At 36.2% G+C, this 288,358-nt stretch overlaps 6 protein-coding genes, 1 long non-coding RNA gene, 2 other non-coding genes and 5 pseudogenes across 31 annotated transcripts in view; 7 read left to right on the top strand and 7 right to left on the bottom strand.

The window, feature by feature from the left end:
- CSPP1 (centrosome and spindle pole associated protein 1) overlaps nt 1–48,039 on the bottom strand; it is a 104,650-nt gene extending 56,611 nt beyond the window's left edge. Inside the window, 14 exon segments of the mRNA XM_039841810.1 lie at nt 216–345; nt 348–405; nt 2,070–2,127; nt 3,129–3,222; nt 8,386–8,456; nt 9,574–9,672; nt 16,506–16,945; nt 17,642–17,740; nt 18,766–18,846; nt 22,579–22,602; nt 23,331–23,434; nt 38,214–38,313; nt 40,198–40,306; nt 47,898–48,039. Coding sequence (XP_039697744.1) covers nt 216–345; nt 348–405; nt 2,070–2,127; nt 3,129–3,222; nt 8,386–8,456; nt 9,574–9,672; nt 16,506–16,945; nt 17,642–17,740; nt 18,766–18,846; nt 22,579–22,602; nt 23,331–23,434; nt 38,214–38,313; nt 40,198–40,296 — 1,457 coding nt within the window. The 5' untranslated portion in view covers nt 40,297–40,306; nt 47,898–48,039.
- LOC120585627 (uncharacterized) lies at nt 27,833–27,965 on the bottom strand (annotated as a pseudogene).
- On the bottom strand, nt 38,492–38,627 carry LOC120585628 (small nucleolar RNA SNORA42/SNORA80 family). The gene has a single exon (XR_005648463.1). It is a non-coding gene; the product is annotated as a small nucleolar RNA SNORA42/SNORA80 family (small nucleolar RNA).
- LOC120585655 (uncharacterized) lies at nt 44,241–44,359 on the top strand (annotated as a pseudogene).
- Nucleotides 48,040–49,666: 1,627 nt separating the features above from the next.
- Nucleotides 49,667–64,563, top strand: COPS5 (COP9 signalosome subunit 5). 2 transcript variants are annotated; one of them, XM_039841803.1, is made up of 8 exons: nt 49,667–50,130; nt 52,375–52,609; nt 53,541–53,669; nt 54,321–54,386; nt 55,170–55,255; nt 59,677–59,788; nt 62,570–62,718; nt 64,324–64,563. In XM_039841803.1, the coding sequence occupies exons 1-8, from the start codon at nt 49,988–49,990 to the stop codon at nt 64,406–64,408; spliced, it is 1,005 nt and encodes a 334-aa protein (XP_039697737.1). In that variant the 5' UTR covers nt 49,667–49,987; the 3' UTR covers nt 64,409–64,563. The 2 variants fall into 2 exon arrangements, with proteins under 2 accessions (XP_039697737.1, XP_039697738.1); XM_039841804.1 differs by having other exon boundaries at nt 49,987–50,138.
- Nucleotides 64,564–75,718: 11,155 nt separating this feature from the next.
- PPP1R42 (protein phosphatase 1 regulatory subunit 42) lies at nt 75,719–113,222 on the top strand. Of its 3 annotated transcripts, none has more exons than XM_039841801.1 (9): nt 75,719–75,905; nt 79,932–80,149; nt 82,214–82,380; nt 83,206–83,344; nt 84,983–85,099; nt 98,306–98,423; nt 101,722–101,853; nt 106,936–107,095; nt 112,871–113,222. In XM_039841801.1, exons 2-9 carry the CDS (start codon nt 80,021–80,023, stop codon nt 112,986–112,988), a joined length of 1,080 nt encoding a protein of 359 aa, XP_039697735.1. In that variant the 5' UTR covers nt 75,719–75,905; nt 79,932–80,020; the 3' UTR covers nt 112,989–113,222. The 3 variants fall into 3 exon arrangements, 2 of the variants coding, with proteins under 2 accessions (XP_039697735.1, XP_039697736.1); XR_005648334.1 differs by having other exon boundaries at nt 75,734–75,905; nt 107,022–107,095; nt 112,871–113,006; XM_039841802.1 differs by lacking the exon at nt 112,871–113,222 and having other exon boundaries at nt 75,735–75,905; nt 106,983–107,095.
- LOC120585659 (uncharacterized) lies at nt 89,436–89,554 on the bottom strand (annotated as a pseudogene).
- A 972-nt stretch (nt 113,223–114,194) lies between the features above and the next one.
- On the top strand, nt 114,195–120,633 carry TCF24 (transcription factor 24). The gene is made up of 3 exons (XM_039841806.1): nt 114,195–114,523; nt 115,087–115,499; nt 118,256–120,633. The coding sequence occupies exons 2-3, from the start codon at nt 115,110–115,112 to the stop codon at nt 118,367–118,369; spliced, it is 504 nt and encodes a 167-aa protein (XP_039697740.1). The 5' UTR covers nt 114,195–114,523; nt 115,087–115,109; the 3' UTR covers nt 118,370–120,633.
- Nucleotides 120,634–132,232: 11,599 nt separating this feature from the next.
- MCMDC2 (minichromosome maintenance domain containing 2) lies at nt 132,233–173,273 on the bottom strand. 13 transcript variants are annotated; one of them, XM_039841784.1, is made up of 16 exons: nt 171,023–173,273; nt 168,734–168,927; nt 168,511–168,641; nt 168,378–168,437; nt 166,465–166,660; nt 165,500–165,622; nt 165,282–165,386; nt 162,412–162,537; nt 160,571–160,808; nt 156,525–156,730; nt 152,306–152,472; nt 151,644–151,823; nt 148,751–148,893; nt 145,154–145,263; nt 134,161–134,292; nt 132,233–133,827 (listed from the first exon to the last, which is right to left on the bottom strand). In XM_039841784.1, exons 2-15 carry the CDS (start codon nt 168,825–168,827, stop codon nt 134,162–134,164), a joined length of 2,010 nt encoding a protein of 669 aa, XP_039697718.1. In that variant the 5' UTR covers nt 168,828–168,927; nt 171,023–173,273; the 3' UTR covers nt 132,233–133,827; nt 134,161. The 13 variants fall into 13 exon arrangements, 11 of the variants coding, with proteins under 11 accessions (XP_039697718.1, XP_039697719.1, XP_039697714.1 ...); XM_039841785.1 differs by having other exon boundaries at nt 132,233–133,411; XR_005648332.1 differs by lacking the exon at nt 132,233–133,827 and adding an exon at nt 139,892–140,137 and having other exon boundaries at nt 134,168–134,292.
- LOC120585629 (small nucleolar RNA SNORD87) lies at nt 137,423–137,511 on the top strand. The gene has a single exon (XR_005648464.1). It is a non-coding gene; the product is annotated as a small nucleolar RNA SNORD87 (small nucleolar RNA).
- A 588-nt stretch (nt 173,274–173,861) lies between the features above and the next one.
- On the bottom strand, nt 173,862–280,791 carry SGK3 (serum/glucocorticoid regulated kinase family member 3). Of its 8 annotated transcripts, none has more exons than XM_039841792.1 (19): nt 280,663–280,791; nt 274,849–274,947; nt 216,801–217,015; nt 212,113–212,196; nt 209,334–209,406; nt 206,632–206,707; nt 200,339–200,426; nt 196,334–196,386; nt 195,477–195,515; nt 193,821–193,878; nt 191,444–191,527; nt 191,212–191,343; nt 187,892–188,004; nt 187,707–187,743; nt 187,061–187,147; nt 185,183–185,278; nt 183,317–183,472; nt 178,376–178,465; nt 173,862–175,138 (listed from the first exon to the last, which is right to left on the bottom strand). In XM_039841792.1, the coding sequence occupies exons 3-19, from the start codon at nt 216,876–216,878 to the stop codon at nt 174,968–174,970; spliced, it is 1,515 nt and encodes a 504-aa protein (XP_039697726.1). In that variant the 5' UTR covers nt 216,879–217,015; nt 274,849–274,947; nt 280,663–280,791; the 3' UTR covers nt 173,862–174,967. The 8 variants fall into 8 exon arrangements, with proteins under 8 accessions (XP_039697726.1, XP_039697731.1, XP_039697728.1 ...); XM_039841797.1 differs by having other exon boundaries at nt 196,334–196,383; nt 280,663–280,679; XM_039841794.1 differs by lacking the exons at nt 274,849–274,947; nt 280,663–280,791 and adding an exon at nt 269,551–269,702.
- LOC120585604 (uncharacterized) lies at nt 204,074–204,235 on the top strand (annotated as a pseudogene).
- Nucleotides 227,588–227,703, bottom strand: LOC120585601 (uncharacterized; annotated as a pseudogene).
- Nucleotides 276,374–279,234, top strand: LOC120585465 (uncharacterized). Its single transcript, XR_005648335.1, has 3 exons — nt 276,374–276,474; nt 278,108–278,202; nt 278,877–279,234. It is a non-coding gene; the product is annotated as an uncharacterized LOC120585465 (long non-coding RNA).
- Nucleotides 280,792–288,358: the final 7,567 nt, after the last annotated feature.

Below are 288,358 nucleotides of genomic sequence, written 5' to 3'. Positions count from 1 at the left end.
AATAAAAGAATGTTATAAGGATTTCCCTCATTTCTGTAATAACAGAGAAAAGGCCAACGATGAAAACAGATTTCAAGAGAAATTATCTGACAAAAGTCGTTAACTGTACAAAAATCTCTGAAGGTGAACATTATCTGCTTCAGCAAGTCCTTCTAAATGTAAAATATAATGACACCTTACCTAATTCCCAAACATAAAACATTTTAAACAAGCACCTGGGAGCCACCATTTCACCAAGGGTGCTGCTGAGTCCACTGTGCAGATCTTCGTTTTGAGGTGGGACGGGAGGGGCGGATGGGGTGGACAAAGGAGGGAGAGGTGTCTGGAAAGCTACTCTGGGTCTTTCGGTGGTATCGTTTCTTCACAGTGTCGTGGTGCCACACTAAACTGCTTTAGTCTATCAGGCTAAAATAAAGAAAAAATCTGTTTGTTACACAGAATCATAAATTTAAAGGTGGAAGGGACCTCAAAAGACTCTCTATCCCAGACTGCCAGCAGACACTTTAGTCACAGAATAAAAGAATTTTACAGCTATAAAAGATTTTGAAGATCTAAACTCTTATTTTATAAATTGAATAATTGAGGCTCCCTGAAAGTATAGAAATCATCTAACATCCTTCCAATAATTAATAATCAAGCAGTCTGGAGACAGATGTTAATTCTAAATATAAAACTCTTTATTATACTGTAACACTATGCTGCTTCTCTATCCAACTGCCATTTCTGACATTACAGTATTCTCCAGCAGAGTAAGCAAACGTTTTCTGTAAAGAGCCAGATAGTAAATATATCAGGCTTTTGCAGGCCATACTACTTGACTCAGCCATAGTGCTACAGCAGCCCAAAACAATATGTAAACAAATGTGCTGCAATAAAACTTTATTTACAAAAATCGGCAGCAACTGGATTTGGCCAAAGGCTATACTTTGCTAACTCTTTCTCTAGAACACCATTTATGTGCCCTTTTCTAAGATTTGCACATCAAAAGGCACCCTAAAAGTAATGGTTCTATTGTGTCTAATATTTTTATTTATTTATTCTCCTAAAGCAACTTGACACTTTCTAAAGACTGTTTCATTCAAACATAAATAAGGTTTCTCAAACACTAATGTAACTATAAATCCAAGGTTTAAAATGCCACCATATTACATTAAAAAGTTCAAAATTTAAAAAAAGTTTTGATTATGAAAGCTATTTCAAAGGGTTTTTATTGAGAGAAGAAAATATATTTAACTTTGGAATTTACCTTTTCTTTCCAACCACGTTTTTCTTTCCCAGGAATGATTTCTCAGATTAACCTAAAAATTTTACTCTATGAGTAGTCAAAAAGCACACTTGGGAGTGATGCTGGTATAGTATTAAACTTTTCAAAACAGGTAACTCACAGGTCATACACTTAGCATTAGTAAAGGAAATCAAAAGTTGCCTAAAGTTGAATAACTTTAAGTTGCTGTATTCTTTTCAAGAATGAACTTTTTAATGAAATTAAAGTTTCTTAGTCATCATTCAAAGATGAAACTAAAACTTGCCCTTAGCAAATTAAATTCTACGTATCTATAGAAAAAAGTACACTTTGAGCAGAGCAATAAATTACCTTGTCCTTACTTAACTGCAATGATGTAAGTAATTCATTCCACTTAATGATGAGAAGTGCAAAATTAAAGAATAAGGTTATTATCTCTTTAGTTTTACATTAAATAAAAATTACTAAAATGCTTAAAGACTAGAATTAAGGATTTTAGTTTCTTTGGAAACCAATCTAAGTGGTCAAGACATTCTCAAGGACAATAGTCACATCCATTATGAATTAAAAGATAACTTTCCCATGGAATAGTACATGTGAACATAGTAAAAAGGACTAATTTGAAAAGAACAAAACAAAACAAAAAATTACGCACATATGAAAAAGGAAAAATTGGTTCAGGGACACGAACGAGTTTAGTTTATCACCGTTCACACTGGTCCCTCTTACATTCCATTCCCCCAGTGTCTTCTCTCTTCCTCCACCCGCTGCCGCATTTGAGGCATCTGAATGAGACTGAACATTAAAAGACGCCAAGAACCCTTACCGATTTCTCAGGGTCTTGTGCTCCAGAAGCTGCGACCCTGAGTTCCAAATCCTTTTCTCTAAACAAAATCAAAGTTTTATATATTAAAAAGTTACAGTAAACACTACCAAAATCATTATCATTACTGAAACAAACTTATACACAAAGTCCATGCAATAACACCTCCAAATACGAATAATTCCTTTAAGCGACAGAAAAGTCTTAAATAATTCTGAAAACTAAACTTTCTGATTTGGTGCTAAGTAAACTAGGTTTCACATATAAACTGACTTGGAATAAGTACCTCTAAACCAGTCCCTGAGGTACTTCAAAGCCTAAGCAAATTCACACGGTAAAACAAAATCTTTACTTAGTGAAACAAATAAAGTTATTTTAGGGTACATGTATGTTTTCGGTTAGCAAAAAGAAGGGTAAAAAATTAAAAATTAATACCATACTTGCTAATAAGAGTTTTAAGAATACATTAACAAAGGCTAATATCACACAGTAGATATTGGCTTCCTCTGAGAGGAAAAACTAAAAATGATTAGGTCTCAAACTCTCCAGAATCAAGATAGCTATTCCTAATTTTAAACTGTATTAATATTTCATAGGTATTTCTACAAGATTATAAACACTGAGACTTTTAAACAATATAAATATCTGTATATTTATCAATGATTACTTTATACTGTATATATATGTGTGTACCATTTTACACTGTTAAAAGATAAAATACTTTTATTTTGTATTTCTTACTATATGTGGGATAATACAGTGGGCATGTAGATAACATGCCACCCTAAATGAATGACTGAAGAAATCAATGCAGATACGTAAAAGGCCTGTTTTAAATATATAGTCTCGTTTGTTATCTATGACAAAGAAAAGAACACTCTCATAGTATTTATTACCTTTGATTTACAATGTGCAGGTTGAAATCGAAGCGATTTACAAATACAAAACCATATGAGAAAAAACATCCCCTTACTTTACTATGTAATAGTTACCACCATGTCATTTTACACAAATGCATTTTAAATTCAAAACATCTCTTTTTAAATGCAAACCTTTCATTACCGTCTTTTGTTCTTCTGTTGTTCAGCCATTTGTTCCAATAGTTCTAGTCTATATTTCTCTTTCCTTTTCTGAATAGTTTCTCGATCTTCACCTCCTAAAAAGTAAAAAAAAAAAATGCAGTCTTAACTCAAGTACATATGCGACTAAGAAACTCAAATTTTTTAAATCTTCACTCTTAATTACTGTATCAAAGAGTAATTACTGCATAAGCAGGAAATAAAGTAAAATCATGTGCATCATTACCTCTTCAACAATTTTTATAATTTATTAATATCTACTGAGTATCAAATACAAGACAGATTAATCCTTCCCAAACCTCTACATTTAGTCAAAAACCTTCTGAAATAAGAACACTTTCATCCCCATCCTTGTGCTTCCAATGACGGGGATAACACCTCCCACAAGCCCATAAATTTAACAAGTACATCCAAAATGAACGTCTCAAAATCAACTGCCCCTCTTTGTTTTCTGCTAATGGCCCAATAATCGAGCCACGCCACCTCACTGTGACTGACTGCTCATCTTCTCGTACTCCACATGAGGACCCTCCTTCCTAGTCTCACAGCCTTAATCTTGGGTGGGACCACTCCACATTTCACCTGGCCTGCAGCAAGAACCTCCTACTAGTCTCAGGAACTCCCCTTCTCCCTGCTTCAATCCGTCCAGCACACTATGTAAGACCATCTTAAAATATAACACTAATCACACTGGTGTCCTGCCAAAAAACTTCAATGGTTACCTCATTCTATAGGAAAAAAATAAATCTCTCACCCTAGTATCACTCATGTGAAAATCCAGTTGTGCAAACATTTTAGATCCACACATTATTATTGCATATATGTTAATGACACAAAAGAACCTCTTAATCTAGATATGTATAATCTGGAACACTAACAAATCACAAGATATCAAAAGTGCAACTGAACCAACAATTTCTCTGCTACCTTCATTATTAGTCTCCTACCCATCAGTGGACATATAGCATCTGAGTTTGTCCATTAAGCATAGATGTCAGCAACAGCAAAGCTCCCCCAGGGCAAACGTGAATTAAATTAAGGTTAATAATAATGTGTTATAATCAAAGTAGACAGGTCCATTCTGTTTCTGATCATGATGAAGTAACAAGTACAGAACTTAACCTCTCACCATAAAAAAACAATACTAGGCAAAATATATGAAATAACTCTTTCAGACACTGGACAGCAGGCAGCGCGGGACTGTAATACCTGAAGGAAGAAAAAGAAATGAGGCGAGCCCTTTAAGTACCACCCTTTCTGCCTGTTCCTGCAAGTTCCTGCCTTTCCCTGCAAGTTCCAGACTATAAGGTACAGGGAGGGAGAACCCAAACGAAGCTGGGAAACTGAACTAAATTGAGTAGATAAAGATCAAAATTCAAGGAGGCTAGAATGGCTGAAAGTTTAGGGCAAAGACTGAAAAAGAACCATAAAAGAGCTTTAGAAATCCATAGAAGGGTGCCTTCGGATTTTGCACGATTTTGTGCATGCACAGAGTGGAATTGTTAGGCTGGGCAAAAAAAACTATGGAGGATACGTAAACTGAACAATTCTCAGACCTCAAGCAGAGTGGAGAAAAATTTCAAGCTCAAGCTAGTTAGAGTGGAGTTCTCTGTGATCCCCTAGGGCAGAGGTCCCCAGGCCACCCCCCACCATCCCCATCCCCGTCCCCCTTGGCCTGTTAGGAAAATGGCCGCACAGCAGGTGAGCAGCAGGTGAGCCAGCAAAGCTTCATCTGTATTTGCAGACACTCTCTAGCGCTGGCATCACCACCTCAGCTCCACCTCAGATCATCAGGCATTAGATTCTCATCAGAGAATGGGTCCCTGGTGCCAAAAAGGTTGGGGACCACTGTAGAGTCTTTAGGGAAGATCCCAGAAAGGTTACTCTGTAGCAGTAGGGCTGAACCACCACTGGAAGGGAGACTACTCTAGACGTCCCTAGCTAAGCATCAAATAAGGTCTCAAAAATATTGGTCCTTAAGTAACGGAAAAACATGACTGTGGTATACAGAATTCTAAGACACACCCTCTGTTCCCTGTCTTCTGGTGCGGACTGTATAAACCCCTCCCCTCAAATGTGGGCAGGACCTAAGACTTCTTTCTAGGCAATATAATATGGCAAAGGTGAAAGGAATTTGCAGATGTAATTAAGATACAAAATCAATTTTGAATTAATCTAAAAGGAGATTATCTTGGGTTGGGCCTGATCTAATCAGGTAAAAGCCCTCCCTGAGTTTAGCGTCTCCAGGCTGGGACAACAAAGTGAGCAGCCAGATTAAGGAAGCCCACCTGGCAAGAAACAGCAGCTGGCCTGGAGGACTGGGAGGTCTCCCTCCAGCCAACATCTAGTAGGGAGCCAGGGCCGTCAGCAATACAGCCACAAGGAAATGAATTCTGCCACCAACTGGAAGTAGATGCTTCCCATTGAAGCCTCCACCCTGGTGACACCTGGATTATAGCCTTGTGTGACCTTGGGCCAAAGTCTCAACCACATTCCTGACCCACAGAAACTGTGAGATGATGTGGGATGTTTTGAGCCACTAAATTTGTGCTCATCTGCAATGTAGCAATAGAAAACTAATACAGTGACATAATAACCATTAGAAAAGTTAGTCAAAAAAAAAACACATAAATATCAGATGATGGAAGAACAAACAAGGATGTTAAAATTGCTACATAAGTATGCCCAAGTATTTAAGTGAAAATAGGAATATCATGAGGAGAAAATGGAAGCTATTATAAAGAACCAAATGGAGATTTCTGCTTCTTAGAAAGTAGAAAGCCAGAACAATGCTCAGACCCTACAATGGGAAAAAGCTGAATTATCTACAAAATCGTAACTTGTAAAAAGCCCACCAGAGAGCTGAGGTTACAAACACTCAAGTAAACTAAATTACAAAGGGTATTATAAAAAACAATCAAAAGAGAGATGGATGTTTTATTTTATCAGAAATATGGAGAAACAGCAGCTGCATTAAAAGCAGGTAAGGAAACGGCTGAAATGTTAGTGAAATTCTTAAAGGCGTTGTGTGGGCTGGCTGACAACGCAGATCACCAGAAGCCCAGACACTAGAGAAACCTGCAGTGAACTGCCCCCTCCACCAGAAAGCTCTCAAAAAAGACTGCAGTCAGGGCAACACAGGACTCCTGAAAGAGACCCTCCCAAGGCAAGAAAAACCAGCCTCTGCTTTCCAGACTCTTCTCTCATACAAAGCAGCAGCTGTCATCTGCTGGGTGAAGGGCAGAAAACCTCCTTAGAGCCAGCATTCTGCACTACATACAAAGCAAAGATATGATGTTGTTAGGGGAAAGACAGGAAATTTTCACAAAAGACCCCCATAGACATAAAGAAGAGTCTGGCTACTACTCTGGGGGGTGGGGGGAGGGGCAGAAACATGAGAAAGACACATTTCTTCTGAGAGCCAGATGCACAGGGCCCTTCGCACTAAGGAACAAGCAATAGCAATTTACTGCCGAGAAAGGAGAGAGACGTGTGGAGGAGGCAAGCTCCCTGCCAAGAGCACGCAGGCCTTGCTGAAAACCAGGCCTTGCTGAAAACCGAGGAAGGGGCGGGAACGCTGAGAAAATCCCTTCCTCCAGCACTCCGGACCTCGCACTAAGAATAAGGTGGTCAGAGAATTTAATAGTTCTAAGCAATTGGTAGAACAAGTAAAAATCATCAAGGGTGTATAAGACAAACATTACTACCAAGCATCACTACACTCAACCACCACACAATGCACATCCTTTCAAGTCCACACTAAACATGCATCAAGATAGACAATATTCTGAGCCATTAAAAATTATTTAAAAAATTCGAATTTGAAATAACTGAAATTATACAAATTATTTTCTTGGCTCAAAGGGGAATTAAATAAGCAATCGACAACACAAAGAAATTTAAAAACGTACTTCTAAATAACGATGATTCTGTTATAAACCCCACAATGCATTATTTTTGTTCTAAGCAGTCAACTGTCAATTTTTTAAATAAAGCAAAGGGCTCCAAATGAGGTCCTTAGAGCAAAATTACAGGAAGACAAAGTTCAGTTCAACTGAAATGAGACTATTATGACAACCGGAGCCACCTCCAGATGGGACGTGCTGCCTCTGCAAAGTAAGCTTCCTATAGGTAAGTGCAAACACAACCTGGGGGGAACAACCATGATAAATCACTTGAGTAAATGATTCCAATGGTTTGTTTCAAACATTAAGTCTATTATGTCACCAGTCATCTATAATTCCTGAATTGTACAAATGATGAGCTCATGCCACTCATCTTTAAAATTTCCATTTATTGATAAAATTATTTGTCAGTGGACTTTCAACACAGAAAGCCATTTCTACAATTTTTATCATGTTTAACAAAATATATCATCAGAATGAAGCTTTTACTTTGACCTACTAATAGGTTAAAATCGTCAATTCTCACTTAAAGACATTAGACTAGAATAAAATAATAGGTGCTATGTCATTTTGTTCGCAATAGTCTTTTCAAAGAAACAGAGGTCATTTAATTATATATCTCTAAGCCAAGATTTGAATTTCTGACTGCTTTCAGGTTGAATGAACCTAAACTGTTATCCAATTTTCTCATACACTTCACTGAAACCAAATTTCGGATAATTTTTTCTAATTGCTTTTACACAGAGAACAAGACCTCTTTTCTACTTAAAGTTACACAAGGGAACAAGGCTTTCTTCACAGTGCTTCTGAAATTAAACTGTGACAAGACAGCAAATCAACATGCTTATCTTAAGCAATGTCCTTCATTTCTGATAAAGAGAAAATGTGGGATTCTGATCATGACTAGAGCAAAACATCTCAGAAACCACAAGGAAAAAACATGGGAAAAGATACTTATCAAAAATAAAAAAGCTTTAGTTCAGGGGAATTAAACTAAAATGTAAGGCAGTTTGCTATCACATATAAAACAGAACATAAGAAACAGCCACACTATGACAAACTGCTAATGGAATACAAAATTAAAAGCAATTATTACTGCAATTAATAATTCACTTCTCATCTACTGAAAAATTCATCACTAAATAAAAGTTATTTAGCTTTAGACAGAGCTATATAACACATGTTAAACGCTTAGCATACTGCCTAGCATAAAGTAAGTGCTAGTAAACATTCTCTATTAGCATGAGTAGTATTAATTACAACACTGAGTTCTCACCAAAGGCCTTTTTTAAAACACTCTGCAAAAGTCTAAGCAACTGGAAGTTTTGCACATACCAAAGAGCATCCCCGCAAAAGGACTACAGAGGTATTGGTTAGTCGATTTGGATGGATCGTTGTCTTGAGTCCTATAACAAAAACAAAAAGAATTGGAAACCAAATAATTTTCAGAAAACAAAAATTTAGAATAAAATGTAGATGTATGAGTTATTGGCCTTTCAAAGTACTACGGATACTCTAATTGTTACATATTTTTAAAATTAGGGTAAAATCATGACATTTTATCTCTTTATATGGTGGGACCCCAATGTACTATAAATATATTACCTTTTTCTTCGGCCTGCTTTTAGATTACCAATAAAAGCATTTTTATAAATAAGAACAGTTACCCCAGTAAAGAAAATGAATATAAGTACATATAAATCCTAAAAAAAGAAAGGTGATATCTATGCACACACTTGTAAGAAAGTTCACCCCTAAAAGACTCCTTCCAGGAAAGACCATTCCCTCACAGAAAACTTCATTATTTAGACCCAAATAGCAAAATCTCCTATCTCATGCACTTTTATAAATTTCTTTTCTTCAAAGAAAATTGCCACCTGACACATGACAGTGTCTTCTTTATACACTATAGATTCAGAACTGTTTATCCTTGCATGGGACACATGAAAGCCAACAAAACTATAAAAACTTTAAATAGAAAGAGAACATGAATATAAAATACATACAATTTCCGTTCTTTTGAATGACAGAATTATGTATGAGCACTAATTTTACAACGTTAAGCATAGAAGTTATCTACTCAATAAGCTGAAAATCAAAAAGAAAATTTTAAAAGAAAAACTTGCATTGCAGGAATATTTTCAATTAATTTCTAGTCAAGTTACAACACTCCCATAATTCCAAGATATTTTAAACTGATTTTTAGTCCATTACATTATATGTTTATTTCTCCTTTTATTACTTCAAATTTATACACTTTATAATGAGAGGAACTTATTCAGAACACCTTGGCATGCTTTATACTCAAAACTTCTTCTTTGAAAAAATGCTGTAAAGTACTATCAATTTTCATCTAACACAATTCTGCCCCTCCGCTATTTTCCCTTTAAGTCCTCTCTCAGTAATAAGGAAGGCTGCCAACAGACTACACCTTTCTACTTTGTCAGTAAGCCGGTTTGGATTTAGCAGGTGCCGTCTCACAATGTAATGAGTAAAGGGCAGAATGCATATTACATACTCTACCTTTTACCTCCAGCAGATGAAATTCGTATGTCTGACCGTTCTGTGACATCACCACCATGCTCCACAGCAGGCGCATTCCCTTGTATGTTCCCGTACGTCCTTAAAAACACATTAGCTTATAGAGCTTGTTCCATATACAGTGGACCTTCTTATATCTCTTTGGTATTTTTATATTTGATGTTGGAAATATTAAAGGGAACAGAGTGTTACAATGAAGTTTTACTGTAAACACATTCTAAAGTTAATTCAAATGAGATTCAATTGATCTGCTGGTTACTAAGAGAATCTGACAGCTTAGATTTAGTCATCTTTAAAACAAAGAAAGGCTTTTATAAATTATTGCAAGATAACTTAGAAATTTTAAATTTGAAAACTATGCATATACTAAGACTTTTTCATCACTCCCTTATGCAAAGACTATCCACTGCACACCTACTCCGTGCCAAGCACTGTTCTAGACACAGGGCACATGGGCATGGTCCTGCCCTCATGACAATTATTGTCAAATTTCAAAATGAGATCACTTTTTTAATCAAAATTCACTGATTCTGGGAATTATTTCACCACGTATACAAACTTTTTTAACTTAAAAATGTCGCAGCACACTTACCATTTAATTAAATCAAATGTAGCAAAGCCATAACATTTGCTAACAGTGTAAATCACATGAAAGAATAAATATTAGTAACAGGGACATAGAAAACATTATAAACAAATAGGCTGATGCATGGGCAGAAAATGATAATTTACTTACAAGGTTGTAACAACAAAAAAAGGTTAGAATGTTTTTTATTTCCTTCTTAAAAATCCTTTTCAGAAAATAATTTTTAAAAATGTTTTTTCAATTAATCTTTTTTTTTTCCATTTGGCAAACATTGATTTCTTTAGTTTATTTTTCTCATACCAGAGAAATAACATGACTGCTTACACCAATATCTATCAACATTCATGAAAATCAGCATTTCATAAGTCTTACTTGCTACACAATTAAACTATACTGTCTCTCAAGAGGACTATTAGAACAAAATATGGCTGTTAAAAAAATTTTTCAATATTTTAGGTAAATTTCATTATCACATTAAGAAAAAATGGCAATTTTCAGAAGAAAAGAACTTCTCACTCTCCACAGAGCCAGCATATAAAATTTTCTTTGTTTCCATCACACAAGCCACTGTCAATATCATCTGTGAAGAAAAACCTATACAACAACATTGTGACCTTAATAATGTATGACCTGGCATGACATAAATGGCTTCCATTTTTTATCCATACCTAAAACAAAAGAACCCTCCGCAAGCCCTTTCAAAAATTTTTAAATTTATTTCAATTTATCAAAACACAGCTGGTTTTACACCTAAAGACTAGGTGCTCGAATCTCTCCTTTTAACTGACACATCAGTGTCATGAACAGGTAAATATAAACTCAAATTCAAGTTTGTAATTAATAAAGTCAGGCAATCGGACTTAGTTATACTGGATCTATATAAACACACATGTGCAGAAGAGTTAACAGAGCAGGCCAAAGACTGCGTATCCTTAGAAAGGTCTATTCCCAGGCTGGCCCTGCGCTGGCATCTAGGAACAGAGATTTTGGGAGGGGTCCCACCATCCCCAGGCTAGTGAGACCGGCTCACTGCACCTCAACTGCTAGTACAAACAATGCAGTTTATGCTGACGTTCTGCTCTACCTCGGGAGTCTGGAATTTTGGCACCACCAGGAAAAGGGTGCCTATGCAAGCAGCCCCCAGTGAAAACACTGAGCACAAAGTCTCTAATGACCGCATTTCACCCATGCGGTCACAATTCATTGCAGGAGGGATTAAACACGTCCTGCGCAACTCACTGGGAGAAAACTCTTGGAAGCTTATGCTGTTTCCTTCGGACTTTGCCCCACAACCAGGAATATAACTATACATACAAAGTCCTGTGAGTCCTCTTAGCAAATCCCCAAATATGGGAGTGGTCTTGCAAACTCAATACAAAAGACAAAAGTAAATTTGTCGATATGGTACAGTAGTGTCTATACCAATGAAAGTTTTCAAATATAGAAAAATTAGGGGGAAGGGGGGAGGTAGATGAGCTACAAGGGGTCAAATATGTGGTGACATTAAAGAATTAGAAAGACAGACAGAAAGAAAGAAAGAAGAAAGAAAAAGAAAGAAGAGAAAAACCCAAAGTTATTAAATTTTAATAACATAACTTGGGACATGGACAATGGACTAATGGTTACCTGAGGGTGGGGGAAGGGGGAGGCAGATAGGGGAAAAATTTAAATCATTTCTTCAATTAAAAAATAAATTAAGTAAAAAAAATAATCAGAATTAACCGGAATTAAAGGCTACTTACACATACAAGAATTTTAAAATTTATCAAAGAGCTTGTGGTTTCCTACATTATCAGATAAATTGGCTAAAAACATTTGGACTTGGAGTTCTAGCTTATCTTGATATAGCTGGACCTAAAGCATCTACCCTAAAACATGTTTTATAGGTTCTTCAGTATATGTAGATATTCTAATAAAGCAAATGTCATAAGCACATTTTCAAAGTTCATTCTAAATTAAAGAAGTTTAAGAAATGATTTTATTTATGTATAAAGTCAAAATCTCTGCTAAATTTCAGTAAAATCACCAAGATTTCCTAATGAACAGCCCATATGAAAGGGATTAAGGTATATCCTTCACTAAAGAAAAAAAATTTATTAACAAAATTATAAAATCCCCTGTCTCTGATAATTACAATAAAATCAAAACTGGAAAATTTTTAAGAGGCCAAAAAAAGGATGGAGATATGTATTTCACTAAAAAGGACAGAACAGAAACTTAAGGCATCCTACTCAATTTTATGAAATGACTGCTTACTTTATTAAGTCATGAAAAAGTTACTAATTACAAATAGAGTCCATAAGTATTTAAGTTACTAATATGACCTATTAAAAAAAAATAACTAGAACAAACTCTAATAAGCTATGAAGCGAGATTATAGTTTGAAAAGATAGCCACCTTATTTTCTATTAAAATATCCCTATAATTATAATGGAATGTCCTTCATTTATTAAAGTTTCTTCCATATTTCTAATAAATTTAGCATTCAGTCACTCTTAGCTATCTCTGTTAGTTCACTTTAACAGTTTTCATGGTGGTCTTACAATTATTTTAGAAACCTTTACTGTGGCGAATGAAGTCCCCTCTGAAGACAAGAACTGGTGAGAGCCAGCGGTGGTTTGACCATTGCCATCTCTTCAATCCTCTCGACATTAAGGGGCAACTGACAGATGGAAACATCCAGAAGTAATAAACTCACTAAATGTCTACGAACAGCCTATTTATAGTCAAAATGCAAGGGTTCAGTTTAGGTCCAGTTTGTCCCTGAGAAGTCATTTCAATTTAGCTATGCCTTTAGAGTCAGTACCAGATTAAAACTATCCCTTTGCCCCAAAACTATCTAAATATTCTACGGCTTTAAATCCATACATTCACTTACCACACACCTCAATCCACCGGGTTTTGTCAGAAAGGGACAGACCTCATAAAAGAAAAAATTTGCTTACTTTGACATAGCATATCAGATTTGGTTGAGAGATTAATCGTAAAATAGTTTTACCATCCTACTATCAAAAAAAAGTTAAAGGTTCTGTTAAACGGAGAAAGCTTCTTCTATCTCCTTGAAGACAAGGATCAATAACTTTATGGTTATTGTCTTGATGCCCAAAGAAACCAGGTGTAGGCTAGAGGCCAAGTTTACTCTAAAAATTAACACGTGTTTATCTTTTTTTTTTTTTTTTTTTTAAATTACTGTCTTAAAGAAGAAAAGCGAATTGTTTAAAACCACAGGTATTTTCGGCTAACTTAACTGTGAATGAACAACTCTTAAAAGGTAATGAATAACTTCTCTTTTTTCCTTAATAAACCACAGAATCAAACAAGTCATCCAATTCATAATAATGGTTACACCACTTGTTTTCATATAAAGAATTTCTCTAATGTGAGTGAATTCTGCTATTAGGGGTGCTCTAGACTATAAAAGTTAAAAGAAAAATACTAATCTGTTAACTGTGGCTCACCATTTTTCTCACTGTTTTCAGTTCTTTCCCTGTTTTTATATTTAATTCAATAACAGTATTTTTCTAATATCACCCCCATGTTTAAAGTGGGGGGAAATATTAAAATGGTCCTTCCAAAGATAAATGAAATTAACTACAGTAAGAAAAAAAGGTAATACCAAATTAAGTAACTCATTTCTCCTCATTTATGTCTTCATGTTAAACACATACGCTTAGTATGTCTTACACTAAAAACCTCTGTGGCTAATACGCATCTAATTTCAGATGGAGTTTTATCTCAAAATTTTAAATGACTATTAAGATTACAAACTAGCAAATATCAAGAGTTAAACAGAAGTGCTAACTGCATTAATCACATAAAAACTTAAAAAACTACATTTTTAATGCTAAAACTTTCTTTTACTCATTAACATTAGTTATTAAGAAAAACATAATATGGTAATATATTAACCTCAATTGCTGAAGTTAATAAATAATAAAGACTAAGATGACTATATTTTAAGTGCCTACAAATTTCAAGGTATTATGAGACATGCAATTACATTCAACTTCAGAAAGTTCCTAAAACATAAATTTTACTTAAATTGGTAAATACGTACATGTACACACACACACACACACACACACACACACAATGCAACTGTCAAGCAAAGTGCTAACCACCTTGTTAACTATTAAAAACACTGCCAGTGAGTAATTAGTTAAGGAAAGTAAAATCATTTCTAGGCTTTAGCTTTCCCACATTTAATGGAGGAAAAATGTTTCATTAGTAAATATATTATGGTATATAAAAAAGTTTATAGGGTAATTAGAAAAGAACTGAGACCCAAAATATCAAAATCAAAAATTACAAAAAATCAAAACTAGAGTTTATAACACACTGACTTTTAGAAGAAAAAAAGAGAACAAAGGTAACTTAGAAAAATGAAGGAAAATTAGTTTTATACTTCTCACAGTTATAACTATTTTTTGACAAGAACTTCTGGTTAAGATTACAGTATGTTAAGAATAAATGACTAGAGAGACCAAACACAGTTATACATTTCTTTAGTCTCCTTCTCTATCCACCACTCCACCTCCTAAATAAAAACTAGTGAATGTTCAATGTGATATTTTTTTGCTAGAAATAAGGAATCTACAAGTTTGAAATACAGAAATTCAATTTAACCACAATTGCCATAAAGAGACATGTGAAAAACCTTATATTTAGATATATGCATTAACAAAATGAAAGTAACATATAATTTATATTTTGAAGAAATATTTTTAAAAACTTTAAAACATGTAACAGGAATTATTCTCACACATCTTCATATTTAATCTAATCTGAAAATACTACTTGGGTAAAATAATATAGAAAGTTCATTTTCTTTATGGGATACATAAAATAAAATAGTTCTCAAACAGGCTGAAATTCATTTGTTAGTCCATGTATAAAAGCATCACACGGTATAATTGCAAAAATAATAGATTAAAATATATAAAAAGCAAAACAACCATCACAATAAGTTTCTTGAAATTCCAAACTTGAAAGGTTTGCATTACATTGTCCTCTGAAGGTAAACACGATAAAGCAAGAAAAGTTCTCAAGTACAAAAGAGGCAGCACCAAGAGCCCAAAATCACCTGCAGCTCCCCAATCAAGAGTTCTTTTACTTTAGGCAGCCTTTAATTACTTTCTGATATAAACAAACATTTCCAAATATAACACATAGTAGGATTTGGAGCATTTTGTGAAGTACAAACAATTAAATTCAAATCAGAGATAAACTATAACTGGCAGCACAAAATTCTAATCCTTCACTCAAATTACCTAAAGCAGAGTGAATACTTAAAAGCTTGGGTGAGGAGGATGTAATAGCTACAGAAAAAGAGTAGAAGACAAAGAACTATAAAAACTTTGTATTATTATTAATAATTAGAATACGCAATGTGCAGCACTGCGTCTCAGAAATTTCCTAAATTATTAAAAAGTAATCTATTTGGACTAATAAGAGAAACAGATTCCATTTAATGCTCAAAATTTAGATTTAACCCTTTCAAGTTAAGTCGGTGACAAATATGGGACCCTGCCATACTTCTATCTCCAAATCAAAAGTTAGGTGAAAGTATAACAAGTTCTAAGTATTAAGACAAAAATCAAAAGCAGCATTATAAAAACAATCATCCAAACGAAATGAAAAGCATCTGAAAATCTGATGAAAAAAATTAGCCCCATTTCACTTAAATGTTTAATAAGTAACTTAAAAACAAAGAAATATAATGGTAAAAGGACTTAGAGCATAGGAACATTAAAGGAATAAAGTGTTTTTCACCTATTTTAAGGTGTCCTTTTTTTCCCCACATTCGAACTTCTGAAACTGGGAGAGCCACCAAACTGGTGGTAAGTCAAGTTATTGCAGAAGGAAGTTATTTTTCCTCCTGCCAATCAGTCGCCTAGGGGCACTATGGATGTGAGACAACTCTGAATTCCCTCCTCGAGTTTTCCTGGACAAAACTGGCAGCATGAATGCTGACTGCGAACCTGGATCAGAACTGGCTCACCATTCGAATGCTCGGGGAAGCTGTTTTTATTCCCTCCACTCAGGGCTGAGGCTGAGACACAGAAGTTTCTTGCCTGTCCCCTCTGTGGGAGTTCATTTCCCATTTGATTGCACGTACAGGCTGAAGCCTTTTGGTGTCCTAGCTTTATGACAGGGTCCCTCTCTCCCTATCTTGGGGTGTTTTCTTTGTTTCCTCAGTGGCACATAAATTAATGGTGCACCTTAGAATTAATCAAACATGTACATCAAACGAAACTGCTTCTCCCTAATGCAATCATAAAAAGTAACAACAGTACTATTAAGAAAATAAAAATGAAGTTGTAAATACCTGTTATTTGTATATACTCTCAAAGGTCTTCTATCAAAATCACTTTCATATCTAAACCTCTCGTCCATTTCTTCACTTACTTCGGGATCTTGGTCTGGTCTGTAAAACTGTCCATCAAAATCACGATCCTCATTAAACCTGTGAAATCTTCTACCTGGAATGTCGACCCTACTGGCAAACCTTTGATGGTTTTTATTGGAAATGCCCACTTCTTCATTAGTTTTTTTAATAATTCTTCTATTTCTTAATTCAATTTCATCATCTAGTTGTCGATACCTGTCCTCCTCTAGTCGTCTTTGGTTTAGAAGCTGTTCGTATGCCTCTGAAGGCGTTAAGACATCTCTCCTAGGACCTTCTGAATTTTCACGAGATGTTTTTACTTGTGAAGGTAAATCAGGTTTAACCAGATTAATAGGTTTTTTATTTCTTTGACTCTTGTGCTGGTCAATTAAAAAAGAAAAAAAAGAAACAGATCTTAATGAGATGCTACTTCTTAAAAGGTAATTAAATCCTCAGATGAGGCTTAGTGTCTACTTATCTCAATTCTAAGGCTTAATCACCCATAAGAAATACCTTATCTTTAGAAACTTCAGGAAATTTATCCTTCAATAAAACTTAATATCATAAACAGCAAACAGTAATATAGGCAAGTAGCTATAAAAAGAGAAGATAAACTAAGAGTAATTCTTATCCCAGGAGATATTTTAAGCATATTTTGGCAATTAAATATTGCTTTGAAATATTCCAAATTAAATTCTTTCTCAACACAAAGAATAGAGAAAGCAGTAAATTTTTTGGCCCTAGTAACACCAACCATCCTAAAATTTGGAAAAAACATAGCTGAAAATTGTCAGTATAAAACATTAAAAATAAACAAAAATAACTTAAAACCAATCTCTAAAATTAAATCTGGTCCTACAATATTAGTTAAAAGGTAGGGTAAGTTCTTCAATATAAGATAAAACTATTTGCACGACTAAATGTTTAAACATCCTGTGTTTGGTTCAATTTGGCTTAATTTTTTAAAATATTTACATAAAAACCAAGTGAAATATCTAACACATAAAAACAATTTCAAGTAAATACAAAACACTTAATTGCTAGTATTAAAGAGCGACTTTAAAAGTAAAACCTACCTCATTACTCTTTTCTTCCTGTCTGAACTTTTCAGTGGATTCTTCCTTACCCCTGAGAAATTGATTGTATTCTTTGTTGCGTTCGAGTTTCAACCTTTCCTTAAAATAGACACCAAAAGGCAATGTTAACTTCAACTTCAGGATAAAGTACCTTATAGTCAAACCAGACTCACAAATTAGAGACCTTGCCCAGAATCAATTTTTCTAGTGACTTCAAGGACAGGAGTAGTTGCAGGGCAGAAGAGAAGCAGGAAGAGGTTATGATGCAATGCCCCGTTCCTGCCACATTAAAATATATCTAAGTAGAGGTTTAGGTCTGGATTACCAAGCAAGCTGCCTTGGTTGCAAAGCATCTCAACATTTTATACTCCAGTAGTTACCCAGCTTGAGGTCACTGTACAAGGACCCATGCCCCATGATCCACAGATTCTAGGTTTACCAATGGCAATCCTAGACAATCGTAGCACACTCTGACAAAAGCATCATAAATAAATCTCACCCACTAGTAAATATATGAATGAGTTTGTCAGGAAGTCTGTCATTACCATATTACTTTCCTTCTTTCCTTCTCAGGGGTATCTCCTGCCCCAATCCCCCAACCCTCCCAAAAGATCTGCTGCTAACCGTTTCTTTCCCAAGGCTAAAGAAGGATCCTTGTTGTATCTTAAACATAACAAGGTAAAATTATCAAAGATGATAAAATATTATAATGTAATTTTCCACTGAAACCTCTTAAGAGTATGAGCATGTATTTGGAAAGAGATAGAAATACACATTCAAATAGTTCCAGACCCTCACTCTATATAAGATAAAAGCACAGTATGCTCTCTTATCCACTCATCTTAATGTGCTACAGAGCATAAATCAATGCTGAAAAAAGTGAATTCTGAATATTCAACTGATCAACATAGTAAAGAAATATATCACATTACATGGTGACAAATGTAATATTCAAAAAGATTTTTTTAAAAAACACAACTGGAGATTCTGCAGATTTGGAAAAATATATATATTCAAGTACAGGAAATGAAGTAATCTGTTTGCGTTTAAATCAGGAGTATGTTCTTTCATGGTTTTGATCCTCATAAAACTGCTACCCACAAAAACTGCTCCTGTCCACCTACCTTGGCAGATAACCTCTCACCAATAGGAAGAGAAACTCCCAGAGTAGATGGATCTGTTTCACTCGTAGATAGAAAATTTTTCTGTATATATACACATTAAAAAAACATATTACCTAATTGCCTTTATAAAATGTTTCATAAATGTGTCTTTAGGTTCAATATTCTAAGCTATTACATTATGCAGAGCAAAAGAATGAAATGGAGATGAAGACAAACTACAAATCTACAGAGATCCTAATTAGAAAAAAGAGAATTTTCTTCCAATCAACAACTCCCTGAAGAGGAGAATCAGGTCTTAATTTTCATTTGCAATACATATATTATCTGTTGATTCAGGATGATTTATAAAGCATGAGGAAAAAAACCTGTTTCTTAATTCATATTCCTCTTCTAAGCACATATTCTTCATTCTCAATGCCCTATCATTCTTTTGTTAAGGAAAATTTAAACTTCTTCACAAATATCCTTATGCCTACTGCAATAATGTTTTTTTTTCCTATTTTTTCTACAATAATGAGTAGGTATCCATTAAATACCAGAAAACATAAACTAAGGACATTTTTTCTCGACATGTCCCTCTATTCTTGTTCAGAACAACGAGGAGTGGAAAAGCGCGGGCTCGTGGACCAGCCCCAACACTTCTCAGTTAACGCTGAGCCAGGCACTTAGCCTGCTCTGCCTACCCACCAAAGCCGGTGTAAGGATCAAGCAAGATAAAAAACACAAAATCTCTTTGAACACTATAAAGCAAACATTAGGGATCAGTAAAAAATATACACAATATCCAACTTTGTGGTAGTCATATAATCTGGAATAAGTTAGTTAACTTCTCTGCCTCAGTTTCTTTGTAAAACAGGGATGTCATCTACATCACCGGGTTATGAGGATTAAACCAAGCAAGTTATTAACCTGCCTAGCTCCATGCCTTTTATTCATTAAATGAGCAATCACTATCTAATATTTTTTAGTTATTTTTTTAGGTGGTTCTGAGACAAAGATAAGCATATGTTCCCTATATCCAAGAGATTTACAATTCATTTGGAGAAACAAACATGTCAATAACTACAATACAATGTACTCATGGTGTTATAGTCAAGACATTATGGAACAGATTAATAAAACTAAATTATTCATAGTTTCATTAAATCTAAATTTACAAATAAGTTGTGCTACGAAAGCTAACCTGAAAGTTGGTAGAACTCTACGCTTATTTGTCAAAGGAAACAATATGACACGTGACTAGAGCCGTGAGTCACTTAAAACCCCAGTTTATACCAAAGTACACTATAAACATAACCATTTCATAGTAATAGAAGTACAAAAAAACACATTCGGAGTTCCAACCCTGGAAAGATACAGCACTCGTGCTCCTTAACTAAGCAATCTGCCACTCCCAACACAGGTCCAGGATGATGTTTAAAATTTTCAATAAAATAAAAAGGTAAACAATAAGGACAATATCATGAGTTTTTCAAAAAGCTGAATGTTAGCCATTCACTCATTCATTCAATAAATATTCAGTGCCCATTATGTCCCAAACTGTTTGATACATTTAAGACTCATCAGTGAAAAAACTGACAGAATCCTTGCCTTCCTGAGCAGGGGAAACTGACAAGCAATAATAAACATAATGGTATGTTAGAAGGTTACAAGTGCTGTGGCAAAAAAATAAAAAGAACTAGCTACAGGCAGTACTGGAGTGAGAGGAAAGGAACACAAGGGTCCCATCAGATTTCTAAGTGAAATGTCAAACGGGCAGCCAAACAGAAAAGTCTGAGGTTCAGGAGAGGGACCTGGGTTGAAAATATAAATTTACAGATTCAGTTTAACAACTGTTCTGGGAATATGTCCTTCCAGTGTTGTTAGATGGTCAGGTGTTTTTAGTCTAAAAAACAGGCGAAGATGGTAGAGATGGCAGTTGTTTTAATGACTCTCATTGACAAAATTTAAAGATTCGATTTTTTTTAATATGCATGCAATTTACAACCTGCAAGGCACAAGAAATCCAGAGAGAATGGGAACTGTCAAGTGTACATAACCCAGGGGTAGAGGAAGCCATCGCAGCCACTTCCCCATATCCTTTCTACTCCCACTTCCTCACGTCAACCAAAATTGTCTTTCATACTGCTCCTCTACCGGTATGACATTCTTGATAACCTGACACCAAAAACTTCTCTGCGTCTCTTAAAGATTTGTACTCCTTGAGCTCTTTCCCTTTCACAAAGGCGATTTCTTCTTAAGTCTCTTACCACTGGTTTCCCACCCCCTCCCCAAATCATATATCTATGAAGTAATGTAAAATCCACAAATGAAAATGGTTGGTATCAGAGGAAAACGTCCTCCAATAAAGAGGGGTGTGGAGAAGACAATAAAGTAGCAGGCCAGGGAGGCAGGCTGGAGTATAAAGACTTCACATGTCATCCTAGAGAATTTGAATTTTTATCCTGAAGGCAGTAGAGACATTGAAGTATTTAAATCAGTTAAGAGCAGGATCATTCTGGAAAGCAGAATGGAAAATGGACTGAGAATGGAAGGAGATCTGTTAAAAATTTGTAGCAGTAATTTAGGACAATAAGATTGTTCTGCAAGTTCTAACATGCAGAACTAAGTGTAAAACAGTTCTCAAGCTCCTCACAGGCTGTTTAAGGAGGAACGTTTCACCACTGCCTATCACACATACCAAGTTAAAAAACTAAAAATCTACTGCCTTCTAATCAAATCCCATCCTATTCATCTACATCGTTATTTCTTACTACTCCCCAAAAGCATCTACCTCAGTCAGGTTGGTAAGCCTAATATGCCTCATTCATACAAAGCTAGCGTCTACCCTCCAGGTCCTTCTTTATACTATTTTTTATATACTAGTATATAATTTTTTATATGCTAGTATATAATTTATACTATTATTCTGCATCTGAAAAGCTTCCTCTCCTCCCTCCATTCACCCCTAGAATATCCAAACTTTATCTATCCTATTACTGCTTACATGTAGCTGAATTGATACATTAGATTCCCCCATTCCAGCCCCATATTTGACATCTAACAAGTCCATAAGTGTGTCATTTATTATTAAAGTTCTGATCTATTGAAAATAAATAATGTTTTGACCTCGAAAAAAAAACAAAAAAAACACCACCTTGAGGCTTTTCCTCATCATTCTATCCTTCTCGTTAGTTGCTACTTTCTGAATTGTATAAATGTTATCTCTACAAACTAGATTCAACGCCCCCTGAAAACAGGATTCATATTTGACTCATTTCCTTCAGTGTTTAAAAAGTGTTGGTTAAATGATGAATGAACATATGAGATTCTTTTTAAAAAGTTTTGTAAAACTATAAAACTGTTTCTTTGTTTTCCAACATAAACTTAAAAATGCAATCCACAGATTTGGGTACAAAAATATCAAGTAATCCAAATCCTGACAACACACAGTTCAAAAACATCTTAGACTACCTTGAACATTCTATTATTATATTAATTTTGATGTGATTAATAATTTGAAGAACAAAACTGGCATGCTGAAAAAAATGAACTTACAATAGATGCAGAATATTTCTAAAGGATGCATAAAAAAGCAACAAAAACAAATGCAAAGCAGGAATCACAAAGAACGCTTAATTGTATTAATGTAAAATTATACTGTATCAACTGTCATCTTGCCAAAAGCAAAAATACAAAATGGTACCATTCAAAAGTCTCAAAATCATAAAAGAAGCCATTATTCTAATGAGATGGCATCATTATTATGGACGCAAATGATTGATTACAAGCTAGTCGATTAAAAAGGAGAAAACATTTTGCAAGCAACCCTACCTTTCTTTTTGCTTCTGTAATACCCTAAAGTCAAGGGAAACAAACCATTGATAAAATATACTCAAAGTCCTTTCTCTCCATGTGCAAATCAGAATACATAAGAGACCACTTATACATTTATAATTATACATTAAAAAGTAGTAGAAAAACCTAAAGACTATCTTAGGATGACTAGAATCATGCTTGTTTAAAATAATTTTATAACCTAAAAAGTAAATTGCATCTTAAAACTTAAAACAGACCTTTAGTTTAGCTATTATATAATTTAATAAAATATACTTAAAACAAGAGTTCACTAACTATACAGATTAAATTATAAAGCAAAAACTTTGGTGGTTAAATATGTTAAAGTTTTATAAACTTAGCTCATAGGAAAATAATTATCAACTAGAACTCTATGTGTCATTTTAATATGCAGCTAGAGGGAACAGAGGAGTAGGAAGTCGTAAGTGGGCTATTTAAAAACATAACTTTACAGAAAACATAAACAACCGGAACTTACATTCTCATTTAAAAATCAGACCCCACCTCCCTACTCCAAAGACCAGGAGTGTGTACTTTCATTGCACCAGTTCTCAGCACCATTTTTTTCTCTATCAATGTCATACGTGTCACTCAACTTTCACTCTAATACCCCACTGCTAGATTCCACTGAAAATTTAAAAATTAACATATATAAATAAAGCCTTAGGAAAACAAATTTAGGACATGAATTCTGAAGCTTAACACTCAACTTATTAACAGAACTCTACCTGAGTAAGATAGCGCCTGTAATCTTGCCGCAATTCTTCTTTTAGTTTATGTTTCTTCCGTTCATAGTCTTCCCCAAGTGGTAAACTTAATCCATAATCAATTCCTAGAAAGAAAACAACTTCTTAAAGTAATGTAGCTCATTTTCAAACCAATCTCAATTTCAATACAATCTCCTGTAACAAAGCACAGTAGGAAGGAACATATGTTGATTCTGAGACTGGAAGCAGGATAATAAATTTTTCATTCAAAATGTTTCAATAGGTAATACAATCACATAATGGAAAATACCCCTCCTACCCATGAACCCCAGCTACCCAGACTCCTGCCCAGAACAACCAATATTACTGTTTCTTGTGCCTCCTCCCAGAGACTTTTAATGAGTCTATAAACAAATACGTTTATGTTATTATTATCATGCATGTGCATGTGTATTATATTTGCTGCTTCCCCCTTTAGATAATGGCTCTGTATTGTTTGGCATCCTGCTTTTTTAAAGACAGCAAAATTGAAGCTTAGAAAAGCTGATTACTTTTACTTCTTCATTTAATTCTACTGAAGTTTCTTTAAATATAAATATTTACGACAATTTTAATGTGTTTTTCGGCCTGTGATAATTAATAACATGATGTTTTAACCTATTAGAATATTCTTGCTATATATAACATGTTTGAGAAAAATTAGGGCCATCCATGGCTCAGAATAAAATTTCCAAACATTTAAACAACCAATCCTGATTTCACATAAGTGGATATCAATTTTTATTATAGTCAAATATATATAATATAAAATTTACCATTTTTAAGTGTACAATTCAATGGCATTAAGTTCATTCAACATGTTATGCACCATCACCACTATTTCCAGGATTTTTTAATCACCCAAACAGAAACTCTGCAAAAGGATAATTTTTTTTAAGACAAACTTCAATTTCGAGCATAGAGTTCACAGAGTTCAAAATTCAGATTACTTTTAGATGATGACAATAGTGATGACTGTACAACTTATAAACACACTAAAAAACACTGAATTGTAATTATTAAATGGGTAAATTAGAAGGTACATAAATAATATCTCAATAAAGCTGATATTCAAATTACATACTTTTCAGATATTTCAAATAGTAAAATACTATGTCAAGCACAGATATCAGATGAGTATTTGATTTCTGAAGCCCCTCTACCTTTTTTGAATCCTACCAATATTATAGTATTAAAAAAACCTAACATTTCTAAATACAACAAAAATTGTCCTTAAGGTTAGCTACAGCCAATATAGATGAAATAACTGGCTGCAGTTAACAAACTGATAAAGATATCACCATTTTTATGCCTTATTCTTGACAATGCAGCTAAATGATGGGAACTTATTATGAATGTGCCATATTATTGCTTTATTACATCACTGAATATATTGCAAGGGAAAAAAGGACAAAGTATGAATATTAGCGAGTATCTATTGATCTTTCTGTAACACTACATTCCGCCTTCCACCATGAACACTGTGGAATCCCCTTAACGAACACTTCTGGTCTACGGAACGCCTGACGAAAGAGGGTAGAACACAGGATTCCTCAGGACACCTTTCACTCACTCATGCTCCCAATTTTCTTCCAAAAAAAAGTCTAAAGCATTCCACATGCTGGGAATTTTTAATCACCCTAGAAAGTCATTCTTTCTTCAAAAAGGAATCTAAACCTTATTTTTAAAGATACAGAATTTAAGCCTAACAAGAGAAACAGTTTGAATCCTCACATTCAGAATGGAGTATTAATAAGAAGCTAAACTATAAAATCCATTAAGGCCAGGTCTATGCTTTATTCGATTTTATAATGCCTGGCACACAACCTGTACTCCAGAAATGTTCACTGAATAAATGTGTGAATGAACACATGAATAAATGCCTGAGTTAAGAGGAAGGAATGAAAAGAGGAAAAGAACACACGATTCTTAGTATTTCATTTTTGATTTTAGCAGTCTGATTGCAGAGAGACAGGAAGTATAATAACTAGTTACTACAGTTACTCATCTCTAGACATACAGAGTCACAAAGGATGCTCTATGGTGTCAAGGAGAAAAAGAAAGTGCTGCAAGGAATATATGCCTCCCGCCAACATGCTCCACTTGCCTCTCAGGGAACATATGTTTACAGCTTTCTGAAGTCATGTGTTTAAGGTGGCTTTTTTCAAATACTGTTTTCCAATTTTGTTTGGTAGACTTATGTGGAATAAGAAGAAAAATGAAAATGAACCACATTTATAAATTACTGTTCATACTAAGTTCAATTTTATTTACCAAGAGTATTTGCTCTTTACTATTGACTCAAACAGTATTTGTAATAATTGTCTCAGAAGACACGAATAAATTTTATTAAGATTTATTCAACAGGAAATACTTTTTAATTCTTATTTTTTCATCTAATACCAACATCTTATGGCACTGAAGGTAAGTCATAGAAATAGAATTAAAAACTGTATAGAACATAAATATTCTATTCATTTTAAACTATACATTAAAATGGAATCTCAATTGACTAATGAGATAAGAAACATGGTGAGACTTACTTATTCAGAGCAGTGTCTTCTAAGAGTTCTAGTGGTAAGTAAAGCATTAGGGTCACTTCAGCAAATACACCACCACTGACCCTAAGGTAGTTTACATTATGCTTCAGAATGACATCAGTGAGCAGTATTTGGTTTCTATAGTGTTGTGGGTTAGATCAAATATTTAAAACTAAAGTACATGATCTTTTAAAATTAATATGCCTTCTAACATAACACTCTTATGTTATTTGTTTATAATAAACACTTTATAAACAAATGACCATGGAACACAGTTTCTTCTTTTCATTATATTATAACATGAAAAGTCAGTATGTCAGTATGTCAAAACAAAGGACAAATTATAATAAATAATAATAGGCCTTTCCATAAGCAGATGACTTATCAAGAGATGTAACTACTTTAATTGAGGAAAACATTGTACACAAACTTCAGCTACAAAGCTATTTTACAAATCACCCACTTGAACTGTACAAACTGAACAAAACAGGTAGAATGTCTGGGATTAATTTATAAGAGAAACCTAAGTCTACATATGCTAAAAGGAAAGATAGTTAAAAATACAATAAAAACTAGTAAAAAATCAACAATTTCCTATTGTCTACTTCCCAAAGTCTATATTAGCTGCAATGTTTTAGCTTAAACTCTACAGCCTCTCCGCAATGTAAAATTCTGCTGCTTCTTTTGATATTTTTAGTTACATGTAATTTTTTCTTTATAATTCTTTTCCAAATTTCCATTAGCATAATTGTATTTAAAATGAATTTTTCAGAATAATATAATTTCTAGTAACGAGTAAAATCTCTTCAATCTTACTTGAGTAATCTATAACCTTTTTGCTTGTAAATTTCCCCCTCAAAAAATAATGATTTCACAGCATGAAAGATAAAATAAATATAATGCATTTGGAGCCTGAAATGCTGATCAATGATATTTTGATTGAACAGTAAGAAATACCACCCAGAAATGATGGATAAAAACACGTAAGACTACAGACATTGAAGATGAATTCCTGAGTACCCAAAATTTAGAGGTGAAGGAGCTGAAAGGGAACCAGAAAAGACTGAAAAGGAGTGTGTTGGGAGTCCTCAAAGCCACCCTTGGGTTTGGTGATTCACTATAGGACTCACCGAATGCAGAAGTCATTATACACAATCATGGTTTATTACAGTGAAAGGATACAAAGCAAAATTAGCAAAAGAAAAAGGCACATGGGGCAAAGCCCAGAGGAAACCAAGTGCAAACCTCTAAGCAGTCTTCCCCAGTGGAAGCACACAAGACCCACTTGATTCCTCCAGCAACAACCTGCAACAACACGTAAAGTGTCGCCTGCTAGGGAAGCTCTTTAGAGACTCAGTGCCCAAGGCTTTTATTGGGAGTTGGTCACATACTCTGCCTAGCATGTACCCAGATTCCCTGAAAGGGAGTGCCCTGAATAAACCATGTGGTTTATACAGTATATACAGCATAGTTTAGGAACAATGAGTCACTCTTATTATTTAGGGAAAACTGTACATTAGTGTAGAAAACAGTTCACTAGCGAGGTTCCAGACACAAGCCAAGGGCCAGCTTTGCAGGCAGGCTCTTCTAAGGATAGAAAGGCCCAGGCCTGCTCTGTTAGGTGTATACAGAAGTCCTTGCCCAAAGGTACAGTATCTAGACTATAAATGAGCAAGCAAATAATTTCAATGTAACATACTAAGTGCTATGTGACACCTTCTATATAACCTACTACAAGTACCAATCAGTTTGGTACACAATGAACTTTCCTTTCACCCTGGGATAAGCCTGTTTATTAATATTTTTATGCCGGCTCTATGTTGACTTTTTTTAACTAAAATTTTACATTCTTGTTTGAAATAAAACAGGCTCTTAATTGTTTACAGCATTATTTCTGAGTTGCAAAAATTCTCTATGTTTTCCCCTGTGTTACAAATTTTTTCCTCCTGTAGTCCCTAATTCAATCTTGACTGCCATAATCAGAAAGACAGAAAGGGCAAGAATACTTTTTTCTTGCACCTGTAGTGGACATCTTAGCAGCAAACAGTAGTTGCTCCAGGTCTGTCAATAGATACAACATTAGGTTGCTTTTTAGTCTCAAGAGGTCATGGTCATGTCCCTATACTTTAAATCACAAAAGTAGTACCTTCAAATGTAGAATAGGATCTATGCTATCATAAATAGAAAAAGAAGAAAGGGCTAAATACATGTACACAGTCTACTCATGAAATATATAAAAGAAAATGCTTTAACAAGAGAGACAGGGTTGGGAGAATATGACATAATAGAAAATATATATATATATTGGTCTCTGCCCCCAGTTCCTGGCACAGAGCTCCTAAAACCCTTGAAATTTCTCAAGTGATAAGAATACTAGGAGCATCTCTTATTTTAACATTTGCCTTTGACCCTGACACAGGGTTCCTAAAACTCTTGTAAAATTGGCAAGATCACTAGGCCAGTCAAGATGATGGAATAGAAAACACAGTGCCTGCCTCCTCCCACAATGCATCAAAATTACAACTAAGCTACAGAACAACACTGACACCTGAAGACTAGCTGAACATAATTCCTATAACTAAGGATATTAAAAAACAGCCACTTCGAGATTGGTAAGAGGAGCAGAGACATGAAACAGGCTAGTCCTGCACCTGTATGTGGCAGTTAAGAATCGGGAGATAGGGAAAAGGGGGTAAAAAAAAAAATCAGGAAGGATATCTTGGCTGCAGATGTCCTCCCTGAGAAGCAATGGAGCCCAGCCCCATACCAGGATCTCCAGCCTGGAGCACCAGTGCCGGGGAAAAAAGTCCCTATAACATACGGCTGTGAACACCAGTGGGGTTTGCATCTGAGTGAGCCAGAGGGCTCCTGGAATCCTAGGCACTCCTCCTGAAGGGTCCGCGCAAAACTTGCTTGCTCACGAACTCACTCACTCTGAGCTCCAGTGCTGGGGCAACAGCTTGAAAAGCACTGGGGACACACAGAGAGGAGCTGAATATACTAGCTTCGAAGTGAAAGTTGAAAGATCAGGGCAGCTCTCTCCAGAGACAGAAGCACTGGCAGGTACCACTGCTCCTTTGTTGAACCTACCCTCAACCAGCAGGAAGGCACTGGTGGGCACCAAATCTCTGTTCTTCATCAACTTGGTTAACACTGTTCGCCCCCTCTGGTGATTCCTTGAGACTCTGCTCCACTCTGTTCCTGCGCCCAGTCAGAGACGCTTCCAGTGGCTTTTCCATACAAGCTACCTACCTTGGCTCACACTGCAGACTTTCTTAAAATCTCTTAAAAGTTCACAAACCCAAACAAGCAGTAGGTGATCTCAGCATGTCGTATACCATTTGTTAAGCAGCCTAAAGCCTGGCACAAGCAGCAACTGGTTCCAACATGCACTGTAATTCTCATCAGGTGGCTCTAACACTGGCATAAGCTGCAGCCAGTGTTAGCTTGAAACGTAGCTTCAACAAAGCAATCATAAGCTCAGCAAAAGTGGCAGCTGGCCTCAGCTCATATTGTGGTGCCCACCAAAAGAAGCAGCTGGCTTCAGTTCACAGCACAGCCTCTCCCAATCACCTTAAAGTCCAACATAAGCCGCAACATGAGTAGGTCACATTGTAGCTCCCACCAGGCAGCCCAAAGCCAAGCACAAACAGTGGCTGACCTTGGCTTGCACCTGAGCCTCTTCAAAGAGACTTCAGATTTAACAAACCCAGTGGACAGCTTCAGATCACACCAGAGCACCACCCAACATGCTCCACAAACAAGACATCCCAAGGGCAAACTCAGATGGCACCAGAGCCCTGCTAAAGGGACTCCCACTGCATGGACGCGGCCCCCGCACGACAGCTTGTTTGCTGTAGTCATGGCCAGCCTTCAGAGCCAGTCAGCCTGAGGGTCAATCCCATTCACTCACGTGCCAACAGCAATAGAGGCTCAACTACAACACAAGGGCACACACAATCTACATAAGGGACATCCTTGAAACACCTGGCTCAAGTGACCAGGAGGCTTTGCGACTAGGCCTCACAAGACATCTACTACATAAGGCCACACTGTACCAAGACAGATGTAGTAGATCTACCTAATACTTAGAAACAAACACAGGGAGTCAGACCAAAATGAGAAGACAAAGAAATATCCCAAATGAAAGGACTGGACAAAACTTCAGAAAAGATCTAAATAAAATCCAGATAGATACTTAAAAACGCTAGTGATAAGAATGCATAATGAACTTAGGGAAAGGAGAGATGTACTCAGAACTTCAACAAAGATATAGAAACCATAAAAAAGAACCAGTCAGATATTAAAAATACAATAAATGAGATGAAGACTACATTAAAGGAATTCGACAATGGATAAAGCAGAAGACCAAATCATGATATGGAAGACAAGGTAGCGGAAAACACTCAATCATACAGCTAAAAAAAAAAGAATCAAAACAAATGAGGATAGTTTAAGGGGCCTTAGGACAACATCAAAGGTACCAACATTTGCATCGTATCAGAACCAGAAGGAGAAGAGCGAGAGCAAGGGAATGAAAACCTATTTAAAGAAGTAATGGTCAAGAAAACAGACATATAATCCAGGAAGCACAAAGAATCTCAGACAAGATGACTCCAAAGAGGCTCACACCAAGAATCATCATAATTAAAATGCCAAAGGTTAAAAACAAAAAGAGAGCCTTAAATGCAGCAAGAGAAAAGCACTTACCTACCTAAAGGGAGCTCCCATAAGACTGTCAACTAATTTGTCAAGAGAAACTTTGCAGGCTAGGAAGGAATGGCACGAAATATACAAAGTGATGAAAAGCAAGAACCTAAAATCAAGACTGCTCTACCTGGCAAGGCTATCATTTAGCATTAAATAAGAGATTAAAAAAAAAAAAATTCTGTAGACGTATGTCACCACTAAACCAGTATACAATAAATGTTAAAGGGACTTCCTTAAGTAGAAAAGATGAAAAATGTGAATAAGAAAATACAAGAAAGAAAAAAATGCTCACCAACAAATGCAAACACTTAGTAAAACCAGTAGATCAACCAACTATAAAGCTAGAACAAAAGTTAAAAGGCAAAAGTAGGAATAACATGTATAATTACAAGAATATAACAAGGGATACACACAAACACATACAAAACAAGTAAAAAAAAAGAAATCATAAATGTGAAAGGGATGAGTAACAATTGTACTTATTTTAGAATGTGTTCTAACTTAATCATCAATCTAAAATAGACTGCTATAAACATAGCTTGGTATATAGGAAGCACATGGTAACCACAAATCAAAATTCTACAAGAGATATACAAGAAACAAAGAGAAAGAAATTCAAACGCTTTATAAAAAGTCATCAACATGCAAGAGAAAAGAGCAAGAGAATAAGAAACGAAGAACTACAAAAACAATCAGGAAACAATAAAATGACAACTACACACTAATCAACAATTACTATAAATGCTCCAATCGGAAGATACAGGGTGGCTAAATGGATTAAAAAACACAAGACCTATACAAACGCTGCCTACAAGAGACCCATTTCAGATCAAAAGGCACACACAGACTGAAAGTAAAGAGATAGAAAAAGATAAGCCATGCAAATGAAAATAAAAAAAGGCTGGGGGAGCAATACTAATATCAGACAAAACAGACTTTAAAATAAGAGTTGTAATAAGACACAAAGGATATTTCATAATGATAAAAGAATCATTCCAACAAGACATATCTCTTGTAAACATCTATGCACCCAACATAGGGGTACCTAAATATATAAAGCAAATACTGACGGACATAAAGAAGTTATTTACAGTAATATAGTCAGAGTCGGGAACTTTAACACCCCATTGACATCAATGAATAGATTACCCACACAGAAAATCAGTAAGGAAACAGCAGCCTCAGTAACACTTTAGATCAGATGGATTTTATTAATATTTTTAGAACATCTCACCCCCAATGCAGCAGAATGTTTTTCAAGATAGACTATATATTAGGATACAAGACAAGTCTCAATAAATTTAAGAAGACTGAAATCATATCAAGAACCTTTTCCAATCACAATGGTATAAAACTAGAAATCAATTACAAGAAGACAACTGAAAAACACACACACGTGGAGGCTAAACATGTTACTAAACAATGGGTTAACAATGAGATCAAGGAAGGAATCAAAAACTACCGGGAGACAACTGAAAATAAAAACACAATGACCCAAAATCTATGAGACACAGCCAAAGCAATATAGGCCTACTTCAAGAAACACGAAAAATATCAAATAAAAAATCTAACTTTCCACCTAAAAGAACTAGAAAAAGAATAAACAAAGCCCAGCTTGAGTACAAGGAAGAAAATAATAAAGATCAGAACAGAAATAAACAAGAGAGTCTAAAAAAAAGAATAGAAAAAAAATTAATGAAACTAAAAGCTGGTCTAGCCAGACTCATCGAGAAAAACAGAGGGTCCAAATAAAATCAGAAATGAAAGAGAATAACTGACACCAGAGATGTATGAAGTATTATAAGGAAATACTACAATTATATGCCAACAAACTGGTCAACCTGGAAGAAGAGGATACATCCTTAGAAACATACAATCTTCCAAGACTGAATCAGAAATAAACAAAAAATCTGAACAGACTGATAACTACTAACAAAACTGAATCAGTAATCAAAAAACTCTCAACAAACAAAAGCCCTGGACTAGATGGCTTCACGGGTGAATTTTACCAAACACTCAAAGAAGAAATACCTATCTTTCTCAAACTAGTCCAAAAAATTAAAGACGTGGGAAGGCTCCCAAACTCATTTTACGAGGCCAAAATTACCCTGATACCAAAACCAGAGAAAAACATACAAAAAAAGAAAATTAAAGGCCGATATCCTTGATGAATATAGACGAAAAAATCTTCAACAAAATATTAATGAACTGAATTCAGCAATACCTTAAAAATATCATACATCACGATCAAGTGGGATTTTTTCCTAGAATGCAAGGCTGTTTCAATATCTGCAAATCAATTAATGTGACGTGACACATAAAATGAAGGATAAAAATCATATAATTATCTCAATAGATGCAAAAAGCCTTTGACAAAATCCAACATCCATTTGATTTTAAAAAACTCTCATCAAAGTGGGGAGAGAGGTTCTACAACATAAGAAAGGCTCTATACAATAAACCCACAGCTAACATCATACTCAATGGTGAAAAGCTGAAAACCTTTCTCGAAGATCAAGAACAAGACAAAGATGTTCACTTTAATCACTTTTATTCAACATAGTATTAGAAGTCCGAGCCACAGCAATCAAGGAAGAAAAAGAAAGAAAAGGCATCTGAACTGGAAAAGAAGTAAAACTGTCACTATTTGCAGATAACATATTGTATACAGAGAACCCTAAATATTCCACCAGAAAAATTAGAATAAATGAATGTAGTAAAGTATGATACAAATTATACATGAATAATGAACTATCAGGAAGAGAAAGAAAACAATCCCATTTACAACTACATCAAAAAGAATAAAATACCTATGAATAAATTTAACCAAGGGGGCAAAAGACCTGTACTAGGAAAACTACAGGGCACTGAAGAAAATGAAGATACAAATAAATATAAGCATATACCATGCTAATGGATAGACAGAATTAACATCATTGAATCATCCATACTACCCACAGCAATGTACAGATTCAATGCAATCCCTATCAAAATACCAATGGAATTTTTCACAATCTAGAACAAATAATCCTAAAATTTATACGGAACCACAAAAGCCCCAAACAAGGCAATCTTGAGAAAGAAGAATAAAGTTGGAGGTATCACACTACCTGATACCAGACTATACTACAAGGCTATGGTAATCTCTTCAGTATATGGTGCTGGGAAAACTGGACAGATGTAACTACATCCAACTAAAATGTTTTTGCACAGTAAAGGAAACCATCAATAAAACAAAAAGACGACCTACTGAATGGAAGGAGGTATCTGTCAATGATATATCTGATGAGGGGTTAATATCCAAAATATATAGGAATTCATACAACATAACACCAAAAAAAACAATCTGATGAAAAAATAGGCAGAGGTCCTGAATAGACAGTTGTCCAAAGAGGACACACAGATGGCCAACAGACCTATGAAAAGATGCTGAACATCACTAGTCATCAGGGAAATGCAAATCATTTCCACAATGAGATATCACCTCATACCTGTCAGAATGGCTATTATCAATAAAGCAACAAGTGTTGACAAGGATATGGAGAAAGGGAACACTCGTGCACTGTTGACAGGATTGTAAATTGGTACAGCCACTACGGAAAACAACATGGAGCTTCCTCAAAAAATTAAAACTAGAACTACCATATGACCCAACAATCCCACTTTTCGGTATTTATCAAAAAAATCTACAACACTAATTCGAAATGATTTGTGCATCTTAACGTTCACTACAGCATTCTTTACAATAGCCAAGATATGGAAGCAACCTAAGAGTCCATCGACAGAGGAACAGATGAAGAGGTGGTACATATACACAATGAAATATTACTCAGCCATAAAAAAGAATGAAATCTTGCCATTTCCAACAACATGGATGGACTCAGAGAGCATTATGCTAAGTGAAATAAGTCAGGCTGAGAAAGACAAATACTGTATGATTTTACTTATAGGTGGAATCTAAAAATAAAAGAAATGAATAAACAAAACAAACAAACTCATAGATACAGAGAACTGATGGTTGCCAGATGGAAGGAAGGTTGGGGGAGTGGGTGAAAAGGGTGAAGGGATTATGAAATACGAATTGGCAGCTATAAAAACAGTTACAGGTATATCAAGTATAGCATAAGGAACATAGTCAATAATACTGTAAACACCATGTATGGTGTCAGATGGGTACTAGACTTATTAGGGTGATCACTCTGAGGTGTGCCAGACCTAAGTTTTAAAAAAAATTAATAGAAGCATTTCTCTACATTAATGGTCATTAAACATGAAAAGGTGACTTATGGTAAGCCCTTAGATAGTTTATACTAAAGACATGGCACAGATGAAGACTGGTCACACCAGGAAGATTAACCATGTGATTAGACGGGTGGACCTTTGAGCCACCTGACATTAGTCTGACCTCAAAAGAAAGAAGGTCAGGAGTGTGAGCCGCATGGGCAATGATTCAATCAGTCATGCTTACACAATGAAACCCCAGTTAAAACTCTGGACATTGGAGCTCAGGTGGGCATCCTGGTTAGCAACAGTCTGCATACTATCACATATTGACGTGCCAGGAGGGTGACACATCACTGAGGCCAACACACTTCATGTTTGGACACTCCCACACTGTGCCATGTGTCTCTCCTGGTGGCTGCTTCTGATTTGTATCGTTTTGCTATAATGAAACTGTAATAATAAGTATAGCACTCTCCTCAGTTCTGTGAGTCATTTTAGTGAATCACACTTGAGGGGTTATCTGTAGCCAGCTGATTAGAAGTGAGGATGGCCTGTGGACCCCTGAACTGCAGCTGTGTCTGAGGTAAGGGAAGTCTCGTGGAGGACTGTGCCCTTAATCTGGGAAGTCTGGACCAACTCTGGGTAGTTGGTGTCAGAAGTCATTGTAATGCTCCTCAAATCCTTTTATGAGGTATAAATGGTGGAAAATGAGCCACGTGGAAAAGCAGTGCCCATGAATAGCATCAGTATCTAACAAATAAATTTATAAAATCATGACAATGTAGTGTTACATGAGATTTGTACTATCAGCTATTGCTGTCACTAGCTAAAATGAATATTGCCCCTTTATATATTATTGACAGCTACTATGTTTAATTACTCATTCCAAGTACAGTGTCACAGAGCTTTAATTCAATATACAGTTTCCAAACAACCTTTATTAGTTTGTTTTATAAATCCTAGATGAGATCACCTAAGGAAAGCTATTGTCAAATCATTTTACATTTTTCCTAATATCAAAAATTGTATATTTTGCCTAATTTTAAGGCCACAATTATTCAGGCAAAGTCAGTAAATGAATGCTAATGAGGTATAAAATTAGTCAAATCATAAATTATTCTTTAATAAGACTCGATGTGCATCAAAAACAATTCCTGCTTCAGTTGGCAATAAAAGAAACATCCCATGAAAATTAAATTCTACACACCCAAGAAAACTGTTTATTTTTGCAATGGGGACCTTCATTCATGCGTTCAAACTATCTTTTCTAAGCACTAAAGTGCCAGGCCTGTGCTAGGCAGTGAATACACAATGTCAGGCAAGCTGGTGTGCCATTGCAATACAAGAGAGAACCCAACCAGTTAGAAACTGTCCTCCCAGAGAGAACCAATGCCATAGGAGCACAAGGCAAAAATGGCCAACACTATTTTGTAAATGTAATAAAAGGGTGAAACTGTCATGCAAGAAACAAGAAGCCATTGGAAGGTTTGAAGCAGAGACTAACACGATCAGATTTGTTCTTCAGAAGGATATGAATGGGCAGTACAGAAACTTAGTAGAGAGGGGAGACGGCAGAACAAAAAGAACACAAGAAAAAAAATCTAAGTGAGACGATAGAGACCTACATAAAATAACATCTGTAGGATTGGAGAAAAGTAAACTTATTTGAGGTTTAGGCATTAGAATCAACTGATCTCTGTAATTACTTGCTGTGGGCTAGAGGGAAGGCAAGGGTGACCAGGCAGCCAGCTCACAAGAGCACTAAAAGTATGAGAGAAAGAAATTCATTTTTGCACATGTTAATTTTGAGGCCATGACATCCAAATACAGATAGCTGAACAGTAGAAAATTAGATGTACGGATGTGAAGTTCATAAAAGAAGTTGGGAATGGGATAGAGATTTAGGAGTCATGAGCAAATTGATGGTAAATAAAGCCCTGTAAGTGAATGAGGTCACTCAAGGAATGTAAGAAATGAAAAGAGGGCCTAAGACAGAGTCCTAAGGGACCCCTACCAAGGAACAGGCAGAGGTCACTGTAAGTTAGACTTTAAATTCTCCATCATTTGTGACTGTAATAACCAAAGAATAATTCTTAATGTAATTCTCAAAAACTACACACCTACTTTTAAAAAGATGTAAAAGAGGTCAGGAAATTAATATTTACTTTCCACCAATTATGTGCCAGTCATCTTTTCATATGTATTCAATTACTGCCACAATAACTTTTTATGATAGATGCCAATTCTTAAGATGAGGAAACAAAGAGCTTAAATAATTTGTATCAGGTCACAAAGGCATGACAGCCACAACTCAAAGCAACTTGCATCCCCAGAATTTCAAAGTAATTCTGTCTGACCTTAGTGCTTGAGAGAACCTAACACTAAACTTTTAAAATATGTCTTGAAATAGTCAAATTTTGATTCATAAAATTTAGGACTAAAAGATAATCTACCTTCTTTATATTACAGATAAAGAAATTGAGGGCCTTAGAGATTAAGGGACTGAACCAAAATATGTAGAATATTTAAGATCACCAAAGCTGTACGTTAGCCAATAATCTGTAAGAGAAACAGATCTGAAAGTGTTATCTATATATCCAATACTAAAAGTACAGCATTCACTTTCAGCTGTTTTTTTAATAGACACAAAGAATCCACTAACTATTCAGTCTCTAAGCAAATATCCCTTGGTACCAGCAGCATATAAATGCAAGGCAGCTAACAATTTAAGAATACATCAGTGGTCACAAAAAATAGTCCACATGTGAACAATGCTGTAACCAAATGAATTCATCATATTTGACTTCTTTTATGTGAAAAAGTTGCAGTCGCCATCAATAATACAGAGGATACATTTTTTAAATATTCATACGTTTTCTTTTAAAAGGATGTATACCTACCAACAAGCCAAAATGGAGTAAAAAGTTCCAAATATTTTCATGTCAAACCATAATCAAAGAATCAGTATAGCTGCAGTATTAATTTCTTTACAAGTCCAAGATAGTCGTCAATAATTAAAATGGTCTTTCACCAAATAGCATTTTGTATCAATCATCTGTCTTTGATTTTTAAATAAAAGCAAGTCCACCATTTTCATTCAATTAACATCCTTTCTCACACACTCTCCATTCAATTTTTTCAATTAATTTTCAATTATGCATATTTACTGCTATAGTTTCCTTAAATCATAATCAAGGCAACAACATTTAAAATAGGTACAAGGTCTTCGGTATGTATTATATTTCACATATAGTCCATACTGTCACATGTAAGATTCCAGAAAGGAAAGTTACCCGACTCTAAAAATACCTTTTCTCTGACAAGACAAAGCTCTTTCACAACAGTCTGCTAAGAATATCTTAAAATCAATTTAGCACACCTAGTGACATACCTAAGGAACCCCTGGTCTGTTGACTGTTTGGTGGTATGTTTTCTTTAGCCATGGAGATTAATATTTTACTGTTTTCAGAAAGCTTCTCTGATGCCTTTCCCTGAAAGAGACATGATATTTACAAAAGCGAGGAGGGGGGAGGAACCTACAAAATAGACAATTCATCTTAGTACTCTTATTAAACAACTTGACGAAATTATGCAGTACATCAAAGAAGAAATTTAACTGTACTGTTTGAGGAATTAACCAAAGGTATTTTTTTTTCTTTTTTTATTTCACACTGTACAACCCCCTTCAGTGCTCACAGCCCACAGGTAAGGGGCTGGGCAATGGTTTGAGGCTGCAGGTTACTCTGGCATGGGTCCACTATGAGAGGCCCACAGAGAAGGGCCCGCCAAAAATCTGTTACCATGCCTGAACCAAAGGTATTTAAAACTATAATAAATGTTCTAATTTTTAGCTCATTCACTCATCAACAAATATTAGTACTGAATTCCTCCCAGGCACTGTTCCAGGCACTATAAATACATGAGTGAAAAAAACATACAAGAATCTCTGCCATCATGGAGCTTATAAACTACTGTGGAAACAAACAGCAAATATAGTATGTAATTAAACTATGTAACATGTAGAGACCAATAGGGAGGGGCTATGGAAAAACCAGAGCAGGGTAAGGATGCCCAAAAATGATGGAGGAGAGGCTGCAAGGCCTTTCTGAGCAGGTGATATTTGAACTAAGACTTAAAGATTATTACTATGTACCACTTAATATTAGAAATTATAGCAAAGCTGTATTTAAAGTTATGTAATAACTCTTTCCAAACACTGTACTAAGTTCTAAGAACTGGAGAGTAGTTAAGAGAATGGACTTTGGAACTGGACATGTGAGGATTCCAATCCCGAACCCTCCACTGTGTGCACCCAGCCAAATTACGTAATCCCTTTAAGCCTCAATTTCTTGATCTGTAAAACAAAAAGAATTCTACCTCACAGGGATATTGTGATTGATTGAGATAATACATGTAAAGTCCTTGGCACAACTCCTTGTACATGGCAGGAAGACACAGTATGATGGTTATGAGAACAAGCACTGGATTGAGGTTGCCAGGGATCAAAGCCTAGTTCTACAATCACTTTAGTTGCATTACTTACCTTCCCATTGCCACAGTTTACTCATTTGGAAAATGACAACAGTACTTATCTCACAGATTCAGGTGAAATATCAAATATGTATCCTCATAAGACTATGCCTCCTCCATATTTAGCACACAATAAATGTTAGCTATGTAAGTAAGCCCCTTTATAATTAGGGTATCCATGTTATTTATCATCTCATCCATACTTTTGTCCAGGACAAATGCTAAAATAGATGAGACACTAGGACAATAGGTAATCCAGGACTGTCTTGGGCTAACCAATATATAGGGTTACTCTCATTATAATGGACCAATGGCACAGATTAATCTACATCCTTCACCTTATTACATACACTGAACCCAGGAGAGAAGGTGCCACATCTGTCTAGATTAGTGCTGTATTCTCTGAGCCTGGCACAGGACCCAGCACAGTCTGAATAAGTATCTGCTAAACAGATGAATCACTCTTTTATCAAAAATAGGAAAGCTTAAGAAAGCTTTTTCAGACATTGCTTTCAGAAACATTTTAATAAACTTATATTCTGAAAGTATACACAATAAGAGAACTATTCTAATAAATTCATTCAAAATAACTTTTGTTGATATCAAAAAAATTTTAGTAAGAAGATAGGAGAACCTGTAAGATAAAACTCCACAGAAGAAAAACCGCATTCAAAATTACTGACATCTTATCCAGAGTCAGGCTCTGAGTTAGGATGACTTGCACAGCCACAATGAAGTATGAAACTGAAGATTTTCACTCTGAAGAGGATGTTTCACATTTATACAGGGCTAATCATCAGAGACACTTTTAATGAAACATGTTCGAAGAAAATGATTAACTTTACCTTCATTTCCATGTAAGGTGGGTCATTTTCCAATTCTGCCTTATCTTTGGCCAATTTGGCTTTTTGCTCTTCAATAAATTCATCCAAATTATCCGCCATTTTGCAGGTACTTAAAAAAAAACTTTAGTGAGCATGGCTATAGCAATATCAGAGTATTTTTAGACTAATTATTATCTGATCAAGATGTTGCCTGATTTCTGCACTACTATTCCCTTGTAAGAAGCGGTCTCTAAGGAGACATTTTCAGACTACGCAAAATCCTGCTCCTGACCAAAATGTCTGAGATTTAGCAGCAACTGGTGATTCTTAACTGATCCAATCTTTGATTCTAAATGTCTGCAAAATGCTAATTTTCCAATTCCACCACTCCCTGCATATTTACCAGTTGGCACTTAACCATTTTATTCCTTTGTCCAAATTTCTCTGCTTATTATCAGTATGAATTCGTGAATTCTTATTTTTATCAGTAAGCCTTGGAATTGTTTTTAAACTCATAAGCTGTTGTTTCTATTGCAAATAAACTTATATACCATAAAAGGCACCCATTTTAGTGAATAGTTCCATAAGTTTTAGTAAATGCATACAGTCATGCAATCATCACCATAATCACTATTGATAATGCTTCCATCACCCCAGAAAGTTCTCACATGCCATGTTATAGTTGATCCTCACTTCCAACCCCACCACAGGCAACCATCTATCTGCTATCTGTCTCTATAGTTTTCCCTAACCTGGAAATTTCATGTAAATAAATCATATAATATGTAGTCTTTGGTGTCTGGCTTCTTTCACTTAACATATGCTTTTGAGATTAGACCTTATAGTAGCATCTATCAATAAGTAGATTTTTTTTTTATGCTAAGTAGTATTCCATTGTACAGAAATACCACATTTTGTTTATCTATTCACCTACTGCTGGATATTTGGGTTGTTTCCATTTTTTGGATTATGAATAATCCAGAAATATGAATAATTCTATGAACATTCATGTATAGGTTTTTGTGTGGACTTATGTTTTCAATTCTCTTCACTACATACCTAAGAAGGGAACTGCTGAGTCCTGTGTAACTCTGTCTAACATTCTGAGGAACTGCTAAGCTGGTCCCTCTAAGTGTGTAGTGACTGTATCATTTACATTCCAACCAGCAGTGTAAAAATTAACTTCAAACAGATCACAGACTTAGATATGAGAACTATACAACTTCTAAAAGAAAACATAGAAAATATTTGTAATCTTGGGCTAGGCAAAAATGTCTTACATACGACACAAAAAGCGAAACAACTGATTAAAAATCGATAAAAAATAGATAAACCCTCACAAGAGGGTTGCAATTTCTACATTTCCTCACCAATGCTTGGTTATTTTCAGTCTTTTTGATCTTAGTCTTTCTATTGGGTGTACAGTAGCATCTCGTTATGGTTTTAACTTGCATTTCTCTAGTGACTATGATGTTGAGCATCTTTTCATGTGCTTATTTGCTGTCTATACATCCATATACATAACCATTAGCAAAGTATCTTAAATCGACTACCCATTTTTAAAGCTAAATTTTCTTATTATTGAGTTGTAAGATTTATATATAAATATATAGTATATACTTATATATATATACTGGATACAAGTTCTTTTTCAAGAATGATTTGTAGATATTTCTACCAGTCTGTGGTTTAAGTTTTCTTGATAATGTCTTCTTTTTCAAGGTTTTGTAGAGCAGTTCTAAGCTCACAGCAAACTGAGTGGAAGGTACAGACTTACCGTATATACCCTGCCCAACTCACACACAGCCTCCCCGATTATGAACATCCCCCACCAGAGTAGGGTATTTGCTACAACCCATGAATGCACATTGACACGTCGTTATCAACCAAAGTCCACAGTTTACAAAAAAGGTTCACTCTTGATGTTGTATATTTCATGGTTTTGGACACAGTGTATGACATGGATCCACCACTGTAGAATCATACAGAGTAGTTGCACTGCCCCAAGAGCCCTCTGTGCTCCACCTGGCCATCCCTCCCTCCCCTCTAACCCCTGGCAACCACTGATCTTTGTACTGCCTCCATAGTTTTGCCTTTTCCAGAATGTCATATAGTTGTCATCATAGACTATTGGCTTCTTTCACTTATTAGCATGCATTACTAAGGTTTTTCGTTGTCTTTTCACGGCTTGATAGCTCATTTCTTGTTGGTGCTGAATGACATTCCATTATCTATATGCATCAGTTTGCTTATCCATGCCTTCACCTACTGAAGGACATCTTGGTTGTCTCTAGGTTTTGGCAATTATAAATAAGACTGCTATAAACATCTGTGTGATGATTTCTTAAAAGCAAAAGTTTTTAATTTTTATAGTCCAATTTATCCATTTTTCATCAATTTTAATCAATTACTTGTGCATTTTGTGTCATACGTAAGGACATTTTTGCCTAGCCCAAGATCACAAATATTCTCGTTTGTTTTTTTTACAAATTTTATAGTTCCCTAAGTCTATGATTTGTTTCAAGTTAATTTTTGCAAATGGCGTAAGGTAAGGGTCATCAAGGTTCAGGGGTTTTTTGCATGTGTATATAAAATTATTCCAGCCCCATTTTTTGAACAGACTATTCTTTCCTCATATAACTTTTTTAAAATATGTTTTTCAAAAACCCACGAAACTTAGTGACTAATTAGATATGTGGCAAGAAAGGAGCACTGATGCCCAGAAGTTTAAATCCTATAAACTAAATGTGGATGGAAACCTGGACACAAATAAGTTTGAAGAAACTAGCTGGTTTGGAAAGGTGTGGTTTAGATAAGGTGGAGCTAGTAAAACGTGGTAATGGAAATTTCCAGCAGATTAGAAATTCAAGGCTCTACTTCAAGGAAGTGGACCACAGTAGAATGTTTACGAGTTAACTATTTTAAAAATGATAGTTGAAGCTGTGGTAAATGAGCACAGACAGGGGGGGAAAAATGCTGGGCAATGTTCATTTGAGGGAGTGACAGCAGAAGCTAGAAATAATACAAAGGAGGAGTAATTAAAAAAAAAAAGATATATAAAAAACCAAGTCGACATAATTTGCGGAGAAAAAGAGATACAAAAAACAACCAGTCAGCAATATCAAAAGCAAGAGAGTTAAGGGAAAAAAGCATCCACTGAATTTAATGTTTGAGGGATAATGTAATCTGTGAAAATGCAGGAAAGAAGCTTTACCTGAAAAAAATATGCTGAAACTTGTATCAGTGTAGTATATAATAGGAACTTCATTCTATTATTTACTTCCAAAAAGAACACAAGATTTTAAAATATGGCTTTAGCAAAATATATTCCAAACCAACAAAAGTTAGTATGTTTTAGCAATTTTTAATTTATTTGTCACAAAAGATTTTTCCTAGTAAAAATTCAAAACAGCTCAACAGCAAATGATACTTTTCATGCTAAAAAGTCACTTTTCCAAATCTGACATGTCTGATAGAAATAAAAGATAATAGGATTATATAATATATATACTTTGCTATAGAATTTTATATAAAATTTAAGCGGAAATGTAATTAAAAAAAAAAAAAAACAAGCCTCTTTCACTATGACCTGAGGCCTCCACATAATTCTGTTAATGACTATTAACTTAACATGTTCATTTAGTTGTTGAATCAGACTTTGAAAGAGCTCTAGAATTTATGAATACTTAAATGCAACAGTAACCATAGTAGAAAAACACATTTTTAAACAATGGTAGTATAATATATACCATAGCTAAAACATGACATTTATGATATTTATGTTTAATCATTTCTAATTTTGTTATACTATCCAATCTGAGTATATCTCTACTATTAAGCTGAAGAGTCAAAGACACTAACAAGCTTTCTCATGAAATGTCCTCCAAAGAACACCAGGAACACTACTGCAGTTAAACTAGTTGAGTTTATTACTCATTGCATCAACATGCAACCTTGATGCCCACCATGGGGAGCTCTAGAGTGCTTTAATAAGAGTGTTAAAAAAGACAGGATTTGGGCTTGTGTTAGGTGATTTGGAGGAGGGTTTAAGAAATTAGAGCTTTGTCTACGGCCATGCCACCCTGAACACACCAGATCCCGTCTGATCTCAGAAGCGAGGCAGGGTCGGGTCTGGTTAGTACTTGGATGGGAGATCACCGTGGAATACCAGGTGCTGTAGGCGTTTAAAAAAAAGAAAAGAAAAAGAAAAAGAAATCAGAGCTTTGCTCAGTACCGAATGCTACCAGGAAGTGAGGGTAATTCTATGATTGGACATCTTAGTAAAAACGGATCTATAGGGTGAGGCTAAAGCTGTAACTAATACAGGCAGCAGTCACTCATAGTAGCTGGGAGAGTGCGTAGTAATGTTTGGCATTTTGTGGCTTAGACAACATTAATGTTTTGTCTGTGTTTGTACACAATTACTGAGTGGTATTGTTTTTCTCTTGATCCATCACGGACACAAAGCAGCCTCAGCCTCATCTGATGTTGATGTTCTGTGCAACTGTTTATCTTCAACAGAACATGAGGCCTAAGCAGGTAAATTCTTAGCAACACCAAGGCTTTGGTGATAGTACAGCCAGCTTCTTGCTGTCGTGGCCACTTTTCTCTGTCTTACTCTTAAAAGCATGTGGAAATTTTCATAAAACAATTTCAAATACAAAATCATTCATTAAGTTGGAAAATCAGAGACTGAGTCAATGGGTACAACCTAAGTAAAAAAGAGAATAAGAATATTTGTAGTTTAGAGATTAAGTTATGAGAAAGATCAGCTGAAAGAAACCTAAATGGAATTCTTTATCTTCCTTCGCTCTACAATATAAAATCACTCTCAACTTTTTTCAAGATGTCACCAGTCCCCCGCCCCTCAGTAGCTGTGTCCATAGTAAGTAGATGATAAACAGTTTTCAGGAAAACAGTTTAAAAGACCTAGATTTGAAACCCAATTCCATCACTAATTGACTGTATGTGACTGACCTCAAATATGTTCCTTAACCTCTCTATCCCTGTTTCCTCATCCGTCAAAGAGAAACATCTACTCCAGTTGTAATGAAGAAAAAACCAAAGTAATGCATGTAAAATGTATGGCACACCTGACATGTTGAAATCAATGAGTCACAACTGTTTTATTAATTCTTGTTATATTTTTGTAATCTTTGTATACATCAGTACTTACCTTGTTTTAAAAAGCTTCCAAAGTACACTGAGATTTAAATCACCAATAACTGATACTTGGTTATCATAATCCAAATCAACATCTCTAAATCTTAAAACTTAAGCCTTTAGACTTATCATACAAATACATATAAGCAGACCAGAACATACTCATTCTGCTAAGGCTAGGCAAATCTAAAAACCAAGGAGGACCCAAAAATAACTGAGTGTGCCAGATTCCCTCTCTCAGTTTAATCAAGCACAAAGAAAAGGAGAAAATGTTGCTCCCATCCTTTTCTCTCAAAGTGCAAATTTCCTTCCCACTATGGAAGCACGAGGAATAGAAAATACCCTCCTCCAACAGAGGGTGTTGTTCTAGATGCTGGAGAGATGAACAGTATGGGATCCTTGCCCTCAAATTTGGACAAGATAATGCCCCCTCCCTCAGTGGCTCACAGTCTAGCCAGACAGGAATTTAGGGATTCAGTATGAGGTACCCATAAAAGATCCAGTGGAGGTATCAAGAAAATAATTTTAAATGTCTGGAATTCAGAAAAGAGCCCAAGCTAGAAAAAGAAATTAGCAGTTTTTAAAATGATTATTAAAGCTATAGAAGAGGTTGCCTAGAAAAAGAGAGCCTAGCACAAGAGAACAGGACTGAGGACAGAAGAGTAGGGAGTGACAACACAGGGGAGGAGCCGGTGGAAGAGTCTCAGAAGAGGGAGGGATCAGGGGAACCAGGACAAAGTTTCTCATTTCCTGCCCACCCAGACATCTTCCCACCAAATAAAAGGTGCTCAGTCTTTTTCTCCTGGCACATGAGCAAGTGACTTCCATGGACACAGCCGTATTTTAACAAATCCCCCTAAACAATGCTAACAACTAAATATCATGTGGCTAGGGGTAGAGAGGGAGATTGGGGATCAGGATACGAAGAGAGTAAATATAGGCATACCCCCATTATACTGCACTTCACTTTATTGCACTTCACAGATGTTGCATTTTTCTACAAATTGAAGGCAAGACTCTCCACCAGCAAAAGAATACAACTGGCTTTATTGTGGTGTTATGGAACCAAACCCACAATATCTCCAAGGTATGCCTGTACACAAAAGCACTATTAAGTCTGTTAGCAGCTGTTAAGAACACATCATTAATGGTGACTAAAGAAAGACAGTAGTATAAATTACATAGCCTTTGGGTGATGCAAAATTGCCACAACGCTTGTGCAAACATTTCTGTCTCCCACTCAGGAAAGCAATCAAAGTAAATCAGAATGATGTTTAAAAAGGTTATCTGAAATCTGCTCAAAGTTTTAACAGATAATTCACATTTGTCTGAAAACTTCGTTTGAGAAAAACCATACTGAAAGCATCGTTTCAATTTACCCTATCTAAAACCACGGGCTCCCTTCCAGAAGGTCATCTGTATTGCAAGAGACCCAAAATTTCATCCCTGGGGAGCATTTCAGGAGATACTTAACCACCGGAAGGTCAGTGTCCTCCCAGGGAGAACGATAATGCAGGGGAAAAAATCAGAATTGTACTGGTTTCCATGGGATTCCTTCTTGTCAACATGACAAGCTATTTTTTTTCACTGAAAATAGAACCTCTCTGAAGATTACTGTCTTTTTACAAACTCATGTGGGTTGCTGTTAGGCTTTTGCATTTTCCAAGGTGTTTGTAAACTGGGTAGTTTACTTTACAATTTAGTCTTCCAGAAGTCCAAGCTAAACATCTTAACCCTATAATCTTGAGAGCCAATCTCTCTCCAAAGATGAGTCCCAAGGCTAACACTGAAAACTGGATTCGAATCTCAGATAACAATCCTAAAATCAAGGCAATTAGAAGAGGTTCACGCTCAAAGAGCCAGGTGGAACCAAGGTCGTAATAGCACCAGGCTCACAGGGCTGGGGTGATTAATTTGGACTTGCAAAGCCTGGGGAACAGCGCCGGGAGCACAAGCGCTCAGTGAACGTGAACCATTAACCCGCGCCGGGGGAGAGGGAACGTGCTCGGAGGTTTAGCGGAACAGCGGAGACCGGGCAGCTGGGCAGGGAAGGCACCCGGGAGCCAGGCACAGCGCGTCTCTGGGCGCTGTGGGTGGCGGCCTCCTCAGGAAGCGTCAATGCGTTGTCAGGCAACCGGGTCTCTACGGCACCCGAGGCGGCTCCGGGAGTCCAGACCGCGTAACCAGGGCACCGCCCCCGGGCCTGGGAGGCAGCCGCGAGACCCCCGCCCACAGGGAACCCCCGCCCCCCGAGAACCTGGCACTGCCCCAGACGGACTGCTGCGAGACTCGGACCCCAGGCACCGCCCCTGGCCCTGCTGCCGCCAGACCCCGACCACGACCGTCTAACTCGGGCGCCGCCCCTCGTTCCGCGGCCGCGAGAACTCCCCCGGCAGGAAACCCCCGCCCACCCACCACCATAACCCCGACACTGCCCGCAGCCCGGCCGCCGCGAGCCCTCCGCCGCAGGCATGATCGTACCCTGCCCCCGCCCCGGGCACCCCCGCCCGCCGCACCGCGCCCGGCCCGCTCTCCGCCCGCGGCCCCCGAACGCTTACCCGGGAAAGCGGGCTCGCGTCGGGGGAGACGCACAGCGCCACAGCGGCAATCTTCGCGGTCCGAGGTAGTGGCGGTAGCCGCCCGGCGCGGGCTCCGCCTCTTAAGCCGAGCCCTCCGCCCGCCTCTCGCCAACGGCCGAGCGCGGCCCCGCCCCCATGGGGGCCACGGGGAGAGGCCGCGTGGCCTCGGGCGCCCCCTGCGGTCCCGGAGGCCGCACAGTCGCCCGGCGGTTCGCGCGCACCCAGGCTTTGTACTCCGCCACCTGGTTCTACTCCGCCCCGGGGCTCTTAAACCACGGGAGCCATTCCCCAAGCTAAATCGATATTAACCCCCTCAAACTCTCCAAATCACAGCCAGCCTTGAAACAAAGTCAGAGCCTGGAAAGAAAGAAGGGAGGGGTGGCTGTGAGAGAAAACCTGTTGGCATACCTCTCCAGCGTTACACCCGTCCCAGGACTCTGGTCAATGTTTTGTCCTGAGCTTTTACTACAGTTTTCAGTATATTCAGTTCACTCCAATACTGAGTGGACATATGCTACTACTGAGAAAGAGATCTTTAGCTCCCGTGGAAAGTAGAACTAAGAGTCTTTTATCCTAAATTCCTTTAAGGGGGTTTTAAAGACAAAATTTTCTTCAACTCAAAGTTAATTGCCAAACCAAAATCTAATGTTTTTAACTATATGCTACACACCGTATTAGGAGTGGAGCGTCGTGAAAAGAAAAACTTTGAAGTCAACATTACAATACAACGTAACTGTCATGGAAGTACCTCCAGATGCTTACAGACACCGTGGAAGCAATGATTACTGGACAGAGGAAGAAGAACTATTTCATGGTAGACATCTCTAAGCTGTATTTTTAAAGATTAATAGGCGCTCCCAGTCAGAAAATTCAGGGGGGAACATTTTAGGCAATGCTGACTATGTACACAAAATTTCAAGGGTGACTAAAGAAAAATGAAGCTGGAGAGGTGAGCTATAACGTTATCCTCCGCCCCTCACATCTACCTCTCACCCCCTCCCCACCCCAGCAAAAGTATGTGTTGAACATTTAATATGCTCGGTGTTAGGGATAAAACAAGAAACACAGGCATGGCCCGTGTGTTTTAGAACTTAGAGTCTAGTGCGGAGTAGGAGAGAGGAGGGGAAGGAAGAATAAGTAACACAAGCAAATAAATGAAATATTAACTGTTACTCTACCAGTTCACATATTAACTGTTGGGAGAAATCAAATAGGCTGTTGAAATTAACTCGGCCTCAGGGACAGAAGTGGTTTCACGGAGCAATGCTTAAGTTTAATTTGTAAACTATAAGAGCTGTGTACTTGACATCTTCAGAACACGAATAGCTCAAATAGATGACAAAACGCATGGTCATAGCTGTCCACGGGTTTCCACGGCCGCCTCAGAATGCTAGAGAACGCTCCTCTGAAGAAGTGTTAAGGCCAAACCAGCACAAGCCCTTAGGATTTTACGCATGTGCAGGGATTCGTAAGTAAATTAGGACGCCACGTTTATCTTTCTCTCAACCAGCATCCAGAACTACTCATATCTCAATTTCTCCGCAGACATCCTTATTTTTAGCTTTTCTACAAACTAATCTCATTCAAGGTACCTACACCCACGTAAAAACAATTTGTCCTCCAATCCTAGTTTAAAAGAGTTGCCCTCTTTCAATATGGCGGAGGCTGAGTCTGCGCAGTACGGACAAAGAAGGCAACGGCACTTTCTAGCACGGTAACATGCCCTTCTTCCGCTGCGTAAGGCTATACCATTCTCATACCCAATCATTGAATTTGTCCTAATTTACACATATAACTTTTCAAAATAACATATTCTTATTTAAGCCTCAGGAAGATTCCTCTGCCTCTATTATGTAACTGCTTTTATATAGTCGCGTTTCCGAAGGGGCCCGCCACCCCCGAATGGTCTGTACCAACTTCACCTCCGGTTTCAGGTGTCATGGCTACCTCGAGAGGCTAGTACGAGTTTATATCTGTGGTGGGGAGGCTCTCAAGCCCACACCCAGAAACCTAGCGAGCTAAAGTTGCGTTTTGCTTGTGGAGGCGACAACTTCTCCATTTGCTCGGCGATGGCGGCGTCCGGGAGTGGTATGGCTCAGAAAACCTGGGAATTGGCCAACAACATGCAGGAAGCCCAGAGTATCGATGAAATCTATAAATACGACAAGAAACAGCAGCAAGAAATCCTGGCGGCGAAGCCCTGGACTAAGGAGTGAGGAGGTCCCTGGCGAGGCGCAGGGGAGGGAAGGGGTGGCGGGAGTTTAAGTCACCCAGGGGGAGTGGGAATTTAAGGGGGTGGAGAGCTTGTTTTTTCGTGCGGAAGGGAGGAGAAAGAATATGCGCCTGAGAAATTTTGGTCTTCCTTTTATCCCCTCAAGTAGAACCTAAGCCCCTCCACTAGGGCGCTCTTCGTCTCCCCTTTCTGTTTCTATAACACCTTTGCCTCCGGAGGATGGAAGAGGAAAACGACAAGCGATGATCTGTGTTGTCACTTTTCAACATCCGTATTGTAATATATGCTACACAGTCTGCCTTGCATCCTACCTAACTCAATATACATCTTGTTGGGACCTTCAGCTGATCCCAGACAGGAGACCGCAGCTGTCTTCAGAAATTGAGCCAGCCCAAGGGTCTCTAACTATGAGCCGTCTTTTAGAAATCTATGATCGTTTTTTGACTACTGGTAATTATTTCAGAAACACTCGAGGCTCTACCCAGTCTCCTAGAATGTTACTCTACCAGTTCACATGAGCTACAAACTATATCAGTAGAGCTTAAGGCTTTTTACTCCTTAGCAAAATCCTTGTGTCCATGAGAGTGATGACAAGTTGAGGATTCTTTACCAACAGCATCTATCCTTTCCTGATCACAGATTGTGTTAGAGAATAAAAAGGGCACAGTCTAATGGAGAGACAGTAAGAAGAGCGGTGGTCAGCAACAAAAACCTCACTTTATTTGTCTCAGTTTTTTTACAAGGCAAGCTTTAACTGTCAGTATTCAGATCCAGCAATGTTTACTAAATACTTAATGTGGGCTGAGCACTGAGCTAGGAATTTCCATATGTCATTTAATCCTCATGACAACCCAGTATTGTATTCTAATTCCTAATTTGGAAATAAGAAAATAAGCAAATACAATTAAGTAACTTATTTCATGATCACTCTACAACAATAAACTCCAGTGGGAGCAACAGTCAGACCTAAGATGAGATCTAATTACTGTCACTAATTAGTTGATCCTTGGAAATACTTATACATGTTTATCTGTAAAATGGAAATAAGACCTATTGGTGATGCCATAAATATATTAAAAAGGCTCTAAAATGTATGTAATAGGAGCACAATAACTTTTTTTAAAATTTTTCCCAGTAAATGGAGGAGCCAAGATTTTAATTCATGTATTGACTCCCAAGATCAGGTCTCTGTTTTCAATTGTGACTGAAATCTGTGGGCAGATTTAAATGAAATCTGTGGGCAGATCTTAAAAAGTCTTCTTAGAGACACTTACTGACGACTTGATTCAGACTGGCTAGTTTGCCTGGTTGCTTGCTTCTTGAGCAGCCTATGCATTTTAGATTAATGTAGTCTCTTAAATATTTGGAAACGATCAGCTTTCCTCACTGTCTGTGGCTCTAATTATATTCATCCTAGCTGTCTTGGGCTGCATCAGTGAGATAGAAAATGTAATTTTATTCGATAGTAATTCATTCGAATCCACAGATGGCAGACTCCGAAATAGTGATAATAGTAGGACCAAAGATATTAGGGCTATATTTTTAATTTGAGGCTGATACCATAGAGAGAAGCCACACCCTTCAACACCCTGTTCTTTGAGGGTACTGTAAAAGATAGGTTAATAATGCTAATAACACCTAGCACTTATAAAGTTTGTGTCAGGCACTAAGCTAAGCATTTTATATACATTATTTCATTTATTAACTCTCTGAAATATCAGATGAGGAAACTGAGGCACAGGTATTAAGTGGCTGCCTCAGGGCCATAGCTAGGACATGGCAGTGCAAGGATTCAAACCTAGGTAGGCAGATGTCAGAGCCCACATTCTTAACCACTAAGCCTGAGACACAACCATAGTTAGACACAACCATCCAGCCAGAGTCAGAATCAGAGGTCTTATGATTCCAAATTTGATGGAGAAAAAGTCTATCGAACTGGTCATGTAATTACCTCCTTTACATTTGAATAACATATTTAAAAATGATGTCATAGTTTTCCCTTCCCCAAGGAGAAATATTTGGCAGGACTATGACATGTTTATCATTTCCATCCCCCTACAGGAACTCTGTCGTCGTCTACTTCCTTTATCTTTCCCACATTTCACACTCTTTCTCCCTCTTCCATCACTGTAAATTCCTTCAATACTTTATCTTCACACAAACTGTTTTTTGAAATTGTACTTTATATAAGAAACTTAATTACACCGTGCTTTTGTTTTGTAGTCACCATTACTTTAAGTACTGCAAAATCTCAGCATTGGCTCTGCTGAAAATGGTAATGCATGCCAGATCAGGAGGCAACTTGGAAGTGATGGGCTTGATGCTGGGAAAAGTGGACGGTGAAACCATGATCATTATGGACAGTTTTGCTTTGCCTGTAGAGGGCACTGAAACCCGAGTAAATGCTCAGGCTGCTGCATATGAGTACATGGCGGCATATATAGAAAATGCCAAACAGGTAAAAATGTAGTTCCTTAAAGTTTAGCCACTGCAAGTTAAAGAGTCTCATGGCTTTCGAATTGCTAAACTTAAAACTATCCTTTTTACATGAAAGTTATATTTTATAAGTTATTTTCAACAATTTCTATATAAAAGGTATATGAGGTTAGCATGGATTTTTTTAAAAATAAATTCTCTACACTCGAGAGTGTATCTTAAAAGTTCTTATCACAAGAAAAAAATTGTAATTGTGTGGTGATGGATGTTATTTAACACTCATTGTGATCATTTTGCAATATATACGTATTGATTACACTGTACATTTGGACAAATATGTCAATTATATCTCAAAAAATTTTTTTAATTCTCACACTCATTACCAGATTTGTGCTTAAAACCAAAAATTTGGAAATAACTTAAACATTCTTGAGTATAAAACTGATTAAATCAATTATGAGATAGCCATACAATGAACTGCTAGCCAGCCTTTAAAAAAACAAAAAAGTACTCATAAATTTACTAACATGGAACAAACCGCAGAATATTTTGTTAAGTAAAAGAGCAAAGTGTAAAACACTATGTGGTATGCCATTGTGTGTGTTTTTATTAATCTACATATGTACAAAGTATATTCTATAAGCAAAGAATATCTCTGGAAGATAGGTATGAAAGCAGCTGGTATAGGGGTAATATCTGGGCTGAGAAACTGGATAGTTGAGGGGAAAGCAGTGGGAAGAAGACCGAATAACTTATTATACTTGTATCTTGTTACTTTTGTGTTTTGGGCATGTATTATCTATTCAGAACATTTTTTTAATGTGATAGTAGCATATGCTATGAACTATTCAGTATACTATTATTTTATCATAGAATTGTGTAAACAGACAAATGATAAGTGTCTCTAGGATTAAATAGGAACCTCAAGCTCCCTTTCTCTTTTCATTTGTCAGGTCGGCCGCCTTGAAAATGCTATCGGCTGGTATCATAGCCACCCTGGCTATGGCTGCTGGCTTTCTGGGATTGATGTCAGTACTCAGATGCTCAATCAGCAGTTCCAGGAACCATTCGTAGCAGTGGTAGTAAGTACTTTTACAACCAGCTTTAATTAAGTTCTTCATGAAGACTTACTAAAGCAAGAATGCCAAGACATAAAAAAAAATAGTGTGGTAAGAGCAAAGCTCTGGTGTCAGTCTGCCCAGGTTTGAGTCTGAATTCCACTTCTTAGAAGCCGGAACTTTGAACAAGTTACTTAACGTCTCTGTCTCTTCTCCCACTCTGTAAGATGAGGGTGATCACAGCACCTGTGTCTCAGCTCCTGGCACATAGTAGGCATTCAGTCAGTGTTGACTGAATTGAGTAAATCAGGAATTGCTAGAGCAGCTCTTGGAATATTCAGTGTCCTAGATGCAATCCAGAGTGCTATGAATGAGGAAGGTAGAAACTGTTCACTATTAAAAAAATTTTTTTAAAGAGATGAGCAAATCTTCAAATATTCTTAAATACTACAATAACGAGATCTTATCTCTAAATTAACTATGAGACATTTCTAAACTTACCACTTTATTGAACTTTTATAGTTTTTTGCTTTGGTTGTTTTTCTCTTATTTGGTTATTTTCATTGTGTGTGCACATATGTGTATGTAGTGTTATATGTACATATGTATTTCTAGGTTTATAATGTTTAAACAGATGGAAATATTTTATAATAGATATTAAATATATCCCTGTAGATTGACCCAACGAGAACAATATCTGCAGGGAAAGTGAATCTTGGAGCCTTTAGGACATACCCAAAGGTAATTTTTTAAATTACTTAAGTTTTTTTAAATTCCAAATATTTGACATTTTTAAAGCTGTGTTATGATTAGTATCTTGTTTTGTCCTAAAACAGTTTTTACAAAATAGCATTCAACTTGTTCTTAGCAAGAAATAATACATTTTCAGAACATTTTCTTTAACTTGATAGCAGCATATGCTAAGAACTATTCTGCATACGATTATTTTACCATAGTACTGTGTAAATAGACAAATGATAAGTGTCTCTAAGATTAAACAGGAACCTCAAGCTCCCTTTCCCTTTTCATTTGTCAGGTTGGCTGCCTTGAAAATGCTATTGACTGGTATCATAGCCACCCTTGGCTATGGCTGCTGGCTTTCTGGGATTGATGTCAGATGCTCAATCAGCAGTTTCTGCATTTCATATTTTTGTGCTCTATGTTGTTAATTTTACTAGAAAAAGCTATCTTCACTTGTTAATAAGTGTCCATATGCCCATGGTATTCTGACAGGTACTAGAAAAACAAACTAAATATATCGGTTTCCTTCCCCGCAATCTAAAATAGATAATAGCACATGTGTACATCACCTGAGGACAAGAAAAATGAATCTATAAGCCAGATCCAGCCTTCGGCCACCATATAGGGTTGAGGGAGGGTTTAAGCAATATACATTTTTTTTTTTTAGAATATTTATGTTCATTATTTGGCTCCCACAATTAATGTTTCTATAAACAGAAAGCTACACATAAAACATGTTTTTCCTCTGGTTTTTTAGTCTTCTGTTTTCTTCATTTTTTTTAGGGCTACAAACCTCCTGATGAAGGACCTTCTGAATATCAGACTATCCCACTTAATAAAATAGAAGACTTTGGTGTACACTGCAAACAGTAAGTAATTTAAAAAACCTCAGAGAGCATTCAGTCTTCAGTCTAAGCCCCTTATAGATGAGGAAAAAAGGTTCAGACAAAATGCATTTCATATTTTTTAATATACAAATTTAGAATAATCTTTGAATTTTTTATTACTAATATTTTAATCTAATGTGTCTTTCACAGAACCGTAAACATTTTATCAATGTACATGATACTTGGCCCATCAATGAAATTAACAGTCGAAAGACATATTCAGGGCCAGCCTAACACTAGCATGTCTGCCACCCTCGAAGTACCCAAGTTCCACTTAGCAAAGATTCTTCCTAAACATTTTCACTCCAAAAGTTAAGCTGTACTAAAAACCATTGAATTGTATACTTCTTTAAAATAGTGAATCCTATGGTATGTGAATTACTCTCAATGAGGACAGTTTTCTCCATTTTCTGAATATATCTTGCCACCTCTCTTGTTATCACTTGGTCCCAAGTCACTGCCACCTGGAGCCTGAACCAAATATAAAATGTAAGTCAAACCATGTTCCTCCTCAGAATGACTTTCCACCTCACCAAGAGTACCATCCACAGTCCTTACCTTGGACCACACGACCTGTGTGCTCTGGCCCCTGCTGCCTCTCTGAGCTCATCTCTTATCACTGAACCTTAGCTCTCTCCAGTCCAGTCATGTCGCCTCCTTATGGTTTGCCAGGTGTGCCATGCAGCCTCCTGCCTTAGGGCCTTTAAACTTGCTGTTTCCTCTACCTGGAACATTCTTCCTTATTTCCAGGTGGCTCACTAACTACTTGAGTCATTGAGTGTCTGTTTAAGGGTCACCTTAATAGAGAATGTTCATTGGTCACCCAGTCTAAAATAGCACCTTCTTGTCGCTCTGTGTTCCTTTCCCCTGCTTTATTGTTCTTCCTAGCACTTGTCACCATCTGATATATTTGCCTCCTTGTCATCAACCCCTTTAGAATGTGAACTTCATGCAAGTAGAATTGATTCACTGCTGTATCCTAACATTTAAAACGGCATGGACATAGGAAGGTGGGCCTTCTCCGCTAAAAAAAGTGTTTAAATGATTATATAGTGTCCCCTTTTCTCTGTACCTCCTATCTCAACTTCAAGGAAAACTTTGGTTACCCACGTGCTGCCACTGCTCTTATTTTTTGTTTAGAAATTCTTAGAAAATTCCAGAATTTCTCAAATTGAGTTTTTAAACATATCTGGTTTTTAGTCATCCCAACATATTTCTGCAAAGAAAAAAGGTTTTTTGTTTTTTTTTCCAGTTAGAGGCTTGGGGTTAAATCATTTAACTTGCCCTATTGAAAAGAATTTCAGCCATCCCTGTTTGAGAGGATTGGTCCTGTGCATGGAAACACCTTTGCTGTGGCCTCTCACTCTCACAGTAATAGCCAATTTTTTCTTTCATTTATATCGAGTTGCAGGCGTATCAGAAGTTTGTACTTTTAATACCTACTCTACATTTTTTACCAGCAGCAGCTTTTGAAACAAACATCAATGACTGAGGCAGTCTACAAACCTACATTTCCTGTTTTTCTGAAATGTGAGCCTGTCAGAGAGGAGTCCCGCCTTTCTAGGTAGAATTTTGAACCTGGAATTTCTAGGAGATTCAAAGATGTTCTCTTACTTAGGATCAATTCCTAAATAAGGAGGAGTAAGCTTTTTCATATGGCAAATAACTGGCTTAATTTATTTTTATTTTAAATGTTGAATGAAACATGCTGTCAAGATGAAAGCAGGGATGTGTGTAGGCTGGTGATAAGTCCATTTCCTAAATTATCTGCATTTTATATTGACCTTTCTTTTTTAATCCTACCTTAAATCTCAGATCATAATGCATACTCAAAATCTGTTTTAAACACAGAATGTGATATAGATATTAAATATTTTTTTTAACTTTGAGGAACCTTTGTGAAAATAGTACACAAAAGTATTTTTTTAATTAGCTTGTATATTATCAGTGTTATACAAGCACCTAGTTTAAAGAGTAAAATTGTTCTATGAAACCTTATGGAAAACATAACAGTCTTGTACCATCCCCTTTCCCATCCCCCAGAGGCAATCATTTAAATTGTTGTAGTTACTCCTTTACGTATTTACCCCAGTATCTTCAAGCAACATGCTGATGGTGCTGCTGCTTGATTTTCGGTTCTAGGCAGTGTGTTATTGCTTCTTGTACAGAAGATGAGGATTTAGCTCCACGAGTAATTTTAAATAGTTTCATTTTCAGCTCTGCTACTGAGATTTGCAGCTAATCATTACACATTAGACAAAAAAATTTCATTGCATCAACCTGTGGAATTAAAACAGTAATTACATTAAAGCGATCCATAAATTTTAAAACATAAAAGTCTATTCTAGACTCTCGCCTTTATTTTCCATCCTTTATAAATCTAAAAATCTGTTGCTGTGCTCATCCTCTAATCTTTTTCCTCAGGTACAGAGGTCCAGCAACTTTCTAAAGCTGACCTTTCCACTTGAGCTCCCACCTCCCCTCCCCATGCCTGATCCCTCACTCCTGGTGCCTCACTTCTTAAATGCTCTCTTAAATGCCTACACTCCATATGTAAAAATAAAGACTGAGGTTTTGATAATAGACATAATTTTTCATATCTTTTATCTGCCACTTACTAGCTATGTGGCTTTGAGCAAGGTCTTTACTCTCTAAATATCTTTGTACAGTGGGAATAATGAATCTTCCCGTGTATGGTTGGAGGGAAGAGTAAGTGAGAATGTGTATAAAGCACCTAGGACATCAGAGATGCTCAAGAAATACTGTTCTACTTCCATATTTCACTAAGTGTGTCCTTTTCATCTACAGATATGCACAGTATCTTAATCTTGAAAAGGCCTTCACTTAATTCTGATGTCTTTAAATTCTTATTCTTTTTTATTTCTTCACTCCTGAACCAGTATTTTTTGTTATGTCCATGTGTCTTTGTCATTTGCAGCATGGACTTGAGCCTCAGCTTTATTTCTTCACATCTGCTTCACTGCAGTGGAATCCTCTGTGGTAGTCTTTCCTCTAACATGTCCTGCCACAGCCAACTTTCTAAAACACCTCTTTGGCCACATGATTGCTCTGCTCAAACACCTTCCATGAGTCCCAAGTACCTAGACGATAAAGTTTAAATTTCTTAGCCTTTTATTAATGTCCTCCACCAACTAGGCCCCAACACAGCTTTCTAGGTTTCCCTCACATAATTCTGCTCTTGCTAAATTGTCCAGGCAAACTGATTTACTTAGTATTCTTTTCATGGCTTTCCATTTTGTGAGTCGATGCTCTCTGCCTAATGCCCTTCTTGCTCTCAACCTATCCATGCCAGAGACTCATGTAAGGATTACTCTAGATCCTGCCTTCTCCCTGGGGTTTCTCAGGGCAGTTTTGTCAACACTAAGAGTGCCCATGATCTCTAATAGTTAATTGGTAGGTGATTCATTTTATATATGCATTATAGCATCACTTATTATTATTCAACATATGTCTTTTAATTTTTTGTGGATTCATACCACATCTTCTATATAAATGGTAAGCTCCTTAAGGTGAAGAAGTCCCTTGTTTTCCTTTGTATCCATCAGTGTACAGAACCCAGGGAGATATTTAAATATTTATTACTTTAAAAAAATATGTTTTTCAGACATTTAACCAAGTTTACCTTGCTATCCTTGATTATAAATTAGGTACCTTTGGAAGCAGTAGTAATTCTTGTAGGTGATTTAAGGACCTACTTCAAAGTTTACTTTTCCATAAAGCAGTAGGTCCTAATTAGGGGATTAGAATGGGAGGAATGGGGAATCCACATGTCATTTTCAGGATTTTTTTTTTTAGGCGAGGCAATCCTTGCTTGACCTCACAGATTATAAGGATCTTGTCAGCTTACAATCCCTTATTTTTTTACTTTTTATACCCACAGTACCTGGTCTTCCTAGGTGGACTCCCATCCAAGTATTAACCAGGCCCAACCCTCCTTAGCTTCTGAGATCAGACAGCATCAGGCTTGTTCAGGGTAACATGGTCGTAGACCATTTTCAGTATTTTTTAAAACCTAACAAAAATTACAGCTAACTCTACACAGGCAGTTCATTAAGCTTCTGTGCTGTTATCTAGAATGTATGAACTCGATAACATGGGTAAATATATGTCATTCAGAAAGTTCTTATTGGTTATTGATAACTCCTTGGAGATTTCTGGGCTCTACAAAGGGAGGAAGCAACACAAAGTTTAGTGAGCAGGACGTTTGGGACCACGCCTCTGAAGTGGGAGGGAACCATTGTGGTTATTATCTGTTGTTCTGAAAACGAAAATGTGACTATCTGGATGTAAAATGTAATTCACTTAAATTTGGCCATAACTTTTATATATGATATAGTTGGAAATTTTTTTTTGCTTACTAAGTTTGCGCTTCTGTTTCACAGATACTATGCCTTAGAAGTCTCATATTTCAAATCCTCTTTGGATCGCAAATTGCTTGAGCTCTTGTGGAATAAATACTGGGTGAATACGCTGAGTTCATCTAGCTTGCTTACTGTAAGTACTATATATGCAAGGGATGCGTCTGAGTTTTATTTAAGCTACATAAGTTGTTTAATAATCTGAAACTCTGTTTTCATCGAGAGCCTATGCCTGACTTGGCCAAGATAGCAGGGCTATGGTCAGGTTCTTCACAGCCAGAGCTGAGTTAGGCAAAGGTCTTTGTCATGGGCCATCGAGACCACGTCTAAATGGCAGCTGTGGTAGCCAGATGAGGGTGACATCTGCCCCTGCTGTAAAGAGACTGACAGAGAGAAAATACAAATACTGTTTTTGATTGTGTCAAGTATTTCAGGTAGGACTCTGGTGACAAGTGACAGAAGACCCAACCAAACTAGCATAAACAAAAAAGTGAATCGTGAGCTGCAGACTCCAGGAGTAGGGCTAAGTTCAGCCTCAGCTAAGTTCGCTTAGCTTACTAAGCCTTCAAACAACATTAGAAGGTCTTAGTTCTTCTCGCTCAGCTTTGATTTCATGTCATTTGGCTTCAGTGTTAGGCTTCATGTGAAAGCAGTATGACAGTTTCAGACATCCTAGCCTCTCACACATATTCATTCATTCATTCATTCATTCATTCCATTCATTCATCTATCATCCCCAGGTAAAGTCTCATTGTGTCTGAGCTTTGCTTAGGTCACATGCTCATCCTTAAACCTGATCTAGGCCAACACAGTGAACATCATGAGTGGCTGGGCCAAGGCAAGTGTTTTACTATAGTGCTGGGGCAGAAGAAACTCAGGGGCACATGGACTAAAAATAGGGAAAGGGTTGTCCCAGAAGAAAATCAGAATATCATTACCTTAAAGCAACAGATGCTGGGCAGCAAAAAACAAAAACAAACGAAAAAACAATATTTTCATTCCAATGTATCATTTAAACCTATTTAGAAGGGTATTTATTTAACAAGTTTCTATCAATTCTCTCTAGAGTTTACTCAGGAACAGTTTTTTTCTACTTTTAAAAAAGTAGTCCACTTCATATAGTACAATTTAGCATAATGATCAGAATCACACACTTTGGAATAAAATTAATTCAGTTCAAAACAACTCTGCCATTTTACTAGCAGTATGTGACCTTCAAAAAGTTATTTGTGACTGATCCTTTCTTGGACTCAATGTACCTACATCATTAAGTACATTGAGAATTAAATAAAATACTTTATATAAAGCAGTTAGCAAAGTGCCTGGCGTATAAGAAAGTCTCAGTAAATTATTCTGTTGTTGTTTGGTTCATTGTATTCAGGGAAAAAGACCTCACTTGAGCATATTTACTGTGTCTTTAAACACAATTCTAACAAGTTTTCTGTTCTTATTTTTTATCCTCAACAGTCACAAGTAGCAAATTGGAAGGAGAGTGATTATAATACCAAACATTTAAGTGCTACGTATGTGTCAGATACTGCTACATGCTTTATATGTGTTGTTTCCTTAGAGGCAAATGTACTAATAGCAGCTAGAAGTGACACATGATGGCAAAGGAAGAAAACACTAATACCAGAGCATTCTAAACCTTTGTGTAAGGGCAACCTACCAACTCAGCCTTCCAAATATGAAGTGATCTATAAACCCTAGGGTTTTTTCCAAATGTGGGATGAGGAGGGTGTATTGGTGTTCTAAACCAGTTAGATCCACATAAAGTAAATATAATTACATCTTTAAAAAATATCACAAGTTTGAAAAATCATTAGAAAAGCTGGTAGCATTTTAAAAGGCTCTCTTCAATGACTATGATGACAGTAAATAACTTTTCATGTTTAGTGACTAAATATATATCCTGTACAGTCTTACAAATGGAGCAAATAGAATAAAATACTAATTGTTGCCAAGTTGTTTATTTAATCTTTGTGCGCTTCTGTTGAAGATATAGGCAAAAAATGGAATATATACTTTACAAATCACCTTTATGAAAATTTATTTTAGATTTAGATACATTTTCAAGATGATATCCCATAAAAAATCTTTTTGAAAATATTATGGTTAAGTATATATATGTAAATATTAAAATTTTCTTTTTTAAAGTATGGAATATTAAAGGACAAAACGGTATATATATATTCCAACTTACCAAAAAAATGTAGGTGTGCAATGCAAGCAGATAGCAACACTCTGAAATATAACTGTGGTAATAGCTAGGTAGAGGGATTATACGCGTTTCTTTTTCCTTTATATTGCTCTATATTTTCCAAATGTGCAGTAATTGTTAAGTTTATAATCAGAAAAGCTAAAACAATGTTATTTTTGTTAAAATATAATAAGTACTAATTCTGAAAGTTCAGCAATAACAAATAACAAAATTATCTAACAATTATTAAGCCTTTAGCAGGTGCCATGGACAGGCCTAAGAGCTTTACATATGTTATTTAATTTAATCTTCACCATAGCCTTAAGGTAGAAATTACTGCCTTCCTCCCCCGTTTTCAGAACAGGACTTAAGACACGGAAGAATAAAGGAGCAGAACCAGAACCAGGACCAGAACCTGGACTCCACTGCCAGAGTCTCTCATTATAACATAGATTAGATTTCAGCAGTCAAAAAGAAAATTTTCAAATTTAATATTGAAATTATAAAAGGGGGAAAACTCTACACTTACACTGCTTGTACTTTGGAGTCAGTTTTGAGTTTTGGCAAGTTTAATATGACCTCTTAATTCACTGACTATCCACTTAGATTTCATAGTGGAATTCTTTGTAAATGAAATGTTTATATGGAAAAAAATGAATTTACATTAAACTTATCTAATGGTAGACTGTGTACTGACACAATACCATTTCCCCACAGAATGCAGATTATACCACCGGTCAGGTCTTTGATTTGTCTGAAAAATTAGAACAGTCAGAAGCCCAGCTGGGACGAGGGAGTTTCATGTTGGGTTTAGAAACACATGACCGGAAGTCAGAAGACAAACTTGCCAAAGCTACACGAGACAGGTAAGAGCAGATCTATTCCTGCCCCTCCTTTTGTTTCAGGATTTGCAAATAATAGGATTCAAATTCCTTATGATTTAACTTACTTATAACTTAGAATGGCATCTGAATATTAACTAATTGGGACCTTTAAGAATTGTCAAATGCAGATTTTAGCTTTGAAAATTTAGTAGGCAATAGGTAAGAACATTAATGGCTTAAAGGTCTAAATAATGTTATAAAAAAAACTCTTAGTTACCTTTTCTAGGTTCAGCTAGAAACTGCAACAAAGAAAACCAGTCAATCACTGGATCTTTAAAAAAAAAAAAACTTTTGCAAAAGAATGTCCTAATTTATTCTAATTATCTTCTGAGGGATTGAAATAGGATTTCTTAAATTTATCAAATTTAAAATTTTTATAAAGTTTAAACTCCTAAATATCACAGTGATGATTGTGTCTCTCTTGTTATTCTTCTGAAATTATCCTTTATATAGTAACTTAGTATCCTAGATTTCACTAGCAAGATTTGTTAGGAGTAAACTGGGCATATATTCTCTGATAATTTAGGAAATAATTGTGTTGCCCTTCAGATGCATATGGGATTGGGAAAACTACCCAAATAACATTTACTTTCACAAAAATTGGAATTTGAATGTGATAACTAGGGGCAGAGAGGAAGAGACAACTATGTTTGCATCTGTATAAACTGAAATCTTGGTGTCCATTTTACAAAAAACTGGACTAGTGGGTAGGAAGAAGAAAGAAGGGAAGATGAAGTGTTTTAGGAGCAGAAGCGCTCTTTGATTGGAATTACCTCATTCCTTTCTTCTCCATGGGTTTTCAGAAGGTATAGGTAGAGCTAGTGGCCTGGAGAAAAATTACATTTTTCTTTGACAGTAGGTCTCATTTTTGGTATTTGCTGTGTGTTTTTGCTCAGCTGTCTTTGCATGTCTGTGATCTATAACTTTATCTACATTTACATCTCAATTTCTTATGAAACAAAAATTCACTAAGAAGAAAAGAGGAAAGACAAAAGTAGTAGTACAAAAGTAGAGAATTTTCCTTATTTGGGTAACTTAACAAGAACTGCATCTCTTCTGAATATGAGTGGGTTATTGTTTTTTGCTTTTATTTTTTATCAATTCTAAAATCTAAATCCTTCACTCACTAATCTAACTTTGACTTTTAATTGTTTGAAGAATGTGATGATTTCAGGAAAAAAATAGGATTCTTTAAAATCATTTTAAAAATTATTCTAAGTAATAAACACAAGGAACAACTGATTTTAATATAATGTTAGAATTAATCTATAATTATGAATTATATAAGTTCAGTCACTTTCTAAAACAGAACTTTTCCCAAAGCTGCTGACAAGTTACAAAACTAACTGTTACGAATTATATCAAATTTTACATTGTCATTCTTTGTGATGGTGCTAGTAAATACAGAAATGATCAAAAGACATGCAGAAGGCTAAAAATCACAAGAGTAAACTATAATTGGTGTGGTTTGGGAATACGAATAGAACTGAAAATTATTGGGGGTGCAAGGACAAATGCGGGGGGTGTTGCATGTTTGAAACAGTTTTCAGTTCTTGTGACATTATGCAATGTGTCTTTTCTTTCCAGCTGTAAGACTACCATAGAAGCTATCCATGGACTGATGTCTCAGGTTATTAAGGATAAACTGTTTAATCAGATTAACATCTCCTAAACAATCACTAAGTAGTACTTTTGCCTGAAAGCCAGTATGAGAAAAATATTCAAGTAATACTTTAAAACCAGTTACCAAAAACTTGATTAGAAGTATAAGGTGCTCTGAAGTGTCCTGAACATTAACATCCTGTAATAAAACTCTTTAAAATGAAACTGATTTTTCATTGTTTTGTGGGAGGGGTTACATTATTTTTCTGGTGTCCTTTAATGTTATTGAATATTAGGGAAAGAGATGTTTATTAGAACCTTTCTATTTTTTAAAGAGTCTTGCCTATCTAAATTAGTAAAAATATTTCAACGTTTCACTTGCCATAGTGATTATCAGAGCCATTTTTCAATTCATCTATACACTAAGTCCTCACTTAATATCAATAGGTTCTTAGAACTGCAGGAAAATGACATATAATGAAACTAACTTTACCATAGGCTAACTGATATAAACAAGAGTTGAGTTCCTACGAGATCTCATCATTTTAATGAAATGACATCGGATGAAACAGCATTATTCAAGGACCTGCTTTACCTTCTTTTGACAGCCAAAAATATACATGGCATTTTTGTGTTCCTATGAAACATTAACCAAGTCACACCATAAATTATTTTCCTGAAAAATCACATAACTTATTTGAGACAGCCTAGCACAGGGTATCTAGTCATTCAGCTATTCACCAAGCTCTTTTACTGAACCAGGCCCAGTTTTACTCAGATATTTTGAACAAGGTAGACATGGCCACTATCCCCACAGACCTTACTGTGGAGGCCAAAGCTAAGAAACTCCCTTCACAGCAGGGAGAAGTAAAGTGTGCTAAGGAACTTGGGGGAAAAACACCTGCCCCAGTAAGGAGTTGCCCAGGTAGGCTTCCTGAAGGGAGTACCTGACGTTAAGCTGAAATTTTAAAGATAGGACGACTGGCCAGGAAAAGCGTAATGGGGATGCAATTACTTTTACAGGCAGAGAGTACAGCAATGTGTGAAAGGCCAGAGGCAGAGAGAATGAGGACTGAGATTCAGACTTGAGTGTTGAGCAGAATGTGGGAAGTGGCAAGAGATGACTTTAATTGGTAAGATAAGGAGCCTTTTGGACTATCCAATGGCAATGAGGAGTTGAGTCTTAAACAGCACAAATTTACTAGATTGCTGTGTCTAAGAGCGCTCGAGAGGTTTGGGGTAGAGGACTGGATGACGTGACCTAGGAAAATAAAGAGTAAGAAGAGCCTAAGACAAATTAAGGAAACCAAACTTTTAAAATAGCAGAGGAAGAGAAGACCACAGGAGCAGAGAAGTAAGGAAAGTGATTTACCAGTGACTTCACATGCTGCCAACAGGTCAAAGAAAACAAAGCCTAAAAGTATTCCATTAGGTTTAGCAATGAAGTGGTCTTTGGTAAGATGAGAAAGCCAATTAACACTAGTATCCAAATACTTGCTCACACAGTTGATGACATTAGCATTTGGTCTCGTTTTATATCCTTTTAAATAAAAGCAGGCACCCCCGGTTTCATATGGTTCAACCTGACCTCCATTTCTGTGCCCTTTTTAAAAAATCATGACTCTCCCCAACAAGCAGCCAAAATCTGTATTTACTGCCATAGCCTTCTGTGACACCGACACCATGTTGAATCACTTAATTAGGAACCTCTGACAAGCTCATTGAGGTCTCTCTGGCAGACATGATTGAATGGTTAAGGTTTTGAATGGAAAGAGTAAGGAGTCACTGAAGTCACCATGAAAACATACTGGCAGTTTTCATTCCAAGACTAGAATGTAGTTATCCACATTTAATTTGATGTTGGTGACCTAATCAATTACACCTTGGTGTGATGGAAAATACCTATGGTAACAACAGAGAATTACCAGGAAAAGCAAGCTTTTTAGTTCTAACTTCATTGGATTTATTTTGATAAGTTTCAGTATTTCAGTTATGATGCCTTGTTTGAGACAGACAAACACACGTACACAGTGCTTTTAAAAAAATGACTTTGTTGAGTCACCTAACTCCAGGGTACAAATTTGTTTTAGGTACAGCTGGATTAAGCTTCCTATTATAGCTTCACCCTCCACACGTTGACTTAAACCTAAAGCTGATTCCCCAAACTGGCTGCACACTGCACCATCCAGTTAGGGGGAAATAGCTGCTCATAATTGTCAAAATAGGTTCCCACTTCACTCTGATTGGTCTAACTTGAGTTGTGAGTCCACCCTTGGGATTATACATAGTGATTGCTTTATACCAATTAAGGGCCACCCATGGAGCTGAAAGTAGGGTAAGGGATACCCACTATGCATAACTACTATACATCGAGAAGTGAAATGGATACTACAGAGACAACCAACAATATCCCCTCTACTCATTGGCCCAGCCCAGGCAAAAATAGCCCTAGAAAGGAACATTTGTGTTTTATTGTAAATGTAGTTACTTCATCAAAAAGCAAGATCCTTTACAAATATTTTTAAAGGATATCTTTAAGTTCTAATGTATTATCATAATCACTTTTGGTATAAGTGCCCCAATTTATTTTACTGAGCTTTTAGGAAATCAGGGTTCAATTTGCAGCCATCATTCAGAAACTAATGAATTGGGGTTACCTTTTCCTGCAAAGTATTATCTTACAGCCTTGAGCTATTTGGGAGCTGAAAAGGCCATTTTCTAAGTGAAGTCTGTTTTTTGTTCAGTTTCAACTTTTTTCAGAGATAATTTCTCAAGCTTTTTGGTGATAATATACAGGAAATGTCAATCGTCATCAAAAACTTAATCTAATGTCCAAGTAGTAAAATGAGCCAGAAGCATAGGCTAGAGAAGAGATGGAGAGAGAAGTCATGGATATGGAATGAGGATTGCAACCAGTTAAGGATACAGCGAGAACCCAGAATCAAGGCTGTCCCAGTTTTTCCAGATTGTTTTACTGTCTCAAGGTCCTAGTTCCAAACAATTCAACAACATTAACTTACATAAACTCTTGCGAATACATGCATTTAGTACCATTTTCATGTTACATTGTCCAGTTATATGAGCACTAAATTCTACATGTTTTATTTATTGATTAACAATAAAACACCACACAAGTTGTTATTTTGAAATCCGTAGCACAGCCAAGAAAGAAGAGCCAACGAGGGAGAGAAACCGTTTGTGCTCCATTGTTTCTTAATTTGGAAAATAAGCTTTCAGACCAAACATCACATGCTCCATTTGAGGGATCTAGTCTGAAGATTGTTGTCACAAATTAGTATGACTACCTAGTATTCAGAATTTTGAAAAATCACTGCATTGCGCAATAGAATAATAAACTGCCCAATAGTACAGCCACTTGAAAATAAACACAGAAAGGCAGGAGCATAAGTAACTTTACAATGAATCAGAGAAACTATTTAGGAGTTGGAGTGCTACATATTGCAGAGGTTCAGTTTCCAAAAACTGTTCTGAGTGATGAGGTACAGATGCATAAGTCATGCATGCAGGGAAGAGTTCATTTATATTGCTAAGTCTGCACTGTATCCACCACATGTAGCTGAATAAACTGAACTGAACGGACTGTTGAGTTCCAAGGTTTCTTTCTGTATTTCTGGATTGTTTTAACTATAAACTCCAAAGATATACATTGGTGAGCAATGTGGGGGGCTTTTTTGTTCTGAGGAAGGGGTGATTTTTAAAGATAGGAAAATGTACTACAGAGAATGACAGCTCTTTTTTTTTTGTTGTTCAGCCTTATATTAAAAAAAGCAAAAGATGATTATGTTCAAATTATGATGTAATTATTTCATTCACTGTTTAATAACTGATTTATCTATGTCATTGTTTGCAAAATACGAGTTAGAAAATTAAAAATCTAATTGTTCTCTCGTTTTTGCCTGTTTTCAATACAAGTTCCAACAGGAAATAAATTTACCTTCTTGGGGCCAAAATGCTAGTTTAAGGATTTCAAGTAACTTCCTCTGAGGTAATCAGTCTGTAAATTTCTAAAAGTTACTAAACCTTTATCCAAATAGTAGTAGAAGAAATACCATTCATCTTTGTAAATATTAAGATCTACTTATTTTAGAAAACTAATAACACAAAATGCAGGTCAACTGTAACCAGATTGGCATACTTAAACTTTTGATCTCAAAAATCAGAATATTACAAAAATGAAATACGGAACTCTGTCATTTCAGGTCAAATTTGGGAGGAAACAGCTAAAATCATAGCTTGATAACTAACACCAATGATTAATTGCTTTTTCAACATGTGGACTATCTTGGTGCCAAAAATTATGGAACAATTGCCTAACAAATTGGAGAGTCCCTGATGTCAGTGCTCATATTTTCTTTGGATTATACTGAGCAATTATGCTAAACTTTCTAATGATTGAGTAAAATAGTATTGTGCCTTGGGGCACATTTTGATGAACTACAGTTGTACTTTCATAACCTAAGAGGCATATGCAAAAAGAAGTATATTGTCTATACTAGAGATCTGTGACCTTTATGTTAGATTCTAGAGAATTATAAATGTCATATAACTATGAATATGTTTACCATTAATAGTTATTACTTAAAACTACTAACCTTCCTGAAAAATTAGTTGGTATAAGCCAAACTCTAAATAAATGCTTAATTTAAATAATTCATTTTTGTTCCTAGAATTTGCTACTTCATACTCCATATTCAACTCATTATTTGTATTATCAATGATACTAAATAAGTCTTTTAAAACATGTATGTATGAGTTTAGTTTTAATATTTTACTTCATCTCTTATGTAATCCATGTATCATTTCTTACATGTTTCCAGTAAATTTGAGGCTATTATCTGAAGATTCTGGGCTTAAATGACACAAATTAAACTAAATAAGAAATCAATTTATAATCTTATGTATGAGTACACACCATGTTGAATAATTACAACTATCTGAAGTTAATGTGATATGCTACCCATGTGAGACTTAATTATACATGATCACCACTTTTTAGAGAACATTATTTTTAAACTTTCTAACTAGTCTTAATATTTAAGGTCAAACATTATATCACTTAAAACTAAGGAACTATGAACTATTGAAATGGCAATTCATTTAGACAGACATCAACACTATGGGCTTTTAATTATCCCAAGACCTAAAAATAATTTATTTGCAAGTGTTTTACCTATTTCGGCAAAGATCAAAACTGAAACAAAATCTACATTAAATATGAGATTTTGAAGCACAAGTAGAAATTATATTTTCTAGTTCTCAGGCTCCTGCTACCAGATTTCTAAGAGTATCTTTGAGAATACTATACTCATCGCATTAATATCTCACTACAAGAACATTACATTTCAATTAGGATTTTGAATTTCAACTTAAAGTGGCAACTGTTCTCTGCTCCAAAATCTAAATATAGTAAAATTAGTTTTTTCCTATTAACAAAAGGAAAATGTATATACTGCCTTAAAAGTTAAATACTGTGATATAGCAAAATCCAAAATTTTCACTGTGGCCTACAGACTGATCTAGTCCATTTTCCTCTCATTCTATTCTCTGCCTCCTCACTATGCTTCATCCACACTGTCCCCTGCACCCTTATGCTCATCCAGCTCTTCCCCCTCTCCAAGCTCTCAGACTGGCTGCTTCCTGCACCTGGAACACTTCCTCATTGACTCTCACAAGCCTGGCTCATTCTTCGAGTCTCAGTTCAAGTTCTACTCCTCAGAGAGGCCTTGCCTGTCTCCCTCGTCTCAAGGAAACATCTCTCCTCTTCCCTCCTTCCTCTCCACTTCTATACCCCAGTGTCACTCTATTTATTTCCTTCACAGGACGTACCACAATTCGAAATTATCTTGGTCATTGATATATTTACATTGATATATTTCTTTTTCACTTACTAGTCTCCTCTTACTAGAACATAAACTCCATGCGGGTGAAGACTTGGTCTAACTAACTTCTGCATCCCCAGCACCTTGAACAACGGCACATGGTAGGCATTGTGTAAATATCTGTTCAATGAAGAGAGAAATGCAGTAAACATTTCAATTTGTTTTTAAGAAACATTAACAATATGCGTTTTAGAATGACAAGATAAAATGTGTTCATGTCTTTTTACAGGACACTGACTTTTGTTGCAGTGTAAGATCATTATAAAATGAGTATTACATTTTAAGAAGTTTCCCAAACTTCTTAACAGATTTAAAGGAAGAGTGAAAAAATGCTTCTTTTTTTAATTGTTCAATCAAGGGTCACCATTACAGAAATATGCAACAGGCCATACACTAGTTAAAAAAAGCACCAGCCATTGTCAAAAACAATCACGAAGGAGTGAAACTCTTTTTCAAACAAGTTGACCAAAACTGGAAGACAAAAGCCCCACCAAATAAAGCAATTACATACAGGTATACAGATATACAAGATGTTTTTACGGACTTTAATAAATTATTTTGAAAGACACACAAATAGAGTATATTACATTGTTGAGTTTCACTCTTAACCTCAATCCATCACCAACTAATTAAACTTTTGCTGAACTTATTATTGGCCTGATAAACTTAAGCAAAGTCTTGGTTCTCCATTAGAAGACAGAGGTTCCCACCCCTGGTTCTAAAGACAATTAAGCAATGAACTATTCCTGAAATTTAAACTTTTCTAAAATTGTAAGTCCCTTTCTTATAAATGTTCCATGAAAGATTGAAACTGAATTGTTAGACTGTGGACAATAGATGTTTCAGAGATAAAGATAAAACATTACTTAATTAGAAAATCAGGGACGATGTTTGCAAAAATCTTTTTCAAAAAACAGTTCTACTCTAAGATATATTAACTGTATGATGTAAGTGTGACTTTAAGTAATGAAACTAATTTTCAGCTTACATCCCTTACAGTCACATCCCATACATGTTATATATATTACAATGTGACTATAGTGGAGGGTGGAAGTGTCGCTTTTAGAAAAAAGTTCTAAAGAATTTAGAATGTGTATTAAAGAATTTTAATGTGTATTAAACATCATAGAAGTTTTAGAATAGAACTTGAGAAATTCTTTGTGTATTAAATTAGGAGAACATTAAAAAATAAGTAGAACTTGACAAAGTCCTTTCACATCCATTCTTAGTAGTGAAGGGGGCAGTGCAGAGACAGCTGGATTTGAAAGTTTCTAAGATTTGGTGACCGAATATGGGGGTACTAGTAGGTGAGAGAGTACCCTGCTTTGGGTAGCAGGGTGAACTGTGGGAAATACAGAAACTAGAGGAGACAGGTCAGATTTGTGCAGGATAGAAATGAGTTCAGTTTTTACAAGTTCATTTTCTACTTCTTCTAGGAATTCATACCCAGATGGAATGAATATCTAGCAGCCAGTTGGATGGATTTGTCTGGAACTTGGGAGAAATAATTTGGATTATTTTATGTATAACCTATGTAATAACATTACTGTATTTAATAAGGGACATAAATTAGTTACTAAGTTTTTAAAAAAGTATTTATTATTGGTGCCCATATTGAATACATAATGGCATTAAAAGACCATGAAGTTCTCAGTTAAGTGACTATCCCCAGATTATAGAAATCAGGATTAATACTTTGAATGTATACTGCTTCCTCCATAAACCAAAGGGTTCCCTCTGTATCTATATCCCTCTATAAATGGATCCTTGTTAAGAAATCTTTCACTGAAAATCTAAAAGTTCCCTAGTTCGATCCCGGGTTTCAGCACCAAAAAAAAAGAAAAAGAAAAAAGAAAGGAAAACAATTTTCATTTCAGCTAAGCCACAACCTCCTACAGTGACTTTCATTTGTCTCTGAGCTCCACTCAGAATGTCCTACGAAAATAGGAATCATGTCCCAAATTTCTAAGTAAATCTTCCCTCCTTGAGGGAATTTTCCATTGCTCCCTGTATTAGTTTTTTATTGCTGCATAACAAATTATCCCAAAACTTAGTGGCTTAAAACAACACACATTGATTATTTCACAGATTTCATGGGCCAGGAATTTGGGTCCTGTGCTTCAGAGTCTCTCACAAGGCTATAATCAAGGTGTTGGCCAGGGATGGCATTTCATCTGAAAGCTCACCTGGGGATGGATCAACTTCCAAGCTTAAACAGTAGTTGCTGGCATTTGGTATCTTGTTAGACTGAGGCTCCCAGTTCCTCGCCAGCTTTTGGCTAGAGGCCACCCTCAGTTCCTTGCCAAGTGAGGCTCTCCTAATGACAGCTTGCTCTATCAACAAGCACAAGCTAAAAATACAATAGTCTGCTGGCAAGACAGATGCAAAATCTTTTGTAACCAAATTGCAGAATTAACATGTCATCAATTTTGCCTTATTCTATTGGTGAGTACAAGTCATTAAATCCAGGCCACATTCAAGGGTAGGAGATTACACAAGGGCATGAATACCAGGAAGTGAGATCACTGAGGCCATCTTAGAAGTCTGCCTACCATACTCGCTAATATTTACCAATCTACAAGGTTAGGACAAAAAGAGGAGTTAACTCCAATAAAAGTAAATTTTTCTGTATAGAGTTATGTGATGATATACATGTCTGGGTCCTTTAAAACGCTGGTTTCTCAATGAAAGTAACTAAACATTAAAGGGTTTGCTTAGTGCTTCATATAGGGCTGTGTAGTATGTACTCTAGAAGGTCAAAAAAATACAAAAAAATGTACAAAGATATGTAGAACAATTTTTGAAATAAATGTGCTTCTGTTTAAAGTTACTTGAAAACTCTAGGGGAGACTTTTAAAAGTGAACTTTTTAGCACGATTCTTCCGAGAGTGCCTTTTAAAATGATTCTCAAGACTTCACATTTTTTTTACAAATAGAAATTTCCCAACATCTGTCAAAGTGTAACTCTTAGACTATTTTACACTGAACTTAGAAATGTGGCACTGAAAACAAGTATTTCTTGTAGTCTGCCAAATTTCTGCCACATAGGAAAATACACAGATGACTGTTTAACACTGTGTGCCACTAGACAGGAATTATATTTCACATCTTAATGAGAAAATACTTTCTTTTAAACTTAACCTGTTGCATCAAAAAAATTAATTAGTAATTCAACCATTTTAAACTATTTTAAATACCAGCAGTCGCAAAGAGATTTTCAAATCCACAAAGAGCAGACTCTAAAAATGAACTTTCAGAATATAATTTTCTCATTTTTTAAAACCCAATTACTAAAGTAAGAGAAATAAGCATTTATAATCTCACCACCAAAAATAGCCACTATTAAATATTTTGGTATATAGATCTAGATACAAGTATAGATCTATAGATCTACATCTAAGTTTATACTGTAGAGATATAGACATATATATGTATATGTCTATATATACAGATATATATCTTTTTAGACATTTAAATGTGTATGTAATTTTACCGAAAATGAGATCATACTCCTTTTTATAATGAAACTGTTATAAAACAAAGATTAACAGAGTAATTGATTTTCAATGAAGCACTGCTAAACACGTTTCTAGCAAAGTAATGTTACAAGCAGGTTAACTGAATGCTACACAGAGCAATGGGAGAGCCCTGCATACGTTGCTAAAGCTATTGTTCCCAAATGAATGACCTATAAAACAGTCAAGAAGGGCATCTGATTTGTGCTGTAGTGTTCTAGCCATGTTATTTTGATTGTTCTTTTACTTCTTTATATCCTTCCGTAGCTTTTTATTCTGTCAGTAACTCGTTCCTTAAACACTTTCTCTGGAGTCTAAATCTAAATTACTAGTTTCTGAATCACTAAATTATTATTTGTTCTCAGAACAAATCTCACTTCCAATGAACCTTTCTCTGATATCTTAACCAGCTTTGCTTCCCTCTTCCATCCAAACTAGTTGGCATGGTTATTGACTTGCCGTATGCCTCTTTTCCCTCACAACCATTTATGACCTCATGGTTTCAATGATTAGTTATAGTCTGGAAACTATTAAACCTATCTCGTCCCACACATGTGTGAACCAAACTTACCCACTTCCTTTCAAATTTTTTGCTACCTCTCCTCATTCTCTGGTATTGTTCCTTTATCCTAGCTAACACCCAGTAGTTATCTTTAACTTCTCCCTCCCTTTATCCTATCCAGCCTCTTTCCGTTAACTCATGCTTCAAAATGCCTAAATTTGTTCATTCCTTGCCTTCACCCCTAACACAGGCCAAAACTGCCTCACAACTGGACTTAAGCAACAAAATCTTGAATGGGGTTAGGGTTCATCTGTCCCCATTCCTGTGTCCCTCTTTCTAGGCTACTCACTGTAACCATCAGTAATTTACAAGAGGACCTGAGCTTGAAATCAGGAGCCCAAGGGTAAATTCTCTCTCTGCCACCTCATATGAGACCTTCCACATATTTCTTTCCTCTCTCTAGGGTGAGAGTTTCCTTATCTGCAGAGTTGGACTGTCCACATGGACTCTAAGCTTCCTGGTAACTCTAACAGTCTTCTACTCTGATGCTTCTTTGCTCAAGGGCAGCAATGACAACCTTTCCAGCATGCTCCTGCCCCACAAGATCACAACTGTTGCCCACTGTTTCCCAGCTTGCACAATTACATCCAGATTGCTCGCTTTACCATATCCCTAAAGAGCCTCAGCCCTTCCACTGCAAATGTCAGTTCCTTGTTCTATTGTTCTTCTCCTTCATTTATAAATTATTAATTTAACAAACACAGTTAATCCACAAAGCACTTTGCCAGGTCCTAGGAATAGGAAGGTAAAAGACATAATCCTTGGCCTCAAAGAATTTACCATGTTATTGGGGATATGAGTAACAAACATATAGTAGTATGATAAGTGCTATGCTAAAGAAGTTAATAAAGTCTAGTTGTTTGGAGGCAGAAAGCAGCATCACTTAACAAGACTGAGTACATACAAAGACTTCAGAAAGGGTGTGCTAATTCCAAGCTGAGTCCTTTAAACTTAAAAGAGAAACTAAGAATTAAGGAGGAAAGAAAGTGTATCCTATTGCTATCCTGAGGTTCCGAGAGAGCAAAATTTATTAGAACAGGGCATACTGGGCCAAGAGCCAGATTGGAATACTGGAGTATAGAGCCCAAGAAGCAAACAGTGAGGCTGGTCATGATGAACGAAATGTCGCCCTAAGGAGTCTGGATTTTAGCTGAGGAAAGGACGAAGTATGGGCTATACTTTATTTAGACTATCTGTTTCCTGGTCTGTTATTGGAGAAAGGTGGTTGGTTTGGGGGGCACTGAAACGTTCAAAACTGATTGCAAGGTAAATCCAGCAGGGGGAAATGGTGGCCTGCCAAAAGTTCTGGCCACTGGTTGGTACACTAAAACGCCGATGTGGGAGACTTCATCAACCTAAATGCCTTCACTCAGACCCCGAGTATGGGGTACCACCAACCTCTGGCCCCGGCGTCATAGAGAGCAAGACGCCCGGGACGGCACAGAGGAGGGCGCTGCCTGAGAGCTCGCGAGATTTCCCGTGAGCCGGGCCAGACCAGGAGCGTCTGGTCGCTGGGCAACCGCGGCAGCGCGGCTGAAGAACAGGCGAAATTTACCAAACCTGAGTTACTGATCTGGCTCATCTCACAAGGTGAGGTGCCTTCAGGGAAGATGTGTGGGGACCGAGGAAACCCTAGAGCCAGGCTTCTCAAACTTGCCTGCCAGTAAGGCTTCCTGGGGCACTTGTCAAAATGCAGATCCCTGAGCCTTATCTCTAGACATCTAGAATTTCTAGAAAAACAGTCTGGACGTCTGTATTTTAAACAAATGGCTAAAATAAGGCAAGGTTGGGAAATGGCCCTAGAGAGAGACGCGGGTGGAAGGGTGGCCGCGCACCTGAGGGAGCGGGATCTGAAGGCGCAGATCTGTGTGAAAAGGGGAAAGTCAGCGCATCGGCGATTTAGAGCATCTGGAAGCCACTGAGCCCGGGGCTAGCCAAGGGAAATACACCAACTGAATTTGGAGACGCCTCTAGCCAGTAGGAGCCCCAGGGGGTGAAAGCCAAGGGGTCCACCAGCATGGATCCCCAGAGCGCCTGTGAAGCAGCTCTAAGCTGTTCTCCACTGGCGATCTGGAGAGAGAGAGCTATCCCGCCAAGTGGAGCCTAGAAATAACATATATCTAGTAGGGGAAAATTATCAAAAAGCGGTTTCTCAAACTTTACAAAATAATGAACCTCTTTTAAAAGAATATCAGGGACACCCCACAATGTTAACATTATTATTTTTATGAAAATGTTCTAAAATGTATCTAAATCCAAACTAGGTTCAGTTTAAACTTCTGAAGCTTATAATTTCTCTAAAATGATCTACAGTACCAATGAAGTTTAAATTAATATTACCTTAACAAGATAAATGGTGGTGTTCTGATGAAACTAAATCCTCTTTTGTGGATTTGATTGCTACGATGCAGGTTCTTTTAACACCCCTGGTCTGGCCGGGCTTTATTATTGTGTTATGGGTTGGTTCAACTTTCTCCCTTTCCAGATTCAAGCCCCCAGAAAGTTTTCCTTTGGGCTTGCTGCCAAGATCCACTGGCCTGCCATTGGTTTTAAAAAATACATCATTTATATATTATGTTTGCCTCTTTCCTTTTCTAATTATCTGAGAGAATGAAATTCATTTACCTAGAAACACCAATTTGTGCACTGGAACCTAGAGACGAAATCCATTTACAGCATGGTAACTCTCGAGGATTCAGATGATCCAAAATTTCTGTTTTAGCCTAGGGTAGAAATCAGAGCCTAAAGCAAAAAACTCATGTGATAACACCTTCATGGGGATGGGGGTGGGGTGGTTGGAGTTGTTATCTCAGGGAGCAGGAAAGAGGGGAAAAAAGAATGAGACTGAGAAAATATAAGAGTATGTAACCCAGAAGACAGCAACATGTTTTCAGAAGGAACTTTCGAACTGGCTATGTCTCCTAAAAGTCCATGGTAGAGGTGACAGGAGAAGGGAGAATAATCATTTGTGGCTCCAGTCTCCCATTGGTCAAAGTCACCTCCACAGGGCATCATATCCTTCATAGTACAGGGTCACTGCTGCATGGCCGCTTATACAGCAGTCTCCTGCCTCAGCTGCAACAGAGAAACCCACAGCGGGGGGGATGGTATATCACCTCTTTAAGATGTGTATTTCACCACAGTTACTAGTGTAAAAAAGATATTTGAAATTTCCAGAAAACGTTCTAAAATTTAAAATATGGGCCAAAGAAATTATATTTTTAAAATGTGCAACCCAGAAGTAGCCATCCCTAATTTTAAACCCTAAAGAGACTTTTGCAAATGTGCTAAGATGACATACATATGTACAAGAACCATAAAATGCAACATTGCAAAAGCAAAAAAAATTTAAAACACCCAAAGATCTACCATCAGAATAAACGTCTTACAATGGAATATTATACAGCAATACAAATATTCTAGAGCTGCACACATCAACTCCGATGAATCTTACAAATAAAACATTAAGCAAATAAGAAAACTGGAATCAAAATAATGCCATTTACATAAAAATGTAAAAAGCAATAGATGTTTAAGTATACATACATCTGTAGTAAAAGTGTAAAGACATGAATAGGGATGTCTAAATTTAAGAAAAACTATAAATTTAATAGAATGAAGAGAAGAAAGGTATAGAGGGGTTCTAAATGTATTTGTAATGTTTTATATTTTAACCTGGCCTGTGGGTTCACGGGTGTGCTATTATTCTTTGCACTTTTGATATATTTTGTGAAATATTTTTAAGGCAAGATCAAGAAAAGTTAGCTTTACTGAATTAGAAACTTTGTTCAGAATATTATTGTTGTGTTTGAAATTTGATCTGTAAACAATAACCTTTCATGTCCAGAATACCACACAAATTGAGGTATTCAGTTGGTAAAATTCCAGATACATTGGAATAATAATGCTCAATTTTAAACTGTATTTTTGCTTACATTTTTAATAAGAGAATATAAAGCACAATTGGAGAAACTGGGAATTGTAGGACTTAAATAGCTATCCTTCCTGAATGACTACAAAAAAAAAAAGGGTTATCTCAAACTTATGGACCACATATGGATCTTACATATAGCGATATTTTATTAATAGCATGTTCCCCTTACTTAACGGCCCTAATATATTCCACGTGAAACAGTGAGGTGAACAGTGTTCACCCTATCTGTGAACAAAATAGTAGAATACGAATGATGACAGATAGCAAACATTTATTGCTCTATGTACCAGGCACTGTGCAGAACACTCTATGCATGATTATCTCATGTAATCTTCACAATATCCCTTGAAAGTAGGTAACCATTATTATCCTAATTTTATAAGAAACTGAGGTAACATGCCCAAGATTGTCTAACCAGTGAGCAGTACTGGGAGCCAAAATTTGATTTCAGGTTGTCTAGATTAAGAAATACTGCATTATGTTACCTCTTTATGGATTATACTTGTAGTACCTTAATAAAATTTCAAGGCCAGCCCCATTTTCAAGTATTTTGCACCACTGTCCTATATATACCCTCAATGTTTTCACACCATTTGTTCTGATTTAGGGGGTTAGTAAATATGGTCACCATGGGTACTATGGAAAAAGGACCCAGGAGACCTGGTCTCATTCTCAACTGCCATTAGCTTGAGCAGTTTGAGACAAATCTCTGGGCCTTATTTCTTCAAGAGAGAATACTAGATGATATTCCTTGAGGTCCTTCTCAACTCCAAGAGAGAAAAAAACAACACTTTAAAAGGTACCCACAGCTAGTGACATCAACATCATAATAGTAAGAAGACTCCTTTGTTTCTTACCTCAAATTTTTAAGTCAGACAATGATAACAAAAGATCTCCTGCTCAATACACGAATATGCCTTTAGGATCCATGCATTGGAACACCTGAAGCATTATTTACAATAGCCAAGACACAGAAATTCTGTGTTTTTGACAGACGATTAGATAAAGAAGATATGGTACATATATACAGTGGAATACTACTCAGCCATAAAAAGATGAACTATTGCCATCTGCGACAACATGGATGGATCTTGAGATATTATACCTAGTGAAATAAGTCAGAGGAAAAGCACAGGAACTGATTTTATTCACATGTGGGATATAAAACAAAAAGCGACAAATGAACAAACAAAAACTTATAGATATGGACAACAGAATGGCAGTTACTAGAGGAGTGGGGAGAGAACAAAATGGGTAAAGGGAGACAAATATATGATTTTGGAAGGAGACCAGACTTCAGCTGTGAGCACACAATAGAGTATACAGATATTGTATTATAAAGTTGGACACCTGAAATTTATGTAATGTTATTAACCAATGTTACCCCAATAAATTTAATTTTTAAATTAAATTTTAAAAAAGATACCCACAATATCAATTCAATACTAGAGAAAGAAAAAATTTTAAAGTAAAAGTGAATTAGCATTGTGTATTTAATTAATTTTGGTGTTTAAAAACTTTTTATACAAAGACTTAGGGCTATAAAACTTGGAAAATACTTAAATGCCTCTAAAAATGTCTATGAACTAGTTTATCAAATAGTTTTATATAAGAAAAAAGTCAAAATAATTTTTCCTGAATTGCTGTGTACATAATACTCCTTTCTTTTCTTAAATTTTTAGAAAATTGGGCATGAAACAATACCTAAACCTGCTTCTTGGCAAGGCATCAGGACAGAGCTATTGCTGAGAGTTTGATTTATAGAGAAATCATGGTTCGACTGACCTTGGATCTCATTGCCAAAAACAGCAATCTTAAACCCCGAAAAGAAGAAACCACTTCACAGTACCTAAAGAAAATAACTCATATAAATTTTTCAGATAGAAATATAGATGCAATTGTAAGAACTCTGAAATTATTTCTTATTTTTATATAATCAACTATGTAAATTTAGAAATTGGGTGTCAGGGCATACCTTTTTAACTATATTTTTATTATACTTATTAACTCTATTTTCATTAGCTAGCTTTATATTATATTTGATTTTAATTTCCTGCTTGTGATGTTAAACTTATTAATATCAAGTCTCTATAAAATATACCATTGCGACTGTTAAATAAATGTGTTTATAGATGTTCCTCTAAAATACTCTTTAGTGTAGCAAACAAGATTTAAAGGTATATGTTGGAAAATAATTTCAAAGATAATTACTTATATATAATGACAGAACCTTGGAATATGAATTTTTTAACATATCAAAATATTAGGAATTAAATATGTAAATACTATATTTCATAACTTTAACAGTGAAATCTTTTTTTGCACATAATTTAACTGGTTAGATAAATGTGGGTTATAATCTGTCAGTTATATTAGACAATATTGTTTACTTGGATATAATCTGAAACGACATTTTCTCTGTGTTAAGCCAATTCTTGATGTTAATTTTGGAAACTTTAAAGGCAACAATAATCCATTTAAGCCATTTGTATTGGTATCAATTTCTATAGTAAAATGCTCAAGACTATAGATGAGAGAAAAATTCTCAGAAACATATAAGCTACCTGAGGCCATCTGTATTGGTATCAATTTCTACAGTAAAATGCTCAAGACTATAGATGAGAGAAAATTCTCAGAAACATATAAGCTACATGAGGGCAGGGGTCATCTCTATTTTGTTCACATCACCCTAAATCCCTCCATCCAATACTGTACCTGACTCATATTTAGTGCTTAATAAATGTTTGTTGAATGAATGAATGAATGAATGAACACTAAAGCCCCAGTCAAAACTGTCAATAAAGATAGTTGGGGGTTTTTTGCAGAGACCCTACCCAGCTCCCATTCTATATCTCTTTCCAGTTTCTTGGTGAGCCTTCCTCTCATGAATCCAATTGCCAAAAACTCATATTTCTCTTTTGTGGCCTAAAGCTCTCTACTTCATCACATCATGTACCAGCTGCTTTCTCCTGAGCCTCCATTTAAGATTCTTTGGCTCCTCAAAAATCAATGCTCCTTCAGTGTAGATGGCCTTTGTTGGAGGAAAGCAAACTGATGGAAAGTAATTCACACTAACATAAGAATAATTTGTAAACTTGAAGTTCCCAAGATGTGGTTGTATTTTAAAAGATCTTACTTAATGAAAGCTGAGATACTTTTGAGCAAAACTTCACTCTATCTCTTGCCTACTTAGTCTAGGCTGACTCTACCACCACACAAGAAATGACAGCCTTTTAGAATTATTAAATTATTTTATCTTAAAGGGAATTGGTGTTCATTTGTATAAAATACAGATAAAAGAAAGAGATTGACTTGTAATTCTAGCATGCAGAAAAAATCACTATTAACATGTAGGTAATGTCCTTCCAGTCTTTTTTCTAGGCATATATTCACAACAGTGGGTCACTGAAAATACTGTGCTCATTTTATTATGAGATCTACAAGATATTACTAAAGAAACTAAAGGATATTTAATGGTTATATGGTATTCTATTTGATAACATATTTATTAATGTTTATTAATACAATGTTTATTAATACATTGTTCTTGAATATCTAGATGACTTCCAATTTTCAGTATTATGAATCTCAACAGTTTACTTCCAATCCTACAGAGAGATTAAGCCCTGATTTATACTGTTGGAGGAATAATTTATTAAATGCTTCAACTTCCAGAGGAGCCTGCTTCCAAGAAAAATCTTTTCCTTGGAAAAGATTTCATGCACTGGGAAAATGTTTCTTAATAAATGCAATTTTATTGATACAGTTACAGAATACTGAAACCTAGAACTAATTTTGTAATCATTCTAGTCTTGTTTGGACTATGCTAAGAACAAAGAAATACTGTTCTTTTATATCAACCTTAAGGACATTTACAGAATGATTAAGTGAAAACTTTTTTAAAAATAAACTAAGTTTTCAGGAGAATTAATTTAAATATGACTTGTTTTTGTTTTCCTTTCAGGATAACCTCTCTCTTTGCAAAAATCTTAGCGTCTTATATTTGTATGATAACCGTATCAGTCAAATCACTAACTTGAATTTTGCCACAAATCTGACCCACCTGTACCTACAAAACAATTATATTTCATGTATAGAGAACCTCAGGTCATTAAAGAAACTGGAAAAACTGTAAGTGCTTTTTTTAAGTAATGTAATTGCCATCATTACAGTAATATTTCTGCATGGAGGTATTTCTATTATCTGCAGTTTTATGGAACAGGCCTCAATCTTTATTCTTTTAGTATTATAAGTACAAAAGAAATTGCTTCAAATGTAATATCCAACATTCTATATTTTAGTAGGCTGGGTATACTTTCCTTTTGCAGCAGGGCAGGTTGTCTTAAAGGCTTATAGGAATATCCAAAAACATCCTTATGTAGTAGGCTTAACTGGTGAAAAAAGTTCCATGGAACCCAAATGAGTTCTGTGCCTTTCAAAATCACACATCTCAAAAGAGCAGGGTCATAGAACTGATAATGTTGATGTAGATTTTATTGTAAAAAGGAATTTACTGCCTATAATGATTTAAATTAAACTATGAAGACTGGTAGATCCAATTTCCCCAGACCGAGTGAGGTGGGAAGTGCTTATTAAAAATGCAGATTGCTGGGGACCAACTCAGCCAAATCGGAACCTCTAGGAGTTAAGCCCACAAATCTTCATTTTCAAACCTGCAACCCAGGTGATTCTTCTGTACTCTAACATATGAAGAGCACTGATAGTTTAATAAAGATTATTCCAATTCTCTCAAAAAAAAAAAAAAAAAAACCTGAACTTAATTCTTAGACTAAACTATGTGTAAGAATCATACAGATAAACCTTTCATTGATTCAATATAAAGAAAACACTCTGCATGTATAATTTTCACACAGCTTAACAATTTTGTAATTATCATGTTTACAGACCACAATGTTCTCAGAATGTCTATTTAAAATTACATCTTATGTTTCACAGGTATTTGGGAGGCAACTACATTGCCGTCATAGAAGGTTTAGAGGGATTAGAAGGACTAAGAGAGCTTCATGTTGAGAGTCAGAGGCTTCCCCTTGGAGAAAAGCTTCTGTTTGATCCAAGAACTCTTCATTCTCTGGCAGTAAGGCCACATTTTCAGTATTTTGACATAGCATATAGTGCTTGACAGTTAAAATGGAACAGGAAGGTGGTGAAAGTGTATTTGGACATTGTACATACTCTGCATGTTTATATAGCAAATTGAGAGTTTATCTGAGGGCTAAAACTAGTTTTTCCCACATAATTGCTCAGAGACTCAGTAGCTATAAAGTGGGGATAATACCTGACTTAGGGCAACTGGAAAGATCAAAAGGAGGATGTTAAAAGGTTATGGAAACTTTGAAGTTCTAACACAGATGTTAACTCGTTCATAATTTGGACTTTGGTGATTATCATGACTAGAATTTTTAAATTTTAGGAAAAAGCCTAAGGAAAGAGACGTGCACAATTATTTGGCAGATTTTAAACAACCTACAGAATCATTACAATGATAAGTCACTTTCCTGCTGGATTCTGATTTGACTGTCAGTTGCAATGCATACAGCTTTGCCTCACCAGAAGCAGGTAGATCTGGAAGCACTGGATTTGATGCTTCAGGAGTTACCTGACAACCAGTGACACATCACATGGAGCTGTCACAATGACTTGAGAAGCCAGAGGGAGCCATGGAGGCTTTGCTAATCCTCAGGGTTTGTTAGGATACACTACCTTCAATTCTGGGCAAGGGAAGGAAATGGAAATGTCATTGGTTTTATTTATGGAGGGCTATAAGGTTTGAATCAAATGCATAACAATTAAAGAACAGTGCTTTAAGTTGGAAAAGAAAGAAGTGACCTGATTTCTATCCTACCCCTTTTATTCTCCCCATAGAATCTACCTCACCTGATCCAAGCAGACTGTGGGGATGGCTAGTTTACTACAAAAAGCCACTGAAAATATTTTTGCTTACTCAATTTTTGCTTATATTCAAGCAGATTCTGAAATTCTAAATATAAGGCATAATTTTTCAAGCTTTAAGTCTTAAAAAGTGTTGGGAAGTGTCTTCTATGTATGTCAGCTGTGTGTGGATGCCTACATGGGTAGGCACCATCTTGGCAGAGATTCCTGGGCCTTAGATTTTAAGATGGCTTTGATTTAGTGTTGCTCTATTATATAAATTTTGTCCTTATTAATACTTAATGTTGAAATTCTTGTTAATTAATTATTACTCTAAGTGGTTTCTGAATGTATGGATTGTCAAGAAAAAATTATATAAAGAGATAAAGATAAAAACAAACACCAGATATTCTTTCATGGTTAATGTTTCTTATTTAGAAAAACTAAGATAAAAATAATTTCTTCCTATGTAAGTACAAATCTTAGCAAAATTAAACACAAAAGGAAATTTGCTTAAGCTGAAATTAGCATATTTTCTAAATTATGTTATCATTTGTTTATTGGGGCATCTTCTTTTTTACTTCTTGATTCTTGGCTTCTTTTTGCTATAAATTTCTCTTATACCCTGATCAAACTTATGAAAAATAGTAAGTTATCTCACAATTACTATAGTTTTAAAAGTTCCATCTGAAAAAAATATGACATAGAAACAGAATATCCATGGCTTTTTGTTTTCTTGCTTAAAGAGTAACCGATAAATTTAAATATTTCACAGATTAGGATTTCTGGTTCCTATCTAAGGTTTTAATCAGACTATTTTCTAATACTAATTATTTCCTTACAGAAATCTCTCTCTATATTAAACATCAGCAATAATAATATTGATGACATAAGAGACTTAGAAATACTGGAAAATCTTAATCAGCTTATCGCAGTTGACAACCAACTTCTGCATGTGAAGGTAGTGTAAAGAAAAATTAATTGAAAAATATTTACATGAAATTGTAATTGAAATAGCCGTAAAATGTGTTACTTTAAAAACTGTTCTGGATTTGGTAAAACTAGTTTATGAATCTCTACTTCTTAATGTATTATTTGCATATTTCTGCCTCCTTGGCTAGTTTTCTCCTCCATACCCCAGTGCCTCCATCCCTCAGCAACAGAAAAAAGTTTCTGTGAGAAGGAAGTATATGCTTTTTCCTGTTTTATTTTTCCATCAAATGTTTCCCTTTAGAGACTAGATTTTTTGCCTCTTAACTCTGATCTCCCAACGAATGAGTTTCTAGTAACTGTGACTAGACTTGAACTCTCTCCTGGGCTGCTCCTTCTTAGGGAAGCACCTTGATCTTGAACTTGCTCTAATTTGCGCTGGCTGTGTTCATGTCATGTTCTATCATATCATGCCATATTCATTCATTCAAATATGTATTAGGCACCTACATATTTGTCAAGCATTGTACTACTTGGTGTAGAACAGAGGAAAGAAAGATACAGTCCCAGTGCTCAAAAAACTAGTCAACAAGTAACAAGACAACAATGTAATTCTGTTTTTGTAAGTATGATGGTAGCACTAACTCAGCCTGGGGCTAAAGAAAGCTTCCTAGAAACAGTCATCCATGAGCTGAGCCATCGCCATGACTTCACAGTTTCTGGTTTGGCACTGTGGTAGAATTTATTTAAGTGGGACCCAAAGAATTGGCTTCTTTCTCCCATAAACAGAGGTCTTATTTTCAAAACTACTTCCAAACAGCTATCTACTGACCCTAAAAAAGTTACCCCTGGTCTTGTTTGCAAATTCAGACCTATTACCTGGCTCATCCCATAACTATTGTAAACAGTAGATGAATATGAAAATAAGTATTATATGTATTCCACTATAAATGAATTTCTCAAAATATCTAAAATGCTATTGAACGATCAGGGTGGATGTTTAAAATAAAAAGACCAATAAGAAAGCATGATTCAGTGAATTGTTTCAACTTACATCATGAAGGATGTAAGGAGTTCATGGTGTTAATTCTTCATTTAAAAATATTTTTAATTTTAGAGTGTTCTATATACTTTTTTCCATTGGGCATTTGTGTTCATCAGATTTAACTTTCCTATGATTTTGCAGTATTTGCCTCAATATTATAATTTTGTGATAGATGGGTAGTCTTCTATCAGATATATTATATGTATAGTATAGGATTAAAGCCTGGAGTCTTTAATTAAGTAGAGAAGACCTGGGCTGTGCACAGTGTCCCACATTTGTCCCATGGGAAATCAGAACAGAGTGGCCAAGCACAGAAGCTCACCTTTCCTGGGGAGAGAATGGTAGACAATTCCAGTGTCCCAAATTGGCATCAATCTTAAATTCAAGCTGAGTATTTTCCCTAAAGGTTTTTGTAAGCCCAGGTTCTAAACACGAAGCTTGGCAAATAAATATTCAGTAAATATATGAGTATATCTTCAAAGATCTGGTTAGTTGTTAATTATCAGAATTACTAAGATTCATTTCCATTATTGTTATTACTTTTAAAGTCTTATTCTACTGGATAAAAATACTAGCATCCAAATGATCCCAAAGGAAGTTTTTCTCAATGACATTAAGACCAAGCTATTTTGCCTACAATGATTATTCACAGGCCATGTTAATAATGTATAACCAGGATAAATGTATAACGAAATAAATATCTTTATTACTGTTGATTACTCACTCTAATGGCCAATATTTAAATAACCAAATCCTTATTATTTAAGACTTAATTCTGTGCCACCCCAATATCTAAATAACCAAATCCTTATTTTTTAAGACTTAATTCTAATTCTGTGCCACCTCCCTTGTGTAGCTTTTCCTGAACCTCTCCATCAAATTAATCTATTTAAATATACCTATTATGTGTGCCAGGCACTGTTCTAGACCCTTAGAGAAACATATTCTAGGCACTGGAGATACCATGATAAATAAGGCAGACAAGGTCTCTGCCCTCAAGTAGCTTACATTACAGGGGAGGGAATGGTCAGTAAAATAAATAAGCAGAAAGGTTGTGAAAGGTGCTATGAAAGAATTAAGTAGAAGGACAGAATGGAAAAAATCAGGTTATCAAGAAAGGCCACTGAGCAAATGACATTAATGCTAAGATCTAAAGGATGAGAAAGAAATCTGTGCAGAGACCAAGGGAAAGAACATGCCAGGCATAGGGAACAACAGATACAAAGGTTCTTCACACTACATATAAAGGTATATAAAAGTTAAAAGTAAAATGATGGGAAAATATATACAATACAAACACAAATAACAAAATAAAAAACTTGAGTGGCTATATTAACATACAATAAAATAGACTTCAGGACAGGAAATATTACCAGAGATAGATCAGGAAAATTTCATAATGATAAAAAGTACCAGTTCATCAAGAAAACATAACAATCCTCAATATTTCTGCACCAAATAACACCTACAAAATGCATGAACCAAAGTGACAGAAGTAAAAGGAGAAATAGACAAACCCATAATTATAACAAATATTTCAACATTCTCCTCTAAGTAGTTAATAAAATAAGTCGATGGTAGATCAGTAAGGTTATAAAAAACTGGTACAACACAGGCAACCAAATTGATCTAATTGATTCTTAAATAACATTCCACCTAACAACATTTGGAATGATCACCAAAATAGTCCATATTCTGGGCCACAAAGCAAGCCTCAGTATGTTGTCTGCCACAAAGGAATTAAATTAGAAAAGAATGAAGGAAAGATGTCTTTAAAAATTTTGAAATATTTGGAAATTAAAAACATACTTTTTAGTAACCTGTGGGTCAAACAAAATATTACAAGGGAAATTAGAAAATAATTAGACTGAGTAAAAATGAAAATGAAACATTTGAAAATTGGTGTGATGCAGTAACAGAGTATTTAGAAATTTATAGCTTTCACTGCTTATATTAGATAAGGAAAATGATCTAAGCTTCCACCTTAAGAAGCAAGAAAAATAAATGCAAATTAAATTCAAACAGAAGGAAATAATAAAGATAACAGCAGAAATTAATGAAATAGAAATATAGACAACTAATACAGAAAAATCAATGAAGCCAAAAGCCAATTCTTTGAAATTACAAACAAAAGTAAAAATTCTAGGTAGGATGATCAAGAAAACAAAGAGAGAAGACATAAATTAATAATATCAGAAATGAGAAAAGGTATCATTACATTTAAAAGGATAATACAGGAATGTTGTAAAGAACATTTTAAAAAAATACCATTTATAATTCACATCAAGACACATGAAATACCTAGGGATAAATTTTAAAATATGTGCAAGAGCTGTACAATTAAAACTACAAAACACTGTTGGGAGAAATTAAAGAAGACCTAAATAAATGGAGAGAGATACCATTTTCATGGATTGGAAGACTATATTCTGAAAGCGCTAATTCTTTCCAAATTAATCTACACATTCAACACAATTTCAATCAAAATCCCAGCAGATTTTTTAAAAGAAATTGACAAGCTAATTCTAAAATTTATATGATTCTGCAAAAGATCTAAATACCAAAACGATATCACTAAAAAGAATAATGTTTGAGAACTTTACCTGATTTCATGATTTTAATGTTACAATAATTAAGACAGTGTGGTATTGGCATAGGATGGACACACAGATCAAGGAAACAGATTAGAGAGTTCATCAATAAATCTGTACGTAAGTTCAATTGGTTATTTTATAGAAGTGCCAAGATGATTCAATGAGGAGAAAATAATCTTTCAACAGATGCTGGTGGACTAACTGGATATCGAAATAGAAAAAGTGAGCCTTCACCTTTCATACCATATAAAAAATTTTACTCAAAATGGATCATATCAAAATTTAACTGCTAAAATATAAAACTTTTAGGAAAAAATAGATTAGACAGAGTTCAAAATTTAAAACTTTCACTCTTTGAAAGACATCATTAATGAAATGGTAAATCACAGACTAAGAGAAAATATTAGCTATCATGTATCTTGACAGTTTTTATCCAGAACACATAAAGAACACTAACAACTCTATATAAGAAGATGAACAACACATTAAAAAATGGGCTAAAGATTTCAACAGAAACTTTACAGAAGAACATATGATAATGGTCAAAAGACACAAGAAAATGTGCTCGGTATCATTATTCATCAGGGAAATGAAAATAATACAGAAATGTGACACCACTACATACCCACTAGGATGACTAAAATTAAAGAAACTGACAATATCAATTTTTGACAAGACTGGGGAGTAACTGGAACTCTCACTCATTGCTGAGGAAATTTTTTTTTTACCACTTACAGTACCTGGTCTTCCTAGGTGGTCTCCCATCCAAGTACTAACCAGGGCCAACCCTGCTTAGCTTCCGAGATCAGATGAGATTGAGTATGTTCAAGGTGGCATGGCTGTAGACTTACTGAGGAAATTTAAAATGGTATGACCTCTTTGGAAAACAGTGTGACAGTTTCTTATAAAGTTAAATATAGAGTTACTATATGACTTAGCAATCACATTCCTAGATATTTACCCAAGTGAAATGAAAACCTATGTTCATACAAATACCTGTATGCAAATCTTTATACAGTAACTTTATTTGTGATTTTAGAAACAACCAAGTTTCCCTCAAATGGAGAATGGATGGATACACTGTATTCCATGAAATGGAATATCATTCAGCAATAAAAAGGAATGAACTACTGATGTGCACAACTGCATGGACAAACTTAAAAAACATGATACTGAGCAAAAAAAGCCAGACAAAGTATATGCTATATGAGTCTATTTATGGGAAACTCCTGAAAAGTAAAAAATGCATGTAGTAAGAGCAAATCCAGTGGCTGCTTGATGGGAGTGCAAAGAGGTTGACTAGAAAGGGCCATGAGTGAATCTTCTGTGATAATGAAAACATTGTCTTGATTGTGGTGTTTGTGATATCAATGTATATGGTTTGGTCATTTAAATGGATATATTTTGTTATATGTAAATTATAACTCAATAAATTTTAAAATACTATTAGAAAAAATTTCAAAACCAAAGAACATGAGTTTCCAAATTGAAACTGTCTCCCCAATGCCGGCACAGTGGATGAAAACTGACCCATGCCCAGATAGATGATCCTTAAAAATTTTTAGGACACCAGGAGTAAAGAGCTCCTAAAGACTTCTACAGAGAAAAAGAGGATACAAAGAATCGAAAATCAAAATGGAATCAGAATTATCAGACCTTTCAATCTGAAAGAAAGTAGAGCAATGTCTTCAAAATTTTGAGGTAAAAATGTTCCCAATCTAGAATTATATACTCAATTTTTTCAATTATTACATATAAAACATTTTTAAACATGAATGCTCTCAAAAAAATTTATGCCCCACATGCCCTTTCTCAGGAAGCCCTTGGAAAATGTGTACTACCTAGAGAGAAGAGAAATCAAAGAAAAGGGAAGACATGGCATCTAGAAACAAGAGAAAAGTTAAGAAATTTCCCAGAATGAATTTGAAGGAAATGTGAAGTGAAGTCCTAGGACAGCATCTACCTAGGACAGCATAGCCTTGCCTGCAGCGGACTGAATTGGTGATAAATACCAAGAAAATAAATAACCAGCCAATTTTTAACTCTAGGGTAAATAAAATGCAATCATAGTGCATTATGTGGTTTAGCGCTGAACAATATTTAAGTAAGCTTAATAATAATATAGTCAATGAATATTAATCCGATTAACAATTTTAGTATAACTATTGATACGATGGAGAAAGGGAAGTATAATAGGGGTTGCAGTAGTACTTATGGAAATTAAGTCATCATCTTCTATAGTAGGAATTCATTAGATAAGTATCTAAGATTTAAAAATCAATAAACAGCAGTTGCCATATAGCAGTGTGGAAGTGTATACAGAAATAGCTGAAGAAGTTGAAAGTGGTTTTGCTATAAGCCCTAAGGTACTCTTTTTAAGTTTTGTTATATATTTTATGGTCTTATTTGATTTTTTAACTGTGTTGATAGCTTTGCTTCAATTTTTAAATATCTAATTTAAAAAAGAGTGATTGTTTGGTTAGGAACAACTGGTTAATATAATTCTGTTATCGTATTATCATCATATCCCCTGTTAGAGCAAAGAATTTTTGTTGATTTCAGGATTCCCTAGAGCTCAGCCCAGTGCCTGATACACAGTAGGCACCTACTACATTTTTATAGAATGAATAAATACAGGAACAGTAAAAATTATTCAACTATATGGGAAAGGCATGCAAACCATTCAGCCACTTCCAGAGGCTGGGAATATGTTATGCCAAGAGCTGCTTCTCCCTCCCATAGAGAGGAGACATTCAGGGAGTGCAGCTGAAATATCAAGTTCTTTTACTTCCAGCAATAAGACCCAACAATTAAAAATGCCTAGACACAGCTTCTTGGAAGTCTGAATATAGAGTTGCCTGGGATTCACTTGAAATGTGCTTTTGTGGTCTATTTTAAATCATCGTCTGAAGGCTTAACCAAAGGACATGTTGAAATTCGGCATCAGAATACTAACTTGCTTCTCTGTGTGTATTCTTGGGGTCAGATCTCCATCTTCTGGCTTTAATTTTACATTCTTTATGCTCATTGATTGAAGTTGCCCAAAGGCTGCTGACATCAAACCCTGTGCCACAGGAGAGAAGGCTCAACACGCCATACATAAGGTCACTGACATCCATCCTAAGAGTCTTCAGCAACAGACAGCTTTGTGCCATGGGGGAAAAGAAGAGGACATCATTAGAGAATCCTAACATAACCACTATAATTAGCCAAGGTTTTTAGCACTAGAGCAGCTGCTTTGATAGGGACGACCAGAGGTTCCGTGAATGCGCCTACAGGAAATATATGAAATAAGATAAAAATGAAAAAGTAATGGTGCCTTAGGATGGTTAAATAACTTTGAATCTTCCAATCAAGATTCTAGTTTGAGCAGTGAGAAAGAAATTTGAGAATAATTAAAAGGAACACATGTAACAAGGAAAAGTACTACCATGGCAACTGAAATCCTGGAGTTCTGTGAAAGGAATAGGAAAAAGAGAATTGGGTCACTGGGAAGTACAGACATTCCCAAATGAGGCCCATGCCCTAGCCTACTGAGGGTCCTAGACCCCCAGGGCAGTGGTTACATTAGAGGCAGAGGCACAGGATATGGACCTAGAAGAAGCTGGTTGGCCGAATGGCTTCAGTCTTTCCTGCTACTTGGGATTTCATTTCCTTCCTTCACGCTTCCACAGCTGCCAAGGACACGTTCCCCCAAGATCCTCTAACCCTACCCTCATCTCATCTCTCCTATACTAGTCCAAAGCTGGTCCCAGGCTGAGACTTGGGGCAGAGGAGGGGGAGGTGAGGGTAAGAGAGGATTAGAGGAGGAAGTAGAGGAAGACAAATCCTATTTTTCTTCTCTCTTTCCATGTCTGTGGCCCCTCTAAACAGCAAAATTTTCAAAACGGTTCCATATAATTTCTCCTTTATAATTCCTGCCCTGCTTCTAAACTCAGATCCATTCATTCACGCATGCATTCATTCATTTCGTCTTGTCCATTCATTCAAAACACCACCATGTGGCAGCACTTGCTAGACACTGGGGGAGACAATAATGAGCAAAAGGACAGACATGGTCCTTGGCCTCAAAGAGCTCTTAGCATTGAGAAGAGAAACATTAAGCACATAATAACCCCAAAACAAATGTAAAATTGCACCAATGGCAAGTACTACAAAGTAGAAATTTGTGGCTCGAGAGCCTATAACACAGGTATTGCTCAGCCAAGCCCTGAGAGAACAGAAGCACTTACCAGTAAAGACAACAGCATGTGCAAAGGCTCTGGGGCAGGTGAGAGCATGGCAAAGATGAGGGACAGGAAGCAGGAAGAGTGAAAGTACGACACCGTGCACATAGAGACTGGTGGGGAGAAGGTGCATAGGTCACGATAGAGAGTTTTGTCTTTATTCTAAGAACAATGGGAAGCCACTGAAGGTATTTAAGCCAGGCTAAAGTAATTATAGATTAGCATTTTGAAAAGTTCAGCATGACTACAATGTGGATAATAGATTGGAAGAGGCCAGGCCAATTAGAAAGTGAGAGATGGTGGAAACCTGAATAGGACTGGTGTGGAAATGAAGTGGGTAGACAGACTGAATTGCTATCTAGGAAGTAAAGTGGACAGGACTTGGTGGTGATGTAAGGAGTACGGGGAAGTCAAGAATGGTTCCCTGGCTTCTGCCTTGCACAATGGAAAATAAGGAACTCAAGAGTCAAGTTTGGGAGAGATGGAGAGAAGATCATGAGTTTTGGTCATATAGAGTTTTGGTCATATAGAGTTTAAAGTATCTTTGAAATGTTCCAGAGAAAATACCAAGTAGACAATTGGATACATAAAGCCGGAGCTCAGGGGGCAGAAGAATGTGGGAGTCTTCAGCATACTGGTTAAGTGGTCACTGAAACTGCCATTGTGTATGAAATCGCCTAGGTATGAGAATAGAGAGCATGTAATGAAATGCTCAACATGGCGTCCTGCAGAATCTGGTTTTCCTCATGTATAGATGACTCTTCCTTCCTTAGTGTAATAGATGTTTTGCTATTGTCATCAATGTGGTCATTCTTTTTCTGCGAAGGGTCTACATGTAAATGGAGAATGTGGTGGGTTAAAGGAGAAAAACGTTTTTCTAGCCATGATTTTACATTCCACTGTAGTCCAGGGAAGGAAAACAAACACTGTTTAAAAGGAATAAATGTAGATTACAGAAAAAGCAGCAAGCGAATTGATGCCTGATGGTCTGCCACAGGGACACCTGCTCCTGCTCCCCAGAGGAAGCTCGGGAACCAACCATGGTGATGCATTATGGGGAGGTTTCATAGCACTGTCACCACACAGATATTCTTTGGGCTTTATCTCAATTAAATAGGTATTTTTATGGGCTGACTCATGCAACATCCCACCAAGTATAGCACTGTTTTAATTTTATAAGATGTGTTCTTCATTCTCAAAAGCAACTTTTAGAAAACAGCTTGTTTACACATTTGGGATTTCTGTGGTCAGAGGGTTGTTAGTTGTAGGGTCAGAGATTCATGCAGGATCCAGGGAGCCAGAACAACGTGGAATCACAAAGCCATAAAGGGAGTGGTCACTGGGTCAGATGCTCCAAAGAACTGAGACGGAGAAAGTTCAAAATTGGCAATGTGATAAGGAGATGAGAAATGAGGTTAGCAGGGCCTGTTCAGGAGCCCCAGGCTGCAGGTGTGCCCAGTGACTAAGGAAGCAAAGGCAGTGGCCTAGACTCTTGTTATGTCAAATGTGGCCCTAGGACCAGCTGCAGCAGCCTAAGAAATGCAGAATCTCAGCTTCTGCCCTAGACCTAACAAATCAAAACCTACGTTTAAACAAGATCCCTAGGTGATTCTTAAGCACATCAAGTTTGAGAAGCACTAGTCTGGACCACTCTTTGAAGAAATGCAGTGATAGAAGGGAAGAGACAGGATAAAAACTAGAAGAGAGAGACTGGAAATGGAAATGCAAAAGAAAGAAGATTCCAAGAGCAGGAGGCCAATGGCAGTGGGGAAGGGATTGAGAGAACCGATTAATTTGGGAAAAGAGGGAGGACCCTTTCTTTGTTGAAAAAAAAAATGGGAAAGAGGAATAGAATAGGAAGCGTGAGACCAAAGGCAGATAACTGAGAAAACTCTGTGGACGGGTAACCTAGTTCTCCCCAGTAAAACTGGCAGCAAAGTCAACCCTTGAAGAGGAAGAAAAAGAGAGGTTTTAAGCCAAACAATACTCCATAGTTTAGAAATTCCTTTCTTTAACTCACAGGGCTCTCATTTAAATGACAGTTATTTTTGGTTAATATTTCTTTGAATTTTTTCCTGTAACTCCTTTAAATAGGTATGCAACAATGTATTAAAATATTACAAACTTTCAAGACCATTTACAATAAAATTTTTGCATCTCTCCAAGTAGCTTGATGAGCCATGAACTTCAATAGGGCCAACATTAAATAGCTGGCTGACGCTATTAAGTCAAATAAATATCATAGTTGCAAAAATGCATAAAAAGGAACAAAAATTTTTGCAATCTATATCTACAGTTTTTATGTCTACAAAGTTTGCTTAATCAATAAAATGATCTGAAAAGTTTATCTCACAGTCAGATATATTAGTGATTTACCTCATTGGTTTTCTGATGACCATTTATCATGAGGTAAAGCATCTTCAGAATGAATGGTGGAAATCAAAAATTTGACATGCTTGCCTCTTATATAAACTAAATATTTGATTTATAAGATACAAATGAACAAACCACTGTGGCCTGTCATGTTTTTCCAGTTTCTAATTTATTCAACCTCTGCTCAATATTGATCCTGACAAGGAGAGTAACCCAAAGATAAATTTATTCACTCTACAGTTTAGTCAGGAACAAGCCAAAAATTATAGATTTTCCCAGGCAGATGATGACAGGCAGTCAGAGAGATGACAAATGGCTGTCTTTAGAGTTAGTTAGGACAGTTGGACCAGACGTTTCCGATAAAGATTGGAGAATGCTGGTCAAATACAGGTTCATCAGTGGCTGTCATTAATTGCAGAGGGAGCACTGCCAGGGCTGCAGGCACCCATACAGGAGCTTGCACCAGCCCTACACGGGCAATAGAATTGGCTTCTCAGGACTCTGCAGCACTCCTCCAAGTGATAGCATGACATGATCATTTATCAAACAGAGACTATCCAGAAAAGTGTCTGTTCCCTTTAGTCATTTATTGAAGGGCAGGAAAGTGAAAGCATTTTATTAAAGACAGGAAGGCAATGAACAACCGGAGCGTATCCAAAGGGTAATCATATTTCAGCGCAGGATTAGTTTAGTCTTAAGTAAACACGCACTGGAGGGAGGATGTCAAGGGTCATTTATCAAATGAGAAACAATTAACAAAACTCTATAGGACTCTTTTTATCTGTATAAATTTAAAATTCTCTTTTGTTTTTATTACTTAACTTTGGGATGACAGGCATCGTGTTCAACACTGTACAAAAATGCAATGCACAATTCCTTCCTAAGAGAAATACAGTTAAAATCTCACATAAAATAAGATAATTATGGCTGAATCAAACACTGTTAAACAAATACTGTGGAGAGAGCATAATCCAGGGCCCAGGATTGAGGGAAGAAGTTATAACTTTTTAAGATAGCTTTCTTATAAGTCAACTACATTCAGTGAGTCAGAAGCTTATTCTTCCTTAAACAATTTTTTGCTCTCTGTTGACCAAAATTAAGAGAAATAAAATAAGCTGAGAGGTGGGAGGACAGGCAAAGAGGCAGAGAATTAACACATTTATTATAACCTACTTTGTTCCAGGCATTTATATGCCATGGCGAGTAATCCTAATTATCCTTACTTTATAAACGAAGACACAGGCTTGCCTAAGGTCAAACAGTATGCAGCAGTGCTGGGAAGCTTGAGATTGCCTGCATTTTTAAAAATAATTCCTATTTTTCACATAAATTATTTGGATACTTCAAAGTCTAGCACAGAACTTAGCTAGACTTAGCAATTCAATAAATATTTTGTAGGCAGAACTAAAAATGCTTTTACCACTTTATGTAGGAAGACGTTGGCCTCAGGAAGATTAACCTACTGGGTACTCTGCAGTGGGTCCTAGACACCCATCTTTCCTTGTGATCACTCCCCAAAGACAGCATTTCTTCATGCAGATGCAGGTGCATATCTAAATATTCCAAATTGGTTATCTCCACAATATGACAGAATTTTGTGGGGATATGCAATATGTGGGAGGGAACTGTTGTCAAAACTTCATAGTATTAAAAAAAAAAAAAAGATTTTCTAAAATCTAAAGAACAAATGTAATCTTATAAGATATTCTTCCCAAAATGGAAAAATGAAGTATCCAAGCAACAATAAACAGGGATCAAACAAAAAATAAGATGGAAGGTACAATTAGGTTAAATGGATATATAAGGCCTTTTGAAAGGTACCAAGCTTTGAAGGTAAGGAAAAGATAAAAGGGAATAAAAATACCAGGCAATGTATGTCAATTACTTTTTGCTTTGCAATCAAGAACATGTGTGAATTAATCTATAATTTGTATTTTCTAATTTTCCCTGATATGCTAGGGTAATTTCTGTCCTGGCTTGAGGAAAACAAATGGAAGACTCATAGGTGCTTGCCTGCTGCTACCTTCTGGAATTTTCATTAACTTTGTAATCCACTACCACCCCCATATTGTAAATAGCAACCCCCCTAGATATGTACAAGATGACATATAGGGCAAGTGCTCTGAAAACCAGAAAGATCTTCACAGAATTAGTTATTATCAACATTTGTTACTTGAGCGACAAACATCTGCTGTAATGTTTTTGCCATATTAAAGGCAGTTTTCCTTTTCTTTTCCCCACCCCTTGGCCATTAAATTTTTAAAAATCAATTGAAGGCTATAGAGTAGAAAAACAATTTTTACATTGCTTGTTTTGAGTAATTCATTACAGATTAAATGTATCTGATTTAAAATTAAAAACAGAATATCGGGGTACATATAAGAAATACTCCAAATATATTTCACTTCCATTAAATATTAGCTAAAAAAAATACATATTTAAAAAATGAAGAGAGAAAGCAAGGAAAAGAATGACAAAAGACAAGGCAATGGAGAAAGGGATAGTGATATTGGATGGGAAAAGAGAGAGAGAGAGAGGCGGGAAGGAGGGCAAACTGAGAGGGCTAGTTCTTAAATGCTATTAATGTTCTTCTCACATTCTTGCAATGCCAGTGGATGGTTTACTCACTACTCCTTAATTGCCTTAATCTGGAAACTTCCAAACTCCACTAAGAATAGGGCATCTTCTGCAGCGTGGGTGGCCAAAGGGGCAAAAGTGTTTTCTGAGCTGCAGTTTGGGTCCAGTGTGACAGAGAATTGTTCTGTGGCTCCCAACTCAAGACTTCATGTTTTGCCTTCTCTTTAGCCCTCTCTATTATTAGTATAGACCATTGAATCAAAAATATATATATACTTATCTATGGTACACTTTCTAAGTACCTGGCACTGGGTGAGGAAGCCATGAAAAGCAGTAATTAATGTTAAAAACAGTTAACTGAATGAAAGAAATACTGATAATTATGAAATATTTGTGTTTTGCTTTTTCTTCTGTAATTACAGGATTTGGAGTTTTTACTGAACAAGTTGATGAAGCTGTGGAAAATGGATCTAAATGGAAATCCTGTTTGTCTCAAACCAAAATACAGAGACAGACTGATATTGGTGTCCAAATCACTGGGTACATGTTTATATTATATTAATATTATTTTCTTAAGAGAAAAAGACCTGGTTCACCTTTTAGCTAATTTATCAGCAAGCCTTTAGAAATATAAATATGACATCTGGATCTACAAAAATGGTCAAGTTTAAATCTGATATTTTGAATAAAAGTTAAAATTGAGAAATAAAACAGGAACAATATCTACTGTTCAGAAATAATTAATCAAGGTACCAGATACTTTTTCTTTAAAACAGAAAATATGGCTGTAACCAAAAAAAAAAATTGGTCATCAATGTGTAGAACTTGCTCACCTTTTGCCAAATTTCCATTGGTACAAATCCTCTGAAGATCCTGAGACTCTTTAGCTCTTGGTTTTGTAGAGAAAGTTGTTCAAGGTCTTCATTGTTTGACACTTGCCAAATAGTACCTGAGAATAGAGGAGTTATTTTCATTAATAGCGGAGCAGGGCGGGGAGTCCTTTATGAGACCCTTATAAATAAAAACATTCCTGAATACACACTATACTGGGGGAAATGAACCAGAGTTCTTCGGCAGGGTCCAAGTTATATAGCACTGTAGAGACAAGCACTGCCCTCTCACAAAGTAGGATTCATGAGACGTTTCCTGTATTAGAACTTCTGTGACATGTTGTACTTAGGTATAAAAACTAATGCACGGAAAACCATTTCAAAGCTCATAGCTGTAGTAAACCTTGATTAATTATAATGCTAGTGCAGTGGTTCTCTTGGGAGAAGAAGAGATTGACAGAGAGCATATCAGAAAAATCCAAGATGATTTTTCAAAATACATATGTGAGGGTCATACCCTGCCCACCCTGTACCCCACCAGCCAAGGGTAGGGAACAGAGAATACACAGGGAGAATAGTCTCTACAGATGATTCTGCTACGCACCACCCTCAACTCTCCATCTCCTCTCCTCTCTGCCCATCATACACAATTCTATTAGTCCACTTCCCTTAGGAAGTAGAGTAAATATTATTAACATTTGATAATTAAGAATCTTCCAGTGTTTATGGAACCACTTCTGGAAACACTGCTCATATACAGTACTGTAGGCAATGCGTAAAAGATAAGGAGATGTGTATACTGATCTTCAAATAAAGAAGATTTATTCAAAGTTTTTAAAAATAAATATTTTCTATAACATCTTATTATAAATTGCATATTTCTTCTAGAAAATGAAGAAAATATAGAAAAAATAAATATTTTTAATCCTGCTATAAATCTGTTAACACTTTAGTATATGTCCTTTCTGTCTTTATTCTATTCATATACACATGTCTAAACATTCTCTGTTTTTAGCTTGTCTCATTTTAATTTCTTTCTTTTTCCTAAGTGCAAACCAAAAAACACAAATTAACTCAGGGCCTGGTAAGAACTACGGGGAGCCATTTTCTGTTTTGTTAGTAACCTAGTCCTGATCAAACAGAATGACAATCCCCACACTTGGTTTACTATGTGTGAGTGGAAGCAAATTTGGGGCTGAGAACAACTCATTAACACCAATCTCACAGGTCTCTGATCTTGTGTCCATTACTTGGCTACCCCTCCTGAACCACTTGTACACCTAATAACCGCAAATAAGATCATTTGCTAAAAGTGAGATAGAATCAGATTTAACAAGGCATAGACTCTCAGTCATTTCTCAGTTTTTTCTGGAACATTAATATAAGGAGACAGGGTTATGGTAAAAGTCCTGGATCATTCCTTATCCTTATAATAGATGTTTTAAAACTATGTACTGATTTACACACATCACATCCAATAATATATTAACCAATTATATGATTATTAATAAAAACAGATCTGGAAAGATATCAATAAGTAAAAGTGTTTGAGAATCTGAGCATAAAACAATGACCTTTAATGTAAAGTTATAAGTACTAAGATGTATGATGATAAAATATTTAGCCAAGTTCTTATATTATAATCTGGAGAGCGCTATTGTTGTTAAAATAAGTGCATGAGACAAGATGCAGAAACAACTATACTTCTAGAGTTTATGGATCTAGTTTATATTTCTAGTTTTATCACTTGATTTTGTACTTTGTGTATACCAATACTATGGATCATATTTAAGTGCCAATGTTAATACTTTCAGTAGTATCATAAATATTTTATCAGTATACATATCATTTTTCCCTGTAATAATATAATCTAACAATTTTTACTACATCCTTTCTACGTTCTGAGATCTAGGAGAAGATATTACATGGATGATGAAAGAAAATATATTTACTTTCAAAAATACTATATTGCAAACTTTGCTAGAAAATACAGTCTTTATCTTAAGGCCACCTGTATTCATGTAATTAAAAAGGTAATATAAAATGTCCTATAAATTTACAGTATCTCCATTTATAATAGACTACTATCAGCCATTAAAAACTGTGTTTAAAGAAAAACATAAAATGCTCACAATACAATATTAAAAAGTAGGCTGCAATGCTTATAGAGAATTCCAATTTTATATAATACATATACATACATAGAAAACAAAAAATGCTAAAAAATATATGAAAGTGTTATCAGTGGTTTTTAGAGATTATTTTTGGTTGCAGAATACAAGCAATGTTAATTTTCTTCTTTTTTTTTGTATTTTCCAAATATCTTAAACATACAAAAATTATTTGTAATTTAAGATGTTCAATTTTCAAAACTTTTTTAAAGGAACAAAATATAAAGATAGATAGTTGAAATCTCACTTCATAGAACCAAGAAGCCAGCTATGTGGGTTGTTTCTATTATAGCCTATGTGCTAGGATATAAAAGCATTATTAATGTATGTGCTTTTAAAATACCATGTTACATACATAAAACTTCTTATTCACTTTAAGATAAAATATATTTTGCTTTTTCCTAAATATAACCATATTATTTAAATTAATGGATATTTAATTTTTGTTGAGTATGACATTTTTGTTTTTAAAAATAACAATATAATGTATATATGACCATAGATGGGTGACCATACATCAAATTGTTTACAGTGATTATCTCTGTCAGTGATGGGAAGAAGTATGGATAGTAACACAGAGCCTTTTTATGTTTTCTCCGTCATGTTTCAGTTGTTTATAATAAGCATATATCTTTTTTAAAATCAGAAAAAATAATCAAAAATAAATAAAAGCTACACAAAAATAGAGAAGTTGTGTAAGTAAGGCACTTTAAAAAGAAATGTATTTCAGCCTACAGTGTAACTTAAGTTCATGTGTCCTAAACCAGAAAACTATAAATTTTACCTACATGTTGATATTTATATATTGTATTTTTTAACATGTATATTTTTCTCTAGAATTCCTTGATGGAAAAGAAATTAAAAAGATGGAAAGACAATTCCTAATAAATTGGAAAGCATCCAAAGATGCCAAGAAAATCAGCAAGAAAAAGAACACTAATAAAGAGGATGCAAGTAACTCATACTTGAGTAAGTAGGCTGTCATTCAGTAGCTGACCACATCTACTAGCAAAGGGGAATAGTCTACTCAACAACAACAAAAATTCAGAGAAATAGGAAGCTTTATTTAGATTTTTTGTTTAAGGCATTTGGGTTTTTTAACTTATTTATAACACCTAGGAAATTTAACCTGTAATGTTTATAAATGAAAATGTAGCCACGATCAGGAAAAGCTGTGTTTGGTTGAGTATGACTATGTCGGCCATGGAAACGGAGAGCCATTAAGAGTGGGGGAAATGTATAATTTTACATCTGGCAAAAGTCCATGATATTGGTTATGTAAAAGGTGAAAAAACAATCAGCTATGTAAATTGTGAAACCTAAGTTACCAGTATATTTGTTTAGCAACAGTGCAAAAATCTCATTTTTCATTGGGATAGAAAATAAAAATGTATCACAGCCACATCTGTGGCCTATATTCTGTGGCCTGTCCCCTTTCATATGCACGCACCCCAACACTTGCATATTTTGATTATCATATGCCTAAGGCTGTATTGCAAAGGACACGGCCAACCTCCCTTGCCTAAGTTATGCAACTAAATGTAGCCAGTGTAACGGGTAACAATGATCTTTTTCACATTGGGTAGCATCCTAGAATAAGTCTTCACAGATTCCGTAGTCCACAACACTGGGATGAGCCCCTTCCTCCATTCCATGAAAGTGGCTGAATGCTAACGGTCTTCCTGTTCCATAGCTAACAGAGGATGGGGGCATGGAAAGGGGTTAGGCCAGGGGAATGGGAAAGGGAAACTGTAACAGTGAACTGAGGCTTTGTGCATATCTTAGGAGCTCTGTCTCCAGGACAAGGAGGTTGAGGTGAGGAGAAGCAGAGCAGAGGTGGAAAGGCATGGAGCTCTGATGATTTTGCCATGTCTATTGAATACAAACTGTGGAAAATCATTTTAAAGAATGGAACTTTTTGAGCTGATAGTATCCCCATGAATCATGATACTATGTTGACAATGTGAATTTCTCAAGATCTGAAACCTATAAAACAGACAGAAGCCATTTCTCCTCCTCTGTTTACCTGTGGCTGGCTGTGAGAGGTAGAACAAGACCCAGGCTAAGGAGTCCAGTATTTTACATATTTTCAGTGTTATAGCAAAGATGCCAAAGTGCCTAATTAGTATTGAAGTACTCACAGAATTCAACACCAGCTCTCACCCCAAAATTAAGCCTACTCTAAAATAATGTAGTTTCCTTCATCTTAATAGATTTCATAAATTCTTGCTAATTCGGAGACAATTAGATTAATTTTAAGTTTGCCAATGCAATTTGACAAAATAATATAATGTGCCTTAAAGTTTACAATTTTAAAAGCTTATAGCTATTTAATTTTCTCACTAAAATCCTTATTAATCTCTTTATCATCTAGTATGACCTCCAACTAATTAACAAAAGCAATCCTTAAAGCCATGTAGATACACTAACAACTATCTGAAAAGGAAATTAGGAAAACAATTTCACATACAATAGCACCCAAAAGAATAAAATACCTGGGAATAAACTAAACTAAGAAGATAGAAGAATTGTATGCTGAAAACTATAAATGACTGATGAAAGAAATTAAAATACAAGTGAATGGAAAAGATAGCCTGTGTTCAAGGACTGAAACATTTACTATTGTTAAAATGTCCATAATACCCAAAAGCATCTACAGATACAATGCAATCCCTATCAAAATCCCAACGGCATTTTTCACAGAAATAGAAAACAACTCTAAAATTCATATGGAACCACAAAAGATCACAAAGTAGCCAAATCAACCTTGAAAAAGACAAATAAAGCTAGAGGCATCAAAACTTCCTGATTTTAAAACACAGTGTAAGGCTACAGTAATCAAAACAGTTTGGTACCAGCATAAAACACATACAGATATACGGAACAGAACAGAGAACTCAAAAGTAAATCCACAGCTAAATGGTCAACTGATCTTTGACAAGGGTGCCAAACATACACAATGGGGAAAAGGCAGTCTCTTTAACAGAATTATGAAAACTGAATAGTCACATGCAAAAGAATGAGACTGGACCCTTATCTTACACCTTACACAAATTAACACAAATAGATTAAAATAAAGACTTAAACATAAGGCCCCAAACTGTAAAACTCCTAGAGGAAAATACAAAGGGACAGCCTCATGAGATTAGTATTGGCAATAATTTCATGGCTATGACACAAAAAGCACAGACCACAAAAACAAAAATTAACAAGTGTGACAAACTAAAAAGTTTCTGCACAGCAAAGGAAACAGTGAAAAGGCAATCTATAGAATGAGAGAAAATATTTGCAAACCATATATCTGATATGAGGTTAAGCTCCAAAAGAAAAAAGATTCTCTTACAACCCGATAGCAAAAAAAAAAAAAAGTCTAATAACCCAATTTTAAAAAGAGCTAGGGAACTGGACAGACATAACTCCAAAGAAGACCTACAAATGGCCAACAGGTATAAATAAAAATGCTCAATGTCACTAATCAGAAAGATGCAAATCAAAATCACAATGAGTTATCACCTCACATCTGTCAGGATGGCTATTATCAAAAAAGCAAATGACAAATGTTCGTGAGGATGTGGAGAAATTAAGAGCCCTTGCACATTGTTGGTGGGAAGGCAAAATGGTGCAGCCGCTATGAAAAACAGTATAGCAGTGCCTCAAAATTTTAAAATAGAACTACCTATGATCCAGCAATCCCATTTCTGGGTATTTATCCAAAATAATTAAATGAGAATCTCAAAGAGATATTAGAACTCCTGTGTTCACTGCAGCACTATTCACAATAGCCAAGATGTGGAAACCACCTAAATGTCCATTGACAAATGAATGCATAAGGAAAATGCAGTATATACATACAATAGAATACTATTTATCCTTTAAAAAGAAGGATATTTCTACAATATGTGACAGCATGGATGAAACTTGAGGACATTATACTGAATGAAACAAGCCACTCAGAGAAAGACAAATACTAAATGATTCCATTTATATGAGGTATCTAAAACAGTGACATTCATAGCATCGAAGAATGAAATGGTTGCTAGAGGGTGGAGGGAGGGGGAAATGGAGAGTTACTAAACAATGGGCATAAAGCTTCAGTCAAGCAAGATGAATCTAGAGATCTGCTGTACAAAGCTGTATCTATAGTCAATCATAGTGTATTTTACACATAAAAATTTGTTAACAGGATATATCTCACATTAAGAGTTTTTACCACCATTTTTAAAAAGACCTATAGGATATTATATAGCACAGAAGTATCATTTCATTCCTTATTGTAGTTGCTATTATGACAACCATTAACAATTTAAAATGGAAAGCACTCCAGTCTAGGAAGCAAAGAACAGAGGGCAAGGGAAGAAAAGACAGCTAATATTTACTGTGCCAAACATTTCAGATATTTACACACATTATTGCATTTAATCACTATAATTTGTAGGGCAGATAATTATTATGTCCATTTTGCAGATGAGAAAGCGGAGTTTTAGAACGATGAAATAAATTATCTGAGCTCACAAAGACAGCAGGTGGTATGGTGACTAATCAACGTTATCTAACTTCATGAAACAACTCCAGCTCCTAGTGACCACTCTAGTGATGACTGGCTGAATTGGGCTTAGGCGTAAGGACAAAAATGTCTGCTCTACTTAGAGATTCACTTAGGTATGGTGGGAATTTAGGAAAATCTGCAGATGTGTAAACATGTGATATGTAAATTTTTATGAATAAAATGGAACGAGGAAGAATATGGAATAATAGATTATTAAAGAACTTTGAAATTTTAAAAGTATTCAAATAGATATGACTTACTATATTGAAAAACAGACTCTAAGGTCAATTAAAATAAAACTGAAACAAATTGAAAGCTGACTCGCTGCAATAGAAAATTATCTTGAGTTTCCTCAGGAATACTTACTCTCCCTTGGCCACTTGTAGATACTCTTCTCTCTCACCTCCTACACGTTTGCCATTCCTACCCAAACAAATGATACAGTTCTGAACTTCTGAGGCTTAAAAACAGTGACATCCCTAGATATGTGTATATAACACACAATAACTCTATCCTTAGGTATGTGGCCAATAGCTTACACTATGGTCTTTATGCAAGGCTCTGTCATTACTGCTCAAGAGAAATGGAAAACATGAATTAAAGTCCAGAAGATACATGTTTTTAAAACTTACAGTATACCTTCAAATCTTTAGAAAAGCAAAGATGAACCTTTTAAAGACACCCTTGTACAACCAAATACATTTTAAGTGAACAGGAATTCTTAGGAAGAGAGCAACTTTTATACTTCCTGAATTTCTACATATTTTTGATAGCCTTGTAAATTTGGAACTCTATATTAGGGACATATGGTAAGATTATAGGGATTCGGACCTCAGATTTTATTATCTTACAATAAAAATCTTGTCCTACATATAGCCACATATCTATATAACTCAAAATTGAAAACAAAATCACTTAATAAAATCCAAAATGTATGCATATCTTTTAGCACTGACTTCTGTAATGCTTCGATGGAAACATTTATTTATTCATTTAATAAACATTTATTGAGCACCTTTGATGTGTCCCAGACTATGCTAAGGCATGGGAATTGGAAGTGATTAAAGCAGTCCCCCACTTAAAGGGAAATCACTGCTAGAAATGGAGAATGGTCTATAATGATGTAGAATGTTAAGGGCCAAAATAAAGGCATGAACGTATTTCAAAAACTATGTGACTAATCTACTTCCTAAAAGTTAAACACTCTGAAAAAATAAACTCAGAACAGCAAAACACAAGGGAAGGTAATATTTATAGTAATGTTGGTGTACACATTTTGTCTATGAGAATTGATTATAAACTTTCCTGTGTAGGTTTTTATGTATGAAAATTTGTGATATTTTATCTTGGACATTTTTAATTGGTTTTACCATAGATCTATTTAACGTTTTTTAATTCCACTTCATAAAATATAATTTTAGACAGTCTAATGCTGTTGTATGCCATGTTTACAATTTAGTTATTGATTTCAAAGCAGAATGCTTTTAATTCTTTGTATGCTACAGGTAACTTTGAAACAATGCATCACATAGTTCCTGTTTATTACCCACAGGTGGGTAAACCAAAATTAGTCTTTTTCTCTGATGTACAGAGATACCTTCCAAATAGAAATGCATCTCTAGAAAACTCTCAAGAAGATAACCCTAAAGTTACTGAAGAGACCAGGTGGGTTCTTTCAAATATTTGTGAGATTTATCTTTTGTGGGAGGATGGGACATCTTGACTGTCAACAGCACAGAGAAAGAGAGGCCCATCATCTGTCTCTCCTTGTTCTGTTCTCAATTCTTCTCTGCCAAGCACCAAAGAAAAAAAAAGAAGTTCACTATTGGTCTGCCCAGTCACAAAGTTGAGGTGGAAGGGGGCTGGTCAAGAAGTGCAGTCATTCCCTGAGGTAGGACAGGTGACAGGAAAGTCCCAGGAGCAGCAGGTATGGATGTGTGAAGGAGCAGGGATCATATCCAAGGAGCCTGAGTGAGGCCCAGCTGATGATGGGTGGTCCACTAGAGAATGGATGAGGACAGCAAGGGCATGTGGTGGCAGAAAGGAGGGGAAGCCGGGACACTGCAGAGGTCGGCTACTTGTACCATTTCCCCAAACCAAAGCGTCTTCATCTGGTCTCTCAGAAGGAGACATTAAAAGTTCATTAGATTCTCAAAGGGGTTTATAATCCAAAAAATGTTTAAGAATCACTGTTCTAAACCTTGAGAATATAAATAATTTAGCTCCATGTGAATCGGCTGTAAGTCTCCTGATGAGAAGAAAATTGCTTTTTGGGTTTTAAAAGATGATACTGCTTTCATATAATGAGAAATCCTAACAGAAGATAACTTTGTTTATTCATAAATCTATGAATAAATAGACTTATTTATTATATGTCAGGCAGAACTGAATATAAAAACTCAAATGAGATAGTCCTGATCTCAGAGACCTTCCAACAAGCTAGTTGGAGAGTCAAATGTGATACAGTTACTGTACAGTGTGATGAATGCTATGGACATTATAAACCAGATCATAATACAGCCTATAAATTATTCAGCTTTTTCATTTATTATCAAAAAATGATTGCTCTAATGAAGGCCAAAAGCATATTTCATTGAGAAAGTAATCAGAGCCAGTAGACATACTTTGGAATACATTTCCTTTTTCCAGAACTGTCTGCTGAAGGTCAGGTGGGTTTTCACGAGACCCTCTTCGCAGGGTCCAGTCAAGAGATGGTGTCTTAGCATTCCTTAACGGAGCGATCTGAGGAAGACTCATAAGCAACACTGCTGCATGTCCTACCCTATCCCAGGGAGACTGGCTTAAGCTTGCCAGGGCAGGCTTCCGGGAGCCTCCTGTGGGTCTATAAATGCTTTACTGGGAGAGAAGAGGAAGGGTATGCAGGATGCAGGGAGTCCTAGTTTCAGTCTTGCCTCCTCTCCACACACACACACACACACACACACACGGCAAGTTGTGTGAAAATTTGCTTTACTACTTATGCCCTGTGATTACCATCAAAACCTTAGCCAGCTTGTCCATAGCACCCCAACAGTTTCTTAAAGATTTACACAACTGGTGTCAATTCCACAACACTGTTCTTGAGTTGTGTTTCTTGCCAAGTATTTTGAAAGGTCTTGCTAATACATTACCAAAGTAAAAAAGAAAACAATAAAAATGGACACAGAAAACAGTGGTAAATTCTATACATTGTCACACACACTTTGAGCTGTGAGCTGTGGCACATGCCATATATTCTATAGCTCCAAGCAAAGCTCTCATCACTAGAACTGCACTGACAAAACAGCAAATAAATCACTCTATTTTAATTTTCCCAACTAGGAACACTCAGTACTAAGCTAAATGCATTTTAAACTCCTATGTACTATAAAAACATCCTAAAAGAAGCCAGCAGAATAGGGGGGTTCCTGTGAAAGAACATAAAGAATGTCACTAGCAGTGAAATTGATCATGTTCGACCCTGAGTCTTTAGTTTCATAATGTGAAAAAAAAATTACATATTTTAAATGTTTTTTATTTCCTCAGGTAACATTTTTACTGAGGGCATGCCAAAATATCATTTTGTTATCACAAAAGATTTAAATCTTGTTAAATGGGAAAATCAGTTCTACCTCTCTTTTATAAAAGGTGACCAAAAATATGATGAAATTTCATTGAGCTCTTGATATAGATTTTTAGTGTGCCTATTGCTAACATTTTACTAACTTAGTATAAAGCTAAGTTAGTAAAGTGTTAAAAACAAAATACCTAGCCCAAACACAAAGAATAGATTTTTAGTTTTTAAAAAGTTGATGAAAGCAACTCCTTCCCTTAATTACTTCAAGGGAAGCAATGAGCTGGCATCAGCAGACACACGGCCCACAGTCCACATTTAATATTCGGGGTGGAAAGCCTGCTCAGAAGTGAGAAGGAGCTTAGAGTGCTTTTTCCAAAATGCTAAAAGTCTGTGCCCCATGCGCCTTTAAGTATCCATATACTGGGAGCTGTGCCTGAATCCCATGGAACGCAGTGAAGCAACATCTGTCCACTGACAGTGGAGTGTTTTCTACCTCCTTCACAAATGCATGCAGTCTGTGCTCATGTATATTTACACAAGCCTTCCTTCCCTACAGGGAGGAAAAAGTCAGACTCATTGATGTTGTTTTTGACCCTCAAACTGAAGTCGATACTATCAATGTACACTTTAATTAAAGATTAGTTCAAAACTATTTTTTACTTAAAGGCTCATTCTGAACAAATGCTTTCAGTGTTCAATTAAAAATAATATATGGTATTAAACAAAAAATGTACACATTATTGCTTCTTTCTGTGTTTGTCACAGTAAATACTTCTGACAGATGTTTCCTCTTTTCGAACATGCTAGGAGGTGCTTGAGCCTTAGTAATTTTAAAATAGACATTAAATACATTTATGTATTATAAAGAAGATCCACTGAGAATACTGTACAGCACTATACAATAAAAAAAGCAAATTGTTGCTTGATTAACTATCTTACAAGCCTAAGCAATATCAATAGAGTCAATTCATCTCTCGTTAATGCAAAAATAATAACTTTCTAACTGGGTTAGAATGCCCTTAGTTTCAAATACCTTTAAGAAATGTGAATCTCTGGGACCCATAATTCACAGGAAATGTTCATTGTACATTATTTAACTATTTATAAAATTCCTACTATCTTCAGTTAAAATATGGAAACATTAGATTTCTTTGAGTTAAAAAGTGAACTTTAAAAACGGTAAAAATAAGTTGCTTTCACCACTGTTAGGTTATGTTTGAACAATTTCCTATGTGCTTCAAAGATAATTTTTAAAACTTAGAAAATATTTTAGTCACAAAGCTCTGGGATGATCTTATATAAACTTATTTGCAGAATTCTAAATGCCTTTAATTTCATTGTGTTGAACCTAACCTCAGTATAATTCATTTTATAGGTAAAATAAATGTATATGTAATCAATAATGTAGGTATAATGTTAAGATTTTGATATGACGTTCTCAAAGCACCCTTTTGAAATTAGGACATCCCCCGCACCCCCCTCAAAAAAATAAAAAGCAATTATGGTAAGCAACAAAGTTTTTAGAAACAGACTAAGGTAGCTTTTGTGACTTCTAGTCTCAATTGTCAATGGCTTATTCTGTGAATAAAGAGTTAAGTAACATGTCATTTATAAGAATTATATTATTTTCCAGTCTCTTTTGAAAGCTGAATCTTCATTACCCAAATTTTAAAAACGTAGAACCCTTTGAGAGGAAAATACTATCAGCCCCATTTTCTAAATGGGGACGTGAGCACTGGCGAGGCCCAGTTAGAGGGGCCCAAAGTCACATATTGCCATGAGGCAGAATAGGGACTTGAATCCAGGTCGCTAACTTCAAAAGCCAAGCTCTCAATGACTCTGGAAGGGAATGTTAAAAATTCTCTCAGGTATAAGCAGGGTGAAGTAGGTGAGGGAAGCAGGTGAAAATATGATTGAGGTGAACTGGAGAGCACAAGTCCAACTAAAGGCAACTCTATCTACTTGGCTCTAAAACAATGTAGTCAGGCAGATATGCTGAACTTGAGAAATTATATTAGTTGACAAGCAAGATATCTAGATTGTGAAATCATCTGACTTTAAAATATTGGGTCAATTTTTTTCTTAAAAAATATCTATTAAGATACATAAAAAAGAAAAAAAAATGGTGCTAGCAATGATATCGAGCAACTGGAACTCTAAGGCACTAGGAATTCAAAAATAGTACAGCCACTTTGGAAAACAGTTTGACATATCCTTATAAAGTTAAACATGGACTTACCACATCAACAGTCCCATTCCTAAGTATTTTCCAAAGTGAAACAAACCTATACTCACACAAAAATCTGTACCCAAATGTTTATAGTGGCTTATTTACAATCACCGAAAAAAGGAAACAACCCAAGGGTCTCCAGACTGGGGAATGTATAAACTGTGGTATATCCACACAATGGAATACTACTCAGCATTACAAAGGAATGACGTGGTGATACATGAAACCACATGGATAGATCTCAAGAGCATTATATAAGCGAAAGAAGCCAGACTTAAAAGCCTAAATACTGTATGAGTCTATGATATTCTGGCAAAGGCAAAACTACAAAGACAGAAAACATCAGTAGTTGCCTAGGACTAGGGGTTGACTACAAAGGGTTAGCACAAAGAAAAAAATTCTAGGGGAGGGAAGAGTGATGAAATATTGCATATCTTTATTGTGGTATTGGCTATACGACTATATGTTTATCAAAACTTGCTGAACGATATACTCAAAAGTGAATTTATCTATGTAAATTATACCTTAATTAAACAATAAGGGGAATAATTGTAAGGTAAAAAAAGCACCAATTATATAAAACCTATGTATGATATATATATATGTATACCTCAAAGCAATATATTTTCTTCACTGTTACATGTGATCATTTTACATTATAAAGATAGGGTTAAGATGACAAATTATTTGACCTATGTTAAAAAAAAAGACAAGTATAATTTTAAGACCTATATCACACTCTGTGAAATAAAATTTATAGCACGCTAAAGCCATGAACTTTCTGGAAGACTAGACAAGAAATCCAAAGAATGACATACAAATATTAAATATAGTACGCTAAAAACCTCAAGCATTAGGATCAGTCTGCCTGGCCTAAATCCTATCTTTGCCACTTACTGTGTGACCTTGGACCAGTTACTTAATCTCTCTGAGCTTCATTTTCTCTACTGTAAGATGTAAAATCCTCAAAATGTTTTTGTAAAGACTAAATGGAAAATAAAGTACATTTTTGTAATGCACTTAGTGCATATAGAGTTAAGTCAGGTATGTTACTAATTTACCTAACAGTTGAAAATTTGAAGATGTTTATCTATTTTTAAAATACTGGTTTCTTGCAGGAATTAGGACTAATCTAGAATCATCAGAGGATCTGGTATCTGCTGCTTGGAGTGGCAGCAGATAGTACAAGGGGGTGGTCCCTAGGGTTGGACTTGTTACATCAGTCCTTTCCAACCTGACCGCTGGGCAGGAGCTGGCCAGTGGCCAACCACTGTTAGCAGTGAAGAGCCTCAGTTGTGCCCCTGCCTCCACCCCTCTTCTGGCAGTAACAGCAGATTCCAGCAGGCCAGGCTGAGGTGAGGATGTGAGATGCCAAAGAGGCAAAACGTAAGGCACCTAATTTGCCTCGCCCTAGTCCTGAGCCACCTTCCCTCCAATATTATTATTTCCATACGTCTCCCAACTCATAAATTTCCCCATTCTTCCCTATACCAGCAGGAGAATCTTTGCTTCCGCTTCCTTTAAAGCCTGAGAAGATTCACATAGTTTAGTGACTAATCATTAGCCTTGTTATGGTCACCTAGATTCTGTTTGCTACTTGTTTTGATAACTTTCATTTTTAAATAATTTAATGTTTTTTTCTCTATTAATACAGGAATCTCTCTTTGAAGTACTCTGAAAGCTTAGTGACAAAAAAAGGTGTACGCAAACCTCGCCTTCTCCATAACCCAAAAGAAAATTTGTTAGAAAAAAAAGAGTCAACTCAGCCTTAAGTGATCTGAAACATTTGCTTTTTACCATTATAGAACTAGGCAACAACATCTTTTGTCGTTGGTAGCTTTATGGTCTCACTATATGAGAAAAACCTTTAAGTTCTTGTTTGATTTGCTTTTTTACTGAATCTGAAACTGCTTTTCAATTGCTTTAATCCCCGTTACATAAAATTTACTGGGAAAATGAAGATGTGTTTTCTCATTCATTAAAAAAAAAGTAATCTTTTTCTTGAATCAATGGTGTTTTGGTGTGCTTCTTTCTAAAGTGTTAAATCTAATTAGTTATTGAGTGGGAATTGACATGAGAGCCTGAAGATTGCGCTGATTCACTCTAATATACTGAAGTGTGAAACGATATATCCAAATTCAAGTGCCACCATTACCATATACTTGGTAGTTCCAATTTAAAAATCTGCTGTAAAGTTTGAAATTTGTCGGCATTGTATCAAGGATAGACTAATAACTTGTTAGAAAATCTCGTGCGTCCACTCAGACTTCGCCTCCGAAGGCGAGGGGTCGGAGACCGGCGGAAGCCTCGGAAGGCTGGGGGCGCGCGGGCCCCGCGCCCCCGGGGCCGGCTTGGAACCCGCCTGGCGGCGCAGCGCCGGCCCCGCTTCCCGCGGGTCCCCGAGCGCAAGACACCTCAGCGAGTTCCTCGCATGGGGACGGGGCCAGGACACATTTTACGTGCAAATAACGACTCAAGGCGGGGGCCCCAGGCGGGCATCGGAGGCGGCCGGCCTGGGCCCGCGCCCCCGGGAGAAGCGACCGAGACCCAGGCCCGTGAACTGTGACTGGGGAACCTCCTCAAGCACCGGCGACAGAGGGAGCCTTCAAGGTACGCGCGGTGTGTCGCAGGGCGGCTGGGCGGCTGGTCCGCAGCACGCGGAGGAGGCTCTACCGCTCTAATCGGGGCAACGTGGACCTTTTACCTCGGGGTGAAGTAAGAGGCTAGCGCGGCGGTGCGGCACCCTCCACGGCGCCTCGCGGAAAACTCAGTCACGCTCCACGAAACGGCAGCGTCTCCGCCCAGCTCGGGGCCTGCCTGGACGGCGCCCGGGCTCAAACGAGTCACTCGCGAAGCGGTTCGGGGGGTCCTAGAACCCAGACCTGGGTTCCGCAGGCGCGGAACGCGGTGCGCGGGGCGTCCCGCCCGGGGAGGCACGGACGCGAGGGGGCGGAGCCAGCCGGCCGCCCCGCCCCTCGGGCCCCGCCCCGTCCGACGCTTTGATTAATGACTCTCCTACCGCGGAGACCGCGGCTCCGCCAGCGCTCAGACCCCGCGCCAGCGCCTCAGGTGCGCGCGGACTCTGCGGCCCTGCTGTGGTGTCCCGACACCCAGCTTAGTTCGTACAGACGCTTGTCCTCAGGGGCGCCCGCGTAAAAGGCGCTCCCAGCCGGGGCTGGAAGGGGCCGTCTATTTCGTTTGGACGAGAATGGAGTGACCCGCGCGGTCCTGGCCACGCAGACCCGGCTTGAAGCCCCTTCCCCGCTGGCGCAGCGGAGCAGAGCCCTCGACGGCCGCTCCAGGAAAGGTAAGGGCCCCGGTCCGATCCCCGCCGCGCCGTCCCCAAGCCCAGAGGGTAGCAGGTGCCTTAGTCCGAGGTGAGGCCAGGGGGTCCCACACTCCTCCGGCAGAAATTACCCTGGGCTCCCGCGGTCGCCCCGGGGTCCCGGGCCTCGGAAGCCAATGGTGCGAGAGCGGCCGGCGTAGGCACCGCGCTCCGCTAAAATGACCCTCACCATCTTTCCTGCGGGGTTGGACACCTATAACATTCCAGAAGTGCCCACGAGTTCCGGAGCTGTACCTGCAAGATCTTTCTTCTCGGGTAGAGAAGCCTTTTCGCTTAATTGTCCGTGGAAGGTAAAGCCGGCGCCCCGCCCCTCCTCGGCCTTCTAAGGAGCCCAGGAATTCGGACTCCAAAGTCTCCCCACACGCGGGAGGCAAACGAGTCCAGTCGAAGCGACCCCCTCTCTGAGAACGCCCCGAGCCACGTCGGGCGGTCGGGCTGGCGCTCAGGAGCTGCTACCGGGCTGCAGCTCCCCAGGTTAAGCCCCACGGGCGTCCCGGCCTCACTGCCCCTTCGGTTCTTTGCAGGGCGCGCGGCGCGGGAATTCGCCATGGACCGCGGTGACCCGGCAGGCAGCCCCCTCATCGCCAGCAACGAGACTGCGCCCCTGGCCACCGCCACTCGCGACTCCAGCCCGGGAAGGACCGGGCCAGGGCCGGCGGGCCCCGGCGTCGGCGCGCGCTCGGGGGGCGGGCGGCCGGCGGCAGCGAACGCGGCACGGGAGCGCAGCCGCGTGCAGACTCTACGGCACGCCTTTCTGGAGCTGCAGCGCACGCTGCCATCCGTTCCGCCCGACACCAAGCTGTCCAAGCTGGACGTGCTGCTGCTGGCCACCACCTACATCGCGCACCTCACCCGCAGCCTGCAGGATGACGCCGAGGCTCCGGCGGATCCCGGACTGGGCGCCCTGCGCGGCGACGGCTACCTGCACCCTGTCAAGGTAGGCGGGCAAGGCGCACTGCGGAGCTGGGGGCGGGCAGGAGGGCACCTTGACTTGCCCCGGCCTGCCAGCCCCTAGGCAGATGCCACCGATCTCTCACCTTCCCTCAGGGGGAGGCTGGGTCAGACCGGCAGAGCGACCTTGACCCAAGGAGTCCCCACTGCAAAAGGCTAAACTTAACAGGGGAAGGTAGTGGATTTAAACCAGGGTTATTTGCGTAGGGGCGTCTCACGCAGCTTAGAGGATGCAACCTACAGGATGTCCTTCCCAGGCGAGCGGTTTCTGGAGGGGTGCCTGGTAGGTGCTTGGTAATTTTTAGTATCAGAGTTACATTTATGAGTCTTTGAGTTTTTAAGTGTTTTTAATTTACATAGTTACATTGTGGTTTTTATCAGATGTTTGAAAAGTTTCATGAATTAAATATTCATGAAATATGGGGTAATGGAATTATCCGTCCCTAGGAAACCAATGTTGAAAATTTATTGTAAAACCGGTGAGAACAATACTGTTCTGAATCCTCACAGAGTGAATTTTCAGTCCGTTGTAATAAAGGTTAACTGTCATGGACTAGACAGCTACCAAGAGTGTTAGAAAAACTACAATGTGTTTATGTAATTTTTATAATAGTTTGGCATATATGTTGAGCTGATTAAATACTATATTCAAATTCTGTAATGTACAAAATTAGGCAAGAGAATCTGTTTTCTATACATATAGGTAGAATGATCAGGGTTTCCATTTAATATGGTATATAGGATTATAATTTTATTACCTATATTGCAGTATTTAGATTCTGCATTGCCTTTTTCTCCTAGACTTGATGATTGTTTTGAAATCCTACATTGATCTGGCTTTCTGCTCAAAATGCATCATCTTCTCTATATTTTCTAAAGCTAAATTTTCAAATTTTTGGTTCCACCATTCTGAAGCATTTTGCCACACACACACACACACAAATACAAAATTAGGATGTAGCCTTAAGTATATCAGTGTTCAATCAATTATTGATAATCATTATCGAAATGTGGTAAATTACACCCTTTAATATTAAATGAATTTAAAATTTTGTGGTGAGGTTTAACAAAATTTACTTTGCAAAATATAATCAAAATGATGACTCAAACTATTTCATATATTAAAGATAAAAATGTGAAGTATTTATTTATATTATGATAGACTCTGTTCCATTCATGTATTATATAACAGTCTCAGCTGAAAAGTCATTATTAATGGGTTTTGTATCAAAGTGTGCCTTAGAATGCTATTCTAATATACCATTAATATTAGATTTTTTTAAACTTGACATTTCCCACATACTCTAAGAAATTTTTTTTTTTAACATTAAGTACACTTGAATACAAAAAGCGTCTGTTAAATGTTTCTTTGTGGAAGATATAATTCAGATGAGAAATCAAGTTGTTTTTCATCTTAGTTTTTGGCCATGTTTTTTTGAATGAGTAATGTTAGAACCATAATTTTCAGGTAACAATAAGCTTAACAAGAGTTTTTTTGCATTTGATTCATATACCAAATATTTTTGTAGTCTTATAACCCTTTTAAGAAAAATTAAATCTGATTTGTCCTCTGGATTATTTTGACTTTAAAAGAAAATGCTAAAGATAATGAAACAAGGCCAAAGATTACCTCTTAATGAAATTGGTGATTGTTGAACAAGTGACTAGTCTGTTTTAAAATCATTTACTATACTACATGCAAAGTCCTGTTAGCAGAGTGACTACAAATAAGAATATGACTCAATCCCTGTCCTAAATAGAGTTGGAGACAAAAATACATAAGGGAGACGATTATATGTGCCATAAGAGAGCTATAACCATGTGCTATGCAGGTTCTGAGGGAAGAGATTTTATATACATAACTGAAACCACCTGTAACACATTATTTTACAGACACTACCAAAATGCTTAAATATTAAATTATCTTTTATTATTAGTGTGATCATCCGTACATTTGGGGTAACTAAAGGTATTGTAATCCTTAATATTCCAAGGACCTTAGAACTATAAATGGATTATATGACAACCCCCTCCAAAAAAAAGACAAGTCCATTCTAAAAGGGCTACTTATGTAATATATTTTTTCATCATCATGCCTATTGGGCAATAAATTATATAGTTTGAGACGTTGTTCATTTTAAAGATGAATTTAGGAAAGTCACAATCAGAATACAAATGTGTTGATTACTGAAAGTTTAGAGCTATGTGATGTCAATACATTCAGACATTTAACCTGAATGTTCTATTTATATAACACCAAACATTCTAATATTTGCAACTTCCAGATGTTGCTTTTAGCTAAAATGTTTAGATAATTGAATTAATCACTTTTCATTGTAGTTTTCTGACACATATAGACATATAATACTTACCACATATAACTTAAAAATATCTTTAAAGCCAGGAATCTTGCTTTAGGTTTTTGTTTTAGGTTTTAGTTTGAACTGAAACATTGTGAGTAGATATGTTTTCCTATACTACTATATTCATTTTCCATTATTTCTTGTCCACGTGCACACATATTATTTTATACAGTTATAATCAAAGTCTGAGTATATTCTTACTTTCATTGTTAGCACTAATAAACATTTTTTCATGCTGTCCCTTAGACTTCATAATTACAATTGTTACGACCTACATCATATTGCATTTGCACTGAAGTATTTGGAATTTTATTATTAGTATTACAGATTATATCTGTCATAGATACTAACGTTTGGATTCTTGTTTATTCTTTTTCAGAAATGGCCCATGCGATCAAGATTATATATTGGTGCTACTGGTCAGTTTCTGAAGCATTCCATCTCTGGAGAAAAAGCAAATCATGGCAGTGCTCCAGCAGACTCACAGCCTTAGCCTCTTCCCTGATGGGGGCTGGAAGAAAGCAGTGTCTATTGTTTTTAAGTAGTATGAAATAATTCTATATTTATTACATCAGACATAACACTCATCATTTCTGAAAGTTTACATATGAATCCATAGTTAGATGTTCAGACTCATCTGTCTAATCTAAGTAAATGTGGAATGAAATAATTCGTCTTGTATGACACACAGTTTATCTATTTAGTGTAAGAGATAGTCACTACTATATAGTGCAGAAGACACAAAAAAGCAAAAAACTACATATATTTACAGAATGCACAATTTCTGTAGCATATTCATTACAAACTGAGAAGCTAATCTCTATTGATAGTCTCTCTAGTTTAAGAAAATAAAATTTGTGTTTGTAATACACCAGTATCACATTGTTATGAAAACCAGTCTATGCTTAAAGTTGGTCTAAGAATCTATTTCAGTTGGAAGGTGTGAGATCATTTATTCAGTTTTAGCTGAATATGTCTGAAAAGACTCGAGGTAATACAATGATGCAGTAACTTCTATAACTAGTTTTTTTTCTCTTAGAAAACTCATTTGGAATATCAGAAATGGTTTGCTTCATAGGGCCAGGCTTGGTCACCTTCCTAGAGGATTACTAAATGTCTCATTATGTTTCCAAATTGTGGAAGGCATTGGGAATCCCTGCAACCCAGTGTGAACAAGAGATGAGTGTCACTGGTCATCAGATTCCGTCACCTTCCTCTCTGGTCACTCCATATCCACCCCACCCTCTTTCAGGTCCTGGACTAGGTGAGCAGGTACAGCTGCAGCCACCCTAGAGAGATTGGCATATTGGGGCCCCAACTGAGCCCCTCCGTGACGCTCACAATCACAACTCTGGCCAGGCTCCTTCTCCACTCTTCAGCTGCTGTTCACAATCTACCTACTTAGCTGTTATGAAATGAGAGACATCCTGTCTAATCTGGGAATTCTGGCACTGGTCTGCACCTTGAGAGGGTCTAAGGACACAGAGTGACCATCCTGAGATACATCAGGCCAAAGCAGAGCACTTTGAGCCTGCCCCGATTTGAACCTATAACCAGGGAAGGCCCTCTGCTGTGGGCATCTCCCACTGCACTGCAGGTCAGGTGCCCAAGGAGCAGCCGTTCTGCCTGACTGCACCAGTGGTTTCAGTTTTCAACAGGAGCTAGGGGGTCATGGCCGGGAAGTAGAGATGTTGGCTAGGGAACACTTGGAATCTCAAAACGACAGGGTGCGATAGAGACACCTGAAAAAGAAATCATCTGTCTCTTTTGTCATGTCTTTGCTGACTTAGATTCCCTTTTTTCTCCCTTTCTTGTTTTTCCCCTCAGTCTTTACCATTCCACTTTCCAACTATAAAGTTCATTTATTTCTCAGAAACCCAATTTTAAAGTTGTCGAATCTGATCCAAGATTAGCAAATAGAAAGGTGCATTAATAGATTTGGTTGAATTAATACAGCAGTTGAACCACCACTTTATTTTCTCCTCACCAGCTTTTGACGATGAAATGAAATAAAAGACCATTTGAAGACAACAACTATCATTCATTTGATTCAGCTGAACACAATCATGTTTTGGCTCATATTGACAGTTTTTAACTTTTATTGTGATGTGAATATCTCTTTGTAATGTGACAGAAGCATGTCTTTAAAAAGTATATAATAAAAGCTTTGTACATATTAATATGTAGCAAAAATGTATATTTCAACATCTGTGAATATATTACTCATATAACATTGAAAGGGATAAAAAGTAAAATGAGATATGGATTCACCCATTCACTATTTTAAGTTATTGGCATCAGAAATGCTAAGAATAATCTTTTATCTTAAGGAATAAAGTCAAAACTTCTTTAAAGTTACTTGAAAATGAAGTGTAAATACTAAATTTGATAGCAAATCAAAATGGCTTTCTTGATAATAATTTGGCTATAGTTTTTAAAAGCATTTAATTGGGAAAAAATTATGATTTCTAGTGAATTATCAGACTTCTCTAAATCATCTTGTTATATAGTTAAGCTTTGCTTTTCACAGTATTACTTTTTTTTTTCTTGTCCAGTTACAAATGTTTTAATGCCAAAGAAGCATATTTCTGTCATAGGTTTATAGCATTTTAGTAAATTGCTAAATATGCTAACAGTTTTTGAATTGGAAAATCTCAGAGGAGAAATTGCATATTTTCACCCAAAGTTTCAAGGGAGCATGCTGTTTTGATTCATGGTGCATGGGGTATTAAAATAAAGTGCTAATTTGAAAATTAATTGAGTCCATTAAATTTGCATCTGCCTCTGTGGATATTTAACAAATGCTGAAGGTACATTTGAAAATCTTTCTAGTGGTTTTCTCCTTGGCGTTAGCTCCTTCACCATGCTGTCCTCAATGGAGTAATACGTTAAGACTGTGGAGGAGTATATTTGGATCACAACGTTATCCCATAAACTGCAAGGGAAATCCTCAGTTAAATTTCTCAGTTCATTCAGCTCTCTCAGGGATGTGACATGTATTTAAATTCCTCTATAAAGATAATTTTGGGGAAGAAGGAAATGCCTTTGTAGAGGTTTGAGTCCCAACACGTTAAAAATGTTTTTTTTTTTCTGATTATAAAAATACAGTGTCGTTTAACATACACCAACTATACATCAATAAAGCTATATTAAAAATATATATGTACCCCTTTTAAAAAATAAAATAATAAAAGGAATGAAGTGGAAAATAAAAGACCGCCAGTGGAAGTCAGCGTGGGATAGAATAAAGGTAGGGATATGTGTTCATGTTACTGGGTAATACAAAGAGTGGTTCTGTATTTTTATAAGGCTTTTTTAACCAAACTACTTCGATCTGCAGAATTGCAGATATCCCTAACAGTGGTTGTCTGATCTATTCATGGAGACTTTATTTAAACTTAGAAGAAGCTGTGTGATAAGAAAATAAATGCTCACTGACCTTACTGAAATACACAACTTTAGTTGAAATTGCTTTTTAGGTTAAATTATTCAGTAATTTCTCTTTCTCTCAAAGGGCTTCATTTTATATTCATAAAAGCAACTAACCAGTTATCAATTAAAGAGAAAGTATTCAGGCTCTAGTAAGGTTTTTTGTTTGTTTTGTTTTTTTTTTTGAGTGGAGATAGGTAATCCTGTATGTATTTTCCAGCACATTATTTAATCTTTTTCTTTAGGTCTCAGTGTATCAGAGTGCCATTCTGAGGAAATAAGCCAATAAAGCAGGAGTCCTCAACCTCTGGGCTGTGGACCAGTACCTGTTAGGAACCGGACCGCACAGCAGGAGGTGAGTGGTGCGAGGGAAGCTTCATCTGTATTTGCAGCCGCTCCCCAGCGCTAGCATCACTGCCTCAGCTTCCCCTCAGATCATCAGGTATTAGATTCTCATAGGAGCAACGGTCCCTGGGGCCACAAAGGTTGGAAACCACTGCCCTAAGGAAATTTACTGAGATGGCTGTTCCCCAATGCATCCCCTATAAGGAAGTGGGATTTATACATCTTTCTAGAATGTATTTCTTATTCCGTCCCTCTTGCCTCCTCATTCCCCATGTCTTCAATCTTGACCAAAGGTGGATCTTGAGTGACATGCTCTCATCTCCCACCATTCATTTTCACAGAAAGCTCAGTTTCCTTTCAACGTGGGAAGGGAGGACACGAATGTAATCCAAGTGTGTATTCCTAGAGGGGCCATAGGCCTGGGTGGGGCTTGTATGGGTTGGGGGAAAAGGGGAGACCAGCAGCTATCGTGTAGAGTGATAGGAAATTGCTGTCTTGGGTTAAGCCATTCTCACCAGCACCACCACTCTAGACATCGTCCAGCTGCTGGTCTTGCCTAGTGGGAGAGAGAAATAGAACCACCCAGGCCCAGTCCTTCTTGAGCCCTCTGGACCTCTCAGGCCAGGCGTGCCCAGCATTAGCAGCTTTTTTTCTTGCTCTGCTCTTTTCCTTTTCAAGGCAGTCTCTCTGTGTCCCAGAACATGACACTGAGAGCCTGACTGGAGGCAGTGGAACTGGCCTTCTCTTTCTGACAGGAGGATCTGGAAATAGCTTCCTGCTTCCCTCCTTCTTCCTTTGATTCTCCTGTTTCTGCCATCGCACACCGCTTTTTTCACTTGGTTATAGCCCACCTTTCAAGATGAGTCCAGTATAAGGCTGTACAGCCAGCAAGAGGCACAGATGTGCTGCACAGAGTAGAAAATCTTGCACAGGGCTTTTTTTCTTAAATACAACTTAATTTTTTTTTAATTGACCCACATGATAGACCTATCTATGCAAAGAATTAAGATGCCTCATAATAGCATACATTTAAAGAATTTTAAATGAGTGATTTCAGAACTTATTTGATAATAAGAATGTTTAAAATCAATTCTTATTTAGACCTCACATTGTTTTAAATGGCCCCCAATTTCTAATGACCATAAAAATAGAGACAAGTGATTTCAGTCCCTCTCCCCAGAGCTCCCCATGGACATCTAGGTCCTGAGAGGGCAGGAATGCATGAGTTTCTTCAGTAACATTCATATGCACAGGAAATGACTATTGACATAATCTTTAAGCCTAATAGTTAAGATTATTCTTCGGTTTATAATTTAAAAGCTTCTGACAGCTAAATGCTACAGTATAATTTATAATGAAAGAGTTTGAGTGATTGAGGTATACTTCACTGAGTGAGTTTCTCTTATGAGTTAAAACTAAGACTTACGTAAACACAGGAAGGGAAGCCCTTATGATTTCTGTAGTTAGGCAAGAACACTAACTGTCCCTCATTCCCAAGTGTGCTGTGGTACCACCTGGGCCATACTCCAGGTTTACAGGAAGCAAATCTATAGGATTTAAGGGGCATTTATTATTTTTTTTTTCAGTATAACAGTCACATATAAGACCACAAGCTGCCAGTATGTAACAAAACAAAAGTACATATTAATTGCTCTGAGATATACGATGTTATAATATTTGCCTAGTGCTCCTTTGAAAAATCTGGATCTTAGTTTTTGGAGATTTTTAAAGTTACGATAACAACAAAAACAAAATTAAAAGTGTGTACTGTGGAGAAAACAGCAATAGTACACTACTAGTTGTACATCATCAGGGAAACTGTAGATACCACAGCCTCCAGCAATGACTTTAAAAAAAAAAAAGATTTTGTCATCAGATTGACAGAATGTATCAGCAGTGGAAGAGTCAAAGTTCATAGCTTTTCATATAAAATACACAATTGAGAAAATCTGCAACAGCCTATACATAGTTAGGAATGAGAACTTAGATTAAGTTATCCTTTCGAAATAAGATATTTAACATGTAAATTTGGATCAAAGCAATCTGTGATTTATAATTTCTTGTCCCTGCCAGCCAAGAACAATACAGTTTTATATAGGGCCAACAAGCAGCTTGTCTTATAATGATGCCAAATAATTCATGTGTTGATTTCTAAGGGAATCATGTTGGCCGCTGCAGAGATGTCTTTATTGCAGCATCTCCAACCTTTTTGGCACCAGGGACGGATGCTCCTATGAGAATCTAATGCCGATGATCTGAGGTGGTGATGCCAGCTCTAGGGAGCAGCTGCAAATATAAATGAAGCTTCACTCACTCACCCGCCTCTCACCTCCTGCTGTGAGGCCCGGTTCCTAACAAGCCACAGGCATAGTCGTCCACAGCCCGGGTGTCGGGGACCCCTGTCTTAGGGTGCGAAATAGTTTACTAAGGAGAGGAGTGGATCCCTATAGTTCTATTAAACTGATCTGGTAGCCTGCAGCATCCCCTACTCACTGAATTAAGAGCCTCTGGTTAAGGGCAGATTCCTTCTCGAATGAAGCCATTGCACACCTTTGAAATCACAAAACTGGCTCAGAATCTCCAGCAAGATAGTGGGCCTAAAAATCAAACTTTAGTAAGAGAGAATCCTAATTTCCAAGAGCAGCCCTCTATGTATAAGGGCTAGGATTAGAGGTCTATGAAGTTTTACTCGAAGTGGGAACAGCGAGAGGAGAGTCAGGCCAAGGGGCAGGCAGGGAGAACAGCCACAGTGCAGACACTGCTGTCGTCTGCCTCAGGCAAAGCGGGGGAGCATGGGGCAGCAAGGAAGAGGGGACAGGGCTGACCTCAGCACTCTCCCCGAGCCAAAGCTGGGAGGATGCAGACCCTCGGAGAAGCCCCGGGTTATGCTCAGAGCGAAAGGGGCAGGAGGGAGAGGCAATGGCTGAGGGCAGAGCCTGAGGGCAGGGGACATGTTGCAGCCAAGTGCAGAAGCTGCTGAGAGTACCCAGGCCACGATGCCAGGGATCGGGGAGACGACAAGATAGGGGGCACCTCAAAACAGAAGGTCGTAAGCACGACTCAGGGCTTCAGCAGTGACGCCAGCACGACACAGAAGTAACAGACACACTCTGTCAGTCAGGTCTAGACCCAGAGGACAGGAAGCCTGGGAGCTTGTGTCCCTCCCTCTACCTCCTCAGATACAAAACTTCTCCCCGAAGCTAACCAGGATGGAAGAGGAAGGGCAGGTGGGAAGCCCACTGAGAGGGGAAACAGCCCTGATAAGAGTTTCAGCTTCTACCTGACTCTGCATATTTAACTGTTTGCCTGTTTGGCAGATATTTTTCCTCTTCAAAGACAGGGATTCCAGAACAAGATGAGAGTGGATACAGGACATGAAGAAAGCTACTGTATTTTCCTGACATTCAAGTCACAGTGTGGACATTTTAACCTACTAATATCATTGAAACGGAATATCTGCATTGACAATTTACAACTTAATTAAGTTGTTAAGTATTCCATTTTTTGATCTTACAGTTTTGAACACACCATGTAAATAAGTGATTGTGATGATAACTGAGGACACTCGCGGACCCTGGTAAATGAATTAGGAAAATTCACAGAGTGTGAGAAGCTTGCCCAGCGTTGCCCACCTCCCTCATGGCAGAGCCAGGACTGAGACCCAAGCAGCCTGGCTCTGAGGGTCTGTTTCTCATCTGCTCTGCTAGGCTGCCTGTGCTGTCAGCTGCTTGGGTGCTTGGGGCACTCCAGTTTGCCACCCCTAGTCTGGTGGAAAACACCCTTCTTTGCTGCAGGTCTCTCACTGTGATAAGCATTTGGCTCAGTGTTAGTGTCAACAAATTTCCCTTGCCTTTCACCCTCTTCCCCTCAGTTCACAAAGCTGATGTGAAATAAGAGCTGAGAAAATGCATGTAGGCAGCTCAGCGCAAGTCAGGCATGTCTCCTCTGGCTGCTCGGTTCCATTAGATGGAGAGTTAAGGATGGCAAGGTGAAGCGTGACACACGAAAAATCCAAGAAGCCACAAAGGAAAACATGGGTGATTTTGACTACATAAAAATAAACTCATAAAACAAACAAACAAACAAACAAAAAACCACAAACAAGGTGAAAAGGCAAAAAGCAAAACAGCGAAAAAATTCATGACATATATGATAGTCACAGTAATTGCCTTTAAATAAAATCATCCCTTGGAATTAAAAAGGACAAGCAATTCAGAAAATTCTACGAATAGTATAAATAAACAATTTATATAAAAAAATCAAATAGCCAATATCTTTATGACAAGATACCCAAACTCACTCATGATTAAGACACAGAAATTTAAACAGCAATGCAATAACATATTTCACCTAGCAGAATGATACAAACTATCCAGTTATAAGATAAATAAGTTATGGGAGGTAATGGTGACTACAGTTAACAATACTGAATTGTATATTTGAAAGTTGTTATGAGAGCAGAGCTTTAAAGTTCTCATCACAACAACAGAAACTAACTATGTGAGGTGATGGATGTTCACTGAACTTATTGTGGTGAGCATTTCCCAGCACATACATATATCAAATCATTATGTTGTACACCTTAAACGATGATATATGCCAATTATATCTCAACAATACTAGGGGGAAATGGTTAACTGGACTCAGAGGGTAAATGATGAAGACTCATTTTCTGGCATACTAGAGTTAACTTGTTCCAACCAGACCATAATGTTTGAGCAAGTATGTTTTTGATGAAAATAAATCTATAATTTTTATCCTCAAACTTCCCCCCCACACACACCACATAATATTAAATGGAAGCATGTAGAAAAAAAATAATACCAACTAAAAATACCGACTATTGGTGAGGATGGGGAAATGGGGAATGTTGGAGTGTAAGCTCTTTTAAACACAATCTGGCAATATCTGTCAGTATTTTAAGTGTACACACTCTGACTTTGGAATTCCACATTAAAAAATTTCCCTAAAGATACACTTACATTCACGAATGTACATAAGAATAATTATTGCATGTAGTCATCATTTTTTACCTCACAATTTATAAATTTTACAGTTTTCCCTGGCTTCAGTATTGGCTACACCCAAGTAACCTATCAAAAATGCAAATCTGAGGATGTAACGCACCTTCTCAAATTCTTTCAATGTCTATCATCTAAGGGTGATGTCTAACCTCTTAACTTGACCTATGAAACCCCCCACCTATCTCACTCTTTACTCTCCACCACCTCCTACTTTATACTTTAAGTTGTAAAACACACACACACACACACACACACACACACATACACGCGCACACGCTGCTATTTCATGCTTCAGTGCCTTTGTTCATCAATCATTAGTTGGTCCACAAATATTTTTTTTAATACTATGGCACACATTGTTCATTGCTTACCATATCAGTTAGGAATTACATTCAGTTGCTAATAGGAAAGACCCAACTATAGTGGTTTAAATAAATTAGGACTTTATTCTCTCATGTAAGAGAAATCTACAAATGGTAAGATGGCTTCATAAAAATTATCAGGGTCCAAAGCTTCTACTTATTATTGGCCAGAACTGGGTCACAAGGTTATCCTCAGATGTAAGGAATGTTTATCAGTCTGGGTTTGGTTAAAGTATCTGCTTCAGCTAGTTTAAAAAGATAGAGGACTATAAGGTATTAGTAACTTACACAATCATTGGGATGAAACAAGCTTGGGCTGAATTTATAGGAACAATTCCAAAGACATTCCACGGAACTGGGCTGCGAAGGCAGCTGATACTTCTTCCAAGGTCTAGACTCTGCTTGACAAATGGAAAGCTGTCCCCACAGTGGCTGACTCCAGAAGCACACCACTTTTGCAGCATATATGTCAGCAAAATGGATGCCTTGTATCCTGCTTTTCTCCTGATATAACTCAATTTGGAATTCAGAATTTTTACACCAATGCATTTGGCTGGCAGGACCCAATTCATATCCAGAATCTATCTGCAAGAGAATCTTGGAATATATAATACTTAGCTTTCCAGCCTCTGAAGTACAAAAATGTAGATAAAAAGAGGCTGGAATACCTATTGAGTGAGCCAGTCCCCAGCATCTACCACAGGAAGTAGGAGAGGCAGGCCAATGATTGGCTCAGCACTAAGAGTAGGCCCATAATATAAATAAAATTAGGGTTTCATTATCAAAGAAGACGGCTGGGGATGGCCATAAGGAGAGCCACAAGAATATCTGCCATGGGAACCTGACCCTGTCTTAAGAGATCAAGGAAGGTTTTCCTGAGAGGGCAAAGAGGGACAAGGAGCACATTCTAGGCATAGGGGGAAAAGCAAGTTGAGAAGAATATGCTGCTTTGAAAGCAAGTGCATGCGGAAGGAGGATGGTTACTGCACGTATATTATTTCATTTAATCCTTACAAAAATCCTAGGAATAAGTACTATATCACTCCCAGTTTTTAAATCAAAGAGGACCTTAAAAGGTACATTAAAGGATTTCAATATATTTAAGGGCAGCCAGAAATCTTTCACAAAAATGCAGAGGTGAGGGATGTTGGGGAGCTGTTAGTAATGCAGAGAGGAGTACAGAATTCCAAACAACAAAAAACACCATAAATATAATGAAAAATAAAACAGATTGGAGGAAGTTATTTGCAATGCATGTAACTGTTGATTGACTAAAGATTAGTATCTAAAATATGTAAAGAAATCCCATTAATAAATTATAAAACTTACAAATACTCCAATCAAAAATTGGGTGAAACTATGATTTACAAAAGAGAAAACCCGAATGATTAAAAACATAAAAACAAATTTAAGAGAAAAAGAAAACATATATAATCTTTTCAACCTCGTGGAAAATGCAAATTAAAATAATAATAAATATCATTTTATAGTTATCAGACCTGCAAAAATGTTTAAATTCTGAAAAGAGTAAGTTTTGACAAGGATGTGGTACAACCACTTGGAAAGCAGTTTGACTATATTAAGTATGAAGATGCATTTAACCTTCAATCCTTCAATCCAGCAATTCAGCTTCTAGGGACAATGGTGTGCTGTGAAAAGCAAGTATTAATTATTGAAGCATTCAGGTATTCTGTGAGCCCGTTGTTAAATAGTAGCTTGAAATCAGCCATAATGGGAGTATTCACACCATGAAAATCTGAAAATACCACAAATCAGGATTTGGGGGTTTATTTGTTTTTTACATCCTGTTTACCAGAATACCACTGGACATAGATATGTACAAGAAGACATTATAGAAGAAACATTCAGAATCTATACTGCATTTAAGTTTAATGGGGTATTGATTTCAGGACATGATTTGTGTTAGATCATCAGTGAGGTACAAATAACATCATAATTTAACTTTAGTTTGAATTTTTCAATTACTTCCACATTCTTAACTCTCTATGTAATCATTCTTAATTTTTTTTTTTAAACAGTAAGAAAGTGTACTATTTCACATAACCAGAAGTCTAAGCTGGAGTGCTCCCTGGCTGGTTAATTTGGTGGTTGTTTGGTTCCTTCTCCTCCTTTCTACTTTGCCATCTTTGGCAAGCTTCCCTCACTTAATAAATGGCAAGAATTCTTTCACAGATGATAATATCTAGGAAAGAAGAGCTGTTTCTTCCCATATGTGCCTTTTCATCAAAGAAGGAAACTTTCCCTAAAGTCCCCTAGCAGACTTCCTCTCAGGTCCCATTGGTCAGCTTGAATAATTTTAATAACATTCCATTACATTTGGATTTTGTCATAGGACTTAAGTAGTTGTTTGCAAGTCTTAGTCTTAACATAAAAGTTAAATTTTTAAACAGAAAAGGAAAACCCTAGTGTCTCACATTGACAATTACAGGACTCATTATTTTAGATCCGGGCAGAAATCACAAGTAATTTGGGTAATTTTCACTGAAATCATCTCAGTAAAGTTCATGTACTTTAAGTGTTTAAGAATCAGCTTTCATTCGGATCAATGCCCTATTTTCTGACAATTTAATGTATTTTTCACAGATTTGGAACTTTAACCTTGATGAGAGGTATAAATGCTATGATTATCTTAATGTCAATATTATGTTTAAAAATAATCTTGCCTGAAGTAAAAGGATCTTATGTATAAAAGTCATGCATTTATGACTAAGGTCATTTATATTTTTCTTGCATTAACTCTATTTTGACATGCTTACTCTTGAGCAAGAAAAAGCACAAGCATATGGTTATTATACCCAACTTCCTTCCAGTTCCAACCTCATTTTCTGCTGCAAACATCTAGGGGGACTGGGACGTTCTCCAAATCATTCACTAAATAAGAAAAAAGAGTGAAGGCCAAATGTATTAATTTACTAATGAGATTTACATGTGTAAGTGCAGACTATATAGGTTCTGAAAGCTTTTAAGAAAATAATGTTCTGTATTCCCTGAATCCTGATGCATGTCTACCTCCAAAATGTAAACTTTTTAAGATAATCCTGGTTATACTATCAAAGAATGGCTACTTTTAAAGTTATTTCTGATAAACTACTATATTAGATTTAAACCATGAAACTTTTCCCTTGATGTGGTTTTAGTTGTGTTTACAACTGATGCATTAACTCAGTTCAGCAATCTGGAGACTAGCAACCCCCAGGGATGCACTTACTGCTGGAGAATACCAAACACTTTTCACAATGCCAGTCAGGGCTGAAGGGGCAAATCTCAAAAATGGTCTATTTTTGCAGTCATAAGAGAAAATGTACTACTTTAATAATTCTTTCTTAAATTTAATTATAAAATTTCATACACATAGTAAAAACCCCAACAGTAGAGAATGGAATACAATAAAATATAAAATATTTAACCAAAAATTTAACCAAAAATAAGATTTTAATTAAAGACTTTTCTGCACCTAGCTTTTAAATTTTAATATATCTTTAAAAATATTCCAAATCAGCACATACAGATCTATCATTAATTTATTCAATAATTCAATAGATATTAAGTCCTAAGGATTATATTAGGTGCTAGGAATAAAAGATGAACAAAAAAAAGATGAACAAAAGAGACAAGATCTGGCCTCTCATAGAATGTATACTCCAGTGAGGGCAGCAAAAGTCAATAAGTTTAAAAACAAACAAGTAAGATAATTACAAATTATGAAGAAAACAAGAAGGGAGATGATTTATAGTGGGTCCACTGTAAATAGGCAGGGCAAGTGTGGCCTCACTGAGAAACGGGCATAGAAGCTAAGACCAAAAAAAGGAAAGAAGTCAGCCATTCAAAACACCAATTCCAGGCAAGAACAAAGGTCTTCAGATGTGAAAATTATTTGGCATGTTCTAAAAAGTAAGAGTAGACCAAGGTGACTGGTATGAAGTACGAGAGGGGAAGCAAAAGATGAGGCCATGCAAAGGTGTGAATCTTTTTCTCTCTTTTTAAAATATAATTTTATTTTTATTGTGGTATATATAACAAAATTTACCAATTTAAGCATTTTTAACTGTAAAATTTATTGGCAATAAGTACATTCACAATCCATTCACAAACCATCACCATTATCCATTTCCAGAACTTTGTCATCATCCCAAACAGAAATTCTGTACCCATTACACAATAACTCCCCATCCACTTTTCATCCCGGCTCCTGGTAATCACTGTTCTACTACCGCTATGAATTTGCCTATTCTAACCACCTCTTCTAAGTGGAATCATATAATATTTGTCCTTTTTGCCTGGCTTATTTCACTTAGCATGTCTTCAAGATTCATCTGCCATGTAGCATATAGCAAAATTTCTTTTTAAGGCTAAATAATATTTCATTGTATGTATATACCACATTTTGTTCATCCATTCATTCATCCATGGACATCTGAGCTGTTTCTACCTTTTGGCTATAGTGAATAATGCTACTATGAACATTGGTATAGAAGTATTTGTTTGAGTCTGCTTTCAATTCTTTTGGGTATATACCCTGAAGTGGAATTGTGGAATCATAAGATAATTCTGTGTTTAACTTTTTAATGAATTGCCATACTGTTTTCAACAGTGGCTGTACCATTTTACGTTCTCACCAGCAATGGGTTCCAATTTCTCCACATCCTTGCCAACACGTTATTTTATTGTTGATTTTTTGATAATAGGGTGTGAAGTAGTATCTCATTGTAGTTTTGATTTACATTTCCCTAATAGCTAGTTATATTGAGCATCTTTTTCATGTGCTTATTGGCCATTTGTGTAACTTCTTTGGAGAAATGCTTATTCATGTCTTTTGTCCATTTTTGAAATGGGTTTTTTCTCTGCTGAGTTGTAGGAGTTCTTCAAAAATTCTGGATATTAATCCCTTATCAGATGTATGCTTTGCAAATATTTTCTCCCATTTCATCTCTCTTATCAGTCTCTTGGTAGTATCTTTTGATGCACAAAAGTTTTTAATTTTGGTGACGTCTAATTTATCTATTTTTTCTTTCATTTCCTGTGCTCTTGGTATCATAGCCAAGAAATCATTGCCAAGGCCAATGTAATGATGATATCCCCCTATGTTTTCTTCTATGAGTTTTACAGTTTTTTTAAATTTTTTTTTGAATGTTGTGACTGCTGACTCCCTGAAAAAACAAACAAAATAACCTGTTGGTAAGCAGAGCTGAGTTTATTATCACAAAAACTTGTAAAGGAGGGAGGATAAGGGAAGCAAGGGAGACCACTGCTTTGAAATAGTCTCTTTTCTTTTTTTTTACAGTGCGTATACATACACATATGTTTGTTTATTGCATTAAATTCCTCACAGCGCTTTCCCTCCTATATTTTTATAATCCAGAATAAGGGGGATTCAAAAAAGTATTTCCTTGATCTCAGTTTGAAAAATATAAAAATGAAATTAGGATGACAGCAATCTGTTAATATGCTGTACTTGATATAGTCTTAATAATATCTCCAAATGAAGAAGGCAAAGGAAAGACATTTATGAGCTTTTTGAGGGTCTGGTTTAGGATGAATCTTTCGATGTTGAGGGGGTTAATTGAATTTGGGTAAAATTCATGACATAATTCATATAGACATAGCTAGGGAGGGATTCAAAGTGAATCTTTGACAGAAACGGCCATTTGATAAGCCTAGTTGAGTGATCCAAGGACATACTTATTCTCCTGAGGGATAACTGAGTAGTCTGTGGTTAAAAAAAAAAAAAAAATGATCTTCCATAAGTTTGAGTTAAGTAAAGTTTCTTAGACATAACACCCGAAGTCAAATCCATATAAGAAAAAACATTGACAAATTGGATTTCATCGAAATGAAGAACCTCTCTTTGAATGACATTGTTGAAAGAATGAAGACAAAATAAAGACTGGGAGAAAATCTTTGCAGAAGATATCTTATAAAGAACTTGTATCCCAAATATATAAAGAACCCTCAAAATCAAGTATAAGAAAACAAACAACTCAATTTTTTGAAATGGGAAAAAGGTTTGAATAGACATTTCATCAAAGAAGGTATTCAGATAACAAATAAGCTTGCAAAAAATGCTCATTATTATTTAGAGAAAGGCAAATTAAAAGCTCAGTGAAATACCACCACATACCTATTTCAATGTCTAACATTTTTAAAAGGCTGACTAAACCAAGTGTTGGCATAGTCAAAGAAGGTGAAATGATTGGAACACTCAAGCTCTGCTGGTGGGAATGTAAAATGGTATAAAGTTAAACACACACCTACCATGCCATTCCATTCCTGGGTGTTTACCAAGAGAAATAAAAGCACATGTCCAAAGATTTGCATATGAATATTCATAGTAGCTTTATTTGTAATAGTCAAATACTGAAAAAAAACCAACATCCATCAATGAGGCAAAGAATAAACAAATTGTGGTATATCCATATACAAGAATACTACTCAGCAGTAAAAAGGAATTAACTGTTGTTACACACAGCAGCATTGATGAGTCTCAAAATAATTATGCTGAGTGAAAGAAGCCAGACAAAAAAAGAGTACATACTCTATGATTCCATTTAAACAAATTAGAATTAATTTTCACACTCTCCTCTACACCTTTCAGTAATGGTGGCTCCCACCCACCTAGTTATAGGCAAAGGCCTAGTGGAGGTGGCTGCCCAGGTTGCAAAATTAGGTTGTAGAAGTGATATTCCCTCAGGAGTCTGTGATGGCAGGTTGAGGCCCAAATCACTACCTAACAAGAAAGTGTGTCCACTCAGGGCCCCAAAGAATTCAAATCCCTGTAAAGCATTTAGCAAAACGTTATACAGAAAGGAATCCTTTGGTAAAATGAGTATAAGCACAATTTATATTGCTAGGTTTAGATTTTCATACCATGTTTCTTTGAGACAAACATATTTTTGTACTGGATTTTCTATCAATTTCTTAGACATTCAATTTTTAAAGGAGAGATGATATATCTTTTACTGATTAATTGTTTAATTATATGCTTCCATGTGTATTCTTTCAGGCAACAAGATCATCAACCTATCTTCTCCAGCACTAAACCTAGTGCTTTGCAGCCAGGACTCAATACATAATAATTGAGAGAAACAAGAGTAATACAGGCATACCTCAGAAATATTGCGTTTTGGGCTCCAGATCGCTACAATAAAGCCAGTCATTTTTTTGGAGAGTCTTGCCATCAATTTGTAAAAACACATCCATGGCCGCAATAAAACAAAGCAGAATAAAACGAGGTATGCCTGTAAAACATAAAGCACAAAAATCGATAGCAAATTACATGTTCATAAACAGGCAGCTGACTGATTTACGAATGTTTTTAACCCTCTTATTATTAATAAAAATAGAAACAATAGCTATTGCTATAATACATGGAAAATAAAACTTTTTTTTTCCTAGTGTGTGAAGCGGTCATTCCAGATACCCTTACTCTCAACTGAAATGTCCAATACCACCAGTTCTTTAAACACTGGATTATGTGAGGAAGTAGAATACCAAGCAAATATATAAAGTACTAGGAATGGGAGCCTCGTTTTAGAGCACTGTTTGGTCGCTTAGATACATAAACTGGCAAGTTATCACTTACATACTCAATGAATTAGCTCTAGATGAGGTTCTCATGAGCCTTGAAAGCCTCTATGGAAGTTCCAAAAGCCCCCCTCCTGTAAACTTGAGGCCTGGCACGCCACCTCAGGTGGAGAGGCCCAGGAAGACAGCGACGTCCAGGGCACACCCCCCAGCCTGCCTCCCGCCCCGCTTGCAAGGGCGGGGCCAGGCCCGGAAGGGGAGGAGCCAGGCCGGCAGCCCCCTAAGAGCCACCGGCGACCGCCGCGCTTCCTTTTCCGCCTGGCTGCTGTTGGGTGAAGGCTCGCTCAGAGCTGTAGGCCATGCGGACCTTGCGGCTCGGGCGGCAGCGCCTGCGGGCGGCTCACCAGGCTTTTCAAGGTGGGAGTCCCCGCGGTCCTAGTTCCTTCTCTCCTTTTGCTGGGGACCCGACTCCCTGCCGGAGCCCATGCCCGCTTCAGGACCCTGCGTCCGTTCCGCCTGGTGCCTCCATTCCGGTGGTCTCCGTCCCTTACCCGGCTGCAGCCGAGCGGTCGGCACCGTCGCGTGGTCGGCCCAGGAGGCACCTTTCACCCCCACTTGACGCGGCCACGAGCTTTCTTCCGCGCCATCCGCTCAGTCGCATTTTGTGAGTAACCACCTGCGAGTCTTAGCCAACCCTTCTCTTTAGTAAACGCAAGATTCCAAATCTTCTCAGCTCAGAAACTAAGGGCCTCTGATCAGTTGGTTCCGAGGCGGCTGGAAGGTACGGTACGGCCTGTGGCTTCGTGTCCGCCCCCACCCCCCACCCCGAGCCTTCGGCAGAGCCCTTTTATACTTCTCGTAAACCTTTGTGTGCGGATACTACCGTAGACCTAGTATACAGTAGCAGGTCCCTTAAATGGGCGATTTATCTTTAGTAAGGAAGCATTTTATAAATTGGGATGGGATTCTCTCAGGTATTAACACAACCTTTACCTAGCTGTACTTTGATTTTTAAAAATAACAGGACAGTTTGCGCACTAACAGTTCTCGACACAGTGGAGCACTTGTCGGCATTTGTTCCTCGATCTTTGCAAATAGGCTCTAAAGACATAGCATTGAAGTTGGAGAACAATGTGTACCAAATAGGAGACTCTTAAGCCAGTAAATGCCTGCTATACTCTTAGATGCTTGCGTTTACATAGAGATGTATATTTCAGGACGAAATAGAGAAGAAAACTGATCAACAGCCGGGTGACTGGAATGGAACATGTTGCCTATTCAAAAACAAGTTTCGAATGAGTATCTCATCGATGAGACTTAGCATAGTCATGTGGTTTCTCTCCCCAAATTTGAAATGCGTTACTTTATCCAAAACAATCTTAACAGGGCAAATGTGATGGCTTAAAGTAGTTTATATTTGGGATTACAATCCTTATTTTTGAGGCCTGGGTGGCTTGAATCCTATTTACAAACTAAATGTTTGATAAAAATATGGATATGCATGTACACTCTGCAACATAATACACAGGAGCCCACCAATTCATTTAAGAGCTGGAATAATACCAGTACCATAGTATCTATTTGCTTCCCTATCTCATTCCTCCTGCCTTACATTTGAGGTGCCCATCTGGATTTTTATGTCCAGTCTCTTGAGTTTTTGAGGGTAGTGGGATAGATAGCAATTTTATTGTAAGTATGTATCTCCAAACATTCTTTTTTCTTGTTACAGGTTTTACACAAAAAGGACTACGCTTGTAGTTCTCAGTTCCCATGAATCATTAAACTGAAATTTTCCAAGCTGGAATTATTCATAACCCATAGTCTGCTCTTGATATTGTGTGTGAAGTATTTCAGCATTTCAGGACTCGAAAATGATAAATTGTTTTGGAAGGTCCAGCATTTGATGTCTTCATAAATCATTTCCAGTAGATGTCTGGTTCAATGATTTATCCTCCTGGATGTATCCTATAAGATATCGGTGGCCCTGGCCATGCCCTTTGCTGTACCTAAGTATGCTTTCAGGCAACTTGGGATTTAATTTTATAGACTGTGTCCAGTAATGCCAACAAAAATATGTCTGCTCTAAAACTGTTAGATTTGCTATTGTAATGTATTTAGTTGGAGGGTTATACACTTGGTGTCATATCTAACCTTTAACCCGGCTCATATCTTTGTCAAGCTGTGAGACAGAAAAGCAATGGTTGGGTACTCATTAGGACTATCATGTCTTAAAATCAATAGTGCCACAGTGAAGAACATAAATATTTAGCCACCATTTTCCCTGCTTATCTCATGCTAACGAATCCATCTCCATCTTGGAAAGATCATTTATGGAATTGTTAGGGCCTAATCAGTCTAAAAGGACTAACATTCTTAAATCGTAGATAACTGAATTTTGGGTTTATCTGTTTCGACTACCAAAAAAAAGTAAATTAAGCAGCAGTTACATTCTTGTGTTCCATTAGATATGTTAACAATTCTATATAGTCTCCATGTTATTAAAAAATGGGTCAGGAGTCAGGAAGACTACACGTATAGTTACATTTGTGGTTCCTGATAATGAAAAAACTTACTGGACCATTCCTACATATAAGATGCCAAACAGGTTCAAGTACAAATAATTCACAATGAAAAACTTGATTTTCAGGTGCAACAGAGCCTAGGAGTTGAAGATGTCATGATGAATGTCTTCCGAAAATTAAACAAGATGACTAAACCACTAGGAGCACAACTGCATGTAACAAGGTACGAAAAGTAAATGATAAATTGTGTGCTTTTTAACATATTTGTATTGTTCTGAAGAGCAGTACCAAAATGCTTAATACATTTTTGACAGGTTTAATAACTGGCACAATGATGACTTAAATTACTTTTTGCCGTTTACCCAGCTGAGGGTTTCTTTGAAGAAATAATTTTAAGACTGAGGTGCCAGTAATCTATATTGAGATTATATGAACTAACTTGACTTTTTGTTGTTGTTGTTTTTTACTAAAGTGGCGAAATGTTCCTTTCAGCATATAGGTAGCTGCAGATGAATGATCAAGTCCAGCTGTGATGTTTAAAAATTCATTGCCTCAGGTAACTGATTTGTCAAGGAACCCCATCTATTGATAATTCAAATATATCTGATAAAGGTCTGCGGCCATTTCCTGTTGCCATTGTGTGTGAGCTGAATGATTTCCTTTGTGTTTGAGTATAGAATGCTTTTCACTGTTTCTGTGTTGTTTTTTTCCCCCCAGAGATGTGGCATGCAACATTTTGGGAGGAAAAATGAATTGTTCAAGAAGATGACGCAAAGGATGAAAATTTATATTTTAATAAAATCAATATTTAACATTGATTGCCTCAGTAAATTATGTAGAAAATGCACGTTTGAGCACTTTTAATTTCTGGCAACAAAATCTGTTTTCTTCAAAATATATCAAGACCTTAAACAGCTCCATTCTCATCATCACTAGTTAAACTTGTTTTTAACATTGGGATAGTATGTTCTTGTTAATAACTAGCACATCTGTGAATAGTGACTGAGGTGGCAGACAGCTGGGGAGACATTTCTAGTACCTCCAGTTCTCATACCCTTTCTTGCCTTATAGAGGATTTCTGGAGGCTCTATTCACTGCATACTAGACAACTATGCTGGCCTCCCCTCAGAACCTGATGTTATGCCTTAAAAATAATGCAGTAGTTTCTCCCCCCACAGTTTCAGTTACCAGTGGTCTGCAGATATTAACATGAAAAAATCTAGAAATCATGTTTTAAATTGCATTCTGAGTAGCATGAATCTTTGCATATTACATGCCCAGTAATCACTTAGTTGTCTCATGGTAGTGCTTATGTTAACCCTTATAACTTATAGTATAATTGTTCTATTAGTTAAATCTCTCACTGCCTAATTTTTAAACTTCAGGTATGTATGTATAGGGTTTGGTATTCGTGCTTTCAGGCATCCACTGGGGTCTTGGAATATACCCCATGATAAGGAGGGGTGTGGAACAACTAGTTTGGAATCTCCTAAGCTCTCAAATGAATTAATTGCTACTTGCAAATAAAGGATTCACCTGGAACCTGCAAATTTGTTTTAATTTGCTTTAACATTTGAATTAAATAATCCCAATCCTAGTACAAGTAGTATACAATATTAAGGAAAATCGAGACAATAGTCCAGTTTGTCCAGAGCTTGAGAATTGATAAGAATTCTAAAACTGAATTCCTGGCTGGGTCAAGACATTTGCTTTCATCAGGGTTAGCATAAAATGTGTACGGCAGCACAACCACATCAGAGGCAACTTTTGAAAACCATCCTTCCCAGTGTTCAATATTAGTCCTCTTCATCAACAGAACAATAACACTTTAAAATTGTAAAATGGCCATTTTGCAGATCCTATCATAAAATAGAAATGTTTCTGCCTTAATCAGGAAACTATAAAATACAATTAAGCCACAAAATAAGATCTTTATAGAACTATAATTTGTTTTTAAAAACTGCCTTCTGAAAACTAGTCTGGCACTAGTGGATAATAAAGATTGTCAAATGACTAAGGAAATAGTGAAAGTCCCACAGAGTTAGATGTCCACCTTATGGTTAAGACACTCCTTGAAGTACCAGTTTCTAAAGAATCAGTGCATGGTAGTATCTTGGTAAGGTAACATTCCTTTCAGGAAAAAATTATCTTTTGAAGATTTGGAGATTTTATAATACAAGTGTATTTTCTAATGCTGTCTGCCTTTTCAGAGAGTACATATATTCCCTCCAAAAATGACTGCATTTGCAAATGGTTTCTTTGCCTTTTGGTATCTTGTAACCACTTAGGTTTAAAGAGCCATGTGCTCCTTGATTTGTTGTAAATTAGTTTGTTTAACCTAGGTTATAAAAAATGGGAAATTTCCAAGGCTTTTCCTGACTCCACAATTAGGGCTTCCAAAACAATATACATATAATGGACATGTCAATATCTAGTAAAATATGAAAATCCTTATATTCAAGGCTTCTGGTTATATAAATTACTCATCAATTTGTCAAGTTCAAAAGTGCAAGAAAAAAGTTTTAAATTGTAGGTACTCATCTAAAGCGCTATTGCCATCTTGTGACGAATCAAGGGAACTACATAAAAGTTAACCATCTTTACGTTGCTTAGCTTGCAATATACTTTTATCTGTTTACTGGTATACTGGGCTAACTAAAGTTTTTAAATAGGATTCTCTTAAGTTTTAAGGTTCTGCTGTTAGGTTTGGTAGTTAGATTAATGCTTATTCCATTAGCAAATGATTTGAAGAGATATTTCGTATTTTTAAAGATGTTGTAATAAACACTACCTGAAGCATGACTTCAAAAATCAATTTGCACTTTTTTTCCACTGCTGAAATAGGAATGAAGATTTTTTCCTTGGATTGGCTATTCATCGCTAGCAAAAATAGTTGTCCCAGGTCCATATGTGGCAATAAACTGTAGGAGCTGTTGTTGGCACTGAGTCAGATAGATATCCCTTTTCTCTAAATATTCTTCATTATACAGTTCAAAAGGAAATACTGCATTTGGAGCAACACAAAATACAGTGGCCCCTAAATGAAGAAGGAAAAGTAAATTAGAAATGTTCCGTAAAATTCCTAATATGATATCATACTTCAACAAAATGTTCTAGTGAAAGTTTTAAAACTAAGTCTGAACTATTTAATAGAGTATTTCAATAATGATTATTTAAATCTTTTTTTTTGAGACCAGAAAACAGGTTCAGTAAATGTACAAAGTGGTACCAGGGCCAGTGGGAGAAATATGTGGATGTTTAGTTTGGAAACTACAGAAATTTGCCATCTGATAAAACAGTCATTATAGTTTTGAAGTTGAATGGTGATGTAAAGAGGTGGAAGAAGTAGGGAGAAGGAGGTATTGGAAGGTAGGGAAACACTAGTATTTGATAAAGGTTAAGTGGGCCAAGGGTAAAGACTACATTTCTCAATTACTAAAAACCACTGACAAAGACAGACAAACCTATGCAACAGAATAAAAGCCTGATAATAACCTTTGTATACATGGTTAAATGGTTTTTGACAAGGGTGCCAAGACCATTCAGTGGGGAAAGGGCTGTCTTTCCAACAAACGGTGCTGGGAAACAATATCCACATGCAAAAGAATGAAGCTGGTCCTTCCCCTTACATCATAAGCAAAAATTAACTCAATGGATCAAAGACCTAAACGTAAGGACTAAAACCATAAAACCTTTAGGAAAAACTGGGGAAATGCTTCATGACATTGGATTTGGTAATGATCTCTAGGACAATACCAAAAGCACAGCAACAAAAAATAGACCACATCAAAATAAATTTGTGTGCATTAAAAGATACGATCAACAGACTGAAAAGGCAACTCTTCACATGAGTAGGTATTTCTTCAAAGATATACAAAATAGCCAATAAGTACTTGAGAAGATGCTCAATATCACTATTAGAAAAATGTAAATCAAGCCATAATGAGATACCACCTCACAGCCGTAAGGATGACTATCATCAAAAACAAAAGTATTGGCAAGAATATGGAGAAATTGGAACCCTTGTGCCCTATCGGTGTGAATGTAAAATGGTGCAACCCTTATGGAAAACAGTATGGTGGTTCATCAAAAAAATTAGCAGTATTGCCACATGATCTAGCAATTTCCTTCTGGGTATATACCCAAAATAATTGAAAGCAAGTTCTCAAAAGGATATTTGTACATTTATGTTCATAGCAGCATTATTCACAATAGCCAAAGGTAGAAACCAGAGGTGGAAAACATCCACTGATGGATGAATGGATAAACAAAATGTGATATATATATGTGTGTGTGTGTGTGTGTGTGTGTGTATATATCTTGTTTGATAAGGTGATATATATGCATATATGTATTTTGGTTGATAATATGATGGAATATTCAAACTTAAACAGGAAGAAAATTCTAGTGCATGCTACAACATGGATGAACCCTGAGGACATACTAAGTGAAGTAAGCCAGACAGACACAATAGGATAAATATATGATTCTACTTATATGAAGTATCTAGAGAAGTCAAATTCATAGAGATAGAAAGTAGAATGGTGATTGTCAGTAGCTGGGGGAAGGGGAGAATGGGGAGTTACTGTTTAATGGGTACGGAATTTCAGTTTGGGAAAATGAAAAGGTTATGGAAAATGGATGGGAATGAACTTAACACCACTGAACTATGCATTTAAAAATCGTTGATAGTAAATTTTATATTATGTATATTTCAACAATTAAAATCTGACTACTGCTGTAGGAGTTAAGTTCTTAAATTTCTGTTTCATTGAGTACCTAAATGTGCCTGGCCAGTAGTACAACTGCTAGCCAAGCAGACAGTGTCTACCTTTCTAGAGCTGTCTGTCATCAGCAAACATTTTTAGCTTCAGACTTTTGTGACTGCTCCCTTTACTGCTTCACCTCACCTAGGACCTGCTCTCCCTGAGAACACTGCTTTCCTGTGGTTCTCTGAAGTGAAGCTGCGTTTTCTCAAACACCCCACACACCTTAGTATCACAAGCCAGAATGAGTGCCTGCATGCTGCACCTTGGCTGCTTCCAGACCATTCTTGCCCATCTTCTGCTTGATAAAAATTTGTCCTCCTTTGATGCCCAGTGGCTCCTGGACCTTTCCCTTTCTACAGCACTTGGCTCACAGCCTTTCTCTCTTCCCTAATGCCTGCCCTTCGGTGATTTCCATTTAACTCCTGACCTCTCTGTGTCCTGACCTTTTCCCCTCTATCTCTACCACATATTCTCAAGGTCACAGGTATTACCAGAAACTTACTTCAAAATACCATGAGTTCTAATGTCCTGCTCCCCTACATTACCTCCTATACTTCCAGCTTCCAGGTCTTCTATTTCAGAGACCTCCAGTCTGTTTCCTTCAATTCATGTCCCCTTTTTAACCAATTTGAACCCCTCCCTTGCCAGTCAACATATGTGATGCCCTCCGCATCACTCTGCTACATTCACCTATCAAAACCTCAACTGTGTATGTACCCAAACATTTACTTTGTGCCTACAGGCAGAAAATCACGTATGTAATTGGCATTTCTTGGTTTCACTTCAAATGAACCACAGAAACCTCGAATGTGCACTCGCACTGCCTGACAACCCTGCTGAATTCCTCTAGCACACTTACTCATCTGTCCCCTATGATGACTATTATATTCCATTCTCCTTTCCTCGAACCCTTCATTTTTAGCTGATGACCTTGTGTTGAGTACATAACCGTCTACAGACCTACCTGATCCTGTATGCATTTGTCTTCCCTTCTATAAAATGAAGTGACTCTTCTATTAGAGGTCAGTACCTTCACATGTGCTCAGAATCCTGTCCCCTCACCTTTTTAAAGACTTCACTCCTTTGATCTTCCCCTCTTTCTGTAGTATCATTAGTTTACACTCTATTGCACATCATATGATCTGTTATCTTTAAAAGAAAAATCTGATCCTGGACCACGTATCTTTCTCTAGCTAAAACCCTATTTCTTGCCTCATCTTCATAGTCAAACATCTCAAAGTAGTCTATGTGTGCAATCTCCATATCCTTACTTCCTACCCCACCCAAATTCCCACTCCACTGAATTAGCTCCAATCGTGGCCACCTAACCCCTAGCCTGCCAAATCCAGTCTTACGCAAACTCAGCACGTGACACGGTGGGCCACACTGCTCCCTCCTTTCATGGCTTCTGTAACACTACACTTGATTTTCTTTCTATATTCTAGCTGCTGCTTCTCAGTCTCCTTTGTTAGTTCTTCCTCCTCGACCCCATTTCTAATTATTAAAATTCTTCAAGGACAGTCCTAGAGTCTCTAGGCAAATTCATCCATTCCATAGCTTTGAGCACCATCTCTGTGCTGATGATTTCTGAATTATATTTCTAGGTAGAACTCTCTTCGAAACTCCAGATTCTTTCATCTGTCTATTGATATCTCTGTAAGATGTTTCAAACTTCTGTAATTTGACCTTTCTCCCAAACCCTTTTTTCTTTCTTCCCAGTCTTGGTGAATGGCACCATGATCTACTCAGTTTCTCAAGGCAAACACCAGTGAGTTTTCCTTAATCCCTCTCTTTCCCCACTGCTCCAACTTCTAAATCTAGTTCACGAGCACAACCTATCGGTCTTTGCATCTGAGAAAAATATCCCTGAGCAGGGATGATTTTCCTACTATTTAAGGAGCTCTTAACATTGTCTTGCTTAAGACTTCAAAATCAATACACCTAACTGAATTTTATTATGAAAACAAAAAGTACCTAAAGGAAAAAAATTTTTCACATAGTTTTATTTGCCTCAACAAACATTTTCTTAAATGCTTCAAAAAAGTCTTGACAAAATAGTTACCAAGTGAAAATAGCCATATTCTATCATAGGAGTAATTAATATTATAATAGCATAGTTTTTAAATTCAAAGGTGTACATTTTTGTCTTACTGAAATCTAAGTGTGTCTTAACAATTCTATGGCATGTCATAGTAAAATTGGCAGCATTTTTTCTTTATGGTAGATAATGTCTTAGATTTTATCAATTAGGTTTTAAATATAGAAAAACAATATATAAAGATAAAGCAAATTAAAAATAAAATATATATCCTTCCTCTTATTTAGTATTGACTAGAAACTAGGTTTTTCTTTTTTGGTAAATAAAACTATTTCAGGATGATAACCTTTTCTAGGGATCATTTATCTCCCTGAGCAAAAAAAGTATAAAGCAAATACATATACGAATTTACATATAATTTAGGGATTCACAAATCCCTAGGGCTCTCTAAGTATCCATGGATCATAAATTAGGAATATGCGACTTAGATATTTATAGAACAAAGTTCTAATGTTCTAACAGATCTTTACAAAAAGTTATTACAATATAAATTGAATTTAAAGCAAATTTAAGCACTAAACACACAGAAAAGTCAGTGTTAATATACACACAGAAAAGTCAGTGTTAATTATCCTTAAAGTCCCAGGGTTGGAACTAAAGTTTGGTTTGAATTATGGTATATCTCATCAAAATCAAAGTCTCATCTAATTCAACAAAGAACTTTGTGAAAATAACTCTCTTCACTCTTACATTAAGAGCTCTTTCATGTTTTTATTAGAAAAACCACAGTAAGCTCAATTCATTTCAAATAATTAAATGCTATAGTCATAATATTAAACTAGCAATTCAGAGAAGGTGGTCATGCAAAGTTGATCACATTTTCTTCGGCTATGTGACTAACTCCACTGTGGAGAAATGCATGACAATTAAATGTTGCATGTTATTTTAAAGGAAAATAAGTTTAAAGTTCATTTCATGTGTTGTATTCAGATTTTTTTTTCTAGAATTCTTTAAAAAATGCAAAAGTTCAAGTATGCAAACGGTCATGCACAATAAAGAACTTAATATCACATGATACTACCTATAAATAATTAGTAAATGTTCAAATTAAAACAAGCTTTACCTCATAGAAATCTATTATTCTTGAAAATAATATTTAAAACATATACAAAATTTTAATTTAACATGAAAAATATTTGTTTAAATATAATTATTTGTAGATATCATTAATAATTTAAAATATTACCGTATTTCAATGTGAGAGATGTTTCAAACAATAAGGCTGCAATTAGTGCATCTTCTTTAATCACTTTAGTCCTTAAGTTTAGTCGAGCATGGGCTTCAGATAGGGAAACTCTAAAAAAAAGAAAATTGATGCCAATCAAAATATGTTGATATTATAGAAGACAATATATTTTTTGGCAGGAACCAACCAAGACACATGTGAACATAAGCCACACCCTAAAGATCAGCATATTTTTACTTAAAAAAAAAAAATTTGTTTCTTTTCAAAGCATTTTTTCCTACCAAGCTGAATAGACTATTCCAGAACAAACAAATATCCTGACTTATTATCAAAGAGTTTCTATCTTGGCTTATCTTTATTATTATTCTATAACTCTGTGCAGATAAATACACAATTGGGAAAATTAACTCAAGTTCTGTGTAGATAAATACACAATTGGGAAAATTAACCTAACTAAATATCTCTTATTGATACATCTTTGGTATTCTCTTCTAGTTCTTCATCTATCTGAATCCCATAGAATCTTGAAATTTCAGTTAGAAATTTGAGATCAAACTCTAATCAGATAACTGAATTTGCTCTACAATATCCCAGGCTAATTATTAACCAGTCTCTTTTGAACTTTTCCTAGGATTCACTAGGAATCGTGAGGCAATTCATTCTTTTATTTTTTATTTTTAAACTACCTTTGATTATCTGAAAAATCTCCCTTAAGCTCGAATTAGGCATATGTAACGTTCTTGAATGATTCCTAGACTTGGGAATCAGAAAAACTAGGTTTAAGTCTCCAGAATTCACTAGTTGTGTGACTCCGTATAAATTATTTGAGATTTTCTTTTTGAAGCTCAGCTATACAATGGGGAAAATAATTCATAGGGTTGTTGTGATTTCAAATAAGTGACCAGAAAGTTTTAGGGTTCACCCATGAAGATTATATAAACGTAAGCTGAAACTGATTTTACTCCAGTTTCCACCCACTAGTCTTCTGGGGTCACAGAGCAAGCCTAATACTTCTTGAATGTGATAGCCTTTCAAATATTCAAACACAGCTTTCCTAGTTGCCCCATGTTTTCTTTTCTCCAAGATAAATATTCTGAGTTCCTTTAATATGTCACAAGACATAATGTTCAGGCCCCTCACCTTCCTGACTATTCTCCTGGTGACCAGATTTGGTTAATATTCCTTTCAGTATAGTATTACAGGTGTGATTTGACCAGCAGAGTAGAGGAGAGGCAGAAGTACCATTTTCTTACTTGTGATACTATATTTTACTAATGCAACCCCAAATCACTGTATTATTAACAGCCATGTTACATTGTTTACTCATATTAAGTATAAAAAGAATGAAATCTCAAGTCATTTTTATATTAACCACATCACCCCTTCCCATCCATTTGTACTTGTACTAGAGAGGTTAGGATCTAATTGAGGACATTACATCTATCTTAATTTTCTTCTTCTTAGACTAAGACCAGCATTTGAACCTGTGAAGATCTCACCAGTTGTTTCTTTACAAATTTGATTATCATATTCCTGATGTCTCACCCAAGCTCTTTCCAGAAAAGCTGACCATGACAGAATATGTAAACAGCCTTTCAGGAAAAGAGAAGAGAGTACTGTTCAGCTCCACTTCTTTAGAAAAGCAAGGATTGTGTTATTAGGTACCTGTTTATAGAAGTAGGAGAGAAATTCAAGGTTTATGACTTTTCTGAGTAGTGGTTCATCTACTTTGCTATTTCATAAACCCCCATCTCCACCTCTAGTGTTTATTTCTACGATGAGAAAAAGCAGAGTTATAGTAAAATTAACACTGCTTTATTTTTTGAATCAATATAGTCAAATGTAAACTGAGGCTATATGAGTTTAAATATCTTTTTTACTACAGAGGAAAACAACTATGAGAAAATAAGACTTTCAAAACTTTTTAGCTTTGAGTATTGAGTATTGATATGAGTATTTTAAATATTCAGAAAACAGAAAGCATTATATAATTCTTTTTACCATTTTAAAACATCACAGTTAATTTCTATCTTGTCTTTAGTATTTTTCAGCCCTATGAAGATAATATACAGTTGGAGAAATTAAACATATTTATTTCTTGTAGACCTATACTTAACATTCCCTGCCAGTCCTTCACTTGTCTTATTTTATAATACAATTATAAAAAGATATTTATTTATTAATGGATTACTTTACTCCTGGTCCTACTTTATATACTTTGTTTGAGATTATACATTAATCTATATCAAATGAAGTAATGATCTATCAATAAGGGACTGTTTAAATTACGGTACAGCTACAGCACCACACACTATAACTGAAATACAACTATAAGAACAGAATGAGGTGATTCTTTATGTGCTGATACTGTGATGGTATAATATGTACGCCATGCATGATTCCATTTGGTTGGGCAAAAGAGAATATCCCATATGAATATATATTTATGTGTTATATATATTATTATTATTTAAATAACATTCATCTAAAATATGTAACATTCAAATAAATATGTATTATATATTATATTCAAATTACATATTTGTATATGCATTATATTTGAATGAATAATTTCTGGATACACAAAAACCATTAACAGTGATTATCTCTAGGGAGTGGGATAGAAATGGGTAGGGTTCATAGGACACTTTACTCATTATTTTAGACTTTTACTATGTCCATACATCACTTTTATAATAAAAATTAGTTTTTTAAAAAAACTTTTCAAGAAACAATAATAGATGAGTCTAGTAAAGTATTTAAAAGTACAAGGAACAATATACTTAAGAAACTCTTTTTCTAGGTTCAGTTACAAAAAACCTGGAATATGAAGAGGTTCAAAACAGGCCTCCCCAAGATGTGCCATTTTGGCAAGTGAATCATTCTGAGCTGAAGGCAATAAAGACCCTGAGAGCTCATGAGAAACTTACCTCTCCCTTAATTTAAATTTGAGGCCTGGCCCAAGTGAAGAGTTATTACCAGAGAAAACTTTTTATGACCCATATATAGGGCAGGGCAAACATCTAATTACTGAACATCTGCTCATCCTACGAATGACCTTCTTCCCCTCTGAAACCCCACAGTGCCTTACCTCATCCTTAGCTCAGAATGCCATATATACCCATTTTAACTTTCCATCCCTGAACCTCTCATGTATGTGAGGTCGCTGACTTTCTCACATATGTGGGGTTCCCAGATGTATGCATGTAATTAAATTTTATTATTTTCTCGTGTTTATCTGTCTTGTGTCAATTTAGTAATTAGACCAGTCAGAAAAGCCAAGAAGGATAAAGGAAAATTTCTTCTTCCCCATAAACAGCCACAGTTTAAAAAACAATCATTTACATTTGAAATCAGTACACTTTTGTCAGACACATCTTATACAGAGGGACCAGTAAAAACTAATTTAGTGAAAACAAACGATGTAACAACATAACAAAGGAATTATTAACTTAAACTTTTCAGAACAAGGTAAATTATAAACCAATCAACCAGCAATCAAACAAAGAAACAAATAAAACAGATAAATAAGTAGGATAATTAAACACATCATTTAAAAGTCAACACTGGCTTTGAAATTTTACACTGTATACCTACAAATATTTTAATGCAGATGATGACAGTTTTGATCCACAGATAGAATCTGTTCTGATTCTGCGACTCGCTAGATAATAGCCATGAATCATTCTTTCTGCCTCCAAGCTGAATTCTACATTCAAATTCTTTGCAAAAGCCAGCAGCTAAATTGAAAGTGTGAAAAATATAAGAGATTCAAACTTTATTATAGAATCTATATTATAAAAATCTAGATCACTTTATTATTAAAAGTTGTCCTATTTTTTTTACATTAAAATCGATTATCTGGGGCCATCCCAAAGTCATTGAGCATTTTAAATCATAGTCTTAATACCTGTAAGAATATTAAAGTTTACCCAAAATCAACCCCTTAGTGCAGACATATTCTGTGAAATATATTGGCATGACCATCAAGTCTTTGCTTCCTGTGGAATAAAGGCTCATTTGGAACCTTTCCATGGGAAGAGAGGCTTCCCTCAGAATCTCATTTCCTTTTGAATAGCTTTAATTCTTTGACAGTTTATTTCTTTACAACTTTCTCTCATTGGCCCTAGAGCTTATTCTCCTTACCTCCCTTTCTTCCTTTTAAAAAACTCAACTAAACATTAGCAATGTGGGCCTTAGAGATTCAGTAAGTTTTGGGTAGAGAATAAGTCTTCAACATAATGATTATCACTGTTTTCTCTGAGTTTTGTGCTTTTTTTTTTCTGAATGATTCCCAGTTCCTTATGTTCTTATTCAATGACATAATTTCCAAACTTTTCACCATCCTGCTTTTAAAACTCATAGAGCCAAAATGAAAAATTAATCATACTAAGGTTGCTATTAAAAATAATATTTATATTTTAAAAATAACTTTTTAAAGGATTTGGATTTGTCCTGGGTTTGATATGTGCTGTCTTCTTTATTCTCTTTATACTCTATAGTTCCCTCTGGGCCTTCGGAATTGGATAATACCATTACTAATTCCATCAGTAGCCCTGTCTAGGTTTTACCATATGGAGGCACAGTGATGTGCCACCTACAACCTCCTTCAGGAAAAGGCTGTTGCCCAGCTACTGGGAGTGCTGTCAGCACTGGCCTCCAATTGCTGTCAACCTCTTCAGGGATTGCCGCAGGACAGCCCATTACAAATGACTGATTGAGGTGGAAGTGAGGAGGGTTTTATAAAGCCCCTCTATTTCTGACTCTGATGGGTCTCTTTAGCTCCAGAGCTCACTGTGGGGCCTGCAAAGGTTATTCTTAGGCCTACATCACAGCTTGCTTGACTCCTTCTTCTGTCCAATTCTTCCCTCTTCTCCCTTCTACAGGGATTGACAGAAGAACGCTCCCAAACAAGCAATAACACAGTAAGCTCCATCTCAGTATACCTCTTAGAGAACCCAGGCTGTAACATATTCGATCAGTTTTCTGTGACAGATAGATTTATCTTTCAGAGATATTATTTTCGCTGTTACACTAGCATAGTAAAGTCCACAAATCTTCTCTTCGGTTTGACAAATCAACTATAACCTCTTTTGCCTGAGCTTCAAGGCTTATTGTAAATTTTCCAACTCCTAATCCTGATGACTCCATAATGTAATTTTTGTACCAGTCAGGTAAGTCTTCTCATCGTTTTCCATGTATACTCATTTCTACTTTTATGCCTATTTTTGCTCCTATTTTTATTTTTTGTTTAGCATGTCTATCCTTCCTGTCATCTAAATCTTACCTTTCCTTAAGGCCCTAAATTTTACTTCATCCGTGAAATCTTCCCAACTCTTGCATTCTACTTGATATCTTCTTTTTTTAATTAAGTTGATATCTTCCTTTTTGAATCCTAAAATACTTAGCACCACCCAGTTTAGCACATAAATTGTCCCTTAATTTTTCATGTATCTTGTTTTTAATCTCAATTAAATGATAAACTAGAAGAAAATTTGTTTCTGTCAGATTATAAAAGAATAGAAATAGGTTCATATATAAAAGTATTCAGTAAATATCTGACTAATTAATAAATTCAAGGATTTGTGTTTGTTTTTCTTGGAAAATTGGGTGAAAATTTCTCTAGGTCATTAGTGTACCTACATATTTATTATGTTAATTCCTAGAGACAAACTACTTTTTTCTTATATACTAAAACAAAAAAACCTTATCATATTATAAATATTATTCTTTTTCTGTTCTAATCCATGTGAATAAACAATGCTTATAATTCATTTTTAAATCTACCTCACCTTTCAACCTTTTACCCATGCAATATGCCTACAACGAAGGCAAGCATGAAAAAAAAAATTAATGATCTATGGGTTCCCACTTTCCAATATTCCCTGCCTTTTACCTATCCTATCCAGATAATTTAACTCAAGTGTGGACAGATTTCTGAATAGTTAATACTCAAAGGGCTTCACTTGTAAATACTTGAGCACCTTTAATAACTATGAAAATCATTACTAAATTTATATCACCTACTCTCGAGTTCTCTGAACATGCCACACATTTCATGTCAGGACATTAAAAGTAGTATGTCATGATAGATATTCCCTAAAGTCAGAATGCAGAATGTATTCATATAAAAGAAATCCCTTTGAATAGTTTATAAAATGTAAATTAACTCTATGTCTATACAGCTTATCATCATAATTTTCTATAGAAATATTTTGGTTTTCTTTTCATTGAAATTCTTTAAGCTATGGTGATTTGGACAGTTGTGCAAAGAATAAGCTCAAAATTTCAATATCTATATCCTTAGACGGTTTTTTTTAATTTAATTGTAATTCTAAATATTTTCTATACAATGTCCTTAAAATATTTAAAAGCTAGAAGCAAGTTGGAATAAAGGAATCCTAAATAAATTGAATGCTCGAAGAGAGTTCTATTTAAATTGAGAAACATTAGCATAAGTATTCTTAGTAATCATTTTTTCTATCTTTACCTTTTCAAAATCTTCAGTCGTGAACTGTTTAGAAGCTACATAAAGCAGCCCTTTGGGATCAATGGCTTTCTTTAAAGTATGTTGCACATTAGAAAGAAATGGGTGGCAAGGAGATGATTCATTACAGTTAATCAATAATCCAAATGCCTCTACAAGATTAGCTGGAATCAAACTGCAATCCTACATCAAACAAAAAGGTAAAAGGCGAACATCAAACTCTGGTACTTTTACAAACACTTTGAAAATAACTATAAATTATTTAAATTATTCATATATTTATATTATAATATTCGATTATATTAAAGTATACATATAATTCTAATTATTTATTATTGTTAATTATTACTTAAAGTGATTCCTGAATAGCATGGAACTTTGTGGTGACCAATTTTTTTAAAATGCTCTTTATTGAGAACTTCCTTATACATTATTCATTAAAACCTCCCCTATTACCTATTCAAATAATAACTTCTAAGGAGCAGACATTTGCTTTGCATGACTAAAAGAAAAAATTTCAAACTGTCATTATTTAGTTCTAGAACCCAATTAAGTATAGAAATGGGTTAATATAAAACATTAAGAACAACAAAAACATTAAGATTATAATCTGTGGCTAAATTCCCTGAACAACATTCTAACAATAAAATATACATATACCTTACCATCTGACCAATTAGAGTATTGGTTTTCTGTGTATTTCTTCTTGATGATGAATCCAAATCGACAAAAGACCAAAAACTGCACTGAACTGGAAATGTCATCTGTTGATCAATATCATCCCCAAACTTCTTTCCTGAGATATATACTGTGATGCTTCTGCTTTCCATAACTAAGTCAAAAGACATTACCCATTTGTTATTTAAGTTCATTTTGGTTTAAATATCTACAAATCAATAACAAATATTAGTATATAGAATTTTACTGTCTAAAATTTAGATAGTAAAGACACAAGTATATATGATTGTTTTGCAAGATATAAATTAGAGGATCTACCACAAAAAAAAACAAGGCAAGAAAAACATTTGAATGTTTACATGTCCCATAACTTCATGAAAACCAGCAGTCCAAAGCATGTAGCCAGAATTGTGGTCAGTGTCTGGGTGGAATAGGCAGAGAGTTAGGTTGGTTGTGAAGCGTAGGCTTACAAGGGAGGCTGAAATTTAGCAATGTTCTTTACGTGGAAAAAAATAATAGAAAGCAAACTATGTGGGAGTGAAAGAGGAAAAGACTGAGAATATAAACTACGACGACTAGGAAAAATATTCAATATGTACAGAACCAAATTCATCATTTCTCCTCCTCAAATGGCTCTGTGTGCATTCCTCGCAATTAGGGGTATTACCATCAATCTACCTAAAACCCAAACAAAAAATGTGGAAATATTCTATTCTCTTCCTTTCCTTCCTTCATTCCTTATAACTATTCAATTTATGAATCCAATCCTATTACTAGGATTCTATCTCCCAAATATTTCTCAAATTAGTCTTCTCTCCATTCATAACAGTCTTTCATTACATGTTTATATTTTTCTTGAGTCACGGGGTAAATATATATTTAACTCTATAGAAACTGCCAGAGCAGTTTGTAAAATGGTGTACTATTTTATATTCTCATTAACAATATATGAGAATTTCAGTTTCTTCACATCCTTGGCAACATTAGTGGTTTTCAATCTCTTTAATTTTTGTTATTCTGGTAGCCTGGGACAACTACATAATTTGTGAAGGTTACCATAAAATGAAAATGTGGACTTCTTATTCAAAAATAAATGGAAAAATGTTGCTAAGAGTACTACTATATAAAGCTTTTTCCTTTAAAAATGTTATTACTTATAAAATGTAATAAGGGTGATATGGGGAAATTAGAACACTCATGCATTACTTGTGAGAATGTAAAATGGTGCACCTACTTTGGAAAATTTTAGTGGTTCCTCATCAAGATAAACACAGAATTACCCTACGATCCAGCAATTCCACTTATAGGTAGTAAAAGGGTCAAAAATAGGGACTCAAACAGATACTTGCATATCGATGTTTATAACAGCATTATTATAATAATCAGAGGTAGAAACAGCCCAAATGTTCAACAGGTGAATAATTTTTTAAAAAGCAGTGTGTGTGTATGTGTGTAATGGACTATTATTCAGCCGTAAAAAGAAATGAGATTCTATGAATGTGCCAATTCTTAGAGAAAGTAGGTTACTCCAGGGGCTGGAGGTAGCGGGGAAGAGGGAGTTATTGTTTAATGGGTACAGAGTTTCTGTTTCTGTTAGAAATGATGTAAAAGTTCTGGAAACAATAGTGGCAATTGTTGCACAACATAGTAAATATACTTAATGCCACTGAATTGTACACTTACAAATGGTTAAAATGGTAAATCTTGTTATGTATATTTTATCAGAATTTTTTAAAAAAAGGAATAAAGTAATAATATATACTACAATATGGATGAACCTCAAAAACACTATGCTAAATAAAAGACGACGGTCACAAAAGACCACATGTTGTATGATTCCATTTATAAGAAATGTCCAAAATAGGCAAATCTATAGAGACAGAAAGTAGAATCGGTTTCCAGGGACTGCGAGGTAAGAGGGTTTGGGCGTTGACTGCTAATGAGTATGGAGTTTCCTTTTGGGGTGATGAATATGTTCTGAAAGTAGAGAGAGGTGATGGTTCTACACCTTTGTGAATATTCTAAAAACCAGCAAACTGTACATGTTAAGTGGTGAATTGTACAGTATGTAAACTATGTCTTAATAAAGCTGTTACCAAAAAATGTAAGAAAGGTAATCACCATTCTAAAATTTAAAATATTGGCATGAATTCTATCATTGATTTTTATATTGTGCAATACCAATCTTAAATACAAATCTATGAATCAGATATTGAAACACTGATATTTTGTAGCTTGTCTGTGTGTGTGTATTTCTTATCAGAACAGTGGAAACGTTGCACAAAACTATTTTTATTTTACTTTTTGATATGCACACATTTCACCAACACTCTCTACTTTCAGCTTACTGATGAATAAGGAAGACTGAAAGAAAGGAAACTAAGGGTTGCTCTAACTTTCTCTTTCCTCCTATATCATCATTTTCAGTATAAGTGGTTGGTAAATACACAGAAGTAACCAAGAAAGAAAAGATATAATAGAGTTCCTTGGCTATTTGTGTTTCTTAGAATCCCACTGTCTTTCTTCTATATTAAAAGCAAGTCTGGTTTGAATGGAAAGGATGGCCTCTTGGGCCTATTCGCTCCCCCTGTTACCCAGCTGAAGATGTTTTGATATGCATAGAGTACTGAATTGCAGTGTACTCACGATGCATGGTAGTGTGGCGAGAATTGAACTGATTATAAATTATGTTACAGAAGCTACATAGTGATTGCAAATGCTGTATGAAATAAGGGCAGAAACGCATGGTGGACACATGTATGAATGTATCTCCTCTGCTCACATGCAAGCTCCACTGTCTTACTGGACTTCCTTACAAAAGTTCAAAGATAAAATTATTAAAAGTCTGAAGATGGTGACAATAGAGTTTTAACCAAGTGCCAGGCTCTTCTAAGGGGAAGAGGGCCTCTGTGCAACTATACTTGTTCTACCATCATGAAGCAGGTCCTACTAGTATGTGAGTATCGGTATCTCATTGTGGTTATTTTCATTTCACTGATATCCAACTAATAATATTGAACATTCTTTCATGTGCTTCTTAGTCATTGTATATTTTCTCTTGCGAAGTCATTATTTAAGTCTTTTGCCCGTTTTTTTGCTGGGTTGTTTTTTAAATTATTGACTTGTAGGAAATGTTTCTATGTTTTAGGTATATGTCCTATGTCAGATACATGTATTGCAATTATTTTCTATTTATTTGCTTACCTATTCACTTTTTAAATGGGTCTTTTTGATGTGTCTAACTTTTTAGTTTTGAAAAAGTCCAATTTATCAGTTATTTTCTGTTTATTGCTTTCTGGGTTCTAAGAAATCTTTGTCTACCCTAACTCATAAAGATATTCTCCTATATTGTCCTCTAAAGCTTTATAGTTTTCATTTTTACATTTATGTTATGATCTATCTTTAACTATTATGTATAGTTGAGGTTTAATTTTTTTTTCCATATACATAACAAGATGTTCCACCATCATTTGTTGAAAACACTTTCCTTTCCCGTTTACTTGCTTTGGTGCTGTGGTCAAAAATCAATGGACCGTATTAGTGTAGTTCTATTTCTGCATTCTCTTGTAGGGAAAGGCAATACACTATATGCTCTGAGCACTGCTGTACATTCTTGCTGGTATCCTAAGAATGCAAGGACCTGACTACTTTTTGCCCAGTCCACATCTGTCCATATCCTCGTTAATTATAAATCTGGCCCAAACAGCATTGCCCTAATACCAAAACCAGACAAAGACATTAGAAGAAAAGAAAACTACAGACCAATACTCTCGTAACATGCGAATATCCTTAACAAACTACTAGCAAATCAAGTCCAACAATGTATAAAAGTATGCTGGCATCATAACGGTGAGAAATTCAAAGATTTCCTGCTAAGATCAGGAATAAGACAAATATGTTCCTTCTCACTACTGCTTTTCAATATCATATTGGAAGTCCTAGCTAATGTGATAAAACAAGAAAAGGAAATAAATCTGGCCCAATAGTCATATATTAGTATAACTGAGAGCAAAGGCTAAAACAGTACATTTGCCCATTAAACTCCTCTGTTTTTATTTATAAAGGTAAAATAAGAAATGTCATTTAATATAATTTCTTAATTTCTAAAACGAGTACAAGACAATCTTCACTGTTATATAACTTCTTGGCACTGATAAAACTGTAAGTTAAACAGGTGAAAATTAATTTGAAAAAAATATTGTTTACCTGATTGAAGTTGTTCAAGTTTATCTTTTTTGTGTGAAGCCAAATCCCCTATAAAGCAGATACTACCTTTAGCTAGCAAAGCACTGCCAGCCTGAACACTAACTGCTCCAGTTCCATACTTATTTCTGGATACAGTAGGAAAAATTTCAGCAGAGACTGGATGACGTATACCACGGGGCACAAGGTTTATACTAAAATTCAAAAGCCTAGAAAAAAATAATAAATTATTCATTACCATTACTTAATATTTGGTTTTCAGAAATCATGATGTATAATAGCTACACGATCAAATTTGATTTGATTCAATGTTTGCTAAGCACTTGCTCCAGGAATAAGAACATACGTGAGACTTGGTCTTTAACTTGGAAACCTCACAACCAAGAAACAGAAAGAGACGTAAACAAAAAACTAAAACACAATGTAATAAATACTGAACTAATGTCATGAGTACATCCAGAAGAGTATTGCTTCTTCCTGTAAGAAAATGAAAGCAACAGAGAGGTGACATTTGAAGTAGGCCTTCCTCTTTTTCTGAATTGCTATCTTTTGTTTATTCAGAATTTTTGCGTTTACACTTGCCAAGAGCCCATCCTGTCTATCTCGCTGCCTATGTATCATGGTAACTCTTGATACACCCTTTTACTTTCTAATCTCTTTTCCAATTGCCTTGGCCTCTACATTTCTCAAGTTTAAATTTTAAGAAACATAATTATCTTAGCTTAACTTTCAAATCTTTGTCACAGAAATCACAGCTTGCTGGTGCAATCAATTGTGATGAGCACACATAGACATTCAATGCAAGTTTAATGCAAAAAAGGAAGCAGCAGCATCCCTTAAATGTCGGTAAGTGGATGTATAAAATGTCTACAGTATGTGCCATTCCCAGGGTGTTTGGATGTTAGTTTGAAGATACATAAAATGGAGTGAGATTTAGAAAGAAACTTGCTAGCTTATGGAGCAGCAAGTAATGTGGTTCTCAACTCACATTAAAATCACGTGGGCAGTTTTAAAAAATTCCATAGCCAAGCCCTACCCCAAATCAGGGAAATTAGAATCTATGGGGGTGGACCACAGTCATATACATAAATTATAAAATTCTTCCAGGTGATTCTAATGTATGGTCAAGCTGAGAAACTAGTTACATAGAATGGGCCTCATATTTGGCTGCATGTTGGAATTAGTTAAGGATTTTTTTTTTCAATACAGAACAAGGTCAGAGTACAAAAGTCAATTGTATTTCTATATATTCACAGCAAATATTTGAAAAATGAAAATAATAAAACACTACAATTTTAATAGCATCAAAAATAACACATATTAGAAATCAACAACAAAACATGTGCATGACCTTTTACAAACATTGCTGAGAGAAATTAAGGAAAATTTACATAAATGAAGATGTATACTATATACAACAATTGGAAGACCCAACATTGTTAAGACATAAATTTTTCCCCAAATTGATTTGTAAGTTAAATACAGTCCCAATCAGAATGCTTAAAGGCTTCTTGGGGGAAGGAAGGTCAGGGAGGGAAGGATGGTACTAACATAATGATTCTAAACTTTATAAGAAAATGAAAAAGACCTAAAATAGTGGGAAAAAAAAATACTGAAAATAAGGAACAAAGTCACAGAATTTAACATAGAGCTAAAATTTAAAAAAAAAATGTGTGGTATTGGCATAATTATAGACAAATGGGTCAAAAAACAAAAAAAGAGTTCAAATAAATTTATACTCCATTCAATTTTATACCTAGTTTACACACAGTTCAACTGATTTTTAAATGATGGTATTAAAATGATTCAATGGGGGAACAGAAAATCTTTTCGACAAATAGTATAAAAAATTAGATAAATACATAGGAAAAACATTAACCTTGACTCTTATGTCAAACCATATACAAAAATTAACTTGTGACAGATAACAACCTAATGTAAAACTATAATGCTTTTCGAAGGAAACATAAAATAATATATTTATGACATTGGAATAGGCAAAGATTTCTTAAACAGAACCCATAAAACACCAACATGTAAGAAAACAAATTGGATTTCATCAAAACTAAAGTCTGCTCATCAAAAATATCTTTAAGAAAAAAACACAAGTTTCAGACTAGGAGAAAAATTTCATACATGTGTGACAAAGTATGTGATATGCATATGTAACAACAGACAAGTAACCAAAACAACCACATTTAAAAGTGAGCAAAGGACTTGAACAGATACTTTATAAAAGATATATGAGCACATGAAAAAGAGCTCAAATCAGTAGGCACAGGGAAATGAAAATTAGAACCATGGTGAGATACCATTTCATTTAACACTAGAATGGCTAAATTGAGAAAGACTGACAACATCAAATGTTGGTGAGGACAGAAATAGGAATCTTACCTTGAGAGGAATTTAAATGATAAAACCACTTTGGAAAAATGGCGGTTTCTTATCAAGTTAAACATATAATCAAGTTAAACATATATGTACATTATAATAGCAATTCCACTCCTAAGTATCCAAGATAATGAAAACACATGTCCACAAAAAGACTTGTATAAGGTTGTTTATAATATGAAAACAAGCAAAACCAAAATCTTCATCACTAGGAGACTGGATAAACAAATTCTGGTATATTCATATAATAGAATACTACTCATTAATAAAAATGATGAACTACTGATACACACAATTGAGTCAATCTCAAAAAACATGAAAAATATGTTAAGTAAAAGAGACTCAAAGAGTATGTACTGTATGATTCTATTTATATGGAGTTCAAGGAAAGGAAAATTAATCTATGGTGACATAAATCACCTGTGGAGATAAGAACTGATTGGGAGAGGGAAAGAAAGAACTTTCTGAGGTGACGGAAATGTTCAGTATCTTATTATGGTGATGGCTATAGGAGTGTATGCATTTGTTAGAACTCATCAAATTGTGTACTTAAGATCTGATTATTTCACTATATATAAATTTTACCTAAAAAACAAGATAAAAGAAAAACCAAATCTCTCATAAGTCTCAAACACCACAGGAAAAGTCAAAAGGTCAATGACAAACAGGAAAACAGACAACGGCCTTAATTTATGAAGTATCATAAATCAATAATAAATGACTTAATAGAAAAGTGAACAATGGTCAAGGAGTTTTATAAAAAAATAAGACATGTTTAACAAGCTGTAAATGATGTTAAAACCTATTTCAATTAAAGAAATGCAAATTAAAATAAAATACCATTTTCCTCCACTCAGATGGAAAATTTTAGTTTGATAATACCTAGTGTTGGTGAGGCTGTGAAGAAACATTGTCATGCTCATATGGAAAGATAAATTGGTGCAATCTGTTGCAGTTAGCACCATATTTACATTGCAATTTAATTTTAGCAAAATATCATCTGTCCAGTTAAGTCATTGTTAATTTGAATTTCATTTTAATTTTAAATTCATTCTATAAATTTGTTTTGTTTGACAATTACATACAAGATATTAATATAAGAAGCATATTCCTAGCTTTTTTTTTGAGCATTAGAGTAACTTTTCAAAAGGGGTACTTTTTAGTGAGAAGCTCCAAAATACTGAGTAGAGGCTTATTCCAAGTTTAGGATGATATCCCCAAATCAGTAATTTTGGCACTTTTGACAGCCTTATTTGGGTGCAGTGAGTCAATATTATTGAATGGAATCTTAAAGGAAAATAAAAAAAATGGCTTGTTGGTTCTCAGAGGGGAGAGTATTTTAAAATGAAAATAAAGTACAAAAGCAGAACACTAAGCTGGGAGATAGGGTAAAAGGACACTTTTGAAAGATGCATTTATTTTTAAAGCTGTGAGTGGAGAAATGGGTTGAAACTTTGAATGGTTAGATTCTCAAAATAGTGAAAGCAAATATCCCATTTCTCAATTCATATTTTGAATTTCACTGGTAAAAGTTTATTTAGATACTTATACTACTCAGATAAATTCTAAATGTTTGTCTTGTCATAATATTCATGGAAAGAATTTATGCAAATCTATGACCAATTTATAATTTGAAAAATTTATGTCACATATTTTACCTGTCTACAAGTAGAGTATCACTTGTTATAATTAAAATATCCAGGGAATCTTCCAGTTCCTTGTTTCGGACACTTGTCTGTACTAGACTCATCAGCAAACAGAGTTTGAGCAAATTGTAAGTCCCAGGAGGAACAATCTGTGATGCAAAGATATTGGCGAGTATCGCTGTAAACTTCCAGCATGAGCTGGAAGTCAAAGAGAGGAGACACCTGAAACTGTCGCTAATCCCTGAAGGAACTGAAAGTAAACAACACATATGTTAAAAAGTGTTTCAAAACAAGAAAATGACAATATAGATGTCTAATTCCATTTCTCTAAAATATTATCAGATTGCAATTCTTTTAATGATGCCATATTCAAATTCTTATCAGGATATTAAATTATGATTAATATCCTGATAATTAAATCACTTCAATTATGATTAATATCCTGATAATTAAATCACTTCAATCTATCACTTCTGTCCCAGGGAATGTAATAAAAGGAAGCAGTCACCCCCATATGTCCACAAAGACTGGCTATGGTTTGCAAGTAAATCTCTCATTCTTCTCCTTTTAAGACCTATGTGAGCAAAGCCATATCACGGGGCTCCTGGTATTGTAGTGCTTGCTTCTGTATTTATATGTTTAAAATAATATCACCTTCAGTGAGTGCTAGAAAGAAGAATGCAAACCATTTGAATGTTGCTGTTAAAAGAGATTTATATAGTATTTTGAAAACACTCTACTTGTACTATAACATTCTCGATCTCCACTCCCTTACTCAGTCTAACTCTTGAAAGGGATGAGTGATTTAATCCAATTGGTCAATTTGAGAGTAATAGCTGTGTATGTCCTTTTCTCCCTCCTCTTGGGCTGCCCTCATACAGCAATGATTTTTAATACTCATCCATGCTCATGAACCAAAGGGGGCCTACCTCAGTGTAGCTCATACCACATTTGGGGCAGTTAAATCTGCCTAATTCTGGAGTTCATGATGAGAAAGCACACTTTTCTAATTTACATACAAGTCATGTTCTGCTACCAAATCAAGAAATCTTCAAACACTTCACAATAGAAAATATTTAAAAGATTACTAAAATGTCTATTGTCCATTAGTGCTTTCCTTCTTCAACATTTTTATTCTTTTAAGAAGCTTTCTCTTCAAAACAAGCAGAGGTATCTAGAATACACTTGCATCTAAATTCAACTTGGGTTTCTATTATCGCAGATGATTATCTAGGGATTCTAAAAAAATCTAACTATTCATTTGTGTGCCAAGTTAAAAGAGTAAGTTTGCTCTACACTTTTTTTTACTTAATATTTAATTATGTTGGAGTTGTTAAAGAAACTATCAGTAATAAAGGTGATATTTTGGGCTCCATCTGCCTTTCTCTTGATTTGTTGAGAACTCAAATGAGGAAAAGAATGTTATTTTATTGGGCTCTTTCTCAGATCACAAGCTAAGATTTAGCTAAGGCTAGAAAATAAAGGTTAGGATAGAAAAACCTTTTGACTAATCTCTAACTCTTGGCATCCTGAAACATTTTTCTCATCGCTAATTACAAAAAATAAAAGAAAATAAAATAAGGTTTAGCCAAAAGAAAGGAGTCCTTCCTGTGGGCAAGGTTATACATTATCCCATTTTATTTCTTCATAGTATTTATTATGTGAAATTGTCTTATTAGTTTATAGGTTTACTGTCTATGATATGATTTAAGAGTAGCAACTCTGTCCTGATCACAACTGTATTCATAGTGCTTAGAAAAGTGCCCAGCACACAGGAAGCCAATACTTATTTCTTGAAAAAATGAATTCAAACTTAAATATCTGTTAATATATGATACTATCATTTTCCTTACCTTTTGGGTTGCAAAAAGTGATGCTATTTGTCTCTATACAGACAGAAGTTTGTGAAGTTTTCACACATGTTGGAATTCCAATAATTTTATACTCATTTCCTATATTCATTTTATTCACTAATTCATCTAAAATTATTAAACATAAAAGAAAATGTGTACAGTAAAAGAAACTTGTACATGATCATAAGGTTCAAAGATCTAGAACTAATAATAATTCAGCAGTTGAATAGCTGTATTCACTTTTGTTTAATATAATATCCATAGAGAATGGCACTAATAATGTAAATTGAGGCAATTTTATTGCTGATAAATTTTGATAACTATAGGCAATGATGAATTAACTTCAAGAAGCATCTAGCAACTAGTCCCCTACAATATAGTCAAAAGGAAAAACGAGATTATTCTATTTAAGATGAAGTATCTTTGTATTAAATGACAAGAAATGTTAATAAAAATGACCTTATAGGTAATACTTTTATTTAGGAAGAAAATAATTTTAAAAGGTATTATCACTGTCTACCATATAGCCAAGGTACTTTTACATACATTACCTAATATAAACTTTAAGATACGTATTGTTATCCCCACTTTGTATATGAAGGTACTGAGAAGTTAAGTGACTTGCATAGACTAAATGGTAAGCAGCAGAACTGAAATTCGTATCTAAGTCTGCCTATCTCTAAAGTCTAATCTCCTGCACATATTAGGTTCCTCTCTCACTCTTACAGATAAAATAAGCTTTTGCACAAGTTCAAATTTTATTTTTAAAAAATACACTAAAAGTCTTGATCCTCTACTACACAGTTAGAAGTTGGGTGGTTGTAAAGCTATGAAAGGCTTACGAAGAGGAACAAGGATTAACTTCTCTGTGAAGAAGATCAAACAGTTCTCTCTCTTACTTGCTAATCTATCATCTATCATCTATCTGTCCGTCCGTCCATCCATACATCCATCCATCCATCCATCCATTCAATCTATTTTAGCTCCAGAGAGCATATTGGTGTACCCTGTAAACCTGGAAGGAAAGAATCAGACTCAAGAATTCAGAAAATAAAAACTCTAAACCAACCAGCCAACCAAATAATAACAATAACAAAAACAAGTAAATGATACAGAATGAATTACAAGGGGAAAATAAAAACAAATAGTTTTTCAACTGTGTCCTGGAATTTCAGAGTTTGGCGGGTGTGTCCTGAGGTGAAGGAAAGGTAAGGAAGAAGGCAAGGAGGCTGGGAAGTCTGGGTAGCTCTTTCAATGTCAACCCCAAAAGGCCTGCTTTTATTCATTTAATTTTTAAAAATTTGAGTTCTGTGTAAGAGTTTATTTGAAGAAAGGGTTTTCTACTAAAATATAAGTTGGATAGCCACTTATATTTCTACATTGTAATGTATGATTTGTATATAGTACATAACAGAAATAGTTAAAAGCATATATTTTGAAAATGGAATGCCTGAGTTTGTACCACATACTAGCTGTCTGATCTTTGACAAGTTACTTAACTTCTCTGTGCCTCAGTTCCCACATTTTAAAATGATAACAATAAAATCTACTTCATAGGGATGCTGTGACTAAATGAGTTAATATATGTAAGAGTGCCTGGCACATAGCAACTGCTAAATAAAAATTATCTATTGTCATCTGGGCTTACATGCCTGCCTCATTCTTGACAGGCCATGGTGAAGGGTTTTTCTTTGAGTCTCTACTTTCTTGAGTTTCCTATACCTAGTTGACATCCAAGATCCCTCTTTCTGAACAGTTTAATTCCTCTAATTTTAGCCCAAGAAAAGAAGCTGAGCCCCATCCTCATTTTCACAGTTCTGACATCTCAGAGAAGACTCATCTCTTCCCTGGGTGATTGATACTAACAATAATTTCCTCTTTCATGGCAGACTGTCTACTCACAGGTCTTTCCCCACACAGTTCTCAACAATGCTCATTCATTTATTTAACAAATATTTATTGAGTTTTTACTATGTGTAGTAAAAAGCCCAAGTCCCTACCCTCAAGAAACTTACATTCTAAAACAATAACCCCAATACTTACGTAAGACACACACATAGATTAATGGAAGAGCATTATCATAAATAACCGTGACCCTGAGACATAGCATAGTGGTTGGTGCACAGTGGGCATTAATAGCTTTTTAAATGAATGTTGTATGACTAAATGAATACTTGCTACATGAGCTAAACATGACTCTTTAAAACACTCAAGAATAAGAAGATATATGATTCTTAAGCTACAGTAGTCCCCCCTTATCTGTGGGGGATACATTCTAAGATCTTCAGTGGATGCCTGAAAGCGCAGATAGTACCAAATCCTATATATACTATGTTCTTTCCTGTACATATATGCCTATGATTAAGTTTAACTTATAAATTAGGTACAGTAAGAGATTAACAATAACTAATAATAAAATAGAACAATTATAACAATGTACTGTAATAAAAGTTATGTGAGTGCAACATTAAGTAAAATGAGAATTACTTGAACCCAAGCACTTTGATATCCCTATAGTTGATCTGATAACCGAGACAGCTATTAAGTGACTGACAGGCAGGAAGCATATACAACATGGAGACTCTGAACAAAAGGATGACTCATGTTTTGAGCAGGACACAGCAAGACAGCATGAGATTTCATCACACTACCCAGAAGAGTGTGCAACTTAAAAATTTGGAATTATTTATTTCTGGAATTTTCCATTTAATATTTTCAGACGACAGTTTATCACGGGTAACCAAAACCCTGGAAAGTGAAACCACGGATAAGGGGGCACTACTGTACAGAAGTACAATTTATAACAAAAAAGTCAACTACATATTTTATATATTTTATAGCGATTTGCTTTTAGTTCAAATAGAGCCTACCTCGTAGGAAAATTGTAAGAGATTGAAACCTAAATCGCTGCTTGTTAGAATATCCTTGAAAAGCATGAAGTGCCTTTGCAGGAATTATTTCAACTATCTGTTTATCTTAAGGCAAAGAGCAAAAAAAAAAAGTTATTAGAATATACATTCACCTTAATTCCCACAATATCAGACACTATTTAAAAAATTGTAATTACAAAATGTAAATGCATTTTTACCACCAAGTACTCTGAATTTTCTGTCTTCCTGAAGTGAAGATGAACACAGATTACACAAAAAGTCATTTCTTATTGTTGCTGATTCTGTAGCACCAGGCACATGCACTCTTATATACTGAAATCCTGAAAGAAAACAAAGATAAGCTAAATTTGCCTTTAGATTTAGTTATCCATTTTCAATCCTTTAAAATTAATCTAATTCAAAGTACAATTAATTCATTTTTGTGTGTGGGTTCAGAGCAGTTCAATTAACAACTTATTGCATGGCTATTTCTTTTTTATTTTTGCTAACAAAAATAATTTTTATATTAAAAGGGACAAAACAACTGCATTGTACATTATATATATTATACACTTATTGTCAACAGTATGCCATGCTGAATAAAAAGGTAAAGATAGACCTTGAGCATAATCAAATACAGCTGTCTCTCTCATTCTTTCTCATATAAAATTAGAAAATCATTGTGCCATGGCTATTTCTTGCCAAACATTGTGCCAAGACACTGGTGATATGGATACTAAAACACACAATTTCAACGGCAGAGATGAGAGACAGATAATTCCAATCTGCAGTATTCATTTATGGAGTGCTCAGAGAGAAGAGCGGAGGGGAATCCAACCCGAAGAGAGGTAGGATGAAAGGAAAGAAGTCCTGGAGGAGGACTGAACTGAAGTTACGCCAAAGGGTTGTGAGAGGATGTTATATGGAGTGGGAACAGCATGAACAAACACTCAAGAAACAATGTGAAAAGAACAAGCACTTCAGCAATACATGAACACCTGTTAAACTGGTGAGAGAGAGGAAAATGCATTTCGAGATTATGAAAAGTAAACATAAACATCGGGAGACATCAAATTTTCTTCCATTCTTTCTACGCTATGTATAGTTTATAACTAATTATAAATGTGATCTAGGATTAAACAATAAATTGCTTAATGTTTTGATTTTACATTTTAATATTTACCTTTTGAAAGAGGGCATGCTTCATCCGAACAAAGAAATCTTGCACCTTGTGTATACTTGGTTACAGTTGTCATTGCAATCACAATTCCTTGCATCATATAAAATCTTTGAGATGTATAATCATGTGGAAACTCACAAAAATCAAGACTATAACTTGGCAGAGGAGGTAAATGTGTTAACTTCAGCACTATATTAATCTAATAAGAACATAAAAATGGTATGAATAAAAACAGATCCAATTGGACTTGCATTACAATATATAAGTATATTTGTAGGGTAAATCAAGTAAGTGATTTGTTAGTATGAAGAACCAAAATTTTAAGCATAAGAGAAAAGATATTTAATAATAAAATTAAAGATGTAAAATCCTTATAATCTTGCATCGTAATTGAAATATTACTATGAACTCATAACTTTTCCTTAAAAACAGACATTTCCTGCCAAACCCACTGAAAAGACTTATAAAATAATAACAATCCAATAGCAGTGAACACTTCTACTGCCCTGACTGTGATCTCTAAATGTAATTTTTCACTAAAAAGAAACAGGGCTCCTCAGGGGAAATGACTGACTCAGGTCTGAGTCAGAAAAGATACCAGATAAACCTGGTGTATCTCCTTGTGCCAGAAACCAAGGAAGCATTAAAAACTAATGGGCTGTGTCAAAAGGAGACAGGAGCAAACTTTAGGGGACTCTCAGTGAGCAAAGGCATGATAATATAAGCATCAAAAAGAACGACAAAGATTCATTGAAATAGATCAGATATATTTAAAAATTCATGAGTTCCTCATAATTAAGAAAAAAGAAAAACCAAAAACCAAAAAAAGTATTGGTTATCACTGGAGGCTGCTAGATTTCAACTCATTACTCTCTGAAAATTTATAAATGGAAATAATCAAACATTTATTCTGCCTTTCCTGTATAAATTGTTTTTCAGGGTAACCAAGTAGTTGATGAAAGAAGACTTCTCTTATAGAATAATTTCACGTAAAAAATTCGGAATGATAAAATTAGAAAAATCACAAAAACTCACTGATCAATTGTGGCATTGCTAAAACTGAGACAACAGATAGCACAGTTGTCCTAATGAAATGCAATATGAAATAACATAAAATGAACTATGATGTATTTTTGTCAAAATAAGTTTAATCTGTGTCTAAGAAAGTCTTTAGAGCCCACTTCTATTTTCCAGAAATGTGGGGTATACGAGGATAAGTTAAATACCACAAGAACATTATCAGACAAATCCAGATTATGAGACCTTTTACAGGACAATTAACTAGTTTCTTCAAAAACTCGGTATAAAAAGGGGGAGAATATGGCTCTAGGTTAAAAGAGACTTAGTGAGATATAAAAACTAATTATAATATGAAGACCTTGTTTTGATCCTGATTTGAACAAATCAACTGTGAGACATTCTTGAGACCCTGATTGGGTAAATTTAAATGTGGACTGGATATTATAATGATACCAAAGAATTACTGTTATCTTTGTAAGGAGTGATAATGGAATTGTGATTATGTAAAAAAATTTGTCCACAAGTTTTAGAGGTTGATACTGAAGTGTGTAAGGGAGAAGTAACAAACTATCTAGGATTTGCTTTTAAATTATTTCAGAAAAATACTGATAATGCAGGTATAGCAAAATACTTTAAATTATTAAATCTGAGTGATACATGGAAGTTCATTATATTATTCTCTTTATTTTGGGGTCTGTTTGAAATGTTTTATTATTAAACTGTTTAATGTTATAAGTGATAATAAAGGAAATAAAGATGCTGATGTAAGATATTCCATTGGACTTTGAAAAAATGTAATCTTTTAAAATAAACAAAGAATATAAAAATATTTATTTATAAGTCATCTGGAAACTATTGTACCTTAGTTTTATTCGTTAAATTTAGCAAAAACTTACCTGATTTTCAGTCTGTAATTGTCCCATTAATGACAGAGTCTTAACGGCAATAAAACACACCTGTGATTTCAAATACACAAACAAGTTATCAAAAATTTCATGCGGCATGAAATTATTTCTTTCTTTAACTTACCGATTGAAAGACTTGAGAAGCTTCTAAAGGCTGGTGTAAAATGTGATTTCCAAGTTCGGTATCTAATTCAACAACATCAGAAGGATTTATTAAAATATTGAATCGATAGACAGCGTAACTTTGTTTCAAATCTGTAAAAACACACAAATATAAAAATGAGGACAGTTATATATAGGAATTTGTTTTAAAGTTTCTAAAATATAATCACCTTTGCTGAACATACCATTGTAATACTTGCAATCATCTATAAACTTCTGGAGACCTCCACTTTTGTCAAGATAGATAAGGGCTGCCTCTTTCATTTTTAGAGTTGACATTTTCTCCTAGTTAATGATTCTCCTCTATTACCAGCTGGTTAAATCACAAATGCTGGTGAAAAAGTACAGATGATGAAACTCATAGAAAAGATGAGAACATCTAGAAATAAAATAAATAAAAATTTACATTTGAAGCTCTCTAATGAACTTTACATATTATGAAACTTAAAACTGAGATGAAATAAAACAAAGTAAAATTCCCAACTTTAAGAAATTCCTACCCGAAGGGAAACAAAACTTTTTCTTTTGCTAAATAACATTTTTATCAACACTAGGTTATTAGATTTTCCACAGATTACAAATTTAAGAACAGGAGCCTCAAATGTCCCTTTACAGATTAGGTATTCAAAAAAAATTATGCTTGAAATAAATATTGGATAATGAGGTCCCCTTACAGGCATTCTTTAAAAAATGAAAGTGGTAAAAGTTGTTTCATAAATTCAATCTAGGTAATAAAGTGTAGTTAACCTTAGAAATCCAAGAACTTGATTCTAAACCCAGCATTTCCTATGGGGAAATCACCTGACCTCTCTTGGTTCAGTATCTTCATCCGTAAAAAATGAAGTTGTATTAGATAAGGCTCTGGCATTAGTTTTCTATCAATGAGCAACATAAAACATTAAACCATTGTAATGAGTAAAGAGTAGGATATGTAAAATTCATTTAAAGACAATAAACACTAATTGGAAACAACATATGCCAATAATTGTATGAAGTGCTAGGGTTAATATGATTAAGATTGGATCCTGACTTCAAGGAGCTGCCAATTTAGAGGTCAGAAATAATGACTGTCACATTCATTTATCATCAAATATTTACTGGGCATTTACAATTTACTGGGTACCAGACTGTCCTAGGCACTGGAGATACATGAGTAAAATATGGTCTCAGAAAAAGTACAGTGAGGAATGAGATATGTAAAAAATTACAACTTACGTGCTATAAACGAAATATTAATGTACTATTTAGCATGTAACATGAAATAGTTCACAAAATTTGGGGTCATCCTTATGTAGGGGCTATAATTTTTTCTATTGTTTTTGGACATTTTAATATGGAGGGGTCACCGAGAAGCAATGAAATTCTACTTAAGGGTGACATTTGATAGATGATTAAGATTTCACTAATTGAAGGATAGGTGAAGAGTGGAGAGACAGTGTTCCAAAGACCTACACTATTGAATCCATATCCCTTCTACTTGGGGTTCGGGTTGCTTTCCAAAAAAAAAAAATAATAATTGACTGTTCCTTTTTACTAGTATATAGTGGAGAAAACTTGAGTTTATTCCTCTGAGGCCGTAAGTCCGTATAATAACCTTAAAGTGTATTTTATGTTCAGGACGTTACATCTGTACTTCATTAGAACACAAGGTTTCTGGGACTGAAGGAAGGCAGGCTACTGATAACGAAATGAAGACGAGGCATCAGTCTTTAAGCAAGGGAGTGGTATAGTCAGATTTTTATTTTGGAAACCGATGCCTTCCGCTCGTGTGGAATGTGGGTGGAAACAGAGGAAGAGTGAGTAATGTTTCTAGCTAGCGAGAGTCCTAAGAGAAAGATGGCTCAATCTGGGCTATGAAATGGAATGGAGAAGATGGATTCTAGACTTTTAAAGATTTCACACTGGACTTGGTGGCCACCAGCCTGTGAGTTTTCCACGTGGGTGGGGGTGGATGTTGATGTTCTAATGGAAATATGGAACCCTGGAGAATAGGAAAATGATGAAATTCATTTGAGACATTCTGACTTTGACGGGCTCTTGGGACACCCAGATTATAGGTGCTGGGGCGACGTGAACCAGGGCCCGGAATTGAGTAACTTTTAAAAAGCTAGAGATAAAGCATTGGGTACCAATCATCTGTGTAAAGCGGCCGTCCTGGGCGTGGATGCATTTTCAAGGAAGGGAAAAGTGGAGGAAAAGACATGGAAACCTGCGGAAAGCATTAAATAAGCGAACGCGGATAAAATTCTACAAACCTTCCCACAGTCTAAAGAACCCAGGTGTTGGTTCGCTTGGAACAGGCGCAGGTTGTGTCTCCGCGCCTGGCCGCGTTGGCAGGAAAACACCTCACAAACAAAGCGGCTGAAAGCGAAGCCGCCTCACACTCTGGGATCCAGGGCCCCTCCCATCCACAGGTCCACCTCCGGTACCGCCGACCCCGCCTAGGAGCGCGTTACACCCACGCTGGCACCCACCAAGTTCCACCAGTAGCGCGCTGCCTGGAGCCTGCACCCAGGGTGGCCCTCGCACGCATGCGCGCACCTTCAGGCCGTTGGCAGCGCGAGGGCTGCCGGGAACCGCGCCTCCCAGTCACTAGGCAACCGGGCGCACGGGCGCCTCTCCCACTTTAATCATTCCTGCTCCCTCCCTGCAAAGCACAGCAGAGAAAAAGAAACCTTCGGTTTCTTTTTCACAGGACAAGGGTGACCCTGTTTGTTTAAAAGCTCACTAAAAATTTTCCTGGTGGGAATGCAAAATGGTGTATTCAATTTGGAAAACGTTCCGGGACTACCCTAAAGGACATATTTACTATGTATGACCCAACAATCCCAAGCTACATATTTATACATTGCACATAGATGTGTGAGAGAATTTGAAACATGTTGACACAAAAATTTACACATGAATATTCATAGTATTATTAATAGTAGCCAAAAGTAGAAACAACTGATGAATAAAACGTGGTATATCCATACAATGGAATGTCATTTGGTCATAAAGAGGAATAAAGTACTAATAATACATGTTGCAACACTGGTGAATATTGAAAACGCTACCTTGAAAACATTACGCACAGGGAAAAAAGCCAAATACTGTTATGACACTGTTTATATGAAATGTCCATAATAGGCAACTCTGTACAGAAAGTAGTTTTCCTCATATAGACCTTGTACATAATTTGATTTCTACCTAAGGATTTATTTGGGGGGGGTTGCTAATGTAAATGGTATTATTTCTAATTTCAATTTTTACTTGTTTATTGCTGGTAAGAAAGGAAATGACTTTTGTGTATATTAACCTTGTATCATGCAACCATGCTATAATCACTTATTGGTTCCAGAAACTTAAAAATTCTATTGAATTTTTACATATATATTTATGTCATTTGCAAACAAGGACAGTTTACTTGCTTTTGATATCTAATTGAAGCATATCACTAAGGGATATCTTACTAAAGCAAGTGTTAAGTGTTCAATGTCAATGTATCATTAACAAAGTTATAATTGTTGAATTATTACTATCACCAAGGCATAATATAAAAATTCAACACAGCAAGGCTATATTAACTACTATCTGGAAAGAAGTGAAAAATATCCAACACACTGAGATCAAATGTGACAATTTCAATGGGTCTGTTTTCTGTATATAAGCCACCTGGATTCCATAACTAATAAAACATAAAAATATTTAAATATTGATAACTTATTGTAGACTTTCTCACAAAGATTTAACTAATGAAGTGGAAATCTCTGCTCCCTAATAAAGTGAAGATGATAAAAATGTTAGAAAAAAATAAATCTACAGTACATTCTTATAAAAAGAATTTACAGTAAAAACTTACAAGTTATATTTGAATGCAAGATTTCTAAAATCAAGTGTCTAGTTCTTCCATTAAGTGGGATTATGTAGTGATATAATTCTTTGTTTTACACTATTCCATTAAGATTCATATGATGATCTATCATTTTTAGCACAATATGTAAAAATAACTTATTTGTAGGACCTTTTGGCTACTTCATTGCTATATCGCTCTAAACTTATACTTCTCTATTGGCTTGTTTCTTTGTGTAATATTGTTTATTCTCTACTATCTTGATTGTGGGTAAATTATTAAAAAGTTACATTTTGAGACAGCTATTATTTCTTTGACTTAATTACCTCTGTATAATACAAAGAAATAGTAAAATGAGACATATTTTGGGGTAGGAGTCCTTTCAAGTACTAAGAAATATGTACATTTAAAGGATTACAAATAGGTGATTTCACAATATTGGTAAGAAACCAAAAATGCTAAATAGATGATATAAATCTCTACATGGAATTCTTTCAGGGAAAGAGAAAGCAATTTCTCTTAATATTAGGTGAGTTAAGGAGAGCAAAAGTGGCATAGAAAGCCAATTTTTTTTTTTATAGCAATGAATCCTTTTGAACGTCTGAACAAAGCTATGTAGCACTCCCTGCCCCAAGTCCATTCCATTTACACACAAAACTTGGCATATTATTTCAAGGTACTCAAGCCATGCAAAACTCATCTCTGTACAGTTAAGGGTTTCCTATGAACAATCACATTAGGATATGGAAGAATCTAGTAATTTTATGTTTGTTCAAATATTTAATTAAAATTTTACTTTTCTGTCTCACATATATAAATAATTCATTTTGTAATGACTACTCTAACCATCACCAATTTTAATTTAAAATAATGACAGACATTAGATGATCACTAATCTTTTTGCTAGTTTTATTATACTATATAAGATTTTTCTTGCAATCAAGAATCATCAGCATTCTATTTTAAATTTGTCCTTAAATATATACAATATTGCACTTTAATTTTTGGCAGTTTAAGGAGCGGCTGAATTAAAAAAATCATACAAGAAACTGTAGTCTTTATTTTGCTTTATAATAAGCAAGAAGCTTTATGTAAAGCAGAACTTACAGTAGTGCCAAAAAAACCCAAATATTTACAGTGTCGCTATTAGTCTTACCTCTGAAGGAAGATTCAGTGTATTGAATGCAAATATTAATCTAACAAAAGCACATTACCCTCCCTCCAATCTGCTGAACATTTTTAAGCCAAAGGGTACTGGTGTGAAATGCTTCTGTGATTTCTTTCTCAAGAGAAAGTACATAGAAAGAATGCTTGTTCTTGAAGCATCTAAACTGGGTCACTAAACTCTTTGATAATGTTTCCTACAAGATTTGAAAAATCTCTAAACTAAAAATGAGAATTCCAAGATAAGCATTTTTTTTTTTTTTTTTTTTAGTTTTTCTGAAGTTATTCTCTTTTACAATTATAAGTACACAAGTTAGTTGGCTTTTAGTATGACTTTATGTCATTTTCTTATATATTTTCTGAAATACATAAGATACTGGCTAGGTATCTGCCTGAATTATTTTTAACTTTTGTTACACTGTAGTGAAACTGTATACATTTATATTGACCCCGTATTTGCTATTCTACTTTTTACTTCCCAATTAGGTAAATACAATAGAAAGCTCAATATTTTTCACTTATCAACCAATTAGGGAGGAAGTTTTGAATAGCTATTTTCAAAACTAAATACCCAGATTTAGGCCTACTTATAACAGTATATTGAACATTCAAAAGACCAAAAAGAACATAAATAGAATGTATTTATAATATAAATACACGAAACAAAGACATTCATTTTTGGCACCACCTAAAAAAAATCCAGCAGTACTTTATTACCCTTCAGATCTTTGGAAACACTTAAAATGTCTAACTATTAAACTTTTACTTTTACTCTGGAGAAAAAATAATTCACAAATTTCAACTGGTATTTCCAAAGCAAAAGATTTTCTTTTGTTATTTCTTAATTTGATCTGCGGAAAGACCCATTATTTAATGAACAGCCAATGTGTTAACTATGCTTTTACATTTTAATCCTACCAAGAACTGATTATGTCAAACAGTGATTTATTATGGACATATATGGTTTCTTCTTAGACAACCATGTACCAATTGCATAGCTCTGATCTGAGAACAAAGGTCAAAGTAGAGAGTTACAAAGGCATTAATATATGTTAACTGAACTGAAATAAACTGTTGAAAAACAGTCTATCTTGGGTAGATGTTAGTGTAAACTTAGAGGGAAAAAAACAGTCATTAGCAAAAAACTTTTCTTTAAAAATAGGTTAATGCTAAGAACAACAGCTTTTAAAATTTCTGTTTAAAAATAAGCTTAATAAACAAGAATACAAATTTTCATTCAAAACTTAGCTCTTTGAAATGCCCTATTTTCTTGCATACAGCAGAAAATACATTTTTCAGAGTAAACATTACATGTAAAAATGAGGCACTAGTTTAAACATATTCGAATATGTTCACACAAACAGGAGTTCCAGTCTCAATCGTAGGCTTATATTTGCTTAATGGTTTCCGGATGGCAAACTGTTCACAAAAATAAGTCTTCTGAAGGAGGTGCGTAAGAAAAACCAACGAATGCATCATCGGCCTCCAGTACGCTGGCGTTCACTATAGAATAGTCAGAAGACACACACACAGAATATGGAACTGTTTCTTCCGTAAATACTGCATCAAAGTTCCTGATATCATCTGGTCCTGCCTAAAATATCAAGAGCACATTATTATTCGACTTAGCTTTTTTCATTAATTTAATCTTTCATTAAAATCCCTTTATGAATTTGTATATTTATTCCTGACAAGTTCAGATGTCTTCTTAGCTTCATCATTGCTTTGAAATATTTTCTGCTTTTCCTTCCCTGATTTTTATTATTCAGGTGAGGTCCTTCTAACAGGTAAGGTTCTTGTTGTTGGGTTGAGGGGAGGGGAGCTAAGGGTAAGGAAGGCTGGCATAACCAGAGTCCTTACCTATGTTCATTTGAATTGCGGGACCTGCAACTGACCTCCCTTTTCTCTCTCTATCCATCACATCTAAGTTTAGAAAAGGGGTTCAGGTGGGCTTTCAGGATTGCCTTTCACATTTGAGGTTTCATAAAAAGCCTGCCACCCAGTTTCTCGATTCTAGATAGGTGAAGCTTTTTGATGAAGAAATGAAGGGGTCTGGTAAGTAAAATTGTGAAAGGTGATTCTTTTTGTGCTACAAAGGTCACTAGGCATTCAGCTATGACACCTTAGGTCTAGAGGCCTAAGGAGACCAGGAATGTGGGAAACAAAGCATGGGGTCTGCTAAGGCTTGAACGCAGTGGTTCTTCATCTTCCTTTACAGATCTGATACAAGCTAATGAACTACCCCCTCCAATGCATTTAAAGATAAAAACTGGGTTACAAATTCAGGTGAGTCACTGTTGAAGCCCAACCCTGAAGCTCTAGCCAGCTCTGCTCTAAACGATGAGAATACTTAAAACGTTCAAGCCACAATGTCTAACTAAGGCGAACAAATAGGAACTCAGAGCAGATGTTATAATCCAAGGATACAGTTAGCCTGCTAGGTCTACAAACAGCAGAGCAGAGCCCAGGGAAACCCAGGATGCTAGTCCTTCCATGTGAGAAATTCCCTCACCACGGAGGAAAAAGAATGCTAGAAATTATATTTATGTATATTAAAAATGTCATCAAGTTCTTTCATATAACCCCAGAAAGCATGGCTTCTGGAATAACAAAGGTTTGAATTCTGGCTGTGAAATCTGCTAGCTATAATTCTTTATATAAACTACTCTAACTCTGTGAGTTTGTTTCCTCTCCTATAAAATAGGAATATTACCACCTTCCTGTTTAGGTTGTTTGTTAGGATTTGATGTGTTAATACATAAAATTCCTAGAATCTGACATGTAGCAAGTGCTCGATAAATGGTGGCAAATGCTCTTTTACTTGACTTTGTAAATATTTTGAGAAAGCCCTTATGGCTCATGGCTAGCACTGACAGGGACAACACTGGATGGCTCATGTGGAGAGTGAGAGCTCTGTCTTCAAGGCACCCCGGCTCAAATTCTAGTCCTGCAACTTCGACTAAATTCTGGGCAAGTTATTTAGCTTCTCTGTGCTTAAGTGAACTCATCTGTATTATGTGGAAAACAACAGTACTATTTCATAAGACTGCTGTCAGAGTTAAATAACAGGATGTAAGTATTGAGAAAAAAATATATACTTTATCCTGCTCTAGCTAACTTTTGATCTTTGTTAATCTGTTGGGTGAAAAATGGTGACTGTTAGGGTTTTGTTTTGCATTTCTTCAACTGTCAGTAAGTTTGAACATCTTTTCATATATTTAAAAGCCACCTGTATTTTCCTGTAATTGCAATTATTTTGTGTCTTTTGTCCATGTTTCTACTAGTCATTGGTCTTTTTTCTCACTGATTTATAAGAATGCTTCATGTGCTAAGGAGATCTTCCCCGATTTGTTATTTTCAGCATTTTTTTCATGCAGACATTTCTAAACTTAGGGACTCCTAAGTCTTTAATGTACTCAATGACACACTGATTTGAGGATAACTAATCTCAGTAAGCTCTCAAAGAAAATAAAATTATTCTTAAAGATCCTAAGTTCTTATTGAAGACTCTAGAAATTAGGGACAGACTGTCCCTAATGGAGTCACTTGTAAAACAGTCATTTCTGGATGAACTACATGAAATAAGTCAATCTAGAAAAATTATTATGTTTTTAGGTGTATGATATCACACCTATTAATACCAGCTATGGGATATGGATTGAGGCGAACCTTTAATAAAATCTAAGTAGGTTAAATAATACTCACTGTCCTGAAGTGATTTTCTTATCCTAATCTGACTTATTAAAAAAGTTATTTCATGAGTTTCACAGTAATACCACAAAATTTAAATAAAAGAAAAACGAATTCACCTATGATCTTGCAACCCCAAATCAATCTTAGTTTATATTCTCTTCCTGTCATTACCCATCATTTTCACTGCTGTAATTATAAGTCACAAAATTGTAATTACCATAATAACATTTAATATTACAAGGATTTTTCAAGTATCTGCTCATTTTTATATTATTAGTATCATTTATTTAACATGAATAGGCAACAGACCATCAGAGAGCACAGAAAGAATAATGACTTTGGAATCAGGCACAGATTTGAATCCTTGCTCTGCTATGTGACAGCTCTGAGTTTCCCTTCATAAAACAAGTATAATAAGAATAGTAATAGCAGTAATTTGGTAGCTTATTTGAGGAATAAATTACATATTGCAATGCATAATAAGTACATATGCTTACACAGATGAAGCTACCAATAGTAACATCATCATTGACCTAGGGATGATTATTTACATTTTCCCTATTGTTATACACTTATTTCCAAACATTTTCAACATTGTTAATATTGTAAACAGGTCTTCGATGCAGCTTTTCTGCTTTAAAATAAAAATTATTTTTAGGTAAAATGTTTCTTTCCATCAGTAGATTTAACATATCAAACTAACATGAACATTTTTATAATACTGTCTTACTGTTTTCCAGAAAAGAGGTTTACAATTTATATCACCTGGTTTTATATGAATCTAGAAAAAACTGTGCATTAGTGTTACTTAAAATATTTGTTGATTTATAGGTATGAAAATGATACCTCATAGTTACTTTAATTTGCATTTATTTTTTTTACCCATTGAGCTCATCTCTTTCTTGTTCATGCTCTAAAGAAACACTTCACAATTACTGTGCTGAAAGATATTTTTACCAATCTAATGTAACTATAATCTTACTGGTCATCTTGAAGTTCTCAATTGTACCAGATAATCCTGAGTAAAGCATATTTCACAGATATTTAGGTACTGATTCAATTTCATCCAGACTGCCAAAATTATGATGAGCTACAGTTTTACATTTCACTATTTTATAAAGGACTTGGATATACTTACCACATTAGGATTAAAAGGTGGTGGAATCTTCTTTTGTACAAGGTCGGTCCAGCTGACTGATTCAAAAAAGGGATGATTCTGAATTTCAAGCTAGAATATTAAAGAAATATATATATATTTTTACTAATGTTGAAGAATATGTTAAGTACTCACTGAAGAATTTTATGAAGTCAAACCATTACCACTTTGTCTCTCAAAAATCTTCTTAGATACATGTTTACATTATTCATGTGGCAAAATGGTGCAGCAGGAAGACTACCTGAGCAGACATGACGATTATATCCTTTTCAAAGTCACAGTTTCTTCATAAGTAAAATGGGGTTAACATTTCTGCCCTAGATACTTCACAGGTTGTTTTAAGGATCAGTGGAAAATATAGAAATAAAAGTGGTATGAAAAGAAAAAAAGGACTACATGGGCACAAATAACTATTATTATTTGTTGTTGTTGTTATTATTATTATTATTATCATTATTATTTTTTGAGTGGGGCAGGTAAAGAAAAAGTTAGGAAAGGAAGTTTTACACACTGGGCCAGAGGTAAAATCAAGGTGATATGTTCACTACCAAAATGTATTCCACTCTGGGTCGCTATTAAAAGTTGGCACAGTATTTATTCCAGCTTTTTTTTTTTTTTTTTTTTTTTTGGTCTTCCTGCAAGGTGCAATGAAAGTGTATAAAGTAAGATCTAACCTGGTTTGGTGGGTTTAAAAAAGACTTCTTAGAGAAAGTGATGTCTGATCAGAGTTCTGAAATATGAGTAAGAATTAGCCAGACAAAAGAATGAGTTATGTGAGATACAAAACAGAAAATGACAAATGAATAAACAAAACAAACAAACTCATAGACACAGACGACAGAAGGGTGGTTTCCAGTGGGGTAAGAGGGAGGGTGAAGAGGGTAAAGGGGGCCAAATATATGATGACAGAGGGAGCCCAGACTTCGGGTGGTGAGCACACAATACCATATACAAGAACTGCATACTTGAAATTTATATAACGTTATTAATCAATTTTACCCCCCAAATTTTTTTTAAAAAATGAGGGAAGAATATTCCAGGTAGAATATGAAGGCCCCAAGGTGGCAAAAAGGTTAGTTTGGTCAAGAAAATGAGTCCAGTATGGTTGTAGTACAGGGAAAGATGGGGACTGTCACACAAGGTGAGGCTCAAGAGGTAAAAGGGCCATGTCATATGGGCCTGTATTAGAATTTTAGATTTTATTCTAGGGTTATAGGAAGCCATCAAGGAGTTTTAGGTTGAAGAATGTCACAGATGTGTGGTGTTTTCGGTTTTTTCTTAAGACCACTCAAACTGCAAAGGGAGAATAGACTGGAGAGTCGTAACCAGATAAAGGAAAACCAGCTACTGTTATGGACAAACAAAATGAGAGTGTTAGGAGAAGAGTAGTAACAGTGGGCACAGAGAGAAGTGTCTGGATACAGGAAAGACTTAGGGAGGCAGACACACCAGGACGTGGGTGTCTGCTGAATATGGAAGTAAGGAAGGAAGAAGAGTCAACAATGACTCTCATGATCACGCTCGGTGAAATAAGTCACATGAAAAAGGACAGGAACCATATGATTTCACTAACATGTGGGATATAAAACAGAAAGCAACAAATGAACAAACAAAATCTCATAGCCACAGACAACAGTACAGTGGGTACCAGAGGGAAAGGGGGATGGGGGAAGAAGAGGAGGTTAAAGGGGATCAAGTATATGGTGACAGAACTTTGGGTGGTGAGCACACAATGCAATATACAGATGATGCATTATAGAACTATACACTTGAAACTTCTATAATCTTATTAACCAATGTCACTCCAATAAGTTTAATAAAAAATGTTTGAAAGCAGTATTAGGAAAAAATTTGATTTAATTATTTGATATATTAAATTTATAGTTATAGAGAATACTGATATAGACAGATAAAAACAAGTACAGAAAAGAGTATATTGTGTTCCCATTTGTGTAAAAAAAGTTGCTGGGGAGGAGATGAGTATTATGGGTATTTGCGGAAAGGATAAACAATGGAAAAAAATATTGATAGTGATGACTTCTGGAGAATGAGATAGGGATCTAGGGTGGGAGGCTATATTTTTCACTTTGCACTCTGAAAAATTCTTTAAATTTTTTTACATGTATCTTCTTAACAAAAATGCCAATAAATAAATACATGAATGTTTTTAAAAAATAACTCTCAGATTTCTGACCTAAGAATCACAGAAGGAAGATAGCAGGAGTTCGATTTAGAAGATGCTGTGTTTGCGGTACCCTCAGGAAATCCAAGGGGTGGTGCTGAACAGGCAGGTGTTACATGAACCCAGAGTTCAGAAAAGAGGTGTGGACTGAAGATAAAAATGTGTGAGACAAAGACACATTGGTAATCAAAGCCACAGGGCCAAGTGACATTGTTCAAATGAGAGCAAACAGAAGGAAAGACGGTTTTAGGACAACCACGAGGAACTGCAATACTTAACAGTCAGGCTAAAGTGGGGAGCTCACAGAGATTACGGAGGAGGGCCTAGAAATAGAGAGAGAAAAGCACAAGATGAGTGTGTGCTCTTGCAGCCTAGGGAACAAAAGAGTGTTGGAAATTTAAATGCTGCCGACAGCGCGAGCTGAGGAATAGAAGTATTCAGCAATTCTAGTAGCTATTTTGTGGTAAACTGAGAAATGAGAAAGGATTGGGAAAAAGAGAATGCATATAGAAACTTTCAACAAGTTTGGCTATGAAGGGAAATTTCAAGAGAGTATTACCCTGCAGGATGGCAGGATTGAAGGTTTTTTGGTTTGTCTTAAGAAGAGACGTGACAATGTTTAATTAACTAAGTGGAAGAAACTAGAACAAAAGTGAGCAGTTATCTGTGCACGAAAAAGCTTGCAAAGGATGCCCTGTGAGAGGCTGGGATCCAGCACAGGTAGAAACTGACCTTTTCCACTATAACAGGAAGAAGGTAACAACAGGAGCAGATGCATGTAGGTCTGCAAACTTAACAGCAAGAAGCTCAATTAGTTCTGCTCTGCTGACTCTATTTTCCGAAACTCTATAATAGAAGGCAAGATGATCTGCTAAAAGTGAAGAAGAAAAGGCATCTGGAAACCTGGAGAGAAGGTCTGAAATAGTTAACATAGAGAGGAAGAGAGAAAGCTGGAGAAACCTGGGGCACCACCAGGCAGTGGTGACGCACAAAGACCTTAATGGCTATGACTTCGCAGTGCTTCCAATGTGCCCACATGACACTGTGATTTGTAATATGAAATACATACTTCGTCACTTTCTGGCAGAGTTCCCAAACCCCTCGGAATTTCCTAAGTGATGACAGCAACTCTGGTGTCTCTTTTTATGTTAATGAGGTAACTTTTGGACCCCAGCCAAGGATGGGGGCTGGTTGCCAGGAGAAACAATCTTGTGATTAAAGTTAAAACTTTCAGTCCCAAACCTCCTTCCAAGCCTCCGGCGAAGGGAAAGAGGCTGGAGGTTGAATCAATCACCAGTGGCCAATAACTTAGTCAATCATGACTACATAATGGAGTCTCCATAAAAAGCCAGAAGGATATCTCATTGGCCCATGCTGGGGAACCGGAATGCTTCCATGTGTCATTGTGCCAGGCCTCAAGCTCCATGAGGACAGAAGCTCCTTTGTTTGGGACCTCGCCCTCTGTATCTCGTCATCTGGCTGTTGATCTGTATCTTTTAATATCCTTTGCAGTAAATCAGTAATATAGTAAGTAAATGGGTTTTGAGTTCTGTGAGTTGTTCTAGTAAATTAATCAAACCCAAGGAGGGAATCGTGGGGAACCTCTGATATGTAGCTGGTCTGTCAGAAGCACAGGTAACAACCTGGGCTTTTGATTGGTGTTTGAAGTAAAAAGTGGTCTTGTGGGACTAAGCCCTTCACCTGCAGAATCTAATTCCTTCTTCAGGTGGACAGTGTCAGAATTAAACTGAATTTTCAGACACTGCTGGTGTCAGAAATTTAGCTTGTTGGTTTGGAGAAGCCTGCACACACACGCACACACGCATCGGAATTGGGTCTGGGAACGCTTTTCAGCCCAGTTATGCAACTTTCTTCAGTTCTGTTAAGCAGCCCCAGAGATGACGAATGGATTTCTCCATGACTGCAATTTCTATCAATGAAATCAATAAAAGCACCGAAGGGCAAGGAATCGCAAAATAGCAGCAAGACTGACAAACAAGGGACTGTGGAATCCCAGACAGAGAGAGAACAGATGAGAGAGCCACCTGATAGACTGGGGAGTATAGGAGAGAAAAATCAGTAGCGGAAAAGTTTATCATTCCCAGCTCAAGTTCAAGATTGATAAACAGCCATTGGGTATTTCTGGGAAATTTAATTGAATTTAAAAGTTTATGTTCGACGGTTTGTGAATTTACTGACAGAGTAACATAACACTGGTAACTACACTAGCAATTTAATTACCCTGATTAAAAAAACGTAAAACAAAAAACCCTGCAGATTCCATAATTATCTCAAGGCGGTGTCTCCAAATTCTCAGGAAAAAAAAGTGATTTAATGTTAGTTCGAGGCAAAAGGCATTACCTCATGCAGTCAGGAGGCACTTAAATTCTTGTTAAACAAAATGATCTGAAAGTTTAGGTAATCAAAAAAAAAAACATATGCCACACATTTTTAAAAAGGAGAGAGAGGAGGAAAAATTCTAATAAAAAATAGAATAAATAAGAGTGTGAAAGCTGGATGTGGGGGATGGAGAGGAGAGGATCAAACTGTTATGGAGATCAAATGAAAAAAATGTGCGAGCGCTTTAAACTGTACAGTTCCATACAGACACACTGGTGAAAACTGTCGGGTGCTCTTCTTAAGAGCTGTATTCATTCCATTAAATACAACATAAAATAAGGCTTTATCTTCAAATTATAAACAAGCTTAAATAAAGCGGGTACTGGGAAAGATATACATACAAAGTCTTCTTTGGCACCAAGTCGATTTTGCCTGTCTTTTTCTAGGAGTTCTTCCAGAATGGACCAGGCTGTAAGGCTCACTCCTGGCCTCAAATTTAGGGGCTTGTGAAGAATATTGTCATACATTTCAGCAACATCTCGGCAATAAAAAGGAGGCTGGGGAAAAATAAGCAAAATAAAGACAATGTTAACTAAACTATGCTAAGATGTTTAGATTAAAATACTTGGATTTGGCTTTGATCTACAGGAAGCTGACTGGGTCTGGACAACTGCAGAAATGTGCAGGCCACTTTGAGTGCGTGGATATTGGCAGTGTGGCCTCTTGAGGAGGAAGTGATTCTAAAACCCAAGAGCTTATTACATGTTCATTGAATAAATTAAGGTCAGTCTGTTCAATAACACCTTGTAGAAAAGACAACTACCGACCACGTCACAGGCACAATGATAGAATTATTGGAAATAGAGATCCAACACCGATGCAACATTACGTGATTTCTTGATTCTTGAGAATAAACTAATTAAAACAGATTTCTAGTAGAGATGGAGATCTGAAGATACTACGTCTTCCTAAGTACTGTCAGTGACAGCATTATGAGTGTACTCTGCAGAATTAAAATTCTACTGTCACTCAACATAGCATTAGCCAGTTAAACATAGAGTTTAAAAGTTTTAAAGTAAAAATAATTTTCAAAGTTAAGGGAGTTATAGGCTAGTCACTTTTTTTTATAGGAAAGAAAAAACTTTTTATTTTTTACTTTTTAAAATCTAACTTCATTTTTAAATAGTTAATGTAAGTCTCATCAATGGATGTTCCCTTTTGAATCAACTGAATTTTATATATGATATTTTATACTTTCAAAGTCCACTAAAGAAAGTCAAAGGATTTGGAAATATCAGGAGGGCAAATACCCAACACCTAAAGAAAGTAAGGTATAAAGTGGTTATCAGGTAGGTGTTCTAAGTCACCAGCGTAACCAAAAACTACATCTCTTCTCAAGTGGACCTCGGTCAAAGGCAAAGAAAAGACAGTGCAGGGGGCCATAGAAGTTTGACGGTGGTATTTGGCTTGCTGGGGGCAGCACCACGTGGGAAGAGAGGGTGGTTCCCAGCCAGACTGCTGGACACTCAAAGGGAGCCTAGAAACTATTCTGAATATTTCAAAAAGCCTAAAGAAAAACATACATTATTCCTATGAAGATATGTAAGCTAATTAAAATGCCTAAATTGTTTGTTTTGGTTGGACTGATATTAAGTCAATGTAGGAAAACAACTTTACTCATGCTCATCAGAAGCTCTGGCTGGCCTCCTATGTCTTTAATAAACACTGGGGAAACTAATGATGTAACAAAGATCACTTCTTTCCAATGGAATCTTCAAGATGATGTTTTGGTGAAGAGAACTGAGGATTCCCAGTGATGAAGAGAGTGTAGTATCAGTATATTAACTAAAGCCTATAAAAACAAGATACAAGGCAAAAGCCAAAAGGCATTACAAATGCAAATACAAAATTCTTTTTTCTTCTCATTTCTTTGAAATCAGGCAGAATGATGATTGGGGTAAACTGAATTAAAAGTGGATAATTTTAATGTTAAAACTAGGTGTCTATTCTTTTAAAATGTGAATGGGATGAGAATACCTAAAGTGATTACTATAAAAGAGAAATAATTATATTAAAAAATTAACAACAAAATGAAAAATTTTTCTTTTTGTGCAGATCCCTAATGTGGTTTTGGATTCATCTAACCAGGGTACTACTGCTCTCTTAGTGTTATCTAAGAGTCCACATGATTAGTAAAAGGGATAAGAGAGAAAACTCAAATCAATTATAATTATTGGAATAATAATAATAAGAGTAGAAGTGCGTACCAATCCGTACAGCATTTCATACAGAACCGCACCAAGGCACCACCAATCCACAGTATTGTCATAGGGCTGTTTTCTGATGACTTCAGGTGCAAGGTACTATGGAGAAAAAATTAAATATTAGAGCAACTCAATAACCAATTCAATATAAAATTTAGGAATAAATGAGAAATTTATCTAATTTTAGGTGTTACTATCGTACTAAAAACATATTATCTAGATTTCCAAATAGTTGGGTATTCTCATTCTATACCTATGGTTCCTCAGCATCGACTGGGACATTTTTTAAAGTATACATATTCAAATATCCCCCCCACAAACCGTGATGCAGTTAAGAGAAACAGAAGAGGACAGCAAATGTAGAGTCTGTAGGTAAAATAGGTATTTTGGGGTGAGAAGAAGTCTTTCACAGGATTAATTTATTTTAGAAATTCCTCTGGTCACTACTCATAACTGTTTCTCTTGAAGAAAGAATTCTAAGGTGGCAATTATAATCCATTTTTTCCTTTTCAGTGAACATATTATACAAAAATGCTGTATGTTATTAGACAGCTATTTATATTTTAACTTGTAAAACACTCATCACCATTTCACACATATAAAATAGTAAATTTGAATTTTAGATTCCAAAATATATATTTTATCTTCCCATGTGAAATAAGGAAATAGTTTCTTAAGCTTTTTCTATGTGATCTAAAGAATGGAAAAATAAATTAAAAAGATTTAATAACTGCTGATCACATTTAGATTTAGAAAAAAACTTTGTTTCCTTTCTAAAAACCACAAGTATTAGAATTTTTGTTTAACTATAAAATCAATATATATTCACAAAAAAATGTTCCTTCATATATACACTAAAAAAAGAATAGTTACTATTACATACAAGAGCTAGGGTTAGATTATAGAAAGAAAGAAAAAACTACATTTTAAAGTAAATGTTGTTACTTATGTTACTTAAGTTTCTGATCCTGATTAGAAATCTCATGTGAGCCATTTTTTCCCATGCATTTTCAACAATATTTGCCATTACTCTACGATGATGATTACGATAATGATAAAATACTACCTAGCACCTAAGATTACTATAAATACATTAAAATTAGGACAGTTTAAAATAAACTAAAAGTGTGTGTGTGTATGTGTGTGAATAACAAGGCTTTAATATAAATCATAAAGATTATTATTGTCTCAAATAGAAAGATAAATTTTCTGCTAGCTAACATGATTAAAGAATGGGAATGTTTGGGTTAATAAATTATGATTTGTGCTTCCCCTCCACCAATATCCACTGCTTTATTTTCTTCTGTTAAATAAACACTTTTAAGAAATAGTTTAACCATACAGAAAAACAGAAAAAAATAATAGAAACCAATAAGGCTGCCACCTAAATATAGGCAATGCCAATCTTTTGCCCTATTTCCGTTAGCTTTTTTTTTTTTTTAAAAAAAAGCTTTATTAAGATATTCACACACCATACAATTCGCCCACTTAAAGTGTACAATTCAGTGACTATTTGTATATTTATAGAGTTATGCAAACATTACCACAATTTTAGGACAATTTCATCACTGATTTGTGATTTTTTTTAAGGATTAGAAATATAATCAAATATTTAAAAAAGTCTAAGGTAAATATTAACATTGAAAACAAGCATAACATATCTTTGTTAGGTTATCTGTAGTATCTCACATGCACAGTTAAAAATAACAACTATCAATAAACTTTAAGTGTTCAGAAAGGATGATTATCAGATACTTCCAACTGGCTAGAAGCTAATATGATAGTTTTTTTTTCCGCTTTCAAATTTTGTATATGCAATTTGTGATTCATTTTTGCATTTTATACATGATTATGTGAATGGCAATGAGACATACTTCTTACCTCTGGTGTCCCACAAAATGTTGTCGTGGTGTCAGAAATAGCAATTCCTTCTTTACAAAGACCAAAATCTGTTAAGACAACATGTCCCTGAGAAGCACAGGGGCAGTAAGATAAAACAATGCATGGACATAAATTGGCGATTTTATAAACCATTCTATTTTGAAATAATTATAGACCCAAAGAAACTACAAAAATAATACACAGAATTCCATATACTCCCCATGTACCCAGCTTTCCCTAATGCTGACATCTTATATAACTGTACTATAATATCAAAATCAGGAAAATGACATCGGTACAATATCATACTTTATTCACTATTTTGCACACATATACGTGTGTGTGTGCATGTATGTTCTATGCAATAGAGATGTACAGATTGGTGAAACTACCACCGCAATCAAGACAGAGGGCTGTCCATCATCCCAAAGAAACAAAGGATCCCCTCTCTGCTACCCCTTCATCTTTGCACTCTCCTACCCTCTCCATCCCTGTGCTCTCGCGACCACTAATCCTTTCTCCATCCCTATGGCTTTGTCTGTATGAGTGGAATCATTCAGTGTGGAACCTTTGAGGCTGACTTTTTTTCCACTAAGTATAACAATAAAAATTGAGAACTAGTAGGTTTTTAAATGACAATACTTACTACTGAATCCAAAAGAATATTTTCTGGTTTCAAGTCTCTATCAAGTTAAAAAAAGAAAAGAAAAGAAAGAAAAAAAAGAAAAGCAAAACTGAATATTAACTGAAATAAAATAATACGAAGACATTTTCACAAGTAACATTTTATTTATTTATTTATTTTCTACAAATAGTATTTTAAAAACTTACCTGTACACTATTTTGATGGAGTGCAAGTAACCCAAAGCGCTGGCAATTTCAGCAGCATAAAACCTAGCTCTGTGTTCAGGAAAGGACCGTTCTCTTTGTAAGTGAAAAAACAGCTGTAAAAGGGGGAAAAAAAAGAATATTAAGATTATTCACACATAAAGTGAAACAAATACATTCTATAACACAAAAATAGAATTCGTTTGTGTTACTTCGAACATGAGATAAAAAAGCACCACAGCACATAACTGTAACTCTCCTTTGTCTGTGTCCCAACCTAGCGCTCCCTGTCTCTCTTCAACCACACCTTTCTCTCTACCCTTGCTAACTTACTCATCTCTCATTTACGTCTCAGTCCTCAATGTGGCAGTGTCCTCACCCCTGCAGAAAACCACTCTGATAAAAGATCATCGATGAAGACCAAGGATGTTGATATTGGCATGTAGTTACAGTATCTTACTGGACCTATTTTGACTGGTCTTTCCTTTGGGAAAAAAAAATCAAACATTATCCAGAGATTGGAAACTAGTGGCTAGCACATTGAATATAAACCACAGATATAATTTGTTTGAAACAATATTGTTTTTAGAAAAATCTAAATTTGGTTTCTTCAAGACAAAAAAAAAAAAGGGGGGAGGGGACAGTTCTACCCCATTAAGCCTAAATTCCAATTTTGGTAGCAAATGGCTGGAGCTAAGCGGCATCTGGACTCTCCAGTCCACTTCTTACACTTCCTAATTCTTAATTTACTTCTTACAACCTGTCCTTTAGCCATGAGGTGAAGTCTGCTCGACCTACTCTAAGTCCCTTGGCTTCTCTGACAATGATCTCTCCCTTAGGTTTCCTTCCATCTTGGAGAGACCCTCCACTATAATCATAGCTAACACTGACTGCCTACTGCATCAAAGACACAATGCTAAAGACTTTATATGATTGTATTATTTAATACACCTGTTTTGAGGTAGAAAATTAATGAGAAAGCTGAGGCTCAGAAAGGCTTGTTTATATGCTTAGCATAAGAATTATTTGATTATACTCTATCTGGCTCCAGAACAAATATGTAGTAATATACAATAATTAATATCACGTGTCAAGGTTAAAATGTAAATGTGAATATTAGGGGAAAATAATAGGAATAATAATAGGAAACACATAATGAAATCACATTCCTTCCATCTCTCTTTTTCTATCCTTTCTCCTGGTCTTTATTCCTTTTATATCTATTGCTTTTTCAACTTCTCCTCCATCCACCCCAATATTCTATTTTTCTCCCATCATCTTAGCCAAGTATGTCTTTTTAGAAGACAAGCCTACCTCTTTCCACCTTTGCTACTCAGTAATGAACAGTCACTGTGTAAAAAGGGCCCAGAAGCAAAGTCCTAAACAGCATGAAAAAATCACAGATAAAATCTGCTGTAGGATCCATCTGCAGTTAGATGTCTCACATGACATTTCAAGGACACAGAGTGGTACTTACGTCTAGGTTAAATCCAGGGTTTAACACTCACTAGAACACTGTGATGTTGACAAAGTTACTTAACCTCTATGAGCCTTAATTTCCTTATCTATAAAATGGGTACAAGTGTTTATCTCAAAGAATGGTGATGAACTGAAATAACACATGTAAAATAATTACAAAGTGCCAGGCCCTCAATAAATTCTCATTATATGTTAGCACTCATGCATGCATGAACTAAAATGACAACCCGAAAGGTAGGGAAAACGTGGGGTCATCTGCATCGCTGAGTCGGGGGGCCTGCGGGATTCATAATCTTGCTTCTATACTGAAGAGTCAGAAGGCATTTTTACATACATGTAGGGGGTCGAATAATGATTCTCTTTACGATCTCCTCCAAATGATCTGGGTGTGTCTGGTCACCTTTCAGGTTTAAGGAAGAGAAACTAGTCTTCCTTTTAGTTCCTTTATTCCAGTTAAGTGTGCTACAGTAAGATTTAAATATTCTTTCCCTCTCTCTCTCTCTGTTCTGGGACGAGGGAATAAAGATTCCTTTATAAAAATATGGCAGTATCTGTCGGTTAAAACAAATTTTTTAGAGACATTCACAAGTCAGAGATGAAACAAATTAGAATGGTGTGAGGACTGAGAAGAGAGGAATAGGGGAGGTCAGCTGCCTAGATCCTGGACGCAGACTGCCTGAGTTCAACTCCTGGCTCCAGATACCGACCATACGACCTGAGCATGTTACCTAGCTTCTCTGTGCCTCAGTTTCTTTGTCTTACATAATAAAACTGTTGTGAAGATAAAATGATACATACAAAGAGCCAGAGTGCTGGGCCGAGCAGTATACTGGATATATGTTAGCTATTACTGTGATTATTATCATAACAGCAGCATTTCCCAAAATAAATATATTTCGATATTCCTTTAGAGTTTTGAGGGAAATTATTAACAGATTTGGTTCAAACAAAAAAGGGGACTATGTGATAAGAAATTTTTAAAGAAATCCTGGCTTTGTTTAAGGTAAAACTCAAAGTCTCTAACATGCTGAAACATATTAAGAATCACCAAAAAACATAATGTTAATTACCAATGGGATGTAACATGAAACATTTTCCAAACTGACTTCACTACAGAATACTTTGAGAGGATCATCTCATTTGATTAATAGTTTGCACATTTTAGAAAATGACAGGCTAGAGTAATATTTATGTGCAATTAATGAAGCGATAATTATCTAAATTATGACTCATGTTTTATTCTAATGCTTCAGTATATTATTCTTGATATATAGGTCAGTGACAGAACTATCCATGAAGACTGTAGCTTTATACTAAGGTTCCTTTTTTTTTTTTTTTTTGCCATTGCCAAACCTTTACATAAAAGGAAATTCCAGGAGAAAAATGGCAGATAGAAATTAATTAAAAAGAACAGAGAAATACAATGAAAATCTAAAACACAAACAGGAGATATCTACTCTATAGTCCTTAATTCATATATTTTAAATGACACCCAAATTCATACTTTCAACTAACATGATTTCATACAACTCTTTGAAAAAAAATTTCTTACTGAATGACATGATCAGATTCAAATATAGCTCTAACAATTACAAAATTACATACTAAGGTATTTTTATGAACTGTCTCATCTATACCATAAGCTGATTAAGAAAAAAGCCCAGTGTTAAACACTGCTCCACATTGTACATTGTGTTTATTAGCCAGTACCGTAAATACTGTTGCTACTCAACAAATAGCTGTTGATGCTGGACTAACCTTCCAAAAACTTTTAAGAAAAATACTGACTTTATTCTATTTTTTCTAAACAATGTCAACATTAGAAAACTAATTATAAAACTCACCTCCCCTCCATTAACAAAATCCAGAACAAAATAAAGCTTTTCAGTTGTCTGGAAAGAATAATGTAATCCAACCAAAAATGGATGTTTCACATTTTTCAAGAGCACATTACGTTCAGCCATAATATGTTTTTGCTGTAAAAAAAGGTAAAGAATCAACTTGGATCATATACCAGAAAACAATTCTGTTAATTGAGAAAAGGGGTTTAGGAGAAACAAAGCTATTTTACTTCACCTCTTTTCTGTTGAGAACTATTTTTTTCTGTAACACTTTGACGGCATAAAATTTCCCATCCAGTTTCCGTTTTGCAAGAAGAACCTGTTGTAGTTAAAAATTGGCATACTATTAAAAATTTTAATATTTTGATAGGACTAATTCACTTATCAATAAATCAATACTTAAATTTTATAAAGAGAAAGTCTACAAGGGACCTAGATAATATGATGTTTATCTTAAAAATTGAAAACTCCTAAATTTACTTCTATAAATCACTTTTCCTTAGATATTTTTCTGTTTTTCAAACACACTGTGGATTTGCATTTCTGTTTGCTTTTGCTTCTTTTGGTATACTCTGCTTTTCTTGCTTTGTTGCACTTTGTTGGTTTCTAACCATTTTGCAAGGCTTTAAATGTTTATTAAACATAACACGTAAGTAGAATAACTCACCAATCATTACAGTTCAGTAAATTATTACAAAATGAACACACTGTGTAACCACTACCGGGTCAAAAAGTAAAACCTTGTTGGTAGCCTGCAGTCCCCCTTTTGCCCCATTCCACAAACTACTCACCCTTGTCTTCCTCATAGGTAAATATCTCAACTTGAATAACAAAGATAAGATTTGACATTTTTGAATTTTATGTAATTAGGATCATATAAAAAAGATGTCTGTCTGACATCTTTCACTCCAAATTATCTAATATGAATTCATATTGTGGTATATAGTAATAGTTTTTGCATTTTTCTTGCTGTGTAGAATACGGCATTACATAATTTAATCTACTCTTTCGTTGATAGACATTTAGATTGTTTATGAATAGCGATGCTATGTATATTCTGGCCTCTGCATTTCCTAGTGCACATGTGCATGCATTTCTGTTGGATATGTAGCTAGAAGTAGAACCAATGTGTCATAGGTAATACATACATTCATCTTCAGTAATTAACACTAATTTTCAAATGGCACAAAAGACAAAACACATAAGAATAAATCCAATTAAAGATTTGTAAAAACTTTACAAAAAACACTATAAAACAGTATTGAGAAAAATTAAAGAGGAACTAAATTAACAAAGGGATATGTCATGGTCATGAATTGGAAGACTCAATCAATGACATGAAGATGGCAGTTCTCCCCAAACTGATTTCGATTCAGTGTAATCTCAAACAAAATCCAACAGAATCTTGTGGACATTGACATGCTAATTCTAAAACTTCCACAGATACGCAAAGGGCTAAGCATAACCTCTTGACGAACAAGGATGTAGGAGTAGATCCATGCTTTCGTGGACACTGGATATATAAAGTTCCCGGAGAGCAGCAGTGAAAGAACACTTTTCACTAAGCTGGGATCGGCTGGCTACCCCTGGGGAAGAAAATGAACTGTGACCCTACACCTCATACTGTGTGCAAGAACCAGCTTTGGTAGACTCTAGATCTGAACATGAAGTTCCCCAAAAGATGGTGCTTCTTGTTAATAATGACAGAATATCTCTAACACTTCAGTGGGCTGTGAGCATTTTGAGAGCAGGATCCATTTTTAGCTTTCTATTGCCCAGCACGTAGCAGGTGGTCAACATGCATTTGCTGAATTAATAAACACACACGGGGTTAACCGCATGGGCCCAGTTTCTAGTAACCAGCAACACAGAAAACAAACCAGAGATACCGAAAGCTATGAATAGAGCAAAGTGTAATTAAGCACATACATGTTTATTTTTACTACAGATTGAAGTATAAAGCAAAAAAGCACTTAAGTACATTTGATAATTCTGATAACTCCATCTATGACACTTCTGGCCTTAAGTGATTCCCCTTCTTTGGTATGGCCACGCTGTCAAGTTAAGTGATTCATCTGACACTCACTTTTTGAGGAGAAGCAGGGTCTTTACACAGCCCTTTCTTTCCCCAACTATTATTTACACAGCTGCTCATTTTTGCCTTTTCAGCCTCAGCTTAAATAGCACCTCTTTGAAGAAGTCGTTTCTGACCAACCCATCTAAGAAGTGACATTCTTGTCACTTCACTCTGTTCATTTCATTGACAGTCCCAATACTACTTACAATTATTTATCTGACTGCATATTTTTAATTGACTATTTCCCCGACTAGGTTATAAGCATCACAAAGGTAGTAATGGTGTCAGTTTTGTTCAATATAATCTAACCAGGGCTCAAGACGGTGCTTGACAAGTACTTGTTGAACAAATGAGTTTTACATTAGAATCTGAGTAGATGTCTCATCTTTCTAATTATTCTGTCAATACTTTGAAGGTAGAGAAAACACCTTAGCTCCACATCCTGCCTACCAACAGGCCCTGTGGCCTTGCGTACACAAAGCACGCATTCCTTAAAGAACTTATTCGCTGAATGAGAAAATAAAAACACTCTTACCTTGCCAAAGCTGCCTTTTCCAATAACTTTTAAGAAATCAAAGTCTGTTGGTTTAGCACTGAAATAAATGAACAACGACAAGAATCAGCCTCCCAGAAATTGAAAAGATGTTAATTTTTAAATATTTCTTAGCATCTTACTCTTTAATAAGTAAATGTTGGGTACAAAACACTTCAGCATGGAGACTTCAGCTTTCACACTGGTCGTATCTTGTCTTTAATATAAAATAGGTAATAATAAATACTAATAATATCTACTTTCTGATTAGATAAGACATTTATAACTTTATTTAAGCCTGTTAAAATTTGCTTAAGAGAAACTTCAATAACCTGCTTGTGAGAAAAGGATCGATATTATGTACAATATATATAGCTTTGAACTCAATGTAGCTTCTGTCTAAACCAATTTTATTAAACATAAACCTCACCGATGTTGTTAACGAGGAAGCTGAATAACTATATAAATTAGTGATACACTCCAAGGACTATCTAGCCTGGTAATTCTTTTGAAAAGGAAGTTACTAGCTGAAATAGCTAATAAAGTCACTAAAAGATTTCTGATGGAGGAAAAAACGTCATCACAGTGTTTGGTGTGTGTAAGTGAGATATTATACATTACAGAAAAAAAGTCTTTGCTTATTCTCATAAATGGCAGTATAGGAAAGCAAGGAGTAGGAAAGCCAGAAGGAATACTAAGATTTATTTATATTAACTTATAGGTAAAAATGGCATTGGCTGGACGTAGGCAAAAGCACAGGGTAGCAGAAAGCTGAGATTAAGCAGCCAGAAGAACTGTTTCCTTCAACACAGTTCGAATTCTTAAATTGTACAAGGGAGAGTTGGAATGACTCCATTTAAATTCTAAATTTGCTTCAATTCATTATCGAAAGGAATAGTCAATTCAAACACAAGAGCAACACTAAGTCTAAGTTAAATAATAACAGGGAAGGTTAGGGAAATAAATACGTAACTCAGCTTAGATGTTCCTCTTCTTCTTCAAGAACTTGCTCTTTGGACTAGTTATTTTGTTCCTTAATGATATGCTGAGATACTGAACTCATTTTTTAAATAGGTAGTGAAAAAATATGCAAATCCCTCATAGTAAACACACTGAGGCCATCCCCAAGGATGCACTGTCAACTATTGGTGATAAACCCTAACTGAAAGCAAATTTCTCTTTTTGTGCTGCCTGACCAACACAATGCTATGCTGGCTGACCAAAAAGAATGCTCAAAACCAAACTTTCTCTTCCAGTTAACATCCCACGTCTTTGCTTTCCTTGGCAGCAAAAATTCTTCAGTAAGTGATCAAAACTCATTACCCATACTTGCTGTCCTCTCCTCCAGTTATCTCTTGAACTCTTTCCTGCCAGGGTCTTCGCACCCACCACATCACTGAAACTGCTCGTAATCGTCCCCAGTGACTTATCAAATGCAGCAGTCAGTTCTCAATCTTCATTTTATGTGCCCTTTCAGCGATATTAACAGATTTAATTACTCCCTCTTTGAGCACTTTGTTCACCTGATTGTGTGACACCAATTCCTCGTTTTCCTCCTTTCCTTAGTCTCCTTTACTCGCTCCTCCCTCACCTTGCTATAACGCTGAAGTGTCCCAGGACCCAATCCTTGGACCATGTCTCTTATCTGTCTATACTCACTGTTTAAGTGGACCAAAAGGGTGAGGGAAGCGTAGTATCCTGGGATAAAAGATAGAATACTTTAGAATTCTTCCAATAAGGCTGTGAAAATAATTTTAAGTCAGGATAGCAACACTAAACTCCTTCTCTAACCCACGGCAGACATCACTTATCTGTCAGGGCGCACCTCAAACCAAGTCAATAAGTGGTCTTGGCATTCACTTCCAGTGAATTGCTGGAGTTGACACTCAAGATGAAATCTATATTTACCACTCCTGGTGTTCCTCAAAATGTTTCCCCTGGGGTCAAATAAAGAAAGGACTACAGGGGAAACTGCATAAAGGACGTTGAAGAGCCTTTAATAGGCTAATATCCATCATGACTACTGTGGAACAAGCTGGCTAACAAGTAGGGTTGTGACAATGACACTGAGCACCAGGAGAACATCAATTAGGCCTGCACAGGTGCCTTCGTCAGAACACTTCCCAAGTGTCTCCCAGGACATAGGGTCTCCTGGGAAATACAGTCTACTGATATTACACACACATGTGCACACACCTACATACATGGGGGTGTGTGGGGTCGGGGAGAGACAGGGAGAGAGAGAGAGAGAGGCAGATAGAGAGACAGAGAAAGTGACAAAGGCAAAAATAGCAGAACCTGCTCAATAATTTGTGGATTAAAAATACCTTAGAGCTGTACTAAAGCAATGCAAAGCTAGAGCAGTAAATTAGGCAAGCATATGACAGTATTATAGTCACTGTAACTATGGTTATAGTTCATAGGCTTCCAGTTAAACTGGTAGAATTCTACCTGCACATTCACAAAAAAAGATCTTCCTAAAACTGAAAGGGCTGTTTAAAACAAATCAAACCTACTGAGGATTTCCAGATGGTCCCAGGTTGATGTTCTGTGAGGTAGAATGTAGCTGTTGAAGTGGGGAAGAAAAAAAATTATTGTTCATATTGAAGCTTCGATGGTCAATGAATATTTTTCAAATAAAATATACCTAACTGTACCAGATATCTGATGTATTGCCACGTTAAAGTAACTTGAAGTCCTAATTCTTAATAAATGTATTGACTTATTTGGAAATATGCATAATCATTTTTATGATAAATTTCAAGAGCAGTTGTAAAGAAAAGAATAAGGCAGAAATTAAGCTCAAAGTGGCAAACGATGACGTAAACTGGAAGAGGTGGCTATTGAAACCGCAATTTAAGAGGAATAATTTTCACATTTAAAAAACTGGTTAAAATGGCTTTCGTTTTTCAATTTTTCAAATAATAGCTTATCGAACATAGGAAATGATAATATGACGATGAAGACTGAAAATGCTGGATTGAAAGTTTTAATTTGATGGGAGGTAAACCTATTTCTAAAGCAAATACATAAAATCAAGAGTGCTTTCCTTTCTAATTATATCATTGTAGTAGTATCAACATTTTAGATAGGTTTTTCTCTTTACAACTGTTAACATAGTAAATTTAATCTCTGTTACAATTTAGAAGCAAACCTTTACTCACCTAGTATGTCATAAAGTAATTTAACTAATAAAGATTCTAGTTCATCAATAATTAGCTAGAAATGTAACTTATAATCTCAAAAGATTAGTCCCATGATCCTGCTAAAAATGAGCACTTTTCATAAATAAAAGCCATGTGTAAGAGCATTATGCTTCACATAAATGCACTCTGAAATTCTTTATACATTCAGAGAATTAAATTAGTTACATATATCTCAAATATGTATACTTTTACTAGAGTCTTATACAATTATTCTTCATATAAGCTATAGATATGAAATAAGCTTTCAAAAACTTTTTAAGTTAATCAGAACCAATAAATTTTATCTAAGCGATTTCTTATTAGGGATATATGTCATATATTGTTCTACTTAAAATTCATTTGAAACATAATCTCCAGAATACAAGCAATTTTTAAAAATAAAGGGCAAAAGTTCTGAAGTATAACATTTCTTATGAAACAACACTGGCACTAGCTTTCTACTTATAAATCAAATTTATTTCCTAACAATACTTTTACATGAAAAATCTTCATGTAATAAATTTTCAATACCCAAAAGGCAGAAATATAAGGAACTATAACAGTCTGCCACAAGACAAAAATGTAGAAATACTCTGGTTCATTAAATGAGAACTGCCCTATTGTGGCATAATTGTAACAACATCTTTTTTTCCCCTCAGTTTTATTGAGATAAAATTGACATACAGCAATATATGTTTAGTTTAAGGTGTATGGAATAATAATTTGACTTAAATATATTGTGATTGTGTTTAAATATTACGGTGTTCTATAGAATCTGATAACATAATCCAAGCTAAACTGTAATTTCAATACACTTCTTTTAATGAATGGGCAGAGAGCTGGATCACATTTCCATTTAGTGAAGTTTTCTTACACAGATGAAGGAAATGAATCCAATAAACATGGATTAAACAATAACAAGGATAACCTGTCCCCTGAATTACATTAACGTGTAGCAAGATTTTTTTCTCCTTTGGCCGTGATTTTTCATATGGAGCACATTTCTGAGATAATAATGAAAATTACTGGGATATATAATTAGATAATGTTTTATTCTCCCTGTTTTTAAAGATTACATCTAATCACTAAATGGAAGATGAGGTACAATTCTTTAACAGAGTGAACACTAATCAAGAGCATTAGTTTCTTGACTTCTCTTGACTTCAATTTTTCTCTATATAAATAAGGAGTAGGTCCAGATGCTTATTTGGATGTTTTCTGGCTATTCACTTCATTTAATTACCCACTTAAAGTCTTATAGTTACAACTATAAGACAAAGTATGGCTCTTTCCCTTTTTTGAAGAAATCCCTTTTACCCATATATTAATACTGCAAAAGACCCTCGTCTAAGCTTCAGATTTTATGGATGAAGTAAAAAAAAGAAAACAAAATTTGGATCTAAAGCCAACAGTGGCAGAACAGGAGCCAAGACCCAGGAATCTCAGTCTGGTCCTTTCAAAATCAGCTATCTCCTATATCAAAGCAAGACAATCACTAAATGACCTAAATTTACGTATGCTCAACATGATTAGCAAGCAAAACATGAAAAATCATGGATACACAGATTTTTATCCTTTGAAATATTTTTGAATAGTTTCATCTTTTTCATTCAAAAATAGTCATAGTTGGAAAATATGTAAAGTACTAGGAAGAAGACTTTATTAAAAATCCATAACTTTGCCAACAGATAATTTTGTAAATATTTAAGAGTAATCTCACAGTTTTTGCATAACTGTCAAAAACTGACTATAATCATACTATAAATATGAGTATAAAATTTTATACCTTGATTTCTTTTTGTATGTCAAAACTTAACCTATATCATCTTCAAAAATATTTTTAAATGTACAATATAGAGACAAATACTATTTGATGAATAGGCAACTTGATTCTAATTCTTCATTATACATCATATTAAAATGAACATCTTTCTGTATGAAGGATTATTTCTTTTCATCAACTCCCGAGTGACATGAATATTTTCATGTCTGACACATATTGCCAAATTGCTTTCCAAAAGAGTTGCATAAGATTATAATAACATTAAGTAATGCCTAAGGGTGCCCATTGTACCTTACCTTCTCGGTTCTGTATTATTTTATTTACTTTACTTTTTTGTTAATATGGCAAAGAAAAGAAAACTCTCATTTAAAAATTTCATTTACTATTGGTATTAGGTTGAACATTTTCCCACATATTTATTTACTATGAGTACTTCTTCAGGTCTCTTTCTCCTTTTAACTATTGGGATCTTAAATATTATTCTTTTCAAAAATCCGTTTGTATGAGATTTTTATATAGATGTTATTCCATCTTAGGCCTTATTTGTTACAAATATTTTTCCAGTTTGTTGTTTCTCCTTTGACAAGCTGCGCAGATATAAAATTAAAATATCCTTTTACATTGTCCCAGGAGCAACCATGTCACAGATAGGAAAGTTAAACTATTCTCTTAACTGAGAATCCTCTTGGGGCATCATAGAAACATGACTACTTTCCAGTAGTCACCAAAAAAAAAAAAAAACATCTATTTTCAAATGATGATTTTAGCTGTGGGACATTAATGTTCCAATTCATAATATTATTTTTTAAATTACAAAAACAGAACCATGACAAAATTAAAAGACATTATAAAAATAAAAATGCCCTTCAACCCAACATCTGATTTTCATGTATATATTTAACAAGTACCAATAACCAATTTTGAATTATAAAGGTATTATCGTATTTATATCCCATTTGTAATTATAATTTAAATTGCTAATAATCTTTTGACTTAAATTATTGTCATCTACTTTTCCCACATAATTTTTCTAAAGTAAATGTAGAAAATAACTTCATACTAAGGCACAAGTTCATTACATTTATATGTTAGTTTATTTTTTAAAAATATCCTTTTCAAGTATAGTGATGATGAAGACATATAGTGACCAAAAAATATGATGTAAAGTGAAGAGAGCAGAATTATAAAATTAAAATGAGATAATTAAAAAATCCCTATATGTTGAGAAGATGAGAAAGAAAATCACTAAAATGTTAAAAATTACTAGGTCTGGTTGGTGATAATATGGATAATATTTCTCTTCTTACTATTTTCAAAACTTCTTTCAATTAAACATGTACTAATTTTTATTGTAAAAGTACTCATTCTATAAATTTTATAAGAAATGGTAATCAATAAGAGGTGTACACATTTGTCTTTATGTATTCTACAGAGTAGAAAACCTACGAAGGATGAAATTACTTCGTTTTAAGTAAATGTCCTAAATTGCCAATAATTTCATCTTTGGGGAATGGTATTTTTTTCTGTTAAAAAAATACAATCCCTCTTACTACCTTCTGAGTACTTCTTTCATCCTCATCTTCAGATGGATCTGACTGATGTTTTGGACTGTCCATTTGAAGGAATGCTCTGACATCTGGACTAAAAACAAAAATTAACTTTATTATGACTTTGAAAGCATTCTACAGCTTTTCTCCCTTTTAAAATGAAAATAAAAATAACTATAGTAGCATTTACATTAATAAAGCCAAACAAAACCCTCTATGTTCATTATTATAAAAGGATAAGCAAATTAATTTTTCAAAAATAGGGGATCCAACAAACAAATGGGCAAAGGTATAAACAGGCAGTTCACAGAAGAGAAAACCCAAATTAAGGAAACTGATGAAGATGCCTAAATTCACTAATAATCCAAGAAATACAAATTAAAACAATAATGAGGTTCCACTTTATGTCCACTGACTGGCAAAAATTAGGAAGATATAATATCGAAAGATGGTAGAGATATAGGGAAAAAAAATACACCCTCATGTTTTACTGATAAAAATGTACAATGAGGCAATTTTTCTGAAAAGCAATCTGGCAATACTTGATGAAAGTGTGTATGCATTTTTCCTGGGCCCAGAAATTCCAGTTCTATGAATAAACCACAGACAGGTTCATTCAGTCAAATACATGTAACTAATCACTGAAACATTCTCTACAGTAGTGAATCAGAAGCAAAATAGCCATTTATACCACGTGGGTAATGAGTAAGCAAGTTATGGTAACAGCCCGAACAGAATATCAACCAGCAATCAGAAACAAGGTACTACAGAACAGATCCGTATATGTATTTACAGTAAATACAGACACAAAGCAACAGTCAATAAACAGACATCTATAGACAAATAACAAACATATTAAAGTGGGTATCGACAGTGGGAATAAAGAAATGGGTATGAAGATCAAAGAACAAGAGAAAAAAATGGACTAAAAGAGAGGCCGTGAATGGACTAGTGACATTCCTGAGGAATGATTAAATCTCTATATCTGAGGTACCTCCTCCTGAATTGTTCTATTTTTTTTCTTGAGATATAATTAATTTCTGCCTCTGGCAACCACCAATCTTTTCTCTGTATCTATGAGTTTTGTTTTTTTTTCCTCCAGATTCCACATATACATGAGAGCATACAGTAGTTATCTTTGTCTGACTTATTTCACGTAGTACAACACCCCTCAAGGTCAATCCATGTTGTCACAAAAGCAAGAGTTCTAAAATTGTTCATAATAATTAAATACGAATAATATACATTCGTGATAAGAAATTCAGAAAGATGAAAATAATTTTTAAAAGGGGGAGGGGCTGGTGAGAATATAAAATGGTGCAGCCACTGTGGAAAAGTTTGGCAGTTCCTCCAAAAGTTAAACACAGAATTACCATATGACCCAGCAACCCCATGCTAAGTATGTACCCAAGAGAAATAAAAGCAGATGCCCACACAACAAATTCATACACAAATGTTCCTAGCAGCATTACTCATAATAGCCCAAAAGTGGAAACAACCCAAATGTCTATCAAATGATGAAGGGACAAACAAAATATGGTATATATCCACACAATGGAATATTATTCACCTATGAAAAGGAATGAGGTACTGGTACACATTACAACTTGGATGAAACTCAAAAGCATTACGCTAAATGAACAAAGGAAGATGAAAAGGTCTCGTATTGTATGATTCCACTTATGTGAAGTGTCTGGAAGAGGCAAATCCATAAAGACAGAAAGCAGACTAATGGTTGCCAAAGAGTAAAAAAAAGGGGAAATTCGAAAGTATACTTTCTTTTTGGGGTGACAGTAATGTTAGATTAGGCTTAGGGAGATAGAATAAGATAGCAATGATGGCTGTACAGCACTGTAACTATACTAAAACCCACAATGAACTTGCATACTTTAAAATAATTAAAATGATGAATTTTGTTATGTGAATTTTACCTCAAAAAACTTCTTCAATCTTAGCACACAGAGACAGCTACTCCTTATTTTGCATATTTCATTTCAATCTTTTTCTCTACAGTTAAGATCATACTATATTTAAAGTATTTTAATGTTTTTCACCTACAAATTACATCATAAGCATTTTGCCAAGTTGTTAAACTCTTTGTAAACAATCATTTTTGATAGATATATGTTGTATAATATGGATGCACTGAAAGTTATTCAGCGATTCTTTCACTTTAGGACATAAAGGTGGCTTCCAATATTTAACTACCCAACTTCGCTACTATGCTGTTGAAATTAACGATCTTTGTGCGTAACACTAGAAGTGCATGTACGACTTTCTCTACAGGTTTTTGAAAATTAAAATATTTGGTCTGAATTAGAAACCATTTTCGGGCTTTAAATACAGTTGAAGCTCATTTCCTGAGAGGTCACACCAATGACTATACCCTTCTACAGTCTACGAACAACCCGAAGACTCTCTCCAGCCATGGTTAGTATGCAATGTTAAGTTCATATTACCATCTCGGATAACTTAATAATTGAAAAATAGTATTTTAAAAAGAAGATATTCAATTTCATTAGTAAGCAGTGAAATACAAACTAAAGCAACAATAAGGTACCACTACCCACTCACCCGAATGGCTAAAATTGAAAAGACTAACAACACTAAGTGTTGGTAACGTGAGCAATGTGTTCTCATACATTGATGGTAGAAGTGTAAATTGGTACAATCACTTTGGAAAACTATCTCGCATTATCTACTAAGGCTAAACATATATATACACAGCTTACAACCCAGAAGTTTACTCCGAGATACAACAGAAATGCTCGCACATGTGCACGAAAAGATATGTTAATAAGAACATTCTTCATTACAGCCAGAAAATGGAAACAACTCAAATGTCCATCAGCTGTGGACTGAGGTATAGGCACAAAATGGGACATTACATAGCCATGGAAATGAACAAACTGCAGCTCTATGCAGCAACACAGATGACTCTCACATGGCCAGATAGAGAATATGTGTTGTATGATTTCATTTATATAACGTTCAAAAACAGGGCACATTAACCCGTGCTGCCAAAAAATCAGGGGAGTAATCACCTTTGGGAAGGAGGGAAGGAATAGAGATTGAGATGATATGCGAGGTGCTTCAGGGTGCTGGTAATGCTCCATTTCTTGGTTGGGGAAGTGGCAACTTAGATGTATTCACTTTCTCACAGTTTGTTAAGCTGTATAGTCATGATTTGTGCTCTTTCCTATATATTATATGCTGCAATAAAGCTAAAACAAGACATTTTTGCTTCCATTTGCATTTCTCAGATAAGGAAATGTTCAGTTTCTTTGGTAATTAATCAGCCATCTGTGTATCCTCTTTTCTAAATCATTAATGTACTTTGTCTATTTCTCTTTTGGTGTCTTAAGTGAGTACTATCTACATGAGCTCTTTCTATATTAAGCATATTTATCTATTATTTTTTACCATGGAAAAGTTTTTCTATATTTTTGCTTTTTAATTTCCCTTGTGATTTTGGGGGTTCAAACGTTTTTATTAGTCAAATCTGTCAGTTTTACTTTATAATACATCATTCGCTGCCAATATGCTCAGAAAACCTTTTATCCAGATATTAGAGAAATATGAATATATCTCATTCCGGTTTTTTAATGATTTTTAAAATCAATCTTAAAGTTGTTTCAAAAGTAAATTCTCCTCTATTGAAGTAAAGCTATTTTCAAAAGGCATTTCCCTAACACAGTAATAACAATAGGCACAAGGTAGTTGTTCAAGATACACATGCTGGTCTGCGGTCATGCCACCCTGAATGCACCCGATCTCATCTGATCTCATCTGATCTCGGAAGCTAAGCAGGGTCTAAGCAGGATCTAAGCAGGGTCTAAGCAGGGTCAGGCCTGGTTAGTACTTGGATGGGAGACCACCTAGGAAGATCAGGTGCTGTAGGTGTAAAAAATAAATAAATAAAAATGAAATAAAATAATTAAAAAAAAAGATATCTTTGCTGATTGGCTTTTCTTCTTGCTCTCTTAAATCTGTACTATTTTATAAATAGTTTGATATTCAAATGAAGAATATGAAAATTAACAAAGGTTTGTTAGCAACCGATAAGATCCAGAAAATACAAAATGTCACTTTTATGAAAAAGAAAATGTCAGTTAAAAGTAAGTTAAAAAAAAATCTTGGCTATTTGTTTTTGGGGTGCTGGAAAAGTTCTCTACCTTGAACGGTGGTAATTACCAATGGTGGTAATTACAAAGTGCATATGCTCGTAAAAATCCATTGGGCTATATATTTAAGAATTATGTATTATGTTATGTAGGATGTTAAAATTAAAACAACCAAATTGCTTTTAGTTGAATTTTAATACCAAATGTAATGTCTTTAAACTACTATTCTTCTAGATCCAGAATGAATATTTAGAATTTAACACACAGTGTTAGAGGTTCTGAGTAACACTGTTCAAAATATCAGGAGAAATAATAACCACTACCACCATATATTCTATACTTATTCCATGCAAGGCTCCGTCAGAGAAGGAAATGAATTTAAGCTCTCAATGTATGAATTATATTTCAAACAAGCCAGTAATATTCCAACTCGAAGTAATCTCAAGTGCATATGAAAAAAAATGAAAGGTTAGAATGATAGATCTAAGCTGAAGATAACATAGAATTTGTCCTAAGAAAAAGGCATAATGTTTAAAAACAAATTATGTAGAGTCAAATAATAAAAGGCTCTTTGATGAGGAATACATCAGATGCAGGAACCCTGAGTTCAAGGTTTGTCCCCAATTTCGTGCTCCCCTGTCATCTGCTGGAGGCCCTGAATGGAAAGGCATACCGGCTAATTCCGGAGCTGGCACAAGCTGCTGGACCACCCCGACCCTGTCCTTAGGAGCGCTGAGAGCAACCCGGAGCACTGGGCAGACCATCCTGGTCATGGGAGGTCCGATTCCAACATTTTACTAATTTGGTAAATTATAGTAAGTAACTCAAAAAAGGAGATCAGAGGACCAGCTCAGAATGGTAGGAGCCCACTGTAACAAACTATACAAATGGCAAAGAACTATATTTAAGAAAAAAAAATTTTTAGAACTGCTAAAAATACAGTCCTTCAGTGTTGTGATTCTGAAAAGACAACCCTTACATTTACACAGATAGGTGAGCTGCGGAAAAGCTTCCCAGATATTTTACTTTACCCTCTTTATTTCTTCTTAGAATACTTTATACATACAAAAAAAGTAACACATATGTAAATTACATATCACAATAAATATAATGAATACCCATGACCCAATTATCAGACTCAAAACGGAAAACACGACTCAAATCATGGATCTACCTATATGTGCCTCGGAATTTCTGATAGGACCCACCCTTTTGCCATCATTATGAGCTGCTGGTCTACGGAAGGATTTTAAACTCATTAGCACAAGACAAACTCAGGGCTGGGCAAGTGCCTTCATGTTAAGTGGCTGCCTAGAATGCTGTGTGGAGGACCGGAGGCCTTCTTGATAGGAGAGAACACGGCCCAAGGTGGAACGAGAAGTGTGGCATATGTGCCCAACCCTGGCCAACTCCTTCAAAGCCTCATCTCCTTTCTGAAAACCTACTCTGTGTTTCAGTCACGCTTAAGTGTCCTGAATGATCCGGGCTTCTGGGAGACTCTGTTACACATATTGCTCTCTTTCCTTGGAATGTATTTCCTGCCTTTTTTTTTTTTCTTGAATGACTTTTCTTTAAGTCCCAGGAAGCCCTCCTTGATCTCATCAAGAAGAGCTGGCCACATTTTCCTCTGTTATCTTCTAGCACCTCTACTATAAAATTTTCCTAGCTTTAATTGCTTGTTGAGATATCTGTTTCTCTCACTAGACTGCAAGTCTATGCCTCTGGAAGGTAGGGATGATGAACATTCTTTATATTCCCAATGCACATAGCAGGTACTTAATAAATGCTTTTTAAATACATGAATAAATATAACATCAAACAATTAGCAAAGTATTTAGTTGTGTATTCTGAAAAATCCTTTCACGTTTAATCTATAAAACTAAGGCAAGCACAAAAGGAAAAAGAAAATAACTTGGGCCTTGAGTTGATAGTCAGAAGAGCAGTTAAGAATACCAGGGGAAAAATGCTTGAGGAAGATTTTACAAACACATATACATATATGTATATACATATAATATAAATATATATATATATTGGATATCTATGTCATAGACATATCTATGATATATATCACAGTAACATTCCACAGAACATATAAAATCTATATCAGTAGCTTATTCAATATTTGTAGCTTCGATTTCAGCACCTCTCTAGAACACAATGATAACCACTTACTGGCTGTAAAGTTCTGGATGCCTGACTAAGTTCTGAATGAACTCATTCAGTCCTGCTCTTCTCTGTTTAATAAAATCTGTTGAGAGAGACATAAACTGTTAGGATTATTTATGTCAGACTATTTAATTATCATCAATGCAGTTACATAAGAAGAGGTAAGTACAAGATAGTGATGTCTGATTAAGAAGCTATTTCTTAATTCATGTTTCTTGATATAGAATAAAAAACAAATACTTAGAAATATATATGTTTTAAAATGTATAAATCCAATGACTATAGAATTAAAGTAAAGCAGATGACATATCTTCCAAAAGAAAATTCTCCAAAAAAATGCTTATTTTAGGTTCTAAAAAAACCTGGGAAGGTATTTTCTTTGTCCAACTCCTCATGTACTACCAGGTAACAAATGAAAATTAACAGTATGACATTGGTGACTGAAAAAATACACTAATTAAAAAAATACACTGGGTCATTTTCCTAACAAGTCACTGTACAGCATCTTCAAAGCGTTTTGTCTGTTGATAACAGGCTCATGCAACAGCAGTTTACAATGAAGCGTAAGCACAAATGTTTCTAGAAATTAGAAAACATTACTCAAATATCCTGTTTCTGCTACTTACTAGTTAACTGACCTTGACCCTTTCTAAGACTTGAATCCTTACTTGTAAAATGGAGATAACAATATTTATACCTGTTATAGGATTAAATGAGACAATGCACATAAGTTTATAGGTGAATGCTTGGTAGACAGAAACAGCACAATTTTTAGCTATTACTATTTTTATTGTGGTCAGGTCAAAATCCATCATCCTAAACCCTAATTCTTAAGAAATACAGATGGTCTCAGACATACAATGGTTCGACTTACATTTTTCAACTTTACAATGGTGTGAAAATGCTAAGAACTCAGTAGAAACCACACTTCAAAGTTTAAATTTTGATCTTTTCCCGGGCTAGTGGCATGCAGTACAGTATTCCCTTGTTATGCTGGGGTGTGGTAGCAATGATTTTGCTCAACTGCAGGCTAATGTAAGTGTTCTGAGCTTGTCTGAGGTAGGCTAGGCTAAGCTATGATGTTCACAGTAGGTTAGTTATGTTAAATGTGTTTTCGACTTCAGATGTTTTCTATTTATGATGGGTTTATCTGGTCATTAACTCCATCCTAAGTTGAGAAGCAATTGTATACTCTAAAAATTGAAAAAGCAGGAGATTTGAGAGAATGTCTCAAATGGTGAACGTCTTGATAAAAACCTATCAACAACATTCAACTTAACAGTGAGTTTTGGTTTTGTTAAATGATTTCTACTCAATAAAGCTTTAACATACAGTGTTTGTCACCAAAATTATGGATTGTTTCCAGTCATGTAGGTTTATTTCCATTTCTCAAATGTATAAATATAAAAGAACAAATATAAATTATATCTGGTCACTAAGATCTAGAAGCACTTGGAACTTTTTTCTTGTTCGACTATGAAATTGTTGAAAATTTTCAGGAAGGTATCTTGTAAAACTCCAAGGGCATTCTTTATGCCACCAGACAATAAAGCGTATGTGAGGTTTACATTAAAAACTATACTTGCTAACTCTCCAGTTTCCTCATGAATGCAGTAGAGGTAAAAGAAGCTACCTTGTAGTTACAAACTCAAGTGAAAATTCTGCGTATATAGGGGAAGTGAGAACCCTCACCAATCTTGAATACAATGTAAAAGAAGAGAGGGCCACAGGGGATCCAGCAGCCTGGGGGGGCGGGGGGGACTAAGTTTTAATTAAAGCAAGAATGTGAAAGAAATACGAAAAAGATAAAGTTTGTTCATTGTGGGTAGAATTCTACACGGCCCAGTGAAAAGGTGTGGGAGGGAAAATGATGGTACAAGCTTAGGTTATAGAGAGGAAGCAGTCGAGATAAGCAATTTGACCAAGAAAGCAGGCATGTAAGGAATCACAGTTTTAATGGGTTACACAGCTACAAGCACATTAGTTGAGGAGGTAGGATGGAGTGGAGGGAGAGCACTCTGGCTTGTTGGGATTCACCTATGGCACAGACAGATGACTTTTCTGATAGGATTTCTGTCTATAAGTAGTTATTTGTGACCTAGACTGCTTTCTTGGATTCTAGTGAAAAGTTCCAGGCTTGAGCCTTCAGACATACAGGCTCCAGGCTCCTGAGATCCTTTGTGTCATTATGCTTCCCAAGGGTGAGCAATAGAACATTTTCTTGGTACTCCATTCGGAGGGTTGCAGGGTGCTGTGTACAGAGTATATGTTAAATAAATGTTTCTCAAGGTAACAAAGAATGTCCTTCAGGATTAGAAAAGTACCCTAAATTATCCCTAATGATCGATAAAGTTATCTGAAGCCAGACTGCTTAAATTTAACTTCCAAATCTGACATTTACTAGCTGTTGTGACCCTGGTCAAATTAATCAACCTAACTGTACTTCAGTTTCCTTATCCTAAAATAGAGATGATAATAATAATAATACCCAACTCAAAGGGTTGTTGTGCAGATTGAATTAAAACATGTAATGTCTTTAAAACAATGCCTAGTGCACAACAAGCACGTTCCTGAGGCATTATTTTCATAGAGCATGAGATCAATTAGCTTTGTAGAGTTTTGTGCCACTGTACAATACAAAAAATATGTGAATTTCATCTTCAAACTTCAGCCATCACTTATGGCTCATCTATGAAGTTATTGCTTACCTGGATCAAAATTATCACCAAATATTCGCTTGGCAGGAATCTTCAGGGCCATAGCAGGAAACTGTTTCTTTAACTAGAATTTTAAAAAATAACATTATATGAACTTAATTTTATAAGTCTTCTAGTTATTCATGCACCAAAACAAAATACAATCTAGCTGAAGAAAACTGGACTTTGGGTGGTAAACACACAATAGAATATACAGATGTCAAATTATAATGCACTCCTGAAAATTATATAATTGTATTAACCAATGTTACCCCAATAAACTTAATTTTTAAAGTTAAAAAAAAAAACAAAATACAATCTGATTAACAAGAAAATCCATCATAAGACAAACTTTTAAATATATCATGATCAAATGTGCAATAGTAAATTATACCAATAAAATACCAGACTGTCTAATCATCCTAATATTGTCCCAATATAGGCTTGGACAAGCTACTTAACATCGCTGTGCCTCTGTTTTCTTGCCTGTAAAATTTTAGTACTTATCTTATAGGTTTGTTGAGAGGCTTAAAAGAAATCATTATGTTAAATGCTTAGACTAGAATCTGGTGTGTACGTTATGAATCCATATTACCATTCATTACCTCAAGGGAGAGGTGACCTTTGTGTTCTATGAATAAATTGACAATTGTTTTCTATGAAAGCTCGCTAATTTTGCTTTCAATATCCTCTACTTTAGCCTTCTCTCTATTATTATTCTAATACATTTATCAGATTTGCTTATCCCCAGAGAAGGAAGAAATTGGCCCTGAAGAACTTAAATTTAGGGCAGTAAAGTCATAAAAATGGGTTAATGCTTATTTTTATTGTAAGCTTCAGGTCAGAGAGCCACATACACACACACAGAAACTATATATCTAACTACCAACGGACAGGAAATAGAATAGAAGAACGTATTAATCACTCTACACCATGAGCATGCTATCAGCAAAATCCAGACTGAAAAGTCTGCAGACAAATATCACTGTTTATTCAACAAAATATCTGTAAAGAAAAGATAAGAGAGATGGAGGGGGAAATCTAGGAATTAAAAGACACTTGACAGACTTATCAACCAGTCACACAAACACTGACTGGTTATTTTACATAAAGACATTATCATTAGTTTTAGGTGTCATGATGGTATTGTGTGTGTATGATACTAAAACATTTACAGATGAAATGATATGATGTATAAGTCTGCTTCAAAATTACAGTGGGCTGGATAGGGACAGAGATGAAAGAAGAATTGCCATGTAATTGCTGAAGCTGGATGGTACATTATATTATTTTCTATATTTGCACTAGTCTCTGTTTCTGTAGGTGTTCAACAATTTCCATAAAGAAGTTTTAAAATGTAAATGACAGTCAAAAAACACATTTAAACTGACAAAATGCTTACAGATTGGAAACTACACTTTTTGTCTTTTATTCTAAAAGAAATATAGGGAAAGAATTTGTATTTTCAAACTGAGGGAAATCCAGGCCAGGTTTAATCTCACTTCAGCAGTTTGAAAAAATGATATTATTCCTGTTTTTTTTCTTCACCCCTTACCACAGGAGGCAGAATTGGAGAGTTATAAAATGAGAGAGGTAGACACAGAAAATGGGGAAATAAGAAAAAGATGAAAAAAGAAAAATACAGGAAAAATGAGGGATATAGGTAATAAAAACTACTGGTTAAGGAAAATTTTCTGCAAAAAACTTACGATGGGGTGTTTTATGGAAAGAGAGAATGAAAAGTAACAAAACAAACTCTCCTACTTTACCTTTATGCTTAAAGATACTCAAATATTAACACTCCACCTAATTAATCAATAGTCATTTAAATCATGAAACCATCGCAAGGATGCTAAACTTTTCTCTCACATATATCTCTACACGCTTCAGTTTTCAGATGACATCCCCTACACTCCTCCCGCTTTTAAACAATTCTACAAAGGGAAGCATGTTTAGAAGGTAAATCTGGCCTATATAATCTCTTAAGCAAAGTGCAAAACGAAATCTCAACTTTTAAGTTATTAGTAGTTCATTAAACAAAATCTGATCTTATCTCTCTGAGAAGTTCATAGAAACCCTGTGTGAGTGCATACATGTGTTGTTACCACTATTTTACTTTTACCTGAGTATAACCCAGGTATCCTCATAAGTACAATCAGATCTGTACAATTATCAAAAATGCTAATAATAATGGTATCCAAGAATTTCAAATCGAGATAGCATTCAACCCTCACCCAGCCTCCAATATAAGCCCTTTAAAAAACAAGATCACTGAAAAATTACAGCAGATATTGTCATGTACAAACTCTAACGGGCTATTATTTTGTCTCAAAAGTGGGACCTCATATATAGTCAAAAAGACTGTCTCAATATCCTTTGATTGAGCAATACTTAAAACTATAGACAATAAGTTCAGTTGCATATGTATTAAAAAAAAAACTAACAGAAGAAAACAGTAAAGCTAAGAAAGTGTTGGGCACTCAGAGATAACATGATAATTACAGCTATTAGAGAGGTAGGTAGAAAGGATTTATTTCTAATATTCTATAACATTAAAATGTATTTTAAGCTGCACATGTCGTATCTTCAATAGTTTATTTAAAACTTCTCAACAGTCCCCACTCCACCTTTTTTTGTAAGAATTCTAAAGTTCAAATACTTTTGAAGAATCTGTTACCCTTTTCTGCTTGTCTGATATATGAGTATTATTTAATCATTCGAATAAAATCTCTCTTATTTTAGAGTTTTCTTTGGTGTTTCGTTTTAAAAAACCTTATAAACTATTACTTACAGTATTGTAAAGCTTATCAAACTCTGCATATCTCCTGAAGACAAACCACTCACTCCTGCCCACTGAGACCAGAACTTTATAAACCTGTGAGAACAAAAAATAATAAAAATAACACAATAAAGTTTGATTACAAAAAACACATTAGCTACTTAAATATGTGAATAATCTGTTTCCATACTCATGAAATTGATATTAGATGTTAATGTTTATATGATTCTCCAAGACACACAATTATCTTATCTTGTTGATTGTAATATTTTATTTTTAAAATGTTATGAAATATTTCTGTAATTTTCAGAGAATATAGTGAACACATAATGTACTCATTATTTAGATAAATTCTAATATTTTTCCATTCTTGTTTCAGATTTTTTTCCCCAAGAATAAAACATTACAGATTCAACTGATGATATTCTCCCTGTTTTCCTCCAGCAGTAACCATTACCCTGAAATTATAAAGTATTTTAAAAAATGATGCCTGGTACATAGTAAACACTCAATTATTAGTTCTCCTTTTTCCAGGTCATCTTTTATACAGTATTTTTCAAACTAAGAATTCATCATCAGATTTCCTACTGCCACCTACATGCATTTAATATTTTCATACAGACATAATTGCATATAACCATAGTCAACAACCCTATGAAATAAGCAGAAAAAATATTACAGCTCCCAGTATACATATGAGGAAATCATGGCCCCCCAAAAATGAAGTAACACTCTCAAGTTCACAGATTTGTGAGACTAAGATCTAAATCTTCTAACCTTCCATGCACTAGAACCAGTATCAAATCATCAACAGTTATAATATAGAATTAACTTTCACAAGTCATCTCATAGATACTCTTAGATTATAGTTCAATGTACCAATGCAGAAAAATCTATTTGGGATCTCAAAGATCTTGTATCATTTCTAAGAGAAAAATAACAAGAATACAGATTTATGAGGAAAGGCTCTACTGATGAATGGCTCGGGTTGTGAGTGAAGACTAAGAGAAAGAGATATGAGTTGCTTGGAGTTCACAATAAAATGGCCCATAGTCTGTTAGACAACTTAAAATAAACCAAGTTAAATTTAGAAGATGGGCATATAAATATGTATAAACTATCTTTTCCCATGAAAGACTGGTTAGCAACACTGACAAGTTCATAGTTAGATACTACTGTGAGAAAGGACCTCCCTGATACTGTATGTGATCACAGTGCACGAATTCTGTAGTATCATCTGAGATATGGGTACATTAACAGGCCCACAGTAGGAAGAGTTCCAGAATGTAAAGCTACATCCCTCTGTGAGAGAGGGAAAAAGGTCTCACCTGGAAGGTGAAGCAAAGACATTGGTACCAGACACCTGGGTAGGTGATGAATCACTTAGACTAAAAGAAAAAGAGCAGCCAAGCATCCTACATGAGCTACAGGGTGGTGATGTGGCTCTTCCAGTCTTAACCAAGAAGGTACCCAGCGGTCATAGAGGAAGCTACTGGGTGTAGGACGTTGGGATTGCTTGTAAGGGGATACTGCTCACGTGAGAAGAGTGCAGAAGCAGAGGGTCCAGGACCTGGCCAAGGTGCCAGTGAAGGTGAGCCCTGCTTCTAAAACTAGCCTACAGATTTATCTCAGCAGCATTCAAGATTGCATACTCCTGCAGCAGGACTGCTACAAAAGCATCAGAAACCTAGGTTTACACAACTGTGAGCTTCTTGAATTATTTGTGCTAACTTCCTGGTATGGCAGGGTGGCTTCCCATGGTTACCCAAGCACAGTCAAGACTAGAACCCAAGCCACAGTTCCAGGCTGCAAATATATTTACAGGAACTAAGATAAAGCCCTGGGAAGTTATTAGCAGTATGATTTATGAAAAAGGTCTTAAGTTCCAATAAAACACCAAAAGGCAAAAAAAAAAAAAAAAAAAAAAAAAACTCTTCAAATTTTAAAAATACTTGCAAAAAAAGCACACAAGATTCCACAGAAAGCAGTATAACACTTACTAAAATATGAAATTATCTTAGTTTTTTTTTTTTAAATCCTTATTGTCTGTCTTGCCCCACCAGAATGTAAGTTCCTTGAGAGCAAGGACTGTGTCATTCTTACTATCCACTGTATCCCCAGTGCCCAGAACAGCATCTGGCATACCAAAGAAACTCAATGGCAATTTGTTGAGCAGATAAATGAAAGTGTAATTTAGACTTGGTTTACGTCCAGACATCCTAGGATATGATGCAATTCTCTGTTAGAAGCTTCACGATATAGAGCTATATAAAAGACATATGAGAACTAGAGTACAAAAATATTATGGAACAGTAAGTAACACAATGTCTATCTTTGTTCCGAAGTATAACGTAGGCACCTGGGCCTGCTGAAGCTGGACACAGAGTCTGTGTTGGGTGGGGTGGACCCTATCTGTGCTGACCAGAACCAAGCTTCTTGAGGACTGAGGAAAACACTGTACTGATCAACAACTAACACATGAACTTCGTACTACTGTTCATTCAACGTCGGTTCAATAGATACTTCTTGAACATCCATCTCTGTTCTAGGTACTGGTGAAACCACAGTGAAGGAAGTTCTTGCTTCAAAGGAACTTGCATTCCAGTCCGGGAAGTCATACACAAATAAATACAAAATATGCCACGTGGTGATACTGCTACTAAAAATTTGAATAGGGTAAGTGGGACAGAGAGTGAAAGGGGTAGGATGGGGTGTGAAGGTGCTAGTTTATACACAGGGTGGTCAGAAAAAGCCTCTTTAATAAAGCAACATTTGAGAATGTGAAGGAGGGAAATGAACACGGTGATTTGGACCCAGCCTTTGGGAACTCAGGGGCCGGTTCTGGGACAGCGGAGTAAGAGAAACACTACAGGCCTCCTTGACCCTTTCACAGAAGACATGGAACTACTTCTCCCATTAAAAATAGAAGGATATATTTGCTATGTATGAACTTCCCTCAAACTTGGCAGGAGGCTATGCCCTTGAAGTGGGTTATGGCCCAAAGGTAAAAATAAGGACAAAGAAGAAAGAAAAACTTTCACACACTCCACTATTTTATCCAAGATACACTACCGACTTCTTGTTCGCCATCAATGTGATGTTTCTAAAATTTTCTTATATGTATGTGAAATAAATAGACAATGCTTGTTAAGGTATTGCTACAACATAGAGACTGAGAGTAAGCAAATGGCCAGAGGAAGCACATTACCATCTCTCTGCATTGCGACTGGGTGCAGGGTATGGAGCTGCATTTATTAAGGAAGGGAGAACGGAGGATAGAAGGGTTGTTTCCAGCTTCTTGTCTGGGACTTTGGGAGTAAACCACCATTTGGGGGCTCCGGCTCCACCTACTTAAGAAGGCAGAATGGAGTGGTCAGGTGAAGGGTTTAACGCCTCAGCTTTTCCTCGGCTCTCATGTGAAATGGACTCTGAGTTTAAAGTCACTTGTCATGAGGCTCAACTGGCAGTGGCCAAGTGACTCCTTGGTCAGAGGCTGGGGCAGACCACTTGATTCAGGAGCAGGTGAAGGGCATGTCCACCTCTGTGGGCTCTATAGCCACTGAGAGCCTAGGGGAAGCTGAGTCGGCAGTGAGTTGCCACCACCATGGCCAACCTGACAAGGAGCAGAGAGCAAGTCAGTTCATCGACTGTAGATGCCAGAAATGGATACCAACAAAATGCCCAGGGCTGAATCAGGTACGTCAATCACAGCTGGATGTTTGTCAAACTAGTCACTACACCTGGAATGGCAAAGATCTAGGGGGATAATAAGAGTGCCAGAGCCGTCCTTCATCAGGCTGCCGTGAGGTCAGTCATCAACTCAACAAACGCTGTGAAGGGGGACACCTCTCCTCTCACAAACTACGATGCCATGCTGGAGAAAAAGTGTGCATTCAAATAAGAAAAAGAGCAGAACTGGGCATTTTTACTTCAAAGAACTGGTTAAATTTTAGCTCGGAATTGGGTTAAATGAATTCCTTCATACCACTCAGTGGATGGGGGTTTACAAGGAAGACCAGATCAGTTGTAGATGAGATAAATGACATTTTTTTCAGGGGGAGGAGGGCAGGAGATCTCTGTATATGTTTCATTATACTAATTAGCAAAGTGACTATTCTCCAATAATAGACATTGATATACCGATTCAGCAAATATTCATTGTGCTAATTCTTTGTAAAGCCCTATGGTAGATACTGTGGTGAGAAAAAGTAAAATTAGAAATGGGCTTTGCCTTTAAGGTAAAAAAAAGAGATACGATACTAGATTAAATATTTAAAAAATTGAGGTAGAAAATGATAAAACGTTCTAAGAAAAGATACAGAGGAAATTTTAAGACAGTGGTTCCTATGATGGGATCGATGACTTCCAGAGCCCATTAACCCCTACCCCCGAGAGAGCACAAATATTATGTGCACATGTTGAGATCTACGTGTATGCATATTTTGTGGCGAGAGGGTCTATCGGATAGTTTCATAAGCTTCTCTAAAAGGATAAATAAATAGGCAAAAACCTGCTCTGAAAAAGAAATTGTATTATGTTACAGTACCCGGGGAAGACGGTGGAGGATATATAACATTGGAAAGGGAAGTACAATGTGGATATGTGGAGACAGGGAGAGGATGTTCTGGGTTAAAGAAGAAAATAGAATGGGAGTGTTCTCTCTGTTGCATTTTCCCATAAGCTTTACATTACATACTTACAGTAAACCTCTTCTTTTTCTCTCTGTGTTCATCAGAGCTGGGAATGCTTACGCTTGGGCAGCTTTCCTTGTAGTCCATGGTATATCCCTTTGGGTTTATTGCCTCAAAAGGACACCAAAAATGAGTCCGAAGAAATAGTCAGCAGAGGACAAACACAATTAGCTAATCCAAAACACAAAACCTCTTGAGGTAATGTCCAAATTCCATCATGCAACCTTAACCAACAGGAAAAAAAAAAAAACAACTGATTAGCAAAACAATTTTAAAATACCATGACTTGTCATTGCTTGTTCACAGGACCCATTTTATGCTTATTCTGATAGGAATTTACTTTTTATCGTAAGTCTCCACTCAGGTTAGAGATTTAGTTTCTGTTATGTCCCTATCAATAGCTAAACCACAGTCAAACATTGGCGTCCCATCTACCCTGCTTTTATGCTAAGGAATTCCGAGAGCTTCTATGCCACAGGTCCTGTGGACTGGGGGTTACCTCTCACCTAAAAAAAACTCTAGTCTCCAGAGCAGGGATTTTCCAAGTGTGGTTTTCAGACTTTTGCATCAGGGTAAACAGGTGTAGCTTGCTTCAGATTGAGATCCTATGTAGTAGCTAACTATTTACTTTCATTTTGCAAAAGAGGCAACTGAGACACAGGTTAAATAATCTGTCCGTAGGATCTGAACCCAGGCTGTCTGGCTCGAAAGTCCTCTTAACCACTGTGCTATGCTTTATTTTAACAACTACAGATGATTCTGATGCACTGGACCCCTCCCTGGTCAGAGACATTACATTAGATCTTCATACAGAACAAATAAATTATGTTAATATTATCATTCTACCCATGGATAAAGGGCTTGAGATGTCACGCTGATGTCACCTTTGCTACACACAGCAGCTCATATTCTCCATGGACACCAAATAATATCATTCAAAGGGTGAGTTTGCCAGTTTCTCCTGGTGATTAATCTGGGAGTAGAAAAGGTTTCCCAACACTGTTGGTAGAAGGGGTGCTTCACCAGGTGCTGCTGGTTCCCACCCCTGCCCACAAGGGCTTAGTAGACAGTCCCTTTGTTAGAGTCCCTTCAATTTAAGTGTGTCATGTGACTGATGCAGTAATTGGGACCAAGAATGACACCAAGAAACAGACCCTCAAAAATGGGATGCATGTTTGATGAATCCCCTGATCACCTTCCCGCAGAGGGAGGGGATAGGAAACTGATCATCTGTACAGTGATGTCATGATCACTCAAATTTCCTCCCATGGTATCACAAGATGGAATGCAGGAGGTGGGCAAGGAGCTGGAAGGAAGTCCAGTGCTGATTTCAAAGACTGTGACCTGAGCTGGGGCTGCTTCTAGTTGTCTTTGAGAATGTGCAAAAAAACAAAGGACAAACTGAAAACTGTGAATTCCCAAATAGATGAGTGGAAAATCTATGGCTGTTAGATTGTTTTCTCTTACAGCTGCTAAACTGACAGGACCAAGGATCAAGCCCAGGGTTTGAGGGTAAGGGTTGCAGAGGCAATTAAACACACAACCCTGCAAACATAAGGGCATCTTATGCTAACATAAGGTCACTGGCTGGAAAGGGGAATGATCCTGAATCATGGATGTAGGCACCTGGGAGACACATGAGGCTAAGAATGTTGAACTCCTTATATAACTGAACATTCCTGCTGAAAGCAGCAACCTACACCCCTCTGAGGAGACCCAGCCTCCCAACTCCTCCCTTCAAAACCCCATCAAGCTGTTTCACAAGGGGATGCTAATTCACCTCACTACCTACTCCCATCATCCTTCATTGCCTCATTATGGTAGTTAGATCCCAAAAGAAACCAGGAAGAAGTTCAAAGTCTACTCTGAAGGGACACTGTCTTCATACTGAAAAATTTGCAAAATCTCAACAATTTTTACCAGCAGGAGTCTGAGGAGCACATATGGAAATATATTCAAAGGATGCTAGACCAAGGACTAAATGTGATTACTGTGACCCTATACATGGCCCATCAGTGTATCCCATCAGTCTGTTTCCAGACTTTCCCCAATAGGGACCTGCAGCCATCCATGAGGGTCCACTGGTGAACAGGAAATGCATAATTCTTCCAAGGGTTACTGGACACTAGCTCCGAACAGCCACATCCCCGGAGACCCAAAGCACGGTCCAGCAGAGTGCCCATCTCGCTCTAGAGGGGAGGTGAGAGAGAAAGGCAACCCTGATGTCTCATGGTGGGTCCAAAGGGACCACGGGCCCATCCTTTGCTTATTTCTCTAGTCCTAGGCTTTTAGTGGAAACAGATGTGCTTAGTAACTAGCCAAATCCCCACACTGGTTTCCTGTCCAATGTCATAAAAGCCATTATGGAAAAATGGGCCATGAAGAAGTCCCTGGAACTTTCCCCACTCTCCTCAGTAAGAAAGTAAACTCCAAACTACACCACATTCCTGGAACAAGCTCAGAAATTAGTATCAATATCAAAAACCTGAGGATGCAGGGGTGTTAATTCCTATTCCATCCCATTTAACTTGCCTATTTACCTGTACCAAAGCCAGAAAGATCTTGGAACACGACTACAGATTATTATAACTTTAATCAGATAGTGATGTCAATCACAGCTGCGATTCTAGGTGTTATATTTTTTTTTGTTGGAAAAAAACTGGCATAACTCCTGATATCTGGTAAACAACTACTGACCTGGCAAATGTTTTCTTTTCTGTCACCATCAGTAAGGACAGTGAGATGCAATTTGCCGTCAAGTGGCTAAAACGGCCATACACTTTCACTGTCTTACCTGAGGGCTATGTCTGCACTTTCATAATAAAGTCTGGAGGGACCTTGGTCATTTTGATATCTCACAGATCCCCAACCTGTTCCATCACACTGATGGCATTATGTTAACTGGACCTGGTAAACAAGAAGCAGTGAGCACCCAGACTCCGCTGTGAGACACAGACACACACACAGACACATGCACGCACACACCCACACACTCCAGAGGATGGGGGATAAAAGCTATGGAAGTTCAGAACTCCACCAAATTGATGATTTGGTCTTAGAGTGGTGAGGCAAGATATCATGTCCAAAGTGAGAGAAACTGACACACCTTGCACCATGTCCACTGAGGAAGAGGTAAAATAAATGGTGAGCTTCACATCTGGGTGTGCTGCTCTGACCTGTTTCCTGGGCGACCCATGATGCTGTCAGTTTTTATTGGAGCCTGATCCAAGAGAAGGTTCTACAGCAAGGAAACCTGCCCTAACTCTTGGGCCTATGCCTCGGCATACCCAATAGTACCAGAAATGACATGACAGACAGGGATGGGGTAAGGAGCTTCTGATAAGCACCAGGAGAAGAGTTGTACTGTCAAAAGCTATTGTCCATTTGGTTCCTGGCCTGCTTTCAAGCCTGGGTAGAGATCAGATTGATACCTGCTCATGGGAACCAAGAGACTGTAACAAGAACAGCCCATCATACACAGAAAATTATGTGATCCACTGAATCATAAAACTGGACTGTATAGCAGCATTCCGCTTGGCATAGTAAAGGCGAGACTAGGCCCGAGCAGGTCTGGAAGGCACAAGTAAACTAAAGGGACAGATGGCTCCCCCCTGGTACTTGCTCGCCTTCCATGTTACACTCATGGGGAGGATCCTACACCCAGTTGGCAGAGGGGGAAGAGACACACCTGTTTATGGTTGGACATGACCATGTGCTAGCACTGGCCAGAGTTGAGAGGGTGGTCTTTAAATCGAGCAGTGAAAGGAAGCCATATGAAGGGAGAGAAGTCTGAGCAGGGCACATGGTGGTCCCCCTACATGCTGAGAGAGACTCATGGGGGCATGACCAATAGTACCAGTCAATGGGAAACTGTGGCAACCCCCAAAAAGATGGGACTACAAAGGACCTGGGTCCTGTGGGAACAAAGGTGTGGGTCACCACACCAGTGGACAACTCTGACCAGCTGAGGTGCTGGCAGAGGGTGAGGGGAACATAAAATAGGTACTTGAAGAAATAGGTGTTATCACCAACTTGAGCCAAAGGACTAGCTACGGTGCAGAGACCACAGCAGTTTTATTTCATTTGAGTTTCTTCCCTATGAAGAACACTGGCAGTGGTTCCAGCTGGGAGTATGCAGGAACTGGATGCAGAGACTGAGAGGACTTTGTGTTTCCTGAGTTAGGAATGTGAGTCTTGTGCTCAAAGTATAAGAGTGAATACCAAGGGACAGAGAGAGGAGGACTGTGCTGGACATTCTCTATTTGCCTTTTCAGCTCCAGCTGCGCCCTGCTCCACACCTGAGGACACCGACCTGTACAGCCTGTATCCCACAGCCTCCCTGGCCCTCCAGCTGCTGGCCGACTTCATCCAGGGAGGTGCTGGCAGGACATGGGTGAGGGATGAGGATATAACTTCCTCATCCTGCTCCCTCCTGGGCAGGCTGAGTGGGGTAGCTGCTGAATTCCACTCTCTAAGGCCAAAGCTCGTGTCAGGCAATCCTCTCTTGTGACTACAACGCTTCCAGGGATGAAATGCCACGATTCTTGACCTCAGGTCCTTGGGCAAGTTTAAGTTATTTGAGCCCTAGCTTCCTAATCTAGAAAATGGGGCTAGCAACCTTACTTCATATGGTTGTCCTAAGGATTCAAGGTATGTGTAAAAGACTTAGGTTTGTATATGTAGTCGATAAACTAGATCTAATACATAGCAATTTGTTTCCAATTGGTTTTTATTCCTTCATTCAACAAACACTTAAAGCATTCATCATGTACTAAGCAACAGGAAGACAAAGAAAAGAGAAAAATCCTACTTGCAAGGAATTTACCTAATGGGAAGAATGATAAGATTTCAATAGATGGCTAAGTAAGATGTTAGATGGATGTATGGTACCCTATGAAATCAAAGAGAAGGGCCACAGGTGCGAACTATCACATATTCCCAGCCTAGCTACAAATAAAGACAGGTAGGTATGAAAACAGAAGTTTGAAAGAGATCACACTTGTTTGCCTCAATTTTCTCTGGAAAAAGGAGCTAGAATCACATGCTAGAAATGAAGATGTTGCTGTCAAAAAAAAAAAAAAAAAAAACAGAGAGATAAAATCATTTGCCCAAGCCAGGATTCAGGTAACACACGTTAGAGCAGGGGTTCAAATCCAAATCTGACCAACTCCAAAATCTATGTGGACTTGTTTGCTACACCACATTAAGTAAGGTTTTCCTTTCCCTCAAGCTAAATCAAACCAGCAACCTAACAGTACTTAATACGTAGTGGCTAAGCTTATTACAAGCCAGACTGTGTTTTACGTGTGTTAACCTGATTGCGCCTCACAACAGCCCTACTGACACGAAACCGAGGAAAACTGAAGAATCAAAAGATGGAAGTTACCTGCCCCAGGTGGTGGAGTCAGGACTTGAACTCAGGTTTTCTGACTTCGGAACCTTAACCCATTGTACCACACTGCCTCTACAACATATACATGCTCTGAAGAGTCCTCAGGGAAGCAAGGAAGAAGGCTCATAAACTTATTTTTAAGTGGTTACAAGTGAAATTATGAAAAAGCAACTCTTCTATTACTGTAAATTTAATATGTTTATTCTATAACACTGAAGCAATTTAAATTCTGCAAAATCATCTTCTGGCCAGGCAACCAAACGAAACAGAGTGAGAAGAGGGCTGACATAAGAACCCCATAACTAAGAAAGACTAGAACAAAAGCTACGTCATTCACATGGGGATAAAAGCTGGAACTTGGAGAGGTTCATAGGAAACTTGGGCTTTTTAAAGGAGAAGCAGTGAAAGAATTTGCCTTCGCTCTGCTGGGGAATCACAAAATAATCCTGTAGCTCAGTCCCCGGGGACAGCTGGCGTGCCTAGGAGGAGGGCACGTGGCTCCAAAGAGGAAGTATAAATATTCACCAGAATGGAAGATCTAACCTTATCATCCAACATGCATCAACTGTGATGAGCCCAACAAGATAAAAAGAAGTTGCTCAGGTGAGAAGAGAACTTGCAGAGCCCTGCCAGATCTTAGGAGGGGCAGTGACGAGCAAGAGTAATATAACAGCTAGTAAATATTATATTTGTAGTGGTTCTCATCAGGGGGACGTTTGGCAATGTCTGGAGACACTTTTAGTTGCCACGACTTGAGGGGTTGCTAGTGAGTACATGTCAAGGAGGATGCTAAACGCCCTACAATGCACAGGACAGCCCCAACGACAGAAAATTACCTGACTCGAAATGTCAAGAGTGTTGAGGTTGAGAAACTAACATTTATTGAGCACTAATGCCAGGCACTGCTCTGAGAGCTCGCATCTAACACATCACTTAACCCTCACAGCAACCCATGTGGTTAAGTACCATTATCCTGTTTTGACAAATGAAGAAACCTAGGCGATGAGGAGAACTTCCACATGATCAGACAGCTTTCAGTGGCAGCACTGACATGAACACAGCTCTGACCTGAGAGTCTACTGTCTCTCGGTTTCTTACGGTACTGCTGCATGCATCTTCTTCTCAATCACCTTTGGAGATCCTGAGCTGAAGAGAAGAGAGCACCACCGCGTGTCCACGAGCAGCTGGGTTACAGAAAGAAAGCCGCACACAAGAAAAGCAGCTTTTCTAATTCTGTTACCAGAGGAGGGGTCAGGTCTGCACGTGTCAGGAATGGCGCATCTTCCTCTCCTTGAAACTTCCCGCATCAACATCTAACCACGAGCTCGGCACGAAGTGAGCTCTGAGTGTTGATCCCATCACAAGGCCAATCAAGAGCTAAATTATGAAATAGAGAGGACACAAGAAAGGATGCTATCGCAGGATATGTTTTTTTTAAAAGGAGAAAGTCTTTTAAAAAATAGTATTAATAGATCTAAAATTTTTTATGTGGGGGCTATAAAAAACAGAAATATGGGTAAAGCTCTGATAGAAAACTGTCCAAATTCATATTATATCAAAATTGTATTGAAAAACACTGCTTAAAATAGGTGAACATCAGTTAAGGCTTTCAAAAAAAGCATCTTCCTCTTCATCGTCATGCTTATCTTTTGGCCACTGCATGTAATTAGTGTCCTGGATCTTGTCCATCTTTCTTTCAGACAGCCGAAATTATTTTATAAGAAGGTCAAAAGGTTCTTCTGCTTTTACTTCTAAAATATAAGCAAAGAGGTTCTGAACTCCATTTCCTTCATATTTTACAAAGACTGTTTAGTATTGACTAGTGGACCCTAACCAAGTTACAAGGTAGATAAATTCATTAAGTGCTACGATGCACTCTTAATTAATATAGTAGAGAGAGGTGGTCAGCAATTAGCACCAAGACATAAAGGAAAATTAAGAATGAGCTTGTTCCACAGGGAAGGAATTAGTCCAAGAGGAGCTACAAGTTTTCTTCAGCAGGGGGACGGGACTGGGCACGGGGTGTTTGGAAGCAGAGTCCCAAAGGAGGGAGCTGTCAGACCCAGTCAAGGAAGAGACGAAAGAAAATCCAGGCACAGACCCTGGGCATGGCCAGAGGACTGGTACGAACACAGGTTTGGGATCTGGGGACTGACCCCGAGAATAAGAAAAAGAATTGAGAGTGGGGATGGGACAGGAATTATTCCTAAGAAGAGACGAGGCCAAGCGTGTAGGTTCCATTTTAAACTACATTAAAAGTACCACTGCAGGAAATTCTGATCCAAACAAAATGGTTACTTTACTAAAAGCCTACTACAATAGGATATAATCTTTATCTGTTTATTTCCGCCTCTCAGAATACCAGCTCCAAATACATCCAAAATGTTTCAACAGAAACAAAGGACATCTTTGTCACATCTGTAAATTAAGTTCATTGCAGAACAGATTAAAAATCTAGCAGGGTCTGCCAGTGGAAGATACCTAGTAACCTTCTCACACATACATACATCACATGATGAATCAGTTACAACTTTTCCTGTTTTTCTTCCTTACTAATATATCCTTCCTCTAACTCCCACCCCACCCCGTTCAATTTTCCCCTCATTCTGCAATCATAAAGTAGTTCCATTTTTTCCTAGATTTAGCCATCCCTTTGAGATATTTTATTTGTCCTGATTCTTGATAAAGTAATATGTGAATTAAAAATAAAATATGTGCAAAATATACAGTATTGGGACACAATACAGAAGAATAGTCGGCACCCAACAATTCCACAGGAGTGTCCAAGAACCTCAACAAAAGTCTGTCGATTCCCTGAAACTGGCTCCATTTCATGACATACATTTAAGGAAGGGACTGAGTGTAGAAGTAAATGCTAACAGTCTTTTGTTCTCCAACACTAGCATCAAAACTGACAGGATAAGAAAGAAGACCCGAAGCTTACTCCAACTGATAACATGACCCTCCGCTGGTTCTAGAACCGGAAGAGCAGCAGCGTGCACTGCTCTGTCCTCGGCTTCCCAGAGTCACCATCTTGGGTTCCCAGTCACCAGAATGCCGGCCCTCTTCCTGGCTTCTCAAGTTTTTCCATGGGGAAGCACACCCCCAGCCTGTCTCCCAGGGCAGATGTGAACAAAGAACACTCTCGAGGATGATTCCTGGGGAACTGTGACCACTGGGAGAATGATGGGTGGGTGGGTGATGATATGAGACAAGAGAAAAGCAAAGGGGGAATTCACACAGAACTAGCAGTGGTAAAATCCTGAGGGCCCTAGAAGCTGAGGGAGAGTTGGGAGGATTCAGATTAAGGAGGCACCAAAAACAAAAACAAACCACAAACAACAATTGCCATCACGCCATAGAGTCTCTGGGGAGAGCCTCCAACCTGCTTTCTCTTCTTCCATTCTGACTCCCTGCCAATCCATTCTTTCCACAGTAGACAGAGTGCTTTGTTGTTTGTTTGGTTTTTTTTAAATCACTGTAAATCTAATCATTTCACTCCTTTGCTTAAACCTTTTCCATGGTTTCCCACTGTCCTTAGAATAAATCCAAACTCTGAATTGTGGCTAACACTACAGCAGCCCACATGGCCTGACCTTCTCATACCTCTCCAGCCACAACCTACCAGGGCCTCTCACCCCTCTGGGCACCAGAGTCCTGTCAAAACAGCCCCTTCCTAGTTCTCACACACACTCAACGCCGTCCCATCTCCAGCCTCTTGCACCCGTGTCCCCTCTGCCTTGAATGCTTTCTCTTCTCTTCGCAATGAAGTCTTCGTTCAAATGGCACTTCCTCCAACAAGCCTTCATGACTATTCTAAAGTGCCCCTTCCCCAAATCAATCTTGTCATCATCCCATTTTTTTTTCCATTCCAGTATTTCTCACCATCTAGGATTGAATGTTGCATGTTTATTGAGAACCTCCTTGACAAGAGTGTAGAAACTGTGACTTATTCATTGTCATATATTTAGTATGCCCCAACACACATTTAATACACAATTAATTTTTAATTAATTTAGTCAACAAACAGGTGGAGAGAGGCACTTGTAAAGTCCAGTTTGCCAAAGTGTACAATTGAGATCTTCAAAGTAACCCCTGGTACATCATCCCTTCGTCAATCTCCCGAGTCATCACTTTCTCCCTCTTTACTAGATCGATCCCATTATTATACATATCAAAATGCCACATTATCTTAATAAAATCCTCCCTAAAAACATAGATTTATTTACTTAACAGATACTTACACCGTGTTTACCATGTGCTAGGAATATATAATTAGTTTGTGCCCCAACTTTTATTATTTGTATGAATGATCTTATGTAGTAACACCCTTAACTAAAGGCTTTTTTAAAAAAACAAGGAGAACTCAGGGTAAACACAGATGCTTACACAGTGTGATAAAGGGAACTTTACTCTAAAGCAAATATTTGCTTTTAAGAGCCCTCTTCTGACAATAAAACTTTATATTAGTTCCAAATCCTGACCTTACAATATGTTATTAGTAAAAATAATATGCGGAATTTTACCTTGAAGTTCTAGCATTTCAAAAATCAGGACTTTTATATATATTTTCCCTACCAACTTTTTCCTATCAATAAAAACTGCAGCTTCATCCCAGGAAAGATAAAATAAATTTAGTACTTACTATCCCTGTAGGTACTCAAAATCAAGTACGAAGAAAATACATCAGGCTAATGCATGCCCTCAAGTGGGAAAACCCAACCTGAGATGTGGGAAGCAATAGGAAAAAATAAAAATTAAACTGCAGAAATGTCTACCAAGTTCTGGAAACAAGTTTTAACCTATTGGAAAAAGATCACGAGTAAAATAAAAACATTCACTCAACTGGAATGTGAGCAAGTATATGTCTGTAATGAAAAATGAAGCAAAATATATCCAACCAAATGTTGGTATCGAACTTAATAAAACTGGAAGCTTCAACAGTGGACAAATTCAAGTATTTTATATCTCTCTCCTTTCTCTGAAGGACTAAAAGTTTCTGACGTGTTTTCTCCATATATCCACAAAAATAAACGAAGAAGTATGAACGTCTTATTATTTTAACAAAAAAGGGAAAGAAGGTAAACTACTTTCTGCAGCCCAGAAAGAAAAGAACATTCAGTCCTATCCAGCTCAGAAAACAAAGCAGGGAGACAGGATTACTTGTGCCGAGATGCGAAAACAAAATAAAGCTTAGGAATAATATCCCAAGAAAATCCAAAGCTGCAGATGTTGCTCCATGAAGTCGGTGTTGTCCTATTGCTTTCCCGTGTGAGTTTATTGTGCTTATTTTTTAACTTCTGCCTGTCCATCTATATGGGTGTTTGGGATGTTTTTCACCCTATACCTACTCCCTTTGGTGAATCCAGATCCCAATATATTCATTTGAACTTTTTTTTTTTAATGCCTACAGCACCTGGTCTTCCTAGGTGGTCTCCCATCTAAGTACTAACCAGGCTCGACCCTGTTTAGCTTCCGAGATCAGACATCGGGCTTGTTCAGGGTGGCGTGGCCATAGACCAGGGACCATGGCTCCACTGGGGCGCGAACCCAGGATCTTCTGCATGTAAAGCAGATGTGCTAACCGCTACACTATGGAACCACGTCCAGAATCTTTTTATTTAGTACTTAATTTCCCCCTACTCTCTTCCTTAATTGTCCATATTGTAGAAATGACTGTAGAAGTGCAGTATTTAATGATTTAAAAGCCTATTAAATAGAACTTTAAGTTCATTTGTATTTAAAAATCAGATAAGTGGGGGTGTGTCTTATTTTCCCTTTAAAAAGTAACTGGAATTGGTGTGTGTGTGTGCTTCTTGTCCTCCAGGAGTTTATATGTAGCAAAAAAGACAAATGCCCGAAGAAGTACAATTCAAAGTTGACTGTGATAAATTCTCTAAGAAAGCTTTGAAAAGTCACTGAAATTCAGGGGAAGGAAAAACCGCTTCCAACTGAACTTATCTAGGTATGTGCGATGGTGGCAGCATGTGAAGGAGGTTCTGAAGGCTGGGCACACAAAACAGAAAAGGCCATACAGTCCTGGGTACACACAGGGAATAGTCATTTGTCCATTTTGTCTGAATTCCTGCCCACCTGTGGGGAAAAAAACTCACTCATTAATAAAAACAGAAAGAGAAAAGTGGATTTGAGATCAAGTTGGAGAGAAATCTGAACGCCAAGCTTCTCGCTCTGGGTTTCATTCTGCAGACGAGGATGTGGAGGCATCTGAAAAGGGAATCTGAGGGGCTGGAGGTGTACAGAACGAAATGAAATGGAAGAGGGCTTGAAGAAATAAGGGCTTGGCAGCAATAGGAATGGCATGTTTGCAAAAACACGTGAAAAGAAATAAGTCAGTATTTCATGTGGACAGCAAGATATAAGGAAGAATTAACACTGCCTCAAATTTTGCAGGGCAAAATAACAGTGAATTGGCTTAAATAATCACTAGCCTTAACTGGAAATGTGTGGATCAGACTGACACATTTAACACCTTCTGGAGGCAGGCATTTTTTTCCAGGCACTGGGATACAGCAGTCAGCACAATTTACAAGCACTCCTGGCCTCAAGGAACTTACCCTTGAGTGGCAGACAATATGTAATAAATGACCAAATCAACAGATTAACATATTATAGAAGAGTGGGCTTGTATGGATTTTTAAATAGGCAGGTCTGACTGAACAAATACCTAGAGGTGAGGGAGTGAACTAGGCAAGGAGCCAGGGAAGAGTCAGCAACTAACAAAATAATTCCTTGGTATCTCCAAATAATTTCATTCTGTGATCTTTTTGAAGTTGGCGGTAATTGCAACACATCTCTTCTGGTGACCCAGTCCTATTTCCTTGGGCTAGCATTTGGTGTTCTACTTCCTGACTCTATCCTACCCAATCAAGAAAACTTCACCAATAACACAGTGATAACAAACTGCCTACTAGGTCAATTTGTTTATACTGGCTGTTTACACTCCCTGCATGGGAGAAAAGGGCTGTATTTTAAAACAACAAAACCAAAGCACTTTAGAACATGTTTGTACAAAGCTTAAGAAGACAATCATCTTGTTCTCAAAGCAATCATTGGTGTAGAAACTGAGACTTGTGATTTAAATCAAAGATGCTGAAGAATGATTATGAATCATGCAATTAAGCTACCAAGCAGGATGTTGCTGAGAAAAGAAAAAAAAACAAAAAACCATGCACAGCACCATAAAACTGTCAAAAATAAAAATAGTACTGTTATCAAAACCAGAAGTAGTATCATCCTTTGGTTTTATAATTTGTTGCTCAGCAGAGTTGAAGCTCTGACATTTATTGGTTCTGAGTCTTTGGGCCTCATTCTTATCTGTAAAGGGCAACCTGTCTGATTTTTCCGATTCCTTTCAATTCCATAATTCTAAGTAGCAAGCTATGGTTTCTATGATGCTTAGTTAATTTATGTATTTGGGTACTCTGGTTTACCTCATTTTGTAATAATAGTAAAAATAGGCACCCACCCAAAATAGCACAATTTATAAGTTATGTATAAAGTAATATGAACTTCTTTTAAACAAACCTACCAGAGCTTGGTGCTTAAAATGAGGCTATACTCTAAAGGGGCTGCCTTTTTTTCATCCCTCTTTTAGAACAGTCTGCAAGATTCTGAGATTTCTGTATCATTGGATACAATTTGGAACAAGGGAGATGATCCCATCTTTAGTATGAGACAAAAGTCACCAGATTTTTTCTTGTGCGACTCAGTCTTTGAAAACTGGTCCAAATGAATCCCCAAGCATTTCTGGCAACATTTCTGTAGAAATTGGTGGTGACGACTTTGAAGATTAATGCCCATCTGAATGTATAAAGTAGCAAAAAAGAAAGAGGAAGAGGAAGAGGAAGAAGGAGGAGGAGGAGGAAGAAGAGGAAGAAGAGGAAGAGGAGGAAGAGGAGGAAGAGAAAGAAAAAGTGGAGGAGGAGGAGGAGAAGAAGAAGAAGAAAGAAGAAAGAAGAAAGAAGAGAAGAAGCAGCCAGCCAACGTTATTACGTTATTGTGGACTACGCCTCAGGCACTAAGTATTAACTCATTTAACTTTCGTAACAATCCTATAAGGGTGAAACTATTATCATTCCCATTTTTCATATGCAGAAACAAAGGCATAGAGAGATTAAGCAAATTACTCACGTTTCCACAATTAATAAAACAGATTCAAACCCAGGCACTCCAGCTTCAAAGCCTGCCCGCTTTATCTCCACGATACACCTCCTATGTAAACCCTGGTGTCCTTGTTAAATAACACTCTTTCCGCAAACCGAATACCAGTGAGTCAAAATAAAGCCGCACCACAAGTTCACTACCGAGTTTCTTCTCCAGTCCTGAACCACAGACTAGAACTATATTTTAAAGAATATAAAATCTCTGCAGTCCCTGAGGTCTCTCCACATTTGGGGAGAGGGTGTGTGGAGCAACGCAAATGTTTTCTGTCGGGAACTAACGCCGTGAACGAGTGCCGCAAAGCCAGAGCTGGTGTCTCCCTCCCACCCGGAGTTCACACCAGGAGCCGCCCGCCGCCCGGGACCCGCGCGCTCCTCCTCGGCGCGTAAGCGGCACCGCGGTTGGTCCAGCCACCCACACCTACATCGGGCGTGCCCGCAGGGTCCCTCCAACTCGCCCGCGCGCCGCCAGGACCCCTCCTCACACTTACCTTCGGGGACCCGAGCCCGGCGCGTGGCGAGCGGGAAGTAGCGCCACAGCTGCGCCACACGCCACCCGGCTCCGCGCCCCGCCTCCTGCCCCCAGTGGCGCCCGCCGCGCTCCCCTCCCGGGCGGACCTCTGGGCCCCCGCTCCCCACCGCAGGCGGCCCCCGCCAATCACCGGCGCCGTCTGGGCCGCCGGCCGCCCGCTGGGCGGGGCTTCTGTTACTCAGCTCCGCCCCTGGCGCTCTAGGGGGCAGTGGACCCTAGACAAGCTGCGGGCAGAATGCCGCATGGAAGGGAGGGCCCGTGGGAACCTAACCCAGAGAGAGGAAGAGCAGGACGCAGGCGAAGGGAACCTGGAAAAGGAGACAGCCATGGGGGTAAGATGAAGAAGGAGCCTTGGGAAGGCGAAGAGAAGTCCCTGTCCCCAGGTTCCCGCTAAGGTGTAGGGTGAGACATCTTAAAACAACAAAGTTCACTTTTCAGGGACTGGCTGAGCTCATTCTCCTGGAGCAGGGTAGGAGTCACACTCGAATTCAGGGTTCCATGCATAAGAAGTCATGGGAATGGGATTAAGGGGGGCAAAAAAAGAGAAGCAATTCCTCTACCACACATCCCCGTTCTTCATTTTCAAAACAATGGAAAGGACTCCCAGTAAGAATCATCACTCCGGCCTTAAATTAATGTTAACCATTCCCTCTCCCCTCAAACAGATCAGGCTCTTTTTCAAGAGAGCAGACCCATTACGCCCGGGCCAAGTCTGGCATTCATGCCCACAACGTACTATATTTCGAGGTTTGTGACTGCATGCATGGCTAAACGGGAAAAATCAGACCCCTCAGAAGGAAGTATTTTAACTATTAATGTATATAATTTTTGAAGGTGAAAAACGATTTCAGGAATCAAGTCAATAACATTGAATTATGGTAGGGAAACATGGGTCACTTTGCCAACAGGATGGATACACAGTAACCTTTACTACAAGAATTTCTGAAAATAGTGCCAAGAGGCCAGCCTGGTTGTGTGACGTAAGATTTCCTTATCTGCAGAATGAAAAAATTAGGCCAGGTGACCGCATGACCTCTAAATGCCCTTCCACACTCCATTTCATCCTGCCAGGCTCAACAATTAAAGCAAGAGGACTGCAGAGAAAGCACTGTCCAGTTAGGAGCCACACAAGAGAAATTGGGAAGTTTTAGAAAAAGCATCAGGGATCTCTGGCATCACTTTCGTTCAAGCTCTCCTTTCTGACTTTTCTATAATAACATTCTTGTCCTAGCTCAAAACCTTTGACTCTTCTTCCCTCTCAATCCTCATGTTTAGTCACCAGGTCCTTGGCTTTCTCCATTACAGAATCTCTTCAATGACCCTTGTCATTTTCACTGCCGTCTCTTTATGAAGTCCAAATTCAAAGAACTCAGGATCTTGGATCTGACCCTCACATACTTTTTCCATCTCATCTATAACTACTCTCTGTGTACACATCTTTCTGACAGACTGTCTCCTCACTGTACAGTATCCACAACGTACAGCCAACATTCCTGCCACTGAACACCCACGGCTTCCCAGCTCAGAATCCTCTTCTTAGTCCTAGCTGTCTGGACTGTAATAGCTCAGCTCAGGGACCTCTCTATGCAATAAAATGCTATAATATTTAGGATCTGTACCACTCAACTGGGCACTTAACAGGGTGACCTGGTTTTTTTCTGTTATTTATAATATTTATCTCCAAAACTAAACTGTAAGCTACTTATTGGATATCCCAGGCCCCAGCCAATCAAGGAAGAAAAAACTACTTTCAACATCTCAAAAAGCCTAAAATCAATTATATATTCATCTATAATTAGGCTACCTATAATGGCAATATTTTCTGTTTTTGTCTGAAATTATGACATTGAAGTTAACACCAGTTACTGCATGCTAACCAAAGCTTTGATGAACAGTTATATGTGACTGATTCAAAAAAAAGGGAAGATTAACTAGTATTAAATAAAATTTCTTTTGAAGATTAAATCTTAGACATTTATGGAGGTGCATAAAAAAATGTAGCCCTACCCATTCTTTGCCACCCATTGCTCAAACAAGTGATATACTCGTAGTAAATACTGAAAAATATATTCCTCGATCTATGATTATTTTCAGCTTTTCTTAAACTCTGTCCCTTGCTATAATTAAAACACTGGCCTTTTCTTTTTCATGCAAATAAGATTGTAGTAATTTTCCCCTTTGAATTTCAAATAAATTCTCAAGAATAAGATAAACAAGAATCACACAGCACTCCTTAGAGTTGAACTAGAAAGGCTTTTAGTGTTCCAGAAATAAACCTTCGGACCACAGAAAACTGCCTATGTTAGGGGGCCCTACAAACTATTAACATCTTTAGAGAGTAAATTTTCCTTAACTGCAACCTTACCCAGATTACACAAGTAGAAGCAGAACCAAGTTTGCAGAATGACTACCAAGTAAGAGTGAAAAGTGATTTGCAATCTATCAATGGCCCCTTGTGTTTTGAAAATGTCCCTGGCATGTTGAAGGAAGGCCCCAGAGCTCTGAAGTCTGGCCCAAACAATCTATAAATCACTACTCACAGCAAACCTTTATAATATACTGGAGATTTAAGAAATATTAAATAGACTAAACAAGTCACACTTCATTTTACGGAATGGTTGTACCAAAGGGTATTGGTTATACACTCTTAGAACTTTTCTTCTCCTCCAAATGTTACATGACTTTTTTTTTTTTTTTTGAGGTGACTATTAAGAGTAGAGCCTTGGGGGAACTTCTGAATCCACCCAAGGTAGAGTAACAAGGACCATATTTACCTTCCCACCTAAATCAACAACAACAAGAAAAAAGAGACAGGCAAAATATATAAAACAATGGTTTTAAAGATACTGATTATCAGGCAATGAAGGAGAATGATCCCTCAGAGATGGGAAATAAGCAAGGTGTACCCAAGCTTATCACCTTCAGAGAACTTATAGGCCATGGCATAGGAAAGGGGGATTGCAGGAGACCCAGCAGAGTCCCTGAGTTGAACAGCTGAAGCTGTGAGTCTGAGAGAACAAGATGGCTAGAGTTCATAGGACAGAGGAGACAAGATAACATCACAGAGAATCCCAGAGATCTGCAGAGGGTCCTCCTCAAGAATTCAACAGTGCTGATCAATGCATGCATGTGAGAAAATGACCCTAGGTCCAGGAAAGAACAAACCATCTGAAAGCATTAGAAGAAGTATTAGGCCCTCACGGAGAGCCAGGAATAGTGATTATTCACACCAGGTCAGCTGGAAAACCTCCCAATTCAATGAGGCAGAGTACACAGAAAGGTTTTGCCTTAGTAGTGGAGATTAATTAGCTCCAGACTAAATACTATTTTGGTGCTGCCAAAAGAATACAAGTTCCACAAGGATCGAACTATTTTTAAGTAATTTAACTGCATCTCAAATTAAAATATCAAGCATATTTATAAGAATACAAAAATATTCAGCACCCAACAAAATTCACAGCATTTGCCATTCAGTCAAATATTACAAGGCATGCAAAGAAGCAGAAAAATATGACAGTTAATGAGAAAAATCAATCACTGAAACTAACCCACAACCGACATGGATGTTAGAATTAGCAGACAAGGATATTAAAACAGTTATTATAGTGATAATATACTAAAAAATTAAGCAGACAAAGAAGGTATTAAAATTTCCTAAATCTAATGTCTAGAGGTGAAAACAACAATCTCTAACGTGAAAAGTACACTGGATGGAATTCACAAAAGAGTAGACATTGTAGAAGGAAAGAATAGTGAACTTGAAGACATACAACAGAACTATAGAGAGAAAAAAGAATTAGAAAGAAAGCCAATGAGCTATGTGGCACACCTTAAAGTAGCCTAATATACTTGTCATTGGAGTCTCTGAAGGAGAGAGTAAAGGTGGGATTGGGAAAGGAGATCAGAAAAGATATTTGAAGAAATATGACTGATCTTTTTCAAATTTTGAAGAAAATTATAAACCCACAGATGTGACAAGCTCAATTAACCCAACCACTAGAAACATGAAGAAAACTTCACTAAGACAGTTCATAATGAAATTACTAAAAAAACAATGATAAAGCAAATAGTAATAGCAGCCAGAGGAAAAAAAGTCATGTTATGTATGGAGGAAACAATGCAAGAAAAAGACAGTTGCCTTCTTTGAAGTACTGAATGAAAAACTGTAAACTCAGAATTCTATACCCAGCAAAAATACCTTTCAAACCAGAGGCAATATAAAGATTTTTTTCATATATACAAAAGCTGAAAGAATTCAGAACCAGCAGACTTACACCATGAACAATATTAAAGGAAGTACATCGGACAGAAGAAAAATATTTCCAGATTTCTGGACACATAGGTGTATACTAGGAATAAGGAACATTGGAAATAGTAACAACAAAGGTAAATATATGCTGTTAATTTTTTATAATTTAAATCTCTTTAAAAGATAGCAACTGTTTAAACAACAACAGTAAAAATTTATTGTGGGTTTTATTTATAAATAAAGTGTGTGATGAAAATAGCATGAAGGCTGGGATGAGAGATATAGACATATACTATTATAAGGTATATGTAAGTGTTAAACATCCTATAAGTGATGTGGTATAATTCAATTGAAGATAGACTGTTTTAGATAAAGATAGACTAAATTAAAGATGTATGTTTATACTCTAAAACAACCATTAACATAAGGGGGAAAGGAGTATAACTAATAAGCCAACAAAGGAGAAAAAATGGAATCATAATGCTCAATCCAAAATAAGGCAGATAAAGAGGAAAAAAGGATACAAAGAGCAGATAAGACAAATAGAAAATAAAAGCAAGATGATAGACATAATTCATCAACAATAACAATTAAATGTAATGCTCAAAACACTCCAATTAAAATTTGTCATAATGAATAAATAAAATACCCAGCTATATGTTGCCTACAAAAAAACTACACTTCAAATATGAAGACACAAATAAGTTAAGAGAATGAAAAAAGGTATAACATGTTAACACTAGTCAAAAGAAAAGCTGGAGTAGCTGTATTAATACCATAAAAGTATATTTCAGAACAAATACTGTTACTAGGGAAAGAGAAGGTCATTTCATAATTATGAAGAGGCCAATTCATCTGGAAGACACACAAAAAAATGTATGCACCTAATAACAGCTTCAAAATACATGAGAAAAAACTCAAACAATTTCAAGGAAAAATAGACACATCCACAGTTATAGTCAGAGCTTTCAAAAACCTCTCGCAATAACAGCACAAGTAAAGAGAAAATCAGCAAGGATATTGTCTTAGTCAATTCAGGCTGTTGCAACAAAATACCATAGCTTATAAACAACAGAAATTTAATTCTCAGTTCTGGATACTGGAGATCAGGGTGCCAGCATGGTTGAGTGAGAGCTCTCTTCTTGGTTCATACCCAGCATCTCCTCTCTGTGTCCTCCCATGGTAGGACTAAGGAGTTTTGTGGTATCTCTTTTATAGCAGTACTAATCCCATTCATGAGGGCCCCACCCTCATGACCTAATCACCTAAGTGAAAGTAGTTAGACATGAGAGGTCACATCCTGAATGAATCCACTTATATGAAATATTAAAAATAGTTGGATCCACAGAAACAGAAAGCAGATTGGTAATTGCCAAGGGGCTGGGGGCGGCGGGGGAGGGATGAGGGAATGAGGAATAACTGCTTAATGAATGCAGGGTTTAATTTGGGGGTGATAAAATTTTTGAAACTAGATAGAAGTTGTACCACGTTATAAATGTACTAAATGCCACTGAATTGTTCATTTTAAAATGGTTAATTTTGTTATGTGAATTTGACCTTACTTGAAAAAAAAAAACCTTAAATATTCCATTGATAACAGATGAGATCTAATCGCTTAGCCTCTTAGAGCCTCCATATTCTTTCTGACCATCGTATAACCCTACTTCCCCTTCATACACCCCATGCTCCAAGCAAAACAAACTCTTTCTTTACACGCAACACAGAGCCTCCTTTCTCAACATATGCAAGTCCTGCTCATCATTCAAGGCATTATTCAAGTACAAGCTCCTTCAAGAATTTGTTCTCTTTTAGTAGGGAACAACCTCTTTCCTGTATGCTCTTAAGAACATTTTATCTGCACCTCTTGCTTTCTACCTTAGAGCTATTTATTTATATATCTTCTATTAGCCAATAAGCATCGGCAAGATCCATATATGATTCCTTCTACTGTTCCCAAGATCCTGGGAATACACTTACACAGATCAGACACCTAAATATTTGTTGAAGGAAAAAGATTAATATAAAATGAATTTCTGCATATGAATCCCCTCGGCTTTATTATAAAATTAGAAATGTGTTTTTCTGGGAATATACTTGACTCTAGCATGTCTAAAATTCTTTGAAAACTACAGATAGGTAATACAGGTAATATCACCATTTCCTGATGAAATAGTGATAAAAATATTCTGAATACTAATATAAAATGACTAGAACTATTTATATCCTTGATAATAATTGCTAATGTTCTTAACAGTACAAGTCATAATAATAATAGCTGAGAGCTATATAACACTTATGTGCCAAACTCTCCAAGCACTTTATATATACATATTGATCCTCACAATAAGCCTATGAACTATATACAATTATCATCCTCACTGTACACGTGAAGAAACATGGTTCAATGTCACTGAGCTAGTAACTGGTGAGCTTGAGATTACAACCCGGGTACTTTGGAATTCCAGAGTCCATCCTCTTAACCGCTATACTATGTCACCTCTCTATAATAATAGTTTAATTCTGTGTAATAAAATGGCATTGAGAGGTTAATGAGTTTCCAAGAAAACATTTGCTAACATTCTGGAGCAGGTTAATATGAAACTTCCACTGTTTTCTCAGACTTTATGCCTGGAGTTTTGAGATGGCTGATAACTTTTAGAAAGAAACTTGATTTCATTGTACTGAAGAAATGATATTGACTAAAATACAAAGTTGAAGCTAGAATACAACATAGTGCATAATTAAAGATAAAAAGAGGAAACTATAATAAAGAAACACAACAAAAGATTAAGTACAGCAATGGGACTGTACACTTACTGAAATATAAAAGAACCTGAAAACTACATGAAGAAAGACTTCTGATAATATAATTTTTAAATGTGATTTTCTGTAGCTCAAATTCCAATATAATTCTTATATAAAACAGTGCTTATTTATCTTTTGCTTAAATGCATGTTGGTTTACATAAATATTAATGTTATTGTGAAGGGACCTAACTCTATAAAAGAGAATTAGCACCCTATGATATTACATTAAAGTCTCACACAGGGGTAGGCCAAAGAAAATAAAATTTGATAAGCAACAATTAGCGGTCATTCATCTTAGAGAGGAAATAAAATCTTTGAACTTGACATCCAATTGAATCTTTTTTTCAACTCACAAAAGTCAGTTCTTTTCTATTAATTTCGTATGCAGAAAATCATCTTATCAATGATGCGCTGAATAATTTTATTTGACAGTGGGATTTGGAATAGGCCTTTGAGTTTAAATTTGTATAAAATGAATTACATGATACGTTTGATAACTTTTAATCCATGGTAATTACCCACATTTCCTTTAAAATGCTGCCTAATTCAGATACTATTAGTGGAGACAGAGCTTACAAGGACAGTTTTATGTATTCTTTTGTGTGCTTAGGAGGGAAATAATTTTCTACTGCATTTTCATGATTCAATAGACTATGAAGTTTTTTGTTGTTTCTCCAGTTTAGGTCCCAGAGCTCAGCACTAACAACTTCATTCATAAGAATGTATTTTCTAAGCTTTTATTGTAGGTTCACCTTTTACCTAATTAAAACGCTCTCAGGCTCTCGTCCTTTATGATTTTTCTCTATTCATACCAAATTTATGCCACAGGAACTTATATCTTTTAGTAACAGAATAACAGGAACATAAAAAAATGATACAACATCCAAAGTCACTTACAGAGAATGAGGGAAAAATGGAAAAAGAGAAAGATGACTATTCCTAATACTAAATCCTTGATCTGATACCATGATTTATAAATTACTAATTATTGATTTAGCTACTGCCTCCATCAACTGAAGACTAACCTTTCTTCTGGCAAAGAGTATAATAAAAATTCAACTTAATTTAACAAGTATTGATTACCTAATATGTACACTGCTCTCTACTGAGCCCTATGTACAGTACATTAAGTGTATAAAATTTTTTAAAAACTTTTAATCCTACTATCTATTGTTTATAGGACAAGAAATAAAGGTTATTAAGTACAGAAATTATAGAATGACTAATAGAGTAGCTAAAAATGGTGACCAGTGAGGGAAATAGGGTAATGCGAAGTGAGCTCAAGTCTCATGTATTATAATTGTATGTTCAAAGATGATGTACAAAGTTGACAAAAATCAAGAAATAAAGGTAGGTTTATTATTTAGAGATATAAAGGAAAATATAATAGGAACTAAGAGCAAAAAAGATTAAAAATAGCTCCTTCTCAAACATCAATTAGAGACCTAACTAAACTGATTAGAGGGAATATTTCAAGTGACTTCGAAACAAAGTATATTCCTGTGGGATAAGCCCTAAGGACAAAAAAAAAAAAAAAAAACATAAAAAAATCTTAAACTCTATTAAAGTAATCATATTGTTGGTAATAGTATTATTATTCTGAAACCCATTCGTGTTGTGGGATAAAGAAAATGAGTAATTACCCTGTGTTTTTAATAGCCAAGAATTTTGATGTGGGAAAAAAGATTCAGATGAGATTAGGTTTAAAAAAAAAAAAACTACTGTATTGAATTTCACTTGGAATTAACATTATAGATATATTTTGTATTTTACCTTTAAAATATATGTATGTATGTATTACCCAGCTCTGGCACAAATAGACCTAAAATCAATGACCATCAAAGTGGCATGAGTCCCAACAGCATCTAGACAGTGGTCTCTAAATACACCCCACTAAAATGAACCAGGGTTCCTTGTAGAACTGGTTGATTGGAGATCTGGGAAAGGAAATGTATAAGATGAGCCTGGAATGTCTTAACTTCCTTATTTCTGATATGATATCAATGACTACTAGAGTCATGTCAAAGGCTTCAGAAGCCAACTCGAAGGGTTAACCAAAAATGGGAAAATTGAGCATAAAAAAGTCATTGAACAATGACTATGGTGAACTAAAACATACTGAATGTTAAATCTAGGAGTCTACAAAGGTACTAAAAAATATAAAACAAACTTCATAAATTACCTTTGAGTGATGCTAAGGAGCTGAATCATTTGGGTTTTGTTTTTTTTTTTTGAAAAGTAAATACAGGATAAGAATCAAGTCTTTATCCTGTCTTTCCAATATAAGGTAACCAAATAGTTGACAAGGGGAAGTTTCTCTTTACAGAAGGATTCCAGCTAATGAATAAAGAATAGAATTAGATTACCACCATTCTGTAACCCTTAATGAATTAATGCATCTGGGCAACGATCATCAATGGCTGCTAACCTTATAAAAGAAGAGCTAACCAGATATTTTATGCCTCCTAATGGAAGACATACCATCACTTACTTATGAAGCACTCTTGCCAAAAAATATGAACCCAAATCACATCAAGTTTCTAATTTCCAATTTATAAGAAATACAGGGGCCAGAGGTATGTGATAAATGACATTTCAGGGATGCAATCAATGAAATTTAGTGAGAAATTTTACAGGAAAAAAATGACCTTGTTTCTTCATTATCTAAATTATAAGGGAAAAAAGAAAGGCAGGAAATATAAACTAAAAGACTTAGAGAGACATATTAACTACCAATTGCGATATATGGCTATTACTTGGATCTTTCTTGGACTTGAGAAACTGAAAAAATTATGTGGCAACTGGGGAAATTTAAACATGACTGGCTATTTAATGACATTAAGAAATCATTGTGGGGTTTTTTTTGGTATGATGATGTTATTGTGCTATGTTTTTTAAGAGTCAATATTTTAGAGATATACTGAAATATTTATGGATAAAATGACCTGATGTCTCAGATTTGCTTCAAAATTGTGTGTGTGGATGGGGGGAGCGGGTGATAAGCTGAATAAGATTTAGCAATAAGAAGAAGATAAGTGTTGAAACTGGGCAATACATTTACGAAGGCTCATTATACTATTAAGACTATTCTTTATGTTTGAAATTTTCTATAATATATATTTTTTTCTTAAAACAGTATTTGATTCAGAGGAATGGTGAATTGAAGACTGTTGCTTTTCATTATAACCCTTCCTGTACTACCCGTTTTTTAATATTATATGCATATATTTTATTTCTAAGGAAACAGTCCTATTAATAAGAAATACATATGTTATAGACAGAGAGAACAAACTGCTGGTTGCCAGAGAGGAGGAGGGTGAGCAGATGGGTGAAAAAGGTGAAGGGGATTAAGAGATACAAACAATAAAATAAATAAGTCACAGGGATGTACTGTATAGCATAAGGAATATAGTCGATAATATTGTAATAACTTTCTACAATGACAAATGGCTAGTAGAATAATCATGAGGCATATAAATGTCGAATTACTATGTTGTACACCTGAAACTAATGTAATATTGTATGTTAACTATACTTTAATAAAAATATATACATATGTTAAAAATGCAATCAGTCTGTGATGATTTAGTTTTAAACTGAATGATATATACCAGGAGTTTTCAAAGTAGAGTCCATGAACCCCTGGAAGGCCCCGAATTCTTTCAGGGGGTCTGTGAGGTCAAAGCATTTTCGCAATAACATGAAGATGTTATTTGCCTTCTTCACTGTGGCAGTGTTTGCACTGCGGGTGCAGAAGCAGTGGTGTCTAGGACGGCTGGCGCCCTGCCACGAGTCACAGTGGTGGCACTGCTGTGCCACGCGTCACGGTACTCTCTGCCATCACTTGCAGTTTGAAAAGAGGAACAAAGCCAGGTTCACTTAAGGATGTCCTTGATAAAGCGCTAAAAATTATTAACTTTTAAAAATCTTGACCCTGGAGTACATTTCTTTTTAATATGCTGTGTGACACACTCGAAGTATGCATAGAGCACTTGCGCTGCATGCACACCAAAGACGAACGATCGTCCAGGGAGAGCCCTTCCTTGTGCGACTGTGACTGTTCACATTAAAAGCTGAACTAGCTGCTTTTCTGTGGAACACCATTTTTACTCACAAGGACAACTGACAAACGACAATATTTGCCAGACTTGGGTATTTGGCAGACATTTTCTTGAAAACGGACAAAGTAAGCCAGTCACATCAAGGAAAACAACTCAGTGTATTTGTTGGCAATGATAACACACGAGCTCGCAAGAGAAATTTAGAGTTTTGAAAAAATTGTTTCTGCTTGACTGCTTCCCTCCACTGGAAGATTTTTCTGATGTGCTCAGTTGGTGATATTAACAAATGTGATTTTTTTAAAATGTTGTTAAATTAAATGTGTCAACATTTGGAATTTCTGCATAAATCAGTGAGCCAATACTTTCCAAATGACTAATGCACAAACTTACAAAACTATGCATGCATCAAAGAGCCTTTCAAAATGTAAGATGACTGGAGTGAGTTGAATCGTGGCCCCCCAAAAGGATCACAAGATGAGATCATTTGGATTACCCAGGTGAGCCCTAAATCCAACGACAATGGACCTTATAAGAGACAGAACAGGAGACATAGAGGAGAAGGCCATGTGAAGATGAAGACAACCACCAGGAGGAGCCACAAGAGGTACAGGACGACTGTGCCCTAGAGTCTTTGAAGAGAGTGCAGTCCTGCTGACACCTTGCTTTCAGACTTCTCACCTCCAGAACTGTAAAGAGAATAAATTTCTGTCATCTTAAGCCACCCTGTTTGTTGTGTTCATTTGTAATGGCAGCCCTAAGAAATTAATACAGTGACCAATGGATGTTAATGTAACTGGGTCCAAAAATGTACTGATATGGATTCAGAGTCTACTTGCATCTAATCTTTAAGAAACTACCACTTGTCAAGTCTTGATATAGTATCAAAAAAGAATCTCCACAATTTTCTGAAAAAGGCTATTAAAATATCCCTGCTTTTTCCCACTACATATCTTCGTGAAGACTGATTTTTTTTTTTACATACTTCAATCAAAACAACGTATTTTAACAGTTTGAATGCAGAGGCAGATATAAGGATCCAACTGTCTCCTATCAAGCCACATATTAAAGATGTTTGAAATATGTACAATAATGCTAATCTCACAATTTTTTCAGCTTATTATTGTGTAATAGGTATATCTTTTTTTAATTTAAATAAATATTTTTTAAATTTCTGTTTTAACTTCTTAGATAGTAAATATCGATAACCCACATAAATACAAACTCTTGGGGGTCCTCAATAATTTTTGAGAGTGTAAGGGGTTCTGAGACCAAAACTGTGGTTTGGGAACCACAGTTACACATGATTGGTAAAAGAGGACAGATAAGTAGGGGCCTGAGCAGTCAGAAAGGTATCATGTACACAAGACTTCAGTTATTTTGAACTATGCATTGTATTTTCAGGGACAGGAAGGCAGAAAAAGTTCCTTCCATGCCAAAGAACCCCATGAGCACGTGGAATGCACATGAGAAGCAGGTCTACACATGACAATGTCAGGGAACACTGGGCCATCGATAAATATATAAACGTGTAATTTTATATATCGATGACTATTTTTAAAAAACAATAGATGCATGAATCAATTTCGCGATTCTCTGTTAGTCTTTGGAAATTCACATCTTGAAAAGACATTTGGTTTTATAAATGTGGGTATCACGCTATTCTCCTTATTCTTTGTACTCCAAGTAGATGGAGTAACATCTTCTGAACACTAAACTAGCCAACCACAACCCCCTTCTTAGTCTCTATACATTCACCTGGAACACTCATACCTTTTCGGTTTGGTGCAGTCAACTAGTGCTATCATATCGGGTGGCTTACACAACAAAAATTCAGTTTCTTACAATTCTAGAGGCTAAACATCTGAGATCAAGGTGTCTGCAGGGCTGGTTTCTCCTGAAGCCTCTCTCCTTGGCTTGTAGGTGGCCATCTTTTCCCTGTGTCTTCGCATGGTCCTCCTTCTGTACCTGTGTGTCCACATTTCCTGTTCTTATAAGGACAACAGTCATATTGGGGTAGAGCCCTAATGATCTTATTTAACCTCAATCACCTCTTTCAAGACCCTATCTGCAAATACAGTCACATCCTGAGGTGCTGGGGGGTTAGAATTTTAACATATGAATGGGGGGCAGGGACACAATTCAGTCCATAACACTTGGCTAATCCCACTCACCCTTTGGGAATCAGCCTGAATTGTACTTCGTCAAGGAAGTTCTCCTTGACCCTGGACTTAGGTTAGGGCCCTTGTTATACTCACATAGCATCCAATACTTATCTCACATAGCATTTACTACACAAATGTAAGTAAATACTCAGTGTAACTGTTTTACAGTCTCCTACCAAGCCCTAAGAATCACGAGGGCAGAGACTGTACCGGTCATGTTCACCCCTGGGCCCACAGGGTTTAATGAGTTTTAGTGGCTGACATACTAAGCTCACTCAAAGAGTGAGTGAAGGAATGCTGTGTAGTGTCACAACATTACAGAGTTTCAGCGATGAAAGCTCCAGGTCTGCGAGCCTGCCTGGGAAGCATTCTGAGTAATGAGGCGGCCACTATCTTCAAAAGAGGTACCAGCAAATCAGTAATCTTGGTGGTAAAGTCTAACTGGCTTTTAATCCCACTAGAACACTAGGTTAAGTAGGTAGGAACTTAACTCTAGTCCTGAGTCAATCATTAATTAGCAATATAAAAATGGGGCAATGTTCCTTACTTTGCATTACCTCTCATTCCTCATCTGTAAATGCAGAAATTATCAAAAGTCAAAACTGGTCACAACTTAAAACAGAAATCCACTGACCTGTGAATATCCCAAATATATAAACCAACTCTACCCATGCTACTGGGGCCTTATCTGCCTTTGATGAGACGGTCAACTCCAACCTTTAACAGCAATTCTGCTGAGGCTCTGGGAGTCCCAGCTCAAGGCTTCTGAAGTTTTCTTCAAACTGAAATAGGAGACTGCTAACCAAACAAAGCTTCATACAGCCACTACCACTTCCTACAGACTCAGGGCTCAGAGGTCAATAGGGGTTTGGGGAGTCATAAGAGCATCTAAAGTCTAGGGCCACTACTAATAACCTTCCAACTTGGTTTAGAGCTGAGAAGTAATATCCATGATTTCTAGGGGGATTTGAATGAAAACAACCAAAATACAAATGAATGGCTAGAATACTTCTAGACAGGGCAGGATCGTGTTCTTTTCTTTTTAAGTTGGGAAAGTATGTAATGTAGGGAAATGTCTTTACTTTTTCCTTCCTACACACTGCCTAATCACATATCTTGACTGTCCATGTGACTTTGGACAAGGTTCTACTTGGGTTACTGTCCACTCACCTGGGGATAATAACAGCATAAGAGGTGGCTGTGTCACATGAAGTCACACGTGGAAATGTATAAAGTGCAGAGGTAAAGAGTGAAGGACTCCAGAGAACCTACAGAATTCTGACTTCTGCCTCTGAGAAACCATGTAACCTTGGGCGACTGTTAATTTCTTTGTGCTTCAGTTTCCTTGCCTCTAAAATGGAGATAATAACAGTATCTATCTCTTGTGGTTGTTGTGATAATTAAATGTGATAATGTTTGTAACAACACTTAGTGCCTGAAATAAAGGAAGCATTCATTAAGCGTTAGCTATTTCTTTGAACGCTGTGTAATTTTCCGAGCTTTCCCACCGAATATGATCATATTTGACCATTCCCAGAAACCTGTGATTTCCCCACTCTCCCTAAACTCCCTATCCCCCTTTATTTTTTCTCTCTCCTTCAGCAGTGTCCCAGTCTCACTGAAAACATGGGGGCCAACAGATTTTATCTCCTTTAACATCCCCCACACCCCCAGATTGCTGTGGCATAAGCACATGGGCTCCCTTCCCCAGGCTCCTTAGCAACTTCCCCGTTTCTTTCTGGAAAAAAAAAATATGTATTGTAATTCTCTAAAAACCAAATGCTGCATGCTTTCTCTGCCTGAAATGTTGTGTCTCCCCAGTTTTTGCTGAGGTAACTCTTAACTCTTTTCTCTGGATTCATTCATAACCTCTTTCTGACCATCTATTGCAAACTGGGGAGTGTCCCCTTCTGTGTTCCCACAGAACCTTAAACTTACATTCTAAATTATCACATTATATAATTCTCTCTTGCCATGTCTATTTTTTACAACCTCAGAATCCAGCATAGAACATAGCTCGTAGAGTAACCAGTTGCTCCTGTTTGCCTGGGATTGTCCTGGTTTTAACACTGCATCCCAGGAAACCCTGCAGTCCTGTGTGGTTGGTCACCCTAATACACACTCACTAAGTTTTAGTGAATGAGCAGCGTCCACACTTGCTGTCTTCTCTTCCTCCTCTATTGTTCATTTTTCAACCCAATGTCATCGGCTTCCACCCCTCATTTCCCACATGGCTTTGGCACATAGCACAGTGCTCTCCTCATAGCCAAATCTACTGGACACTTTTTAGTCCCTCTTAGATTGACCTCTCATTAAATGATGTTTAATAATCTGAGATTACTCACGTAGCATGCCTCTTTTTTCTTATAGTGAAGCAGGCCAGTATTAAAATATCCACATTTATTAAGTGTATGTGTATACATGAATTAAAGGCACCGTACCATGTTTACATAGTTGCAAACATCATGCCATACTTATGATTTCATTAAAATAATCATAAGATGTGATTGATGACTGCTAATGTTTTCTGAATAAGAAGTTTCCAGAAGTCATGACTAATGGAATTTTAAAAAATATTTGAAGCAATGAGAAAAGCAGTTCTCCTTTTTCATGAAATCCAAACAAAAAAACAGAGTGGTATTTTAGGAAACTCATAATAAATTATTTTCCTTTTTCTTGTAAGCTCTGAAAATAGATGTATAAAAAGAAGTAAATAAGAATTTAAATTTAATGAGTATTTCTTTTTAACCAAAGAACAGGTTTTTAAAAATATCTTAATAGTGGAGGCTTTCTTTCACCCCTTCTTAATAGTAAATATGAACCAATTTTTATCAAAGAAAACGGACTGGGAATTGCGTGTTTACACATTCCTCTCTCCCACTGAACTCTAAATTCTCTGAGAGCAGTACTAGATCTTGTTTCTTACCTATATCTCTAGCACTTAGGGAAAGAGGCACCTGGTCCAGGCAGAGGCAACAATAAATGTCTTAAGTAGGGAGGCAGGGAGGTAGGGAGGAAGAAGGGAAATCTAAAAAAGGAGAGAATTTTAGATAGTTGTAAAATAAGAATTTTTCAGAATTTCTCAGGAGAGGTCATTATATCAGAAATGTACATAATTTTCATTTGTAAAACATATATACAAAGAAAAGCATTTGTAATAAACATTAATTGTAAAGTTGACAATTATGATAGCCATACTGACGCATCTTTTCTTGAATTTGTAGAATTTCCAGTATCAAAATGAAAAATTCATTCAGTATCTTACAGTCCACCTTACTTCCAGACAATAGAAGATGCACAGGGAAATCAAAGCAGGCTGAATAAACAGAAGACTCCTTTTTTGTCCCAAAATCAAGAAATCTGAAGGAAATTTATTCACTTCCCATATTCAGATTTTATACACACACACACACACACACACACACACACACACACACACACACCCCAAAAACTATCTCCAGGCAGTGGCTGATATTCATTTATTCAATTGGCATGTACCAGGAGAGTCATCCAGTTTTGCATATACTCTATAAGTTAGCCATTCTTCTTAATATTATATTTTGATTATTGAAATTGACTATATCTTTATCTCATATTTATATATCCTACCTCTACATCTATATATAAACATAACTAAACAATCTGGAATTCCTCACTTCCTGACCTTTCTGAATACAATTATCTCTAAATAATTTCAAAAGCAAACTTTTTTCTAGAAAAATTGCTAAATTTGATACAAAATTATCAAACCACTGATTTAAAATAAATTACTTCAATCTCAAATCCTCCTTAAATTCAAACAAAAACAAATTGCATTTTTCATAAAATTCAGAAAGTATGCAATTGGTCTAGCAACTCCACTTTCACGCATGTGAAACAAGGGACACATATAAGAAGCCAGTATTTATACTAGCCATAAAACTAGCAATGACCTGATGTCCATTAAGAGAAGAAAAAATAACTAAATTGTGGGACAGTCATTCAACGGAATATGATACAGAAGGGAAAATGAATGAACAGCATCTATACACATCAACATGGATGAATGGCACCAACGCTACATTAAAAAGAGAAATCATTTCACTTATATAAGTTTCATAAACAAAAAAATTCAACAATTTATTGTTTAGGAATAAATACAAATTTTGCAAAAACCAGTTTTACAAAAAGTTAAGGGAATAACAAATACAAAATTTTGTCATGGTTACTTAGGGAATGGAAGAAGGCGAACTGAATTGGGGAAGGGTACATGGGGAATCTAATGTGTTGCTAATATTCGATTTCTTAAACTGGGTGGTAGATACATTAGTGTTTGGTTTATTGTTATTCTTTATAGTATGCATATATGCTATGAATATTCTTATATGTGTTTAAAAGATGTTACATAAAGTGAATAGTTTACAAAAAAAATTTTAAACAATTCAAATCTAGGTCCACTATATTCCCAGAATGTTAAACTTTTTTCTTTTTAACTAAAAAAAGTTTAAGTCGAGATTTTTAGTTTAATAAAAAAAAAGCAATAAAGCTACATAATATTTACCTTCAAAATTTAGAATGTCTTCCAAATGCAAAAAACAGCTCAGTAATAAAAATAATAATTTTTCTATCAAATGAAACAAATCAAATTTGCCCATTTCATTATATATATTGACCAAAAGTAGCTAATTTAGAGTATATTAAAGAATATTTTCTAAATGATACAAAACGGATCTATCCCTTTCTCCATATTTGCTTCACAATTCTCTCATATGAGAGTTCATACAACTAGAATATCTAGTGAGAGTTTTACTGAAAATAATTTAATAGCAAAGTTAGAAGTCCCTTGTGATCAATTGTCCCACATGATCAATTCTGAAATGATGGGTTTCAAATTGATGAGTTCGCCATCTTTGTAAAAGTAACCCAGACAAATTGATGACGATGATACGCAGGCAGTTTTCAAAATTAAAATTGATGAGCCTGCTGTTCTTACTTGTCAGAGTAAAGAGTTTATTGATCTCAAAATCAGTGGTGTCAGAAGGAAATTCAAATCAGAGCAGGCTGAACTGGTCCTATGTGGGTCCCTAGAATGAGTGGGTGTTAAGTTAGGTCCCAGAGGATCCTGGTGCTGGTGATGCCAGTAACAGCCCAGACAAAACATACCCCACAGGCAGGATGAGCCCAGCATATTTTTAGTATATTAACATAAAAATGACAAATTTATCAAGGCTTGACTGCTTATAAATTCTCCCAGGTGAGCCTGAGAAGCTTGGCAAATATATTCTTTCAAAAATTTGAAATTTCCTCCAGCAACTCAGTTGTTTTTACAGATTACTAATTCAGCACAGACTGAATTAACTCTTTAGAAAGCTCTGAGCATAAATAAATACTACTTTAGTAGCAGTATTTTTTTTTGAGTTTACCAAAACTATCTCCAAATTAAATCTTCCAAGAATCAGAAGAAAGGATCTGCATTATATAACTTCCACTGGTCGCTTTGACTCAGCAGAACATCCTAAGCATGTAGGAGGAAGGTAGGAGGAAAAGGCACTGTGCTAGATGCTTTACATACCTCGACAGAATGAGCTAACATTTATGGAGCCAAACCCTGTGCTAAGGACTTCACATGCATTCTCTCACGTATCCCTATAGGAAACTGTATTAACTCCATTTCACAGATGTGGAAAATGAAACATTAAGTAACTTGTTCAAATTCACAAAACAATCGGCAGTGCTGGGATTCAAGCCTAGGCCTGTCTAACCCTAACGCCTGTGTTCTAGCTGACGTGCTATGCTGTAAATACATTGCATTAATTTTTGATAATGACTTAGCAAATTAAAGAGATTTTTTAAAAAGTAAATTGCTAAGTAGCTTAAACTTTAAAAGAGGCTTTTTAGCTTTATACTACAAAGGCACACATCTCAAAGAATTTTAAAATAATATGTAATACAGTACCTTTCTTCCATAACATGGCACCATACCAAATCTCAGTCTTCTCCAGCTCTCTTACTAGTCTAGATCTGGACTTTCTAAAACAGGCATTCTGTACTACTTACTCAAAAAACATTATGGCTGTTTAAACTACTTGAAGACAGTCTTTTAACTGTAAGCAATTACTCTGTAAGAAATGTTACTGAAGTTACTGAGATGGAAAAACCATGGTCATGTGCTCAAAAAAAAAAAGAACATTAAAATCAGGTTACTTTATAAGACAGTCTATTTTAAAAGTAAACTTCACACCTTAATATCATGAGAACTAACAACTTTCAAAGTCACATTCAGCATGCTTTGTGTTATGAATTGTCTCTTGATGCCATACTCTGAATATCTCAACGGGCCATGAAAGATCAACAGATATTGGTCTGTCAAAATCTAAAGTTACAAAGGGAAAAAAAAAACTTTGTTTTTTTTAAATGGTAAACCATAGAAGGTAATTTAAATCTATATAGCATTCTTTCTATATTCTCTGGAAAACAGCATGCTAATTAATACTTACACAAGGATTTTTATCTTCATAAATGCATTAACATTGATTAATTAGGTCTCAACATCCTTGTGTAGGAGAAACATTAGCATATTCTTTCCAATTTTAATGTTCTGTATGGAGAAACTTGTGAACTGAAAAGTCCAGGAAAGGATTTCTCAGTTTAAAATGCTGGCATAGAGGTTTCACCCCTTTTTCTCGGAAGTCACATTAAAACAACAGGAAAAACACCAAACACAACACAAACTCCAAACTATATAACGACAGAAAGCCTGTGGAGGGGCAGGAAGGAGGCAGAGTGATAAAAAGTGAAAACCTGAGGGGCATCACAAGCAACATCAGGCAGGAGAGAGCTTACCTAACCTGCAGATTTGACAAAAGGCTCAGGATTTGGTGCAATAAGCAAGAGATGATGATAAAATCTGTGATGATCCCCATCAAAAAAGCTGGCTCATCTTTAACAAGTGCCACCCAGATACACAGAACTTCCATTCGGTTTTTGATATATTCTTTTAGTTTCTTACTTTTAAATAATCATCAAGCACTTAAGAAAAACCTCTAATATAAAGAGCCAAAGTAAAAAAAAAAAAAAAATGAAATAAACTAGAATACATAAAAACAGGAAACAGAATACATGGAATAAACAAAAGGTTTTTATCTATAAAAATACTTCCATAGAGACAGAAGATATTATATGCACAAAACAAGAACAAAATGCTTTTAAAAAATAAAATAAAAAAGCACAATCAGAGAATAAGAAAGAGCTCTTAGAAAGTAATAATGACAGCTAAAACAAAAAGTTCAATAGAAAAGCTGAAGGCAAAGTTGAGAGATTCTTAAAGAAAGTCAACAAAAATACCAAAAGACAGACTACAGGAAAAACTGGTAAGAAAATCAGAGGACCAATCCAAAAGATCAAACACACAACTTAGCAAAGTTCTAGAAAGAGAAAATAGTAGAGATGAAATTATCAGAGAATTTTTCTGAGACATGAACAACATAAATTTCAGATTGAAAAGGTGCATTGAGTACTTAGCAAAATGGCTAAAGGGGGGACTTCGCAAGGCAGATCACTGCAATATTTCAAAATAAAAGGTATAAGAAGATCTTAAGAGCTTCCCAAGAGGAAGAAAGAGGTGACATACAAAAGTTCAGGAATAAGAATGGCATGGCTTCTTAACTGTAACAGTGGAAACTAGAAGACAGTGGAGAAATACCTTTAAAAGTCTGAAGAAAAACAATTTTCAACTGAGATTTCTATAGCCAGCCAAACTATCACTAAAATATGAGGGTAGAATACAGGCGTTTCAGACTATATAAGGTAAAAAATTATCTCCCATTGTACTCTTTCTCAGGAAGCTATTGGACTCTGTGTTTTACCAAAATAACAGAGTAAGCTGAGGAGGGGGAAGAGAGGAGGGGAGTGGTGCAAGGGAGAGAAAGGAGGAGAGGGAGTGAAGGGGAGGAGGAGGAGGAAGGAAGAGGGGGAAGAAGGGGAAGAGGGGGAGGAAAGGGAAGCAGTAGCAGCAGCAAAGGACCCAGCCCAAGTAAGAGGCACAAAAAATTCCCAGAATGACAATTTTGCAGCAGCAGCTCAGGTTGGAACTAGAGAACAGAAGACTCCTACAGGAAGTTTTCCAGAGGGAGAACAGAAGTAGGGGATTCCAATCCTCTAGATTGAACTCGTTGGGAAATCTATGGCAAGGCTTAGGAAGAATTAGAGACAAGTTCAAAGAAAATCAACACTTCTGATGAACAAAACACCCTAGATACTATATAAAGTGGAGAGGATGGAATGTTTGGATCCTGAATGAGAAGTCTCCATCTTAAAGTAACACATAATTGGGAAGCAAATCCACAGATGTAATGTGAATCAGTGTTTTTCAAACTTTTCTGACCAAGACCTATAATAAAAAATATTTCTTACACGACAAGTCAGCATACTCATATATATCTATAACTGCAACAAAAGTACATGGGACAAATATTACCTCTTTTTACATACAACACATGTTAATATTTTCTATTTTGGTCTATTTTATTCTAAGTTTTTAAATGCTGGTCAAAACCCACTAAATTGACTTTACAAGTCACCAATGGGTTGCAACCCACATCTTAAAAACACTACAAAAGACTATGGCATGTTTCATTCGAAAGAAGAAACATTCCTGGAAAAGGAAGGATAGCCAGAAAATCAGAGACTTGATAGAAGTATTTGAACTGAGTTTTCGAGAAAGGATCATAGTGTGATAAGCCGTAAAAGGGAAGAAGGCTCTTCCAGGTGAAGGGAAGGGAAGGAAAGTCTCAAAAGGAGGAAAACAGAAGGTGTGCTAAAGGTATGGCAGAGCAAAGGGTAAGTCTGAATGAAGGAGATGAGCAGAAAACACAGAGAGGTAGGATGAGAGACTAACTATGGAGGACTTGACAACTATGCTAAGGAGTCTGATGTTATTTTGACAGTAATGAAGACCCAGGGAGTGGGCTCAAGGAAATATGCTCCAAGAAGTAGGGGAGAGCATTACAGGGCAGTGCCAGCAAACTGCAGTCAATACCACCTCAAGATGACTTATTAATCTTACACGCATAAAAAGTAAAAACAACATAACATTTGACTAGAAGCTGGGTGTCAGTGAAACAACAGAAGCTTATTTTATTATTATTCTGATTTTTTTTTTCCTCCTAAAACTTCCAAGAAAGAAAGGCAATTTAGGCCCTGAGAGAAAGAGCAAGCAAGTCCTGGCTAGGACAAAGAGATAGTCTTTATTTTCTTCTATGATCTCCTACAGTAATACAGATAGAGATCCGGCCTTAAGAAACTTCTATCACTTTCTTGAGTGTACCAGTCTCTCTCCCCACTAGGCTTTTGCACTTGCTGCTCCTGTAATGCACAGCCCGTCAACTTCCATCAAGCTAGATGTCACTGGGCCTGAGAAGCATCCCCTGATGCCACAGCTAGATTAGCTACTCTTGCTGTGGGCTCTTGTCCTAGCATTTTTTACCCTGGGTTATAATTGTTCATTTGCCTTCACAATTAGACCAGAACCTCCACAAAGGCAGAGATTATGTTGATTTTGATTATCACTAATGTCTGTCCACTAGTAGTCCCAACTCATAATGGGTGCTCAATAAATATTTGATGAATAGAAAGTTTTTGTTTAGTGTACCAACATATAACTTGAAAGTCTGTCTATACTCTGATGCTAAAGCCTATATTTGAAAAATCAAAATCTGCTCCAAGTAAGAACAAACGATACATGCTCCCTGCCTACTCTGCCGATTAAGTAAACTGATAGAACTATGCAGACTGCTTAACTGAATATATAAACAGGGTGAGGAGTTTGGACTTGAACTAATAAAGCATTATTGTGGGTTAAGAAAGGTAGGCATGCAATTATAATAGAGCTTTAAGAAGATTAGTCTCTTCTGGTATGTGGGATAAAATGAAAGGAATTTTTTCCTCTATTATTTTTAGCCTCTTTTTAAGGTGTGAGCAGATGACTAGATTAACACGAGCAATCAACCACAAAGGCTCAGTTTGCATAAAGTTTAGTTATTCATTAACTTAAACATTTTTTGAGGTTCTACTATGTTCAATGAACTGTGCTATATTACAATCAAATATCTTCGCATACTATAACCTGACATTTAATGAAGTGGACGAAAATTGTCCAGATATTTAAAGTGTATTGTTTTAAAAGAGGTGGAAAAAATTGTTTTGGTTCTCATCATTTTAATATTTTTTAAACAAGGTATACTACTATAACATTGTGATTTATATTAAGAAATATATATATTTCATCTTCATTTATAGCACAGAGCTCCTAAAACCCTTGAAATTTCCTAAGTGTAGGGTGGATAAAGGTGAAATAAGAGTCTTTTGTTATTCATATAGCAATAGCAAGCCTCTTTCAATCACACCTGAATTTATATAATTGGGTTTCTGTAAAGCCCCTAGGTATTTTAGGGATGGGTGCCAGCTGTCAGGGCAACTAATCTAATTACATTAGAGGGTTGGAATTTTCTCTTTTCTGGGGAGAAGAGGGGCTGGAGGTTGAATCAATCATCAATATCCAATGATTTAATCAACCATGCCTACATAATGAAGCCTTCACAAAATCCCCAAAGGATGCAGTTGGAAGAGCTTCTGAGCTGGTGCCCACGGAGGTGTGAGGTGCTCTGAGACAGACAGCACGGAAACCCCCTCATCCTTTTCCACATACCGTGCTCTAGCTTCATTTCCATCTGGCTGTCCCTGAGTTATATCCTTTTATAATAAACTGGTAATTCAGTAAGTAAACTATTTTCCCAAGTTTAGTGAGCCACTCTAGCAAAATTAATTAGAGCTGAGGAGGGCGTAGTGGGAAACTGACTTGTAGCCTGGTGGTCAGAACAGGTAATAAATAACCTGGACTTCTGATGGGTGGCTGAAGGTGGGGGAGGGCAGTAATATAGAACGGAGCCCTTAACCTATGGGATCTCCAAGTAGACAGTGTCAGAATTGAGTTAAACTGTAGGACACCCAGCTGGTGTCTCAGAATTGGCTGGTGTGGGGAAAACTAACACACACTTGGTGACAAGAGTACAGAAACGTTCAGAGTGTTGTGTGTAGTATAAAGGAAAAAAACTATATGAATATGATTCCATACAGCATTATCTGAAGCCAGGCATTGGCTTCCTTTAAAAACAAAGATGACCAACCATTCTGATTCATTCTCTAACAGTCACGCCACACGTCAATATTTCAAAATGGCAGAAATGCTCCTAAAATTTACATGTTCAATAACTGTTACTAGAAATCATACAGATCCAGAAAACACATACAACAGAAAGCAATAATTTCTCTGACACCTTTGCATGATGAGCCACACTTCCAACCTGTTTTACGCCATGATTCCTGCAGTGAATTCCACCAGTATGTTTTAGAACTTTTGCAAATTAAGTTAGAAGTACTTGTTCACCTCAATTCATCTCTGGTGAATGGCTGTGTGGAACTCTAAATTTAAGTACAACTGCATTACTGTTCTCTGATTAGCGTAGAATAATTCTTGGATTCATGGCAATGCCAGGCTAAATGACACTGCAAAGAAACCCTTTGTTTTCAAATAAATCAGTGGTTGGCTTTCGATAATGCAATAAAGAATCTTATTCATGTAGTGTACCCTAGTTAAAATTGTAAAAGTTGAAAACAACAAAAACTTCCACCACTTTTACAAGAATAATCTTTATTTAAAGCTTTTTTTTTTTAATATGAATTTAATAGAACCATAGAATTTTAGAGGTGGAAGGAACTGAGTAATTTACAGTTAAAGAAAATCAAGTCACTTGCTTAGTTTTTAGGATCACTTAACAAGTTAGTAGTAGACCTAACACTATAACAACCTAGGCCTTCTCAATTCCCTAGCCGAGGCTATTAAATGTTACAGAATATTATGGACAGGTTAATGTCAGCCAACATTTCTCAAGTGCCTAGTTTGTGCCCTTCACTATGCCAAGCGTTTCCACATCTATCATCCCTTCCCTAAGTAAGCTCATAAGATTTTAAAAAGACTTAATAAAACAATCGCATTCACTCTTCCGGACACTCAGTGTTGCCAACAGAAAATACTGCCTCATGATCCAAATGGTAAGAGGTAATTCAGTTATTAAAATAAGTACGCTACTGAAGAGGGCTTGTTCCAACAGAAATTTCCCTCCGAAAGGTAGATGTAGATTTAGAAAGCCTAAGGATGCATGTCTGGGTACAGCCTCTTTGCCAAGACCTACACAGACTTCTGCAGCTGCATCCTCCTCCTTCATCCCCTTCTATACTTTTTCCACTATCACATTCTTTTTGATTCTTCTGCAGCTGATGTTTGTTCTCTAAACTATGCTTTCTTCTGAACTGCTGTCCTCTCTGCTAATCTAGAATTCCTCCTTTACATTCTGACTCATACTCTTTTATCTACCTAGGCCAAATGGCCTTCCAAAATGGTTGTTGTTAGATGATAAGACTCATCAAATGACAGATTACTTTAACAACAAACACAGTTTTAAAAAAATATTAAAATGTGGGTATTTTATTTCTTATAATTTCAAAACAATAATTTATTTTTAAAATACAGAATAACTTCTATATGTTGAATTATATTGTCTTCACAAACACATGGCAATAAAATGTCTAAGTATTTTTAGTTGAGGAAAATAATTTAGCAGTACTCATACTGTTGGAGAAGGAATTTTCCTCTACCCTTCTAGGTTCTTCTGGTTGGTCTAAGAATTAAATTGACATGAGACAGATTAACATGAAAAAATTGGTCAAATTTAATCATGTGCCTACATATAGGGGTTCCATAAGACTAGGGAGCCTAAGGGCAATGTGGGCATTTGAGGCCTATATGCCATCTTGAGCTAAGGAGGAGCTCATAGTGGTTTTAGAACTTCAAAGGTAGGAAGGAAGACAATTCATATGGAGATAGAGAAGTAAATATTTGGTAAAATATGTGTGCTGGGCCATCTTTAACAATGGGATACAGAGCTAGAGTCTGGTCTCTAGGCCCTGTTGAGTTTCCCCAACACGCCTCGCCCATATTCTTTGTAGATATCTCTGATGCTACCTCTATTCCCTGTTATAGGCACCCTATCTAAATTCTTTTAGACAGTTAGGGAGAAGGTCAAAGCTCCTTTCTGAATCTTTTGTTTCCTAAAAATAAAATAATCCACTTGCTAGAGAGACACATTTCTGGGTGGCAAATTGTACTTCCCTATAATACATTGATACATTTTAAATGCCTCTACTAACTGACTCTCATATGGCCTTTCTACCACTGCAAATTTTGAAATGTGCATTTCATGGAATTCTTGTAGGTGCAGATCAAATAATGTCACCATGAAAAATGACAGAAAATGTAATCATATGGTGCTATTTGTTATATTTTTCCAATTGTCATTTCAACCTCATGTTAGCAAATAAACTTCCTAACAAATAAAGTGATCAAATAGGAATGTTAATTTACTTGATATGAGTGTCAATAATGTTTGAAAAATATTTCAGTGCACTTTACAAGCAAATCCCACCACATAGACACAAAAGAATCGTGAACCTGAGAAAATAGCACTGAACTTGTTACATTTAAATTTTAATTCAAAAGTAATGAAAGTAAATAATTTCAAACTTTAATCTGGTTTAAATAGCCCACTTAAACATTATTTTTGCATTTGAGTCTTTTCTCTTGATAGTAAATTTTCATATTTATACTAATATGAAATATTAAAATAATGTTTTAAAAGCATTAAGGGGAAGAACTAAGCAGAAGGTCAACGAGAAAGGCAAAGGCATGAATAACTTTATAAACCAACTAGATCCATCCAACAAGAGCAAAATATATATTCTCTGCATGGAACATTCTCTAGGATAGCCCACATATTAGGCCATAAGAAAGCCTCATTAAATTTAAAAGGACGGAAGTCATAAAAAATATGTTCTCAGACAGTAATGAGTTTAAATTAGAAAGGAATAACAAATGGAAATTTAGTAAATTCACAAATATGTGGAAATTAAACAACATACTCTTAAGTAACTAATGGGTCAAAGAATAAATCACAAGATAATTGGGAAATACTTTCAGATAAATGAAAATGAAAACACAACATACCAAAACTTCTAGAATTCAGCTAATGTAATGTTTGGAAGGAATTTTATGGCTCTGAATGCCTATATTTAAAAAAATCTCAAACCTACAGCCTAACCTTCACCCTTAAGAAACTAGAAAAAGAAGAGCAAGCTAAACCCAAAACAAGCACATAATAAGGACATAATAATAATTACAGCAGAAATCCATGAAACAGCTTAAAAAAACAATAGCGCAATGAAATCAAACATTGGTTCTTTGAAAAAATTAACAAAATTGGTAAAACTTTAGCTAGACTATCAAAAATAAAAGTAAGAAGACTCATTACTAAAATTAGGAGTGAAAGAGGGAACATCACTACCAATCTCACAGAAGTGAGAATAATTTTAAGAGAACACTACAAACGATTTGTACCCCAACAAATTAGATAACCTAGATGAAACAGACAAATTTGTAAGAGGATAAAACTACCAAAACTAACTCAAGAAGAAATAGAAACTATCTGAGTAGATATATAACAAATAAAGAGACTGAATTAGTAAGTGAACAAAACAAAACAAAGAAACCTTACTTCCCACAAAGAAAAGCTTAGGCCCAGACGGCTTTATTGGTGAATTCCACCAAATGTTTAAAGAAGAGTTAATACCAATCCTTCACAAAAGTCTGTTCCCTCCCCACCAAAAAAGAGCAGGAAACTCATTCAATGAGGCTAGTATTATCCTGATATGAAAACTAGATGAATATATCACAAGAAAATTATAAATATAGATGCAAAACTACCAGCAAACCAAATTCAGCAACATGTAAAAAGGATTATTACATACCATGACTAAATGCGATTTATCCTAGGAATGTAAAATTGGTTTAACATCTGAAAACCAATCAGTGTAATACACTGTATTAATAAGGACAAAACCACATGTTCAATTCAGTAAATATAGAAAAGGCGTTTGATAAAATCAAACACTCTTTAATGTTAAAAAAAACATACACAACAAACTAAGACTAGAAGAGAATGTCCTCAAGTTAATAAAGGGCATTTATTAAAAATCCACAGCTAACATCCCATGAAACAATTAAAGACTGAACGCTCTTCCCTTGAGATCAGGAATAAGACAAGAATATCAGCTCTCTGCACTTTTATTCAACATTGTACTGGAGGTTCTAGCTAGACTAATTAGGCAAGAAAAAAAGTTATAAAAAGCATAGAAGTAGAACTATTGCTATGTGCAGATAATCCAATCTTGTAAATAGAAAATCCTAATGACTCCATCAAAAAACTATTCAAGCTAATAAGTTCAGCGAGACTGAAGAATACAAGATCAGTATTCAAAAATCAATTGTACTAGTATAATGTCAATTATATCTCAATTTAAAAAATCGATAGTGTTTCTAATACAGTAAAGGTGAGCAAACATAAAATAAATTAAGAAAAAAATTCCATTTACAATAGTATTAAAAAGAATAAAATACTTAGGAATAAATTTTAACAAAAGAAGTACAAGACTTGTACACTGAAAACTATAAAATTTTGTTGAAAGAAATTATAGAAGACCTTAATAAATGAAAAAACAATCCATGCTAAATATAGTTAAGATGGAGATACTCTTCAAATTGATCTACAGATTCAGTGAAATCTCTATCAAAATCCCAGTTGCCATTCTTTCATAAATTAACAAGCTGATCCTGAAATTAATATGGAAAAGCAATGGACCCAAAATAGAGCAATCTTGAAAAAAGAACCACAAAATTGGAGGACTCACACTTCAAAACTTACTACAGGGCCATGCTAAGCTAATTAAGACAGTGTGACACTGGCATTAAGATAGATAAATGAACAGATTAGAATTGAGAGTATAGAAAGAACCTTTTACATTTATGATCAATTGATTTTTGACATGGATGCCAAGATAATTCAATGGGGAAAAGATACAAACGGTGCTGGGAAAACTGGATAGGCTCTAATTTCTTAGATGATATGACACCAAAAACACAAGTGAAAAAAGAAAAAAGAGATAAACTGGATTTCATCAAGATTAAAAACTTTTGTGCTTCAAGAGAAACCATAAAGAAAGTGAAAAAGAAATCCCACAGAATGGGAGAAAAATTTGTAAATCATATATCTGATAAGTAATGTGCATCTAATAATATATAAAGAACTCTTACAATTCAACATAAAAGACAAATAACCCAATTTAAAAATGGGCAAAGAACCTGAAAAAAAAACATTTCTCCAAAGAAGACATACAAATGGTCAACAGTAATACAAAAAGATGTTCAACTTCACTAGCTATTAGGGAAATTCAAATCAAAATCTCAATGAGATACCACTTCACACCCACTGAAATGACTAAAATAAAAAAGACAGGCAAGTGTTGGTGAGGATGTGAAGAAATATGAACCCTCATATATTATTGATCTGATTGTAAAATGGTGCAGACAAAAATGGTTTGGCAATTCCTCGAAAAGTTAAACAGAGTTACCATATGACCTAGCAATTCTGCTCCCAGGTATACACCCAAGAGAAATGAAAACATTTGTCCACACAAAAACTTGAAAATAAATATTCAATAGCAATATTATTCTTAATTGCCAAAAAGTAGAAACAACCTAAAAGTCCATTTTATTCGATAATAGAATCATAAGAATTCAGACCTAAAATGTTTTTTCTTTCTTACCTGGTTAGCAAGAGCTCATCCCAGAATCTACACCTGCTGATCGCTCTATTTTGAAGCATTAATATCAGTGGTGCTGGTTATTGTTGTTCAGGGGTTTTAGAATATGACAACGGCATTTGTCAGAGTTGGTAAAGTTCATTGGACAGCAGCTGCTAACAGGAATGTGACAGCTCTGCAGATGACATAAGACATTTAAATTTTGTAGGTTCAAAAATTTAAATTTAGAATTTTAAGCCCTTTTCTATTAGGTAAGACATATATAATACTTAAAACATCTTCAGTCAGCTTTCTTCCCAAAGTCTGGCAGCCGTTTCTAGGTTACAACATTAATATAATCTCTATTAATAAAGTAAAAATGAAAAGCCAGTTTTCAAACTCATTTAACTACTGCCTCATCAGCAAATGGTAATCTGAGTTATCAGTAAATCAATTCTGCCTGTTCTTTCTGAGGAAGGGCTTTGAGAGGAGTCAGCCTTACCCGCTTCTCGAAGGCTCAAGGCAGACCAGTTCAGATCAGCTTTGTCCTGTTGGCCACACACTGCTACCTTCAAAACTTCACTGAGCCCCAATTTGCTCATCTATAAAACTACATACCTACCCCATAGAGTTATTATGAGTATTTAATAAAATAATCTCTCTAAAGCACCCAGCACATGGTAGGTACTCAATATTAGTTCTTTTCTCTTTGCTCTCCTCAGGGTAAAATACAGGTCCAAATGGCAAAAAGCCACGAAACTATTTGGCTTAGTGTGTACTGAAAAGAGCAGAATTACCTAAATACTAAAAGTAAACTAACCTTTATTTTCTAAGTCATATAATATTCAGCAGGTAAATTATAACATGGTGATAAGATGCTAGATACCATGGGGAAAAATACCAACTAACTTTGCGCCAATGAGATTGGTACTGTCTAACAGTTTTATTAGGAAACAACTGAGTATCCCATTGGCAGAATATTGCAGATAATTTCAGTTAAAAGATTCTTTGAATAAACCAACAACAACTTAAGGTTTGGTCTTATTTGCAGTATCAGAATTTGCTAAGGGAAATCTTCATGATGAATCCTAGTCATAGCACTTGAAGAGAACAAAGCCAGGTCAAGATGCCTACAAAACACTATTAGTCTTTTGAGATCAGAATACACATGCATTCTTTCAAAAAAGATTAGAAACGACAACTTTGCTAAAGACATATGAAAAGGGGACAACAGAAATATACAGGTCTATTTTTTTTAATCAAGGAACCCACAAACATGATTTTTAAAATTACTTTACAATGGGCTATTCACACAGTTAGGTCAAAAACCAAGAAAATATAAAGAGATACAGTAAAAAATCTGCTTCCCATCCTGTCCCCATCCACCTAATTCTCATCACCCAATCCCAAACAGATAAACACTTAATGTTTTAAGTATCCTTCCAGAGTCTCTTTATGCTTAGACAAACAAAGCAAAACTATATTTTTATTTTTTCCTTGTTTTTCTACCTAGAGGTAGCAATTGATCCACACTGTTCTGTATTTCAAAGGCAAATTTCTAATCCTAAAATGTCCAATGAAAGTAACAAACAAATTCAGTGAGACAGGAACTTTTGTTCACACTTCAGCAGATTTTTAAGAGGAAAAGAAATAAATGATGCTAATTTGAGTGTGAATCAGAAATAAAGGAAATCTAAAGGGGGACGCTAAGTTCAAGGGAAAGAGGGGGCACGGTCTTGTAAATCTCTTTAAATTCTTCTCTGAGAAAACACTGATGTGTCTTATCTTTCATTAATAAAAAAAATAATGTCCTTGAAGGCAAAAATAATTAAATCAAATGTTCATGAGAAGAGAAAGTAGGGGTAAAAGGCGAACAGTTAGAAAAAAGAGGTTCTTGTGTCAGAATGGACTAAAATGTCAATTATGCACCATTATGTACACTTAAAACTACAAAACTAAGAACCATTTTCTTTTAAATCATAGCAAAGTCTTAACTTCTGATTGTTTATTAACAATGGTCTCAGTTCAAATAGCAAATAATATAGAATTTCCACTTTTAAGCCATCATGAATTTTAGCACCGTGTTGTTTGGAGGCTGAATAAAAATATCTTTTCAAAACCTTTTTCATTAATATTGATGAAAAAATAGGCCTTTAGTCTCAGTGCAGCTTAAGTAGCTATGTCTTGGTGTAGAGCTCCTGGTGTCTGGCTGAAGCACCTTCACAGGTGAGCTGAAATTGGTATGAAGTCAGCTACCCAGGCCTGATCCTCCGCCTCTTCCTCTCTGTGAGAGTCTACACGGCAACCAAACATTTCCTGTATAGCTTCTTCTCTAACTCCCAAGAAGGGAAGGCTGATCCATGCTTCTCACCAACACATATCTCTGCTGATGAAAATCTAGAAAGGGTTTGGAATCTTGACACACCCCTTCTCAAAGATTGCTAATCTGTGGTTTAAGACACCCTTCTTAGTCTTCAACTCCCAAAGAGGTTGTTTTTAAACCGCATATTTGGAACTTTGGATGTATTTTCTGAAGGGAACAGTGGTCTCATCTAGTTGTTAGCTTTAAGACCAAAACTCTCTAGTCAATCCATAATACAGCTAACATCTTCAACAGAAAGAAAAAAAAATCACCAAATAATATTGCAATGACATGAACAAAAAGTATATAAATAGTTTTAAATTTTATTGTACATGCCAGTGCTTAAGAAAAAAAATAGCATATTTAGAGAAGAGGAGGTGGGTGGAGATGTCTGTGGAAATTCTGAAAGGAATTACTGGGTATTCTCAAGGGCTTTGAAGGTTGAAACCACTCGTTCTTTATAATGTCCACCTTTCCTCCCAAACTAAAAGCTTCCCTTTTCCTTATTAAAAGCTTGTTTTTAACTGTACTACCATGATTAGTATCTTTTTTGCTCAAGATCAAAATGGAGTGGGATGGATAAAGGACGTAGAAAAAAATTCTTAAAGCAAAAGCTGAAAGAGTAAAAAGGAATATGGTAAAACGCACTATAAAACTCTCAGGAAGTGGGTAAGGCCACTAAAGTATACAGGAGTAAACTGTGGGCAATAGCTTGCGTACATGCGCAGTGGGAGAAAAAAAGGGGGTGGGAGGATCTTAGCCCAGACAGATGCTGTCTGGAAAAACTGATGGCGTTAGTAACAGGAAATATATAAGTCAAGTAATGCTAATTCTTGAGATCCTATAATATAACAGGATCACAAGAAATGTCAAGGCCACCTATTTCTACCATTGGTGGGAGCTTTGTTAAACCAATGATTTCAAAAAACATACTTATCATTAGATTATTTCGAAACATGTAAAGTTCAGCTGTTCTGATTTTTAACTAAATTCAACACCTTTTCCTTGATTCAAGTCTACTATTTCTGCGTCTCGTTTAGTGATCACAATCGATTATATGTTTATATTGTTATTTCTCTTCTTAAATAACTTACATTTTAGATGTACTTAAAATACAAATATTGACTTCCATTATGCTGATTTGGATGGATCTGTCAGGCCATCCACACACCCTCACCTCATTCCTTTTATGAGCAGTAGTATAAATTTCCAAGAGTGTTATCCAGGTTTGGGGTATGGCAGGTGGCCAGGAAAACACAGTAAAATAACTGGTTTAAAAGTGCATGGAATGAATGACGTTTGTTGGCCACATAAACATGATTCTCCAACTAACAAAGCAAGCCTTTATATGAGAAATTATTTCAAATGGCATTAAAATATGGATATGCACAAACAAAAGTTTAGAAAGATATACTTTAAAATGCTAATAGTGATTACTGATGATAAGTAGGTTTACTGGTGATTCTTATTTTCTTTTTAATTTTTCTTTAAAAATGTATTATTTGATGATTTAAACATATTTTAAAAGATACAAAAGAGTGAACTTATAATAGAAATAGAAAACGGATAATTTATTAACAACAAAGTGGAATATTTGCAGCTGCCAAAACTAATGATGTAGATCTATATATGTCCATGATAAAGTGTTAAAAAAAAGAAACAAAAGAACAAATTGTGTAGAATGATTCCCATTTTCAAAAAACTCCACGTACATTTATAGATATACAGATTTATATAAGCATGGGGAAAAGTCTAGAAGGATTTAATAATTTACCAGTGGTTATCTTCATGGGTAAGATTAGAGCAGAGAAGACTTATTTTTTTACTTCGCATGCTTCTCAATTGTTTAAGGGCATGCAAATTCCTTTGTAATTAAAAATAATATTTCGTAAATATAAGAAACAAAACTAAAATAAAAATGAGAGAAAAGATGAAATATAGCGTTTTCTCTGGCAACTCAGATTATGATTCCTATAGTCCCTTTTAGCTGGTTATCTATATAATATACATGTGCATTAGATTATTACACAGTCTTAACAGTGGTCCTATCTATATGTCTGCCTATGTGGATGCCAAGTTGGGAACCAGAGCATTTAAAGTTAGCTTTAACCTATTTTTTATTTTAAAAACGGGGAGATAAATAACTAGAGTAATACAGTTCCTTCTCGTTTTTGAAGTCAAGCAAACAAGTGGTCAAGTCCTAATGAAACCCTACTGAACTTGAGGACATTTCATCCAGCAGTCTGTAGACTGGCTAGTCCATTAATAAGTCTGATTTTGTATATGAATATATTATATACGAAACCATTTTACCTATAGGAAAAAAAATATCTGCTATTGACTGGCATAGCAAATGCATTAGGAATCTGAATGGAAGCCATTAATCTCAATCATGTTCATTACTATATGCTATGTAAACATAGTGTGATTTATTTAAAATCACAAAACAGTAAAAAGAATGACATTATTATCTCAATACTATAGGCATTCTCAAAAAAAAGTAAGCCTTTAAAAGGGTACAAAATCCAGGCCTTTACTTAACCAAAAGCCTGTCAAATCATTCTTACTCTCAAGTTAAAAGCCAGAAATCAGCTCTCTACATTTTAATTATCTGCAAACAAACTCATTTTGTGGCTTGAGGAAACAGCTACAATGACACTTCTGTACTTGGTCATACAAAGGAACTGTGCCTGCCAATATCATATGCCAATAGATGTTTCTAATCCTTCTCAGACTTTCTTTGATTCCCATACAGGTCTTCACTATATTTCTAGTCCCAGTGGGAGAGGCAGAGCAGCACTCTGGGTGAATCCTTCACCCTAAGACCTCACTAACATCTCTTACCTGACCCACACACCTTCTATCTTCTATCGTACATATTATCAATTTCTCATCCTACAACAATTCACAATCCCCCTAATCATCCTTCTGTCACTCACTCACTACCCTCATCCAAGGCAAACAGATTTTGGTTTTGAATATCAGAATTAGTGGCCACAAGGAGATAAACTAAGGCAAGTTTTCAGACCCCAAGAGAAATAGGAAAAGCCCTGAGAAACTGGACAAGGGCAAGGTGACGTACACTGCCCTAATTCCCTTTGAAAACTGCCTTGGCTTCAGACAGGCAATAAAAGTTTTACTGGTTGATATTCTGAATCAGCCTTCAACATCTGATTTCCATGCTGTCTTCCTCTACAATGACAATTAACCCAAAGTTAGTACAGAGTTAAAATTACTTTGACATGAACTACAAGAGGTGGAATCGGTATTTCTTAGATTTACTAATGCTTTTTTTTCCATGAAATGGAAAAGGAAAAAATGAAATGACAACAAAGATGCCACGGTAAGGAATAGAGTAGGTAAAGAAAAACAGAGACATTGAATCCCTTAAAATAATGCGTGAGCTGTTTTTCTGTCAGGAATAACATGTTACATAATTTGAGTTTCATGAATCAGCAGTTTAGTCAGTAATTTACATGAATTTCAAAAAAGGAAGAGAGAAAACATGAGGATTGGAAAAGGTAAAGTGGTTTCTGAAACAAGGCAGGTTTCAAAAGAATTTTTATTCCACCCCCTCACAGAAGAATGTTGACAGGCAGATGACTCGGTCTGGCTTCATTTAGGGTTTCTTACCTCCTAATACCCCTACGGGGAAGGCCGCCCCATCTCTCACTTTTCCCTTTTCAATCTGTCCCACTAGGTAATGGCCATATTTTCCTCTCTAGCTGAAGGTTTTCCATCTGGAGATCACATACTTTAGAATACAGAGAGTTTATGCTTGAAGTATGTCAATAGTTGAGGGTTTTTTCTAAAGACCCTGTATACTTAAGCAATTGCAACATTTCAAAAAACACAGTAATGTCAGATGCTTCAAAAAAATTTACAATACTTAGAACCCTTCGTTGTGTTCCAACCTCATCATAATTCCAAGTAGCTTAATTGAGTTCACTGACATTGAATACCTACAGTGATCTGTAGTCCTTAAAAATGACCTTTAGTGAGCAAGCAGGAAGAGACAAGAAAGCAGTCAATACAAACACTAGAACCATGTGTCCATTTTAAACTCTCCAATGCAGAGGGAACAAGTAGGTTATTTGAGAGAGAAAAAATAACCAACCTATGTGCTTTCTCAAAAAACAAAGATGACAAATCCTAAGAAATGAGTCCAAAGGGCATTCTCATCCCTTTTGGAGAAAATATTAGATACTGTTTGAAATAACAGGAAGACATTGGATTAGGCTTGAAAATCTTTTAGGCACAAATCGATCATGGTATTTGAGAGGTATATGTTTTAAAACAGCAAGAAATCTGGTCATTTGGAGTCATTCATTCCACAAATGTTTATTACAGGATGGCACGTCCCAGGCACTGTCCACATACCTGCTCTATTCAAGTTCTGCTTCTTACCAGCTGTTTAGCTTTTTAACATTTCTATGCCTCAGTTTCCTCATCTGTCAAAAATGGGAATACAAAGTGGCTACCAACCTTATAAGGTCTCTGAAGAGCAAATAAGTATGTCTGGCAACACTTTGTAAACCATGAAAGTGTCAGCTGTCATCTGTCTGAACCGAGTTCATGAAAGCCATTAATTATGTCAGAGAAAAGTGAGCCTGCCTTGCTTCCAGAAGACTCTTGATAATCCTATTAAATAAAGCTTTACAGTCTCATTTAATTATCTCCCTGGAAATTTAAATATATGAAGGAAAGCTAGTATGAAATGCAGATTTTGACATTGTATTCATAATCACCATAAAGACAAGAACCACGTCTATTTTATTCATTAATCTGGCCATCAGGCCAAGACATTCCTTTAGAGGGCATTTTAATTCTGGAAAAATATTCTATGTGTTTGCAAATCACAAAATGGACACCTACGAGGTTAAAAACGTTCTATTTTATAGTACATTTCCACGTTCAATCTGACCCTTAAATCTAAGCTACGGTCACATCAATTGTCAAACAGATTAGGAATAAAGCTTTTAAAAACAAAATTAGGCTCCATGCAGTGGCAGTTGAAGAAAGGGGGAAGTTCTAGTCTCTCCAGTATTAGCTAACATGGGCACGATGGCGGATGAGAAAGCCGATTTACAGAAGATGCTAAGGATGTGGCCAAGAGCGGCAGAGAAGGGGCCCAGGAAAGGAGGGTAGCTCCTGACTCCCTTCCCCCAGGTAGTGGAGGAGTGGCGGCTAAAGTCCTACAAGAGTGGTAGCCAAGGGGTACAGAAGGCACACGCAGTCCTAAAACATGCCTGAAACTTCCTCCCATGTTTCTAGCTCTTGCAATGACATTGGGAAACGGAAGTACTCACAGCCTCTTCATTGCCAGAGCCGCTGTAATTTAATATTTTGAGTTAACAATTTGAGTTAATATTTATAAACACCTAGAAGGAGCCCAGAACATTGTAAGAGCTAAGTGTTTGTTAAATAAATAAAGCACATTCCGGATTGGCTGAGTGACTCCTCAACCTAGTGACAAAGCAGAGAATCGAAACACACAACAGTGTAATATTTTTTACCTTGATAAAAAAATTAGAACCTGTAGTGCTCTGAATTTATTCCTGCATCTCAAGTGTACCCTATACAGTCCTTTGTGCAGGACTGAAATTCTACTCATGGTTCAGCAATCACTGTGCAAAATGCTTTCTCTTTTCTCTTTCCAAGTACCCATAACGAAAAATGACAAAATCTAAGTATCTTCAAGCATTTCTAGATGGTACGTACCAATGCTAAACCTGTGGGGACTGACAGAGCTAAATGCACTCGAAGAGACAGAAAGGGTTCAAATCACAGACAACTTAAAGGGTAGCGACGCATTCAAGTGTCAGACTACATACAGGTCCGCTGACAACAGGTTAATGATTCCCGTGCCCTCCACGCCCGAGGCCTCCTCGGTCCCCGATCCTCGCAGGTGACCTGCGACCACTTTCCACCACAGGTGAGGGTCTCCCTCCCTCCGGGTTCCTTGCTCCTCCGCGCTCCGAAGCTGCGCACGGGTTAATCAACACTGTCCGTCCACCGACACCGCTCGGGAGTTTAGGGATCATAAAGCAGAATCCGAATTCACCTCGGGGAAACAAAGAGCACAAACTCTCGGGGTCGGGCTGAGGGTGAGGGACCTGCCAGGGCACCCGGGAAGGCACGTCTGCTCCGAGGAGGGGCAGCAGCCGAGGCCCGCGCACCGCTCGCCCCGCCCCGTCGCGCCCGCCCAGGGGGCCCCGACCGCGGCCCAGACGCGCGCCGACCCCAACGCCCGCGCCCCCGCCTCGGGTGCCGGCGGCCCCGCACCTACCCGGCCGGCGGTGCTGCCTCCCGGCGCAGCGGGCGCGGAGCCGAGCGCACTCGCGCTTCCTCCTTCCCCGCAGGGCCGCCGGCGTTTCCTCCCTGACGCGTCACGGCGGCCGCGGCTCCTCCCGCAGGGCGCGCGGGGCGGCCGGGGACAGCCGGGTGGGCGGCCGGCCGCGCGCGGGAAGGCGCCCGCTCCGAGCCCGGGGGCGCCCGTTGGAGCCGCAGGCTGGGCGGCCCCTGCTCGGCCCGCCGCGCGAACCGTCTCTGTCTGCTGCTCTCTCTTCCCCGAGGACCCCCGCGAAAGCCCGGGTCCCCGCCCCGCCGTGCGCGCAAAGTTCAGGGGACAGCAGTGGTTCCCGTCCCGAGGCTGGGACTCTTCGGTGTTTCCCGCTGCTCAGCTGCTCGTGACCGCTGCCCCGGGGCCCAGGAGCCGCGAAGTGACTCCCGTGTGTGCGGAGAGCAGGACCGCTGCGCCCCCAGAGGGACAGAGCCACCCCGGAGCTGCCTAGTGGGCCTGTGGCTTGGTGTAAACTGGACAGTCAAATAAGTATCCAGTAAATCTAGACAACAACTCTGCTTCATTTAGCGTTATCTGAAGTTTTCTACTTTTTCATCAACGAAGTTTCGGCCTTTGTGTTTATAGATAGGGGAGAGCGATCACAAATAGAGAAATTTCCTTTCCACATGTCTTTTTAGATCTACTAACTCTAGTTTTGTTTTGTTTTGTTTTTTCATTCCCATTAATCTCCAAGTCAGCTGAGGGCACACTTTACACCTTCGTATTGCTTTTTTATTCTTTAAATGTAGAAGTTGCGTTTTAGACACACCTATTTATTTGCCTTTTTTTTTCCAGATAAGGATACAGGAGGTGAATGGAGGACTAAAAATTACATGATTCAATGGGTGCAGAGTAAAGTGGTTAAGATTTTGAAGTACAGTGGATTTTGGGGGAGTGTTTGCCCCACAACACTACTGTAAGTTTTATCGGGTATAATTTGAAGGTAGACTTAACCATTTAAAGATTCTCATGTGCATATCATGCTTCAGATTTTGAGGCAATGACCTATACTTCAGATCATATGATTCGAGAGAATTTGCTACAAATCTATGAACAAATAAACTTCCAAAGGTAATTAGAAGAACTGTGATTTATGTGTGGCTTCCCTAAATTCAGGGAACGTTTCCTTACATATTCAGATGACATTTAAAAATTTAGCCCAACAGGTAAAGGTTAGAATGTTCATTTTTAATGTGAATACCACCACATTTTTAATGTGAATACCACCACGTGGCATTCTTCTTTGTAAAAAATGGATGTGAACCCAACACTTTTATTTTTCAAAATACCATAGTCTTACAGAATTTTCTAAACACTGATGTTCAGTAGCATGCGGAAATGGAAATGAAATACAGTAGATACAAATCAACACATTGCCAATGGTCCTTTACACATTTTCACTGTGATCCACAAACAGCAATCCACACAATAGTGCACAAAGAAGCTAAAGAAGTTCCTCTTTTGTAATAAAATCAAGTGATCAGTGTATCTCTTAATTAAAGCCATATTCACAGAGCTGAAAATTTTCTCAGCCAAAAGGAAGTTTTGTGTCAATAAACTCTAAGTGGAATGACATCATTCTTACTTCAGGGATAAATACTTGTCTATCACCACATTTCAACCTTTTTTCTTTTTTCTTTATTTCCTTTTGAAAAACAAACATCTGGGAACCATTACATTTCCAAGATAAATTTGTCCTCCTGCTGTGAAGAACACACACCCAATACCCACACCCATACCACTCATACACCCCCCCAACACACACACACACTACTGCCACCACAATGTCCCACAAATATTTTAAGACAAGAAGATGAATGAGCCACATTCAACTGATAAGAGGTTGGATATTTTGCCTTTATAATCTGAGAGCTGCAATTTAATACCTTGCTTTCTCAGAATACTAGAGGAGGTAAATATATTCAGAAACTATTAAAGTGTTTTTTCACTTAAAATTCATTTTAAGGGCACACTTTAAGGTCGATCACGTTAACATATTCATCTATAGATATAGATCATATCCCTATTTTCCATTATGTTTCCAGTTTAAGTTTATACTGTAAAAGAAAAGTTATTGAATATTCGGCTAAATGTCTAGTTGATGTTTATGCCTTCATAAGTTGTCATATAAAAAAATTTTTAAATAAAGGTTTTTGTTAGACAATGGGTTCCAATATTTTATTTAGAAAGATGACTCTGTTTATGCAGATAGGGAAAATATTTTGTTCATCTCTTTTATCTATTATGTAGAGATTATGAGCACAAACTTTGGAATTGGACAGACCCAGGTTTACGTGCTGGCTCTGCCACTTTCTGCTTTGGGAAAATTATTTCACCTCTCTGACCATTTATTTCATCAGTAATATGAGCATGATAATAGCACTTTTTTGTCCTCAGTAAAATAGAAGTATAAACAGTGCTTATCTCATGGAATTGCTATGAGGATCAAATGAACTTAGTAGAATACCTAGAACATAGTATCAGTTGACTGCTATTGTCATCATCATTATTATCTCTAACACAGTTATACAAATGCCAATATTTTATATTTCATTTGTACTAGTATAAAGAATGGTCAAATTTTAGAGTTTTGGGGTTTTTTTTGTAGATGTCCTAAAAGTAACAGGAAAAAAAAAAGAAACACTAAGATATAGTTATAGTCAGAATTTTAGAAAATGGACTGGCAATACTGTAAACTATTAACCAAAACATTAAAAAACAAAAACAAAAAAAAACTGCCTAACCAGGTAATACAGTATTAATACAGTCCAATGAGATGAGTGTTTGGTTTGCATCCTCTTTTCAAAATGGAAAATCTTTAAGATGGTGCCTAATATGGAACCATTAGGACTTTTTACATCATATTAAAGTCCTCTGTTACTTGTAGTTCTTTTATTGCAACTTTGGAAGAGTTGAAGAGCATTATAATACAAAAAATATCACTTCCCTTAGGGAGAAAAATTGATAAAATGGCAATCACAGCACCTGAATGATCTATTCATAAATCAGCTGGTCATGGAAGTGAGGGTCAGTATTCATTAGAATATTTGTTCTGTAGCAGATAAATTGCCAAGACTAGAGAGGTAAGAATAATGCTACCAACTACATGATTACAAAAGCAAAGATGTTTTTGATTCATATTATTTGCACTGCTTTTACAGCACCTTTTCCTTCATTCTACTACAGATTCATCCACTTAAGTGGGTCAGACATTAAGAATTGTTGCTATAGTTTCCAGCTATGTTTATCCGTTGATATAACAATCACAGCATCCCACAACTTCAAAAAAAAAGAAAACCATTTTTATTGAGAAGGTACTTTAAGGCATAGTCCTAGCCATGAATCGGCTCAGAAGATAATTAACAGGAAAAGTCTGCTGTAAAAATGGGTAAGAATAGGAGAAACAGCGTGACTAATTGAATTTTCTGAACAAAACCATTTAATAAAACACAAAATAACCCAAAGTATAGTTAGAAAAACTCAGATATTCACGAGAACTGAAACTGAGAACAGTTTATACTGCCTTAGCACAGGACAGAATTAACTTGTTTCTTGGATCTAGAAAATGGTTCAGAGAGTACTCATTTTTTGTGTTGGGGTGGGACTGGCCCAAAGTTCAATATCTTTCTTAGGCCAAATTAGCCATGTTCAAATTAAAAACTGAAATGCCCAAAGTTCAAGTGTGTTTTGTAATAAAGGGAAAACTCTATTTTAAAGCAAGACTGCACTAGGGTCAAATATAAGGCTTTTCAGATCACAGGCCTTTCTCACTTTCTATATTAGACTCATGAGAAAAGCCAAAGGGAAGTGTCAGGAGAGCAGAACACTTAAGCAGCTGGCATCAGCTTTTTGATAAAAAGTTGCTAGAAAGTACTTTAAATTTTGCTAAGACCATTAATTATCCGAAGTAAAACCACCATTCTTCCCTATTAAGGAAATCTCATTGTCTCCTAATCTAGTTATTATGAAGAATAAAATATAAATTGCCCCTTCTTTTTTCCTCATTTTCCTCTTTTTTTTTCTGTCTCTTGTTTGGATAGTCTATTGTGTACATAAACTATGTCTGTTAATAGCTGACAATAACTTATTTACATAAGTCATGTCAGCAGTGACTGTGTTCCTCAGGGAATTCTATTAGGCCTTTGAGCTCAAACCTATGAGGTGGACTTTGAAGATAATTATTTTAGTTGCTTATCAGTAGGGAATAATAAATTTTCTTAAACACTAGTCATCTGGTGACTCAGTTATTTACTGCCAATTATGTGCAATTAATGGTTGAACCAATTTCAAACGCAAAGGCTTAATAGCCTCTGGCTTGAAGAGGTTGGTTGCTGTTGTTTCCTCAACTAAATCTCTAAGGAATCTGTGTCTGGCTCAACCAGATGTGTCAAAAACTTAAATAGATTTTAAGAGATTATAACTCTTTATATACCGGAAGACCCTTAAATTCCCTAGGTTTTTTAGAATAAACAACCTCAGTTCTTTACATTTTTCTCAGTTTTTTTTTTTAATGTTTTATGACTCTCATACAAATTCTTTCCAAATTCTTCCCATTTTTCTTTAGATGAGATGCCCACTATGAGACATGGAACTCTATAAAAGATCAAGTTAAGTCTTCAGTATAGTGAGAAAACTCTCGCAGCTCTTCAATTCGCACTCCTATAATGCAACTTAGAATTATTCTTATTTAAAAATGCAGCTCATCATTATTATATTTTACAATGTGAATTCTAAATGCTTGTTTGGCCTACATATATTTCTTGAATTATATTTAAGAGGTTTTTGGTTATCCTATTGCCTCTGTACCTATTTTACCAAAACGATATTTTTCCTGGGTGATTCTGAATTTTGTCATATTTGTTAAGACAAAAGACATCCAGAGTGGAGGGTGCACCTCCTCAGAGTGCTCAAGACAATCTGCTACAGTTCAGAAAGAAAATATCCCAATGTCTGTTTGTTTTCTCTAAAAAGAAAGAAATTCAGCTCTATCATTTAACATACATGTCGGCACTGGCATGTTCACAGAGCCGTGTGTCCGTCAGTCACCCACATGCTCTGTGAGCTGCCTGAGAAGGGTGGGCTTTCCACTCAAAGGGAAGCTCCCCTTCATCTGACATCAGTGTTTTGTGGTTTTATGTAGTGTTACGGATCATCTATGTGGTTAATTTTGTAAAAACAGATCCTTTCAATGAATCTATACAATACTTTGTACTGAAATGGGGAGTAATTGTGGAACCACTTTACCTTCTATCAAAGTACTCAAGATCTTTAGGGAGTTCTGCCATCGCCAGCCACGTCACCCTGAGGATGTTATTTAACATCTCTGGGGGGCAATTTTCTCATCTGTAAAATGGAGAACATAATCATATCTACCGTGCTACGTTGTTCTGAGGGTTGAGTTAATATGTATAAATCTATCACCAAAACAAGCACTACATAAGCATTAGTTTTTATTATTACTTAAAAGAATATCTAAATATCAAAATGAATGATGCATTTTCCTCTGACCAAAATAAGAGGGATCTGAATTTCCCTGCCTTTTCTATGAGTAGTACTTTCCTTTTAAGGCAAAGCTTCATCAATGAATAAAGAGTAATTCCATCTACTCTCCCCATTAAGTGTATACATATTTTTAAAGAAATGCTTTTGAGAGAATGCTTTTGAAAAGGATGTTTGGAAATATTTCCATCAGTATGTAATTTTGTTGCAAAAAGTAGGGTGTGTGCGTGTCCTGTTAAAACTCTAATATGTGCATACTTAAAAATTTTGGAAACATAATTTTCTGTTTTTTAAAATATTTTCCAAATAATGAATTTCAGTAGGTCTTAAACTAATCTGTTAAAAAAAGTTTTAAAAAATTGCAATGCCTTTAAATTAGTTTGCAAGAATTTTTGATTGATAGCAGAGAAAATGGAAGTTTACTAGTCAAATTTCAACAAAAGCCTTTGTAGAACTAGTTGATGAGAATGAAAAAAGTAAATACCTCAACAGGTATAGCCAACAACAATGCATTTCTTCTATTTAAATCTAAATATCTTTTTGAAATATCTTTTTCAGCTATGGTAGCTATTACAATATAGTATTAGAATAAACTAAACTTAGAACCATATCTTTGAATCAGTATATCACAAAGTGTTAAACCAAGATTTTGAAAAAGTAATAAAGTACCAATAAAGCATTAAGTGAAAACAAAAAGACTCTTATACTATTAATAAAATATCATTAAGTTAAATATATTTTTCATATTTTTAATTTGGGGTTTCTATTTTACAATGTGTACAATATGTTAGTATAGGAAGTTACAGATATGTAATTTATATGTGTGTGTGCATGCTGAAACATTTTTAAGGACGGGGTGCATATTCAAAAAGCAAGATGTTAGTTACCTTTTACCACCTCTATTCCTTGGTTCGATGTCATCTAAGTATTTAATGCCTTTTGTTCTCTTCTCTTTTCTCTTAATAAGGATTTGTTGAGTATCTAGTGTGTGTCAGATATTGTGCTAGCCTCAAAGAAGTAAAAATTAAAAATATAATCTCCACCCACAAACAGTAGTTTAAATAATTTATGAAACATATAATAAAGAACTATTCCCACAACTAAACCCCACAAAATCACCTGCTTCTCTGCTCCTTCCCCTACCTCCACTCCCAGATAATGATCTGCTGTGGATTGAGATTTGAATCTAAAACTGGTCATTTGAACACCCACTTAGCTTTCATGTAGTTTAAATAAACCATTTATTATTTCTTTTCTCTTCTAGATATCTGCAAAGTGCTTTTAATGCAATCATATGTGAACATAAATATTTCTGATTCGACATACGTTTCCTCTGCAAAGCAGCTAGTTAAAACAGAGGGAAGACTCAAGGTATAAAGATGTACTGTGCTTTCAAAGGGATTTCATATCCTTATTAGAATATGAGAAAATGAGAAAGGACAAAAACACCTTAATTTTGTTCTTATGTTATATGGATTGTTTTCACTATTGAACGTATTCCTCGGTACATTGCCTTTTTAACTATCTCACCCCTTTTGCTTTGTGCTGTGTTTCTTCAAGCCTAGTACCACATTGTTTGAAAGCTTTACAGGCATGTTATTTGATTTCAACCACATCTTTAAATTTCATTTCATTACTTGTAATTTCAACCCATGACTGTAATAAATTATTTTTAATTGCTACTTATTTACATTGGAAAACAATTATATGAAAAACAGGTAGAGAAAAATACTGCTGGAAACTAAGATCATAGAAATTAAAATTCCCTGTATGCCATCTCCCTAAATAGCAAGAAAACGTGGTGATTTGAGATATTTAAGGCAAGAAACAGGACCACGTGACTTCCTGGGGTCTCGTTTACTTTTAAACTCTGCAAATAAGCAAAGTCAAAGCTCACAGCTTTTGAAAGAACCTACATCTGTTTGACTTTTTAAAAGCAAGCAGTACTAACAGCTCAGAAATTTGGGGCATGATATGAAAAGTCAAAATTAGTTATAAAAGTCTGTGATAATATAAAATTCAATTTAGAAAAACATAAGCAGCACATTAAGGCAATAAAGAGAAAATATCTTCACTTGAATTTAAACTGACACATACTCCTTGGGCTATCCCTCCCACAAAAAAAAAAATGCAGTTTTCACAACAATAATCATTTCCTTAGAAAAATAAAAAGAAAAATACAATTTGAACAAATTTCAGTATAATGCAGTGATTAAGGAAATAGCTTTAGAGGAAAACAGCCCTGGGTTTGAATCTCAGTCTGCTGCTGACCAGCTCTGGACCCAGGCGTATTTCCTAACTCCCCAGCCTCAGTTTTCTCATTCGTAAAAGTTGTTCCTTCTTCATAGGGTTGTTGTGAGAATTAAGTGAGATAATCACATAGCAAGAACACAATATATGGTAAGTTTTAAAATGGTATATATATACATCATATATGTTACATATATTACATATTTACATATGTAAAGTACATACTCAATATGATAGGTAGAAAGATGGCCCCCCAAAGTCCACACCCTAGTCTTCAGAACCGAGACTATGTCACATTTCATGGTGAAGAGTTAAGGTTGTATAGACAACACAGATGGACTTGAGGGCATTAAGCAGTCAGATAAATCAGACAGAGAAAGGTAAATACCATGTGCTCTCACTTATATGTGGAATCTAAAAAAAAAAAGAAAGATCAAAACAAAAATGAACTCATAGATACAGAGAACAGATTAATGATTGCCAGGCATGAGGAGGGGGATTGGTGGGAAAGAAATGAGTAAAGAGGTCAAAGGGTACAAATTTCCAGCTACAAAATAAATAAGTAATGGGATGCCATGTTCAGCATGGTGACTAGTTAATAGTATTGTATTGTATATTTGAAACTTGCTAAAAGAGAAAAGCTTAAAATTTCTCATCACAAGAAAAAAATTTATAGCTGTGTGGTGATGGATGTTAACTAGAATTCTTATGGTGATCATTTTGCAAACGATTTATTATTTCTTTTCTCTTCTAGATATCTGCACGGTGCTTTTAATGCAATCATATGTGAATATAAATATTTCTGATTCAACAAACATTTCCTCTGCAAAGAATTAAGACAGAGAGAAGGTTTGCAATATATACTACATCGAATCATGGGCGTACATCTCAAATTAATATAATGTTATATGTCGATTTTATCTCAATTTAAAAAATTAATCTTAAAACAGAATTACAGTTGCAGATGGAATTAAGGTTGCTAATCACCTGTCTTTAGGATAGGAACAATGTCCTGGATTTTCTGGGTGGACCCAGGTCCTTAAAAGTGAAAGAGGGAGGCAATGGAACAGAGTCAGAGAAAGAGATGTGACTAAAGAAGGATGGTCAGAGAGATGTAACATTGCTGACACTAAAGGTGAAGAAGAGGGCCATGAGCCAAGGAATGTGTGTGGCATCTAGAGGCTGGAAAAGGCAGAAGAACAGATTTATTCCTAGTGCCTCCAAAAAAGAGGGCAGCCCTGCCCACATATTGATTTTAGCTCAGTGACACCCATGTCTGACTTCTAACCTATGGAGCTATAATATATCTGAGTTGTTTTAGGTCTCTAATTTGTGGTAATTTGTAATAGCAGCAGGTAGGAAACAAAGTAGATATACAGAAATGTCAGGAGCCCTACAAAAGTTGTTAGTGTGTGAGCAAGTTTGGGTATATGGTGAATTGTCTTTTTTTTCCTTCCAGTTTTAGAAACCATGCTAACTTACAAACCTTTTATTTTTGTTTTCTTTCTTTCTTTAATTGCAAGAATTTGATTTACCATACCATAATATTATCTTCCAAGCAAGAAGAGTGCTATTGGTTAACAGCTTAACCCATTATGGTTCCTTGATGATAGCAGCTGACAATTATAGGAAATAAATTTTACTTAGGTACTATTTAGTTTCTTATGATTTTCTTATTTGTGTCTAGACATCTAAGAGTATCATACAAATTCGTTTTGAGTTAATGATGCCTGAGACTAACAGGAGTGGCCTTGTCATTTGCCTGAGAGGTAAGGACAGAGGTTGTCAGTGGAGGCAGGCCACACTCACTGAGAGATCCTGCCTCTTCTTGGCTTTATCAAAGCATATTATGTACATTATCCTTATAACCACACCATTATTATCCCCATTTTACATATAAAGAAACAGAAATTCAAAGAGGTGAAATAATGCTACACAGGTCACTCAGTAGTAAAATGACAGAGCTGAGTCCATTTCATTTGAAGTCCATGAGCTTTCTAGAGCAACACAGAGCCTCCAATGTCAATAGGCGGTGCTGGGTGAAAAACATCAAGGACATCAAGAAAAAACACCAAGTGTAGAAGAGTTTACAAACTTAAATGCCTAGAGTGCCTGGGAGGCACCACAGATGCTGAGTGTCAGGAAAGGTGAAAGTAAGATGATAAATGGCAACTGACAATCAGTCTTTGTGAGCGGCAAGAGGCGCATGTCCTCTCTAAGGATCAACGGACAGCTGCAGTCAGCGAATTGTGAGAGCATAGGCCCAGTGTTGCCAGATCTATTAATTTTTCAATAAAACGGAGCAATATATATATTTTAATGTGAAATGGCATAATTTCAAAAGTGCTAAGAACAAATTCAGATTTTCTTAAAACACTGCAGGCCAAATAAGCCACATCTATCTGGTTAATCTGCCCCATGGGCTGCCAATTTGAGACCCTAGGGATCAATACTGACTCAGGGAGAGATCCTTAGTCATGCTAAAAGAGAAGCCGTGGATGGACTGGACTGGACTGGATTTTTACTGACCTCCTTGAGTGAAGAGGTACTCTAATCTGAGAACAAGGGAAGCTTATTCTAGGGCATTGAGGCACGTCAGAGAAGGGAGTATGGCTCAACTTTTCCACAGAATCTTCTTAAAGAGACCAATCTAATCAATAATTAAAGCAATTCTAAACATCTTAATCCACGTTATTTTTCCCTTTCCTCTTTGCTAATGCATAAGCGCTCTTGGGTAAATCTTCATTGATAGATATGTTTATCTACCATATTTTTATATGTGATAATTAGTAGCCAGATTACATATTTTAATAAAAACAGCTTAATTAATAACATGGATCCAATTTTGTATATATCTGAAAAGTTGACATCTCAATAGTCATGTGCCAAATAAAAACATTTCGGTCAGTGATGAATCGCATACACCATGATGGTTCCATAAGATTATAATGGAGGTGACATTCATAACTATCATCTAGTGATGTTGTTGCTATTGTAACATTACTCATGTGTGTATGGTGACACTGGAGTAAACAAACTGATTGCACTACCAGTCACGATATATACATATATACATTCATAAACATAGCACATACAACTATAGTAGTGGGCTAGACCATCTAGGTGTGTGTTAAGTGCACTCCACGATGTTCGCACAATGAAATTGCCTAACAACTCATTTCTCAGAACGTATCCTCATGTTAAGCAGCACATGACTGTATCTATAGAGTAAAAAAAAATGGCATAAAACTTTGCATATTTGTTCAAAATAGTGCAATGTCAAAAAAAAAAACTCAAATTAAAACTTACTGACACACATCTGAAGTAGAAAGCTCTGATGTGAGAAACACTGAGGGATGAGCTGACGCAGGAGAGTGCAAGTTATACAGCAGACGTCATTTTCACCATTGTGACTTTTTCCCAGCAGAGCTCTGTGGCCATGGAGGAGGCAGACAGCTGGGTTGAACCTGGGTTGGGGAGGTTCAAGACAATGACAATGAAGCAGAGGAAGAGAGCCTAAGAGAAGGCCATGCCAATTACACCTGCTAAGGAAAGGACGTGATAATAGGCGAAGGTCAAGACCAAGGGCATGGGGTACTTGAACAGTTATAGAATGAGGTTAACAAAAACGTACTACACACACTATTAACAATATTTTACATTTTAAATTACACTGTAATCTTCAAAGCATTTGTAAAAGTAAACTTTATTTTTTAGAGCAACTTTAGGTTCACAGCCAACTGAGCAGAAAGTACAGAGAATTCCCATACACTCCTGTTTCCAAAGAGGCACCACCTTCCCCACTACTGACATCTCCCATCAAAGCAGTATGTTTGGTATAATAAACCTACATCCACACATCATGATCCCCCAAAGACCATAGTTTACATTAAGGGTTCACTCTTGGTGTTGTATGTTCTATGGGTTTGGACAAGTGTATAATGACATGTATCCACCAGCACAGTAGCATGTAGAGTAGTTTCACTGGCCTAAAAATCCTCTGTGCTCCATCTATTCATCTCTCCCTTCTCTCTAACTCCTGGCAACTACTGATCTTTGTACTGTCTCCATAGTTTTGCCTTTTCCAGATCGTCACATAGTTGGAATCACACAGTATACAACCTTTAGATTGACTTATTTTACTCAGTAATATGCATTTAAGCCCCTCACCCACCTTTTTGTGGCTTAATAGCTTATTTATTTTTAGCATTGAATAATCTTCCATTGTATGGATGCACCAGAGTTTACCTATTCAACTGCTGAAAGACACCTTGGTTGCTTCCAAGTTTAGGCGGTTATGAATAAAGCTGCTCTAAACTCCATGTGCAGGTTTTTGTGTGGACAATGCATTTTTATCTTTGTATTCTGAATATAGAGCAACTTTTCTAAATCAAATCCTAACAAGCCAAATATAGCACACCAAATCAAAGCATTTATCAGTATGACCCGTAGCATTTATCCTTCAAATACACAATGAAACAGCAAAAACTATGATGTTAGGAATAAAAACTCTAAATGATTTCAACAAATGTTTTGAGGAATTAACTCTCCATTTTGTTATTTCTCCCTATTTATTTTTCTGTTCCATCTGTCTTCAACCCTTAATACAGTTAGCATGATAGTGGATCATTGGATGCTGTAGCCAGGCTGTTTGTGTTTGTTTAGTTTGAATATGGGGCTCTGACACTTATGAGATGATGACTTGAAGCAAAGTAACATCTTCGTGCCTCTTGTTCTTCATCTATAAAATAGAGGATTTTTAATAGTGCTTACCTCATGGATTAAACGTATAGCCATAAATGCTTAGAATGATACCTGGCACATAGTGTCTGCCACATAAAATGAATAACGTATATAAGGATCTCTTGTGTGAATGCTGGTCTCACAGGCCTATATACAATTTGATCAGGTTTTCCTGTTGAGTCAGATTTTCAGGTCTACAATTGGATTTTTTCCTACTTACTTGCAAACCAATGAGTTGGCCTATTACTGTTTCACAGATGCTGGAAGAACACAAGAGACAGCGTAGTTGGAGAAAAATAACTTTTTTACTCACAGCACAGCATAAAAAGCATAAACATCAGAATATTTGCATCAGTCCATCTTGCTCCAGAGTTTCACAGGGGTGACATCAAGTGGCACAGATAGATGCTACACATGCAGTGGGGGAACAATGAGCTCGGGAAAAAACCACTGCCTTTCTTGCAGGCAGCAAGCTAAACTGTTCTTTGTTCTGAAGGGAAATGTTACTTCATCCCTCAAGACTGCTTGCTGCACACACGACCGTGAGAAATGGCCTGGGTAAAGAGCAGTGTGGTATAAAGCCTCTTGGATGGCCCATAATGGTTCTTGCCTCCTGAGATTTACTCCTTTGGGTAATCCCCTCCAGGTGACTGTGGGCTAGATTTATTGTGTCACTTCTAACTAAGTGAATGCAGCACAAGTGACAGGATGTTGCCTCTGACACGAGATTACAAAAAAAGACTGCAGCTTCCACCTTGCACATCCTCTCACTAACTCACTCACTCTGAGGGAAGACAAGTGTCATGTTATAAGCTGCCTTATGGAGAGACCTGCCTGGCAAGGAAAGGAAGTCTTTGGCCAACAGTCAGCCAGGACATGAGGCTTTCTGACAGCCACATAAGTGAGCAAAGAAGCAGAATCTCCCTCATTCAAACCTGGAGATGACCACAGCCCTGGACAACACCTTGACTGTAGCCTAGTCACAGACCCTGAGCTAGGGTCACCCAGCTAAAATGCACTCAGATTCCTAATCCAAAGTAACTGTCAGAAAATAAACTTGTTCTAAGCCTCTATTTTGGAGTAATCTGTTATGCAATAATAGATAATTAATACCAGCAGCCAGGGCCTTGCATTGTTGGCATACCAAGCAAGGCATGCAGGGGCATAAGAGACCCATAGATAATTATCTCCCGACAATAGGTTAAAGCCATCTTCCTAGAGGAGGGCTAACATACTAGTGTCTAGTAACTAGGAAAGAGGCAGACACTGAGACTAGAAACTAAAATTTAGAAGGAAGCCCATAGCTGGAACTAGACTTACAAATCTTGGGGCTAGTTTTTGAAGAATTTTGCTTGCTTGAGAACATAGTGCAGGGTAGAAAAAAGTGGCTTGTACTTTGTGCCTGCAGTGAGAAGCACGGTAGGGAGGAATCCTTTTACAGTGTCAAATACTGAAATGCCTCCACTGCATTTAGTGAACCAAATTATAAAGTTGTATATTACTCCCTGTACTCATTTGCCTTCCATTCATCTGGAGCCCTCTGTAAACTTGTTTAAATATTTTCCCTGGTCTTATCTGGTACTCCAAGGAATTATGAGTCAAATGCTTGAGCCACAATATTAAAAGGGAAACAGTGCCCCCTAAAGGCCAGAGAGGCAATGGCTAGAGACCACTCCCTCCCAGAGCCAGCTAAAAGAGGTAGGAGAAGCTAGGATAGGCAAGGGAGATGGCAAGTTTCTTTATACATGCTAAAAACAAACAAACAAACAAATAGATAAACAAACAAACAAATAAATAATCTCTTTGATTTAAAGGCTTTAAGAAGTGGTATGAAAATTGTGTAACTGTGTGGTGATGGATATGAACTAGATTTACTGTGGTGACCATTTTGCGATATACAGAAATGTCGAATCATTATGTTGTACATTTGAAATATAATGTTATATGTTAATTATATCTCAATTTTTAAAAAGCAATTCATTCTAAATAACTGAAAAAGAAAGAAAGAAATCAGTATGGAAGGATTTTTTTTCCTTAACACAATAGTGTTTTGCTTTGTTTTTTCCAGAGGATCAACATTATACATAATGGAGGGCCAGACAGTAGTGTTGTTCAGAACATGGGCTTTGGAATAGACAGGCCTTTCTTTTGTTAACGGTGTGTCCCTGGGCAAGATGATAAATCTGTCTGAGCCTATTTCTTCATCTGTAAAACAAGATAAGACCTCATTGGATTATAGTGAGAATTTAATGAGATTATATATATAATGTCCTTAGCACTTGGTAAACACTCAGTATTTGAAAGCTTCTGTTATTATTAACTATTACTTCTAGTACTATGTTAATGAGATAGTCGGGTTCTATGTAACTATAACTACTTAATATACTATTCTACATGCTCGTATCAGAATTTTCAGGTATGAAGAATTTACAGAAGACATAAATTAGAAGAAATAGAGGAAAGGGAGACTCACTAGGCAAGAAAACCCAAGAATATTTGTAAAGGTGGAAAAAACATACTCTTTAAAAACATTCTATCCAATACATACAGAGTTGTTACAAATATATAATTAACATCACCACTCTATTGATTAAGTAGTGAAAGGGGATGAAAAAGCAGTTTAACAAGTATGTTATCAAAGTTTATTAGTTAAGAAATGCAAAATAAAATAACTTTAGGTCTCATATATCTTTTAAAGTTTCAAACACAAATGAAAAATAAAAAGAGTGGGTATTGGAAAAGACATCGGAAGAAGGCACTGACTGTGGAACAAAACAAACATCTGACTTTGCCTCTTACCAGCTGTGAGCACAGGTACGTTACTCTCCCGCCCTGTGCCTCAGTTTTCGTATCTGCACACAAGACAGTAACAGCATCTGACAGACTCATTGTGAGGGTTAAATGAAAAAGAGACATTTTCTCAAAGCACAATACCCGACTCTCAACAAAAGGTCTCATCGTCCTTGTCATCATTATCTTCATTGTTACTCATGTGCTGATGTTATTAGAGGAAGAATTAGAAAAAGGGCTAGTACTTCAGGAGATTCCTCAGAACAATATTTAATAAGAGCTATGAAGTTACATATATGCCTTAATCTGTTGTAGGAAGAAATTTAAAGAGAAAAATATTACCTGATTAAAAATGTTTACGGCAATGCTAATTATGGCCTTCAAAATAATACAAATAAGTATATGCTCAACCTCACAATAATCAGGAAAATGCAAATTAAAGCAAGATGGTTTCTTTTACTTATCAGCAGTGGTACACCAACAGGGGGTGTCGGTATAAGTAGTGAGCAGGAAGGAGAGCAGGCAGTAAGGGGGTGCATCGTCTGTAGAGAATTTTAAAAATAATAACTAAACATATCATCATGCTCCAGTGATTCTAAAATATATCACTGGTAAAATATTCTTCCCTACAGGGAGGGGCAGGCTGCTCCCACTGCCCCCACCTCAGCAAGCCCCTGCCTAGCAGAACAGGAAAAATATAAAAGACTGACAGCATCTGTGTTAGTGTATGCCCATACACAGTTGGTGGAAGCATACAGCTTTTTGGGATGGCAAATTGGAAAGATTTCATCAACATCTTAAATGTGCGTTTCCTCTGACCCAGTAATTCCACTTCTTGAAATCTAGAGCACTGAAATATTCCTAAATGTACCCGAAGATATATCCACAGAAAAAGTCAGAAAAGGGGGATAATACGGGCACAACCTAAACATTATCTACTAGGGGAGTGGGTAAACAAATTATGGCACATGGCAGAATTTCCTCAAATGGTTGGGAGACTGGACTATATATATCTCTCCTCAGACCTCTTCTGACTCTTCCCATTTGAGGCCCAATTCAACCAAGACGTTACCTCTAAGCTCTAGCCCTTATCTATGGCTACTGTCTGTCTTACCTTGTCCTCTATACACTTATCTGTTATAGGGACCAAGAAAGGGCAGCTCAAGCCACAGCAGCTAGATGATTGAGGATTCAAGAATCCTGGCTCCCAACCCTCTCTTTCATCTCAAAATAACTAATATGCATCTGTCAAATGCCTCCTAGTTAGAGCCTGATCCAACGGACACACCCAGAATTACTCAAGCTACACTTTAAATTCAGTCTCATTTATTATCCCTATAAGTTAAGTAGGAAGAGTGTGTCCATTTCACATGAGAAAATTATGGCTTAGAAAAGTTAAATGGTTTCTCCAGCTTGTGAGTGGTAGAGCCAGGATTAAGCCCAGATTGTGGGAGCACAGGTTCAGTGAAGATACCGCCTTTTGTTTTGTAGAAGTGAAATAACATTACATGTCTAGTTTTCTGTAAATATGGTTTATGCTTAACTTGGAATTATACTCTTGCTTTGAATCATCAAACTAATAAATAATTCAAAATGATTAACATTAGGATGGATATTTAAAAACTTTTAGTTTAAATTGGCAATAATATTCATGCACTATAAGCTGTTGAAACAACAACCCAAAAGAACTAGTGATCTAATTCTAGTTACTGCAGGTGATAAGACTCTCTGTGCCATTGGTAACAGAAGCTAATGACAGTAAAGAAATCAAACTCAGTCCTTGTGGGAGTCAGTCACTGAGGTGAAGAAAACATGTGTAGTTTGGTCACGGCTTCTGCGCATCCTTAAAAGTGGAACCGAACTTGCCTCCGGCTCAACTACTTTTAATTTTCTAATTTAAAAAGGTGAAAAAGGCTGAGGTTAGAAAACTGGAGCATTATTTTAATTGTTTTTAAAAACATTTGAGAAACTGTGCTATTTTCAGATTCTGTTAATTTAATAACATTAGAGAAATCACAGTGAGTAAGCAGGTCAAGAAACTGAGAAGTCTGAATGATAAAATTAAAACATTAAGCAGGAACACTCCTATTTAACAGCTTGCACATGCATGCCAAGTGTGGCGAATGTCTATGGTTCACTGAACTGTGTTGTATGCCAGACACTTCAAAGAACATTCCAGAGAGACGGTCTGACTTACTGGAAGTTTAAAGGCTCAAATCTCTTATTTTGTCCTGTTTTTTTTTTTTTAAAGAGATTTTATTATGAAATATTTAGACATTTTACAGGAAAACTAATCCAGTGTCTACAAGTTAATGATATTATTTTTTTTTAAATGAGTAAAAGAAAAAGAAAACAGGAGAAAAAAAGGAAAAAAAAATGCCCTGGATTAAAAGAGACTTAAAGGACCTAACAATCAAATGCACTATGTGGATCTTATTTATATTCTGATGTAAACAAATCAATTATCAAATGACATTTTCGAGACATCAAGGAAATTTGGTTGTGGGATTGGAATTAGATCTTAGCAATAAATTGTTAGTTTTTTTTAATGTAGTTTTGTGGTATGTAAAAAAAATGTTCATATTTTAGAGATGGATCCTTAATACATGAAGTAACAAAAGTACATTTCTGTGATAAATTTTAAATATTTTACCAAAGGAAGAAAAAAGTGACAAGTGAAATAAATGTCAGCAAACTTAACATTCACTGAGTAATTAATTCCCAAGGTAATGGGAACTTATTGTACCTTTTCTTTTTATGGAAGTTTAAATTTTTCAAAATAAAGTTTTTATAAAATACCCATAAAATTTAATTGAGGGTGCAGTTATGGTTATAACTCTAGATCTTCTAGACCCGTGAAGAGTCTGTGACAGTCATCACAAACTACATAAACAATTCTTTACAGACAAAGTTAGTGTTTTATTTGCCATTACGGTTTTAATAAACTCTTTGACAAGAAGGAAACATACTCTGAGGTCATCAGAAATCTCTATTTGCCAAAGCTGTTCTGAATGGCACCTCTTCTCTGCTTCCACTCTTGATCTTCTCTAGTCCTTCTCCACCTAATAGATAGAATTATATTTAAAATCATAATTCTGGTCATCTCATTCTCTGCTTAAAAACTCTCAGTAGATTCCAATCCCTGAAATAAAATCAAAAGCTCTATCATGGCTCATACAGTCTTCTGTGAGGTAGCTCCTGTATCTCTCCCACCTCCTCTTGCCCACTCACTATGCTCCCACCTCGCTGGCTTCTTTCAGCCCTTCAGCGGCTAAGGTCTGTCCTGGCCCATGACCTTCCCTGAGCCGCTCACTCTTCTTGGAACATCCTCCTCAACACTTGCTACAATACACTCCTCCACCCATTGTTTTCTCCCTTACCAAAATAGTTCTTTTCTCATCTAGCGATTTTCACAATTTATTTGGATTCATTTGATTCATGTCTATTTTCCCCACTCTTCTCCACGTGTATT

The sequence above is a fragment of the Pteropus medius genome, unplaced genomic scaffold (assembly GCF_902729225.1).
Source record: "Pteropus medius unplaced genomic scaffold, Ma_sr-lr_union100, whole genome shotgun sequence".
Taxonomy (NCBI): domain Eukaryota; kingdom Metazoa; phylum Chordata; class Mammalia; order Chiroptera; family Pteropodidae; genus Pteropus; species Pteropus medius.
This window is presented reverse-complemented; position numbering and strand designations above follow the sequence as displayed.

Coding starts and splice junctions, on each gene's coding strand:
- COPS5 (XM_039841803.1), top strand. CDS start 49,988: ATGGCGGCGTCCGGGAGTGGTATGGCTCAGAAAACCTGGGAATTGGCC. Junction 50,131..52,374: donor GCGAAGCCCTGGACTAAGGA/GTGAGGAGGTCC, acceptor TTTGTTTTGTAG/TCACCATTACTTTAAGTACT. Junction 55,256..59,676: donor TTTGGTGTACACTGCAAACA/GTAAGTAATTTA, acceptor TCTGTTTCACAG/ATACTATGCCTTAGAAGTCT.
- MCMDC2 (XM_039841780.1), bottom strand. CDS start 168,827: ATGTCAACTCTAAAAATGAAAGAGGCAGCCCTTATCTATCTTGACAAA. Junction 165,387..165,499: donor AAAATTCAGAGTACTTGGTG/GTAAAAATGCAT, acceptor CTTTGCCTTAAG/ATAAACAGATAGTTGAAATA. Junction 162,538..165,281: donor TCTTACAATTTTCCTACGAG/GTAGGCTCTATT, acceptor TAATAATTTTAG/ATGAATTAGTGAATAAAATG.
- TCF24 (XM_039841806.1), top strand. CDS start 115,110: ATGGACCGCGGTGACCCGGCAGGCAGCCCCCTCATCGCCAGCAACGAG. Junction 115,500..118,255: donor GCTACCTGCACCCTGTCAAG/GTAGGCGGGCAA, acceptor ATTCTTTTTCAG/AAATGGCCCATGCGATCAAG.
- PPP1R42 (XM_039841801.1), top strand. CDS start 80,021: ATGGTTCGACTGACCTTGGATCTCATTGCCAAAAACAGCAATCTTAAA. Junction 98,424..101,721: donor ATTGGTGTCCAAATCACTGG/GTACATGTTTAT, acceptor ATTTTTCTCTAG/AATTCCTTGATGGAAAAGAA. Junction 101,854..106,935: donor TGCAAGTAACTCATACTTGA/GTAAGTAGGCTG, acceptor TGTATGCTACAG/GTAACTTTGAAACAATGCAT.
- SGK3 (XM_039841792.1), bottom strand. CDS start 216,878: ATGGACTACAAGGAAAGCTGCCCAAGCGTAAGCATTCCCAGCTCTGAT. Junction 193,879..195,476: donor CCTTTTGGTCCACTTAAACA/GTGAGTATAGAC, acceptor CATTTATTTCAG/TGCTAAACCAACAGACTTTG. Junction 187,148..187,706: donor ATATTCTTTTGGATTCAGTA/GTAAGTATTGTC, acceptor TGTGCTTCTCAG/GGACATGTTGTCTTAACAGA.